The sequence below is a fragment of the Bubalus bubalis genome, chromosome 21, assembly GCF_019923935.1.
Source record: "Bubalus bubalis isolate 160015118507 breed Murrah chromosome 21, NDDB_SH_1, whole genome shotgun sequence".
In the NCBI taxonomy this organism is placed as follows: Eukaryota; Metazoa; Chordata; class Mammalia; order Artiodactyla; family Bovidae; genus Bubalus; species Bubalus bubalis.
The window spans coordinates 25,594,821-25,883,178 of NC_059177.1; the positions used below are offsets into that span (position 1 = coordinate 25,594,821).

A 288,358-nucleotide genomic window follows, 5' to 3' on the forward strand; every position below is an offset into this window, starting at 1 on the left:
GACATGGCTAATTTGGCTGTACCAATGTGATTTGACGGGTACAAATCTCAGAAGCTAGAATGGAATTGGGCTTGAAAAATCAGTGTAATAGATACTCACTATAATATCCATTCTATTGAAATACTCCCTACAGCTAGTGAATGTTGCTTAATATTTTATTAAACACCTACTTTGCAGTCAGCATTGGACTTGACTTTTGGATAAGATGACTGAACTTTGAGGCCACTTATATCTCTAGCAGTTAGAAGAAAAGTATCATTGTGTAGTTTCTATCATGTGCCAGACAATGTAACAGACTCTTTATATATTATCTCATTCGATATAACAATCCTAAAAGGCTAGCACAGTCTGGCAACTGTGAAGCCACACTGCTCAGACTGCACTTCAAGAGAATCAACAATGCAGGAAACATTGTTGTTCAACAGCTTCTAGCTGCCACCTCTTTGAACCTGTCCCTGTGTTGACCTCCGGCCCTGCTTTCCCAGGGCTGCTTGCTCCTAGCCAAGGATTAGAAACACTGGAAGTAAGCCATCTCTGCCCTCTGTAGGAATCTTCTAGTGGGCAAGTTGGCTTGGGTGTTCTCCCTTGGCTGCAAGACCTTTTTAGTCTTTGGCTGTTGTCTGAGGCTCTCCATACCCAATTCCCTTCCCTTTCTCCTTTCCCACGTGCTAAACCTCTCCTGCAGTGCAAAAGGCTGCCACCTTTTGCTCCATCTCCTTTTAGCCTGCACAAGTGGCTTCCCCAATAAATACCTTGAGTATTTTACCTTATCTTGGTGTCCATTTCCTAAAGGACTTAAAGTAACCCTTCCTCATTTTTCAGACTAGAAAACCAATGCATAGAAAAGCTAAATAATTTTCCCAAAGTCACATATTAATTGTTAGTAAAGGGGAAATGTCAAAATCAAATATAAATCTTTCTTACATGAAAATCCAGATTCTTTCTGCTTCATCATATGCTTTTCACAAGTTTTGTAAGAGTGATATTATTAATTTAATGTGTGAGACCTTCAGTATAATGATGGCATGTAAAAAGTGATGTATAATTGTTATTATTCTTTTAATTTTTGCCTTTGTTCATGTGCTATAAGACATTTGGAAAGCAGCTCAGCACAGCAACCTCTAGGAAAGCTGTATGATGAATTGTGAACGTGACCTACATTTTTTCTTTCCTGTATCCATTCTCCCAGCCCCTGCAATGTGACACTGTACCTCTTTTCATTAAGAAGTGATACAATTTTCTACCCTTGAATCCGGATTGGCTTGGTGACTTTCTTTGGCCAATGAGATATTAATAAAAAATGATAGAAACTGAGGTTTAAAAAAAAACATTTGTACATTGGGGATTACCTTTTTGTGGCTCTGAAAACTTTCCACCACCGTGTGAACAAGTCCAGGCAAATCTGCCTGAGGAAAAAAGAACATATGGAATAGAGTTGTTGAAGCAGAGAACCGCTCCTAGCGCAGAATCCCCTCTTGACCTAACTTCCCCCATCTTCCCTGGCAGCTCACTACAGACACATACATGATAATAGTTGAGACCAGCAGACAATCCCTATATGATTACAACTAAATGGCTGAGTCACAGAATTAAAAACTAAATAAATGGTGTTCTCCAAGCCACTCAGTTTTGGAGTTGTTATGTAGCAAAATTTAACTGTTACCCAATTGTAGCTATAGGAAGGAAAATATCTGTAGTGTGCACTCTTTAACTGTCTACCCAATGAATGTTCCTTCCCTCTTTCCTATTATCATTACACTAATGGTCTTCAGGTTTTGGCTACATATGGAAAGCAGCGACAGATTTTATTTTCTCGGTCTCCAAAATTACTGTGACTGCAGCCATGAAGTTAAAAGATGCTTGCTCTTTGGAAGGAAAGCTATGACAAATCTAGACAGTATATTGAAAAACAGAGACATGAGTTTGCCCATAAAGGTCTGTCTAGTCAAAGCTATGGTTTTTCCAGTAGTCATATATGGATGTGAGAGTTGGACCATAAACCAGGCTAAGTGCCAAAGAACTGATGCTTTTGAATTGTGGTGCTGAAGAAGACTCTTGATAGTACTTTGGACAGAGAGGAAATCAAATCAGTCACTCCTAAAGGAAATCAATGCTGAATATCTATTGGAAGGACTGATACTGACCCAAAGCCACAGTATTTTGGCCACCTGATACGAAGAGCTGACTCATTGGAAAAGAAGCTGAAGCTGGGAGGGATTGAGGGCAGAAGGAGAAGGGGGTGACAAAGGATGAGATGGTTGGATGGCATTATCAACATGATAAATGTGAGTTTGAGCAAACTCCAGAAGATAGTGAAAGACAGGGAAGCCTGGCATGCTGCAGTCCATGGGTTCGCAAGAGTCAGACACACTTAGAGACTGAATAACAACAAGGTTATGAAGCCTCTTTCCTGTCCCTACTGGTTAAATATTGATTGGTATAAGCCATTCATAGTAATTCTTTTTATGTTGCTATTGACTAGGCAGCAAATATAATACTGACAAATGAGTCATCTGGGAATTCTATTGCTGGACATTTCCAGATACGAGGAAGGAACATTCCACATTCTGACTTTGAATACTACTTTGTGATAATGTGATGCCTGATGTGCTGGCAGCTTCCTTGAGGGCATGAGGTGAAAGTCAAGAGAAACAGAGAAGTTGGTACAGAAACCTGATATCACCGAGTCACTGAATTAATCAACCCTTGAACTGCCTACTCAAGATTTCCTGTTATGTGAAATAATGTGTCTCTTACTCTTTAAGACATATTAGTTATATTTTTCTCTTAACTTCTTCTGTAACTTGATGACATCCAATTTGATACAGTGGTTAAATTTAAGCTTCTTAGAAATTCCATACAAGCTTTTGAAACTTAATATATGTATATTCATGCCAGGAGATGAAATCTATCCACTAATATACTCCACCTTTCAGAGTTTCTGTTCCCTTCTTTCCTCTTCTTCTTCAAACTTATACCAAGCTTTATAAAAATACTAAACAAGAAAAGCAGCATCTCAGTTCATGCAAAGTGAATGTTCTCCACTTTTCCAAAGTATTGCTGTATATTTCAATTTTAAAAACACAGCTGATTCCTTTAAAATGAACTTATTTAAACTGGAAAATTCTGTGCCACAAAATTAAATTACTAAAAGAGAACCTAACATAATATATTTGATCCTTGAGAGAGTGATCTGATCCCTTCAGAGAAGGTCAGAAACCATGGCCCCGAAATACCACCTTCAAGATTCCGCCTGAAGTTAGACAACTAGGTAGAGAAGTAAAACATGGTTTTTTGTTTTGTTTGTTTGTTTTTGTTTCTAGTGTAAAGCACTATCCACTAGGATGCATGGTTGGCTCATAGCTCTCCAATAAAATCCCTTGTTTCTAAAGTGTGTTCATAAATTGTCCTGCCAAATCCAGAGTGTCTCATCTGGCTTTCTCAAAGCAAGCATGCATGTTGCTGCTTTCTTATTTCAATGCAACACAGAAAGTATCTTGCTGTAAGAAGGAAAAGAATGATGTTGGAAAGCAGCTGACATAAGAGTAAGTTTGAATAGTGGCAGCATTCTAAGTCTGATGAGAGTGCAACCGTTGAAGCCTCCAATTATTCACATCTCCAAAAAATAAATGATTTCCAAAATGGCATCCATTCACCTGGGTATCCAGGATGTTGCAGGAATGTTTCTAAACTGTAATTTGAAGGGTGATGGTCTGAGAGCAATGTTAATGGAGATTTGTACTCTGGCAAACAATCGGAGGCATTTTGACATCTTACGTTTCCTCCTTGGGAATGGCCGTGTCAATTATGGACTCCTCAGGTAATCTCATCTGCCAACGGAGAAGATGCTGGCTCAGAAGGGAGACAGCTTATCCATCCATCAGCAAATAGTCATTAGTACCTACCTAGTTCACCAGCACAGTACAGTCTGAGTCTTTATGATCAGAACTCCTGCCAAAGATAAATGAGTCATAGAGGGCAAAGGATTTGATGACAATAGATCTCAAATCATCTCTTAGGATCTCTTTCACATATCCTTTGGTAGCCATGGTGTCACCAAATACTATAAGGACAGAAACCTAAGTTTGGATATACTATTTTTTAAATTTAGTAAACTAAAAAACCTGGGTGTTTTTATACAATGATGAAAAGGTTATCATGATCTCAACCCTAAGAAAATCTGAGAAACATATCTTATGGCAAAATCACAGATCATGTTGGCTCTGCTGCCTGTAGTGTTCTCAATAGATAGTACTTTTTACCATTCACTTCCAAACTTCCAGCCACTTCTTTCAGGACTGAATCCATGGCACATTTTTCAACTTTATGTCTCACTTGTTAAACCTTCATGCATGTACATGCACACTTTCCTCCACGCTTCTTCCTTAGCTCTTGTGATTTGCCATTTTCCTGCCCTTTGAGAAAAGGAATAAACTTTCTTCCCCACCATCTGCTTATACCTTCTCATCCATTTCTTCCTATAAGAAACACAATTTCATCCACAAAACTTGTATTTGTTTCTATGAATTTATTTATTTGTTAGCATTTGCTAAGATATATATCAATACAGAACTTTTATATAAAACAAAATAGATACTTAATAAACATTAGCTATTTTTGGTTTCTTTTATCTTCCATGTTATGTGTCATGTGTTCTTGTTACAGAGTTCCCTAATTTACCGTCTAAGATTGTCTTCAAAGGTGTCTGCCAACACCTCTCATCCCTGAATGTCTGGCTACTCCCTCCAAGTGGTGAGATCTATTTCCCCTGTCCTTACCTTCTTGATAGGCCTGATCAACAGAATGTGGCCACAGAAGTGTTGTGAGACTTCTAGGTCTATGACGGAAACTTTGACTATTACCCTCTTGGGACCGATCTACCATGTGAAAGGTTTGCAGAGTTATTATAAGAATGAAAACAGAGAGAGAGAAAGAGAGAGAGAGAAAGAGAGAAAGTCCACATCAGCCACTCCCAACCGAGGCACGAGACATGTGAATGAACCATCTCTAGATGTTCCAGCCATAGCCAACTTTTAGCTAAATGTAACTGCGTAAGTAACTCACGTCAACTCTATCTCTGCACAGATGCTCTGTTTCTACAACCTGGCACAAATTGTGTACTTCTAAGCCAACAAACAATAATTGATTTTTTAAAGCCCCACTAAGTTCTGGGAAAGCTAGATATACAGCAATACAAATAATTAAGATGTCTACAATGTACAATATGAAAACACAGAGGGTGAGCAGCATGAATTCATGAAACCCCTTATGCCTAGATCAACATCATGCCAATAGTCATTATAAAAATTTTAAAATGTATCAAAGATGCTTCTTCAGTTTCAGTTCAGTCACTCAGTCGTGTCCAACTCCTTGTGACCCCATGAATTGCAGCATGCCAGGCCTCCCTGTCCATCACCAACTCCCGGAGTTCACTCAAACTCATGTCCATCGAGTCAGTGGTGCCATCCAGCAATCTCATCCTCTGTTGTCCCCTTCTCCTCCTGCCCCCAATCCCTCCCAGCATTAGGATCTTTTCAAATGAGTCAGTTCTTCACATCAGGTGGCCAAAGTATTGGAGTTTCAGCTTCAACATCAGTCTTTCCAATGAACACCCAAAACTGATCTCCTTAAGGATGGACTGGTTGGATCTCCTTGCAGTCCAAGGCATTCTCAAGAATCTTCTCCAACACCAAGTTCAAAAGCATCAATTCTTCAGTGCTCAGCTTTCTTTATAGTCCAACTCTCATATGCATACATGACTACTGGAAAAACTATACCTTTGACTAGACACACCTTTGTTGGCAAAGTAATTTATTTGATTCTTAATGTACTGTCTAGATTGGTCATAACTTTCCTTCCAAGGAGTAAGCGTCTTTTAATTTCATGGCTGCCATCACCATCTGCAGTGAATTCAGAGCCCCAAAAAATAAAGTCAAAGTCAGCCACTGTTTCCACTGTTTCCCCACCTATTTGCCATGAAGTGATGGGACTGGATGCCATGGTCTTAGTTTGCTGAATGTTGAGTTTTAAGCCAAGTTTTTCACTCTCCTCTTTCACTTTCATCAAGAGGCTCATTAGTTCTTCTTCACTTTCTGCCATAAGGGTGGTGTCATCTGCATATCTGAGGTTATTGATATTTCTCCCAGCAATCTTGATTCCAGCTTGTGCTTCCTCCAGCCCAGAGTTTCTCGTGATGGACTCTGCATAGAAGTTAAAGAAGCAGGGTGACAATAGACAGCCTTGACATACTCCTTTTCCTATTTGGAGCCAATCTATTTTCCCATGTCCAGTTCTAACTGTTGCTTCCTGACCTACACACAGATTTCTCAGGAGGCAGCTAAGGTGGTCTGGTATTCCCATCTCTTTCAGAATTTTCCATAGTTTGTTGTGATGCATACAGTCAAAGGCTTTGGCATAGTCAAGAAAGCAGAAATAGATGTTTTTCTGGAACTCTCTTGCTTTTCCCATGATCCAGCAGATGTTCACAATTTGATCTCTGGTTCCTCTGCCTTTTCTAAAATCAGCTTGAGCATGGAAGTTCACGGTTCACATATTGTTGAAGCCTGGCTTGGAGAATTTTGAGCATTACTTTGCTAGCATGTGAGATGAGTGCAACTGTGCAGTAATTTCATCATTCTTTGGCATTGCCTTTCTTTGGGATTGGAATGAAAACTGACCTTTTCCAGTCCTGTGGCCACTGCTGAGTTTTCCAAATTTGCTGGCATATTGAGTGCAGCACTTTCACAGCATCATCTTTCAGGATTGGAAATAGCTCAACTGGCATTCCATCACTCCACTAGCTTTGTTCGTAGTGATGCTTCCTATGGCCCACTTGACTTCACATTCCAGGATGTCTGGCTCTAAGTAAGTGATCACACCATCATGATTATCTGGGTGGTGAAGATCTTTTTTGTACAGTTCTTCTGTGTATTCTTAATTCTTAAGTTCTTAAAAACTTAAAGTAAGAACTTAATTCTTAAGTTCTTCTTAATATCTTCTGCTTTTGTTAGGTCCATACCATTTCTGTCCTTTATTGAGCCCATCTTTGCATGAAATGTTCCCTTGGGATCTCTAATTTTCTTGAAGAGATCTCTAGTCTTTCCCATTCTATTATTTTCCTCTATTTCTTTGCATTGATCACTGAGGAAGACTTTTTTAATCTCTCCTTGCTATTCTTTGGAACTCGGCATTCAAATGGGTATATCTTTCCTTTTCTCCTTTGCTGTTCGCTTCTCTTCAAATCCCTTATGATTATACAGTGGAAGTGAGAAATAGATTTAAGGGCCTAGATCTGATAGATAGAGTGCCTGATGAACTATGGAATGAGGTTCGTGACATTGTACAGGAGACAGGGATCAAGACCATCCCCATGGAAAAGAAATGCAAAAAGGCAAAATGGCTGTCTGAGGAGGCCTTACAAATAGCTGTGAAAAGAAGAGAAGTGAAAAGCAAAGGAGAAAAGGAAAGATATAAACATCTGAATGCAGAGTTCCAAAAAATAGCAAGAAGAGATAAGAAAGCCTTCTTCAGGGATCAATGCAAAGCAATAGAGGAAAATAATAGAATGGGAAAGACTAGAGATCTATTCAAGAAAATTAGAGATCCCAAGGGAACATTTCATGCAAAAATGTGCTCAATAAAAGACAGAAATGGTATGGACCTAACAAAAGCAGAAGATATTAAGAAGAAGTGGCAAGAATACACAGAAGAACTGTACAAAAAAGATCTTCATGACCCAGATAATCCCAATGGTGTGATCACTTACTTAGAGCCGGACATCCTGGAATGTGAAGTCAAGTGGGCCTTAGAAAGCATCACTACGAACAAAGCTAGTGGAGTGACGGAATGCCAGTTGAGCTATTTCCAATCCTGAAAGATGATGCTGTGAAAGTGCTGCACTCAATATGCCAGCAAATTTGGAAAACTCAGCAGTGGCCACAGGACTAGAAAAGGTCAGTTTTCACTCCAATCCCAAAGAAAGGCAATGCCAAAGAATGCTCAAACTACCGCACAATTGCACTCATCTCACACACTAGTAAAGTAAAGCTCAAAATTCTCCAAGCCAGGCTTCAACAATATGTGAACCATGAAATCCTGATGTTCAAGCTGGTTTTGAAAAGGCAGAGGAACCAGAGATCAAATTGCCAACATCCGCTGGATCATGGAAAAAGCAAGAGAGTTCCAGAAAAACATCTATTTCTGCTTTCTTGACTATGCCAAAGCCTTTGACTGTGTGGATCACAATAAACTGTGGAAAATTCTGAAAGAGATGGGAATACCAGACCACCTGACCTGCCTCTTGAGAAATCTGTATGCAGGTCAGGAAGCAACAGTTAGAACTGGACATGGAACATGGAACAACAGACTGGTTCCATATAGGAAAAGGAGTATGTCAAGGCTGTATATTGTCACCCTGTTTATTTAACTTCTATGCAGAGTACATCATGAGAAACGCTGGACTGGAAGAAACACAAGCTGGAATCAGGATTGCCAGGAGAAATATCAATAACCTCAGATATGCAGATGACACCACCCTTATGGCAGAAAGTGAGGAGGAACTAAAAAGCCTCTTGATGAAAGTGAAAGTGGAGATTGAAAAAGTTGGCTTAAAGCTCAGCATTCAGAAAACGAAGATCATGGCATCCGGTCCCATCACTTCTTGGGAAATAGATGGAGAAACAGTAGAAACAGTGTCAGACTTTATTTTTCTGGTTCCAAAATCACTGCAGATGGTGACTGCAGCCATGAAATTAAAAGACACTTACTCCTTGAAAGGAAAGTTATGACCAACCTAGATAGCATATTCAAAAGCAGAGACATTACTTTGCCAACAAAGGTCCGTCTAGTCAAGGCTATGGTTTTTCCTGTGGTCATGTATGGATGTGAGAGTTGGACTGTGAAGAAGGCTGAGCGCCGAAGAATTTATGCTTTTGAACTGTGGTGTTGGAGAAGACTCTTGAGAGTCCCTTGGACTGCAAGGACATCCAACCAGTCCATTGTGAAGGAGATCAGCCCTGGGATTTTTTTGGAAGGAATGATGCTGAAGCTGAAACTCCAGTACTTTGACCACCTCATGCGAAGAGTTGACTCATTGGAAAAGACTCTGATGCTGGGAGGGATTGGGGGCAGGAGGAGAAGGGGACGACAGAGGATGAGATGACTGGATGGCATCACTGACTCAATGGACGTGAGTCTGAGTGAACTCCGGGAGTTGGTGATGGACAGGGAGGCCTGGCGTGCTGCGATTCATGGGTCGCAAAGAGTCGGACACGACTGAGCGACTGATCTGATCTGATCTGATCTCTCTTTTTCACAGCTATTTGTAAGGTCTCCTCAGACAGCCCTTGTGCCTTTTTGCATTTCTTTTTCTTTGGGATGATCTTGCTCCCTGTCTCCTGTACAATGTCATGAACCTCCATCCATATTTCATCATGCACTTGATCAGATCTAGTCCCTTAAATCTATTTCTCACTTCCACTGTATAATCATAAGTGATTTGACTTAGGTCATACCTGAATGCTCTAGTGGTTTTCCCTACTTTCTTCAGTTTTGGTAATAAGGAGTTCATGATCTGAGTCAGACAGCTCCCGGTCTTGTTTTTGCTGAATGTGTAAAGCTTCTCCATCTTTGGCTGCAAAGAATATAATCAATCTGATTTCGGTGTTGGCCATCTGGTGATATCCACGTGTAGAGTCTTCTTTTGTGTTGTTGGAAAAGGGTGTTTGCTATGACCAGTGCTTTCTCTTGGCAAAACTCTATTAGCCTTTGCCCTGATTCATTCTGTACTCCAAGGCCAAATTTGCCTGTTATTCCAGGTGTTTCTTGATTTCCTACTTTTGCATTCCAGTCCCATATAATGAAAAGGACATCTTTTTTTGGTGTTAGTTCTAAATGGTCTTGTAGGTCTTCATAGAACTGTTCAACTTCAACTTCTTCAACATTACTGGTCAGGGCATAGACTTGGATTACCATAATATTAAAGGGTTTGCCTTGGAAATAAAGAGAGATCATGCTGTCATTTTTGAGATTGCATCCAAGTACTGCATTTTGAACTCTTTTGTTGACTATGATGGCTACTGCATTTCTTCTAAGGGATTTCTGCCCACAATAGTAGACGTAATGGTCATCTGAGTTAAATTCACCCATTCCAGTCAATTTTAATTCACTGATTCCTAGAATATCAACATTCACTCTTGCCATCTCCTGTTTGACCACTTGCAATTTGCCTTAATTCATGGACCTAACATTCCAGGTTCCTATGCAATATTGCTCTTTACAGCATCAGACCTTGCTTCTATCACCAGTCACATTCACAACTGAGTGTTGTTTTTGCTTTGGCTCTGTCCCTTCATTCTTTCTGGAGTTATTTCTCCACTGATCTCCAGTAGCATATTGGGCACCACTGACCTGGGGAATTCATCTTTCAGTATCCTATCTTTTTCCCTTTTCATACTGTTCATGGGGTTCTCAAGGCAAGAATACTGAAGTGGTTTGCCATTCCCTGCTCCAGTGGACCACACTTTGTCAGACCTCTCCACCATGACCCGTCCATCTTGGGTTGCCCTACACAGCATGGTTTAGTTTCATTGAGTTAAACAAGGCTGTGGTCCATGTGATCAGATTAGCTAATTTTCTGTGATTGTGGTTTCAGTCTGTCTGTGTTCTGATGCCCTCTCTCAGTGCCTACTGTCTTACTTGGGTTTCTCTTACCTTGGACATGGGGTATTCTTCATGGCTGCTCCAGCAAAGTGCAGCCGCAGGTCCTTATATTGGACCTGGGGTATTTCCTCATGGCTGCTGCTCGTGACCTTGGACGTGGGGTTTCTCCTCTCAGCTGCTCCAGTGATGTGCAGCCACTGCTTGCTGTTCCAGCGCCACACAGCTTCTTGGCTACATACAAATCATGCTCCCCTCATGTCCATGGGGTCGCTCAGAGTTGGACACGACTGAATGGCTTCACTTTCACTTTTCACTTTCATGCATTGGAGAAGGAAATGGCAACCCACTCCAGTGTTCTTGCCCAGGGAAGGAGGAGCCTGGTGGGCTGCCTGCCATCTATGGTGTCGCACAGAGTTGGACATGACTGAAGCGACTTAGCAGCAGCAGCAGCGTGTCATTTAGGTGATCTCTTCAAACCTGAGTGATTGCACTGCAGATATCCTTGGGATTTATGCTCAACTGGCATCTCACTTGTACACTATCAAAACCTGCTCTGAAATGCATATTTTCTAAGCTGATTTCAAGTCCAGTGCTCATCATTCTGTCCAAAGGGTGTTCTTCTGGATATTTTTTTGTGTTGATCCAAAAACGTGGCCTCATCTGCTTTAATCTTTAATGTTTCAAAAGAAATATGAAACTATCCATAGCTATGGACAAACACTCTTTCAACAATCAGAGAATAAAGAGATGTGGAAATCACTTTCCCTAAACATCCCCTGTCCACTTAACATTGCAGGATCCAGTTTTGGTGGCGTTAACGACTTCCAGCAGATATTGAGGGTTCTTCCAGATGTGTGAGCTCTTCCTTGACAAGCTCAGGTTTCTTGACCTTTACTATGTTTTGAAATTTTGAAACTGATATTTCTCTGGATTGATGTTCCCTTCCTCCAGGTTCTGTAACTTTTATGAAAATAACCCTCACATCTAACTGCCAGCAAATCTCAGTTTTAATTTCAGAACTTGCATCAAAATGTCAGTGGTGGTGACTACCATTAGCTTTGACACAAGCCATCCACTTGGTCGTGACCACATGACATGATCATTAGCTTTTAATGTGGAAGAGATCATTTTCCATCAAGGTAGTATCATCTGTGGAACTTGGTTTTCCAGTACCCTGGACTAAACTTCTACTTCCAATGTTGATTTTGCTGAGGCTGGTAGAAGCCTCATATCCACTATTGGCTACTTTGCAACAATTTTCTCTTATTTCTACTCTGTTACCAGAGTCATACTATATTACTTTCTTTTAAAGCACATTTTGGACAGGAATCCTAATATTAGATAAATCATTTGAGTCAAGTATGAAGAAAAAAATCCATTTCATCTGCATTAAGTTATCAGCAACCCTAAAGCATTTGTCGTTCGTGAGCACTGTAAACATGACCTCTCCTAGATGATTATGGTTCTGAATTAGTATTTATATATGAACAAAATGTATGTAGCGTAAAATATTTTATTCATTACTGAGTCCAGTGAGCTGTGTAGCTTTGGGGGAGATTTTGCCAAAACCATCTTCAAAGTTGCTCTTTTAAGCCTAACTTCCAGACTAAGGCTCATAGAAAAAGTAATCATGGTGATATGTAATCTACTATCAGAAATCGTAGGTTTGATGCTTGTCAGCTTCAGTAATTTGAATTTTTTTGATATCTGTGTTAAAAACGTATTTCCCTGTTCTGTTACTTTTCCTCTCCTCTTATGTCAGTACTTCTTTAGTATTTGCCACTTGGTGCAAATGGTGAAGTCTGTACTGGATGTATATTTTCACAGATATAGTAAGACTGGCTTTAATCAACCTTCAGTTCAGAGAGGCTTAAAGCTAACTCTTTAATTAATGAGTTTCTAGATAAATTTGGCTTTCATTCTCAAGAAGACTTCATTGCTATTAACACTTCTCATGATCTTTTGTCTAAATCAATGACTCAAAAATTTATTCTGAATGAATAAGACTGTTAGGACCATAATCTTGTTTTAAAACTTTAACTGGAATGATTTTTTTTTCTAACTTCACTCCTAATTGTCAGTCTGAACTCAATTGATCTTGCCCAGGTGTAAGTATATCCTGATGCTGTCAGCCACCTTGCTCCTGAAAGTTTGACATGGTCTCACGGGTCCCCACATAAAGTTAAGTAATATTAAACATAAGTTTCATTTGTCCTTTATCTCCTTTTGTGATAATTATCCAAAACCTTCAAATTCAGTCTTTTTCAGAGTTCTTCTTATTTTTGTTTATTCATACATGACAAAAGACAAAAGCAAGATTATACAACACCAAATAACTCTGCCATGGTACCACTTTGATTCAAGCATCTTCTGCTGGGCAAGTGATGTGGGCTGGAGAGAAATTCAACACATATAAAGATTTTCTGAACCACAGGAGGCAAGATAACTCCGTTTTCTAACTAGAAATAAGCTCCCCAGTACTGTGAGCGCTGTCACTTAAGGATGAGGGTTTTGCTGCTTGCCAGCTTCAGTGCTAGAGCCAGTCACCTAACTTTTCCTGGATTTTAGTGTATACCCTTGAAGTATGAGTAGTGGTGGCTGATTATATTTGAGGTCACGTCCTCCCTCCTCAAATGAAGCTTCTACCTTAATAGCTGTCCCTGCCCAATTGACCTTATAGAAGAGGGAAGGGAAATGGAGAAACCAGGACGTTGGTTCTGTGGGGAGGGAGCCTTGTTCTAGGAGGAAGGAGGAGATGGTCTTTCACCCACATCTTGGTGGCATCCTCCATGTGTATATACACAAAGAGAATCTCGTTCCCTCTAATACTGACTGTTCTCTTCACCCCTTTTGTCAATGAGCTTATTTAAAATCAAGTGCTTCTTTTTTTTTCCTTTCTCCCAAAGTAAAGAAAAAATATGCCTCCTCAGTTTCAGTTGTAACCTGCTGAAATAGCATGAACCTAGGTCTTCACTGGTGGCTCAGATGGTAAAGAATCCACCTGTGATGAGGGGGACCTGGGTTTGATCTCTGAGTGGGGAAGATCCTCTGGAGAAGGAAATGGCAACCCACTTCAGTAATCTTCCCTGGATAATTCCATGGACAGAGGAGCCTGGAGGGCTACAGTCCATGGGGTCACAAAGAGTCAGACATAACAAAGTAACTAACACTTTCACTTTCTTTCTTTCTTTTTTTTAAATTTATTTATCACTTTCTTTCATGCCCTAATGGCAGCCAAGTGTTGAGAGAAAGTGAGAGGGCATGAATAAAAGGATGGTTAGTGGATCAAGGAGATGTAGCCTGGCATAATGAGGGGGTTTTGAAGAGAATGTGGGGATTTGGAAGCTTACCATGCATTAGGCAAATGAAAGAGTATATTTCTGTCCACATCCATCCATAACTTTCTGCGTAGACAACATGCTTCCTGCTTCCATGGCACAGTTGTTTGAAAAGGTAGTTGTCGTTCATCCTTTTCAAATAGAGTTAGTTATTTGACCAAGAATCCAGGAGCAAGGTTGCCTGTGAACTTGGCAGCTATAACTGGAAGGTCACTTTGATACAGGTCTTGGGGCTGCATTTTAGGAAATAGAAGATTAGAGCCAGAGGCGGAAAAAAGAAGAGAAAATGAAAACTGAGTAAATGTCTGTCTCGAGAAGGACAGACATGCTCTATCACTGTGGCAGAAATAGAAACATATCCGGACCTTAGGGCTGACTGCATTTCTGCTTTTCATTTAGTTGCTTCCTGTGTGTGGACATGCTCTCAAAAATCTCCCTTTTATCCTGAGGATTTTGGGTCAAGTCTTTGTTCCTTGAAGCCAAAATTACTTGATGGGTAATTTTGACAGTATTTTGCAAATAATAATAATAATGAAGCATAGAGAAGAATAACACAAAAGAAAACTCATGAAATTGATGGGAGAAACTACCCAAGAAGGAGTAGAAGTTTGGATGTATTAGTCACACACACACACACAATGAAGGCCGGAAAAACTTTATGTGGAGGCTTAAATACAAAAAATGGGGTAAAAACAGGTGTGGACATACTTCAAGGAAAATGAGAAAGGTTAACACAATGGGTCAAAACAATTTAGGATGGAGCCAATGTATCGTAAAGAAAATGCCAAAGAAGGTTAAGTTTTCATATATTCTCCTCTCTGACAGATTCTTCAATTCCAATATTTTTACACCTTTTTTCTTCTATAAAATTCATTGAAAAAAATAATTTCCTTTTTTGCACATACTTTGTATTAACCTTTCCTAATTAAATTTTGAACTTTTATTTATAAGAGATATTTAAAATGTTATTGTTACACTGAGCACTATTTCCCATCTTTAATAACTTGCAAGTAGTATAATTCCTTAACAATATTTTTGTGAAAAGATCAGTGAGGCCACAAAACACATTTAGTTGACAGCACTTGGAGTTTCTGTATTTAAAGACAGGTTCAGCTGTTTTCAAGTCCATCTATTTCTTGTTTATTTGGAACTTTATCTTATGAACTGTAAATGTCACTTCTTATTAAGTTATTTATCTGGCTTTCCCCTGGGTCATCACTGGGACTCACTAAGGACTCACTCACTACTTAATTTAGTTATGATTCCTATCAGAAATGACCCTGGAAGGAGTGCATATGGAAAAAGCCATCTTCATTTGGCAGTTTTGATTTAGGACAGATTTAAAGTTCTCAGCGCAGAAGACTCACTACTTTGGCAAGGAGATGCTTTATGGTGCTTCGAAACATAGTCCATCCATAGAACCCAGAAGCTAGTAGCCCTCAACAACAACACCATATGGACAGACTGGGCCAGCAGCCTGGGCTAACACACCACAAACTCTGCAGCTGCCAGGTGTTCAGATTCCCTTTGCCTCAGTGTTTCTCCAGGTGGTCCAAGCCTGAGTTACCTAGAGAGCTTTTTCAAATGGCATATGATGTATATCTGTATATATGTGTGGGCACACATTTATCTTTACACACTCATAAGCATATACATAATACATGCACAGATTCACCTCCATGGATGAGAATGCTTCAGTAGATTGCGTTGCTCAAATGTTGTTTGCTCTTACATCCATTCCTTACAGTGGAGGACAGAGGAGCAGAGATAACAGGGATTGTGTGCTCAGAACCTCCTGCTTCTTTCTGCAGCAGACTGAGATGCAACAGAAACTCCACTGTAAGTTCTGCTCCCCCTGGGTGGCTGTTTTTTACAGTCTTAGCTCCAAAGGGATGGCCCTGCCACAGCCACCTGGAATTTTCGCAGCTCCCTTCTTCAACAATTTCTGTTTTCCTGGATGGTCAAATGATCCACACACTCTTATGTTTGCATACATAAATAATAATATTATTGTTGTTATTACAATTGCAATAATTAAATACTTTTATAGTACTGCCTATTTGCAGGGCACTCTTGTAAGCTATTAAGTCATTTAATCCTCATCACAACATATGAGGTAACTTCTAGTATAGTAAGCCCTCTACATATGAATGAGCTCTATTCTGAGACCACATTCCTAAGACCAATTTATTTGTAAATCCAACAAAGTTAGCCTACATATCCATCTAACACAATCCGCTACATAGTACTGTAATGTAATAGGTTTATAAAACTTTTCACACAAATAAAAATTTTAAAAAACACAAACAATAAAGAAAACATGTTTAATCTTCCAGTACAGTACCTTGAAAAGTACAGTAGTACCAGTTACATCACTGCTATTTTTAGGCTTGCTTCTGGACATCATGGGCTCGAAATAAAGATACTGTAGTACTGTAGGCTATACAGTAGTGTACTATACAGTAATGTACACAAAAACACAACGACTTGTAGAGGATGCACACACATGATGGTGTGCACCACACACATGAACTAACGTACATGATTGGACATGTGAACTCATGTTCACATCTTTGAAAGTTTGCAACTTGAAGGTTTGGATGTAGGGGACTTACTGTATTATTATTTCCTTTCTGTGGGAAAGGCATCTCAGACCTGGAGGGGTTCAGTGACTTGCCTGTGGTCATACTGCTAGAAAGTGTGATATGAAAGTGGCAGCCTGCCTACATATATATGCTGTCAATAGTGTGCACATATGATGGGGTGCCCAGACTCTGTCCATACATGCATGCTCATGCACAACTCATCTCCATCTCCTCCACATCCAGAAATAAATGTAGCTATGGAAATCTGGGTCCCATCCTCACCCGCTGAATTAGCATGTGGGGGTGTGGTCCAAGTAATAGTATGATCAGAATATTTTCCAACTGATGTACATTTATAGCCCTCTTTAGCAGTCTAATTGTAACACAGAATTGGGAGAACTTTCACAGAGGAGAAAGTTGTTTTTTTTTTTAACCCATCTTTTTTCTTTTTACATGTTTTAGCCAGAAGCCAATGTAGTATAGATTTGTTTTTAATGTCAAAGGATATTTTCTTGTTGTTATTCAATCAGTAAGTCATATGCAACTCTTTGTGACCCCACAGACTGCAGCACCCTAGGCTCCCTTGTCCTTCACTATCTCCCAGAGCTTGCTCAAACTCATTTCCATTGAGTCAGTGTTGCTATCTAATCATCTGATTCTTGGTTGCCCCCTTCTCCTTTTGCCTTCAATCTTTCAAAGATGCTATTCACATCAGGTGGCCAAAGTACTGAACCTTCAGCTTCAGTGTCAGTCCTTCCAGTGAATATTCAGGGTTGGTTTCCTTTAGGATTTACTGTTTTTATCTTTCTAGGATCTTTCTAGATTTCCATAATCCCCCGTTATGGTCTTTTTCTATGAAAAACATACATGCATCTTGCCTCATCTGTCTACCCCAAGTGAGTTGTTAACACCCTCCTCAGCTTGTAAGTATGGCCACGCTTTCTGCTTTAAATACTATACATTGAAAAATTGAAATCTATCTTAATTTAAAATTGATTAATGGGTGAATACAAGCCTTTCAAGGCTAGTCCCATACCATATGGGCATCTCGGAGGCAGGGGTGATATGAGGTGATATGAGACACAGCCCCCAAATGCTATTTCGGTAACCTCGTTAGTGATGAAAGGGCTCAAGACAAAGATATGAATCTCAGTATTTTCATGAAAGGGAAGTTTTTCTGGTAATACGGGAGGAAATTGAGAAAAAAATGTAGTGAAGTATGTACTCTCTATACTTAGAGAAAGTGCTAGTGTGTGACATCAGGAAAATAAAACCTCCTACACTTTTTCTGAGACCAGCAGACTTGATTTTAGCTTTTCCGCAGTATTAAAGAAGTCCCAGAGGCCCAGCTAAAGGAGAAGGGAGGGTATGTGACTTAGAGTCTGTTCTAATGATAGGAAAAATCTTCTATTATGATAAGAAAATAGCATAAAATTAAAATTATATTCTGGTGACACAATAAAGTAGATTATCTTTCTACTCTCTATTCCAGTCAGGCACAGTTTTCTCAACTCTAAAACTAGGGAATAATAATTCTACCATCATTGACTGTTGAGGGTAGATGACTGAGTTCACAGCTATATAGCACTGAGTACTACCAGCCCCCAAGTGCTAAGTGTCAGCTGCTAGTACTGGTATTATAATTTGTAATGAATAATATAATTTCTGATCAAAAGGCTCAATCATAAAAGTTGAGGTTTGAATTTTGCTTTATCCATGGATGGCTTGAGAGTTTAATATAGCATTTTGACTTTCCTTTTTTTCTGAAACTAGAAATTATATCCAGTTTCTATTATGACATAATGGAACACAAGGACACCATTATAATATTTTCTATTTGAGAAATCTAAGCTAGAGACTTTCTTGAGGAGGCAGAGTTACCACAAGAATAGTCAGAACTCAAACACCAGTCTTCTGACAAATTGCTATAAACCAAGACAAACTGTGGTGGTTGCTGAGTCATGTCCAGCACTTGCAACCCCATGGACTGTAGCCTGCCAGGCCCCTCTATCCATGGGATTTCCCAAGCAAGAGTACTGGAGTGGGTTGCTGTTTCCTTCTCCATCTTCTCCAGGGAATCTTCCTGACTCAGGGATTGAACCTGAATCTCCTGCATTGTAGGCAGGTTTTTGTTTTTTTTTTGTTTTTTTTTTTGTTTTTTTTTAACTAACTGAACCACAGATAAAGCCTAAATAATGGAGGGATAGTTTCTATAATGGTTCAGATGAACAAAGGGAGATATTTTATTGGAAGTTGAGCTAAGGACAAGGTATCATTGAAAATCTATTAATTTGCTTAAGTTTTGCCTGGTTGTTTTCATAGATTGCTCTGAGTTAGTAAGCCTTAATATTTGGGGTCTCAGATGACCATGGGACTTGGCCCTAGAGCCATTTCTTTCTAATCCAGTTAGAATTGGCCTCATCCTTTTCCCTTACATGATAAATTAGGCTTCACCTTGCCCTCGGCATGAATGGTGGCTTGGAATAGGTTCTAATTCAAAATAAGACCAATTCACTGCATGTGGGCAACTCAATTGTGATTATCTCTGCCGTAGCTGCCAAACCAATCCTGGGTACATTTCAGGGTATAATTTAATGGCCTTAAAATCCTAGATCAACCAAACTTCATTTTATTAAAATTCCTCTGCTCTCTCTTTGGTAGTTTTTGCCCTGTGTCAAAGACAGAGAGCCTGGAAGTACTTGGGCAAGTTTTGGACAATTTGAGATTGTTTCCCTGCTTGTCTTTTGTCAGTAAAGACTAGACCTGTGTCTTCTATGCAGAGAAGGGTTCTGTGATCACTCCTAAAAATGAAATGCTATATATAAGCTTGCTCATTCAAAATGGCAGAACTCTTCATTATGACCATCCATCTTGGGTGATCCTCCACAGCATGGCTCACAGCTTCATTGAGTTACACAAGCCACTTCACTATGACAAGGCTGTGATCCACGAAACATCTACTTCCATTTCACTGACTATGCTAAACCTTTTAACTGTGTGGATTATGGCAAACTGTGGAAAATTCTTAAAGAAATGGGAGTACCAAACCACCTTACCTATCTCCTGAGAAACCTGTATGTGGATCAATACCCAACAGTTAGAACTAGACATGGAATAACTGACTGGTTCAAAATTGGGAAAGGAGTACTACAATATTGTATATTGTCATCCTGCTTAATTCATATGCAGAGTATATCATGCAAAATGTTGGGCTGAATGAATCACAAATTAGAATCAAGATTGCCAGGAAAAATATCAACAACCTCAGATATGCAGATGATACCATTATAATAGCAGAAAGTGAAGAGGAATATAGAACCTCTTGATGAATGTGTAAGAAGAGAGTGAAAAAGCTGGCTTGAAGCTCAGCATTCAAAAAACTAAGATCATGGCATCCCATCCCATCCCTTCATGGCAAATAGATGGGGAAAAAGTGGAAGCAGTGACAGATTTTATTTTCGGGTTCCAAAATCACTGTGGATGGTGACTGCAGCCATGAAATTAAAAGACTCTTGCTCCTTGGGACGGAAAGCTATGACAAACCTAGACAGCTTATTAAAAAGCAGAGACATCACTCTGCAGACAAAGATCTGTATAGTCAAAGCTATGGTTTTTCCAGTAGTCACATGTGGATTTGAGAGTTGGACCATAAAGAAGGCTGAGCAGTGAAAAAAAATGACACTTTCAAACTGTGGTGCTGAAGAAGACTCTTGAGATTCCCTCGCACTGCAAGGAGATCAAACCAGCCAATCCTAAGGGAAATCAATTCTGAATATACATTGGAAGGATTGATGCTGAAGCTGAAGCTTCAGTACTTTGGTCAACTGATACTAAGAGCTGACTCACTGGAAAAGACTCTGATGCTGGGAAAGATCGAAGGCAAAAATAGAAGGGGATGGCAGAAGATGAGATAGTTAGATAGCATCACTGACTTAATGGATCTGGATTTGACCAAACTTCAGCAGACAGTCTGGAGAAGGGATAGACAACTCACTCCAGTATTCTTGGGCTTCCCTGGTGGCTCAGATAATAAAGAATCCACCCGCAGAAGACCTGGGTTCAATCACTGGATTGGAAAGATCCCCTGGAGGATGGCATGACAACCCACTCCAATATTCTTGCCTGGAGAATCCCCATGGAGTAGCAAAGAGTATGACATGACTGAATTACTGAAAAACAATTCAAAATTAGCATCATAGGACCAGGGCCAAGGTAAGCTGAATGAAGCCCTCATCCTGGGCCTAAAACTTAAATAGGTGCCAAAAATAATCAAGACAAAAATAATAAAATATTAATTAAAAATCAACCTTAATGCAAAAAATCCATGATAAATACTAAATCAAAACTGCAAATGAAATTAGAATTCAGTACTATATTTCAAAGCCCTTCCTCACTCACCTCACTAGGCTATCATTGACTAATTTTTTTTTTTTCTAAATATTTCCTTCAAATATTTCTCTCAATTACTGAGTTTTTGTGCCTGTTGAAATTTTGCTCAAATAGCATGTACCTCTCTTTCTTTAGCCTGGCCCAAATTAGATTCTTATTAATCTTGCAGGGAAATGGTTAGATAATGAGGTCCAACCTACTGCACATTTTTCACAATAGCTTATAAAACTAAAGTGCTAGAAAAGACCTAGTGTGACAAATTTCAGAGAATTTTAAAAGAATAAAGAATAATGATGTCTATTCATTTCATGCTCTCAACAATCATATGAAATGGGCATTTAGAAAAAAATAAATTGAAGCCATGTGTCACCAGGGATTGAACCTGCAATATAGTAAGGTCATTTGCCCAGGATACGAGAGTAAGGGAGGAGGCTGAGTTTCAGAGTCGGGTGGGCTGAGTAGAGTGTCAGGAGGCAGAAATGAGAGCCCATATGGTCCCAGAAAAGAGCAAGAGCTGTGAGATGTGGGAAGACTGTTTCCTATGGGCATTCTGGTTCCTAGTTCTATAGTCTGTGAGGCCAACTATACTCCTACCCTTGGGTTCCATGAAATTCTTCTGTATCCTTCAAAGAAACTGCCATCATCAACTTGTGTCCAAGGTCAGGGGCAGAAGCCGGGAGGACCCCATGCCCGAAGGGCGGTGGCCAAGAGGAGTTACCCCATGTCCAAGGTCAGGGGCAGCGGCCAAGAGTACCAGACTGTGACGGTGCAGGAACGGCCAAGAGGAGCTACCCTGCGTCGGAGGTCAGGGGTGGAGCCTGGGAGGAGCTACCCCACACCCCCACGCCCGAGGCCGGGGGTGATGGCTGGGAGGAGCAACCTCATGTCCAAGGAACTGTGGCTGCGCCGGTGCAGGAGGCTCTAGAGGAGCTATCCCACGCTGAAGGTCAGGAAGGGTGGCAGTAAGGTGATACCCCTCATCCAAGGTAAGGAGCAATGGCTGCGCTTTGCTGGAGCAGCCGTGAAGAGATACCCCACGCCCGAGGTAAGAGAAACCCAAGTAAGATGCTAGGTGTTGCAAGAGGGCATCAGAGGGCAGACACACTGAAACCATACTCACAGAAAACTAGTCAATCTAATAACACTAGGACCACAGCCTTGTCTAACTCAATGAAACTAAGCCATGCCCATGGGGCAACCCAAGATGGGCAGGTCATGGTGGAGAGATCTGACAGAATGTGGTCCACTGGAGAAGGGAATGGCAAACCACTTCAGTATTCTTGCCTTGAGAACCCCATGAACAGTATGAAAAGGCAAAATGATAGGATACTGAAAGAGAAACTCCCCAGGTTAGTAGGTGCCCAATATGCTACTGGAGATCAGTGGAGAAATAACTCCAGTTATGGACTCTGTGGGAGAGGGAGAGGGTGGGAAGATTTGGGAGAATGGCATTGAAACATGTAAATATCATGTATGAAATGAGTTGCCAGTCCAGGTTCGATGCACGATACTGGATGCTTGGGGCTGGTGCACTGGGACGACCCAGAGGGATGGAATGGGGAGGGAGGAGGGAGGAGGGTTCAGGATGGGGAACACATGTATACCTGTGGCGGATTCATTTTGATATTTGGCAAATCTAATACAGTTATGTAAAGTTTAAAAATAAAATAAAATTAAAAAAAAAAAAATAAATAAATGCATATTAGGAAGTAAAAAAAAAAATAAATAAATAAATCATAAACAATGAATAAAATAATCCAAGAAATTTGGTAAAAAAAAAAAAAAAAAAAAAAAAAAAAAAAAAAAAAAAAAAAAAAAAAAAAAAAAAGAATGAAGGGATGGAGCCAAAGCAAAAAGAATACCCAGCTGCGGATGTGACTGGTGATAGAAGCAAGGTCTGATGCTGTAGAGAGCAATATTGCATAGGAACATGGAATGTCAGGTCCATGAATCAAGGCAAATTGGAAGTGGTCAAACAAGAGATGGCAAGAGTGAATGTCGACATTCTAGGAATCAGCGAACTCAAATGGACTGGAATGGGTGAATTTAACTCAGATGACCATTATATCTACTACTGCAAGCAGGAATCCCTCAGAAGAAATGGAGTAGCCATCATGGTCAACAAAAGAGTCCAAAATGCAGTACTTGGATGCAATCTCAAAAATGACAGAATGATCTCTGTTCGTTTCCAAGGCAAACCATTCAATATCACAGTAATCCAAGTCTATGCCCCAACCAGTAATGCTGAAGAAGCTGAAGTTGAATGGTTCTATGAAGACCTACAAGACCTTTTAGAACTAACACCCAAAAAAGATGTCCTTTTCATTATAGGGGACTGGAATGCAAAAGTAGGAAGTCAAAAAACACCTGGAATAACAGGCAAATTTGGCCTTGGAATATGGAATGAAGCAGGGCAAAGACTAATAGAGTTTTGCCAAGAAAATGCACTGGTCATAACAAATACCCTCTTCCAACAACACAGGAGAAGACTCTACACATGGACATCACCAGATGGACAACACCGAAATCAGATTGATTATATTCTTTGCAACCAAAGATGGAGAAGCTCTATACAGTCAGCAAAAACAAGACCGGGAGCTGACTGTGGCTCAGACCATGAACTCCTTATTGCCAAATTCAGACTTCAATTGAAGAAAGTAGGGAAAACCACTAGACCATTCAGGTATGACCTAAATCAAGTCCCTTATGATTATACAGTGGAAGTGAGAAATAGATTTAAGGGCCTAGATCTGATAGATAGAGTGCCTGATGAGCTATGGAATGAGGTTCGTGACCTTGTACAGGAGACAGGGATAAGACCATCCCCGTGGAAAAGAAATGCAAAAAAGCAAAATGGCTGTCTGGGGAAGCCTTAGAAATAGCTGTGAAAAGAAGAGAAGTGAAAAGCAAAGGAGAAAAGGAAAGATATAAACATCTGAATGCAGAGTTCTAAAGAATAGCAAGAAGATATAAGAAAGCCTTCTTCAGTGATCAATGCAAAGAAATAGAGGAAAACACCAGAATAGGAAAGACTAGAGATCTCTTCAAGAAAATCAGAGAGAAAAAGGAACATTTCATGCAAAGATGGGCTCGATAAAGGACAGAAATGGTATGGACCTAACAGAAGCAGAAGATATTCAGAAGAGATGGCAAGAATACACAGAAGAACTGTACAAAAAAGATCTTCACAACCCAGATAATCACGATGGTGTGATCACTGACCTAGAGCCAGACATCCTGGAATGTGAAGTCAAGTGGGCCTTAGAAAGCATCACTACAAACAAAGCTAGTGGAGGTGATGGAATTCCAGTTGAGCTATTCCAAATTTTGAAAGATGATGCTGTGAAAGTGCTGCACTCAATATGTCAGCAAATTTGGAAGACTCAGCAGTGGCCACAGGACTGGAAAAGGTCAGTTTTCATTCCAATCCCAAAGAAAGGCAATGCCAAAAATGCTCAAACTACCACACAATTGCACTCCTCTCACATGCTGGTAAAGTAATGCTCAAAATTCTCCAAGCCAGGCTTCAACAATATGTGAACTGTGAACTTCCTGATGTTCAAGCTGGTTTTAGAAAAGGCAGAGGAACCAGAGATCAAATTCCCAACACCCGCTGGATCATGGAAAAAGCAAGAGAGTTCCAGAAAAACATCTATTTCTGCTTTCTTGACTATGCCAAAGCCTTTGACTGTGTGGATCACAATAAACTGTGGAAAATTCTGAAAGGGATGGGAATACCAGACCACCCGACCTGCCTCTTGAGAAATTTGTATGCAGGTCAGGAAGCAACAGTTTGAACTAGATATGGAACAACAGATGGATTCCAAATAAGAAAAGGAGTACATCAAGGCTGTATATTGTCACCCTGTTTATTTAACTTATATGCAGAGTACATCATGAGAAACACTGGACTGGAAGAAGCACAAGCTGGAATCAAGATTGCCAGGAGAAATATCAATAACCTCAGATATGCAGATGGCACCACCCTTATGGCAGAAAGTGAAGAGGAACTAAAAAGCCTCTTGATGAAGGTGAAAGTGGAGAGTGAAAAAGTTGGCTTAAAGCTCAACATTCAGAAAACGAAGATCATGGCATCTGGTCCCATCACTTCATGGGAAATAGATGGGGAAACAGTGGAAACAGTGTCAGACTTTATTATTTTGGGCTCCAAAATCACTGCAGATGGTGATTGCAGCCATGAAATTAAAAGATGCTTACTCCTTGGAAGGAAAGTTATGACCAACCTAGATAGCATATTCAAAAGCAGAGACATTACTTTGCCAACAAAGGTCCGTCTAGTCAAGGCTATGGTTTTTTCAGTGATCATGGATGGATGTGAGAGTTGGACTGTGAAGAAATCTGAGCACCAAAGAATTGATGCTTTTGAACTGTGGTGTTGGAGAAAACTCTTGAGAGTCCCTTGGACTGCAAGGAGATCCAACCAGTCCATTGTGAAGGAGATCAGCCCTGGGATTTCTTTGGAAGGAATGATGCTGAAGCTGAAACTCCAGTACTTTGGCCACCTCATGCGAAAAGTTGACTCATGGAAAAGACTCTGATGCTGGGAGGGATTGGGGGCAAGAGGAGAAGGGGACGACAGAGGATGAGATGGCTGGATTGCATCACTGACTCAATGGAAGTGAGTCTGAGTGAACTCCGGGATTTGATGATGGACAGAGAGGCCTGGCGTGCTGCGATTCATGGGGTCGCAAAGAGTTGGACACGACTGAGCGACTGAACTGGTCTGAAAGGTAAATTTCTCTTTGCTCCCAAAAGTAAAAGACTAACTGGTTGAAGTCTGATTCTTCCAAATCTCTCCCCTTACAATATCCATCTCAGTTTTTACTTGGATAGCTCCATTAGCTTTCATCACTTCGCAGTTATTCCATTTTCATTAAATGTTTGCAATTTTTCAGTAGAATGTTTTAAAGTTATTTTCTTTTTTATAATAAATGTTTATAGAAGTACACACATATTGCTTTAATTTTTTTAACTGAATTGTAGTTGTGATGCAATAATTTTCAGCTCCCACAATATCCAGTTGTATTGTGTACACACAGGTGTCACACAATAAATATTTTAGGAAGAACAAAATCAATCTATTGACTATTTTTATTTTTACCAAGATACAAGGACAAATATCATCTCCAACAGTGTTAATATGCAATCGTATATTATAAGCATAAAAAGATGTTCTCTTTCTGTGCTGTTAACCCGGGAATAAACAAGCGTGAATTATGAGATATTGCAACTCCTCAGAGAGCCACCAATGACAATAGAAAACATGAGTGCAAAGCTCAAATGGTTTGTGTGTTCATCAGAAACTCAATTCAAAATTATGGCTCAATAATTCAACTTTCTCCCTATGAGGTTGTTTTATTTTTAATTTTATATCTTAGCTAGATAGAGTACCAAGCACAAAATATACACAGGAAAAAAAAAAGAGCCTAAAAAATTAAGTATTCATAAATCCATTATAACTGAGTTGTGTAAGAATTAGTTTACTTTCATAATCTGGGTAGTGCTGTGTGCATCTGCATTTTTTTATTATAATTTTTATTAACATACATTCAAGTTCCGATACTTAACATTTTTTATTCTTCTGATAATCCTATGGAAAGAATTGTTTGTCAGTGATAGATTGCTTTGATTTCTAGCCTTTCCATTTACCTTTTTATCATTTTTGTTATTATTTATTTACTTGGGGCTGTATTCTGTCTTCACTACTGCACAGGCTTTTCTCTAGTTGTGGCAAGCAGTGGCTACTCTCTACTTGCATTGCAATGGTTCCTCATTGTGGTGGCTTCTCTTGTTGCAGAGCAGTGTCGCTAGGACACATGGGCTCGGTAGTTGTGGTTCACAGGCTCCAGAGCACAGGCTCAATACTTGCGGCACAGAGGCTTAGCTGATCCATGGCATGTGGGATCACCTCGCTTCCCAGATCAGGAATCAAACCCCTGTCCCTTGCATTAGCAGGCGAATTCTTTACCACTGAGCTACCAGGGAAGTCCTGCATTAGTTTTAGATAGCATTTCCTAGAGTTGTGTTTTGAGGCAAGTGATGGACATGTATTAAAAATACCAATGCATGTTTCTGAACCCACTTTTTGAATTTCCATATCCTCAAAGTTTAGCAAGTCCAAAGCAAACATATTGAAGCCAAGCTGGCAAAAAACAAAATGTGTGACCTTAGGCAGAGTTACTGGTAATTCCAATGCCAATCCTAATAGCTAGAAATCACTAAATGGCCACTGCTTGAAAAAATAGTTAAAATTATTATGCTGAGTCATGCTTAGAGCCTATGAAGAAGGCTATTTTCTCTCTATTGATGCAAAATCCCAGGAAGACTCTTAGCTACCTGTCTGTGATATCAGCCTTTAAGGATTATAAATACATCATTCAAAAATTTAGCATATCTCCATTAAATTACTGCGACTCAGTTTCCTCACCTGTAAATTCACAGTGACAGTATCAGTTTTGAAAGAGTATTATGAAAATTTAAGCAGTTAATGTATAAGAGTGTTTTGTTACACCCTCTGTGTAACTGTGCTCCAATTGTACAACGTTGCTGTTTTTATGATTGTTATGATTTTACTTTTACAGTTTATTTCCCTATCATTAATCTTCACAACTGTATTGCTGCTGCTACTGCTGCTAAGTCGCTGCAGTCATGTCCGACTCTGTGCGACCCCATAGACGGCAGCCCACTAGGCTCCTCTGTCCCTGGGATTCTCCAGGCAAGAATACTGGGGTGGGTTGCCATTTCCTTCTCGAAACTGTATTATGAACCTTGATTTAAACATATAACATCTTTGGGGATAACCAAGATATCCTTAGGTTTATTATTTGCTATATAAGAAAGACATAGTGCAAAGATCTGCCTTTCAAATTTCAGAAGGTACATTTTACTCACTATGTACTCTATCTGGTGAAAAATGGGTTTTGCTTTCCTGTATCAGTGTTTTCTCATGACTGGGATTTCCTGGGTCGTGGTGCAGTTGTATGTCCCTCTGGAAAGACTTTTTCTTTGACTTGATTACTGCAGCCCTTATTTTTTATTTGACTGGGACACTTCCTTCAAGATTGAATGTTAAGTGTCAGTCACCTATTTGGAAAGACATTTGGCAACAACTTGCCATCTAACTAAGGATGTCTGTCTTATTTTCACTCTGCCCTTCTCTGACTTTCCAACTAGAATCGAAGTTCCTTCATGACTGCACTATTTCATTAAATTTTGTAGCCCTTAGAAAATATAAATATTCAGATACTAGGTTTTAAACGAATAAATGAAAATACGTGTAAGATATGTAAAAAAAATATATATATATAATAGCATTCTTAATTTTTACAGTCACTTGGCTACTCTCTTCTGTAAAATAGAACATTTTGGAAGATTGTCTTATGCAGATGTTTTTCACTTAGTGGCTCTCTTTTACCAAAAGGGACCCTGATTTCCTGAAAGAATGAATGTAAAACTCAGAGGTGGCAATGGGGTTCTAGGTACGAGGAAAATCTGACTTAGCCCTGTTATCAATAATTGTAACAACTATGGTAATGAAGCACGAAAAAATTATTTATTCTTGTCAATTTCTAAAAAATAAGCAGATGACAAAATCCTTCTAGTTGTTTATTGATTCTGTTTGGTTGTAATGAATTCAGATATGTTTCATGTAGACATGTTCAGCAATTTTGAATATTGGATAAGTGTTAGAATGACAGATAGTATGTGGATGGGCTTGATATATATTCTTATGTCAGTCAGTAGCTGTTCAGTTTCTGTAAAATTATAGAAAATTTGCATTCATGTCAGGGAACTCTATCAAAGCAAAAAAGATAACATGAAATTTCAGAGTGTAATGTACAAATATTTTTCTAGATTCTCTTTTATGAACTTTTCTTAGATATAGAATCTTTTTCCTGAAATAAATTCAAATCACAAAGGCTGTATTCACTGATAATTCTGGTCCTGTGTGCAGTGAAAATCACTACATTTGACACTAACAAACTTGAGCAGCTTTATGTTTATTTTTCATCTAATTTGCTGTGTTTGTATAGACATAACTTATCCAAGAATAATATAATTAAAATGCTAAAATTGTGCCAGGTATTCTAGTGATATTAAAGATCATATTTCTGATCAAACATAAAAAGAACCAGCAGAAGCATCTTCCTTTTTTATGTATTTTGGGCATATGTCTATGATATTAATCACCTGAGATGTCATAACAAAATGTCTAATAAATAATTCTCCCCAATTCACAGGATTTAAAAAATGAAATTTCCAGAGAATAAGGTGGTAATTTGGTTTACAAAATAATTTGTCATTATGTATACCTAATCGTGTTTTTTTTTAGCTTCTTTCTCATGTTGTCTCAGTTCAGTTCAGTTCAGTCGCTCAGTCGTGTCCGACTCTCTGCGACCCTGTGAATCGCAGGCCTCCCTGTCCATCACCAAATCCCGGAGTTCACTCAGACTCACGTCCATCCAGTCAGTGATGCCATCCAGCCATCTCATCCTCTGTCATCCCCTTCTCCTCTTGCCCCCAATCCCTCCCAGCATCAGAGTCTTTTCCAATGAGTCAACTCTTCGCATGAGGTGGCCAAAGTACTGGAGTTTCAGCTTCAGCATCATTCCTTCCAAAGAAATCCCAGGGCTGATCTCCTTCACAATGGACTGGTTGGATCTCCTTGCAGTCCAAGGGACTCTCAAGAGTCTTCTCCAACACCACAGTTCAAAAGCATCAATTCTTTGGCACTCAGCTTTCTTCACAGTCCAACTCTCACATCCATACATAACCACTGGAAAAACCACAGCCTTGACTAGACAGACCTTTGTTGGCAAAGTAATGTCTCTGCTTTTGAATATGCTATTTAGGTTGGTCATAACTTTCCTTCCAAGGAGTAAGTGTCTTTTAATTTCATGGCTGCAATCACCATCTGCAGTAACTTTGGAGCCCCAAAAAATAAAGTCTGACACTGTTTCCACTGTTTCCCCATCTATTTGCCATGAAGTGATGGGACCGGATGCCATGATCTTCGTTTTCTGAATGCTGAGCTTTAAGCCAACTTTTTCACTCTCTACTTTCACTTTCATCAAGAGGCTCTTTAGTTCCTCCTCACTTTCTGCCATACGGGTGGTGTCATCTGCATATCTGAGGTTATTGATATTTCTCCCGGCAATCTTGATTCCAGCTTGTGTTTCTTCCAGTCCAGCGTTTCTCATGATGTACTCTGCATAGAAGTTAAATAAACAGGGTGACAATAGACAGCCTTGGTGTACTCCTTTTCTTATTTGGAACCAGTCTGTTGTTCCATGTTCAGTTCTAACTGTTGCTTCCTGACCTGCATACAAGTTTCTCAAGAGGCAGGTCAGGTGGTCTGGTATTCCCATCTCTTTCAGAATTTTCCACAGTTTATTGTGATCCACACAGTCAAAGGCTTTGGCATAGTCAATAAAGCAGAAATAGATGTTTTTCTGGAACTTTCTTGCTTTTTTTCATGTTGTGTAGGAGAAGGCAATGGCACCCCACTCCAGTACTCTTGCCTGGAAAATCCATGGGCGGAGGAGCCTGATAGGCTGCAGTCCATGGGGTTGCGAAGAGTCAGACATGACTGAGCGACTTCACTTTCACTTTTCACTTTCATGCATTGGAGAAGGAAATGGCAACCCACTCCAGTATTTTTGCCTGGAGAATCCCAGGGACGGGGGAGCCTGGTGGGCTTCCATCTGTGGGGTCACACAGAGTCAGACACGACTGAAGCGAATTAGCAGCAACAGCATCAGCAGCATGTTATCTAATAGTTGTGCTGTGTGCCAAGTCACTTCAGTTGTGTTTGACTCTTTGTGACCCTATGGACTCTAGCCCACCAGGCTCCTCTGTCTATGGGATTCTCCAGACAAATACTGGAATGGCTTGCCATTTCCTCCTCCAGGGGATCTTCCTGATCTAGGGATCGAACTCCTATCTATGTCTCCTGCTTTGGCAGGCAGGTTCTTTACCACTAGCACCACCTAAAGACCAATGAGAACTAGAAATCATTTGAATCCCCCTTTTTTAAAAAAATGTATGATATTTATAACACATCTTAAAATAGGTGGAAGACACTTCTGGATAGTCTTTTATCTATTCACTGAGTTAATCTGAAGAATGCTTTTTTCTGCATGTATAATTTATTACTTAGTGATTCCAGAGAAATTTTATGCATTAGTATATTTAAATTAGGAAGTGACAAGATTACTGACCTTATTATTATTAAATCCCAACAGATTACTCTGTCCATGGGATTTCCCAGGCAAGAATACTGGAGTGGGTTGCCATTTCCTCCTAGAGGGGATTTTCAGGCCCAGGGATTGAACCCGCATCTCCTGCATCTGCTGCAATGGCAGGCAAACTCTTTATCACTAGTGCCACCTGGGAAGCCCCTTTATAGTTACTAGCATCTAGTAAATATAATGTTCAATATGATGCACAGATGCTCAAGAAAGCACTCAAAATAGTGTATCAAATCTAGAATAAGGAAATCTGTGCTTCTTTATTAATCATAATTATAATTTAACTAGTTTTAGGGATCAGGAATTGAGTTTGATTCTAAAATTTAGGAGCACGGATATCAGCTTTGAATATTTTCCAAACATCCCATGACCATAGGTTTGTAGAATGGAAGTGCTATTCCTCATGCAGAGAATACCCCCACTGTCAGTCAGTCCCAGTCATGTTTGTCTTTAAGAAAAAAAAGCATCCCAGTCATTTAGAACTCAAAATAACTTCCAGTGGGAAATTTCGTAACTTCAACGCAAGCCTAATCCGCAAATCCCCAGCCCGAATAATTCTGGTTTAATATCTTGAAAATGAAACCATCACCCAGAACGTTTTATTTCTCATTGTCCATTTGCAGTCTCGTTCCAGCCAAAGTTACAAGATTTGGATGTGCGCATTTTTAGAGTCGAGGGAGGTATGTAGTTTGTTGTAGCAGAACATTTTTGTGTTTCTCTAAAGATTATGTACACAGTCTTTAAGACCATTTTGGAAAGAGCAGGAACTTTAAACTCACATGTATTTTTCATTACTTTCTAGTTACTATTTCTTAGATTGTTAGAAATGGGATAATAACCTGAAGACTATCCTCCTGTGGTTTCCTGAAAGGGAAGATGGGATTGCCACCAAATCCCTAATTGAGACCAAATTAGAATAAACGATTGTTAAGCTCTTCAACCAATTGTGGATGGTGTGTATTTGACATTCACCAAGATATAAATTAAAATAAAAAGAGCATTTTCAGAGGTATTGGAGGAGCTTTGCATTAATGATGGCCTCCTTTGCACAGCTGAAGCTTTGCATTATTCATAATGTCATTATCAGGACTATTCAGTGTTGAATGATTTCTTCACCCAGAAATTGTACAGCCGGACCAGATAAGTAATATCTGTAGTTTGTATTTATTCTTATGACTGCTTACTGGGGTATGGCTTCTTTTATCTCTGCTGTGAGCTTACTTACTGCTGCTCAGCGGGATGTACCATCAGTGACATAAGCTTTATTCTTTTACAGATGCAGAGCGCTGCACCAAAGTATTAAATCCTGCAAATGTGGGGGAAAATTCAAAGGCTTTAATCCTTGGACTGGCAATAGTCCTTGTACTGCTGCCATATGTCAACGCTGAAGTGAAGTTTCGAGTCTGCTCCTAGTCAGGCAGGCATGCGGGCATGTGCTGCCCGCTTGTTTGTTTTAAGATAGAGTCTTCCCTGCCACTGCAATAACTTTGCATCCAAAACCTTTTCATCTGCACAAAACGAAGCAACCAGAGTCACACAATGAAATGCCAATGGGTCCTTTCAGAACTGATTTGTCTATTTCACAATCCCTTTCTTATTCTAATTAAACTTAGGAGAGAATTATGTTTCAACAACTTGGGCTGTGGAAAGACAAGGAATGGCAGGAGGGAATCAGAGCATTTAGAAAGCTCTCTGCTGTGAAAGCAAGGTTTAACGGTCTAGAGGGTTTTCTTTTTTTTTCCCTCAGCAAAGAGATCATCTTTTGAAATCTTCTCCATCAGTTCCCCTCTACACATACCAATTTCAGTTTTATAACACCCCTTGCTGTGCATCTCTTGGCAGGAAACTTGCCCATCTTGCAGAGTCTTGCATGAATAATTCATTGAAGTGTCATGCTGACTCTCAAAAGCCTGGATTACTGCTTTGGAGGAAATGTTTAATAGGATTCTTCCAAACAATCCAAAATATAGTTCTGAGTTCTATTGGTCCTATCTCTTATTAGACGGTCTGAGTGCAATGAAAGAATGAATTGCTGAAAGCACAAACACACCTGAGGCCGTTCAACCTGTGTCCACTTGGATGATAACTCCATGATGAAGGTTAGTGTTTTAAATTAGGGTCCTAGCTTTTCAGACACATGCTTCTTGAGTACAGGATTTGAGTTCAAGCCATTAGCACAATTACTTTTTGTTAGATCTTGAGGTTTCAGCCACTCTTAGATAACATTGAAGGATCTTGGAGAACCAGGCAGATAAGGAGCTGAGAGAAAGTACTGAGATGGATGTGGGCAAACAAACCCTATACAGAGTAGTCACTGTGATCTCTTGCTGTTACCTGTTGACAGTGTTCTTTAAACAGTAGTCCTAGTGTGCTGTGGACCAAACTAAAACATTTAAAGATTTCCTTTAGACTCAGAAACTTATGTCTTTTAATCCCTGTCTGGTGGTTTCATGGTATCTCTTCACCTTTATCTCCTCTTCCTTTCACCACAGAGGCGTCCTTTGCAATTGCATCAAAGCCTACCTTCAACAAAGTCTTTAAAAATATTCATATTACCCCATGAAGGACTGATGTCCTAAATTTTAACCCAAGCTCACTCTCCCAGGATAATTTGCATTTTAAATCAAGAAAAGCATCACAAACTTGAAAATACTTTCTTTTGAGACTTTATTTTTTGCTTAATGACTTTGAGAAGGACAAAAGTTGTACTTGCTCATTGTAGAAAAATGAAACAGATAAAGCAAAAGAAAGAAAAAATTTAAATGGTAATCATCAATCACATCTTGACACTATGATATATTAATCTATATATTTATATTTTATATCTATATATAGATCTACCTATAGGTCCATAGATCCATATGTCCACACACATCACTTTACAAAGATTAAATAATCTACAGCAGAATTTTAAACAGCAATGAAATTCTGGAGGTGTATCTATTCCATAGGTGTGCCCTATCTAGGTCATTGGATTTTAAATTGTTTCATGGAGCTGCGCAGATTAGTTGAAGGAGTTTGAGTTGGATATCGTTTTTTAAATTTGCCCTCAAGATCTGTGACACTTTTTCCCATTTCTCTTTGCCTCTTGAGGCTAATGTGAATGGATTATATTAATAGGCACCCTTACTCTCTGGCTTCCCACTGGGTTTAGTCAATGAGAGAGTCAACAGGAAGGAGCTCATCAGGAGGGAAGATGAGTTTAGGGTGTTTATTTTTCCAGTTTCCTCTCTTGGGAGGGACCATTAATAGCACACACTTCTTTCTGATTCTTAGTTTTAGTCACCAAAACTTCTGCTGTCTACCTCAGGCCTAAGGATAGTAGTAACATCTTGATTCAGTTATTATTATTGCAAAGCAGGCTATCCCAGCACAGAGACTGCAAACTACAATCATTTCTTTGACACAAGATTCTGAATTTTTGCAGGGTTTGATAGAGAAGGCTCATTTCTTTCTCTTGCCAGTAGAGGACCTACTTCTAAGACAGCTCCCTCACACTGATGGCAAGTTGGTATTGACTATGGTCTTGGAATTCAGCTTAGACTGGGGGTCAGAGAGCCCACGTTCCTCTTCACAGAGACCTTTCCAGGGCTACGTGCTGTGTGTGCTTAGTTGCTCAGTCGTGTCCAACCCTTGGCCACTCCATGGACTGTAGCCTGCCAGGCTCCTCTGGTCCAGGGCTATACTGCTTCAATTTGCAAAATTCCTAGTATGGTGGCTGGATTCCAAGAGCAAGCATCTCAGAGAAAACCAAACACATAAATGGTATCACCTTCTATGATGCAGCTCTGGACATTGCATGGTATCATTTTCTACTATAGTTACAAATGCTCCCACATTCAAGGGAAGGGAATAGAGACACCAACCCTCAATCAGAAGAATCAAAGGATACTGTATAAAGATAAGAAATATTTAGCCATTTCAACTGGGATAAGAAATATTGTAGCCATTTTTATTTTAATGCAAAGAATCAGACTGCTTCAGACTATTATTAACTCTAGGGTGTTGTGCTGTCTTTGGGGATTTCTTTATACCCTGTCTATTCTTCATAAATAAATCTCTATTAAATTATCCTCTAATTCCCAAATTTGAAGATGCTATGTTTTCCTACTGGAGCAGTACCCAATAAGGGCTGAGAGCAGATGTGTCATGAAGGTAGGGGAAGATGGTTCCAGTTAGCAGGGTACCAGGAATCAGCTTTAACTTCAACTACTGCAATACTGTCTTTAATTGTAATACATCTATTTTGTACTTCATAAGCTCTCACTCGAATCGAGTCATTCTGCTGAAAAAAAAAAATGCTTTACACCACCATTTGGGGATTCTTGAGCACACTGATACCACTTTTCAAAGTTGTTTCCTGCCTTCTAATAAGTCTTAATCAAGGTCTTTACTAGCCGGTGGTTTTTGCCATGAAAATTCATTCTTCTTCTTGCTTAATCACTAGATATATACAAAGCATGTGCAGTATTCATTGTACTGTCAGATATTTTAACAAAATACTATCATCACTAAATCCCCAGACCTCTCCATTTTGACAGTCCTGGTGTCATTAACCCAACCTTGAGCATTCTGTTCAAACAGCAGACTCGTACAGAAAAGGACTCCTATAGAATAGTTGCTTTAGAAAAAAAAAAAAAAAGGTTCAACAGGACTTTTTTTCTCTGTTTGTACTGTTCATCTCTTCTCAGGTGAAACCCTCCAAATGCCTATTGAACCCACAAAAGGAAATGAAATGGCAGAAGCGAGGATATATTCTACTTGTGAGGACAAGTAGAATAGAACGGAGCCACAGGCCTTTTCAGCTGGTGGTACTGAATTCTCCTGTAAAATAAAAATATAAAAAGTCAATGTTTTGGCTAGGAGGTAATCAGGTGAAGGGAATATGTTTTTCTCGTTTTCTCTTCTGGCCTTCGGAGCTTTTTCCTATGCGAAACTGAAAACTGTAGAATTGCTAAAGAAGCAGAAAAAAAATGAAGAGCTTTAAGTCATTGGAAAATTTAAACTTCAGGTTAATTATGCACACATTTGTCTATTTTGAAGTGCACAGAAGATTCATAGTCACAATAAATTATAATACAGATCAACAATCTACATAATCCCTTCAATTTTTAAAAAATGCCAATTTTCACTTAATCATTAGTAGTCTGTGTTAGAATAACCAATATTCTGGTTGATCCTCAGCAATATGTGTGTTGACTGGCATTTATTTTGACCAAATGGATGTTTGTTCTGATTTGTCTAGGCTTGAGTTTAACCAGTTGTTAAATATTTTGAATACCATTCCTAGAAATAGATGTTATTATTGTTCTCACTTCACAGATATTGAATGTGAGATTTCCAGAATTCAATTCCTCCCTCATATAATTACCATAACTGAGCTTGGAACCCCAAACCTTTCAATAATCTTGCTATTACACACTTTACTGTAGTTCAGTTTTAAGTTCATCGCTTAGAAAAGTAAACTGGCATCACACCAATATCAAACATGTTTCTACATGACTAAGTTTCCATAACATATGAAATGTAAAAGGTTCTTTTAAAGCTAACTTGATGTTTAGAGCCCAAGGAACAGATTGTATCATTAGAAAGGTCAGAATCTCGTTTCACCCTTGTGTTCAAAGGGCAAAGCCCATACTTCAGACAAAGAGCTTATCTCATTTTTCTACATTACTGTTTTCTTTCTGGTTTATATAACATCTGAAGTTAAGTTTTAAGGAAATAACCCTGTCTTCAAATATTTATTTTGTGAGTGTCATTTCCATAGAGCTACACTGAGAGTGATGCGGATACAAGTTCCATACATTTGTATCCCCTCTCCCACAAGAAAAAGACTCCATTCTATTTATTAAAATTATCAGATAAAACTAGTTGAAAAAACACACAGCAACTTAACCAACGCTTCCTATTTTCACATAGATACTAAGCATGCCATGTAAGAATTATTTTCTTACATAGTATGTTTTCTTGTCATTTAATGCTGTTTGATTAGCTCAAACACAGCCTTCAAGGCAGCACTTATATGAAATACTTAATATCTATGTGAAAATAGTAAATGGGCTTCCCAGGTGGAGCTAGTGGTAAAGAACCTGCTTGCCAGTGTAGGAGATATGAGACGTAGGTTCAATCCCTGAGTTGGGAAGATCCCCTGGAGAAGCAAATGGCAAGGAAATCTTTTGGAGAATCCCATGAACAGAGGAGCCTGGCAGGCTGCAGTCCATAGCGTCACAAAGAGTTGGACACAACACAATAAATATAATCCCTTTACTTTCAAAATATGAATTTGTGCATAAGAAGAATAAATGCAAGTTAAATAGCCACCATTTTAAATAGTCCCTAATTTAGGTAACATTTATAAAGGCCAAGTGAAATTGAAGCTAAGGCTATTAGTTATAAGCTCAAGGCAAACCCCCAACACTTTGCTGTTGTATGTCAGAATTAAGTGGGCTCACCCCCACCCCCCAAATATATCAGGGTCTCTTTGGCTTTAGAGTAATGTAAATTAAGACAAAACTTATATGGTCTGCATAAGCTTTGGATATTTGATTAGTCATATGGCATTCCCCAAGCTATGGAAATCAAGCTCTGTCCAGAGCCAGGTCTCAGAAAAATAAGCTATCACACTATTTAATAATCTCACACATTTTAAAAATCATCTCCAATATGCTTTTATATTTTTTTCATTTCCTGCCTAATAACAACTCTCACACTGAAAATCATGGGGGCTGGTGCCAAAATCTTCATTTTTTTTTTTTTTTCCAGAAAAAATTTTATTCAGTTAGGCCTCAAGAAAAGACTATGTATGGCCCAAGCCAACCACAGCAAGTGGGAAAAATAATATCTAATATGTTTTTTCTGTCTCCCCCTATGCCTCAGCGGCTTTTTCTAGATCCATGGTCCAGACGCTTCCTATACTACAGAAGTCTTCTAATTCAATTATGTATGAAGGAAAATATCAAAGGAAAGTCATTGTGGAGATGTCAAGTTAGAAGTGTAGAATCTAAAGTTTTGTGTCTAAATTAAATTTCAATTAGATTGAATACCAGATTTCTTTCTGCTATTAACAGTAATTTGCACATTAAAAAAAATTAGTTACCCTGCATTACATTCACTAGCTCTGCACGTTTACATTCATGCTCAATTGTTTCCATCTCTTTGTGACCCCGTTGGAGAAGGCAATGGCACCCCACTCCAGTCCTCTTGCCTGGAAAATCCCATGAGCAGAGGAGCCTGGTGGGCTGCAGTCCATGGGGTTGCTGAGAGTCGGACACAACTGAGAGACTTCACTTTCACTTTTCACTTTCATGAGTTAAAGAAGGAAATGGCAACTCCAGGGTTCTTGCCTGGAGAATCCTGGGGATGGTGGAGTCTGGTGGGCTGCCGTCTCTGGGGCCGCACAGAGTCGGACATGACTGAAGCGACTTAGCAGCAGCAGCTTTGTGACCCCATGGACTGTAGCCCGTCAGACTCCCCTGTCAATGGGATTTTCCAGGCAAGAATACTGGAGTGGGTTGCCATTCCCTCCTCCAGGGATCTTTCTGACCCCTAAGTCCATCATCAAATTTGCGGTCATGCTGCAATCTTTATTGTCTTTGTAGATAAGCTCTTAATCAAAAATCTTATTCCACTCTTTAAAGTGTAACATTCTGAAACTAAGTTTATAAAATGAGAACCTTTCTTATGCAAGCTTTGTAAATTAGAAACTTCTTAATCTCTAGTTTAAGACCAATGTGTTCTGCAAACAAAAGAGAAATGTGAAAAGAGGTTTGTAAATTATAGTAACTTTCTCCCTTTACTTCTAGTGACGATTTAAATTTACATGCTGCTTAACAGAACATGATTATTGACTCAATTTCCATGATATATTTTCTGGATTACACAATAAGTATGCCTCTCTTAGGGAGAAAGAAGGTACATAGTTCTTCACATTGGGCTGGCTAAAAAGTTCTTTTATGTTTTGTAAAATGTTATGGAAAACCCCAAATGACCTTTGTGGTCAACCCAATATTTAAATCAGCATACAACATTAAGAAAGTGATAAATTTAAAAACCACAATAGAATAACTATGGTACAAATGTATGTTGCTGTTTCTAAAGTTTTGACAATCTTTATAGCAATTGAATTAACTCAGTCTCTTTTGCCTTTTAGGGCAAATAGGTTTGATTTTTTTCCTCCAAATGGTTGCTAGTAGCTACTAGCGGTGCTGTAATGAGGACTCTCAGACTGACTGAAGTTATTGGAAAGATTGTCATGACCAACTAAAGACATCTGTCATGAATTTGAGAGGAAAAAGTGGTAGCAAATATTTTGTAAGACATTTTGCCTTTCTCATGTATATAAAGTCAAAGAGCAAGACTGACTGATTTTTCCTGTTATTTAACTTTGGGACTCAAGGGAAATATTATATTGCCCATACTTGTAGAATTAAAACTATCCCTACTGGTGTTTGGGAATTCAAACTTTTCAGAACTTCCAAAGTTACTCTAGTGAGAGGCCAAAGTTTGGGAACCATTATTTTAAGAACTAGAGTTAGATCAAACATATTCTGTAATTCAGAGATAAATGGTAATTTGTGAGCTGAGTATATGCATGCATGTGGCAGGTGGGAAGGGGTAGTACAGGAAACCAAGCCCTGAAATTCTTTTCTCATAATAGACACATAGGATCACTTTCAGGCTTTGCAGTTTTTGCATGTGTGTTTTTGTTTTTGTGAAGATAAATTCAGGGAAAACCAAAAGAATAGATATAGACTCATCCAGGAAAATATGAACAAGGTAGAGTATATCCTTTATTAGGGTCATAGATGCCTCTTGTTTCTCCCTAATTTAGAATGGCTCACCTGCCTTTAAACACAGTGGAAGTGGAAAACTCTGGCAATTGTTTTGAAATTCATTGAATTACTTGATGATTGCTTCTTGTTTCCATTTCAGTGCGACTGTGGAGACCTAACCATAATTTACTTCCTGGTTGAGTGATCCTAACAATGTTTTCTCTTAATACTGTACAATGTTATCACAAACCAAAGTGACATAAATAAGGAAACACTTGAATTCCCTTACCTCTTCTCATATATTTAAAAAATTTATTAGCTTCTAAATCCATGAAACAATAAATATCTAAATGTTTTCACAAACATGTTCCTTTCTCCATCTTTTCCCTCTCTCACACACACACATGTTGTGTAGCTATTTCTGTTAATGCATTCTAATAAAGGAAAACTTTGGAAAAGTCTACAGAAATTAAAGTTTCTCAAGATGAATCATGATTTAATGATTAAAAATAACAATGTTTAGTAACATGCAAAATTACAACATATTGCAAAAGATAATTGAAATTCCTGCATATGCATAGAATATTAATATTTTCCCTGCTTTTTTCTAATTAGATAGATGTGCGTATTTAAAAATCTGCTCCCCACATGTTCTGAAGGATGCCAGGTTTTTCCTGAGTCATTCTGCCAATTCAGATACTGTGTTTAAATGTCTTCTATTTCACTAGTAGTATATACACATGTGATATTTTAACATCTTTGGAACCTACTGGGGTGCTGGGGGTGTCAGCACAGATGTAGAAACATGTTATCATTATGAGAAAATAATTCATTTATTGGCCACATTCATCTTTCTGTTGACAGTAGTGGCCCTTACTATCCAATATGATTTATAGTATAGTCTCAATAAGAGTTGCCAAAACTGATAGGCTTCCAGAATATGAAAAGGTTTTGAGAGGTGCTGTTATGGACTGAATATCTGTGTCCCCTAACTTCATATTGTTGACTTTAAAAATTGTGTAATGTGAGAGTTGCAAGTTAAGTTTTACTTGAGGCAAATGAAGACTGCAGCCTGGGAGAGAACACCTCAGATAGCTCTGAAAAACTGCTCCAAAGAGGTAGCAGGGGAAAGGCAGTATACACATGATTTTGGTGAAGGTGGATACATGTAATCAAAAACATATTTTTCTAGAAGGTTTCTGCTAGTCTCATGAAGCTTTCTGCTAGTCACGAGGAAAACAGTCATTACCATGAAGGATTTTAGTGCTTTTCTAGATATGAAGAGATACAAGATTTAGGCACATGAAGTAGGCTCCTGAAAATGGCTATCTGAAGACTTATCCTTCCAGTTTTTTCCCAGAGCACAGAGTGCCTCATTTCCATTCTCCACTCTAAACTCTTTTCATGGGGTGTTGAAGGTCAGCAGCTATAATAGTATGTGATTTTATCCCTGTTGAGGTAGATGGCAAGTGCCCATGTCAAGTGCCAATTTGTAGCTGACAGTATGTTAAAATGTAACCCCATTATTATGGTATTTCTAGATGGGTATTTTGGAAGGTGCTTGGGTCGTGAGGATGGAGTCCTTTGGAACTGGATAAGTGTCCTTATGAAAGACAGTCCAAGGAACTCCCTTGCTTCTTCTACCACAGGAGGATACAGTAACCATTTGGTCATCTTTGAGTCAAAACATGGACCCTGACCAGATACTCAATCTGTTAATGCCATAATCTTGGATTTCCCAGTATTCAGCAATGTAATAAATAAATTTCTGTTATTTAAGCCATGCAGTCTCTGCTTGACTGTTATAGCAGCTGGAGCAGATTAAGAGAAGTGTAGACCTTCTTTTAAAGCCAGTTCTCTAGAAGCAGAACATGACCCAGGGATTTGGATGCACTTGACTCATTCAGGGAGGTTGCTCAGGAGGAAAGACATGAGGGAAGCAAGATAAGAAGGGGATGGAATTAGCATGAGTTCCTCCACCTTGAGGCAAGAGGGTCAGCATTTTTTGCCTCACTTTATTAGTTGCTAGAACTGCTGTCGCAAAATGTCACAAGCTGGGTGTCTTAAATGATGGACATACGTTGTCTCATAGATCTGGAGGCTGGAAGTCCAAGATCAAGGTGCCAACAAGGTTGGTTACCTATAGGACCATAAAGAAAGGATCTGGTCCATGCCTCTCTCCTTGGCTTGCAGATGGCAGCCCTCTTGCTGCCTCTTCACATGGCCATCTCTGTGCACTCGAGTCCCTGGTGTCTCTTTCTATGTCCTAACATCCTCTTATTTTAAAGACACCAGTCAGATTGGATGAGGGCCTATCCATGGGATCTCCTTTTGGTGAATCACCAGTTAAAGACCCAGTCTCCAAATAAAGTCATATTTTGAGGAACTGGGATCAGGGCTTCATGGTATAAATTTAAGGGATGGTAAACCATTCAGCCCATAACATACATCCATCACTTATTCAGTGGCTATAGGCCACCTCTTGGAGAAGGGTGGGGAGTAATCTTGTGTTTGTGTCTAGAAAGCACTTAGAGCAGGTGGGGCTGGATAGACGGACTGACTGGGGAAGGGGATCTGGGCAGAGCATCACACAGTGTTCACTGCAGAAATGATCATCAATAACAACAGCTAGTATTTCCTGTGATTTAATCATATATTTCATCAAATTTAGAACCCCACCAGTTATAAGATACACTTTTATTTTAAGTATTATAAAGAAAGAAAAAAATGTCCAAGATGAGATTCTAATAGAAAACCACCATCTAAAGTTGGTATACCTAAGAGCTAAATCTTCATTATCAGACGAAATGGGTTAAAAGGTCACCAGGCAGGAAAGGGCAGTAAGAGACTTTCATATTTCGATCTTGGCATGGGATGGAAGGAAGAAAAAGACAATTTCCATAAGAGTTAGAACCACAGGCTTTTACTACCATTGTTCTTGTGTTGTTCAGTCACTAAGTCGTGTCTGACTGTTTGTGACTCCATGGACTGTAGCCCACCAGGCTCATCTGTCCAAGGAATTTCCCAGGCAGAATACTGGAGTGGGTTGCCATTTTAGTCTCCACTTACTACCATGTTTTTATTGCATTCATACTGTCAGATTGGTCCAAAAACCTTGAGCAGACACTTCAAAGTGCTCTCAGGTCATGATGCTTCCAAATGACTGGCAGAAATGTATACAAATCTGGCTAAACAGTCAAGTAAGTGCCACTGATTATAAAACATTTCCTCCAAAAGTAGAAAATAATGATAATGATAACAATAGATAAGTGTTTATATGTTCCATGGCTTGTTCTCTAGGTGTTGGCAAGTTATAGCTCATGGTCCAGATGTGGCTGCAACATTTTTTGGTAAATAAATTTTACTGGAACATAGTTACACTCATTCACTTATATTGTCAGTCGGTGGCTGCTTTTACATAGCTGATTCATTGCATCAGAGATTGTTTTAGAAAGCCAGGAGTTATTATCTGATCCATTACAGAAAAGGTATGATGACCCTGAGCACTTCCACCTATCCACTTTTTAATTTTCATAATGATCTTATATGGTAGGAGGTGTTATATCCCCATTTTATAGACATGGAAATAGAGGCCAAAGTCATATATAGCCTGATAAGTAGTATAAGAAAGATTTGATCATAGGTGCGCCATTCTTATTTCTGATTGCTTACAGAGAAGTCAAGATGAACAAAGAAGGGGATAGGCTGATAGTAGGAGACTCACAGAAAAGTCGTGGCATGAGTGAATGAATATGGTTGGGAAGTCACTCAGTTGTGTCTGACTCTTTGCGACCCCATGGACTATACCTGCTCCAGGAGATCTTCCCAACCCAGAGATCAAACCCAGGTCTCCTACATTGCAAGTGGATTCTTTACAAGCTGAACCACAAGGGAAGCCCAAGAATACTGGAGTGGGTAGCCTATTCCTTCTCCAGCTGATCTTCCTGACCCAGGAATCAAACTGGGATCTCCTGCATTGCAGGCAGATTCTTTACCAACTGAGCCATCAGGGAATCCTAAGGCTGGGAAGTGGCAGAAACAAAATTTGAAGCCAGGTCACTCTGAATCCAAATCCCATTATCTCTTGGAAACTAGATTTTATAATGTAATTAAAAAGACTCTCAATCTCTCCAGTTAACTAACTTGCCAGAGTAATTCATACCATTGCCTCTGATAAAAATATGATGACTAATGCATCAAACAGGCTATGCTCAAGTACTTTTACTCCCAGCAGTTGAGGTGGATGGGTCTTATTTGAATTATTATTTTAATTAACTGACTTACTATTGTCCTCATTTCATTGAAGAAGTGGTCATCCATTGTACCTGACACAGAACTTTCTGTGAGTTAAGAGACATTCTAAAGACAGAAAAAATTTTCCTTGATAAATTATTTAGTTGCTTCCTCATGTAGATAAAGAAAAATTATTATTTTTGAAAACAATTAAAATTAAATAATTAAAAGTCCTAGTTGTTTGAATTTCATGCCCAGCATATCTACTACTGTGGGCAAGAATCCATCAGAAGAAATGGAGTAGCCATCATGGTCAACAAAAGAGTCCAAAATGCAGTACTTGGATGCAATCTCAAAAACGACAAAATGATCTCTGTTCGTTTCCAAGGCAAACCATTCAATATCACAGTAATCCAAGTCTATGCCCCAACCAGTAATGCTGAAGAAGCTGAAGTTGAACGGTTCTATGAAGACCTATAAGACCTTTTAGAACTAACACCCAAAAAAGATGTCCTTTTCATTATAGGGGACTGGAATGCAAAAGTAGGAAGTCAAGAAACACCTGGAGTAATAGGCAAATTTGGCCTTGGAATATGGAATAAAGCAGGGCAAAGACTAATAGAGTTTTGCCAAGAAAATGCACTGGTCATAACAAATACTCTCTTCCAACAACACAAGAGAAGACTCTACACATGGATATCACCAGATGGTCAACACTCAAATCAGATTGATTATATTCTTTGCAGCCAAAGATGGACAAGCTCTATACAGTCAGCAAAAACAAGACCAGGAGCTGACTGTGGCTCAGACCATGAACTCCTTATTGACAAATTCAGACTTCAATTGAAGAAAGTAGGGAAAACCACCTGACCATTCAGGTATGACCTAAATCAAATCCCTTATGATTATACAGTGGAAGTGAGAAATAGATTTAAGGGCCTAGATCTGATAGATAGAGTGCCTGATGAACTATGGAATGAGGTTCATGACACTGTACAAGAGACAGGGATCAAGACCATCCCCATGGAAAAGAAATGCAAAAATGCAAAATGGCTGTCTGGGGAGGCCTTACAAATAGCTGTGAAAAGAAGAGAAGTGAAAAGCAAAGGAGAAAAGGAAAGATATAAGCATCTGAATGCAGAGTTCCAAAGAATAGCAAGAAGAGATAAGAAAGCCTTCTTCAGCGATCACTGCAAAGAAATAGAGGAAAACAACAGAATGAGAAAGACTAGAGATCTCTTCAAGAAAATTAGAGATACCAAAGGAACATTTCATGCAAAGATGGGCTCGATAAAGGACAGAAATGGTATGGACCTAACAGAAGCAGAAGATATTAAGAAGAGATGGCAAGAATACACGGAAGAACTGTACAAAAAAGATCTTCACGACCCAGATAATCACGATGGTGTGATCACTGACCTAGAGCCAGACATCCTGGAATGTGAAGTCAAGTGGGCCTTAGAAAGCATCACTACAAACAAAGCTAGTGGAGTGATGGAATTCCAGTTCAGCTATTTCAAATCCTGAAAGATGATGCTGTGAAAGTGCTGCACTCAATATGCCAGCAAATTTGGAAAACTCAGCAGTGGCCACAGGACTGGAAAAGGTCAGTTTTCATTCCAATCCCAAAGAAAGGCAATGCCAAAGAATGCTCAAACTACCGCACAATTGCACTCCTCTCACACGCTGGTAAAGTAATGCTCAAAATTCTCCAAGACAGGCTTCAGCAATATGTGAACCATGAACTTCCTGATGTTCAAGCTGGTTTTAGAAAAGGTAGAGGAACCAGAGATCAAATTGCCAACATCTGCTGGATCATGGAAAAAGCAAGAGAGTTCCAGAAAAACATCTATTTCTGCTTTCTTGACTATGCCAAAGGCTTTGACTATGTGGATCACAATCAACTGTGGAAAATTCTGAAAGAGATGGGAATACCAGACCCACCTGACCTGCCTCTTGAGAAATCTGTATGCAGGTCAGGAAGCAACAGTTAGAACTGGACATGGAGCAACAGACTGGTTCCAAATAGGAAAAGGAGTACGTCAAGGCTGTATATTGTCACCCTACTTATTTAACTTATATGCATAGTACATCTTGAGAAACACTGGACTGGAAGAAGCACAAGCTGGAATTAAGATTGCCGAGAGATATATCAATAACCTTAGATATGCAGATGACACCACCCTTATGGCAGAAAGTGAAGAGGAACTAAAAAGCCTCTTGATGAAAGTAAAAGTGGAGAGTGAAAAAGTTGGCTTAAAGCTCAACATTCAGAAAACAAAGATCATGGCATCTGGTCCCATCACTTCATGGGAAATAAATGGGGAAACAGTGGAAACAGTGTCAGACTTTATTTTTTTGGGCTTCAAAATCACTGCAGATGGTGACTGCAACCAGGAAATTAAAAGACGCTTACTCCGTGGAAGGAAAGTTATGACCAACCTAGATAGCATATTCAAAAGCAGAGACATTACTTTGCCAACAAAGGTTCGTCTAGTCAAGGCTATGGTTTTTCCTGTGGTCATGTATGGATGTAAGAGTTGGACTGTGAAGAAGGCTGAGCGCCAAAGAATTGATACTTTTGAACTGTGGTGTTGAAGAAGACTCTTGAGAGTCCCTTGGACTGCAAGGAGATCTGACCAGTCCATTCTGAAGGAGATCAGCCCTGGGGTTTCTTTGGAAGGAATGATGCTAAAGCTGAAACTCTAGTACTTTGGCCACCTCATGCGAAGAGTTGACTCACTGGAAAAGACTCTGATGCTGGGAGGGATTGGGGACAGGAGGAGAAGGGGACGACAGAGGATGAGATTGCTGGATGGCATCACCAACTCGATGGACGTGAGTCTGAGTGAACTCCGGGAGTTGGTGATGGACAGGGAGGCCTGGCGTGCTGCGATTCATGGGGTCGCAAAGAGTTGGACTGAGCGACTGAACTGAAATAAACTGAACTGATAAATCTTAAAATTATCAGAAATTGAGGTAGTTATTAATACATATATGCGTATAAATCTTACTAAAAATATTTCACACAAACTCTTTTTTAAAGGATTTTTTTTTAAATAATTGGAAAGCAGGAAGTAATTTAGGAAATATTAAGAAAATAATTTAAAAATATTTTTAAACTATTAAAACCATTAAAAGATATATTTTTAGGACTTGGTATTAATGAGAAGAAGGCAAGGTCTTCTGTTCAGTAAGGGAGCCTGTGTTGAACTCAATCTGGTCTTATTCCAGTGTATTTGCCTTTAACCACTACCTTTTATTTGCTGTTTTCTGGAAAATTCCATTCTGCACAAAGTTCTGTACAAAGTTCTTAAATAACTTCTGATTGGGGCAGAGAAGAGAAGACATCTGAACTGAGTTTTGAATGGCTCATGCTGCTGCTGCTGCTAAGTTGCTTCAATCGTGTCCAACTCTGTGCAACCCCATAGACAGCAGCCCACCAGGCTCCCCCGTCCCTGGGATTCTCCAGGCAAGAACACTGGAGTGGGTTGCCATTTCCTTCTACAATGCATGAAAGTGAAAAGTGAAAGGGAAGTCTCTCAGTCCTGTCTGACTCTCAGCAACCCTGGGGACTGCAAGCCTACCAGGCTCCTCTGCCCATGGGATTTTCCAGGCAAGAGGACTGGAGTGGGTTGCCATTGCCTTCTCCAGAATGGCTCATGGGAGCTCAGCAAAAGAAGGAGAAGAGAGAAAGGGAAGGCGATGTAAGTCAAAGGAAAACCTGTGCAGAGACCAAAGGCATGAAACAGCATAAAAAGTACAGAGAGTTTAAAGTGGTTCAGAACTAGCAGAGGGTCTGGTGGATGTTGGGACATGGGGGCAAAAGGTTGTAATAAGGTTAAAAATACGTTCAGCATCTGTAGTGGGAAGCTTCAGCCAAGGAACAGTGAGGAGCCACTGAAGAATTTAGACAGTGGTCAGAGGAATTCATATGTTCAATATTACATAGTCATCATCATGGCAGAGTGTATACAACAACCTGGAATGGGAATGGATAGGGTATCTCTGAGCCTTCCTTATCAGCGTTGCTTGCTGGCTTCTCCCCTGTCCATGCATTCCGTACCACTGTGATGCAAGAGCCAGTCCTTGGCCCCTTCTTCTCACTCTCCACACTCCCTTGGTCAAACTTATCCATTCCCATGGCTCATAGATCGCTGCAAGCAAACTGAGTCCTTCTCCCGAGGAACAGTCTAATGCTGCCCACTAACAGCAGCTTGAAGCTGAGAAATTTCAAACTCTGTGTATCCAAATCTGACTCATAATCCTCTAGTCCATATCATGACCTCATTCTGCAATGACCTTCCTATTCCATCAGATAGGAAGGCAGAAAATCAGAAGATGTCCCAGATCCCTCTCTTGCTTTTCCTTTTTAAAAATGATGATAAGGACACTTGTCACAAGATCTACCTTTTGAAAATGTAAAGTGCAGAATACAGCATCGTAAACTATGGGCAGAATGTGGTACAGCAGATCTCAAGAGCTTATTCAGCTCACACAAATGAAATGTTATACTTGTTGAAAAGCAGCTTATTTCCCCTCCCCCCAGCCCCTGGAACCCCCATTCTACTCTGTTTCTGTGAGTTTGATTAGTTAAGAAACCTCATGTAAGTGTAATCATGCATATTTGTCCTCTCTAAACTCCTTTTTCTCCCAACACTCTCCATTTTATTCAGTTTCAAAATTGAATCTGAATTCTGTGAACTCAACCTATTAATAGCCCCATCTCTGCTCTTGGTGTGGGTTCTCATTGTCTCTCCCCTGAGATGTGTGTCCTGGTCATCTCCTAATAGAATGGGGCTCTCTGTGCCCAGTCTTGCCTCTCTCCCATCTATTTTTCATCTTCTGATAAACACCATTCTAAAATATCAAGCTGCCTCTTGCATAAATCTTCTCTATGTTTCCCCACTGCCTGCAAGATGCAGTCAGCACAGTTCTCAATTCTAAATGTAAACTAGAATTTCGTGAGGAGCTTTCAAAATCTTTAGACGTCATAGTCCTGATGCTCAGAGTTCCCTGCTCTGGGGTAAGGCGCAGAAGTACTTTTAATAGTTTATAAACGCTCCCAGGTGATTCTGATGTGCAACTTGAGTGAGAATTACCAACAAGAGCCACAGAAGCAGTCAGGGATTTGCCCATTGCTTATGTTTCCCCCTTCTCTCCCAACCTCACCCCACTTTCAGCCCATAGCTTGTCCTTCACCCATGTTGAAAGAATGATAAATTCTCCAAAATATCAACCTATTAATATATTTGGGTTGGCCAAAAAGTGTGTTAAGGTTTTTATGTAGCATCTTAAGGAAAAACCCAAAATGCTGACCAGCCCAATATTTCAAGCCCTGTGATTTTGATGTATGCTGTTCTCTGTGTCTGCAGAGCTCATCTTTCCTCCTCAATGTTTGTCAGACTCTTCCCTCCTTTGGCCCTCAAGCCATCAGGTTTTTCCTCACATTTTAGAGCCTCTATCATTTTATTGCATTTGTTCTTTACCTATCTGCCTTCCCCCATAGAAGTAGCTCCTTGAGTTGAGAGTTTGGGTCTCATTTTGTTCCTAGTGTTATCCCAGGACCTTACATCTAGAACAAAGTCTCTCAACCTTGGCACTCTTGCTATTTTGGACTAGATAACCCTGCTGTGGGGCTGTCCTGCCCATTGTAGGAGGCCTGGGGTCCCTAGTCTCCCCACTAGATGCCAACAGCGCATCTTTTGCCGCTTGTGACAATCAAAACTCTTCTCTGGGTGGGGCTGGAGAGGCAATATTAGCCCTGATTGAAGACACCTGAGTTGCTAAAGCTGCCTGGAGGAGGGAATTCATCTAAGGTGTGGCAGACCCCAATATTACTGGCCTCTGTGAATCAAGTGTCCACACCTGTGGCGTTCCCGCCCCCATGCTGATACTGGCTTGGTCATGTGACTTGCTTTGGCCAATAGTCGTCAACAAACATGATGCCGGTGGAGGCATATAAAGCTCTTGTTGACTCCAGGCTTGCGTCTTGCAGTTTAGGCTTCATGTATGGAAGCCAGGCTAGCCTCTGTGAACATGAGAGACCAAGCAAAAAGAGAGACACCCAGACATTTAAGAGAAAGAAGTCATCTCTCCCAACATCCCAGCCAAGCTCCAGCTTCCAGTTTACCTACCATGTGGATAAGCCCAGGTAAGGCAGAGTCAGAACCTCCCAGCTCAGCCACAGAATCCTGACAAGTAATAAATAATTTTCTAAGGCACTCACTTTGGGGTGACTTGGTAGGCAGCAGTGCAGAATGCTGAGGTTATTGTAAAGGTCCAGTGGAAGAAATTGGACACTCTGAAGTAGGTCAGTGGTAGAGGAAATAGGGAACGTGGGAGTTAATTTACTTTTTATGTTTTTTATGCTGGGAAATCTACTAACTATCCTGAAGGATTCAAATTTATAAATAATTGATGATTTATACTTGTACACATCTTTAAGTATTTGAAAACTCTTATATATCTTGGTTCTTTTTTCTCAAATGTTTGTTTGCATTGGACACTTTAAAGCATCTTTCATTTAGCTTTAATAACACTGTTAGGCCAGTCATAATATCCTGTTTCATAGATGAGGGAGCCGAGGCTCATAAAGCCTCAGACCCATCAAACAGCTATAGTAAGTGGTGGATCTGGGATTCAGCTTGAGCTCCATGTGGCTCCCAAGACATTACTATTAAACCCTTCACTATGTTTTCCACAGAAGCCTTTGGTGTAATTTAAGATCTTCTGTATTTGTTGTTGATGACATGAAAGAAAAGCTCTTTCCCATCCCCTTTATCCTCAACAATTTCTTTCCCTGGTATATCCCTGGTTTATCACTGGTACGTCTTCACTTCCTGAGCCATAAAACCTATAGGAAGATGGATGTGGGCAGTCTATTTTAGGAGCCTGTGCCAGGAAAGATTATTTGCTGTCAGTTGATCAGCCCCTTAGTTCTCTCCCCTCGTTGCACATCTAAGGGAAATTCAGTCTTTGCCAGCTGACCCTAGGGCTTTTTATGATGCAGAATTAAGAGGTCAGGTAGAAAGTCAACAGGATTGGTCAGAAGCCAGAGGTGTGCTTCTGCTGAAGGCTGGGATTTGAGGGGAGAGATGGAGGGTGGACTTCAAAAGGGAAATAAGTTCAGTCGTGGCCTTTTGATAAGTCAAGGATACACATTCGCTTGTGAATGTTGCTTAAATCATCTGAAACCTCTTAACGAAGGACTATGAACTTTCTTGAAAAACTCAAGAGATGAAAAGTTTTCCCCAAACTTGGTAAAGGACCGGCCCCTACTTAGTCATCCTTATGATTCCCGCAGCTGTGAGTCTCTCTGTTGAGACTGTCTCCTCCCCTATTACCAAAAGCAGGATCAGGGTATCTCACCTGAGAAACTGTCATTGATGAAACATGAAATCTGTGATTTCGTACAAAGAGCACCCAACAGTCTTGACTGCTCCTGGAGACAAAGGTATATAAAAGGTCCAGTCATTTTTTAGTCTGAATGTTCCTTTTCACGTTTAAATCTCTTACGGTTACACAGACATTAAGATTTGCTGAATTGGAAACAGCTGTCTGTCCATTTGTTTTCCCAAAGAAGGGACTAACTTTCCTCTGACACTGCAGCTGTGGTACAGGCAAGTGCTAGTTAACCGACTGCATACATCTAAGTTGATAGTTTTCTGGGAAATAAGAATTCCTTGGTACTCAAGTCTAAGCCAATGTGAACTGTGATAGAACTTTTCTCTCTTTACTAGTTAATCTGGCACATACCCAGCAGGGGGCGCTGGTTTAAAACAAGAGGGCTTGCTCACCGGTTTCAGTGCCAGTAGATTTTTCTGTTCAAGCCATTTTCTAACTGAAACAAAGGTTTGAAAATGAGTATATTGGCCTTCCCTTATAGCTCAGTTGGTAAAGAATCCGCCTGCAATGCAGGAGACCCCAGTTCGATTCCTGGGTTGAGAAGATCCGCTGGGGAAGGGATAGGCTACCCACTCCAGTATTCTTGGGCTTCCCTTGTGGCTCAGCTGGTAAAGAATCTGCCTGCAATGCAGGAGGCCTGGGTTTGATCCTTGGGTTGGGAAGATCCCCTGGAGAAGAGAAAGGCTACCCACTCCAGTAATCTGGCCTGAAGAACTCTATGGGCTGTATAGTCCATGGGGGTCACAAAGAGTTGGACTCCACTGAGCAACTTGCACATTGGTTTTGGGCTTCCTGGGTGGCTCAGTGCTAAAGAATCCACCTGCCATTGCAGGAGACACAGTATCTATCCCTAGGTTGGGAAGGGCTCCTGGAGGAGAAAATGGCAACCCGCTCCAGTATTGTTGGCCTGGAAAATCCCATGGACAGAGTAGCCTGGTGAGCTGCAGTCAGTGGGGTTGCAAAGAGTAGATGGGAACACAACTGAACACCACCACCACCACATTGGTTTCAGTAAATGGCTTATGACTTTAAAATAATCATTTTCAACACAACTGCAAACTGGGTGCCATACCAGCTCTGTCAGTACGGTAGCCGCTTGCCATGAGTGTTATTGAGCACATAAAACGTGACACTTTTTTTTTTTCCCAGAGATGATAATTTTAAATGATTCAGACTTGGATAGATGAAGAAAAGATAAAGGCATATTTTTTTCTTTTTTTATGCATTACAGAAGCTTCTTTTCACACTAGAATGGCTATAATTTTTTAAATTTTACTGGAGCACAGTTGCTTTATAACATTATGTTAGTTTCTGCTGTACAGAAAAGTAAATCAGTTATAAATATACATATATTCCCCCCCCCTTTTCTTTAGATTTGTTTTCCATTTAGGTAACCACAGAGTATTGAGAAGAGTTCCTGGTGCTCTACAGTAGGTTCTTATTAGTTATCTATTTTATACATAGTAGTATATATAAATCCATCCCATTTGGCCAATTCTTCCACCTTCTCTATCCCCGCTTGTTATGTATAAGTTAGTTCTCTACATCTATGCCTCTATTTTTGCCAGTAAATTCATCTGTATCATTTTCCTAGATTCCACATAGAAGCAATAGTATACAATGCTTGTTTTTCTTCCTGACTTGCTTCTGTATGCCAGTCTCTAGGTCCAAATATTGCCATCTCATATCTTCTTTAACCACTCCTCTGTGATGGGACATTTAGATCGCCTCCATGTTCTGGCTGTTGTAATTAGTGCTGCACTGAACATTAGGTTGCATGCATCTTTTTCTAAATTAATTTTCTCTAAGTATATGTCCAGGAGTGGGGTTTTTAGGCCATATGGTAGTTTTTAGTTTTTTGAGGAACCTCCATAGTGGCTGTGCCAGTTGACATTCCAACCAAAGGTTTAGGAGGGATCCCTTTTCCCCACACCCTCTCCAGCATCTCTTGTTTGTAGACTTTTTGATGATGGTCACTGACTGATGTGAGGAGATACCTCACAGTAGTTTTGATTTGTTTTTCTCTCCTGTATTTTTTGACCATCTGTATGTTTTCTTAGAAGAAACGTCTATTAGGTCTTTTACCTATTTTTTCATTTTTTAAAATTGAGATACATGACCTGTTTGTATATTTTGGGGATTAATCCCTTCTCATTTACTTAGTTTGCAAATATTTTCTCCTATTCTAAAGAGTTGTCTTTTTGTTTTCCTTTCTTTATGGTTCCTTTACTGTGCGAAAGCTTTTAAGCTTAATTAGGTCCCATTTATTTTTGTTTTTATTAGGAGGTGTGCCAAAAAGATCTTACTGTGATTTAGAACATTCTGCCTATGTGTATTTCCCTCTAAGAGTTTTGTAGTGTCTGACCTTACATTTGTAGTGTCTGGTCATTAATCCATTGTGAGTTTATTCTTGTACACAGTGTTAAGGAGTGGTCTAATTTCATTCTTTTACATGTAGCTGTCCAGTTTCCCCAACACTACATTCCCATTTTCACCATTGTATATTCTTGTCTGCTTTGTCAAGGGTGACCGTAGGAGCATGGGTTTGTCACTGGCCTTTCTATCCTCCTCCATTGAGCTGCATTTCTGTTTTTGTGCTGGTACTAGACTCTCTTGATTACTATAGATTTGTAGTAAAGTCTAAAGTCAGTGACTTTGATTCCTTCAGCCCTGTTTTTCTTTCTCAAGATTCCTCTGGCTATTGCCGGGAGCCAGCGTGAGGAGCTCCGCCCATGGCAAAGGTCATGAGAAAGGAGGCTCGGCATACGCAAAGGTGGGAACGAGCTTCAGGAGTCCCCCTGGAAATTCTTGATCATCTACCCCCAAAACCAGAGTCTGCCTACTTTACTGCTTTGTGCTCTCACGTACACCTCTGACTTTACAGGGGGCTGTCCCCCACCACCTCTTTCGGAGAAGGAGTTAACTTAGAGCTCCAGTTAATAATAATTCCTGGTCGAGATAGGAGTGTTTCAACCTACAAACTCCTCTGAAGGTTCCCTCGCCTGCCTGATAGGCTTGTCCGGCCACATGTGATTGCTCACAGCCTCCCAACCGTGAGAGGCACAAGATGCTTTAAACCTTCTAAAAACAGGTTCTTTAGAGAAGTTAGAAAACTATTAGTATAGTATAGTGGGCTGATTAGAAATTGTATTGGTGAAGGGTTTTACATTTGTTGAGCCAATGTTTACTGCTAAGTCTCCACATCCCCTGCCCTTATACACATTAATGAATATATAGAAGAAATAAGTATTAACCTTTGATATTAATCACATTGGACCTTAGGCTAAGAAAATTCTTTTCTTAATTAAAACCCACTACACCCCTCACCCTATAGGAATGTAACTTTATCTGGTACCTTCGGAAGGTGGCGTCTGTTTTAAGAATAATCACCCCTGGAGAAATAAGTGTTCTGGTTGACTGACCGCTGTCACAAGGAGAGGGTCGTAAATTGTCAGCAGGCCCCCTGGCCAGAAGATGATGTAACACCCCTAAGACCTCTGTGTACATTTGTATGAAGCACCTGACTTTGATAAAAGTCAGGACTGCTGACCCCGTGTGACTTTTGTATAACATCTCAGTGTATAAAAACAGACCCTGGAAAAATAAAAAAGGGGATCAGTTCCTTGAAAGACTGGTCTCCCCATGTCGTTCTTTCTCTCACCTTCTGGCTGAATCCCCATCCGGAATGTGGAGGCTCGTCAAGCCTACTAATTGTGCCTGGGTTTCTAAGATCTGACCAGGGAGGCCTTAGTGTCTCCTCTCTTTCGGGAGAACAGGAGGACGCCTGCCACCCACGTAGGTGATGTAAATTCCTTGCCTTGGAATTTTATTAGCTTTCCACGTAAACCAAGTTATTCAGCCTCTTTTCTCCACTGAATTTTCCTGCTGAGCTATCCTTATTCTATTACTCCTTATATCTCTAAGTAATATTTAATTAAAGCTATTGTATCCAGTTCGCCGAAGCCGTCTCTCCTTCGAATTTCCTGGATCCACCGGGGCTGGACCCCGGCAGGCTATTCAGGGTCTTTAGTGCTTCCATACAAACTGTAAATTTTCTTGTTCTAATTCTGTGAAAAATGTCATCAGTAATTTGATATAAATATTGCATTCAATCTGTGTATAGCTTTGATTTCTATAGTCATTTCCCCAATATTCTTCCAATTTAAGAACATGATGTGTCTCTCCATCTGTTTGTGTCATCTTAGATTTCTTTCATCAGTATCTTATAGTTTTTCTGAGTATAAGTCTTTTGTCTCCTAGGTGGGTTTATTTCTAAAGGTTTCTGTTTTTGTTGTTGTGCTGGTAAATGAATTCTAATCTTTCATTGTTGGTATATAGTGAAAGTGAAAGTTGCTCAGTCATGTTCCACTTTTTGCCACCCCATGGACTATATAGTCCATGGAATTCTCCAAGCCAGAATACTGGAGTAGGTAGCCTTTCCCTTCTCCAGGGTATCTTTCCAGGAATGCAAGAGATTTCTGTAAATTAATTTTGTATTCTTCAAATTTACCAAGTTCATTTACAAATCCATATTGAATAACAGTTGCAGGAGTGGACTTCCTTTGTTGATCTTAGGAGAAATGCTTTCAGCTTTTCACCAGTTTTTTATTATAAATTGGTGTTAAATTTTGCAAAAGCTTTTTCTGCATCTATTGGGATGATCATATGGTTTTTATTGAATTTGTTAATAAAAACATGGATACTTCTAATTGAGATGTGCTGAAAGTATAAAATGCATACCAGATTTTGAAGATTTAGTACTGAAAAGTAATGTAAAATGCCTCACTATTTTTTATATTAATTACCCATTGAAATAATATTTTGGATATTTCAGATTAAATAAAAGTTGAGCTCTTAATTCTCATTTTAAAAAATATGGCTGCTCTAAAAATTGAAATTATAGTTGTAGCTTGTATTATATTTCCATTAGAGAGTACTACATTTTTTATATGAGCAAGTATTTTCTAATTATACTCTCTTTTTTGGGTTCAGTCTGTAGTTTCAGTTTCTCTCAACATTTCTCATTTTCACAGATGATTCCAGAAACCACAAGGTCCAAATGGGACAGTGCCATTAAGGGAGTTACCTGAAAACTATTCTTAAAAAACATAAGGCAACTCTGAGAGCTCGTTACCTTGGGAGTGTGTTTTAAACTTGGAGAAGGAGTCTTATGCTCCCAATAGTGTATAGCAAGAAACAGGAAAGTTCTATTTGACTTTAAAAAAAAAAAAAAAGAAAGAAAGATGGTTTTTAGTGAAGTGCTAGGGTTTCCAAATCATAACTTCATGCTGCACAAATAGTCACTAAGCCCGCACTTTTTGCCAAAAACTTTTACAAAATTACTTCATTTGATTCTTGCAAAAAAGCTTGGTGAGTCAAAATTCATCCTATGCTACTGATGAAAAACCTAAACTCAGGTAAACCAGCTTCTCTGAGATCACACAGCTGGGAAGTGACAGCAGTAACTTTGGAACTCCTATTTGTTGAATCTGCTGGGTCCTCTCTCTGTACGTCTCTGGCAGATGAAGAGCACCCTGGGTTTGGGACTGGCAGGTGGTACGTGAGGGGGCTCTGCTTGTTTCCGGGTGGTCATGAGCTGTATGACTAAGCAGAGCAGGGGGCTGGCTGTTTGAGAGCAGGGATGTCACCATTGACAGCCGTGGGCTGCTGAATAGATGAGTAATCGCTCAGACAGCGAGAGTGTGCTCATAACAGAAAGCAGTGCCTCCTTCTGTGATCTTAATAAGATAAATGTTCCATTGTTCTCACCTCTGGCTGGGGCCTATTTTCAGCAACAGAAGAACTGCTTTTAGAACTATAAATATTGTGCTGATTAGACAAACTGGGTTCATTAGGAAGATCAGGCAGAAAAGAAAAGTTAGAGGGAAAACAGAATTCATCAGCACCGTTCAGACTCTGGGGCTTAGTGAGGTGTCATTTTCTCCACAACTGGATTCCTGAGAACAGCAAAGCCATCTCTCCTGTCATCACCCCTCCTGTTTTCTCATGTGGAAACCAGGGAAGTGTCACAGTAATTGCGTTCATGGCATCTTTGTCATTTTCTGGGCAGTAAATGAGCCAGCCCCAAAGCAATGCAGATCAAGTTGGGTTAGGGAAAGTGAAACTCGGTCTGCCAAGAAAAATACATATTTGTGTAAAGGCTGAGCTGATGATAATATTGATTGAATACAGACTATTTGACAGATGGGTTTCCAGCACTATTCTACTAAATCTAATTCATATTAAGAGAGCAGCACAATAGTCAGCCCTGTGTTACTGAAGAGGACACAGAGGTTCAAAGTTGATGTAACCTGTACCCAGACTCAAGAGGCTGTTCTAAGCTAGAATACTCACTGTTGAGTGACCATGACACTATCCTGCCTTCCTCAGAGAAAGTCTTCCTATCATGAAAAAGAGTGATTTTTTTTCTGACCCCTTTATTGAAAAAAGTGCACAAATCTATAATGAAGGCACTTGCAGCACACTGAATGCTTTTCTCCATTTTCATTCTCTAACAAAAAATGGATACCAGATGTAAGTCAATGTATTTATGAAGGCGGTTGCTTTCTGCTCACCTCATTTTGCCATTTGCTTTGACTCGAAGGAAGAAATAACTAAGAGCAACCTTACAGCTATAATTGGATTTTTGCCATCAGAAATGGCTTGGTACAATTGTATCCTAGAAGAAATAATACACATTTTGGGTTTAGTTTTATAGAACCTATTTACTGTAACCTTAGAGGTCTTAAATTTTATCTAGCAATGCATTTCGTTCAATACTTGCAACTTGCTTGTAACCCACTAGGAGGGAAAAAAGGCTAATTTAAGATCATTCTGATCTTGTCTTCCAACCTTCGCAGTGAACATATCCATCTGAAATTTACATTTTTGGTAATCACAAACTCTACATAAAACTTCCCAAAACAGCCTTATCTACAAACTGCAGGAACCATATGGATAATTTGGTCTCCAAAATCATTACTGAAGCACTTTGGTACCCTTCATGTTGAGAGATTTTGTCATTTCTTCAATTATGTGGCTTTTCTACAAAATCTTTGTTTAAGGCATTATGTATTATCATACATACAATGTTAGATGAAAGGGAAAAATTGAGGGGAAACATTTGATTATGAACAATGTGGAGCCTGCATTTTAAAGGGACTGTTCAGTCAACTAAAACTGAGAAATTAAAACTTTTCAACTTGTGTTGGAAAAGTAAAAAGGATGTTTAGTATGGTTTGAGAATTGAAACAGAGAAGGGTAACAGGCCATTTTGCTGCGGCTTACCACTTCCTCGTGAAAATAGAATGTCTGCTAACTATAGAAATTTAAGTTATTTGGAGCCTTATGAAATTATATCAATGCTATGTTCTTTTCTTAGAGAAAACCCCAAACCAAACATGTAATTCAAGATCAGGATTCTAAAAATACTTTTTCAGGAAGACCTGAGTCCTTAAAAAATAAAAGTGACAGAGAATCCCAGCAAGGAATGATGGTAGAATATTCTGGTAGTAGAGAATAGTATTTCTATTGTTTGTTGTTGTTCAGTCACTAAGTCGTGTCTGATTCTTGGTGACCTCATGGACCGTAGCACACCAGTCTCCTCTGTCCTCAGACATCTCCTGGAGTTTACTCAAATACATGTCCATTGAGTCAGTGATGCTATTTAACCATCTCATCCTCTGTCACCCCCTTTTCCTTTTCCCTTCAATCTTTTGCAGCATCAGGGTGTTTTCCAATGAGTTGGCTCTTTGTATCAGGTGGCCAAAGTATTAGAGCTTCAGCAGAAGTCCTTCCAGTGAATATTCAGGGTTGATTTCCTTTAGGATTGAATGGTTTGTTCTCCTTGCAGTCCAAGTATTTCTATTACAAAGTACCAAGCAGGAATTTTGTGGGGTTTGTCCTATCTTAATAATGTGAATTGAAGCCTATTTACTTTTCCCTATTTTTAAAAAGATAAATGTCCAGTCCTACCTGATCTTCTTAGGTTCAGCTTTAAGAACCAACATCTTACTTGACATATCCACATCTTAAACAGTGCTCTTCAAACTTTGATCTGCATGTGAATTATATGAGCACATTGTGAAAATGCAGATTCTGGTTTAATGGGACTGGGATGGGATCTGAAACTGATCACTTCTAACAAGTTCTTTAGTGCCAGATAGACATAGGAAGGCAGGTGGAGGAGGCCCCCACATCTGGCTTCACTTTCTGTCTCTGTCTCCATTCAATCTGATTGCAAGTCTATTGGTTCTGCTGTCAAACACTATGCCTGATGGAACCTGATAAAACCACATCGCCCCCTATTGCATAGCTAAGACCCTAAACTTGAGGCACAGCCATGTCCTTCCTGATGACCATCCTTGCTTCCTAGGGTCCTAAATGACTTCTCTCTTTGATTCTTGCCCTTGCCCTCAGAATATCCTTCTCTCAAATGGCAGAGAGATACTTTTTCAAACATAAATCATGTCAAACTTACTGTAATTATCTTCCAGTTGTTCCTTAGCCCATTACAAAGTAATCTAAAATGTGCCAACAGTGAGATCTTGCATTATCTGTTCTGATTTCCTCTTCTGCTTTGTCTCCCACTTTTCTCTTCCTGTTGACTTGATGCACCCAGACTAGCAGTGGCGCACGCCTTCACAATAAGCACATGCTCACCTCAGGGCCTTCGCACTTGTTTTTCCTTCTTCCTGATAAGTTTCCGTCTTCCAAATCTTTGAATGGATCATTATCTTACATTATTCAATTCACTGTTCCAATATCTGCTCGTCATGTGAACCTCCCACATACCCTGTTTTAATTTCTCCTATTCCAGTTATTACGGGTGCTTAAATAATCACCAAACATTATATAACTTCATACAGAAACTGTTCTGTTTTCTAATTTCCAGTCGGGCTGGGGTTGGGGTGAGTAGTTTATTTCTGGTCCACTCATCTTTTGGCTGAGGTGGCTCAAAGCCTGAGCGCTAGCATCATCTGAAGGCTCATTCTCACACATGCCTGACACCTGGCCTGAAAAGACTCAGCAGCTGGGCTCAGGCATGGTCTGTATCTCTTGTGGTATCACCACATGGTCTCTTTCTCTAAGCTGTTTCAGGTTAGCCAGACTCTAAAACACTGGGGAACAGAGGGAGCCAGGTGGAAGTCAAATGGCCATTTGTGACCTACCTTCAAATCTGCCAGATTCTATTTGTTGGAAGCAAGTTATGAAGGATGCCCCATATGCAAGGGGAGAAAAATTAAATTCCACCTTTTGGAGCAGAAATGTCAGAAACTTTGTTAAACCTTTTGTAAAAAACCATCACATATTCCAACTGCTCATCCTGTGTCTTTCCTAGCACTATACACAAGGTGAAATCACACTCTTTTTGGTTCCTCTTACTAGAACATAAGTTCCATTGGAGAAGGTACTTGGTGGTCTTTACTGCTCTATTGCCAGCAACTCAAACTCCTGGACTAAAAGTCTTTTCACATATGCGATAGTTTGTTTATTTAATAAAACTATTTTCTCTGCAGAAATCAGTTGAGTTCCCATTTACTGTTGTTACTGAGTTCATGCAGGAAATTACAGTAGTGTAGCTCAAGTGGTTGTTTAATCAATACTGGGTGACATTCCTAATAATAGCTAACTTGGGTATGCTTCATACACACCTAATTCTTCATATGGGTTACTTTATTTACTCTCCCAAGAAATCTATGAGATGGTACTGTTATTGAAAGTCTACTTAGTGGCAGAACTGGAATTCAAAACCAATCTTGCCTGATTGCAAAGGAAATTTCTGGCTATTCTGTTTCATTTTTATGAGTCTTTAATAGGTGGAGTCCTGCAAGCCTCAAATGAGTTACCTGTGAGAGCGACTTGCCAAAAGTACACTGCTAAGGAATTGTAGTCTTTAATATTATATGTTTCAATCATTCGGATAGATCTTTGTATGTATATTTTACCCTGATTTGTAAGTTTTTACTTTCAGGAAATGACTTACTGTACTGGTCTATCCTACAGTGCCTGAGACAGATGAAGAGTTTGATAACTAATAGAGGAATTAATGAGTATAGTATAGAAGTCCTGATAGGAAGAATGATCTTAAAATTTTTAAGTGAATATATTTCTATATGCATGCATTTTATGCAGAGTTCAGTATTTGGAACTCAAAAGCCACAAATTCTTTGAGAAGTAGATAAAGTAATTGTCATAAAATAGCCAGTTAGGTTCTATGCATGGAATCATGAAGTGGGAATATGGAAAGAAGACAAGAAAAGGTTCCCAATTCTGATGCACCTCTTGGTAGAGTGGGAAGACTCCTAAATGTTTTAAGCTTTCTTTTCCTTATCTCTAAAAATGGAGACCATACCAACCTCAGGTGATTGATGAAATGGTATAATGTAAGTGCTTTGTATTATACAATTATTTTGAAAATATAAGTCATCATCTATTCTGAGTCTAGGCTAATTTCTATTCATATGAGGAAATGAGTGGTATATATTAGCTATACTTGAAAAAGTCACTACAGGTCTTTGATTTATTTTATTTACTTTGTACTGAGGTATAATTGATGTAACATTGGATAAGCTTAAGGTGTACAACATGTTGATTTGATGTACTTAATTATTGTAATTGGATTGCCACTGTAGCATTAGCTAACTCAAACACATCCCATAATTATCATTTATTTTTTGTGGTGAGAATAAGGTTTAGTCTTGGCTCTTCTTAAATGTATTATAAAATACTGCTGACTATAATCATTAGTGAAGTGAAAAGTGAAGTCGCTCAGTTGTGTCCGACACTTTGCGACCCCATGGACTTGTAGCCTACCAGGCTCCTCTGTCCATGGGATTTTCCAGGCAAGAATACTGGAGTTATTAATGGTAACATAGGGTTACCATTTCCCTATGCATTAAATCTCTAGTTGCAAATTTGTACCCTTAAACAATATATGCCCAATTCCTCTCGCTGGTGGTAACACTGCTCTACTATTTTTCTGAATTTGGCTTTTTGAGATTCTACATGTAAATGAAGAATTTACAGTATTTGTTTGACTTAGCCCCCTTAGCATAATGATTTAGAGGTCTGTCTGTGTTATGGATGGCAGTTTTGTTTTTTTTATGGCTGAGTGATATTCCATTATATATAAACATCACCTGTTGATTCAGTCATCCATTGATGAATACTTAGCTTGTTGTCTATATCTGAGCTATTATGTTTATTGCAGCATTATTCATAAGAGGCGAGATAACTTTTAATGTCTTGTTTTCATTACCTTTGGGTATACGCCCAGAAGTAGTATTGATGGATCATTTGGTAGTTGATTTTTTTACTTTTTTTCAGGAAGCTCAATAAGGTTTTCCATACTGATTGAGCCAGTTTATATATATAAAAGTTTTGTTTCTCTACATCTTTGCCAACACTTGTTTTCTTAATGATGGTCATTCTAATAGGTCTGAGGACATATCTATATTCTTGATCTGCATTTTCCTGGTGATTAATGGCTTTGAACATCTTTTCGTGTACCTGTTGGCTTTTTAGGAATTATTAAAATCTTACATCTTAAAATTATAAAGTTTATGGAATGCAAATTGTTTTTGTTATACAGGAAATTGTTCTTAAGTGAATATGTTACCCACAAATATTGTGATGGAGACACTCCAAACTCTTGATCCCTGTTACCAAGGAGAAATAGGGGACAGCCTGTGATAAGTCCTTTGTTTCCCAGGTGTCATCCTTCAATTTCTTCCTTTCTAAAAGGTGTTTGATTTTGTTTGGAGTGGCAATATGACCAGCCTCAAGGGGAAATCAATGATGGATTTTAGGCCACTGTGTCTATTCTACTTTCCTGTGATAGGTATGTACCCAGTCATGTGTTGCTAGAATGATCCATGAAAAAAATTAAATGATTATAGTGAAATGAAAAACAAATAGAAGGATACTCCAGGACTTCTAGGGAAGGGGTACTTTGTGATAAGGTGAAGTCCTACTGTTCCATTTTTTCCAAACCCTTTCTGCTTGAACCATTGATGACTTCCTCATATTACATTTGCAGCAATACAAAATAGACCAATAAAATTTTGAAATGCATCCTAGTCTAAAAGAATCAGATAAAACTGAGCCTCTCAATAACCTGGGTATAGTCTACCTACAGATTTCTTAAGTAAACAATAAAAATTATATGAGTACAGCCACTTTTGACTTGGTTACTGTTGGGATTACTTAGAGTTATTGCATTGTAACTGACCTATGGTATATTATCTCAAAAATCTAGGAAAGAATAGTCATAAAGCAAGGATTGTATTTACCGTGTTGAAACAGTAGCATCTTGAAAGAAGCAGTTTTGAGTGTAGCAGAAAGAGAAGCAAACAAAAAAAAACCACAAACAAAAATTAAGTAAGCTCAACAAAGAAAAACACAATTCTAATTTTCTCAGCCTTAAGGCAGCCAAACATCCAGAACTGATCCTTCTCATAAGATAACACAAAAATTTCACTTAAATTTAATTAAATGTAGGGTGACCAGTTGAGAAAAAGGACTTGAAGGGTTTTCATACAATTAGCCATTAGTCCTACTGACAATAAATTTTTATCTTCTGTTCCATGTTATCGATCTTACTTTTCGTATGAACTGTCCCTTTGAAATTCTGTGAAGGAATTGAAAGAATCTCAGGTCATCTGGATCCAAGAGAGAAAAGTCAGGTGGCAAAGCCACCCAACAAGGGTAAGATCATGTGAGGCCAACTTGGAGAGAGAAGATACTGTCAAGAAGAAGTTACGTGGGGCAAGATGGAAGATGATGAGAGAGAGTGACCCCTCAGTGGGTTATGTAATTTAGGCCAAAATGCTGCCAAGTCGCTTCAGTCGTGTCCGACTCTGTGCGACCCCATGGACTGCAGCCTACCAGGCTTCTCCATCCCTGGGATTCTCCAGGCAAGAACACTGGAGTGGGTTGCCATTTCCTTCTCCAATGCATGAAAGGGGAAAGTGAAAGTGAAGTCAGTCATGTCCAACTCTTCTCGACCCCATGGACTGCAGCCTACCAGGCTCCTCCATCCATGGGATTTGCCAGGCAACAGTACTGGAGTGGGGTGCCATTGCCTTCTCCCTAGGCCAAAATAATGGTAGCCTAAATAGGGAGCTGCAGAGAAGGGACAATGTGTGAAAGGAGTTTAGGAAAGTATGTAAAAACAGATGAGTAGGTATTACATTAGACAGAGACATACAGGGAATAGGACTAGTTACAACGACAGGAACATTTGGATTTCATGTTTAAGAAAACCAGACAGAAGACAGAGGAGCTGTTTGCTGGGAATGTCAAATTGGACCAAATGCTGCAGAGAAATAACATTCAAAGGCAAAGGTATTGATGACATTGAATGTCAAGAATATGGTCACTATGGGGGAAGCCAGACAATTGTGGGTTGAAGAAGTGGGTGGACAGTGAGCTTCAGAGATAATGAAAGCACACAAATATTGAAGGAGTGGTCCAAAGAAGGGTTAACTGAAGGGAAAATGGAAATGAAGGTGGAAAGGAAAAGTCTTTATTTGAATAGGAGGGAGCTGAGTAATGTTCAAGGATCCATCTTGAACAGTGACTACCGTTTTTCTCATCTCTTACAAATCATATACTAAAGCGAACAGAGTTCTGTTGTTTTCCTTCCTTTGGGCAATGCAGATAATACAAAGGAAATTGTCAAAAACTAAGAGGATGCAATTCCCAGAGGTAGCATAGTCGCACAGAAACCGAAAGAGACTTTTAAATTTGAAAACAACAATGAAAATGCATTCTCACTGGGATTACAAAGCTTCTAGCAGCCTCTTTCATAGCCGACATTCCTCAGAGGCTGCCAGTGCTACCCGAGTGCCTTGCCCTTGAACTTCAGCTCCTCCTGAAGGAATCTCCAGTGTGCAGCCTCCCTTCTCATGGGGCCTCCTGTTTCTTTTCTGTTCTCACAGAAAGCATTTCAGCTTTTGTTTAACTTGCTCTTGTTGAAGATAGGTCCATTTCTACCAACAAGGTGCTAAATAGCTCATGCATAGAGTTGTCTATCAGCCTTGGAAAACCGACTATGCTTGCGACAGAGATGCCTTGCTATTCCCAAAATATGTTTCATCTGGGTCCTGGGTACTTAGCTAGACTACATTTCCCAGCCACACTCCCAGTTAAGTGTGGTTATGTGGAATGTGGACTGAAATGATGGGGGGAAAAAAAGGTCTGTCACTAAGCTGTGTTCAACTCTTTGCAACCTCATGGACTGTAGCCCGCCAGGCTCCTTTGTTCTTGAGATTTTCAGGCAAGAATACTGGAGTGGATTGCCATTTCCTTCTCCTGGGCATCTTGCCAACCCAGGGATCCAACCCTTGTCTCTTGCTTGGCAGGTGGATTCTTTACCACTGAGCTACTAGGGAAGTCCTGTCACTTAAAACCTTCAAGTGCTTTTTACATATTCTTAAATACGGACACAAAAATGGACACAAAGCCACCTAAAATGGACACAAAGCCCAGGGGAAACTTGTAAGCTACTTATTGAAGATAACATTTTCAGAAAGTAGAAGTCTGTGTCCCTGATTAGCCCTGAGATGAGACTTATCTGACAAGCAGCAGCTTTTAATCAGTGAGACATAAACTTGGATTAAACTGTGGAATTTCAAAGGCTTAATACAATATATTTAAAACAACCAAAATAGTAACAAATGCATCATTCATTCATTCGTGGTAATAGCATGTGCCATGTATTGATTTGTATACCACTCACTATATAACTATTAAATTATTTAATTCTCCACAAAATAAATTCTCTATAAAATAAATGCTATGATCCCCATTTCACAGATCAAAGAGTTTATGCTTCAGAGCAATTACCGAATCTTCCCAACAGTGACTGTCTAAAATCCATATAGGGGCTTGTAATATCTTCATCAAAAACATTATTATGGAACAGAGTCTAGGGATGTTTGGCTCTTCTGCATAGCTCCTGCTTCAAAGTAAACATAAGCTCTTAATTCATTTTGAAATCTATGTGCATGAAACATCTGAAGAAAGCATAGCTAAGATATTATTTATAACATAATAATTCACAATAACACTTTAATTACCTGAAAAATTAGATATTCTAACATGCTTAAGCAAGGTCAAATTCTAGAGTCCCTTTTAAAATAACAAAAAAGGGAAACATTCTCTCCTATTAAAGTTCAAGATACAAAAGTGTATCCTCATAAAAATTTGTCAGATATACTTTTCACCTGGCATAACCTATTTAAAATGAACAGCTCAAGATCAGCCTGGCTTGACCTAAGTATATATGCACCGTCTTGAATATTCACATTATGGTTCATTGAAAAAGCAATGGGCTTTGCAACAAGATTGACAACAAAAGGGAAAGTGATGAGGAAAATTGCCTTACTTATCTGCTACAGTACTCTTGATTGCCTACTGTAATTTTATGGTTCATTATAAGAGGGGGGAAAAGTTTGACCGTCAACTTGAGTACTTGTATATCATAAATTGTTACAAAGAATAAGTTGCTTGAAACACTCTTTAATGAAGCCACCATAATTGTGTGTTTTTAAAGCATCAATTTTCACCAGTTTTACCCCTAATGGAGTTATGTGGGTAAAATACTTAAAGGTCATCAGACACTGTGGGATGTGAATCAAGTGTAGAAAACTGAAGATGTTAAAAAATTACACAGGGGTTACACAGGCTATTTTCTAAGTCATCACTTGATATAACATGAGATTTGACTGGATAATTGAAGTAAATAGCAGTGCTTTCATAGATGGTCAGCACAGATCAGGTAGGGGTCAGAAAACATAACAACTTTAATCATCCTTTAACATAACTGAATGCCACTCTGCAGTACTGTGGGGATGCTCCTATTTAAAGCTATTTCCCCATTCTACTAAAAGTCCTAAACTTCACTTCTTCAAAGGATACTTCCTAACTTAAAACACTTGAATACCTTAGTCTCTCAGTCATGTCCGACTCTTTATAATCTCATGGACTGTAGCCCACCAGGCTCCTCTGTCCATGGGGATTCTCCAGGCAAGAATACAGGAACAGGTTGCCATTCCCTTCTCCAGGGAGATCTTCCCAATGCAGGGATCCAACCTGGGTCTCCTGCATTGCAAGCAGATTCTTTACCATCTGAGTCACCAGGGAAGCCCTTCCATTATCTAGAATGATGCTATTAAATACTACAAACACTAGACATGTGTTTAAATTTAAATTTAATTTTAAATTACACTGTTTAATTTAAACTAAAAGTTTAATAAAAGCTTTTTAATAAAAAAGGTTTTTAATTAAAAAAAAGCTGTTTAAATTTAAACTAAAAATAAAATAAAAAATTCAGATCTCAGTCCCAATAGTCAAAGTTCAAGTGTTCAATGGCTTCATGGGGCTTATGACTATGACCTTAGAAAATACAACTCTGCATTTCCATCAGCTCTGAGAGCTTGGATCTAGAACTAGATTACCTTATAGGATACCCACAAGCCAGATATGGATATTAAGACCTTGAAATGTGGCTAGTCCATGTTGAGACTTGCTTTTGAGACTCCAGAATACACAGCAGGTTTGGAAGACGTATTTCTAAAAATACACTGTATAATCTCAGCAATTCGTGTGCTAATTAAATGTTGAAACAATGATAGGTAAAATATGTTATTAAATCATCTGTTTATTTTTACTACTTAAAACGTGACTATCAGGGAATTTAAATTTACATATGTGCCTTGCATTATAGTTGTACTGGGCAATGCCAGTCTATAGGAATCAAGCCTACTTGGTAAAGACTTCCCAGGTGGCACTAGTGGTAAAGAACCCGCCTGTCAATGCAGGAGACTTAAGAGATGCAAGTTTGATCCCTGGGTTGGGAAGATCCCCTGGTAAAGGAGATGACAACCAATTCCAGTGCTCTTGCCTAGAGAATCCCATGGACAGAGGAGCCTTGCAGGCTATGGTCCATCAGGTGGCAAGGAGTCGGACACAACTGAACTGACTTTGCACCAAATGCAAGCCTGAACTGCCAAGTAGCTCAGTGAAGTTCAGCGTACCGTCTTGCATCAGGGAGTCTACATACCTGAGGAATCATGGGGGCACTTACCACACTGAGGAAGATAGATGGTTCCAGTCGGGACCTGAGGAAGGAGAATTTAGGTACCATTTAAATGATACAGTGTTTTGATAAGGCACAGGGCAAAGAAGGGCTGTTTGCCAAGGATTTAACTGCAAGCCTGAGGTTGAAAAGCATATATTTATTTTATCTTTTGAAACTAACAAAGTCAAGATACATGCAGAATGTATTCAAAACCCCATCATTTAAAGTTCTGCAACGAGATTGGAAATTGAGGCTGTATCAAGGGCTTCCATGGTGGCTCAGATGGTAAAGAATCTACCTGCAATGCAAGAAACTCAGGTTTGATCCATGGGTCAGGAAGATCCCCTAGAGAAGAGAATGGCTACCTATTCTAGTATTCTTGCCTGGGAAATGACAGAGGAGCCTGGTGAGCTACAGTCCATGAGGTCAAAAAGAGTCAGACAGGACTGAGAGATTTTCACTGTCCCTTTTTTTTTCACCTTTATCAAGGGGACTCAGTTCAGTCAAAGGTGGTAGGATTCATTCTTGGTAATATTATTCCTTAATGTTACATCATGTTGTTAATTATCAAAAGCAATTTTTACAAGCTAATAATATTTTCATATGTCTTGACCTAGCATTAAAGTTCATCCATGGTCTCTGCCATTCTGAGTAATATCCCTTATTCTTCATATATACTGTGATTATGCAAAAATGTCCTTAAAATGCCCTTCTCTTTCCACCTCTTTGGCTCATATTCTCTGTGCTTAGAATGTTCTTCTCACTCCTTCTGTTGAAATCTTTCGTGGCTTAGTTCAAATGTCATAGCTTCTAAAGGCTGCCCAGCTTTTACCAGCCACAGTCAAACTAGCATCAAACAAATATCCCAAAACTTGATTTTGACCTTCCTTGGGCAAATAATGGACACATTTTCACTTGGTGTGTAATCATTTGTACATGAGCCCTCTCTGCCCCCTACTTGACCAGCTTTTAGAAAGGAGTGAACATGCTTTGACTTTATATTCCTCTTAAAACAGTCTATTTTACATAGTACATTCTCTAAAACATATGATGAAGGAATATTTATTTGTGATAATGAGAAAATGCAATTAGTAATGAAAAAAACTCCTTGTAGACAGGATTCAAACTTTGCTTTATCTTTGCTACATTTTCATGACTGTCTTTAGCTTTTTGAGTGTTTCATACCCCCACTTCCTTTTGCCTCTTTAGAAACATACACATACATGCTGTCTAAATCTGTGCTTTCAAGAGAGAGAGAGAGGGAGAAATGTATGACCATTGCTTTAGAGAGTTAGTTCACAGAATAGCTGCACAGTTCCTATTATACCACCTTGCTTATTTCTAATTTAATAATAGTTAACCAACATCTGTACTAACATCAGGTTGAATCAAAGTCTCCCTTCCTTCCTCAGTCATTTCCACCCAGCTAAGTGATACCCGATATTTCTAGGCAATGAATGTATATGATGAAAGATTATTCTAAATATACTTTGAAGACTATAGGTGAAATAGATAAATAGATAGTATTCTTTGAGGAGATTTTATATAATTGTTTTGTTTATCTTATGGCTCTGGCATAGTATAAGAAAGTCTAATTTTCCTTGGCAAGAATAAAATACATCCTACATAGGAAATGCTATACCTCTGAAAAAGCAAAAGCATTGTGCTAGGGAGCAAAAGGCTGGTGCCTTGCCTGACTTACTAGCTAGGTGATGCAACAACTAGGCACCAGGAATACAAAAGCATCCTGTGTCTACTTCCTCTTCAGGCAAAATAAAAAAAATACTGATCTCTAAACTTTTTTCATAAGAATCACAAAAGAAAAAAAAATTCCCAGGACTGGTCCCCAGGGATTATAACTAGTGGGTTTAGAGAGGTCTGAAATCTATTTTTTTTTCTTTTTTTTTATTTATTTTTTTAAATTTTATTTTATTTTTTAAACTTTACATAATTGTATTAGTTTTGCCAAATATCATTTTGGCTGTTATGAAGCATCCTAGTAATTACAAGTTCGAAAAACTCAATCTGATTGCAGCCTAGCTTCACACTTCACAGTGTACAAGAATCACTGGGAGGCTTGTTAAAAATTGCAAATTGTGCCACCTGACTTCTCACGATCCTGATTCAGCAGATCTGAGGTGGCACTCAGGAATCCAAAATTTTAATGAGCATCTCCTGGTAATTCTGACTAAGGTTCATAGACCACAATTGGAGAAATAACAAGATTCAGCTATGACTTAGGAGAGTTGATGGCTGTAACTCCAGCAACCAGAGCAGAGCTGGGGCTCAGTTACTGTTGCTGAATCAAATGGAAATGCCCTGTGATGTGTTGTACTTTATTTAGCTAAAGAGTTCATTATTTGAAAGGGAAAATGAACTAATTTACTCTTTACAATTCCATGGGCTGTAGGCCATCAGGCTCCTCTGTCCATGGGATCATCTAGGCAAGAATACTGAAGTGGGTTGCTATTTCCTCATCCACAGGATCTTCCAGACCCAGGGATCGAACCCACGTCTCCTGCATTGGCTCTCTAAGGCTGAGTTATCTGGGAAGCCCAATAAAATAACCAAGATTGAATTATCACTTCCAGTCACCCATCTCTTCAGTACATTGATGTTTCCAATTCATTTTTTGGTTTATTCAATAAATGTTTCTTAAAGTCCTATGATAGGCCAGGCAGCCTGTGAGGAACTGATGATATAACCGTGAACAAGGAGAAATAGTTTCTCTCCCAATGCAACCCAAGGTGTAGGAGGGTTTTATGGTTATCTATTGCTGGGTGACAAACCATGTCAAAACTTACTGGCTTACAACCAACATCGTTTTCTTCACTCACAATCAGCAGTTTGAGGAGGCAGTGAAACATCTGTGTTTTCCATGTGGCATCAACTTGCACAGCTATTGTACCTGGGAGATCCTGTTTCAAGATGCTACCTGTCCATTTGACGGTGGCTATCACAGCAAAGGTTCTGGTCCCTCCGTATGTGGCCTTCCCAGGGGCTGCTTGGGGTCCACACAGCATAGGTGTCTGAGGGTAGGTGGACATTTTACATGGGGCCTGGCTTTCCTCAGTGTTACAGCACAAGATACAGGCTGCAAAACATCTTCCTAGCTAGCTTCATAAGTCACAGAGGGTAACTCTACTAAATTCTGCTGGCAATTCAAATCGCTAAGGCAGTCATCGGTTTATAGGGTGTGAAATTTTCTTGCAACTCCCAATAGGAGGAGTAACAAAGAATTTGCTGCTGTTTTTAATTGTTCACGGGGTGAGACAGATATTTAACAATGAACTAAATATACTTGCATGAGTACTACTAAGAAAAAGGATCTGGTGCTATGAAAACATAAAACAGAGGGAGGTAATTAGGAAGAGACCCCCTAAGGAAGTAATATTACAGATGAGACGGGCTCCAAGTCAGAGTGCTACATAATAAGTGAAGAGATAATAATCAGAAGCAGGTAATATAATTAGGTTTTTTAAAAAAAAAGGTAAAAATGGTAAGAGCTAGTCTTAATTACTTGGTTGCTCTATGCCAGGCACTATTTCCAGACTTTATATGTATTATCTCATTGAACTCATAACAATCCTAGATAGTGAGTAATGATATTTCCATTTTGCACCAACTGAGAAATAAAGAAGAGTTCCTCAAGACTGCAAAGCTAGTGAGTGGCATTGCCACGGTTTTAGGGTCTCTTTGTATTCTAGAAATTTGAGCATATGGGCATCCTTGTACCAAAGGTTATCACAGCAAGGAGCTGTGAGTAGCTAAGAAATTCCAATGGGAGAGCTGACACCCAAGGAGGAATTTGTGCAGAAAGGAAGAGTGAACAAGCAGCAGAAATGAACTTCATCTCCTGCACCCCTGGCTCTGGTGAAGGGTTGTAATTTTCTTTCACCGCAGCATTTTAGAAAGAGATTGAAAAATAACAGCTGGATTCCCATTTTTAAGTAGGGAAGGAAAGTCATTGCCTTTGATTTGGCTCCATTTTCCAACTTTTTTTAAGCCCTAAACGACCTTAGTAACTACCTCTTTCTCCAGGTAGAGTGGAAACGGATCTTGTAGCACTGGACAGAATTTGCTAAATAAGTAATATCCCTTTAAATAAACCTTGAAACGTATAAGTCAGTTGTCTAGGTTCTGCAGGCCAGGTGACAGTGGAGTGAGAATGCATCACTTGAGTGACGTGGTTCTTGTGATGTTCAGATGTAATACTTCATCTAGACCAGCATGATATACTATCAGCTCTGTGTTGCTCTGATGATGTATTACTTGGTAAAATAAGGTTAGCTGTCAAAAACTCATTCCAAGGAACTGAAAGTTTGGCTGGGGGAAAAAATTCATTTCAGGTCTTAAAAAAATACATTTTTCATTTGAGTGGAGGGAAAGATGACATGGTTAGAAGTCAAAAGGCTTGAGGGCCTTCTGAACCCTGGTGGAAAAAAAAAAAAAAAAAATCTTTCAATACAGACAACTCAGAGGAAAGTCAGGGCCAAATCAATGAAGCCAGTGCCTTCCTATTTTGTAGGAGCCAATCATGTACAATTGCAGAATAGTACAACTTGGGAGACTTTATGTAACTTCCACAACTATGTCCTTGAGACAGCAGAGGATGGAAAAATTATTTGGGTAGGTGTTTCAAGAGAATAAGTTTCTATAACAAACATCTGGAATTAGTGTTCTGTACATGGGCTAGAAATGTCTTATTATTTAGCATAGTCCTATTTATGGATGTCTTAACAACTGTTGTTTTTTATAGAGAGTGATAATGTATTCTAAAATGATCTTTAATACTGATATTTCAAAATCTGTTCTTAAATATGTATGTGTCATATGAAATTTTAAACATAGTCTTTCAACGTTTTATTAGGTTTCAGATGTGCTGACTAGTCTTGGAACTGGATTTATATTTATCACAAAATTCAGCTTTAGCCCCACCTATTTTTAATTTCTACCAGATATTTTCATGATAAGGTTAGAGAAAATAAGTACCTAAAAAAAGAAAACGAAAAGTACCAACCAAACAAAACCTCTAAGGGAGCCAAATGGAAGAAGTATTTCTCTTAGGTAAAACAAGCAAGTCCTTAAGTTCTGAGGTTCTAGAGTTAGACTCTGATTTTTTTAACAGTTGGTTCTTTTCACTTGTCTAGAATATGAAAGAGTTAGAAAACTCATGTATTCATCGAGATGAATGTCACTTTCTGCTATTAAGAAAAACCAAGTATCATCTAACTAAAAACTATCAGGCTAAAACAAAATAGCCAAACAGTGATTATGAAGCATATTCTTCATGTATTCTCTATTCTCTCTCTTCTAAACAAGGTAGAGGTAGAGATAGAGAATGCCATGTTATTTCATTTTCCAACTTTACAGCCTATTTCAAAATATTTTCAGATCTTGTCTGCCACAGTTTGTTCTAATTAATTAGAACATGTAATTATATCTACATAACTCAAAAATATCTTGATATTGTGACAAGTTGGAGTGGACTAAGGTGTGGTGGGGAATCAATCCAAATACTTATCTGGAAAATGGATGTAAAGAACAGTCACAAATTCAATAATAGTTTTGAAACCAGTTCATGTATTATTAGTTTTGGCCTTAAAATAACTTCTCAGTGAATAAGCCCATAAACAGTCATTTTATAATCAAATAAAAATTGCACCTGCTTATAGAGCTCTCATCACTTGTTTGACAAAAGAAAATACAGCCTTGCAAGAGGAAGACATCTATCAACTGATATATATTTCTAAATTTCTTTTTTAATTTAGATACATTTCTACTTTGTTTAAAAAATCTTAAGAATTTTAAAAGTATTTTTGAAGGAATGATTCAAGAGTTTATAACACATATTACAACATTTTAAAATGTCATTATGAAGGATATTTTAATTTAGTATTATTTTTGATAAGTTTAGAACTGGTGGTTTGCTACTGGAGCAACTTATAATAACAAATTAAACTTGATTTATATAGATGATGATAAGAAATAATAATTGGGTTTATTTTTGGAAAAAAGGTAATTCAAAATCTATTTGTGTTTATGTACCCAAACCCAATTTTAATAAGAAAGCTGAGACAAAGGAAATATGAAATATATGTATAAATATATATAGATATCTGTATAAATAACTATATGTATATATTTCTTGCCATCTTAAGGAAAAAGATAATGTCAAATTCTAAACATCAAAAGTCTTATAACTAAACAAAGGTGGTAAGGTTGTAGGGAAATATATCTAAATTGTGAAAAATGTATAAGAACTAAAGAATTTTAAACCAGTTGGGGTCTCTACTGTGTGGAGGCAGAGATCTTGTAGGAGATTGGAGTGGGCGACATGAGAAAACATGAGACATCCTTTTAGCTGGGAAAGAAATTTTGAGCTACATGAAAAAGAAACGAATAAATACATCGACGAGAGAGAGTGTGGTTTACATTTAGCCAGTTACATGATACCTGGTTGGTATTTTTTACAGAGTAATATAGTGAAAATATCTAAATTTCCAGACCTAGATCTGGGATGATGTATTGTCCAGTAGGAAACAGCAACCCACTCCAGTATTCTTACCTGGACAATTCCACAGAAGAGCCTAGCAGGCTATAGCCCATGGGGTCGCAAAGAGTCGGACATGACTGAAGCAGCTGAACACACACACACATTGTCCAGTGGAGTGGGGCATGCGTGTTTTGAACTCTTTAGCTAAGACGCATGTGATCAATAGAGTGGGAACTTGAGTGTGTCGTTACAACAGCCTCTGTTACCTGGAGGAATGCACACAGATTAGAAAGCATAGTTAGGCAAGGACAGGACAGAGAGTTAGAGGGGCTTGATGATGAAACAATGCAGAGGACACTTCAAGGAGACATAATACTTCGCTCCATCCTCCATGGAGCAAATCCTCATTAATGGATTTGATAGTTACCTTGACAGAGAAAGCTTCAAATACATATTCCTTTCCTTATATGTCTCAGTGTTTTCCCAAAGCATAGTAAGCCTAGTACTGGCAGTATTCAGAATGATTTTAGATGGTATGCCATAGACATTTGTTTCTCAAGTTTTTCATTTAAATAAATAAATAAATTAGAAAAAGCGTGGCTGAGTCATGAAACTGATGATATTGTAATATCATTGCTTAAGGGTAAGATCAAATCAGTGTTTAAGTAAATTTAGAAAAAAATTGTTTATGTTCAGTAAGAATGTTTAGGAAAGTCACAAATGCAGAAAAGTCTACATGTTAAGCGAAAGGCTGAGATTGGAAAAAAGCCTGGTTCTCTATTTTTCCTCGCATAGCTTTTTATGTCTCTGATACAGTCTAGATTTATCCCTTTCATCATTCTCTACCCATCCTCTGTCTCGTAACTGACCACATCATTTGTGAGACCCAGTGCAAAATAAAAATCCAGGGCTTCTTTTTCAAAAGTTATAAGTAATTTCCGGATGGTGGCAGTAGAGTCTTAAATCAAGCGTGGGGTGCTCATGAGATTGAGGCCCAGCGCAGTTGGTTCTACTGCCTCTCTGTGTAAAGGAACAGGACGAATTGGGACCTGCCAAAGTTTCATGTTCATCTTGGTTGCAGGAAATCTGAGATGCAGAGTCAAATTTTATGGAAGTGTTTGTGTAGGTGTGTATGTGTTTGGGTATTATTGTTTCTAGTGGAAAGCCAGACTATATCTAAGACAATTCTGGAAAAGCAAACATCAAGACTTTCTCTGTTGTTATGTATGTGGGAGAACATGTAATCATGTGACTTACAGAAACCAGGGTCCCATTGGCCTCCTTTGGATGGTCTTAGGGCCACATATTGGTCTCTCCTGTGAAATGTCTTATTTTATATAGATAATTAAATACCCCAAGTTACTTTTCTAGGTTAACCTGGAGAAAAAAGTTTTATGTTCAGTAAGAATGTTTAGGAAACTCACAGATGCAGAAAATTCCACATGTGAAGTGAAAGACTGAGATTGGAGAAAAACCCTGGTTCCCTATTTTTCCTGGTACAGCTTTTTATGTCTTTGATACAATCTAGATTTATCCTTTTCATCGTTATGTAGCCATCCTCTGTCTCCTGACTGACCACATCATTTGTGAGACCCAGTGCAAAAATAAGAATCCAGGGCTCTTTTTTCAAAAGTTATGAGTAATTTCCAAGTGATGACAGGAGAGCCTCCCTTTGGGAAGAATGACATTTCAGCCTTTAGGGCATGAAATGGGAGATCAGTTGCTTTTCTCTTCAGGTTCATCTTAAGTCTCACCAAGCCTGCGAAAATTGAAATGGTTTTATCTGTGTCCCCCTCCCCCCTCATGCTTTTGCCATCCTGCAACTTATATTTTTGCCTTCGGGTTTCAGCTTCAGGACATCTCCCCGTCACGCATTTCTGAAGCCCACATGTGTTGGTCCTGCTCTGGGATGCCAGATTGCTTTGCTCTCCTTAAGGCTTTCTTCTAGCCCCTAGAGGAACACTTCAGAGGCTTTCTGGAAGTTGCTTGCTTGTCTGCCTTCCTTCCAGATTCTGCGATGGGTGAAGTCAAGACTTCATCGTTTTGACAGCTTATTCTCTATTCTGCCAAAGATCCTGGCACATAACACACTCTACATATTTGGTGAATGAATGATTGAATGACTTAATGCATCAGTTAAAATACATGAAAGGTCTGAGAGCACTAAGAATATCTACAAAAAGACTCAAATGAACTGGCCTAAATGATATTTTAACTGCCTATGACATATGCATCATGGTCTCCATATGGGCTCTTAGGCATGCATAAGTATCTCCATCCTTATATTGTATTTTCAAATAAAGGATTGCTTTGAAAGTACTTTCAATATTCATTTAATGTCTAACTTCAAAACAGATTTCATATTGAAAGCCTGTGCATACCAAACCAAGAATTTTGTCAAATTTTTCATAGTAAATGTGAATCATAAGTAACTTTTTAAAATCACCAATATTTACCCTTCAAACATTTGAACCATGTTTGTGGTTCATTGTTTTCATATATGAATCTACTCTTCTACCTCATGTAAAAACAGTTTTACTTATGTAAAACTGTCTTTTAGTAGGGACATGTGGTAATTCATGTGATAAACCTTTTCTGATTTTTACATATGTCACAAAGAACTTCAAAAATGAAAAAATTTTGATCTTCTAGCTCTAGAGTTTATTGGCTTTGATGTTAGGTGCTGTGTTTCTTAAAAAAAAAAAATACCCATTCCTGAGTTTCTTACTTCTGTAAACTCTGGACTTAGATTCAGTTATGAGCTAAAGATCAATAGATTTGTAATCTCAAAAGTCTGTATGCTTATGTGTATTAAATTTATACACTGTTTGATTATATTTAAAGCTCATGTGCAAAACTCAGTAAATTTCCAGCTGTCTTGTAGAAGTGTTCTATCATTAAGAAATTTTGCAGTAAAATGTATAATGGCTTAAGACATCTGAGCTATATACAAATGAAGTGGAAAAACTGAACTTTCTAGAAAGATATTTTTGCCAATGAAGTATCTTGTTGGAAAGTTTTGGATAATTTAGTAAGGAGATGAATAATTTCGATCATTTGGTGAAAAAATGTAAAAAAATAGCTGAGATTTATCAGAAATTCACCTGCCTTTCTCTGTGGGAAGTAATGGACTGGAATTGCTATAGTAAGAAGAGTGAGTTCTGTTCTTAAGTGGGAATTAATAGGGACTCATAGAAGGTGATGTTGGACTTCCTCTCTGTACAATTCATTTCTCTCATCTTTTCTACATCAGTAGTCAAACTTTGCTAGAGATAAAATAAATACTTAACATACATAAATATATTTTCTGGCTGTTTTCTCTCCAGCGTTGCTGTTAAGCACAGAGTGTGTTTTCTGAAAGGCTGTTCTTTACATAAGAAGGTCAAACATATGGACTTTCTGTTTCCAAAGAGGGAGCATAGTGTTACAGGTATGGTGCTTTGATTTTAAAACCTCCTTCGTGTTCTGGCACCATTGTGAACAAACTGAGACCTTCATCAATAGCTTATCTTCTATTTTTAAAAAAAAATAATTTATTTTAAGCTATTTTAGCCAAACAAAATTGAGAGGAAGAAAGACACCCCACATGCACCCATCCCCCAAACAAGCATAGATTCTCCACACCACCCACTGTCAATATCACTCACCAGAATGATACTTTTTTTTTAAACCAAGAAATTACATTGATACAGGGCTTCCCTGGTGGCTCAGATGGTAAAGAATCTGCCTGCAGTGCAGGAGACCCGGGTTCAATCCCTGGGTTGGGAAGATTCCCTGGAGGAAGGCATGGCAACCCACACCAGTATTCTTGCCTGGAGAATTCCATAGACCAAGGAGCCTGGCATGAGGTTGCAAAGAGCTGGACATGACTGAGTGACTAACACTTTCATTGACACAGCGTTGTCACTCAAAGTCCATTGTTTACCTTAGGTTTACTTTTCAGCACCCTTCTACGGTGCAATTTGGTTGTTTTCCACACAAAACTTTCTTTTCAATTATAAGCATACACTTATTCATAGATAAAGTCCTTTTACATAAACATTACAGTCTTGGGAAACATTTCTATTCCTCCATGACCACTTGGGGCCTATGTCCCTTGAGATGTGACATTGTCTTAGCTATGCAAGAATAGACAGGACTGAGATTATTTTATGTTACCTAAATGTTAATCTCCCTGAGATGTGGGGGACAGTTTGGCCTCATCAGCAATATCCTGGGGAGAAGACTGCTCCTCCAGATGGCTGCTGTCACCTATTTTCTGTTGATTCTTACTGGGAGTTGTCATCCTTGTAAAGAAAATTAATGGTGATAAATTCTGAGGCTATACCTACTTGGAAGGGGCTTCCCAGGTGGCGCTAGTGGTAAAGGACCTCCTCCCAATGCAGGAGACATAAGAGATGAGGGTTTGATACCTGGATCGGGAAGATCCCCTGGAGAAGGGCACGGCAACCCATGGACAGAGGAGCCTAGTGGGCTATAGTCCATGGGGTCGCAAAGAGTTGGACACGACTGAAGCGACTTAGCATACATGCATGCATTACTCCCAGCACTGTATGTCTTATGACATATATCCTTCACTATAATATCAGAGTATTTTCACCTCCCTAAAAAAATCATCATACTCTGCCTATTCATCCTTTCCACACCTCTACCCTGAAAACTTCAGCTCGTTTTATTTTCTTCATAGTTTTGTTTTTCCAGAATGTTACGTAGTTGAAATCATACACTATATAGACTTTTCAGATTGACTCTTTCCCTTTGTTATGTGCCATGTTTTTTCATGGCCTAATCTTTCTTTTTGGTGGGGAAAATATATGTTTTAAAAAAATATTTCACTTGCATTTCTGAATAAGTGACACAAGCCCAACATTCAAAACATGCAGAAGGATATGTTCAGTGCCTACCTTGAATGTATTGCTCAGTGACATTGTCCTATCACCTTCCAGTAACTTTTGTAGAAAATAGTACATTTACTAGTTTTTGTATATATTCCAGACAGTTTATGCATTTATAAAAAAATATGTATAGGTGATTTTCCCCCCACACAAATTGTATCAGTAATGTCATACACGTGGTTCCACACCTTGACATTCTCACGCAGTAACTCTTGGAATAGTTCCATATCATTACATAGAAAACTACCTAATTATTTTTAATGGCTATGATGTTTTATTGTGTGAATTTATCATAATTTATTTAACCATTCTGTATTAATGTGCATTTAGGCTTGTTCCAATCTTTTGCAATTTGGAATATGTTCCTGACAAAAGCTAGACTGATTCATTTAAAGTTAAAATAATTTGAAGATAGCATTATAAAGTTAGAATTTCCCCCTTCATCTCTCCATAAGTCTTTGCAAGGTGAAAAGAACAGGAAATACAAACACAGAAACCAGTAACATTTTCTTTGTTTAACAGCTCTTCTTTTTAATTTTAGTGCTGAATAATATTTCATTGTGTGGATATACCATGTTTTATTTATCCATTCACCTGCTGAAATTGCATCTTGGTTGCTTTCAAGTTTTGGCAGTTATGAATAAAAGTACTGTAAACTGCAGTTAATAGTCAGACCTTTGTCAGCAAAGTAATGTCTCTGCTTTTCAATATGCTGTCTAGGTTGGTCATAGCTTTTCTTCCAGGGAGCAAGTGCCTTTTAATTTCATGGCTGCAGTCACCATCTGCAGTGATTTTGGAGCTCAAAATACAAAGTCCCTCACTGTTTCCATTGTTTCTCCATCTATTTTTCATGAAGTGATGGGACCGGATGCCATGAACTTAGTTTTCTGAATGTTGAGTTTTAAGGCAGCGTTTTCACTCTCCTCTTTCACTTTCATCAAGAGGCTCTTTAGTTCTTCTTCGCTTTCTGCCATAAGGGTGGTGTCTGCTGCATATGATACGAAACATCTTTTCATATGATTACTTGCCACCAGTGTACCTTTTTCGCTGACCTTTTCTTTAATATGTGATTTTAAAGTTTCTGTTTCAATTCCTTTGATGTATTAGAGTGAGATAAAATAGGTGAATAGCTCATAATACAGCATATAGTAAATGTATGAAACACACTGGCTGTTTTTCTTATTTACTGTCATAATAAAAAGGCTGTCAAATAAGTGTTGTCATAAAACCCATTATTTTGGATCAATTATTACAGTAAGAAGCTAAAATATTAAAACATATTACAAATTATAATTTTGAATTTTTGAAAATATGCTATGTGAAAGCTGTCTAGATATTCAGGAGCTAACTTCAAGTTTTAAAAAAAAATGGAAACTAAAATGTACTCTCAGATAGTATAGACTGTTTAGAATCTTTGTCCCTAGTCATTTTTATCTAATATATTAGTACAGCCTATATGTGTTGACCACTGGGTATACAAACTACTTTTACATTTATGAACAAGGCAATTAAAATTTGTTCTCTCAAGGCCAAAAGCATAAGTCAGTGTGAAGGGTGAGACAGTAGACTATTTGATCAAACCATTGATTCCTCTTTAAGGTAACACATATGTGGGCTAAAATTTTCACTTTTTTATTTGGCTGTTACATGTTAGAAGCTGAAGAAACTTATTTTCTGTTTATCTTCTGTGACCACACTTATTTCTGTGGACAATTCCAGTCAGCATGCCTCTGAGACTAGTTCATGATCTCTGATAAATATAAACAAGAAGACTTGCCTCAAACTGAAGTCTCCAACTTAAGCTATCATGGGTGCCCTGTATAAATTGCTTTGATTAATTGCCAGATAATCATATGTTAGGGCTTCCACAGTGGCTCAGTAGCTAAAGAATTTGCCTGCAATGCAGGAGACACAGGAGATGCATGATCCCTGGGTCAGGAAGATCACCTGGAAAAGGAAATGGCAACCCACTCCAGTATTCTTGCCTCAAAAATTCCATGAACAGAGGAGTCTGGGGGGTGCTATGGTCCAAAGGGTCACAAAGAGTTGGACCTAACTGAGTGACTAAGTACAAGCACAATCATATATTAATATACAAAAATATATAAAGTATAATGAGTTAAACTATCAGGTTAGTAAGAGAAAATTCAGATAGTTTGTATTCAATATTGGTGAAGACATTTTAAGGGAAATGACCTCTGTTGTACCAGCTCTTTTCCCTTTGACCTAGTGAACTGAATTTCTATTGACTTAAGAATGAGGTAGCACCTGTTGCGGAGAAGGCAATGGCACCCCACTCCAGTACTCTTGCCTGGAAAATCCCATGGGCAGAGGAGCCTGGTAGGCTGCAGTCCATGGGGTCGCGAAGAGACACAACTGAGCGACTTTCCTTTCACTTTTCACTTTCATGCATTGGAGAAGGAAATGGCAACCCACTCCAGTGCTCTTGCCTGGAGAATCCCAGGGACGGAGGAGCCTGGTGAGCTGCCGTCTATGGGGTTGCACAGAGTCGGACACGACTTAAGCAACTTAGCAGCACCTGTTACAGACATTCCCAGAAAACCTCTCCTCTAACTTTATTGACTCAGTTAAGCACCTTTATTCTTGAACCAGTAATTGGCAAGGGCAATAAAGCTGTGTTTATTGGTTTAAGCATATCATAGTTCTTTTGGATCTGAGGTCAATCCCACATACATGATATGCCTACTACAAATTGTGAAATGGTTGAAAAGGATGCTGGGACATGAACCTCACACTATCCACCACTTGTAGCAGAGCACTTTTCTTTTGATTGTTTCTGAGTGTATCCAGCCTGTCCCCACACATATGACATCATTTAGCAGCTGAGGACAGATGTGACCAAACCGCCTAACCAGTTAGTTGATTTAGAAATGGACAAATGTATCCCTGCTTACAGTCAAGATCCCTTCCTGCAATTGGTAATTGTGATAAAGAGGCTCATCTCCCCTGATGCTTTCTTGAAGTCAGATAAACATGTAGCAGCTCAAAGCATTGGCTACTTGCTACTCTTGTCAACCAGGTGACAGAGAAAGCTACTATTCAGCAAGACAAAAGAATAAATCACATGTACAGAAAAAAAAATTAAAAATACACAAAGATTATTTTCATGATTCTTTATAGCACTCCCATCCCTTTACTCTAGTTCATTCTTGATTCATCCCAGTATCTTTCTTGCTTAAATTAAACTCAGGCAAGTTTTCATTTTTTGCAACCACAAGAATCTTTAGGAAAATGGATGTCCTTTCCTTAGATAAGACTTACTTTTCTGTTCTATAAATTACACTTTTCCCCCTATAGATAGAGATATGTATATGCTCACACACACACACTTGCATACCCAATGTTCAAAGTATATGTAAAGTATTTTTTTAATTTATTTATTTTTAATTGAAGGATAATTGCTTTACAATGCTGTGTTGCTTTCTGCCATACATCAACATGAATCATCCATAAATACATATATGTCCCCTCCTCCTTGAACCTCCCTCCCATCTCTCACCTCCAACCCCATCCCACCCTCTCTAGGTTATCAAAGAGTCCTATTTGAGTTCCCTGAGACATACAGCAAATTTCCAATACCTATCTATTTTACATATGGTATTATATATGTTTCCATGCCACTCTCTCCATTTATCATAGGGGCTGAAAGGCTTGGCAAAATTTAGAACATATATTATCAATTTGAAGGATTATTGTAATACTTGGAATGAAGAAGAAACTAAAAGCCAAAGTTTTGTTTTCTTTCTTTTTTTTTTTTTCTCTCATGGAATGTGGTATGGTGGTAAAAGACAGATTTGGGAGGAAATTGACAGTGATATTAAAATAATAACTTGTACTCATCTACAAAAATCTTTATAAAACTTTACCTTGTGAGTGAAACTTGTGCTTTTTTCTGCCTCTATCCTTAAGGCAAACAGCTCCTGAGTCTGCTATCCAGAAGAACGTTTGGCTTCTTGACATTGTCGCATTCTCTCAAGAGAGTCCCAACGGACAGAAGAGGAAGGTAAGAGTTGTTAACACTCCAGGCACATAATATATAATCAACAGTATGTTGTGGATTAACAATTAAATAAGCAAATCAAGTTGCTGTGTACTATAAATCTTATATTCTGAATTTGATGTCATAGGAAATTTTTTCCTGAGCTTTTAAGCACCAGTACTTTCATTTACAAAACATAAAATTGCTGCATTTTAAAATTCAATTACTTATATGGGATCTTTTAGATCCCTGCTACTAGAGGTATGATCCAGAGATCAGTAGTATTTGCATCATCTGGGGATTTGTTGAAGTACATGATCTCAAGCCCTAGCTTTAACAGTCAAGTGTAAATTTGTATTTTAACAAAACACCTGAGTAACCCAGTGCACATTACAGTTCAAGAAGCACTGGATTACATGATGATTTTTTGTGTTGTTTTGACATGGATGGGGAAGCCTGGCGTACTGCAGTCCATGGACACACATGGACACCATGGACACGACTGAGCGATTGAACTGACTTTATGAAACAGAATAGCCCTAACCTTGACCAAAAAAAAAAAATGTTATATTTTCCACTTATACTGCATTATTTGTTTCCTGTCACAGATATTCATAACTAATCTACTATGCTAAATCACAGGAAATGGTAATCAAATGAGCTTGGCTCTAAATCCAAACATTAATGAAAGTGATATTTGAAAATATCTTTTAAAGAGATAATGCTCAATTACAGGTGGTATTTAGATAGTTTTATGTTAACAGGATTTATTTTCAGGAAAAGTATGATTCCTAAAATAAATGAATTCTAGAGATCGAGAAAGCTACCTTGTAGCTTTATTATTATGGCATTTGTCAATATTGGGATGTAACATTATTATCAGAAACTGTCAATTGGTTTTGAAGATTTTAAGATGTATCCTCTATTGACGATATCTATTGATATTTTATTGAAAATTCAGATTTCTTGGTACTTGTTACTGTTAAACCCAAAAACATTCTGGCACAACAGCTAATGCAGCTGGTGATACTCTATTGTTTTGAATCTGGAAGTCATAAGATATTTTCTTTCAGAATTAGTGTTGCATATCATGCTACATGACTGTTTATAACTTTAAGGGAAAATTGGTGTTTATATATCATTTAATTGCAATGAATTGAAGTATATATTTAATCAACTACTTTGTATTAAAACTGAACTGAAGGTTTACAAGAAATTCTAGGTGAAATATTACTATTGACTTTGCAAACCAAACTGATTATACAGATGTCTCAGTTATTTCTTTTACTGCAACAAATTAACTCTTTCTACTAAACTCTCTAAGGTTTGCTGAAGAAAAATTCTTCTGGTAAATTTAAAGGGAATTTAAGTACATTATATAAAATTTCTATTGAGGTATAGTTGCTGTACAGTATATAAGTTACAGGTGTACAACACAGTGATACACAATTTTTATAGGTTAAACTTCATTTATAGTTATAATAAAATACTGGCTATATTTGCATTTTTCTGATGATTAGCATTGTTGAGCATCTTTTCATGTGCCTGTTGACCATTAGTATGTTCTTTGAAAAATTGTCTATTCAGGTCTTTTGCCATTTTTAAAATGGGTCTGTTTTGTTTTTTATGTGGAGTTCTATGAGCTGTTTATATATATTGGATATTAACCTTTTTGGTCATATCATTAGCAGATATATTCTCACATTCAGTAAGTTGTCTTTTTGTTGAAGATTTGCTTTTCTGTGCAAAAGCTCTTCAGTCTAATTAGGTCCTTATTTTTATTTCAGGTTTTGGTTTGTTTTTCACTTTTACTTGCTTTAGGAGACACATCCAAAAAATATAACTATGATTCATGTTAAAAGAGTGCCATTTCTTCTGGGAGTTTTATGGTTTCCAGGCTTGATTTTAGATTTTAAACCATTTTGAGTTTACTTTTGTATATGGTGAGAGAAAATGTTCTAATTCCATTCTTCTGCATGCAGTTGTGCAGTTTTCCCAGCACCACTTACTGAAGAGACTGTATTTCCTCCATTTTATACTCCTGCCTGCTTTGTCATGGACTAACTGATCATAATCGTGTGGCTTATTTATGGTCTCTCTACTCTGTTCCGCTGATCCATGTGTCTGTTTTTGTGCCAGTACCAAACAGTGTTGATTACTGTAGCTTTGTATTATAGCCCAAATTCAAGGAATGTGATTCCTCCAGCTCTGTTCTTTCCCAAGACTTTTTTTTTTTTTTTTTTTTACAATTCAGGGTCTTTTGTATTTTCACAAAAATTTTAAAGTGTTCTACTTCTGAGAAAAAACACCTTTGATACTTAATAGGGATTGCATTGAATCTGTAGATTGCTTTGAGTAGTATAATTATTTTAACAGTACTATTTCTTCCAGTTCATGAAAACAGTCTATGTTTCCTTTTATTTATTTGAAGGATAATTGCTTTATAGAATTTTGTTGTTTTCTGCCAAGTATCAACATGAATCAGCCATAGATATACCAGTATATGTTTCTGTGTCATCCGAATTTATTTCATTACTGTCATAATGTTTTCCAAGTATAGTTCTTGTATCTGCTTTGGTAGCTTTAATTCATAGGTTTTTTTTTTTTTTTTTCTTTTCAGTATGATTATAAATTAGGTTTTTTCCTTAATTTCCCTTATTGACAGTTGATTGTTGGTGGTTATTGTGTAGAAATTCAACAGATATATATATATATATATATATATATATGCTACTTCTCTATTCTGCAACTGTACCAAATTCATTGAGTTCTAGTAGTTTCTGGTGGCGTCTTTAGGATTTTCTATGTATATTATCTTATCATCTACAAACAGTTTAAGTTTTACTCTGTCCTTTATAATTTGGAATTCTCTTTTTGTCTGATTGCTGTCAAGGACTTCCAATATTATGTTGAAAAACAAGTATCAAGAGTTGACCTCTTTGTCTTGTTTCTTAGAGGAAACACATTCAGCTTTTCACCATTGAGTGTGTTAGCTGTGGATTTGTCATATCTGGCCTTTATTATGTTGAGGTATGTCCTCTCTTTGTCCACTTTCTGGAAAGTTTTTTTAATAAATGGATGCTAAGTTTTGTCAAAAGCTTTTTGCATCTGTTGAGATGATCCTATAGTTCTTATTCTTCAATTTCTAATGTGTTGTATCCACTGATTGACTTGTAGATATGTAGATATTGAAAAATCCTTCACTCTCACATTTTATTTAGAAACAAAGAACCAATAGGTTCTTTGAACTTAAATTATTTTTCTCAACATATATTTATTGATCCTTTACGAGAAGACTGTTGGTCTGAGTTCTGTGTGGGAAAGAAGCAAATCACAGTTTCAACATCACAAGCAGAATATATATTTATGTGTTCATCTTTGTGTGTGTGATCATCATTGAAAAGAAAGGTTATTGATTATGTCTAATTATTTTTCATATGTTCCAGGCACTGGATATGATTGAAAGTATGAAATAGTAACAGTAGCCCTTAGTAACCATTGACATTACATCAGCAACTTTGCTAAACATTTCAATTTCATTATATCTTTGATCTTAACAAAATTCCTATGAATTGGATATATGTAGTACTTCATTTTGCACATAAAAAAAGCAGGCTCTGCAATGTTTTGGATATGTTGTTCAAGATCACAGAGATAGTAAGTGTTTAATCCAGAAATAACAGCCAGTGTTCAGGGTGTTTGTGTGTGTTTATGAGGGTTCATTGTAAGCTTCTGATTATTGAATAACTCTAAACAAGCACCAGATAAATACACTTTCTAAATCAATAGCATAAATTCATTCTGTGAATGCTGTTCTTTACTGAGCCGCAAATGACTACTATCAAGGTGAAAGAAATGAGATTGAACAGTAGTGCTTCTCATCATACACAAGATCTCTATTTTCACCTCTTTTGAGAAAAAAGATTTACCATAGGCAATGCAGTCCACTAGTATAAGTTACTGTCCTAGGATGGTATAAAAATTAATTTTCCAAAAAGGATAGTGAATAAAAAGAAAGTTGAGTATGTGTATAATGCCTGTCAGGATGCAACCAGACCCATTTGACATCATTCACTTCTTCTTGGTACTTTTCCCCAAAGGTCCAGTAGTACAGGATATTTCTTTTTTTTTTTATTGTATTTTTATGTTTTTAACTTTTTATTTTGTATTGAAGTATAGCTGATTATCAATGTTGTGATAATCTCAGGTAGACAGCAAAGGAGTTCAATCATACAAATACATGCATCCATTCTCCCCCAAGCTCCCCTCCCATCCAGGCTGCCACATAACATTGAGCAGAGTTCCCTGTGCTATACAGTAGGTCCTTGTTGGTTATCTGTTTTAAATACAGCAGTGTGTACATGTCCATCCCAAACTCCCTATCTATTCCCCAATCCTTCCTCCTTCGCAACCTTAAATTCATTCTCTGAGTCTGAGTCTTTTTCTGTTTTGTAAATAAGTTCATTTGTAGCATTTCTTTTTAGACTCTCCATATAAGGGGTGTCCTAGATATTTTTCTTTCTGCATGACTTAAGAAGTACAGAGTATTTCTGAATGGTATTTTTCTGACCAGGATTCTTCTTGAAAAACTAGCAATACCCTTTTGCAGCAAAGATAAGAGATGTCTGCCTGAGAGTAGCCAGTGGTACCAGATACTCAGATTTTTTCCGTTTTTCTACAGCAAAATTTTAAAGGAGAAAATGGAAAGGATGTAAACTTGTTTGCCCCCTGAGTGCCTTTAAAGTAACTAATGTATACTTTGGTTTGCAATCACATGGCACCTGTTAAAACAGAGAGTGGCTATTTTTATCTAGTTGGGTTAGAGTTGGACTCCCCAAAGAGCCATAAAGAATGGGAATATAGACCATCATTTTGGAGGTAGTTTCGATTGAAAGAACATTAGTGCTAGAAGTTAGAAGAAGAGTCTTCTTTATATCAAGGAATTAGAATCTTCTGCAAGGGTTCTGCATTAAAGACCCACTATAACTCTGTTATTATGGTTATTGTTGTTAAGGAATGCAAAGACCATATTGATTTTTTCTTTTTTTATTGTATAATGAAGTTATATTTGTTCTGATTTTTTTTATTTTATTTTATTTTTAAACTTTACATAATTGTATTAGTTTTGCCATATATCAAAATGAATCTGTCACAGGTGTACATGTGTTCCCCATCCTGTTCTGATTTTATATCTGTAAATGTGAATGGTCTCTACAATTTTGGACAGTTTAATGCATTATATATTTAGACTTAATCATCCACTCTCTATCACCTCTTTTTAACACATTTGTAATTGGGAGGAACCAGTTCATTTAAACCAAATTAATCACATTCTGCCTGAATTAATATTTATTAGCATGATTTATATTGATGGCTACTTCACATTTTTTATCTCTCCTCCTCTTCATTTTTTTACCTGTTCATTAAGCCTCAGTTCAGTTCAGCTCAGTCATTCAGTCCTGTCTGACTCTTTGCAACCCCATGGACTGTAGCATGCCATGCTTCCCTGTCCATCACCAACTCCTGGAACTTGATCAAACTCATGTCCATCCAACCATCTCATCGTCTGTCATCCCCTTCTCCTCCTGCCTTCAATCTTTCCCAGCATCAGGGTCTTTTCCAATGAGTCAGTTCTTTGCATCAGGTGGCCCAAGTATTGGAGTTTCAGCTTCAGCATCAGTCCTTCCAATGACTATTCACGACTCATTTCCTTTAGGATTGACTGGTTGATCTCCTTGCAATCCAAAGGACTCTCAAGAGCCTTCTCCAACACCATAGTTCAAAAGCACCAATGCTCTGTATCTTATTGTAAGAAGAGAAACTAAAGAAAAAGAAGGGGAAAAATATCTCAGCCCAGGGCTCTGTGTTGAAGATAATAACAGCTAAGAAACAGTGCTGACATTTTTCCTGATAGAATAACAGATGCCTTAGTGAAACACATTCTTTTTAAATTAACAGGTTTATTTTGCTTCTGAGTGTTAATGAAATGATCAAAAGTGTACTGTATATAATAAAGGTAAACAGTTGGAAATAGCCATGCCCATATTAAGTCTCATCACAGAAATGATAAAGCCTAAAAGTCAGTTCCAGAAAAACATACATTTCTGCTTTATTGAATGTGCCAAATCCTTTGACTGTGTGGATCACAATAAACTGTGGAAAATTCTGAAATAGAAAGGAATACCAGACTGCCTGACCTGTCTCTTGAGAAATCTGTATGCAGGTCAGGAAGCAACAGTTAGAACTGGACATGGAACAACAGACTAGTTCCAAATAGGAAAAGGAGTACGTCAAGGCTGTATATTGTCACTCTGCTTGTTTAACTTATATGCAGAGTACATCATGAGAAACGCTGGGCTGGAAGAAGGACAAGCTGGAATCAAGATTGCCAGGAAAAATATTAATAACCTCAGATATGCAGATGACACCACCCTTATGGCGGAAAGTGGAGAAGAACTAAAGGGTCTCATGATGAAAGTGAAAGAGGAGAGTGAAAAAGTTGGCTTAAAGCTCAACATTCAGAAAACTAAGATCATGGCATCTGGTCCCATCACTTCATAGCAAATAGATGGGGATACAATGGCAACACTGGCTGACTTTTTTTGGGGGGGTTCCAAATCACTACAGATGGTGACTGCAGCCATGAAATTAAAAGATGCTTACTCCTTGGAAGGAAAGTTATGACCAACCTAGACAGCATATTAAAAAGCAGAGACATTACTTTGCCAACAAAGGTCCATCTAGTCAAGGCTATGGTTTTTTCCAGTAGTCATGTATGGATGTGAGTGTTGGACTATAAAAAAGCTGAGCACCAAAGAATTGATGCTTTTGAACTGTGGTGTTGGAGAAGACTCTTGAGAGTCCCTTGGACTCCAAGGAGATCCAACCAGTCCATCCTAAAGGAAATCAGTCCTGAGTGTTCATTGGAAGGACTGATATTGAAGCTGAAACTTTAATACTTTGGCCACCTGATGTGAAGGATTGACTCATTTGAAAAGACCCTGGTGCCGGGAAGGATTGAGGGCAGGAGAAGGGGATGACAGAGGATGAGATGGTTAGATGACATCACCGACTCAATGGACATGAGTTTAGGTAAACTCTGGGAGTTGATGATGGACAAAGGAGGCCTGGTGTGCTGTGGTTCATGGGGTTGCAAAGAGTTGGACATGACTGAGCGACTGAACTGAACCGAACTGAAGGGTCAGTTATGGATTTAGGGCTTATTTAAGAACGGTACATTGTCAACTCAGATGCCATCCACTGGTGTGCTAGAGACAGCTTTTACAATATTTGTGTATTTACCTAACTCCATGTTTAGTGATGTTACATGGTTGACTGGAAATGGGTCATAAAAGGAGTATTTACACCATGGGAATCAGTAAATGCTGTAAATTAGACCTCCATTTTTTCCCCACCCATGGAGAAATTCTTAAGCATTTTCCAGTACAGCACTACACCTGAGCATACAATTGTTTTTAACCAGTATAATCTATAGTCATTTATTCCTTTACAAATGCATGGTGTTATCCATAGGCTAACCACACATCAATCCGGATAAACTGGACATTTTTGGCACAATTTTGGACCTTAGTCAACATTTGCTGAGTGAATATATCATCATAAATGGTAAAATAAAAGCCTTGCGTATTTGAATACAAAGTTCTGTTCATAAACAGGTACATTTAATTTAGACTAACTTGTTAGAAATTGTACTAATTTATAATTATTGAGGTAAAGTTTCATAAAATAGAAAAAATATTAAAGAAATAGGATTGGATTAAAAATCAGCTCACCTACTTGCTAAATATACCACTTATTCAAATTCTATACAGTTTCTCATATGAAAGTAGAGACAATAATAGCCACAGGTTTATTGTAAAGATTCTAACAATATGAAGTATTTGTTATATAAAATGCTTAAAGTTGGCAATAGATATTGCTCATATAACAAAGTCAATAATAATTATTCTTATTTTAAATATAATCATCTGCAGATAAGTAACTTTAAAGTAGTATGTAATGAGATTTAGAAAAAAAAGACATGATTTTTCAGCTATGAATTCACTGATAATTCCTTTAACTGTGCTGGAAATAAATCTCCATGAGTAGAATCTTTCATGAAGATTCTATGAAAATTTCATGAAGGCTGAGAATTCATAAAGATCTAGCCAAAGCATTTTCTTTACCAAATAGTAAAATTCATTTTCAATTATCCAGCTAAAATTGGCAGTCAAATTAACCTAAATAAGAAACTTAAGTTAATAGTGTATTTCTAAGATCAAAAGGAAACAAAGCCCCAGAAATCGGAGAACCGGGACATAGGCCTCTCCTGGCCTTTATCCTCTAGGGAAATAGGAGAATGAATGGTGATGCAACAATTTTGTTATAACTCTGGTTTTCAAACATAGTATGCAGAACAGTCAATAGAGAAGCCTGTGGCAAAAATGCAGATTTATTGATACCCCTTTTACTGACTCACTACCCAGGGAGGAAAGGCAGAGAGGGAAGAAGAGGAGGAAGAGAAGACAGAGGGAAGAAATGGAGAGAGGGAGGAAAGAGAGGAATGGATAAGAGAGAAGATAAAAGAGATAGGAAGAAGGAAAGTAGGAAGAATATTTTTGGAAAAGACTAATATTTACCTCTTAATGTCTTCTAATATTCTAAAGTTTCAACACTGGGCTTGTATATTTTTTATTTTTTCAGAGTTCTGATATTTGGGAAGAAGATCGGAAGTAAGTTTGTATTGATGTAATGTAGGTAGATTTATAACTTAGAATAAGTCATCTTACTGGAAATGGTGTCATAAGTCAGAATGATATTAAGTCAAAACTGATTTTCTCAATGGAACAATGGTATGGTCCAGAGCAACTTCCCAGACACATCATGAGATGAGAACAAGCATTCTCTTTAATCAACTGCAGGTGATAGATGTATACAACATAAAGCTTTCTCAAGGGACGTAAATTTACTTAGCTGTAATTCAGTCATCAGTAATATAAAATTGCACTTGATAGGATACTGCATCTCAGTGTAGTGGGTTAGAGTTATTATGTTCTTCATAATCCATATCCTATTATTAATGCAACAAGGCATAAATAAAAGAAAGCCATTGGTGTCCTGGAAATTCACAGGCTTGTACTCCTTGAAGAAATTTGTTCCAAACATTCTTTTTCTTTTGGTAGCTATGGTATGATTACAATTTCCTAATAATCATCTTGACTTGTGGGTATCTTTCTTGATGCCTTTGTTCATAGTATAAATGTTAATAGACCAAATTACCAGCACTGAGCTTCAATTTATTGGCCTTTCTGCTAAACTGCAAACAAGTTCTTTGTTTTTTTTAAAAACTAGTGTTATCAACAGTAATAATGAACACTGATAATGTCTCAACACTAGCAGATATACATCACCTGCGTTGGATGAGTACAAACTACCTTGAAAGTGCGTATGTTGATATATTTGCATATTTGTCCTCAAATTTTCAGTATTGGATTCTTTTTACAAATACTTCTCATGAGATTAAAAATTTAAGTTTCAATAGGGGTCAGATTTAAATGCAATTTGGGCTGAATTTTGTCTCCATAGAATCAAAAATTCTACTTTCTTAAAAGGATTGCTTTTAAGAATAATAGATGCACAGATCCAAAGCTGCTTCAGTGAACCACCTTTCAACACATTAAATTTTCAATATAAGTATGATTATAGATTAATGCAATTGATGTTATAGAAAAAAAGTGGATCAAACATATCAGCTGGGATCAAGTAAGGATATAGTAATTATTCTAACAAATTTAAACAGATAATTCAGTATAGGGGCTTAATGACACAAGTGACGTGAAAGCTTACAAATCAAAAAGAGAATGGGGATGCAGCACAATTTGAAAGTGAAAGTGTTAGTCACTCAGTCATGTCAGATTCTTTGTGACTCCATGGACTGTAGCCCACCAGGCTCACTGTAACCTGCCAGGCTCCTTTGTCCATGGAGTCCTCCAGAAAAGAATACTGGGGTGGGCAGCCATTCCCTTCTCCAGGGGATCTTCCCAACCCAAGGATCTAACCTGGGTCTCCCCCACTGTGGGCAGATTCTTTACCATCTGAGCCACCAGGGAAGCCCAGTTTAGTAACACTTCCCAGGTGGCCCTATGCTGTGCTGTGCTTAGTCACTCAGTCGTGTCTGACTCTTTGCATCCTATGGACTGCAACCCTCCAGCCTCCTCTATCCATGGGGATTCTCCAGGTAAGAATACTGGAGTGGGTTGCCATGCCCTCAGTAATCTTCCTAACCCAGGGATTGAAACCAGGTCTCCCACATTGCATGCCAGGTGGCACTAGTGAAGTGGTAAATAACCCACCTGCCAAATGCAGGAGACATAAGAGATACGGATTCAATCCCTGGTCTAGAAGATCCCCTGGAGACGGTCATGGAAACCCACTCCAGTATTCTTGCCTGGAAAATCCCATGGACAGAGGAGCCTGGAGGACTAGAGTCCAAATGGTCATAAAAAGTCAGACATGACTGAAGAGACTTAGCATGCACGCACACACACAACTAAGCTGCAATTCCTGAGTCCCAAGAGAATAGGATTGTATCATCCCAGGGAGCTGTCCAGCAGATAGCCTGACAAGAGCTTCAACTACCCAGAAATGCAGACATTGCCCACAGACACGCCATGGCAGAGCAAGAGAGAAACGAAGACCTTAATTTCTATCTGCCTGGGAAAGGTTCTTTGCTGAATATGTTGAATGCATCTGAGATTAAATAGAAAAGGAACAGCTCAGATAAATATCTTCATATGTATTCTTTATAAAGTTATCTTCATGAAAGATGCCAAGCTCACTCAAATGATGCTATTGCACAGTATATTTTTACATTTCCATTTGTAGAGATTTTACTACTCTCAGAAGAAAATCTGTCTTCCCCAGAGCCCATGAATAGCATAAGTTCACTTATGTCCTGGCTTACTGTTATAATTACTGCACATGACAACATGCCTGTAATTTGCCTGTGCTGCAAAATGTGAATCACCAGATGTTGATTGCTAGGAAATGAGATCTGTCTGTGCTAGCAAGTTTTAAGAGCTTTCCCATTAAGGAAGTGAAGGATGATGTAGTTCTGAGTGTATATATTATCATAAAACTCATTTTGTGATAGCCAAATAGGAATTCTGAACACTCTTATTATTTTTAAACGATTAACCTTTAATGGGGCTGTATATCAAGAGTTTTAAGTCCAGTTAATGGTAGCATAGAGAGAGTTAAGATTTATTGAGTACCTACTATGAGCTGAGCACTATATAGGAACTTTGTAAACATTACCTTACGGTGTTATGAGATGGGTATTCTGTTTAATGTGATCTAATATCCATTGTCTCTTCCCTACAAATCTGTATCACAAATATTTTGAACATGGCTTTATTTTAGGTGACCTAAACTTATTTGTCTCCTTTTCCCACTTACTTTTAGTGCATTCATTTGTGTATTTTTGTGAGCAACTTTTAAACTTTGAGGGAACAAGACAAGCTTCATGTAAATAAATATCTTTTTACTTGAAATAGAATTGTGGATTCTATGTTAAATTGTGAATTTAGAACATAGACTATCATACGAACACAGAATGACTCTGGGATATTTTTGTGTTTCTCCAATTAAGCTAATTTGAATCTATATCCAATGATACACCACACAGACATTTCTGTAGTAGTAACCAATTTTTCTTCTGTTTTTGATCCTTGTAAGTATACATGCCTTTTTTTTTTTAATGTGTTTTTCCAACTTGCTTTTTTCTGGGTCCTTGCTTAAGAATGAGATTTGATTGACTTTACTGTTACAGTCTTTTTCATTTCACTGTAACACTTTCAGTTTGAAAAGACTCTGTTCCTAACTACTAAGAAGGATTAACAACGATTAAGTTTATTCATTTTTTCCATATTTTTTGTTTTGCTGTAACTTTTCTGCAATTCTATTGCATTGTTCAGTCTATGAAACAATAAATACAAGTTGTAGGATAAAACAATCTTCTGAATACCACTGGGATGTTTCATACCACAGAAGTCTGACAATTCTGACAACTCCCCGCACATACTTTATAATAAAGTAGGTCTCTAATTTTCATCTTCTTTTGTCTTAGAAAAATAAGTTTGTTGGTCATGTCAGCATGGTCTCGCAACAATTCTTGTCAGTGAAAAATGTTTGTGTGCTGCTAGTAACACTAAGAATCATTGACTGGGGACCTATACAGATGACAATGGGATTGACTGCCTGAGTCTTAACAATTATTTTACTTGTTAACATAACTTGGCTTGGGAACATGCTAACAAACAAACAACTTCTGAGAGCTGTTTTGCTTTGGTAATTTTGTGTTGTTAAAATCATATGGAGAAGCAGGCATTTCTGCAACCTATGGAACAATGAGATAGCATGTGTAACTAAGCTGATACCTTGAGATAATTCTCCTTTGTGAACTAACAATATTCAGTAATCAGCTATAGCGAATGTGCCTCCATGATAATATATTCTTGTCTTGAACACAGTAATTTTTTTTTCTGTTAACATATTGCTTTCAGCACTTATATCTCCATCTACCACTCAATTATATATGCATGGGTTCATGTTTTCACATTGTGTATTGTATTCACACCTTCTTCTACACTTGTAACACTTAATCCAACAGTGTATTATTTATCTCTGTCAAGCATTGTGTTCATACGGATACAGGCTTATCTAAGAACTTCCCAAACACCACATAATCACAAGTCAATGAATCCACTGGTTTTTGTATACATCTGACAAAATTACTGTTTATTTCAATGCAAGGAAATGTCAATCAAACAGCTTTTTAAAAATCTAATTGAGTGTGTGATTGACTTCTCCATTGAGCTTGGTCAAAATACCACTCAATGGAAAGGGAAGTGGGGAGACAAATATTCAGGATGGGGAACACATGTATACCTGTGGCGGATTCATTTTGATATTTGGCAAAACTAATACAATTATGTAAAGTTTAAAAATAAAATAAAATAAAAAAAAATACCACTCAATGTAAAGGGAAGTGGGGAGACAAATATACTAAAATAGTCCATTTGGAAAAGCATTTTTCAATTGGCAGGTGAAACTCCTCTTTGCAGATACTCAGTGCAAGGTCATAGTCTGGTATGTCCATGTGACTGAGGTCTTGTTTTTGAACTCAGTATGCTCTGCCTATTTAAAAATTTGCAGCTGGATATCAACCAAAATGACATCTTGATGAGAGGAGAGATTGTGCTACTCTTTCCTTCATGCTTCCCATATTAGTCTTTTCACAGTCAAGAGACCTGGGACTCTGCAATTTCAAAGTGGAATGTCTTAGTGGCTTCTTTGAAACATGACACTGACTTGCTTTTCCTTGAAGTAGGAAATAGACCCAGGGATACTTACCCTGGGGTAAGTTCAAGTTCAAGGTCAAGCCCATGCTGCTTGCCACATGCTGCTGCTGCTGCTAAGTCACTTCAGTCGTGTCCAACTCTGTGCGACCCCATAGACAGCAGCCCACCAGGCTCCCCCATCCCTGGGATTCTCCAGGCAAGAACACTGGAGTGGATTGTCATTTCCTTCTCCAATGTATGAAAGTGAAAATTGAAAGTGAAGTCACTCAGTCATGTCTGACTCTTCACGACCCCATGGACTGCAGTCTACCAGGCTCCTCCGTCCATGGGATTTTCCAGGCAAGAGTACTGGAGTGGGGTGCCATTGCCTTCTCTGGCTTGCCACATGACAGACCAATAAATTGAGAGACAGGTGGGGCAAGAAATTGCGACTTTATTTGCAAAGCCAGCAGACCAAGAAGATGGTGGACTACTGTCCCAAATAACCATCTTATCCAAGTTAGAATTCAGTTTTTTGTTTGTTTGTTTGTTTTAAATACCGAAAGGGGAGGAAGTGTGACCTTGGTATAGGAATCCTTTGCCCTTGAAGCTGCCCAAGTATTAGATCTGGTCACAATGTTCCAGTGAACCTCCTACAAGACTATGTTATTTTCCGCTCTGCAACTTTTTATAAGGGTCAGGTCCTTGAGAATGGGCTCTCATGTTTATTTCATGCTCCAGCCAGCTTTCTTTTACAAAGGTGCAGAACCAGCCTGACTAAGCACAGGCAACAGATCACAAGGGTTGGAGCTAAAGGAATAGACCTAATATGGACTTAGGTTTTTTCCTTCTCTGTTACACCATCTCTTCCTGTCTTTGGACAAACACTACTGTGGCAACTCATGGTGGTTCTTACAAGTTCTTAGAGCTTACTTTTTTTTAACCTCATGAAAGTAAAATTTCTAGAACTTTTGGTAATATATCATCACCAAAATTGAATGAAGGAGGAAAATAACTTATCTGTGTAATTTAGTAATATTCTTCTTCTTTCTAATAGAGGATTAAATCTTTTGTAACCTCCTTAAACTTTTGTTACCTTTCTCATTTAAAGTGACAAGTTAAATGCTAATGCAATTGATAGGGGTGAGCAACTGGTCAATGACCAGCCTGATCAGACTGCATAATGTAGCTGAAATTGCTAAAATATGCAGGCCCATTGTAATTTTGACAGAAAACAGTTTTCTACGGGCCTTTATATCTCCCTAGGTGATATTAAAAGCCAAGAATGTTTTAAGTACCACATTTCTTTCAAAGAAAGTTGGGAGAATTCAGCAACCTTAACTTCAAGCTAAAAATATGTGCATAAATTTCTAAGTATCATGAGATTTTTACCTGTGTCTATTTTGAATGGAAAATTTGATGGTAAATTATGTTGAAAACATGAATACATCCCAAATTGGGATGACTTATGCTACGTTCCATGTCACCAAAATAAAACTTGACTTAACTACGGTTTCAGCTCTCCCCAAAACGGAATCTTAAGCCAGTCATTCAGGAATTGCCTGATCCGTACTAATTAGGTAATCTTCCTGATAGACCCCTGCCATGCCCTGCTGCTGCTGCTAAGTCGCTTCAGTCGTGTCCAACTCTGTGTGACCCCATAGACGGCAGCCCACTAGGCTCCTCTGTCCCTGGGATTCTCCAGGCAAGAACACTGGAGTGGGTTGCCATTTCCTTCCCCACTGCCACGCCCTAAGGAACAGTAAAACCTGCAGTCACCACCCACCTATTTTGTTTCCTGTAGGTTCTTTGCCTCTGCTCGCTTAGGCTTGTAAAACTTTTTCATTTTATACATCTCATGGGAGCTCCTTTTTATCTTTTAAATTGAATGCTCCCTCATTCAAATAGATTTTTGCTTAAATAAGGCCTTACCATTTTTAATATATACTCAGTTTATCTTTTAACAAATATAATACTACAGTTAAAGATCCTTGTCCACTTTGCACCCACAATCAAAATGTAAGTTATAGTAACTAAGACTGCTTTTTCCACTTAGCTCTAGGTTTTCTAAGGCAAAATTAATTAGGCATTTTTAGTAGTTATTTGACGATGTAGACATAGGCAATGGGAGTGGGGGAAGATTACATGCAAATTAGTGTGGGTCATTTAAAGACCTATGTTAACATTTATTTCAATAGCTTTTTTTACTGAAAGTTATTGAAATAAATGTTGGTAGATCCAGGATGTTTGTAAATGGTTGGCATGATGAATGTACATCTGTTAGCATTTCATGTCTGGAAGATCATTTTGGGGGGCTATATCCTTTTTATATGTATTTGGTGACCCTTGTTTTTTGCAGTATTGAACTAGATTGCTGTTAGCCTATATTGTACTTTTGTACATAAAGGAAAAAAGGCCCCACTTCTGGTATATTCAGAATTTGTGGGAACCAGTACAAAATGAAAATGTGGAGTTTTTTTTTAATTATTAATAATTTCAAGACAATGACATGGAACATTAAACCAAGTGCAGAACCCTTTTAAGTTCAGGTCTGTCCAACTGTTTAGGCTACATGCCCATGAAAATGGCCTTTTGTCAGCACAGAAAAAGCGAGATTTTTAATCACATTTGTCCTTTCATGGCCAGATACTATCATTCAGGAAGAAAGTAGGGCCTTGTTAACTAGGCTGTGATGAATTCTCTCAATAAGAATGTGCATGCGTGCATGCTAAGTCGCTTTAGTTGCGTCTGACTCTGTACAACCCAGTGGACTGTATCCCACCAGGTTCCTCTGATACTAATGCCAGTTCATACTTTTGGATGGAATATTTTCTGGATAGTACTGGATGTAGGTTGGTAAGTGGTGAATGGGGCACTGAATAACTTTTCTTGCTCATTCAGTTAAGCACCTAGTCAAAATTAGGAATGGTCCATTTATTTGTGATCCGTTTTCATTTCTTAGTCATAAAGTAAGGGGTAGTATACTTTAGTAGATTAGATGTGAGAAATATCTGAGTGTGAATTCAGACTACATCAGTTCTTAGTTGGAAATATTTAGCCAACTTCCATCAAGTTCCTCATCTGTAAAATGGGGGAAATATCTACAACCTAGAAAGTACAATTTTAACAAGAAAAAAATTCTCTTACTTTTTCAATGATCCTCTCATTCACTAAGTAATATCTCTGATTATGATAAAATAAGATCAGGTTTTTTCTCTTAGTGGCAAAGAATCTGCATTAATGACTATGATCTTTGATTAAGAACATCTTAAGTTATCATAAATGATACCTTGTAAATCTGAAATACAATCTAAAAGTAAATTACATTAGAACCCTTTTTAGTGGGAGAAAAGGTTATGAAATCAGTGTGATAATATCAAACCTAAAATAATGGCACAAAGATTTTCTTTAATAATACTGTAATGGAAGCTTTGGAAATTTTAATCATTTTCTCTGTGTGTGTTTTATAGAAGATTTTTTTCTTGTTAAAATTGTACATTTATTTATTTAGATGACCAATAATTTAAATATACATCGCCAAGGAAATTATGAGATGAATGAACAATTCAATCAAAGGTAAATAACTAGTACTCTATGGAAAGAAAGCAAGATTTAATCTGGAAAATTTTGAGTGTTAATCAGTTAAAATATTTGCATTGTGCAAAATGATTTACATAGCAATGGGAATTTGGAGATCTCAAAACAATTTAATTCTAACATTTCATCTCATTTCCTAATATATTTCATGTTGACGAGAGGCCAAAATTTCTTGTGATATCAAAAGATATAAATATCAATCGATAATTTTTTGCCAGAAAAATGCATTTTAGAAGACATGGTATATTGGATATAGCACAGGACTTGGATCCAAACAGACCTTGTTCAAATTCCAGTTACCACCATTAAATAATATTTCTGTAACTTGACAACTCATTTAACCTTGCTGACCCTAGATTCTTTATTTTTAAAATTAGGGTACTAACCCCTATTTTACAAAAATAAAGAATGGAGTGTGATACATGTAAGTGACCTTCCAATATGGTTCTTTCTTAATTAATTACTATTCATAGTTATTAACATTAATAATATTTGTGAAACACATATTGTTTTTATATTTTCATCTTACTTTTCTTTGTGAGTGGTTCAGTTCAGTTCAGTCACTCGGTTGTGTCCGACTCTTTGCAACCCCATGAATTGCAGCACGCCAGGCCTCCCTGTCCATCACCAACTCCCGGAGTTCACCCAAACTCATGTCCATTGAGTCGGTGATGCCATCCAACCATCTCATCCTCTGTCATCCCCTTCTCCTCTTGCCTTCAATCTTTCCAACATCAGGGTATTTCCAAATGAGTCAGCTCTTCGCATCAGGTTCCATAGTGAAATGCTTTTGCTTTCTTCAAAACCAACAACAAAACTTTGACTGGTTAGCTCCATAGTAAAGAACTGCTAGAAAAAGATATATTCTATTCAACAATTAAGCATTCTATTTTAGATCAGGATTGAAAATTCAGATGCCTAAAAAACAAGATAGAGCATGCCCTGGAATATTTTCTTATGAAATATGGCACTGTATTTTTTTGAACGAGACACACATTGTCTGCATGTGAAACTTAGACAAGTATTTCTGTTTTTGTAAATTCAGAGACTTCTTTCTTACATTTAACAGCTATAGACTCAAAAGTATTTTTTTCTCTTAACTCTAAGCTTAAACAAGTGTATAAGTATAATGATAAATAACCAGATTTATTATAACTATCTCAGTGTGAGCCATCAACATGATATAGCAGTGAGTATTACAAATGGAAAAGTTTATTCCCCATCCAAAAGGACAGCTACAGTTTATCCTTACCCAGTTATTAGTAGTGGGATATGGCCCAGTATTGCTAGATGATTTTATCTTTCAAGAAAGCTTAAAATTCTATTTCTTGTGAAATTTTAAAAACTGGACACTATTGTGTATTTTGGCATGACTACTAGCATTATATAGACAAAGCCAAACATTTCCTGTACTGATTGCACATAATAGTTCACCATTTTAGATTACCTGCTTTAAGCAGGTAGCAGATTTTTGTTAAGACATCTATAATCAAACCTCCTGAAAGTATAACTGCTTAGCCAGTTGGTTGGACTAATAGTCCAGCAACCATTGCTACCTATAGGATGGAGTTAGCCATGAAAAATTTAGTATACACTTTCTTATTTCTGGATAGAGACCCTAGCATAAGTACGTCAATTCTCAACTATATTGAGAAAAATAGTTAATGATTATTGGATAACTGAAAAGAACTAGAGACCTATGACCCACTTACTACCAGTTCCATTGCAAATCTGTCTTTTCTCTTCATTACAAGCTCCTCCATATGCTACCCGCACTTTCAAAATTAGAAACAGGTGAAAAAAAATGGAAGAGTCAGAATATAGCACAAGTTACTTTCTGATAATAGTTTTGACTTGCTTTCCTAATTAGCCTGACTATATCTGGGTTTCTGTGATTAACTGACTGGCTGAAATTAGTCAAAATAGTAGTGATTCATGCATCCTTTAGGCCTTTCCTGATCACAAGGAATAAAAAAAAATACCTGCTTTCATTTCTGAAAAAATGAAGCTGTCTTGCAAAGATACATGATGAGGTAAGGAAGAGAAGAATGGGCTTCAGCAGCCAAGAGGTAATGCTGTACAGAGGAACAGAGTGTTGTTTTTGTGGTTCAGAACGAAAGGTCTGTCAACACCACTGTGAGTCAACACCTCTCAGCATTTGCCTCCTGAAACAGGTATTCAGGTCTCCTCATTAGGGTTATGCTAACCCTGTTAGTCTCTCTGCTTTACTCTCAATGTGTTTATATGTTATTATTGAATTTTTCTATGTTTTTCTTTCTGTCTCATAATTGCTCCTGCACTTCTGGCTTCCAGTGACCCATAACTTCCACTTGTTTCATGGTTTTAGCTGCTTACCCCTTCACTCAAGCTCCTACAGAGGACCGATCTTACGGAGTCTGTCAATCACCATCCAATTTATATGGTGGTGTTCTCGGTAGAGTTTTTCAGATCAGTCATTGCTTATCCTGCATCCCACCAGTCTGTGGACAGACACCTCAAGAGCAGGTCTCCATTTTGGTCTAATGATTTGTTGCCAAGGCTGGTGGGGTCACATGGTGTGACGTGCAGATGCTCATCTATAACGAATTCCTTCCAGGATTGATGAGATCATGACAGAACCTCTGAGGCTTCTCAGAAAAATATACTCTAGTTTGTAGCATCCTGGGTGCCCAGAACAAATAATGAACTTACCCCTACACCCTCAGCGTAACTACAGATTGCCAAAAATATTCAATAATTCAAACACAACTTCAACTCAGTAAAACAATGTATTATTCAGTGTTCAGTTCAGTAGTCATATGACTTCTAAATTTAAAGGGGTTCACAAAATCTGTTCTGCCCTTAAAATTAAGTTTTTGAGAATTTTTGATGCTGAAATATTATTAAAATTTTGTAAAGTTTAAGACAGGGTTATAAATTTTCAAACTGCATTTCGCAAAGCTCATATACTAGAAAGTGCACTGATATCCTGAACTTGGCAAGTCTGAAACTGCTTGTGCCTATAATTCTGAAAAGTGAATTAGTAAAATATCACATCAGCTCTTGGGAGGGGTTTATATAAAGTTTCCTTTCTGATAGGTAACTGCAGTATCTGTCCTGAATGGTTGATTTCTAATTAGCTATAAAATTCTAGAGCTAGGGAATTAATTATGCAAAGATTGAGATAGAGCTTTGTTTGAAATAGACAATAGAACTTGAGGATAAATAGTGCCTTTCAAGCATTCATTTCTCTACTTTGGTCTAAGTCTATATCTACAAGTTTCTTTTCCTTTCAATGTGATGTAGAGTTCAGGGGTCTGAAAAAATATTTTTAATTCTGAACCTTTATATTTGTGAAGCCATCTTATTTCTTATTCAAATCCAAAATCCTCTGTTGATAATGAGGTCCATTTCCTCCTTTAGAAGGGGAGTTGCTTCTCATATATTTCAGTTTCTTCTCATATATTTAGGTCACATGCACACACATGCACTTAATGCACACCAATACAAGAAGCAAAAAAATTGAAATTTTCTGATTACAAATGATTAAATATTCCTTAAAATATTTTTTTTTCTACTCAAATGTTACTCTAGTAAGTTTCTGTATTGAAACTCTTGTCTATGGTTCTTAGGAAGCTTAGCAAAAAGTTATAGTTAGGAAAAAGAAAAGAACAAAAGAACTGTCATTTTGTGATCTCTATAGACTAGATTAACATAAACCAATATTAACAGAAGGACTACTGACTTTTCATGTATTTTTTTTCCACTTTACTTTGATCTTCAGTCAACTTTGAACATAATAAAAATGATCAATTTTGTGTAAAGCCTAAAACTCAAAGAGAACTTTTTATTTTGATTTTTCCTTCTAAAAAAATTGCTGTAACAAGCATATGAAATCTAATATCCTAACAGATTTTCAAATACATTTTTAACTTGAAGGCCATTATTGTATAGCAATGATGTTGTTGAACAAGCTTTTCATTTTGTATCACTTCAACTTTATACCCATTGAATATAAAATTCTGCTATCTCCCTCCCCTCTTCGCTGAGCAACCACTATTTACTTTATGCTTTGATAACTTGGACTGCTTGAGATAGCTCATACGAGTGGAATCATGCAATATTTATTCTGCTGTGATTGGCTTACTTTCCTTAGCATAATGTCTTCAAGCTTCATCCATGATGTAGCATCTAACTGAAGTTCTGTATTTCATGCTTGAATAATATTCCCCTGTGCTGCTGCTGCAGCTGCTAAGTCGCTTCAGTCGTGTCCGACTCTGTGCGACCCCAGAGACGGCAGCCCACCAGGCTCCCCCGTCCCTGGGATTCTCCAGGCAAGAACACTGGAGTGGGTTGCTGTTTCCTTCTCCAATGCATGAAAGTGAAAAGTGAAAGGGAAGTCGCTCAGTCGTGTCAGACTCTTCACGACTCCATGGACTGCAGCCTACCAGGCTCCTCCGCCCATGGGATTTTCCAGGCAAGAGTACTGGAGTAGGGTGCCATCGCCTTCTCCCAATATTCCCCTGTAAATGTGTATAAATCACACTTTTAATCTGTTCATCCATTGTAGGACACTTACTGCAATGCACATGGGAGAACAGATATCTCTTTGAGAACCTGTTTATATTTTTTGGACAGATAACCAGAGATGAGATTGCTGGATCATATGGTAGTTCTATTTTTAATTTTTTGATGAACTTTTATGTCGTGCTCCATTGTGCCTGCACCATTTCATATTCCAAAGAACATTGCACAAGAATTCCAGTATCTCCACAGCCAACACTTCTTGTTTTTGTTTTGTTTTGTTTTAATAAACACACAAGCATCTTTAAGGGTGGGTTGTAATATCTCATTGTGCTTTTTTGATTTACACTTCCCTGGTCTATTCATATATCTGTTGGCTGTTTGGATGCCTTCTTTGGAAAAATGTCTACTTTTTTTCCCCATTTTTAATGGATTATATTTTTGTTAGTGTGGTCTAAGAATTTATTGTATGTTTGAATATTAACTCCTTACTAGATACATGACTTGCAAATATTTTCTCCTACTCTGCTGGTTATGTTTTCACTCTATTGATTGTTTTCTTTGCTGTTAAGAAGCTTTTAGTCTGGTGCAGTCCCACTTGGCTATTTTTGCTGCTATTGATTGTGATTTTGATGTCATATAAAGGAAATCACTCCCAAGAGCAATGTCACAGAGCTTTTCTCCTATGTCTCCTTCTATTAGCTTTTGAGTTGGTTTGATTTTTGTGTAGGGTGTAGATTAAAAAGCCAACTTCACTCTTTTGTTTGTGGATGTCCAGTTTTCCCAATAATATTTGTTGACAAGACTGTTTTTCCCTATTGAGCATTCATGGCACCGTTATCAAAGATTATTTGACTTATATACCTAGGACTGTTTGGGGACTCTCTCTTCTCTTCTGTTTATACAAATGTCTGTCTTAATGCCAATGCAAGACATTAATTATTGTAACTTTATAATATGTTTTGAAATAAAGAAGTGTGATATTTCCAGCTTTGTCTTCCTTCTGATGGTCATTCTGTTTAATTTTTTTTTCTGTAGTTGCATATGAATTTTAGGATGAGCTATACTATTTCTATAAAAGATACCATTAAGGTTTTGATAGGAATTGAATTGAATCTGTAAGTCACTTCAGAAGGTAAGGACCATCTTTTTAACAATATAAAGTTTTCTAATCCATGAACATGGAACATCTTTCCATTGATTTGTATCTTTCATTTTTTCAGCAACGTTTTACAGCTTTCAGTGTTCAGGTCTTTTGCTTCACTGGTTAAGGTTATTCTGAAGTATCTTACTATTTATAATGCAATTGTATAAGAAATTGTTTTCTGAATTTACTTTCCAGATTATTGTTAGTGTACAGGCATGTAAATGATTTTTGTTAATTTTTTATGATGCAACTTTGCTGAATTTATTTTTAACAATTTTCTGTTTTGTTGTGGAATCTTTAGAGTTTATATACAAAAGTCATGTCAGCTCTAAATAGAGATAATTTACTTCTTCCTTTCGGATTTGGGTGTCTTTTGTCTCTTTTTCTGACCTAATTCCTCTGGCTAGAGTATCCAGTACTATATTGAAGGGAAATGATGAGAGTCATGGTTATTGCCTTGTTGTTGATCTTAAAAGCTTTCAAGGTTTTATTGTTGGATATAATGTTTAGGTTTGGGTTGTTTTTTTTTTTTTAATATGACCTTAATTATTTGAGGTACTTTTCTTCTCTTCCCAATGTTATGTTTTTTAATCATAATCATAAAGGGATATTGAATACTGTCAAATGCTTTAATACATCTATTGATAATATCATATAGTTTTATTCTTTTTCTCTGTCAACTTGGTGTAACACATTGGTTAATAATAATATGTTGCACCATCCTTGCAACATCCTTGCACCAGGGATAAATCCAAGTTGATCATGTTTATGATCATTTACTGTGCTCTTAAATTGAGTTTGCTGTATTAGGTTGAGGATTGTTACATTAATGTTCATTAGGAATATTGGTTTGCAGTTTTATTTTCTTATACTATCTTTGTTTGGCTCTGGCATCAAGGTAATATCGGCCTCATAAGTTTGGGAATGTTCCCTGCTCTATTATTTTGGAAGAGTTTAAGAAGGAATGACATTAATTTTCCTTCGAATGTTTGGTGGACTTCACCAGTGAAGCCATCCAGTCCTCTCTTTTCTTTGTTTGCTGCTGCTGCTGTCGCTTCAGTCGCGTCTGACCCTGTGCGACCCCATAGATAGCAGCCCACCAGGTTCCCCCGTCCCTGGGATTCTCCAGGCAAGAACACTAGAGTGGATTGTCATTTCCTTCTCCAATGCATAAAAGTGAAAAGGGAAAGTGAAGTCACTCAGTCGTGTCCGACTCTTCATGACCCCATAGATTGCAGCCTACCAGGCTCCTCCATCCATGGGATTTTCCAGGCAAGAGTACTGGAGTGGGGTGCCATTGCCTTCTCCATTTCTTTGTTTAGAGATTGTTAATTAGTGATTCAATTTCCTTAGTAGAACTGTTCAGTTTTATCTTCTTCGTGGTTCAGTCTTCATAGGTTCTGTTTCTAGATATTCATCCATTTCTTCTATATTTTTAATGTATTACCATAAAATCATTTATAGCAGTGACTTGTAATCCTTTTTACTACTGTGGCATGAGCTATGATAGCTCCCCTTTGATTTCTGACTTTGTTTATTGGAATCTTTATGTTTTTCTTAGTCTATCTAAAGATAGGTCAGTTTTGTTCATCTTTTCATAAAAATCAGCTTTTAATTTTCTCAATTTTTGTAATTCTCTAATTTGCTTGTTCCTATCTCAATCTTGATCTGCCTCTTGAGAAATTTGTATGCAGGTCAGGAAGCAACAGTTAGAACTGGACATGGAACAACAGACTGGTTCCAAATAGGAAAAGGAGTTCGTCAAGGCTGTATATTGTCACCCTGTTTATTTAACTTATATGCAGAGTACATCATGAGAAACGCTGGACTGGAAGAAGCACAAACTGGAATCAAGATTGCCCGGAGAAATATCAATAACCTCAGATATAGATGATACCACCCTTATGGCAGAAAGTGAAGAGGAACGGAAAAGCCTCTTGATGAAAGTGAAAGAGGAGAGTGAAAAAGTTGGCTTAAAGCTCAACATTCAGAAAACGAAGATCATGGCATCCGGTCCCACCACTTCATGGGAAATAGATGGGGAAACAGTGGAAATAGTGTCAGACTTTATTTTTCTGGGTTCCAAAATCACTACAGATGGTGACTGCAGCCATGAAATTAAAAGACGCTTACTCCTTGGAAGGAAAGTTATGCCCAACCTAGATAGTATATTCAAAAGCAGAGACATTACTTTGCCAACAAGGTTTGTCTAGTCAAGGCTATGGTTTTTCCTGTGGTCATGTATGGATGTGAGAGTTGGACTGTGAAGAAATCTGAGCGCCGAAGAATTGATGCTTTTGAACTGTGGTGTTGGAGAAGCCTCTTGAGAGTCCCTTGGACTGCAAGGAGATCCAACCAGTCCATTCTGAAGGAGATCAGCCCTGGGATTTCTTTGGAAGGAATGATGCTGAAGCTGAAACTCCAGTCCTTTGGCCACCTCATGCGAAGAGTTGACTCATTGGAAAAGACTCTGATGCTGGGAGGGATTGGGGGCAGGAGGAGAAGGGGACGGCAGAGGATGAGATGGCTGGATGGCATCACTAACTCGATGGACTTGAGTCTGGGTGAACTCCGGGAGTTAGTGATGGACAGGGAGGCCTGGCGTGCTGCGATTCATGGGGTCTCAAAGAGTTGGACACGACTGAGCGACTGATCTGATTTGTTCTGATCTGATCTCAATCTTTATTATTTCCTTCCTTCCACTAACTTAGGAATGTTCTTAAATCATATTCTTAGGTATACTCCTTGCTATCTGAACTCTGTAACAACTTTATAGTTTCTTCATACTTTCTCAAACTGTTGCCAAAGTCACAACAATTCATTGAGCCTTTAGTATCTTTCTAGTGTACTTCCTTTTTACTTGAAAAGTCAGTCATATTCTGTTACCTCAAACCAAGAACCATGATATTTTTGAGAAACAACTGCAAATTAGATCTTTACCTGTATTAAAAACTCTATTGTTGAGGTAGATTGATGACATTAATGGCTCAATTCTTTTTTTTTTATTTTATTTTATTTTTAAACTTTACAATATTGTATTAGTTTTGCCAAACATCGAAATGAATCTGCCACAGGTAATTTTTGACTTCCCATTGTATACACATCCTTTGTAATGTAATCCTAGAGTTATTCTCCAAAAGAGAGTATATTCCCTACCACAAGAAATTTATTTTGCCCAGTGGTATTTGATGGAAGTGATGGTGAGCCACTTCCAAACCTAGGCATCAGGAGACTTTGAGTGCTTCTATTTGGTTTCTTGACTTCTGAGAACATTCCCAGAGCTTCTGCTGATCCCGTGTGATGGATGGCAGGTACATGGAACGGAACTGTGTCACCTGAAGTTCAGCCCAGATGAGGTCCCTACATGAGCCCAGGCTACATCAGCTAAATGACTTAAACATAAGAAAGAAAATTCTTATTGTGATATGCCAAAACATGTTGTCGTTTTACACAGCAAAAATAACCAATTCAATTATATTGTGTTATTCACCCCAAATTTTGAAATGAGGTACAGAGGCTCGAAAAAATTAAGGCGTTGTTACATAAAAGTTAAATAGCTGGTAAATAGAAGAACCAGGATTAAAAATTGACTTTGGGTGCTAAAAAGTACATGATATTCCACTATTCTATGAGAAATCTAATATAGCAGTATTTTTACATGTTCAGTAGCCAGCATTTAGAGTGGGATCCAGCAAGAGATATTAAATTTATCTTTTTATGATTTGAATTCTTTTCTGTGACTATGAATCTAAGCAGCTCCTCTTTTATTCATGCTATAAATAAGAAACAACTATAGAAAATATCTGATTTTGACTTTTTATCAGACATAGCTTTCAATCTTGTTTTTAAAGCTGTATATGAGTTAGGGGACTTGACACATCATTGAGCATTACTGCCACAAATAGCATGGTGCTTGAAATGAATAGTACTACTGTGGAGACAGTTATTTGCTTACAAAGATAGATTGCTAGGTAGATACAAGATTTTCCCACATAGGAAAATATAGCTCATAATTTTGCCACCATGAAAATCTATTAAACTTTGCAAAACAACCAAGGAAGAAGGATAATTCTTAAAAATCAATCTATATTAAAAAGGTAAAATAATACTAGTGACTAAAAGTGTTTCCAACTAAAATGCCTCCTTAAAAACAACTGTTAACATTTTCTTTTGTTTTACCCAAGAAAAAATTTTATTCATTTATCGCAATATACCACATACCTACATAGGCTTTTTCCCATCAACTATTTTCAGCAGACCCATAGTGAGGAACATAGTTATTTCCATTTTTAAAATATTTGTAAACATATCTTTGAGTACTTATGTAATGATTTATTTGCAGGGCAGTGCCCAGCTGAGTTAATAATAAAATGAAAGTTTAAAAAATAAATCAAATTAAATTTAAAAAAAAGAAAGTTTTGCTAAATAGTGTCAAAACTGTCTCCTAGTAATTTGCCCCAATTTATGCTCTTACACATACAAAATTTACTCCAATTAGCAATGCTCTACACACACATGCAAACACAGACACACACAGGCATACACACAAATTCCTCATCCTTGGCAACCCTAGTTTTTGATAGATTTTTAAAAAGAAGTATTTTGGTCATGTTTCACCTCAACACCTATCCCAGGCCTCCAGTTCTGTGGCAGATAGCTGTGCCTGCATTACAAGAGGAGCTGACACTGAACTTTAGGAGTCAAGGTGGGCAAAAAGGAGCCTGTGTTCCCAATACTGGGGAACTGGACTCGAGTTTCTTTTTGCCGCTTCAGATCACAGAGGCACAGAAAGGTTGGCAGTCATTACTGTTGCTTCTCACCCCATTAATGCAAATCCATGCCCCTCCAGCTGAAATGTCTTCAGAAGACTTAAAGAGCCAGTACTTTTTCATCTCCCTTCATTTTTCTTTGTTCTCACTTTCGAGAGCTGGATATTAAGACTAAGGTATTCAAATGAAACTGCATATATAGGAGAAATTAAAAGTCTCTATGCATGGCCAGGGGAAGGCAGAGTAGAAGACCTACATATGTTTTAAGTTTATACCTTAATTTGACCTTTGGCACAGAAATGGTATTACCAATTAAATAAACAAAAGCAAAAACAGAAAACTGTGGGGAAGGCTTAAGAACCTAACTTCCAAATTTATCACACTCTTAGACTTAAATATACAGTTTTCAAAAATAAAAAAAGTCATAAAGCAGACAAAGAAACAGAAAAGTATGACTTACTTAGAGGAAAAAACTAATCAACAAAAACTGCCCCTGAGAAAGACTTGATGGGGACTTCCCTGGTGGTTAAGAATCTCCCTTCCAGTGCATAGGGCATAGATTGTATCCCTGGTCTGGGAAGATCCCAAATGCTGAAGAGCAGCTAACCCCACGTTCCACAACTGGAGAACCTATGCTCTAGAGCCCATGAGCCATAACTACTGAACTCATGTGCCTAGAGTTTGTGCTCAGGAACAGGAGAAGCCAGCACAGTGAGAAGCCTGCATACCTCATGAAGAGTGGCACCCCCCACTCACCACAACTAAAGAAAGCCTACATGCAGCAACAAAGGCCCAGCACCGCCAAAAATAAATGAATAAAAAATTTCTTTAGAAAAAAGGAGAGACCTGATGAATGACATGACTACTAAATAAGGCTTTAAAACAATTGTTGGAAAGATCTTCAGAGCACTAAGGAAGACACAGAGAAAGTCAGGAAAACCAGATATGAACAAAATGGAAGCATCATTAAAGAGATAGAAAACCTAGAAAGAAACCAAAAGGAAATTCAGAAGCTGAAAACTATAACAATTGAAATTTACAAAGTCAATAGAAAGGATTCAAAGGCAGATTTGTGCAGACAGAAGAATGAACCACTAAACCTGAAGGTAGAATGATGAAAAATAATTAAGTCAGAGGAACAGAAAGAAAAAGGTTGAAGAAAAAGGAACAAAGCCCAGAAGAGTCTTTTAAAATATAAAAAAAGTTACAAAGATATTCTTTATTAATAAAATGTTCAACAGCTCAATAAAATACAATAATTGCAAATATTTTACACAGCCAATAATATGCCATCAAAATATATGATACAGAATTTAACAAAATTGAAGAAATAAACAATCACTCAATAGTTGGAGACTTCAATACTCCACTTTCAATGGGTAGAACAATACTGATAGAACAATGGGTAGAAAATAGGAAAATAAAAGAACTTGAACAATGTAATAATCTAACTAGATCTGACTAGACATCTATAGCACTCTACTCAACAATAATATGCATAGTCAAGTGTTCATGGACTTTTTTTTGGGATAGGACATATGTTAGGCTACAAATTGAGATTCAATAGGTTTTAAAAGGAAGATATAATAGAAAGTAATATTTTCTTTAACAGCAATGGATGAAGTTAGAAATCAATAACAAGGAAACTGGAAAACCTAATGAAAGTCTTGAAAATTAAAAAACCACATTCTTAAAAATCCAGTGGATACCTATAAGGGAAAATATCTGGAAAAGAACATCTTACATATATCTGAATCACTTTGATATGCTCCTGATACTATTACAACATTGTAAATAAACTATACTTCAATTAAAAAAAAAGTTTTTAAAGTCCATTGAATCAAAGAAGATATCACAAGCAAAATGAAATATTTAGAAAAAATTAAAAAGTACAACAGACCAAAACACATCAGTTCAGTTCAGTCATTCAGTCGTGTCTGACTATTTACATCCCCATGGACTGCAGCACGCCAGGCTTCCCTGTCCATCACCAACTCCCAGAGCTTGCTCAAATTCATGTCCATTGAGTCGGTGATGCCATCCAGCCATCTCATCCTCTGTCATGCCCTACTCCTCCCACCTTCAATCTTTCCCAGCATCAGAGTCTCTTCAAATGAGTCAGTTCTTCACATCAGATGGCCAAAGTATTAGAGTTTCAGCTTCAGTCCTTCCAGTGAATATTTAGGACTGATTTCCTTTAGGATTGACTGGTTGGGTCACCTTGCAGTCTGAGGGACTCTCAAGAGTCTTCTCCAACACCACAGTTCAAAAGCATCAATTCTTCAGTGCTCAGCTTACTTTATGGTCCAACTCTCACATCCATACTTGACTACTGGAAAAACCATAGCTTTGACTAGACAAACATTTGTTGGCAAAGTAACATCTCTGCTTTTTCATATACTGTCTAGGTTTGTCATAGCTTTTCTTCCAAGGAGCAAGCGTCTTTTAATTTCATGACTGCAGTCTCCATCCACAGTGATTTTGGAGCCCAAGAAAATAAAGTCTGTCACTCTTTCCATGTTTCTCCATCTTCTCTATCTATCTGCCATGGAGTGTTGAGACCAGATCCCAAGATCTTAGTTTTTTGAGTGATGAGTTTTAAGCCCGCTTTTTACACTCTCCTCTTTCACTTTCATCAAGAGGCTCTTTAGTTCCTCTTCAATTTCTGCCAAAAGTGTGATGTCATCTGTATATATGAGGTTATTGATAATTCTCCTGGCAATCTTGATTCCAGTTTGTGCTTCATCCAGCCTAGCATTTCTCATGATGTACTCTGTATATAAGTTAAATAAGCAGGGTGACAAAATACAACCTTGACGTACTCCTTTCTCAATTGGGAACCAGTCTGTTGTTCCATGTCCAGTTCTAACTGTTGGTTCTTGACCTGCATACAGATTTCTCAGGAGGCAGGTAAAGTGGTCTGGTATTCCCATCTCTTGAAGTATTTTCCCACAGTTTGTTGTGATCCATACAGTCAAAGATTTGGCATAATCAGTAAAGCAGAGGTAGATGTTTTTCTGGAGTTCTCTTGATTTTTCTGTGATCCAGCAAATGTTGGCAATTTGATCTCTGGTTCCTCTGCCTTTTGTAAATCCAGCTTGAACATCTGGAAGTTCATGGTTCGTGCACTGCTGAAGCCTGGCTTGGAGAATTTTGAGCATTACTTTGCTAGCATGTGAGATGAGTGCAATTGTACAATAGTTTAAACATTCTTTGGCATTGCCCTTCTTTGGGATTGGAATGAAAACTGACTTTTCCAGTCCTGTGCCCACTGCTGCATTTTCTGTATTTGCTGGCATATTGAGTGCAGCACTTTCACAGCATCACTTTTAGGGTTTGAAATAATTGGACCAAAACACATATAATACAGCAAAGAAATGCTAGTGGAGAAATGTATAGCTATAAGCACTTTCATCAAAAAAAAAAGAAACCAACTTTACAACTATGGAACTAGAAAAAGAAGAAACTAAGCCCAGAATTAGTAGCAGGAAGAGAATAATGAAGACTAGAATAGAGATATATGACATAGAGAATAGTAAAGCAATAAAAATATCAATAAGATCAAAAGTTGATTCTTTGAAAAGGAAAACAAAACTGACAAACCTTTAGCTAATTAGATTTTTAAAAAATACTCAAAGTACTAAAATCAGAAAGAAAAGTAGAGGCATTACTGCTGTTTTGGGGGAAATTAAAAGGTTTATAAGAGTACAGTAGACCCCTGGATCTCTGAGCTTGCTTCTCACAGCTTCAGGTAACCACAATCAACTGCAGTTTGAAAACATTAAATGGCAAATTTCAGAAATAAGCAATTCATAAGTTTTAAGTGTGTACATGTCATTGTGAATAGAGTAATGAAATCTTGGAGTGTCATACACTGTGCTTTTCCGTACTGTTTGTGGTTCCCAGCCATCAGCATCGTCATGGCTTAGTGGCTGACGGTCACCTGAACAAGAATCTCCGGACATATCCCCAGAAGGTCAATAGTAGCCCCGTGTCGTGCCTGCTATAATGCCTACAATATTGGCTTCATTTTCTCACATAGGCCTTTTGTCATCTCACATTATGACATGATAGTAATGCTACCTGGCTATTTTTAAAAGCTGGGTTTCTTTGTTTCATTGTTTCCCTTACTAATCTGAAGGAAGTATCCTTAAACTTATAAATAGTCCTTTGTCTGACATTTCTATATAAAACTTTAAAATAGAAGGTTTGAACATTATTTTGGATCTCAGGGTAATTAAAATTGTTCTGAGGGAAGGGCACAGCTGAAGTAAAAAACTGTGGATTAGTGGTAGTCTTACTTTTTGAGTGGACTATCCCTTTGTCTCCCAAACTTTGGCAGTTTTTAAACCAACCTATAATTTCTATTCCATTGAGATTACATTATTATTTCAAAATAACTTGCTATATAAAAAATCAAACATTTCTGTATCCCTGCAAACTACAGCCCCAATAAGGCTTTTAAAGTTTTATTTTCCCATAAATTAGATTTGTGATGGTGTGTTTAGCTTTTATTCTGGGAGAATTTTTATTCCTAAAAGATCTTATAAAAATAAATGAGTTGATTTATTAAAAATGCAATGCATATTTTGTTATTTTATTCTCATATTATTCATTTTCCTTAGATTCCTAAATGAGTAATATATTGAATTAATTCTCTGCATACATTGTTTGATTTTAATTTGGTGAACAGCATTATCCATAAATAGTAAAATAAATAATTGCATGTTAGAAAGCTGATTCTAAAATGCATCTAATTTTCAGCATGGCTTGATGTTTATCACCTAGAATATTTGAACCTTCAACACACTCATATTTTTCGAAGGCTTTAGAGCATTTCTATCATTATGCCTGGAAATGACATAGTATAATAGAGAACTTAAACCGTCTAGAAGCCATTAAACTATCTTCACTAAAAATATTTAAATTAACACACTTAAACTCTAACAATTTAAATGAAATTTTAGCTGCTATTACTTAAAATGGGAAGATTCAGTTGTAATGACATTGCATAAACTGATGTTTTTTATCTCAAATAATTAAAAAAGAAAAACTTCAAAATGGACCAAAAGCCGCTGCTTTACCTATGGATTTTTAATAGCTCATTGCTTTTCAGTATTCAGTGATCAGAGATGGCTACTTTCAAGAGTTTCCTCTTCTATGGATGGGGAGCCTGGTGGGCTATACAGTCCATGGGGTCAGAAAGAGCTGGACATGACTGAGTGACTAACACTTTCACTTTAGACTTCTCCATTTAGAAGGAAGCTGTGTGGGATGTGCATTATTCCTCATATGGAAGTTGAAGAAATCATGTATATAAAACCCAATATAAAATATGTTAAGAGTGTGATACTGCCGACTTAAAAAAATAGTCACAATGTTAAATTTGAGAGTTATGTTTTATTTGGTGGGAATTTTTAGTACTTCAAGCCCGAGAGATAGCATCTCAAGTAACCCTGAGAGAACTGTTCCCTGAGCAGGGAGAAGAGTCAGGATGTACAGAAGTTTGCCACAAAAAGCAGGTAGTCTGAACAGCAGAACAGTATTGTTAATTAAGGGAAATCAGATATCTCGAGTTAAGGAATTTCGCCAGTCCAGGTTCGATGCAAGAGACAGGGTGCTCAGGGCTGGTGCACTGGGATGACCCTGAGGGATGGGATGGGGAGGGAGGTGGAGGGGGGTTCTGGATGGGGAACACATGTACATCCATGGCTGATTCATATCAATGTATGGCAAACCCACTACAATATTGTAAAGTAATTAGATTCCAAAAAATAAATTTATTTAAAAAAAAGAATTTAGCACTTTTTTTCTATGTATGGGAAGATACAAGAGTCTGCTCACTGAAATTGTCCTTTTTTTTTTTTTTAATATAATTGTTTTTATTTTTAAGTTCTTAGGCCCTTTAGGTGAAGACTTCTATACAGAAGATTTTTACTTGTTGGAAAAGATAACATCCTTTTATCTCAGCTCTCTGGGGCCAGTATCCTGCATTTTTTCACAATCCCTGTAGCTACACAGTGCTCACCATGGGGAGTGGCTGATGGCTGCCTGTTCAGTTCAGTTCAGTCGCTCAGTTGTGTCTGACTCTTTGCGACCCCATGAATCACAGCACGCCAGGCCTCCCTGTCCATCACCAACTCCCGGAGTTCACTCAGACTCATGTCCATCCAGTCAGTGATGCCATCCAGCCATCTCATCCTCTGTCGTCCCCTTCTCCTCCTGCCCCCAATCCCTCCCAGCATCAGAGTCTTTTCCAGTGAGTCAACTCTTCACATGAGGTGGCCAAAGTACTGGAGTTTCAGCTTCAGCATCATTCCTTCCAAAGAAATCCCAGGGCTGATCTCCTTCAGAATGGACTGGTTGGATCTCCTTGCAGTCCAAGGGACTCTCAAGAGGCTTCTCCAACACCACAGTTCAAAAGCATCAATTCTTCGGCACTCAGCTTTCTTCACAGTCCAACTCTCACATCCATACATGACTACTGGAAAAACCATAGTCTTGACTAGACGGGTTAGCAGGTATTATTCTTCTGGGTGCCCTTTAGGCTGAGAAATACACCTTTGGCGGGATGAAATCGCTGATGGCTGTGACATCTTTGTTTATTGGTAAGAAATATTCCATATCTTAGTACTTAGAGTCATTAGTTCAGTTCAGTTTAGTCGCTCAGTCATGTCTGAATCTGCAACCCCATGGACTGCAGCACGCCAGACCTCCTTGTCCATCACCAACTCCTGAATCTTGCTCAAACTCATGTCCATCGGGTCAGTGATGCCATCCAACCATCTCATCCTCTGTCATCCCCTCCTCCTCCTGCTTTCAGTCTTTCCCAGCATCAGGGTCTTTTCAATGAGTCAGTTCTTCTCATCAGATGGTCAAAGTATTAGAGTTTCAGCTTCAACATCAGCTTCAATATTCAACTGATGTTGAATATTCCAATGAATATTCTGGACTGATTTCCTTTAGGATTGACAGATTTGATCTCCTTGCAGTCCAAGGGACTCTCAAGAATCTTCTCCAACACCACAGTTCAAAAGCATCAATTCTTCAGTGCTCAGCTTACTTTACAGTACAATTCTCACATCCATACATGACCACTGGAAAAACCATAGCCTTGACTAGACAGACTTTTGTTGGAAAAGTAATGTCTCTGCCTTTTAATATGCTGTCTAGGTTGGTCATAGCTTTTCTTCCAAGGAATAAATGTCTTTTAATTTCATGGCTGCAATCATGATCTGCAGTGATTTTGGAGCCCAAAAAAATAGTCTGTCACTGTTTCCATTCTTTCCCCATCTATTTGCCATGGAGTGATGCCACTGACCATATGTCATGATCTTTGTTTTCTGAATGTTGAATTTTAAGCCAAACTTTGAACTCTCCTCTTGCACTTTCATCAAGAGACTCTTTAGTTCTTTGCTTTCTGCTGTAAGGATGGTGTCAACTGCATTTCTGAGGTTATTGATATTTCTCCTGGCAATCTTGATTCCAGCTTATACTTCATCCAGCCCAGCATTTCACATGATATACTGTGCATAAAAGTTAAATAAAGAGGGTGACAGTATACAACCTTGATATACTCCTTTCCCAATTGGGAACCAATCTGTTGTTCCATGTCCGGTTCTGACTGTTGCTTCTTGACTTGCATACAGATTTCTCAGGAGGCAGGTAAGGTGGTCTGGTATTCCCATCTCTTTAAGAATTTTCCCACAGTTTGTTGTAATCTAAACAGTAGAAGGCTTTGGCATAGTCAGTAAAGCAGAAGGAAATGTTTTCCTAGAGTTCTCTTGATTTTTCTGTGATGCAGCACATGTTGGCAGTTTGGTCTCTGGTTCCTCTGCCTTTTCTAAATCCAGCTTGAACATCTGGAAGTTCATCATTCATGCACTGCTGAAGCCTGGCTTGGAGAATTTTGAGCATTACTTTGCTAGCGTGTGAGATGAGTGTATTGTGCGGTAGTTTTAACATTCTTTCGCATTGCCCTCCTTTGGGATTGGAATGAAAACTGACCTTTTCTAGTCCTGTGTCCACTGCTGCATTTTCGAAATTTGCAGGCATATTGAGTACAGCACTTTCACATCATCATCTGTTAGGATTTGAAATAGCTCAACTGGAATTCCATCACCTCCACTAGGTTTGTTGGTAGTGATGCTTCCTAAGGCCCCCTTGACTTTCCATTCCAGGATGTCTGGCTCTAGGTCAGTGATCACACCATAATGGTTATCTGGGTCATGATGATCTTTTTGTATAAGTTATTCTGTGTATTCTTGCCACCTCTTTCCATTATCTTCTGCTTCTTTTAGGTCCATACCGTTTCTCTCCTTTATCAAGCCCATCTTTGCATGAAATGTTCCCTTGGGATCTCTAATTTTCTTGAAGAGATCTCTAGTTTTTCCCATTCTATTGTTTTCCTCTATTTCTTTGCACTGATCACTGAAGAAGGCTTTCTTATCCCTCCTTGCTATTCTTTGGAACTCTGCATTCAAATGGGTTGATCTTTCCTTTTCTCCTTTGCTTTTGGCTTCTCTTCTGTTCTCAGCTATTTGTAAGTCACAAGAGCTAGAGGTTATTCTCAACCCTAGCTCTGCCTCAGTGTATGAAAATATGGCCAACATTTAGTGTTTTTGACTTTTGTTCTACATCCTTATAAAAAATGATTGTGATTACAGAGGGATTTATTGTAAAGCTTTTGAAGTTTCAGTTTCAAGAATTCTCTCACTTGCATAGGTCACTTCCAAAACCCTAGGTGGGCTGAGTATTCATATTTAATCTTTTTTTTTCCTTAAGAGAGACCTCCCTAATGAAGGTGCTTCTGGGTTCCTAAAGCCTGGATTGGAATGCATTCTGAAATATATCCTCCTGAGTTTGTCCTCCAATTCTTCAATTAAGTAATATTTTATGAATGTTCAGTAATTGTTCATACAGTTACTCAAAACTCTTTGTCACTCATAGTGTTTTCTATCATAAGACATTTCTTCTTTTCCTGCAACACTGTACAGCTCTTAAGAAGAATAACTTTCAATGGAATGTTAAAAAAAAAAAGAAAAAGAAAACTTTGAGATCTGTGTTCTCAATTCTTTAATTTTTCTAACTTCTTTAAAGTCAATGGCACCCCACTCCAGTACTCTTGCCTGGAAAATCCCATGGATGGAGGAGCCTGGTAGGCTGCAGTTCATAGATGGGGTCACTAAGAGTCGGATACAACTGAGCGACTTCACTTTCACTTTTCACTTTCATACATTGGAGAAGGAAATGGCAACCTACTCCAGTGTTCTTGCCTGGAGAATCCCAGGGATGGGGGAGCCTGGTGGGCTGCTGTCTATGGGGTTGCACAGAGTCAGACACAACTGAAGCGCCTTAGCAGCAGCAGCAGGACAATGATTCTCCCTGGGTTGGGAAGATCCCCTGGAGAAAGAAATGGCAACGTACTCCCAATATTCTTGCCTGGAAAATCCCATGAACAGATGGTCTGATCAGCTACAGTCCATTGAGTTGCAAGAGTTGGGTATGATTTAGCAACTGAACAACAAAAAATAATGATTCTCAGTTGTGATTACATCATCAGGTATGTGAGAATCAGCAAAAGATTTTTTTTGTTTTGTTTTAAATGCATATTCTTAGAGTTGCACAGTAGATTTACTGAGTAATGAAAGAAGGAAAGGGTTGCTGATGTCATAAATCAGCATTTCAAAGAAGCCCTTCAAATGCTTTTGTGTCCACTAGTCTTAAGAGCCATCTACTTATTTGCATGTTCTGGAAGGCTTCTGTGTTTCATTGAAATTAGGACCCTATGGCAAACAGAATAAGAATACAAGAAAAGCTGAATGTGGGTGAAAATGTGTGCCCCTTTCTCCCAAACAAAAATGGAAGAGATTAGCATGTTTTATTGTATTAATATTATACATCTCTTCTCCCAATTTATATCCCCCCCCCCCACTTTTTTGTTTGCCTTTTCTCCTTCCACTTGTCAGTGGTCACAGAGCTGGAGTAAAGAGAGGAGAGAAAAACTGCAAAGGAAAGCTGCCTTAGATTCATTCCTTTGTCCATCTTCTTGCTTGGAGGCTCAGAACCTAGCATGCCTGAGGGGATGCTTGTGAATAGAAGAAGTGGAATGGGGGTCGGGTTAGGGGAGCACTAGGGAAGACTTGATCTTACCACTTCCCTAATACATTGGGGATGATCTTTGCACTGTCCTCCCTAAACACTTTAAGAAGTTGCTTCAATAAAGGTTAAAGAGTGGAGCAGCATACACGTAGAGAAAGAAAGGCACCCCTGAGCCTTTGAGTTTCACACCTGCTTAATTCTGAGTTGAGAGCCTGTTAGACATCATGAGGGAACCAAGATGATGCCTAGCAGGGCAGACATGCAGGCCAGGATCCATGTGGAATGGGCAGTAGAAGTTCTGAGGGCTCTGACATATACTGCAAAAAGGGACCATCTTAGTATGTTCCATCATCATGGGCTTCCCTGGTGGCACAGTTGGTAAAGAATCCACCTGCAAAGTGAAAGACCTGGGTTCAATCCCTGGCTTGGGAAGATCCCCTGGAGGAGGGCATGGCAACCCACTCCAGTATTCTTTCCTGGAGAATCCAGAAGGATTCTGTAGCCCCCCCAGAGGAGCCTGGCGGGCTATAGTCCATGGGGTCACAAAGAGTCGGACATGACTGAGAAACTAAGCACAGCGCAGCATGTCATAATAAATGGCCTGTCTCTCAGAAGATCCTGAGAAACAGCTACAGAACACATTGTGGAAATGCGTTTTCCATTGTGAGAAACAGGAAAGCACAAAATGTTGGAGAACAAAAATAATATTTACAGAGACTTTTTTTTTTTTTTTGCCTCCCTGCAACACCTTTCTTGATCCCGTGTTTTAGGATGATAGTTTGCTTGAGTAAGTGTGTCTGGCAATTAGGGAAGCACAAAAGGAAAAATAAAGACAAAAATCATTTGCGAATGACATCAGTTTTTCTGCTGTGCCTGAATTTTGTGATAAGGCTGGGGTTCTGTGGTGAGCTTTAGAGAACATCGTCACTTGTATGTGATTAGCAGGAGTATGAGCACATAAACTGTGTGTGTGTGTGTGCGCATGCATGTGCGTGCATGTGCCCCAAAGAGAAATTGATACTTCATTTGGCCTGGTGTGTTGCTCAGTTGAAATGTTTAAGCTGCTCCAGCAGTTCGGATTGTTCATCCCCTTTTCAGTAGCGATGATTTCCACTGTGCATTTAGAAATGGAAACTTGCCTCAAATTTTTTAGCAAATGAAAGTTCCTATAGTTAGTTGAAAACTACATGAAAAAAAAAGTTGATGTTCTTGTTTTTTTTTTTTACTTCTATTTATTCACCAGGGAATAGAATATGGTTGAAGACAAAGTATAAATGAATATTAGCAAGGAGGAGAAATGAAAAGGTTGGAAGGGGCAAAACCAATACAATATTGTAAAGTTAAAAAAAAAATTAAAAAAAGTAACTTTTTTGGAAGAAATATATTTAAGGAGAATAAGACAAATCCATCTATTTGTTTGTAGAATGTAAATTCTGAATATCATAAAAACTGGTAGTGAAAGGTTGTTGCTGGACCACGCAAAGACACCGGGATTCTTGGCCTCTGGAGGAGAAGAATTCAATCCGGAGCCAGAGATGAGGCTTGATTGCTCAGAGCTTTTGTATAATAAAGTTTTATTAAAGTATAAAGGAGATAGAGAAAGCTTCTGACATAGATATCAGAAGGGGGCAGAAAGAGTACCCCCTTGCTAGTGTTAGCCATGGAGTTATAGACTCTCTGACTAGTTATTGCTGCTGCTGCTAAGTCGCTTCAGTCGTGTCCGACTCTGTGCGACCCCAGAGACGGCAGCCCACCAGGCTCCCCCGTCCCTGGGATTCTCCAGGCAAGAACACTGGAGTGGGTTGCCATTTCCTTCTCCAATGCATGAAAGTGAAAAGTGAAAGTGAAGTCTCTCAGTCATGTCCGACTCTTTGTGACCCCATGGACTGCAGCCTACCAGGCTCCTCCATCCATGGGATTTTCCAGGCAAGAGTACTGGAGTGGGGTGCCATTGCCTTCTCCCTAATTAGTTATTACAGTGAATCAAAAGAATGTCTGGAGGTTGTAAAGACCTCACTAGACCTACTCTCATAATTTACACCTTAAGATAACAGGATTAGCCAGAAGGTTTTTTCCAGAGACCCTCCTTAAGCAGGATACATTATTGTTATATAATCCTAAGGAATGTAGTGGAACAAACAAGTTTGTCCTTTCTTCCTCCTTGAGAATTCCAGACCCCTCTCTCCTTGGAGACCCCTAGACTTCTTATCAACCTGCCTAGGAAATGACTCTGTCAGTAGGAAAATATAAAATGTAAGTGATCACATATATTTTCACTAATTAATTATCATGAATGTTTATGCTACTTAAAATCTCAACCACAACTTTAATATTTAGGGCCACATTTAAAGACATGAAGGATCTATTAATTTGAGGCTTGGCACTGACCATCATATCTAGTAGAAACTCTTCCTAATCATAATTTTCCTTTTAACCATCTTTGCAATTTAATCTCAAACATGGTGCTCTTGTTAAAGGTAATTGAACATTTAACAAAAAGAAATAAGAAAAATGTGTGGAAGTATTTATAGACATACTGTTAAAATACATTTTTTATTCCAGCCTGGTTTTCTCTGTCATAATTAACATTTATCCAAATCTTATTGCAAGTGCTTTGGAAAGATACAAAGGAATGCATACAAAATGGCATATATCATTGCCATTGACTATTTTAAACAATAGCTTTGAGATTTAAAGTCATTTCTTCAGGGTGTTTATCAGAGGGAAAATTAGCCTTAGGAAAGAGGCTAAACTGCTCTATAAAGTTATTTGAAGGAATCTCCTTAGGAGGTTACTTCTATAAGAAGACTTTTCTGTTGATAGAGAGTAGTTGTTCATTATCTCAAAGTTTGGCCAATTGATTAGTTGTTGCTGTGCTTGATAGCATGGCAAAAATAAGTTCAATGTTATGGGATCAATTCTGATTGTAAAGAGTTAGTTTCACATTACTGCCTTATTGAGTTCAGCCAAGATCCCAGGAACTATTAGGAAATGCTGGGATGCTTATCACAAATCTATTCCCACTACTCAGGATGCACTTTTATCTGCAAGTCCGTGGCTTCAATGACTGATGCTGAGCATACAGCAAAAGATGGGGTAGCTCTTACCAGAAACTCTTACTCATTTCATTTAATTTTGAACAGTATGATTCTTAACAGTTGTGGGAGCTTAGTTTTCAATCTAATTAAGGAAATGATTTCCAAATTATATTATGATCCTTGGGCTTCCCAGGTGGTGCTAGTAGTAAAGAACCCACGTACGAATCCAGGAGACATAAGAGACTCAAGTTCAATCCCTGGGTCGGGAAGATCTCCTGAAGGAGGGCATGACAACCCATGCCAGTATTCTTGGCTGAAGAATTCTGCAGAAAGAGGAGTCTGGCGGGCTACAGTTCATGGAGTAGCAGAGAGTCATGAACAAATGAAGCAACTTAACACAGCACAGCTCATTATGATCCTTACCAATGTCCCCTTATGAAAATGTAATGTCTATTAAACTTTCATATTATATCTTCTCCCAGGATTTCTAATTCCTTTATTGCTTATTCTAGCTGACATTTTTTAATATCAGATTTTTTTCAATGGAATATTGATAATACTTAATACTAAGCATTATTATTAAGTACAATACTTATAATTATACTTATAATACTTAATAAGTATTATTATTATGTAAAAATAATAGTTCATATTATTACTAAATGCTTATTTGGCCGTGTGTATTTGTAACTAACCTCTTCAAAGACAAGTATCATCTCTACTGGCCAATGTTATTGTTCTTAATGATACAAATGACTTAACCATTTGATAAGTATGGCAACATGAGTCACAGTGAGAAAAAATACTAGTAATGATTGCATCTTCTAGGTTATGTCTAGGTTACTATCTGCTCATTTCTTATATACAAAAAATAGTATAATTTGCTTAGTACTGACTTTTCACTCATGCCTGAGGAAGAATTAAACCCTCAAGAGAAGAATAAAGTAACATAGCTACATATTTCTATAGAAATGGGGGGAAAAGCAAACTATAATAAAAACTATAAATTCAGATATTTGTTCAATGGCTGAGGAATATATTTGGTGCTGTGATAGCTATTAAATGCATTTTAGCATCCATAATAATTGAGAATAGTAGCAAAGTAATCATTATGAATAGTCAAACAAATATAAACTAAAAAGGAATCTCTACTCATTATGTTTTGTTGCTTTTTCTAGTGCCAGAGTTTCCTTTCCTACTGTGATAATGGTATAAAGCATCAGTGTAAGCTATAAAATATGAAGCAGTTTTCAAAATATTTTCATAATTATTTCATCGTGTATACTCTCATTTTCCAAAATATCTCAAAATAAACCAATGCTATAGCTGAGTCAATGAAATTAGACCTTCTGAGAAGGAGATTGAACTTGATTTCATAAAATATTTTTTCAGTAATGTTTATTGTGGACTTACTGTGTGCAAGGCTTATCGCTAAGTCATAGAAATAGAGATTAATAAAATGTGTCTTATTTCAAGAAGTTAAGAACTAATGATGGAGAAAAATGTTAATAGAAATGTATTAGAAACTATGTGGATATTGTAGCAGAAGATGACCTGAGATTACTTGGGAAGGGACCAAGAAAACTGTTGCCACCCGTGCTTCTCCCCACCACTGCAAGTAATATAAGCGTCAGTTGTCTTCGTCAGTCAAAAGTAGGACTCTTTCCCTCCAAATGCTTAGTATTTATTTCTTCTCCCTTCTTCTCTGACCCTTTCTCTTTGAGAGAGGAGTTGAAAAAGAAAGAGTACATGTCACATGTGTATATAAAATATCCCCTGTTGGATTTTACAGGAGTGATCGATTTTCCAGTGATGTATCTGGTTATCTGGTATCTGGGTGTGCTGTGCTCAGTTATGTCCACCTCTTTGCGACCCTTTAGACTGTTGCTCACCAGATTCCTCTGTCCATGGGATTCTCCAAGCAAGAACACTGGAGCAGGTTACCATGACCTCCACCAGGGGATCTTCCTGACCCAATGATCAAACCTGTATCTCCTGCATTGCAGGCAAATTCGTTACCTGCTGAGCCATGATATATCTAGAAAATAGTAACTTGCCTGGTTTAATTTATAGCATGCAAGCATAAGTTCTGTGGTACTAGGAAACCTTAAGTTTAGTATGCAGAGCTCGTTGACTGTGGTACAGCCAAATAGACTTGCACTAGGGCCTGCCTGCATTGGAGACAGGGTAATTGAGTCCATAGATCTGTACTCCATGATCTGCAGGGCTGGCAGTTAATTCTCTACCTGATGCATCAATAAACTTCAAAATTAACATTCATGAGAACTTAAGGAAAACTACCTAGCTGAAAAGATTTAGGCTTGATCTATATTTGTCTTCTATGTGAAGGAAACAAGTTTATAAAACACCCAAGTGTTCTAAAATATTGATAGCCCAGCAGTATCTTGGAATTAAAATTCTTTAGCTGTTTCTTGGATAGTTTGAACGAGGACATTAGATCATTCTTGGTACTTAGGCTACACAGCAGAAATAATATCTGGAAAGGAAATAAGTCATTTAAAGTGATTTTAGACATCTGTTTTCTAATACAAAACTTCTCCCTTTCTGTAAAATATTTTATTGTAATAAGAAATAATAGTGTCTTTGTTTGTTTGGAAATCTGTTTATCTTTGTTTGCTTTTAACTTGAGGCCACAGAATTTACCTCAATAATACTTACTTGGAATATTCTGCCCTCTTAGAGAATTTTGTTTGATGGAGAGTCTCAGTCTTTGTAAGGACAGCGACAACTGACAAGTATGGCACACTGTGGTTTTGGTGTCAGAAATACATTAATTCAGATCTCAGCCTATATAACAGAGACTCTTAAATTCCCTTTGGATGGGGGAACGTGCAACGTTTTCTATCCCTATATCTACTCTTTACTGAGGAGAGGAAAGCCAGCCATGCTGTTCTTAAACCCAACTCCATAATTTAATCAATAAAAGAGTTCTTCTCTGGCACCCAACAGTCCTAAAGTGGAAAAGGGTAGATTAGAAATGACTGCAGTGGGAAAAGCTGACGACGGCAATATGGTATCAGGTGGTGGACAAAGGAGAAAGCCAGTAAAAAATTGCTGATGGCAGAAGTTGCCTGATCTGAAAAATGCTGGGTCTTTGCAGTTATTGTCTGTTATTGTCAATAAATTGTTGTTTGGTGTTGAAGGGACTCTTAGAGTAACTCAAACTAGCTTTTCTATTTGCATTTTTCCCCATTGCTTCTTCACCACTGCTTTGCACCCCACACCCTAATATCTTCTTATTCTCCCTAAGAATTACACACATGCAGTGAACTTTCATCCACCCATCCCTGTTCTCCACTTCCATGTTACACTTTCTAAAACCTTTCAAAAGATGCCGATGACTGAGGCTTTTAGCAGATGCCATATTCGTGAGAGGTTCTTCATGACCTCAGCTTTATCTCCCTCTTCAGCTTACATTGGTATCATTTACCTTCCTATTACTCCACACTGAAGCCACTTGGAATTTAGCACTTCTGGTAGCTATTCACAAAAGATATGTTCATTCCAAGCTAGGAGTAGCTCTCCTGCTCCTTCCATCTGCCATATTCTTCTGCCCTTCATAGTGCAACTGAAATGCTACTTTCTTACAATGACCTATCCTGACTTTGGAAGTTACAATTCTCCTTGCTGTAAGCTTTCATAGAATCCTGTATTTTTCTTTATATCAAGCTTTTCTATATTAACTTTAAAAAAAATCACAGTTACTTAATGTGTTGGCTTTCCACTCTCAAGTCCCATGACACTCAGGACCATTTTATCTCTGTTTATATTATATCCTCAGGACCAAATAGAGTACATTTAAATAGTATGGCCAAAATGAAGACTTGATTATTGATGAAATGGTGATAATGCTGATAATCTGTTAAGAAATTAGCCGCCAATACTAATTTATTGAGCATCGTCAAATAAACAGAGACATTGATTAGGATATTCAGTTCAGTCACTCAGTCGAGTCTGACTCTTTGTGAGCCCATTGATGCAGCATGCCAGGCCTCCCTGTCCATCACCAACTCCTGGAGTTTACCCAAACTCCTGTCCATTGAGTCAGTGATGCCATCCAGCCATCTCATCCTCGATCATCCCCTTCTCCTCCCACCGTCAATCTTTCCCAGCATCAGGGTCTTTTATAATTAGTCAGTCCTTCGCATCAGATGGCCAAAGTATTGGAGCTTCAGCTTCAGCATCAGTCCTTCCAATGAACATGCAGGACTGATGTCCTTTAGGATGGACTGGTTGGATCTCCTAGCAATCCAAGGGACTCTCAAGAGTCTTCTCCAATACCACAGTTCAAACATCATTCTTTGGCACTCAGCTTTCTTTATAGTCCAATTCTCACATCCATACTTGACTACTGGAAAAACCATAGCCTTTACTAGACGGACCTTTGTTGACAAAGTAATGTCTCTGCTTTTTAATAAGTTGTCTATGTTGGTCATAACTTTCCTTCCAAGGAGTAAGCGTCTTTTAATTTCATGGCTGCAGTCACCATCTGTAGTGATTTTGGAGCCCCCAAAAATAAAGTCTGTCACTGTTTCCCCATCTGTTTGCCATGAAGTGATGGGATCGGATTCCGTGATCTTAGTTTTCTGAACGTCAAACTTTAAGCCAACTTTTTCACTCTCCTCTTTCACTTTCATCAAGAGGCTCTTCAGTTCTTCTTCACTTTCTGCCATAAGGGTGGTGTCATCTGCATATCTGACGTTATTGATATTTCTGCTGGCAATCTTGATTCCAGTTGGTGCTTCACAGAGCCCAGTTTTTCTTGTGATATACTCTGCATATAAGTTAAATAAGCACGGTGACAATATACAGCCTTGACATACTCCTTTTCCTGTTTGGAAACAATCTGTTATTCCATATCAAGTTCTAACTGTTGTTTCCTGACCTGCATACAGGTTTCTCAAGAGGCAGGTTAGGTGGTCTGGTATTCCCATCTCTTTCAGAATTTTCCACAGTTTGTTGTAATCCACATAGTCAAAGGCTTTGGCATAGTCAATAAAGCATATATAGATGTTTTTCTGGAACTCTCTTGCTTTTTTGATGATGCAGCGGATGTTGGCAATTTGATCTCTGGTTCCTCTGCCTTTTCTAAAACCAGCTTGAACATCTGGAATTTCACGGTCCACGTACTGTTGAAGCGTGGCTTGGAGATTTTAAGCATTACTTTACTAGCGTGTGAGATGAGTGCAATTGTGTAGTAGTTTGAACATTCTTTGGCATTGCCTTTCTTTGGGATTGGAATGAAAACTGACCTTTTCCAGTCCTGTGGCCACTGCTGCATTTTGCAAATTTGTTGGCGTATTGAGTGCAGCACTTTCACAGCATCATCTTTCAGGATTTGAAATAGGTCAACTGGAATTCCATCACCTCCACTAGCTTTGTTCGTAGTGATGCTTCCTAAGCCCCACTTGACTTCACATTCCAGGATGTCTGGCTCTAGGTGAGTGATCACACCATCGTGATCATCTGGGTCGTGAAGATCTTTTTTGTATAGTTCTTCTGTGTATCCTTGCCACTTCTTAATATCTTCTGCTTGTGTTAGGTCCATACCATTTCTGTCCTTTATTGAGCCCATCTTTGCATGAAATATTCCCTTGAAATCTCTAATTTTCTTGAAGAGATCTCTAGTCTTTCCCATTCTATTGTTTTCCTCTATTACGAATTATTTAAATCACTATATTTATTGGGATCAATTACTTTTTTATCAATAAGTCCAAATTAAATTGCATAAATAACTTTAATACTCTAAAAGCAGTATTATGTCAGAACTGTTCTGAATTGTATAATTTTGCCAGTAAAGATAGCTTACAGTATTATTTATTCTGTGAGTTTGGTTTTAAAGACCCTTAATTTTAGACTTCATTGTGCTAGATTAGATTAATATTAAAAATATTTATGTCCTATCCATGTACATTCATGACATAAGTATACTTCTCTTTTTGACTTGAATTTAGCAAAGTCATTTGTTTGGCCGTGGATTGCTAGCAGACATGACATGTGATACAAGCAGAGCTTTGATAAGTGCTTATGCAGTAGACATTGAACAATTTTGCTTCTTCTCTCTGCAGAGCTTTCCCCTGAAAGCTGTGGTCTCATTCAACCCACTGAGGCTGTTTATTAGTGGCAATGGTTAATTTTTACCCAGAATAGACAAAAAATTGTGGGTAAGATGGTGTAATGTAGAGGCCAATTGCTGTCTTGGCAAATCACCATAAGTGAAACTTCTTTAATTACTTGAGTGTAATATAAATGACTAAAGGCTATTAATAATAGGATGTAAAGTTGTCCAAGCAGCGTGAAAGACCTGAAATATCACATGAGTAAATGCAAAAGACATTCAGTGATGGTTATATAGCTTCCACACACTAGCTACACTCTAGGTTAGTTTCCTTGCATCCTAAAATTCTAGGTTCTGTTTCCTACATGTGTGTCTCTGTAATTTTCTAGTCACTTGAAATGATCTGAAGACCAGTGCATCCTTAACTAATACTAAAAGCTAACTAGATTTTTTTCCAAAATTATTACTCTGAAACATGCAGAGATTTTTGTCAAGACTGCAACTAATCATTAAAACAGAGGTATGATCCGTTTTTCACCATCATCAAGCATCAAAAGGCATTTTTAACATGATGCCATAATTCATAATCAGTTAACATTTTCTAGTATGTTGAAAGCTGAAGCATGATTTCAAAATTGAAATTGGTACTCTAGTCTCATTAATGAGTGGTTTGGAATATGTATGGAAAGAGTTCTCATTTTCAATAATTCTTCTTGTTCATTATAGCATTTAAAGGGGGGTAGAGGGTGGGGATTAAAAATACCATTTTGCAGGCACACAAATTTTAACTAGCAGCAGATGGTAAGACTGTAAAGAAACTGCTCCTCAAGCCAAGCTTACAGAAATTGGTCTCTTTTCCTTATAGTCACACATCATTTAGTACCAGAATCAGGGGTCAGAGCAATACTTGCCACATGTTAACCCCAGTATATCTACCTCTTGCTGGTGTAGATGCTGCATTTCAAGGAATTTGATTTGAGTCAAAAAGCATGCTGTGATTTTTATTATAATAAGCCATGACCTTTGGTGATATTTTGCTACTGCCCAATAATGAATTCTCTGGAGAACTTGAATCTTTTTTTTTACTTGAAATAAAGCATCGTCTTATTTAAATGCTTTGTGGAACCATAAAGCTGTATTCTTTTTACATTCAATCTAGGAGTTTTTGTTTTTGTTTTTGTTTTGAGGCAAAGGAAAGATAGGGGGAATATGTGTGTTGGTGTGTATGTGTGTGTATGTCTTGATGTGGGGACAGGGAATTCATGGAGAGAAAGATGGTAGGCCAGAAGTTAGCAGGGACAGAAAGATCCTTTCCTATGGTAATTTTTTTTTTTTTTTTTAACATCCTGTAAATTCTTGGATGTGCTACTCTTCTAAAGTTGGAGGCTAATTCCCCTCCCCCTGAATATAAGTTGGGCTTTTTGAGTTGTTACTACTGAATGGAATGAGGTAAAAGTGATGCTACAGAGTTTCCAAGAACAGATGGTAAACAAGGATAGCTTTTATCTGACTCTGTTGTATCATTTGCATTAGGGAAAGACAGTTGCCAGGTCATGAAGTAACTCAGATAGCCTTGTGTGGGGACCTGTGTGAGACAGCACCGCCCACAGACAGCACCGCCCACAGACAGCAGGACTCGCCAGCTATGTCAGTGAGCCGCCCAGAGAGCAGATCCTCCGCCCCACCCAAGGCTGCAGATGACTACAGCTCTCACACATACGACCAAACCTCATGAAGCCAGAAATGCCCAGCAAAACCACTCTTACAGTCCTGACCCTGTGTTATTGTGAGAAGTTATGAAATGTTATTACTATTTTGAGCCATTAAGGTTTAGAGTACTTTGTTACTCAGCAACAAATTGCTAATACGTACAAGTTTAAATTTATTGATTTCATTGTATAATCACACTTTAGATAATATTGGTATCTACTTTTAGGTAAAAATTTTATTTTTTATTAAAAAAAATATATATATTAGAAGTGAAAGAAAAGTGAAGTGAAAGTGCTAGTCACTCAGTTGTGTCCAGCTCTTTGCGATCGCATGGACTAGAGCCTGCCAGGCAAGAATACTGAAGTGGGTTGCCATTCCCTTCTGCAGGAGATTTTCCCAGTCCAGCAATCGAACACAGGTCTCCCTCATTGCAGGCAGATTCTTTGCCATCTGAGCCACCAGTGCCACAGGGATTCTCTAATATTGAGGGTTGGTTCTCTTGCTGATGAAGCACACAGTATATCTTCAGTTCAGTCACTCGGTCGTGTCCGACTCTTTGCAACCCCGTGAATCACAGCACGCCAGGCCTCCCTGTCCATCACCAACTCCCGGAGTTCACTCAGACTCACGTCCATCGAGTCGGTGATGCCATCCAGCCATCTCATCGTCTGTCGTCCCCTTCTCCTCCTGCCCCCAATCCCTCCCAGCATCAGTGTCTTTTCCAATGAGTCAACTCTTTGCATGAGGTGGCCAAAGAACTGGAGTTTCAGCTTTAGCATCAGTCCTTCCAATGAACACCCAGGACTGATCTCCTTCAGAATGGACTGGTTGGATCTCCTTGCAGTCCAAGGGACTCTCAAGAGTCTTCTCCAACACCACAGTTCAAAAGCATCAATTCTTTGGCGCTCAACTTTTTTCACAGTCCAACTCTCACATCCATACATGACCACTTACTCCTCCTAATTATTTTGTTCACTGTTTTTAACATGTGTGTTTTAATATTCATGTTCATATGGTGACTGCTGCTGTGCCACCAGCTATTGACACTTTTTTGGGGAGAGGAATAGGGGAAAGGGGCCAAATTCAATAGTGGTTTCTTTGCATACCTGTGCTTATTTAGGTCAAGAAGAAAAACCCTCTCCAGCACTCTTTCCTACACTACAGTGGCCATGGTGTTAATTGCCTCTCTTAAGCTGCAAGGACGGATCAGCACGTTGACCTCTCGGGGAAAATCTGGAATCTGAAGGTAGTAAGATATGGAAAATGGACATTTCTAGGCAATTCTCTGTACCTCTCATCATCTACCCTATGTTCACATAAACTCTTTTTCTACTTTTTTAATTTTGCAGACACACTTATCCCAAAAGGTGTACCATCCACACCAGTCATGAACTGTAGCTCAAAGTTTAAGAATTCTGAGTAGTATACAGATCAACTCAGTACTCCAGAACAAAGAACAAAAGTAACAATGTATGCCATAGGGGGAAAAAAAATTATTTTATGATTGTAAAATAAATGGGTCTTTATGCTTACTAACAGCCAGGTGTTCAGTTAAAATAAGTTAATTTACCTTTTCTTAACATGAACAGATCATTCAAGAGATGTAAAATTATTCTTGCTCCAATATTCAAGTTATACTTTGATGTAAATTATTCAGTGCAGATTTTTATAATCTCTTTAAATTTTCATATTTCTTTAGATATTAAGAGAAGCTGCTGACTACAAGCTAAAAATTAAAGTTTAGCCCACTCCTCAAGTAACTAGTAAATTCAAAATTCGTTAAATGCACACTTTGCTATTAAGAAACAATTATGTGCAATCATTATAAATTATAAATTCTTGTCAAACTTGTATGAGTTTATCTTAATTAAACTTAAATGGTTAATGATGTAATAATATACATGTATGTGTGTGTGTGCTGCACGTGTGTTCAGTCGCTTAGTTATGTCCATCTCTGCAACATCATGGACTTTAGCCCTCCAGACTGTAGCCCATGGGATTTCCCAGACAAGAATACTGGAGTGGGTTGCCATTTCTTACCCCAAGTATATATGTAGTTTTCTCTAAAACAGTTCATCTGCTCAAAGCAATTGCAAAATAATTTTCCTTGACAATGGCCTATTATTAAGTCTAGCAGTTTTAAGAATATTTTTATAAAAGCCTCTGGACCTTAAATTCAATATCATTTACTGAGCAACTGATTTAAGTTTCTCTCAAAATTATATTAAATGAGTAAAACAGTTAAAAAATAAGTCCTTATTATACTGTGGAATATTAAAGAATTTTATGAAATAAACCAAAGGTTTTGTAAAGTTTCTTTAAAAATGTGGTTTATAAAGAAAAAAGCAATAGAAAAAAGAGAAATACCAAAAAAAATGGTAAGAATAAAGATCAATAGAACTATATTTAAAGATTAATTAAACAGAATTAGCTATAACACAATCCACAACCACAACAAACATGGAGTGAAAGAGAGATATTAAAAGAGACATGAAGTTTAATTCAAAGGACAAATTCAGACAACAGTGAAGAAAATAAAATCAGAAAAAATTATCAAACATGGAAAAAAAACCTTAGCTTTAAATTGGAAAAGCCAACTAAACACAAAAGAGAATGACTTTTTAAAAAATCTTATAATTTGATACATTCTTGCCCAATGTTTGATAAAGGTTCTAAAAAATTTTATGAAGAAAATCTTGAGGATGTCTCCCAGCAAAACAGAAGAGTAGTTTAAGAGAAAGGAAGATATAGGATCCAAACAGCAATGTGATTCACATAAATATTCAGTAAAATAAGATTTTGCAACATACTTATAAAGTAATGAGTTCAAATGAAAGCAATTGTCTATGAAGAATGCTTTCAAGAAGACAGTTTCTGTTTAGCCTATACTGTACTTAGGATTCTGAATATCTAATGACTATCAATTGTGTTCTGAGACATATTGAAATGATTTATTACTGTATGTGATTGCTAGAAAGTTAGTAAAACAGAAACTCATGCAAAAACTTCTCCCTTGAGATGTTGCTGCACTAGATCAGACTTAGGAGCATAGTTTTATTCTCTCTGTCTAGGCATCTTGGTTAATTTTGTAATGAATTCACACAGTAACAATATTGCAATGTAACCCCTCCTACCTCAGGGTATGACTGTATTTTGAGAGGGGCTTTTAAAAAAGAAGAAGTGAAGTCGCTCAGTTGTGTCCGACTCTTTGTGACCCCATGGACTGTAGCCTACAAGGCTCCTCTGTCCATGAAATTTTCCAGGCAAGAGTACTGGAGTGGGTTGCCATTTCCTTTTCCAGGGGATTTTCCCCACCCAGGGATCGAACCCGGGTCTCCTGCATTGCAGGCAGATACTTTACCGTCTGAGCCACCAGGGAAGCCCCTGGGCTTTTAAAGAGGTAATGTTAAATGAGATCATTAGGATGGACCCTCATCTTATAAAAAGCTATACATATTGGAGAAGGAAATGACAACCCACTCCAGTGTTCTTGCCTGGAGAATCCCAGGGACGGGGGAGCCTGGTGGGCTTCCGTCTATGGGGTCGCATAGAGTCGGAGACAACTGAAGCAACTTAGCAGCAGCATACATTTTTTGTATAAACTATTAAATATATATATATTTCCATTGCTTAAGCCTCTTGGTTCTTTGTGATAGCAGCCTTGGCAAACTAATACTAACATTATCACACTCAGGAACAAAATGGAATAAGAATGTACTAATTTATTACGTGAACTAATTACATCATGTTCATAACAGAGAATAAAATAGGCCTGACTAAATTTGATGAATAAAGAAAAAAAAGAACAAACATCTAATGTAGAAAATTGTTGAGGAAAGGAGAATTAAAATGACTAAAAGTGATTGCTTCTTAAAACAGTACTAGAAATAAATAGGAAATAAGAGGTATTCAACTTTTTAAAAATAGCATTCTGCCCTGGAAAGAGTTTCATCATTACCATCTTTCTAGATTCCATATATATGCATTAATATACTATATATTTTTCTTTTTCACTTCACTCTGTAAAACAGGCTGTGTGTTTTATCCACCTCATTAGGACAGACTCAAATGTGTTCTTTTTTATGGCTGAGTAATATTCCGTTGTGTAAATGTAAATGTACCACAGCTTTTTTATCTATTCATCCGTCAATAGACATCTAGGTGCTACTAGACATCTAGTGCTACAACGAACATCTGGGTACATGTGTCTCTTTCGATTATGATTTTCTCAGAGTTTATGACCAGTAGTGGCATTTTGGGTAATATGGTAGTTCTATTCCTAGATTTCTAAGGAATCTCCGTACTGCTTTCCATAGTGACTGTATCAGTTTATATTCCCACCAACAGTGCAAGAGGGTTCCGTTTTCTCCAAACCCTCTCTAGCATTTATTGTTTATAGATGTTTTAATGATGACCATTCTGACCAGTGTGAGGTGATACCTCATTGTCATTTTGATTTGCATTTCTCTAATACCGAGTGATGCTAAGCTTCTTTTCATGTGTTTCTTCAGTTCATGTGTTTCTTAGCCATCTGTATATCTTCTTTGGAGAAATGTCTGTTTAGGTCTTTGGCACATATTTTGATTGAGCTGTTTGTTTTCCTGATGTTGAGCTGTATGATCTGCTTATATATTCTGGATATTATCCTTTGTCAGTTGTTTCATTTGCAATTATTTTCTCTCATTCTGAGGGTTGTCTTCAGTAGAGACAAGACATAGACAACAGACTTGTGGACACAATGCGGAAAGGAGAACTTGGGATGAATTTAGACAGTAGCATGGAAACATGTATTACCATATGTAAAATAGATAGCCAGTGGAAATTTACTATATGATGCAGTTCAAATCAAGTGTTCTGTAACAAAATAGAGGGGTGGGGTGAGGTGGGAGGCGGGAGAGGGGTTCAAAACAAAGGGGATATCTGTATGTATCTTTCTCCTTGTTGTTCCATGGTCTAATCAGTTGAGCCTTCCAACTTCTTTTTCAACCTTATGTACTAATTGCTCTCTCTCTTTAGTTGCTAAGTCGTGTCTGACTCTTGTGACCCTGTGGACTGCAGCCTGCCGGGCTCCTCTGTCCATGGGATTCTCCAGGCAAGAATACTGGAGTGGGTTGCCATTTACTTCTCTAGGGGATCTTCCCGACCCAGGGATCGAACCCAGGTCTCCTGCACCAGACGCATATTCTTTACCAACTGAGCTACAAGGGAAGCCCATTAAAGTCAATGCTATCCCCTAGATATTTTTTTCTAATCTAACCATTTCTCTCTGTCCATGTGTCCTTATTATAGTCAAGACTAGTTTTATCTTTTGCCTGGATTGTGGTAATGCCCTTCTAACTAATCTTTTTGTCTATGTTCTTTTTCTAATCCATTCTATTCTCCATATCATAAGCAATCTTATTCAAAAATGAATTTGTACAAACATGTAGTATGTATATGGAGAAGGAAACAGCAGTCCACTCCAGTATTCTTGCCTAGAGAATCCTGTGGACAGAGGAGCCTGGTGGGCTGCTGTCTATGGCATCGCACAGAGTCAGACACAACTGAAGTGACTTAGCAGCAGCAGTAGTATGTATAAACATATGTGTGAATATATGTGTACATTTTGTGTGTGAGAGTGTATGTGTGCATATATATGTATGTGTGTAATTCCACAGCCTTGGTTCCTCTCAGTGTGACATTCCAAATACTTATTCTGGTTTATAAAGATCGTGTGTAGCTTCGGCTATCTCTTCTTATATCTGTTTACTTATTCAGCCCCCATCTCGCATTATATCACCCTCACATTTAACTACTGAACTATTTTCAGTTCCAGTGTGATGACGAGTTTTCTTCTTACTTTAGGGTTTTAAAGCACCCTTTTCCTTCTGTTCACAACTTTTTAATTCTCAATGTTCTACTACATTCCTGCTCCTACTTCTGAATAACTCTATGGATTAAAAGTGGCTGTAGCTGGTTCTCACATTTCTTTTGGCCTCCTGGACATGGGAGTATTGCCATCAATTTTTCTTGAACTGTCAACTCAAGGACTTTCTGAGAGTAGACTTGTATTAGAGCAAAATAAGTGACAATCCAGTTGGTGACTACAGGACTAGCTGCAGCACCTATTTTTTAAGTATATATGTGTTGATGATGAGATATAGCTGAGAATATGCACATGAGTCCATAGCCCTGAGTGAATGCCTAGAATACTACACATAAAAAATTGAAATGAGCTTAGGGCTGGGACCTTTCAAACCTGAAGTTCTGCCCATGCTTAGCTTGTCTTTCATGACTATGCTTCTCTTAAATGCGGAATGACATAAAGTGTGCCTGGGAGTCATGGAAACTCTACAAAGCTGCTGTTGTGGCATTCTCAATTGTTTCCTTTCTGTATCTTTCTAGGGATCAGTCAACCTGATGCTAGTTGAAGTATATTGTGCCTTATAAGTTACATTGTCAGTCTAAACCTAAGATCACTGCTGCCGGTAGAGTAGAGAGGCACTTGAATCTCTATTCATTAAATTTAGCTACTGGGTCACTTCCTCCAGGAAGTATTCCCTGACTGACCAGGTAAGTCAATAATTGAAGTCCTAATGTCCTCATAAAGCAGATACACTTCTCTCCTCAGTGGTTATTAAGCTATATAATTCTTTATTCATCAGTAAATGTATACTTTCTTTTACTCATCGGTGTTTCCCAAATATATGATATAATGTCTGACACTTAGTAGCTTTTGAATAAGATTATTAAATAAACAAATAGCTAAAGAATATAAATCTATCCCTGCTATGGAGAATAGGAAACTGGTAAATAAGGTTTAGGAAAGTCAAGCTCAGTTTTGTTTATTCTCCCACTGTATCAGTTTATTCTTGCTATGTAACAGACATTCAAAACTGGCTTAAAATGATAATAATCATTTATTACTGAGCATGTGTCTGCAGGTTGTTGGGAAGTGGCTGGTTAAGGCTCAGTGTGGTTAGGATGCCCTGCTTTAGGCTGCAGTAACTGGCTAGCTCTATCTCTTACTGTAGGACCATGGGTCTAGTCCACAGGTCTCGCATGGTTCTTGGACCAGCAGGATGGGTAGGCTATACTTTTTATATGGCAGAGGCAGAGGTACAAAAGAGAAAGTAAATGTATGCCAGTTCTTTTTCAACACCCCCTTGGCAGTGATATGGTGTTACTTCTGCTCGCCTATCATTGACCAAAGCAAATGATAAAATCACATCTAAAGTCAAGGGCCAGGAAAATACATTTCACCCACAGAGAGGACATGGCACAGCAAGTGAAACAACAATGTAAAAAAACTGTAACTATGTGATGAATGTGTTAATTGACCTTATTATAGCAATAGCAATTATAGCAATATATCCATATATCAAATCACTACTCTGTATACCTTAAACTTCCACAATGTCATGTCTATTTTGAGGGCTTCCAGGTGGCACAATGGTAAAGAATATATGCCTGCCAATTCAGGAGACGCAAAAGAGGTGGATTCAATCCCTGAGTCAGGAAGATCCCCTGGAGAAGGGAATGGCTACCCACTCCAGTATTCTTGAATTCCATGAATAGAGGAGCCTGGTGGGCTACAGTCCATGGGGTTGCAAAGAGTTAGACACAACTGAGCATAGAACATGCCTATTTTAGCTCAAGAAAGCTGGAGGAAAAAAATCAGATTACATACTGCGCCAAATTTCAACTAATTTGTATGGGCAATATGAAACCAGCCTGCCAGGCTTGTCTGTCCATGGGATTTCTCAAACAAGAATCCTGGAGTGGATTGCCATTCCCTTCTCCAGGGGATCTTCCTGACCCAGGAATCAAACCCAAGTCCCAAGTCTTTCTCATAGCAGGCATATTCTTTACCATCTGAGCCACCTGGGAAGCCCCCAACTTTTATAATATGGAGATATATATATATATATATATATATATATGTGTGTGTGTGTGTGTGTATGTGTGTGTATATATATAATATATATAAGTTCTCTAAGTTAGGTGGTCTGGGCTTCTTATGATTATAGGCAAATAATATATATATATAGATAGATAGATAGTATTAAGACCAAGTTTGTTTCTCCTGAAGAATGGCTATTTTAAATGTAGAAGCTCTGTTGCTCAGTTCTTCAGGTCCAAGTATTGTTTTTGTTGTTGTTACTTGAATTTTGTGGATAATTTCCTTGAACCTTAATTGGTCTTGGCCTGCAAATATCTGATTCAAGTTGCATTGCTTTCTGCTGAACAGTTGAGATTGTCATTACCATTAGTGAGCATATTTCCACAGTTTTGTAATTTATTTTAGTCAAAGGAAAGATCAATTGCATTTTGAAAATACTGTTCACGTTGTTAGGATCCTTCCAATCAATTCAGGCAAGGAAGGTGTAGATTCATTATTTTATAATCTAGGCAGCATTGAAGGTAGTGATAAATGCTTTCCTCAGAGTAAAAACACACCTTTATTTCTTTTTTAACGTACAAATTACTTGTATAACTCGATAGTTTAGTCTGCTTCCAATGTTTAAAAAGTAGATGATTTAAGGTCAATCGGTGAATTCATTCCTCTTGACTTTAAATGTGTCTTCATTATATGCATTCCAAAGAAAAAATATTACCTAATCTGCAAAGATATATTTTAATCTCTAAATAATCTCTTGGATACATTTACAACTATAATCTTGTGTATTGTGAAGCACTCTAATTACTCACTGTGAATTCTAGCCTAACGTTTAGCAAAAAAAAAAAAAAAAAACAAGATGTAAAAGTATGCCTAACATTGACTGCAGATAAATGCACTGAGGAACAGAAAGAAAAAGCAGTGTTTTAAGGGCATTCAGATTCCTAGTTTTTAAGCCACTAATGCTAGTTATAAAGTTGGTTAAGGTAGGCTTGAGGAGAAAATATTTGAGAAGGAGTTATAAAACATCACGGAGTTTTGATATTTATTTCTCTTATTCTAAAATATCTGTCTCAACAGTAGTTGTATTGGGATGCGAACTATTGAGATCTGATCCATATTGCCAGAATGTCATGAAGAAAGGTGCCATGCTCAATAAATATTACACATAGATGATTGCAATAGACTGAGTGTTTGTGTCTCCACACCCTGCTGATTCATGAGTTGAAATCCTAATGCCTAAGGTGATTGTATTAAGAGGTGAGGTCTTTGGGATGTGATTCAGGAGAGTGGAGGTCTCATGAATAGGAACAATGACATTATGAATGGAGCCCCAGAGAGCTCTCTTGCCCCCTCCAGGTGTGAGAACATTGAGAAATCAGCCACCTATTAACCAGGAAGCATCCTCCCACCAGACCCTTATCTTGGACTTTCCAAACTCTTGAACTGTGAGAAATAAGTTTCATTGCTTATAAGCCACAAAGTCTATCATGTTTTTTATAGCAGTCTGAATGGCATATAAAAGTGACTTTGATAAATCTTTGTTTCATTTTACTGAGTATGTAGTTAGGTGATTGTAGAGTGTTTTCTACCCTCTGTACTTGCTGCTTTATAAGATTGGTCTGTACTTTTGTACATATGTATGTACATATGTATTCATAACCGTATGTTTGCTTAATAATCTTATGAGAAAGGTCACCATATTTGGGGGGGTAGAATTAAAAACACATGGTATAAAGCAACAATAATGTTCTATCTGTAAATGTGTGCATTCCTATAGTTCTTTGATAACCTCACAAAAAGTATATGCAACTTTTTATGATACATGATGTTTCAAAGAGAATGCATGTCGATTCACATATGAACTTTAGAACAATGCTATTATATGCAATTAGAACCTGCGGGACAAGAGACAAAAAAATTAATCTGTTTCTGTCTTATTTTTCTTGGTATTTTCCTGTTTTACATATGGCAAACACTTCATATTCTACTGTGAATAAGTGGTAGAGGAGTCAAGAACTGTGAATTAAAAGTATAGTATATAAATGGAATAAGAGGATTCATATTGTAAGATGGGTGGATTGGTGAGAAGGTAAAGAGTAAAACCTGAGTGAAGAAACTAAAAATGGGGACTTCCCTGGCGGTTCAGTGGTTAATACTCCATGTTCCCAATGCAGGAGGTGTGGGTTTGATCCCTGGTCAGGGAACTAAAATCCCACATGTTGCACAGTGCCTAGAAAACAAACAAACAACCAAAAAAAAAAAAAAAAAAAAAAAACCTAGATATACTGGGAAAGATACAACCTTTAAGTATAGAGAACAGAGTCTTTATGGGACCTGGTTTGACCTGAACTGAGCACCTAAAGACAGACAGAAATTGAGATTGAATGTTGGAGTCAAGAAGAAAAATACATAGATTAGTTAGGCAGAAACTAAATGATTGCCTGATAAGATCCCAAATTTATAGATTCTCCCGTTTCTAAGCTATAAAACATCTTAACATGAAATATTTTATTCATTTCTTACACCATTCCTAGAATAATTATTATTTTATCAGTCTTTTGCAAAGGAAGTAGTTGGAGATGCTAGAGGTTAATCTACCCAAAGGACCCCTAGCTGGGAATAGGGGAAGCCAGGATGGAAACCCAGGCATCACTCTGGAAGCTCATGCTCTTAACCTGGAAGGGTCCCTGGAGAAAGAAGGGAGTGAAGGGTTATAGCTTCTCACCATTCAGCTGGAGTTCAGAGCACACTGTGTGATGCGTTGTGCGAGTGGAAATGTCCTGGTAAGGTGTAGGCTTACAGGCAAGGTAGCACTTCCACCAGTCTCAGCATATGTAAAAGCAGCAGCAGCGGCCATGTGGATACAGATTCCCAAGGCATCAGGAGATGACCTTGAACTTTGTTCAGCAGGACGCTAGATGGGAACAGTTCTGATTGTGGCATCAAGGCCAGAATGATATTCAGTGTTTGGAGTTCCCTAGAGAAAGGAACAAACCAAAAAAAAAAAGTTTTCACTAACCCTTTTAAAATCATAGATAAAAGCCAGTTACATCTCTAAACATTTCAGAGGACACTGGTGACTAGATTGAAACTGCCAAATGTAATCATTTTGCACCATCCACCTTTATAACAAAGGTTTATATGTTTTCACTTCTTTGGAAGACAGGCTGGTGACCACAAAACGAAATTTTTTTTTCAGCATGTTTTTTGCTTGAAAGGATTCTAGGCCTCAAGGGTATTATGCTAGGCACTCACAGACAATAAAATAAATTGAAGTAGAGATACTAGACACTATTAAGTTATAGACAGTTACTAATAGGCAGCTTTGCAGTAAAGGACTGAATATGGAATTGCACATCGAATTCTACCACAGTAGCTATTAGCTGTAAAATAACGGCATTATGTTCCTTGTGATTTCAGACTTTTTAAAGCATTTATTGCATTTTTTTCTGGATTTTTTTAGAACTGGACTCATGGCTTTAAATTGAGCGATGCTGTCCTGAAGAAGATATTTGAAAAAATATATATCTTAAGCATATTATTTGAAAATGTAATTAATATCCCTTTACAAATAAGACTGTCTTGTCTTTTCCAGTTTTTCAGATACTCTGACATATATATGTAGTATGTGTTTAGTACATGGTAACTATTTTGCTTTTCATGTCTGAGTTAAAAAAAAAAAAAAAACAGCTTGTGAATTATTTGCGGAGATGTTTTGTGCTATTCTCGTAGGATATCTTTGTTTTCCAAGTACTGGATGGAAGTTGTCACACAGGGCCATGAGGAGGAGGCTGGGTTTCCAGACCTATTATCTCAAGAAATAGCTGTTCTCTTGGCTGGAACATTGTTCATTCCCTTGGGCCACAGAATGAGGACAGATGTGAAAAGGAAGAATCCTTGCTGATAATTTTATCAGACCTTATAATCCTTTGACTTTTAATAAACTCTGCAGTGGAACTTGAGGAAATGAGATGTAGTGTGGTGGAGTTTGAATTGCATAGAGTAGAAAAGGAAAGTTGTACAGCATTTGTGCATGTGTGCATATATTTATGTGGTTGCCTCAGAATTCAGTCATATCTACTATCTGCAGGTCGTGCAGCCCTCTTTCCTTTGAAAATAGCCTCCCTGTTTCACTTTGGTCCTGGTGAAGCCAGGGAGGCCATAAGGATCTGGGCTGCGCTGGGCTCGCTGGTTTTGCATCCAGGTTTTAATACTTACTGTGTGACCTTGGGCAAGTTACTTAGCCTTTCTGCATGTCCTTGTCTTCATCTTAAAATAGAGTTAATATGAAACCTTCCATATTAGGTCATTATATATTAGGATTTGTATAACCTGGATTTCCCTAAAGAACAGAGTCTAAGATACAGGATTGTGTGCCGTTGGTTTGTTTTAGGAGGTGATCACATGCGGTTGGGTCCTGGGAAGAGTTAAATAGTGAAGACACAAGAGTTAATTTAGAGCTCTGTCCCATTTAGAGCTCTGTCTGTTAATTTAGAGCTATGATCACTGGGGTTCAACCCTGCTGCAAGTCCTTTGAGAACTGTACAGACTTTCCCAGAGAAAGGTCTACCAAGAAACTGAGGAGCGGAGTATTCACAGCAGACCCCCCTTCCCCAGTGTGTTCCCCATGGGGTGCTAACTTTGACACACTTGGAGATTTGCACACATGTATCTGACCAGTTCCACAGGAATCTCTCCAGGCTCTGGGACAGAAGGTCAGGGCAGATACTGGGAGGTTTGTTGCCACACACAGGCAAGATATTGTCAGAATATGCCCGGTGACTGCCACCAACCAGCTGAAGTTAAAAAGAGGCACTAGGAGATATAAGAAGGGGAGGTGTTGTTTTGGGATTAAATGGCGGGGGGGGGGGGAGAAATGTGTGCAAAATGTCTAGACCATCATCTGGATCGTGGTAAGCACTCAATACCTGTTAACTAGCAAACAGATACACTGTTCTGGCCAGAGGTATGTAAGTATTTTACAGAAAATCATGTCTCTAGACTTCTTCCCTTCTTATAACATGTATATATTATGTTGTAGAATAATACTGTCAGAGCTTTACTATACCATATTCCAGTAACAATAGTAAGATGTTGGTTACTCCCCTCTCTTCTCAGGGGAAGGAATAATTAATTGTAACTTGAACAATGTCCAAAGAATCTCTAGGCTTTAAGTAAGACTATCCAAGGGACATAAAGGTTAAAAAATTCCTATGGACACAAAGACATCTGATCAGTGTATGTGCTTAAATAAGATGTTTTCCCAACCTCAACACATACATGCAAACACACACACACACACACACATATATATACACAGAGTTCAGCTGCTATAAAATATGAAAATGAGCTACTTCTCAGGCAATTTTTAGATCTGTTTCAACCCACAAATGAGGCAAGCAATTTGAGCTAAAAGTGAGACCTATATATTTTCTTAATTCCCAGTTGCTTCGCTGAGAACATTGAACTTTTTCTCATCATTGTAGATAATGAATTAGCAAGCTTAGCTTTAGATCATTCATACTTTTTTTCTTAATCTATAATTGAAAAAATGTGCTTCCTTTTGTCTTTCTTTCCTTTGATGCTTCCTTGTGATACTTAAATTTTTATTTCTTTATGCTGATAAAATATGGAGAAGCATGTAGGCAGAGTGTTCAGCAAGATTCCTATCTATAAGTGAAGACCATTTTAAAGTTTGCCTTTCTTATAGAAGATGGGGAAATTGGATAGATTCTCTAAGGAGATAAGTAAACATAATGAATATAGAATATAGGTTTTTTTTGTTTTTGTTTTTCATTAAAAGCAGAAAGGATTGCTTGGGAGAAAAATAAAAATATAAATAATCATCAGCCTTTTTGTCCACAGTTGTGTTCACATAGGTCAAGATGTTTTTTTTAATATTTTGCATTTGTTTTTAAGTCTAAAAGTTATTCATACATTTTCTGAAATGTCTATCCAGTGTGTGTTAAACATTCTTTAAAACATTATTGAAATTAAAACTATTGATACACTTTTAACAGACCTGTTTGAGTTTATTAAATCCAACACTTTGACTCATTTGTGGGTGACTTCAAAAATCCTAGCACTGCCTGTGCAAATGAATTCGCTGTTTGGGGTTACTTGTGCTCTTTCACAGAAAACTCTGAAGAGCTCAGATGAGTACCCCATAATGGGTTTACCTTAGCGCCTCACAATGCATTTAACTACAGCAGTGATAATGAATGGCCACAAATCGAGGCATAAATTTAAGACTTGGGAAGTTTAGGTCTGGTGTTAGGAGTGCCTTACTATAAATAAGGACTGGCTGCCCTTGAACATTTTTAAAGCATGTGTGGATCCGGTGTTAAAACTAGCAAAATTCATTGCTCCTTTTTCCTTTGCTGGTAGAAGAATTTACAGTATGTCTCTTGGGTCTCTTGAGCTATGTGGGAATACACAAATCTCAGCTTTAGTGAGAGCCATGCAGTGCCTTTATTAGTCTTAGGGGAACCCGAATCAGCTCCATTGATTTGGAGATTTGCTCCTTTTAGAAAATTACATGGACTTCTGTATTTAGGATGCCCTATATTACCTTAATTGTGACTCTTTTAACACACTTACTTCTTAATGTATGACTTTTCTTTGCAACTTTTATCACCTTAACTCTGCTGGTGGGATTCGAAGATTAGAGCAATTAGCAGAAGACAGTTGACCTTCCCCAGGGTCATCACAGAGAGCCCCTGCCAACCACTGAGGTATTTGGATTATTTTAGACAGTGATGATTTAGATTATTTGAAGTAGTAGTAATAAAGATTAATAGAGAGGAAAATGGTTTATTGTTTAATTTCTCATTTTATATAAGGTGTATGTTTTCCAATGGATTATATGCACTAACATGTTCTGCTAATAATAATTTATATTTTTGCTATGAACAGTGTAGGCAAGATGCTAGGAATGAAAGAAAGGAGAGAAATTGCCCTAAAGATGCTCACAGCCTAATATGGGCAATGAGACAGTTTAAAAAATAGCTACATACCTGAAAGAATACACACACACACACACACACACACTCATGAATTAATATATGTCTATATAATAATTAAAATATCAAGTGCAGTACTATCATGTTAGTCAAAATTTGGAAAATACCCAAAGTTCCCTAAGCAGTAGGATGAATTACTAATCTGTCTCATAGTTGCATGGTAGAATATAATATAGCCCCAAGAATTGATAAATTATAACCGTGTGTAGAAACATGGATGAATATAATGTTGAGTATGTTAGGTAGTTAGAATAGGAAAAAGGAGTCTAGAATGATGATGGCTACAAGACAAAGAAGGGAAAAGCCTGTGAAAACTAAACACAATACATTCCATGGCTATTGCCATTCTAGACTCCTTTTTCGTGTTCTGACTACCTAACAAGTAGAAGAAGCCAGACACAAAAAAACATATACTGTATGATTCTATGTATGTAAAGTACAGACAAATGCCTCTGTGCTGTTAGAAGTCAGGCAAGTTACCAGTGACTAGTAACTATAGTGGAGAAGGCAATGGCAACCCACTCCAGTGTTCTTGCCTGGAGAATCTCAGGGACGGGGGAGCCTGGTGGGCTGCCGTCTATGGGGTCTCACAGAGTCGGACACAACTGAAGCAACTTAGCAGCAGCAGCAGCAACTATAGTGATAGTAGGGGACGTGAAGTAGCCCTCTGGGGTTCTCATTGAATTATTATGCTGCTTTGAACTGTGTGTTATGAACAGTTCATGAAAATTCATAAACCATACATATATGATGCATGCATTTTTCTATATGTGTATATATACTTCAATTGAGATTTAAAAAATGAGCAGTTTTAATAGAAGAAAGAAGACCTTTGCAGAAGAAATGTTTTAAGAGTGAGCTATATCTACTAGGTGCCACTGCCTTAGTTTTCTTGATGAATTGACAGGGTTTAGAGATTTGGAGATAGTGATTTATGAAGGAAGAAGAAACACAAGCCAAGACAAAGAAGTGGGAAAGCATCAGGTCACTTATTAAATGAAATTTTAAGTCCTTGAGAAGTAGGACAAGTACAAAGAAAAAAATATTAAGTTTGGTTAGGCCAGACAATGAAAAAAATAAATAAATATTATGAAAACGTTTTCTATTTTTCTTTACATAATGGCAGTCAATGAAATTTTTGAGCAATAAGATGGCATAGTTGTGCTTTTGAAATGTAGCAATTGGTTTGGGATGATAGATTGAAAGGCAGAGTGACTGAAGGAGAGAGGATTGAACCATGCCTGCAGTATTATCATGGGAACTTCATAGGGTCTGTGCTGGATGACAGTGGTGGGATGATGACTGGCACTCAAGAATTGTTAACTGGGTGAGCACTACAGCAGTAAGTGAAGGAATGGGCTTTTGCATTAGATTCTGTAAGTAGGCTTACTTAAAGAATGAGTTTGTTTTCTCAGTGGTTCATCATTCCAAAGCAGGATCTATTTTTTGACAAGGTAATGTCATTTGAAATTGGGATTGGAGCACATGGTAAACTCTCCCACACTTTTAGGTGACGGTCAGATCACTGAATCTTAACTGCTTCAAGTGAAAATTGTATATAGAATGCAGTGGTGGGCTGGGTTGTATTATCCGTTAATTCTGTCAAAATGCATTTTAAAGTAAAATACAAGTTTCCCTCAAGTAGTATATTGCACCTCCTTCTCAGTAATTTTCCTAAATGAAAGACCAGCAGTCACAGTGTATTTTGGGTGATTTGGTTAGGAATTGTTTTATACTACAAATTCTTTAGTAGTTCTTATCTTGAAGGTCATTAATTCCAGCATTCTGAGAGGCAGATCAATGGTAGTAAGTGCAACATCTTCGTTTTCTCTTAGAATTCTGACCACAGATACACTTACTAGGTTTGAGGTCAGTTTTTAAGGAAAAGCTATATATTTGTGTTGAATTACATTTTTTTTTTTTCATTTAGTTTTGCTTGAGAATCCTGGCAAGAACTTTGGGATAGTTGGTGACAATTGCCTCTAAGCATTTATATATGAGAAGGAAAGAAGAGTGGTCTAGCCCCAGATCCAAGCAAGGATGTTTGGCAGGATCAGGGAGACACTTTATCAGCAAAGTATGTGGGTGAGAAGGCCTGGATCATCTAATTCTTACTGAATCTACTAGATAATTAATCTTCACTTTCCCTTTGCTCTTCTCAACACAGTTTAATTGTAGAGGAATTAAGAAGATAGAAAACGTGGCTGATTCACTGTATATTAATGAACAGCTTCAATTCCAACTTGTATTTCTAAACTTCTCATCCTTTCTTTTACTGCTTTCCTACTTCCAATACATCTTCCACATTCTCAGTAACGCTGTCAATAAATTTGTTTTTATTTGATCATGCCACATGTCTATTGAAAAAGTCTGATGTGACAACATAGAAGGTACTAACTCCTTTAATTGGCTTTTTGTAGGTATTAATGGTCTGTTTGTTGAATCAATACTCATTGAGAAAAAGAAAAAAAAATCTATCATTATTGGTAAACTCAGAGATAATATGACCCTAAAAACATTTTAGCTTAGTTTTGTCTTGCTGATTTTATTTTAAATTATGCACCTTATGTCAAGATCTTCAGCAGCAATAATGAATTAGTTATCTCTGAAGCATGTAATGGAGTTCATTGTAAGTAAACACGATTGCAGTTTAAATATTGATTCGGGAATAATTGAGTTTGCAACATGTGTTTTATAAATGATGCTGTTATTCTTGTTTATTTATGGAAAGGAAAAAAAAATCTTTGAATTTGAATTAATATATAAAAGAGCCAAGAAGTTTATCCCCTCTCCAGAAATATATATTCAGAAATTATAAAGGGAACACAGTGATAAGAAGAAATATGAGGATCAGTACATGTAAATTATGAAATGAATCATATTTATTTCTGAAATCTAAGGGAATTATTATATTTCAACATATCACATTTGTATGGAAATTCTTATAACACGTTAAAGAAACTTCCAATATACATATCACATACAATCCATAAACCCATAAACATGGAAACATTTTTTATGTGTCATTATTTAGAATTTTTAAATAATAAATTCATCAGAAATAAAGTTTTACTTGTTTATTGCAATAGTAAACTGAGACACAAGTTTAGAAGATGACATATGCCAAACGTGAAATGGCATATTGAATCAAGGTAGTGTTTTCATTAATGTTTTTAATATATGATTTTTTCATAAGAAAACAATGTATGCTGGGTTCATAGTATCCCTCTTTCAAGGTAAATTTTGCTCTATCTCTTGGCATCCATCTTGGCAAAGGGATAGCCACAAAATCATGTGTAAGTCACCATTTCATAAGATATAATGATCAAAATTATCAACACAAATCTGATGCATCTTGTTTTCCTTTACCTTTAAAAAAAATTGCTTTTGCCTCCACAGATTTACTTTCTTACAGGCTATCTAAAAATATTTTTTGTTTAAGAAGGAGAAAAAGTGCCTCGTGACAATTTGCATAATATGTTAATGCAGATATGCATCTAGACATCTGGATGGCATTTTAATACCTCATTCTCATTCAAGGAACTAGACCTCACACAGATGGTAGAGACAATTTTAAGAGCATTGTTGTAAACAAATAAGGCAGCCAGGAAGCCAAACACACTCCAAGATAGGCTTTGCCGCCAAAGAAGCTTTTTAGTGAGATGTTTTGACTACGAGATTGCACAGCCCTTATCAGTCTCTGACAAAAGGAGAGGGACCAGCAAGCAGTTTTCCTAGGCAAACGAAAGGAGAAAAAACCCACACTACTGACATGCATTTTCAGCTTTGAATATTTGGAAGATTAAATATATTTTTATACTTATGCAGAATATATGTGTGCATATACCCATACACATATACATATGTATATATAACATGTATATGCATATATACATTTAAAATATATATATAAAGAGAGATATAGGATTTAACAGTTAGTTTATCTCTTTCTTCCTCTCTCCCTAGTGATATGTACAATCAAATCTTGGGCTATTAAAAGCTGGTAGTCTGGAATCTTTTTGCCTAAGTTTAAACTCTGAGTTTAGATCTACAATTAACTAGTATTGTTGTTTTGAGCAAGTGACTTAGTCTCTTGTTGCATCTGTTTTGTCATGTGGGATAATGATGGTCCCTGTTTTAAAGGGTGGATAAGAAGATTAAATGGATCCAATACTTATCACATGCCCAAATCTCACAATCATTCAACAAATGTTAGCAGTTATCATCATTGTTTTATTTTTTGTTATATTCTGAAGCTTCCCAGGTGGCTTAGTGGTAAAGAATCAGCCTGCTAATGCAGGAGACTCAGGAGACATGGGTTCAATCCCTGGTTGGGAATATCCCTGGAGGAAGAAATGGCAACCCACTCCAATATTCTTGCCTGGAGTATCTGATGGACAGAGGATCCTGGAAGGCTACAGTCCATGGGTTCACAAAGAGCTGGACAGGACAGAGCACACACACAGGCACTTTTGAATCTTGCCATCTGTAATATGAAACTCTCAGGTGAGTGTAATCTCCTTAGTTCTGTCTCATCACAACAAAGATTTAAAGCGATGGACATTAAAGCTCTCGGCACATCACAGCTCTTGGACAGACCATGTTATAGTTCTTAGATCAGTGTTACGGCTCCATGTTACAGCTCAGTTTTTTTGGAAAGTACATCCTCCAGGCATGAGGGAATGATGACCCAAAGACACAAAGAGGAGAGAGAGAGCACGCGAGCGCGCAGGAGAGACCTGGCCCTTTGGCTCCTCTTTTTATGTTTTTTCCTCCCCCCACCCACCAGGCCTGCCCTATGTAAATTGGGCTAGCCAGGAGTGCTGTTTGTTCTACCAGAGGTCCTCACTCTGGTCCTCAGACCTTCCTTTGTTCTGTTTTTGCAGGCTTTCCCCTTTCTTGTCTTTTAGCCACCGCCATTTTGGACTCCTGTTTCCTAGTCTACCTACCTAACAAAACCACTGAACTTGTTCTCTCATGAGGTAATAATAGGTTTCAGGGTCTCCCTGGAGATGTGACAGGGATTGGGCTCTGAAATCAGCCAAACTGTGTCTTAAACCTGAGTCTTTTTCTTACTGACTGGTGTGTCAGGGTTAATTTCTTTATATGGTAGGTGGGGGACAATTCATAGTTGTTTTTCCTGTGTAAGGATGCATTTGAATTAAAAGCTTTTGGGAACAGCTATACAGGTCACATGACTTGTCACTGAGGTTTGCATGCCTACTGTTATCCAAAGGAAAGGACCCTCAGCAATCATGTTTCTCCTTATTGTCTCTCTCTGGTAGACATTGCTTAATTTAGGCCAATTTGGATTTGGGATTGAGTGACATTTGTGAGTTGATGCTTAACTTTTAAAATAATGGCATTTCACCTATGGCTGATTCATGTTGAGGTTTGGTAGAAACCAATGCAATACTGTAAAGCAGTTATCCTTCAATTAAAGATAAATAAATGTAATAATGGCATTTCATTTGAGGAGCTGTGTATTTGTCAGGTTTGTCCTTGTTTATGGCTAAAGAAGTAACAGTTTTTCAGTAGAGAAAATGAGAAATGGTAATAGAGGAGTGAAAGTTCATCTAGAAGAGAGAGAAGACCCTCAGAGTGAAACAGAGATGAGATAATATAGAGATTGTGATTTCCTAGGTTCCATAGCATATCAGATTCATAAGCAATTATCCTTCAATTAAAGATAAATAAATAAAATAATGGCATTTCATTTGAGGAGCTATGTATTTGTCAGGTTTGCCCTTGATTATGCCTAAAGTAGTAACAGTTTTCAGTAGAGACAATGAGAAATGGTAATAGAAGGGTGAGGAGATCAGTCCTGGGTAGTCATTGGAGGGACTGATGCTGAAGCTGAAACTCCGATATTTTGGTCACCTCATGCGAAGAGTTACCTCATTGGAAAAGACCCGATGCTGGGAGGGACTGGGGGCAGGAGGAGAAGGGGACGACAGAGGATGAGATGGCTGGATGGCATCACCAACTCGATGGATGTGAGTTTGAGTGAACTCCGGGAGTTGGTGATGAACAGGGAGGCCTGGCATGCTGTGATTCATGGGGTCACAAAGAGTCGGACACAGCTGCCGGGGTCCAGCCCCAGTGGATCCAGGGAATTCGAAGCGGGGACGGCGTAGGCGAAAATCAGGAAACAACTGCTTAATTAAACGTTTATTAAGGATATAAAGAGTGGTGAAATAAGGATAGCTCAGCGAAGAAATTCAGTGAAGAAAAGAGGCTGAATAAAATTCCAAAGCAGGGAATTTATGTCACCTATGAAGGCCGCAGGCGTCCTCCCGTTCTCCCGAAGGAGAGGAGACACTAAGGCCTCCCCGGTCAGATCTTAGAAGCCCAGGCAAAATTAGTAGGCTTGACGAGCTTCCCTGCCTCAGAGGAAAAGTTCAGCTAGAAGGTGAAAGAACGACATGGGGAGACCAAATTTCGGTGAACAAAAAAAGGGCATACTTTATTTTCCAAAGTAGTTTTATACCTTAAGTTGTGCATAGAGGATAATGGGGGAAGGGGTAGAGTCATGCAAAGACAGCAGTTCCTGATCCTTATCGAAGCCAGGCTTTCAAACTTATCATATGCAAAAGTTTAGGTGATTTACATCATCTTCTGGCCAGGAGGCCTGTTAACATTTTAAGAAACTTATTTTTCTCTAAAGGTGATTATTCTAAAGTCAGGCGCCAGCCTCCAAAAAGCATTGGATAAAGTTGCATTCCTATAGGGCAAAACGGTGAGGTGGGCTCAATCAAGAAAAGAATTAACTCAAGGGTCCAAGGTTACAAACATTGAGGCTACTACTTACATTTCTATACACCCATTATATCAATCAATACACCGCCAAGGACACAGTAGGTAAGGGATATGGAGACTTAGCAGCAAACATTGGCCCAACAAGTGAAAAACCCTTCACCAATACAATTTCTAATCAATCTTTTAACTACTCAAAGGAATCTGTGTTTAGATAGTTTAGAACATCTCCTGCCTCTCACATGTTGCCAGAAAAAACCTATTCAGGCAGGCTAGAGGACTTCCAAAGGAGTTTGTAGGTTGAAACACTGTCACACCCAGGAATTATTAACTGGAGCTGTAAGCTAACTCTTTTTTCATAGAGAGGTAGTGGGGGACAGCCCCCGTAAAGTCAGAGGTGTAGGTGAAAGCACAAAGCAGAAAGTAGGCAGACTCTGGTTTTGGGGGTAGATGCTCGATAATTTCCAGGGGGACTCCTGAGGCTGGATCCCGCCTTTGCGTATGCTGAGCCTCCTTCCTCAGGACCTTTGCCACGGGCGGAGTGCCTCACGCTGGCCCCCGGCAGTGATAGAATTCTAGTTGAGCTATTCCAGATCCTCACTCAATATGCAATATGCCGGCTCCCGGCACACAACTGAGCAACTGAGCTGAATAGAGGGATGAAAGTTCATCTAGGAGAGAGAGAAGACCGTCAGAGTGAAACAGAGATGAGATAAAATAGAGATTGTGATTTCCTGGGTTCCATAGAATATCTGGGAATACCAGACCACCTGATCTGCCTCTTGAGAAATTTGTATGCAGGTCAGGAAGCAACAGTTAGAACTGGACATGGAACAACACACTGGTTCCAAATAGGAAAAGGAGTACGTCAAGGCTGTATATTGTCACCCTGTTTGTTTAACTTATATGCAGAGTACATCATGAGAAACGCTGGACTGGAAGAAACACAAACTGGAATCAAGATTGCAGGGAGAAATATCAATAACCTCAGATATGCAGATGACACCACCCTTATGGCAGAAAGTGAAGAGGAACTCAAAAGCCTCTTGATGAAAGTGAAAGTGGAGAGTGAAAAAGTTGGCTTAAAGCTCAACATTCAGAAAACGAAGATCATGGCATCCGGTCCCATCACTTCGTGGGAAATGGATGGGGAAACAGTGTCAGACTTTATTTTTCTGGGCTCCAAAATCACTACAGATGGTGATTGCAGCCATGAAATTAACAGACGCTTACTCCTTGGAAGGAAAGTTATGACCAACCTAGACAGCATATTCAAAAGCAGAGACATTACTTTGCCAACAAAGGTCCATCTAGTCAAGGCTATGGTTTTTCCTGTGGTCATGTATGGATGTGAGAGTTGGACTGTGAAGAAGGCTGAGAACCAAAGAATTGATGCTTTTGAACTGTGGTGTTGGAGAAGACTCTTGAGAGTCCCTTGGACTGCAAGGAGATCCAACCAGTCCATTCTGAAGGCGATCAGCAGTGGGATTTCTTTGGAAGGAATGATGCTAAAGCTGAAACTCCAGTCCTTTGCCCACCTCATGCGAAGAGTTGACTCATTGGAAAAGACTCTGATGCTGGGAGGGATTGGGGGCAGGAGGAGAAGGGGATGACAGAGGATGAGATGGCTGGATGGCATCACTGACTCGATGGACGTGAGTCTGAGTGAACTCCGGGAGTTGGTGATGGACAGGGAGGCCTGGCATGCTGGGATTCATGGGGTCGCAAAGAGTCGGACACGACTGAGCGACTGATCTGATCTGATCTGATCTGATAGCATAACAGATGCATTCAAGCTGCTTTTTCTTAATTTACCCTGTATGTGATAGATTTCTTTTGCTAGTAATTAAAATATTCCTGATTAAGATAACACATAATTTGCCTTTCACTATTAGATCAACTTTGGGATTATAGTGTTCTAATATACTACCACATTATATTAATTGAGAACATTCATAAAGCAAAATGTGCCCGTTTTTGAGGAACATACTTTGCATGGTTCTTTTATTTAAAAAATTATTACAGATAGAAGTTTAATCATCATATAACAAATGTAGCCAAGTGAAGTGAAGTCACTCAGTTGTATCCAACTCTTTGTGACCCCATGGACTGTAGCCTACCAGGCTCCTCTGTCCATGGGATTTTCCAGGCTAGAATACTGGAGTAGGTTGCCATTTCCTTCTCCAGACCTTCCCGACCCAGTGATCGAACCCAGGTCTCCCACATTGTAGGCAGATGCTTTACTGTCTGAGCCACCAGGGAAGTCTTAAATTATGGTATAAAGAAACTTTTTAAAAATAGACAAAAGTAGTTTAAAAATTTTAGACATTATAAACCTATTTCTTAATGCTAATATTGTAAATTTTTTCATAGTACCCTAAAGACTTCTTGTAGATAACATTCTGTGGCCATAGCTCACTTTCACAATTACCCTGAATATAGCTGACTTCTAGTTAGTTCCATAACCAATTAACATTTTGTAGAATTGGCAAGCTCATCACTTATCCTTTCATTTAGAGATAAAACACCTTTTATTTATTTCAAGGAAATGGCAACCCACTCCAGTATTCTTGCCTGGAGAATCCCAGGGACGGCGGAGCCTGGTAGGCTGCCGTCTATGAGGTCGCACAGAGTCGGACACGACTGAAGTGACTTAGCAGCAACAGTAACACAGAAATACCTACATTAAGCTCAAGTAGGAGAAATAAAATGGAAAAAATCCAAAAACCACAATTTGAGGTTGGTTAGAAGCTTGTCCAGATGACCTTTAACATAGTGTTGGGAAAGTATAGATGCTTATCTTGGAATCAGCAAACAAATTATGCTCATGGTAAAATTATAAATTTCTGACTTCACAGGTTTGTTCTATATGTCCATTGAAGTATAAGCTCAAGAATAAGAGGTAAAAAGATTTCAAATATGAAACCTGTTTGTTTAGCTTCTCTCAGCATGAGTTTCTCAGTCTGTGAGGTGGTAATAAAATACGAACCTCACAGGTTATCAAAAAGGAAATGAAATAACATATATAAAAGTCTTACACAATGTCTAACACAAAACATAACAAATATAGTTACTTCCAGATGGTAACAGAGACCATAGGACCAATCTCTGCAGTTGTCATTATGCAAGTGTAGTGAAACGGAACATGAAAGACTGTTGTAATTTCAGTCTAATAACCAATATTTATGGAAATGCAAATATTTATGGAAATATATGGCATGTTTTTCTCTTTGAAACATTTTTTTAGGTCATCTTTAACCACTAAATGTGTCAGTAACCTCTTGTCTATTGCAAAATTTAATCTGTATTATCAGTAAAAAAAAAAAAAAAAAGATATTTATCCTTCTTATGCACATAAGAAATTCGTGTATGTGACACTTGAGGGTATAGTCATAAGTGGGGTCACGTGAATGTTGTCACATAAAAGTTTTCTATCCTAACCATTGAGATCCTGGCATTAATCTAGATTGTAGATCTTAAATTTGTGTTCATTGAAAATTCACCAAGTAAAAGATAGTTCAATACAGTTTCCATTTTTAGTATCAGTCTCTATTTTAATTATGGGTAAGATAAATAATAGGAATAAAGCAGCATGAGTCGAAGCATAGTAATTATGCATATTCCTTGTGAAAAACAGAACTGAAAACTTATGAATAAAGTTGACACCTGCCTAAAAAATTGCTTGAATCTGGCTGGTATAAAATATAGTTAAAACTATTGCTATGAAATCACCCTAACTTTAATATTTTGGTATGTTTTCTTTCTACTGGAGTAACAACACACCTTGAAAGCATGCTTCATTTATCCTTACCTCTTGGTATAGATGAGACCTCCTTTTCCATTTTTGGAACACTTTGCAGAAGTGTATGCCATATTAGAAATTTATTAGATTTCATCAGAAGACAGGTGGTTATGAATTTTTGTTTCCAAAAAGGAGACCTGAGGGATATTCCATATTAAAGGTGTTATTCCCTTTTGGTAGAAACATGCAAATGACTGTTTTTACTAAAAAAAAAAAAAAAAATCTATAAAACATTTCCTCTCTTATTGTTTCCCTTGGGAATAACAGTTCCCTATTATTCATAATTGCAAAGGCAAATTGAAATTTGATGTTTATGTTCATGGGAATAAGATACATGGGGACATTTTAAGGATATCAAGCCTAGAAAAATCTACTTTTTATTTGGAATTCATACTTATATACATAACATTAATTGGACCAACATAAAGGCTACCTTACAGAGGAGTCTGATGGGATACAGTCCACAGGGTCACAAAGAGATGGACATGACTAAAATAACTTAGCACACATAAAGGCTAATTCAAATTTGGCTCTGTTATTCATCTTCTGAGGGACAAAGATTGGGAAGTAAATTTAACCAGCAGAGCAATTGAACCTTCATTGAAATTATGATACAGTTGAAGAATAAAGACATATATGCATAGAGAAACAATTTGTGAAGTAAAACATCTTTAAATAGATAAGCTATTGCCATCATAAGGTAGAAAATGTGTGAAACAGGAATGATCTGTACTTCCAGTTAAAGTGACAGTGAATGACAGCAAAAAAAATCATGACTCTCTGTGCAAGGCTGACTGTTTCTGTGATGCCCTAGTCTTTATTGATCTTTATTGATCTAAACTACAATAACTTTATTGTAGTTAGCCAGTGTTAACACTGATAGACACACCTATAATACTGAGAGAGAACTTTTGAATCTACTCCAGTCCACATATGATGCTGGAACTAGGACATCTTCTCTCCCTAGTCAAATTTCACTGGGAAAAACATCACACAAGTGCTGAAATACATGAGTCATCTAACTGCTTCTGATGAATTGGTAAACTTCACCCACCTGTATCATCAACATGTAGGCATTCTGTGCCACCACACATTCTCCACAAGAAATGATTGCCTGGAGTTAGGGGGGAAAAAAAATGAAAGTGTTGGTCTCTCACTTGAGTCCGACTCTTTGTGAGTCTGTAGCCAATGGACTGTAGCCCACCAGGCTCCTCCGTTCATGGAATTCCCCGGGCAAGAATACTGGAGTGGGTTGCCATTCCCTTCTCCAGGGATTGTCCCAACCCAGGGATCAAACCCGGCTCTCCTGCATTGCAGGCAGATTCTTTACTGTCTGAGCCATAGGAGTTGCCAAATGAATAACTGCACCATGATGAGACACTGCTATTTGAACACTGCCAAGGTGAGGGGTAAAAAATGAGGAACAGTAGTGAAAGGTAAGTGAAGGCTGCGATATATTAGCAATTTCACCTAGGAATTCAGGTGGGCCAGCAGAATTGGCCTTTAATAGAGGGATTGCGACTACTTTCAATCCTTACTTCTCTAACCTCTTTTTCCCCCAGCCTCTAACACACCCTAGGCAAACAGACACATGGCTATATGTGCTTGGCAACTTGCTACTCATTTCATTGTTCAGTGGTTCTGGAAGGGCACAGAATGCAACTCTAGCCTGGAAACATTTGGAAAAAATAATACTATTCATAATATATCTTTGTTTCTTCCTCTGAGTGATGGTTGAAGGTGACTTTCCTGACTGCTGTTAGCAATTTTCCAAAATTAAATACCATATTTTTTGCATGTGATAGGCACAGCTGTGTCTGTTACCAAGGGCAAGCCCACCTGCACACCATTCTGTGTTCATTTAATATACTGAGAACATTATTTAGAACCCAGTTTCATGGGGGAAAAAATTTCAAATTGTGAGAACCAATTTTGTGGATGATGAATTCTTGAGTTCCACATTGAGTTGTGAAAAGGGCAAATTCATTTGTTTCCAGTAGGAGTAATATAGGCCTCACCAAAATCTTAGCCATGAAGCAAGTGGGATCTCTGTCTACATTTGTTAGCTTTGTGTGTATATGTTTATGAAGCTAGTTTTTAATTTTTTATGTTTATTTTTTTATTTGGCTATGCAGAGTCTTAGTTATAGCATATGGAATAGAGTTCCTTGATCAGGCATCAAACCCAGGTTTCTTCCCTTGTGAGTGTGGAGTCTTAACCACTGGACCACCAGGAAAGTTCCTGAATTAAATTTTTGAAAACTCCATGGTATTCTAAGTCTGATAAACATGAATAGAAAGTGGAAAGACCAAGTTTAGAGACTGGTGTGAAAGTTCTAATTCTGGTATTTGATCAGGTGACTCCATTTCTCAAAGTCTCTATTATTTTGGTGCCAATTGCAGTGGCATAGTAGATTAAGTCCACAGTCATCTAGGACTCTAAAAAAGTTCTACAATTTGTGGAATGTGGAAGTAGAGTATGTGATCTTTCCCAATTGAAATAATTTATCGCTCAACTACAATGAGATATCACCTCACACTAGTCAGAATGGCCATCGTCAAAAAGTCTACAAACAATAAATGCTGGAGAGGGTGTGGAGAAAAGGGAACCCTCTTGCATTATTGGTGGAAATGTAAATTGATACAGATACAGCCACTATGGAAGACAGTACAGAGATTCCTTAAAAACCTAGGAATAAAACCACCATAAGGCCCAGCAATCCCACTCCTAGGCATATACCCTGAAGAAACCAAAATTGAAAAAGACACATGTACCCCAATGTTCATTGCAGCACTATTTAAAACAGCTAGAAAATGGAAGCAACCTAGATATTCATCGACAGATGATGGATAAAGCAGCTGTGGTACACATATTCAATGGAATATTACTCAGCCATAAAAAGGAACACATTTGAGTCAGTTCTAATGAGGTGGATGAATGTAGAGCCTATTAGGCAGAGTGGAGTAAGTCAGAAAGAGAAAGATAAATATCATATACTAACACATATACATGGAATCTAGAAAGATGGTACCAGTGAATTTATTTGCAGGGCAGCAATGGAGAAATAGACATAGAGAACAGACTTCTGGACACAGCAGGGGTGGAAGGAGGAGATGGTGAGATGTATGGAGAGAGTAACATGGAAACTTACATTACCACATGTAAAATAGATAACCAATGGGAATTTGCCATATGACTCAGGAAACTCAAAGAGGGGCTCTGTAACAACCTATAGGGGTGGGAAGGGGACGGGGATGGGAGTGAGGTTCAAGAGGGAGGGGACATAGGTTTACCCATGACTGTTTAAAAATTTTTTTAAAAGATTATATCTCTCCAGGCAAAATTAATTTCATATTTAAGGTGACAATGGTTGCTTCTTGTTATTTATAAGGGACTGCAATTTCCAAAGTGTGTCCATTGGGACGCTCATCTCTCAAGGTGTTCTACAAAAGCAGACGTTTCCGTGGTAACTACATTTGGCATGCTCCACACTTTCCCGCATCCTGGAGGAGTCATAAATCGCATTAGCATTTAAAGACGTTCAGAAATCCCACAGAAAAGAAAAAAATTTAACTCTGTTTGACCCTATCTTTCTCAAACTTAGTTGACCGTAAGTGTGGGGTCATCTTTCCTTTTTTGACATCTTTCCTTTGCCCCTCAGATTTACTCTTCCACCTTCTCCACACGGCTCTGTGGGTTGTAACACTGGATTTCCTTTCCACTGTCCTGAAGTTGTGCAGCAGGGAAGAGCACAGTCATTGAAAGTTCTGTTTGTTGTTGTTAGAGAAGAACTAAGAGCTCTTTACTGTCTATGTTCTCTTGTAGAAGTCATGGTGAAAATTTCTTTTTCTTTCTGGCATGCAGGATATTTCTTTAACACAAGTGTGCCTTTATATTAAGTCTTATCACTTCCTGGCAGCAACTGGTTCACAACCCTGCTGAATGCGCAATGGTTTCCCAGAAAGACATCCCTCTAAGAGTATGTTGTCTCAAATGTGGCAAAAATTGCTTTTTATACTATATCAGGGATCAAGTGCTTTTAAGGACTGTTTCTTGCTTCCCTGATAATGTTCACAAGAAGAGTAAACTAAATGTTTCATTTTTCCAGGTTCTGAAACATACCCATTTGTAGTACTCCCGAATGAACGTAACAAACAAGTCAGTCCTGAAAACCTCAAGTGTCTGGACATGGAAAGGACTATAGAGGGAAAGGCAACTCATTTCTGAAGTAGTAGTTACCTATGATCTTACCCCTTTGCATGCTAAGGGCAGGAGAAAGGCATTGAACTGTCCCCCACCCTTGCCTTTTACAGTTGGCCTGGTGTGTGAAGAAAGGAATAAGGATAAGGGACAAGGTGCCAGAGAAAAGTCCCAAAGACACCTGCATTCCCTTGGATTGCCATGATAGGAACATCATGGTTTCTCAAGAACCAGGTTTATTCTACAGAAGTTTTGTTGTTGTTTACTCACTAAGTCGTGTCTGACTCTTTGAGACACCATGGACTGCACCACACCAGGCTTCCCTGTCCTTCACCATCTCCCAGAATTTCTAAAATTCATATTCATGTTATGGCTTAAATTATCTTATCAGTATTCCATAAGGACCATACCCACTGAGAAAAGGAGCCCCGGAAACAAGAGCCTGGAGGGTAGATTCTTTGGGGGCCAAGAGTATGTTACAGAGTGCTGCTGGGGACTTGGAGACAGGAGTGCATAGTTTTCATAATTTGATTGCACCACAAAAATACTCATCACTGAGATTGATTTTTCTCTAAAACTGAATGAAAAAAGGTGTCTGCTTTAGGCAGATGGAGGGAGAGGCTACTCTAGACCCAGAATGTTAGATGCAGATTTACCATGTAGCAAGAGTCATGCGTGTACATAGCTGCATTGAGATTTCTGGTGGGAATGGTCTACCTTATCGAAGATTGAAGTTTGGAGCCTGTTTGTATTAATAACATGGTTTAGTGTGATGTACTGTTGCAGACTGATTATGAGCCACTGGTCTAGAGTTTTCTAGAAGGGGAAAAAAATGTTCTTTATCTATAAATAACTCAATGTAAGAAATTAATCTCAAAAACAAGTACTAAAAAAAAAAGAGAGCAACAAACTTTCCTTCCTACGAAACATGTGTTTCTTTTCATATTTAATAAAATGATCTCTTTGGGTACCTAGAAAGTTTTCATTCAGGCTTCTTTATACTCTGTCACAGCAACTGTAATGCTTGCTATATTTGTCTTTTTAATGCAACAACTTCTTTACATTTTGGGTTAATTTTTTTCTACCTATTTACCATGTTCAACTTGTCTGCAATCTATCTGCATATCTATGCATGTATCTATTACACCAAAATCTTCTTTAGAAGTGTTGCTATCTAAATTTAATAATGTTTGTTAAATACACTTCATTTTTTCTTGACTTGTTCATGTCTTTTATCATAAATACAACTTGGAAATAGAAATTTATAGATAAAAGTTATAAACAGATTTACCATGCATTTTATAAAAGTATATATATAAATATATATGAAACTGATCTTATGTATACATATACATCCACATATGGGACTTTTGGTAAATTTCTTTTGGCTTTTTATTTTTATATGCAAACAAAAGAGCTGGTGATGATGGCATTTGAATCTGTTGTCTCTATTATAATCTCACAACTCTAAGCTTCCCACACAGTTGGAAATACCATTTATCTACAGAATTCCTCTGCTGGTGTGCTCCCAGGGAAGCAGAGAAAATAGCGAGTTCAGTGCCTTTAATGTTTCTGCTTTTTATGTTCATCATAGTGTCTACATTTAGCAAACACCCCCTCACATTAAAAGTTTCTTTATATTTAACCTTAGGAATTTCCTTTGGTAGGCCTTTCCTAAAAACTTGCCTCAGAATTACACAAATGCCTATTATTCTGAAAAAGATGGGAATACCAGACCACCTGATCTGCCTCTTGAGATTTTGTATGCAGGTCAGGAAGCAACAGTTAGAACTGGACATGGAACAACAGACTGGTTCCAAATAGGAAACGGAGTACGTCAAGGCTGTATATTGTCACCCTGCTTATTAAATTTCTATGCAGAGTAGAAACACTGGACTGGAAGAAACACAAGATGGAATCAAGATTGCCGGGAGAAATATCAATAACCTCAGATATGCAGATGACACCACCCTTATGGCAGAAAGTGAAGAGGAAATAAAAAGCCTCTTGATGAAAGTGAAAGAGGAGAGTGAAAAAGTTGGCTTAAAGCTCAACATTCAGAAAACAAAGATCATGGCATCCGGTCCCATCACTTCATGGGAAATAGATGGGGAAACAGTGGAAACAGTGTCAGACTTTATTTTTTGGGGCTCCAAAATCACTGCAGATGGTGACTGCAGCCATGAAATTAAAAGACACTTACTCCTTGGAAGGAAAGTTATGACCAACCTAGATAGCATATTCAAAAGCAGAGACACTACTTTGCCAACAAAGGTCCATCTAGTCAAGGCTATGGTTTATCCTGTGGTCATGTATGGATGTGAGAGTTAGACTGTGAAGAAGGCTGAGCGCCGAAGAATTGATGCTTTTGAACTGTGGTGTTGGAGAAGACTCTTGAGAGTCCCTTGGACTGCAAGGAGATCCAACCAGTCCATTCTGAAGGAGATCAGCCCTGGGATTTCTTTGGAAGGAATGATGCTCAAGCTGAAACTCCAGTCCTTTGGCCACCTCATGCGAAAAGTTGACTCATTGGAAAAGACTCTGATGCTGGGAGGGATTGGGGGCAGGAGGAGAAGGGGACAACAGAGGATGAGATGGCTGGATGGCATCACTGGCTCGATGGACGTGAGTCTGGGTGAACTCTGGGAGTTGGTGATGGACAGGGAGGCCTGGCATGCTGCGATTCATGGGGTCGCAAAGAGTCGGACACAACTGAGCGACTGAACTGAACTGAACCATTTATTCCTGTTTTTCTTTCCTTTCCTTTTTTTCATTCTTAATTTTCAGCTGAAAGTATATGCTTCCTGTAAACTGCACAGTTGTAATTGGCATATATTACAGATGGCAGAAATAAATTTTGATACAATTCATATATTGTTCTTATATGTGGTGAAGTGACAGCCTTTCACAAATCATGTGCCCAAAATTCCCCAGAGAATCTCATATCTATTATTAATTTCATGCTTTGTGAAACTTAGTGTTCCCTATCTCTCATTTTTAGGAGGATATTTTTAGTCCACCAGTATTATCCATGCCCTTTGGATCAACCAGGAGTTCATCTAAGACTTCTCCTGGGTAAATGACACGCTCATATGTGACTATATAATTGAATTTTGACTTATGCAAAAAGAAAGAAGTTGTAAAGTAGATAAGAGAAAAAGTACTGTAAATAGATATTTAAAAGAAGGGAACAGATGGCCTCTTTGTGAATATGTTCAGATACAGCCAAAATATGGCAAACAGATGGTTTACACGTATGGGTAGGTTGGTGATGGAGCCTAGAGTTTGTGGAGTAGAATGGACAGAGCTCTGACATTTCCTAAAACACTGAAATTTGTATCATCAGAGGAAAGCATTACAGACTACATGAACACACAGACAACCTATTAAAAATGCAGCCCATGCCATTTCATCTTCCTGGAAACCTCCATTTGCATTTCATCATTCCATCAATAAGTAACTTAAACTAAACTGTTGAGGAAGATAATTTTAAATGTGAGGATGATAGTGCAGATGAAATACAAATACCTCAACTTGTTCACCCCTATTTAGTGCTGACTTATTAGATTTACTTCTTTTCACTATTGGCTTATCCTTGTTTATTTTGCAAGTCAAATCTTAAGAACATTCAAAGTACACCAGCTTATTTCCCATACATATGTTGCTAGTTATTTCTACTTAGAAGGGACTATAGATATACACATACACTGTGTGTGTGTGTGTGTGTGTGTGTGTGTGTGTGTGTGTGTGTATATATATATATATGTTAGAACAAAGGGTCAGTGATCTCTCTCCTATCTTAGGCAGCACTTTCTGTGTTAGATAATTCTTCAAACAGACAAACATATTTCTTTTTTTAAAAAATTATACAAGCAGTGCTTAAATGCAACAGCTTAAACAATGCAGAATTATATAGATTGAAAAGTGTCCCCCTACATCATTGTTGTTACTCAGTCGCTCAGTCATGTCCGATGCTTTGTGACCCCATAGGCTGCAGCAGGCCAGGCTTCCCTGTCCTTCACATCTCCCAGAGCTTTCTGAAACTCTTGTCCATTGAGTTGGTGATGCCATCCAACCATCTCATCCTCTGTCGTCCCATTCTCTTCCTGCCTTTAATCTTTCCCAATATCAGGGTCTTTTCCAATGAGTCAGCTCCTTCCTATTTAAAATCTGTATTCTAATCTTTTATGGTAACCACCATTACCATTACAGTACATATTTTATTCTGTCATTTTCTATTAAGTTATATATATGTATATGCCTCCAAATTCACATATATGAATTTTATTAAATTCTTATATGAATTTTATTAAATCCTAAATTCAATCATTTCCATTCATGGGATGTTTTTCCTTTAAACAAATCTTAGAATCAGACATAAAAATCAAACTCATTTTCAGAAAGTTTGCATATTTCATAAAATGAAAGAATTACAGTCTTTATGGAATATCTGACATAAATCTATTTAAGAAAATTTATTACCAAGCACACTTCCTTGAGCAAACATGAACAGAAGAATTTATGATCACATGTGGAAAATGAAAGCAGAATTTCTGGATAAATACCAAAACTATAACTCTTAACTTCTTTCCATGGCTAGATTGGCCTTTTTCATTTCAGTTTCTCTCGGTTTTTGTGTAATGTGAAAAAATGATATTCAGAAATAGAAAGTGGTCACATGGAAAAAGACTTGCAGTTGACAGAGTCCTACCTAATGAGCAGCTGTGGTTGTACTCGTGTCTTCTATTGAAATGCTTACTCATCTACAAGGAATTTGAATCATATGGGACACATTTTTAAAAGTTACATTTTTTCCCCTAAGAACTAATCTGTGTATTCATGCATGTAATTTGCCCAACTGAGGCAAAAAGATTGATACTCAATAGATTGATACTGTTCTGTGCCCGCACCCCCCCCCCAACTTGAATATATATTCCCCTGGGAACTTGCTACATTAATTGGACATAGTGATTAAAATCACCAGATTTTATTTCAGTTTTACTTTACTTGACCTTTGGAGGCACAGCTTTCCTTTTACCTGTCCATCCTTCTGGCTTCTTCCTAGCTACTGTCCCATATTTTTTTTCTATTAATCTCCATATTATCCATGGTCTTTATGGTGCCAGTCCTCTGTTATTAATTTCTCTGGGTTCTAAAAAAGAGCAGATTTATCTTTGGTTTCATTTAGATATGCTTTGTCCCTAAGTAACACAACTCTTGAAAAGATAGATTTGGTTGATTTATTTGAAAATGAAATCATAATTCTTTGCAGTAAACATGCCTGATTCTCATTCTTATTGCTCCTTTATTTCAGAAGATTCCAATTGGATTCTAAAACAAATCTCAGATGTGATGGATATTTTAGGGAGTGTCTGCTTTGGATCAACCACAATGCCAAAAACTTTCACAATGCATTGTTTTGCTAGTAAAACTTAGTAAATGTATGAAGGTGAAACTGTTAAATGATAGCTATGTTTTATATCAGAGGAAGAAGAAACAGCTCATATCTTAAGTCTAAATCTATATAAAAAATAATACCAATATTTTATATATACATACTGGTTTCCAATTTTAAAATACTTCTATATATTAGCTCAAGTGATAGGAATGACAATATGGTGGAATGTTAATATTTTAATTTTTAAAAAAGACAAAAGTAGTACTCTTCAGATGCTCTTGGACTACCATTGTCCCATAGCTACCTCCCCTAGCATTCTGCTGTTTTTCTCCTCTCTAACAGACTATGAACCATTTCATAGTTTTAAATGCCTTAGTCCCAGAGTGTCAGTAAACAACCGAAGCGGCAACTGTTCCCTACTTATTGATGTGTATAAGATGAATCAGTTTTACAACTTTTTCAAACTTCTTTGTAGTTTTCTTCAGTAAATCATGAAAGGAAGCATATGTGGCTTTTTTGCCCAAATAGTTGTATATTCATCAAGTTGACTTATTTTCAGTGGATACTGTGTTTACACATTCAACGTCTTTGTTAAATGAATGAATATAGGACTTCTATAGTGTTTGAATCATTTTGTTGATTTCTAACTGACCTGTCTATGTGTTATCATATTTGTTAAATATTCATTTGAATATAGATACATATTTCCTGAATAAACACTTCGATTTAAAACTTTGTGCACTGGAGGAAAAAATGAATGTGCTTTAATATTCATTTAATATTCATTCATTCAAATGTGCCTGAAAAATCCACCCCAATATTCACATGGACAGAGGAGCCTGATGGGCTACAGTTCATGGGGTTGCAAAGAGTCAGACATGACTGAGCGACTGAATATACTGATATACTTCATGCCAGTATAAAGTCTAATAGCTACATTACATACTTTTGCATTCTACTGATGAACTATAGTTCGATTCAAAATTTTACCATTATTGAACTTCATAGTTTTTTTTTTTAACAGCAGGGGCTCCTCAAAGTTTTGCATTTTCATAAAAGGGTGCTATGTGCAGTTTCTTCTTTCTTTGCTTGTTTGTAGCTCCTCATATGAACAGTTCTTATCTGTTTAACCTCTACAAACTTGGGTGTGACTGAAGTATTTATAAATTAACAGCAGTGGTACTATCATACAAGCTTTTAGGGAAGAATACATTTTCTATCCTTAGTACTTGTTTCATTTCCTCTTTTGTGGTCTTTAAAAAATGCTCTCAAAAAAACAAACACTCGGTCAATATATTTAAAAACACTATACATTTTGTTGAAATACCACTTCTGAATGGTGCTAGGGGCAGTTTTAGAGAGCTGGGACTTCTATTCAGTCAGAATAGTTGGCCTCCATTTCCTTAATTGTGGTTCCCACACCAGTAGAATGTCCTGCTTCTTTTGATACATTTATTAACCACGAGTTGAATCGTTTTGTTTCTGAAATCTATCGGTTTCTTTTGCGTGAATAAACTACAATAAAGTCAATTTTAAATTTGCTGTCCTAACATACATGCTGTATAACAGAGTAGTTTTTCCCTGTCACATGAAGTATCCCTTTTGCAAGTATCATTGATGTTTTTCTTGGGAATTCCTTACTTTACCACAGGCTTTATTTATTATTTCATATTCTATTTTTGGTGGTCATTTTTTCTTCTTTTATATTTTAATTATGATTTTTTTAAAAAAAAGAATTTCTCCAGAGTGAATATCTTTGGTAGATTTCTTTAATGTCTCCTTTTTTTGTATGTGTTCATTGTTTTATTTAGATATAACATTTCCCACCCTTACTTTGCCAATAAGTTTTTAAATTTATCACTGATGCTTAATATTTTTCTTCATTATATAATTATTTTTCTTGAGTTTTCTTAGGAAGTGGCAAAGTATACTCATTAATATGAATATTCCATGTCTTTTGATTTCACTAACATTTATGCTTCTTAATAATTTTCTTTTCCTATATCACTGGCAGTCGCATAAAACCAGACATCTGTTTCTTTGCACTATCAGCATATTTAGGCATTGACAGAACAGTTTGATTGAAATTTTTCTAAATATGATCACAGTACTTTATAGATTTTCATCTTTTTTTATAACAACATAAATATGGATTACATTTGCCCTTTAATCAAGTGTTTGTGATTTAGGAAGTCTTACCAAGATCACACAGTTCTGAGGAAAGATTGCATTTCTCAGGCTATTATAGAAAAAAGGAAGTTAAACTATTGGGAGGAAGAAAAAATGTCTTCCATACCCAATGTCTTGTACATTCTTCATGGTTTCCAGGATTTTCTTAACCTTTAAAATGGGAATATTACTTTTTCTACCAAGCTGCAAGAGAGGGTCGTTAGGAGAATCAGATGAAATAATATGTTAAACATTTTACTTCATGGCTTATCTACTCATTTAAGTTCAGTTCAGTCACTTAGTCATGTCCGACTCTTTGTGACCCCATAGATTGCAGCACATCAGGCTTCCCTGTTCATCACCAACTCCTGGAACTTGCTCAAGCTCATGTCCATCAAGTCAGTGACGTCATCCAACCATCTCATCCTCTGTTGTTCCCTTCTCCTCCCAATTTCAATCTTACCCACCATCAGGGTCTTTTCCAATGAATCAGTTCTTCACATCAGGTGGCCAAAGTATTGTAGCTTCAGCATCACTCTTTCCAATGAATATTCAGGACTGATTTCCTTTAGGATTGACTGGTTGGATCTCCCTACAGTCCAAGGGACTCTCAAGAGTCTTCTCCAGTACCACAGTTCAAAAGCATCAATTCTTTGGTACTCAGCTTTCTTTATAGTCCAACTCTCACATCTATACATGACTACTGGAAAAACCATAGCTTTGACTTAGATGGACCTTTGTTGGCAAAGTACTGTCTCTGCTTTTTAATATACTGTCTAAGATGGTCATAGCTTTTCTTCCAAGGAGCAAGTGTCTTTTAATTTCATGGCTGCAGTCACCATCTTCAGTGAGTTTGGGGCCCCCCAAAATAAAGTCTTTCACTGTTTCCACTCTTTCCCCATTTATTTGCCATGAAGTGATGGGACTGGATGTTTGTCCCCAACCCTTCACCAGGCCACTGCCAATCCATGCCTCTGCTGGAGACTCCTGGACACACACGGCCAACTCTGGGTCAGTCTCTTGTGGTCAATGCTCCATTTTCCTGGGTTCTGGCGTGCAAAAGGTTTTGTTTGTGCCCTTTAAGAGTCTGTTTCCCCAGTCCTGTGTAAGTTCTGGTGGCTCTATGGTAGGGTTAATGGCAATCTCCTCCAAGAGGGCTTATGCCATACCGAGGTATGCTACATGATTTTTTGCTATTAGTCATTAAGATGTGTCCGACTCTTTGAGACCCCCCCCATACACTATAGCCCACTAGAGTCCTCTGTCCATGGGATTTCCCAGGCAAGAATACTGGAGTGGGTTGCCATTCCCTTCTCCAGGGGATCTTCCCAACCAAGGGATGAAACCTGCATCTCCTGCATTATAGGCAGATTCTTTACCACTGAGCCATAGGGGAAGCAGTAATAAGATTATTTTTTGTATGTAATACATATTATGTGATAGAATTTCATAGAACTACATCATATATATGCATATATGTATATATAATCATTATCTTACAATGAAAACACAAAAATGCAACAGTGGTGCCTATAGGTTTTGAGATTTGATTTGTTACATTGGTGGTCTTTAATGGTTTCTCCAGCCCATGATGAAGTACACAGTGAGTGGAAAAACAAATGTCATCCATTCTTTTGACAGAGTACCCAGGCTTCTGTAAATCTGGGGAAACTCTTCAATCATTACTGGCTTTCTAATTCCCCTTCAGCTATTGTCATATAACAGTTTCTTCCAAAGAATTGTTCACATTAGTTTCTATAAGTTAAAACGGCTTTGGATTTTGTCTTGCTTTCAGTGTGAACTACTCTATGGATCAGAGGTTAATTACCAGCAGTTTTCCTAAAAACACACTGAAAATAAATTTGAGGAAAAGACTCCACTTAATACAACAGATATTTGTTGTTGTTGTTGTTGTTGTTTGTCATACAAAGTGATCACTTTGAATCATATTTCTCACCACTCAATTAGCCAGATATTTTGATGTGCTCTATAAATAACTCAATTTTAATATGGCCCCCAAAAAAAATCTCTAAATTTTTTTCTCCCTCCAAACTGTTCTTTCCATTATTTTTAAGTATGCTTGTTTAATATCTATTCACTATTTATAGTTTAAAATCTTAGAATTATCATTGACTAATTTCTTTATTCATTCTCCTAAATCCTTTTGATTCTACTTTCTAATGCTTCTCAAATCAGATCTCTCCCTGTCCTGCCCTTAGTCACTGCTTTATTTTAGATAAACTACATTCACTGGATCATCGAAAAAGCAAAAGGGTTCCAGAAAAACATCTATTTCTGCTTTTTTGACTATGCCAAAGCCTTTGACTGTGTGGATCACAATAAACTGTGGAAAATTCTTCAAGAGATGGGAATACCAGACCACCTGACCTTCGTCTTGAGAAACCTATCTGCAGGTCAGGAAGCAACAGTTAGAACTGGACATGGAACAGACTGGTTCCAATTAGGAAAAGGAGTATGTCAAGGCTGTATATTGTCACCCTGCTTATTTAACTTATATACAGAATACATCATGAGAAACACTGGGCTGGAAGAAGCACAAGCTGGAATCAAGATTGCCGGGAAAATATCAATAACCTCAGATATGCAGATGACACCACCCTTATGGCAGAAAGTGAAGGGGAGCTAAAAAGCCTCTTGATGAAAGTGAAAGAGGAGAGTAAAAAAGTTGGCTTAAAGCTCAACATTCAGAAAACTAAGATCATGGCATCCGGTCCCATCACTTCATGGGAAATAGATGGAGAAACAGTGGAAATAGTGTCAGATTTTATTTTTGGGGGGCTCCAAAATCACTGCAGATGATGATTGCAGCCATTAAATTAAAAGATGCTTACTCCTTGGAAGGAGAGTTATGACCAACCTAGATAGCATATTCAAAAGCAGAGACATTACTTTGCCAACAAAGGTTCGTCTAGTCAAGGCTATGGTTTTTCCTGTGGTCATGTATGGATGTGAGAGTTGGACTGTTGAAGAAGGATGAGCGCCAAAGAATTGATGCTTTTGAACTGTGGTGTTGGAGAAGACTCTTGAGAGTCCCTTGGACTGCAAGGAGATCCAACAAGTCCATTCTGAAGGAGATCAGCCCTGGGATTTCTTTGGAAGGAATGATGCTCAAGCTGAAACTCTAGTACTTTGGCCACCTCATGCGAAGAGTTGACTCATTGGAAAAGACTCTGATGCTGGGAGGGATTGGGGGCAAGAGGAGAAGGGGACGACAGAGGATGAGATGGCTGGATGGCATCACTGACTCAATGGATGTGAGTCTGAGTGAACTCCGGGAGTTGGTGATGGACAGGGAGGCCTGGCGTGCTGTGATTGATGGGGTTGCAAAGAGTCAGACACAACTGAGCAACTCAACTGAACTGAACTGTCTCATACTGGACATCATCTGAACATCCAGCTTGTCTCCCCATCCCCTATTCTCAGTTTTCCCTTAGCCATCCATCCCTAGAAATTTCATTCTATGCTGTAGATACTTCCCCAAATTACTCATCCATTATATGTTGACATCATTTTCATATGTTTAAAGGTTTCCAACACAAAATCATTAGCCATTAGGGAAATGCAAATTAAACTACAGTAACATCAGTTCAGTTCAGTCATTCAGTCGTGTCCTACTCTTTGTGACCCCATGGACTGTAATGTGCCAGGCTTCCCTGTCCATTGCCAACCCCCACAGCTTGCTTAAACATGTCCATCAAGTCAGTGATGCATCCACCCATCTCACCCTTGGTCATCCCTTTCTCTTCCTGCCTTCAATCTTTCCCAGCATCGGGGTCTTTTCCAATGAGTCAGTTCTTTGCATCAGGTAGCCAAAGTATTACAGATTCAGCATCAGTCCTTCCAGTGAATATCCAGTGTTGTTTCCCTTTATGATTGACTGGTTGGATCTCCTTGCAGTCCAAGGGACTCTCAAGAGTCTTCTCCAACACCACAGTTCAAAAGCATCAATTTTTTGGTGCTCAGCTTTCTTTATAGTCCAACTCTTACATCCATACATGACTACTGGTAAATCCATAGCTTTGACTAGACAGACCTTTGTCAGTAATGTCTCTGCTTTTTAATATGCTGTCTATGTTGGTCATAGCTTTTCTTCCAAAGAGCAAGTGTCTTTTAATTTCATGGCTGCAGTCACCATCTGCAATGATTTTTGAGCCCATTAAAAAAAGGTCTGTCACGGTTTACATTTTTTCTCCAGATATTTGTAGTGAAGTGATGGGACCAGATGCCATAATCTTAGTTTTTTGAATGTTGAGTTTTAAGCCAGATTTTCACTTTCCTCTTTCACCTTCATCAAGAGGCTCTTTAGTTCTAATTCGCTTTCTGCCATAAGAGTGGTGACATCTGCATATCTGAGGTTATTGATATTTCTCCCAGCAATCTTGATTCCAGCTTTTACTTCATCCAGCCCAGCATTTCACATGATGTACGCTGCATATAAGTTAAATAATGAAGGTGACAATATACAGGTTAGATGTACTCCTTTCCCAGTTTGGAAACAGTCTGTTGTTCCATGTCCCATTCTAACTGTTGCTTCTTGACCTGCATACAGATTTCTCAGGAGGCAGGTCAAATGGTCTGGTATTCCCATCTCTTGAAGAATTTTCCAGTTTGTTGTGATCCACATAGACAAAGGTTTAGCATAGTCAATGAAGCAGAAGTAGATGATTTTCTGGAATTCTGTTGCTTTTTCTATGATGCAATGGATGTTGGCAACTTGATCTCTGGTTCCCCTGCCTTTTCCAAATCCATCTTGAATATCAGAAAGTTCTTGGTTCACATATTGTTGAAGCCTAGCTTGGAGAATCTTGAGCATGACTTTGCTAGCATGTGAGATGAGTGCAGTTGTGCAGTAGTTTGAGCATTCTTTGGCATTGCCTTTCTTTGGGATTGGAATGAAAACTGACCTTTTCAGTCCTGTGGCCACTGCTGAGTTTTCCAAATTTGCTGGCTTATTGAGTGCAGCATTTTCCATCATCATCTTTTAGGATTTGAGATAGTTCAGCTTGAATTCCATCACCTCCACTAGTTTTGTTCGTAGGGATGCTTCCCAAGCCCACTTGACTTCACACTCCAGGATGTCTGGCTCTAGGTGAATGATCACTCCATCGTGGTTATCTGGGTTGTGAAGATCTTTTTTGTATCATTCTTCTGCATATTCTTGCCACCTCATCTTAATCTATTCTGCTTCTGTTAGGTCCATAATGTTTCTGTCCTTTATTGTGCCCATCTTTGCATGAAATGTTCCCTTGGTGTCTCTAATTTTCTGGAAGAGCTCTTCTTCCATTCTATTGTTTTCTTCTATTTCTTTGCATTGATCACTGAGGAAGACTTTCTTATCTCTCCTTGCTATTCTTTGGAACTCTGCATTCAGATGGGTATATCTTTCCTTTTTTCCTTTGCCTTTCACTGCTACTCTTTTCTCAGCTATTTGTAAGACTTCATCATTCAACCATTTTACCTCTTTGCATTTCTTTTTCTTGGGGATGGTTTTGATCACTGCCTCCTATACAATGTTACAAACCCCTGGCCATACTGTTTCAGGTATTCTGTCTATCAGACATGATCCCTTTAATCTCTTTGTCACTTCCACTGTACAGTCTTAAGGGGTTTGATTTAGGTCATACCTGAATGATCTAGTGGTTTTCCCTACTTTCTCCAATTTAAGTCTGAATTTTGCAATAAGGAGTTCATGATCTGAGCCACAGTCAGCTCCCAGTCTTGTTTTTGCGGACTGTATAGAGCTTCTCCATCTTTGGCTGCAGAGAATATAATCAGTCTGATTTTGGTATTGACCATCTGGTGATGTCCATATGTAGAGTCTTCTCTTGTGTTGTTGGAAGAGGGTGTTTGCTATAACCAGTGCGTTCTCTTGGCAAAACTCTGTTAGCCTTTGCCCTGCTTCATTTTGTACTCCAAGGCCAAACTGGGTTACTCCAGGTATCTCTTGACTTCCTACTTTTGTCATCCAGTCCCCTATGATGAAAATGAGATCTCTTTTCTGGTGTTAGTTCTAGAAGATCTTGTAGGTCTTCATAGAATCATTCAGCTTCTTTGGCATTAGTGGTTGGGGCATAGACTTGGATTACTGTGATACTGAACTGTTTGCCTTGGAAATGAACAGAGATCATTGCGTCATTTTTGAGATTGCACCCAAGCACTGCATTTTGGACTCTTTTGTTGACTATGAGGGCTAGTCCATTTCTCTAAGGGATTCTTTTGCTCACTAGTAGATAAAATGGTCATCTGAATTAAATTTGCCCATTTCAGTGAATTTTAGTTCACTGATTGCTAAAAATGTTGATGTTCTGTCTTGCCATCTCCTGTTTGACCACTTCCAATTTACCTTGATTCATGGGCCTAACATTCCAGGTTCCTATGCAATATTATTCTTTACAACATTGGACTTAACTTCCATCACCTGTCACAACCACAACTGAGCATTGTTTTCATTTTGGCTCAGCGTCTTCATTCTTTCTGGAGCTATATTTCCACTCTTCTCCAGTAGCATAATGGGCACCTACCAACCTGGGGAGTTCATCTTTCAGTGTCCTATCTTTTTGCCTTTTCATACTGTTCATGGGGTTCTCAAGGCAAGAACACTGAAGTGGTTTTCCATTCCCTTCTCCAGTGGACCACGTTTTGTCAGAACTCTCCAGAATGACCTATCCTCCTTGGGTGGCCCTACATGGCATTCCTCATAGTTTCATTGAGTTAGACAAGGCTGTGATCTAGGTGATCACAGTTTTCTGTAATTGTGGTTTGCATTCTGTCTGCCCTCTGATGGTTAAGGATAAGAGGCTTCTGGAAGCTTCCTGATGAGAGGGACCAGCTGTGGGGGAATCTGGGTCTTGCTCTGATAGGTGGGGCCATGCTCGGTAAATCTTTAACTTTCTTTTGATGGGTAGGGGTGTGTTCCCTCTCTGTATTTTGGCCTGAGGCCAAACTATGGTAGGGGTAATGGTGACCTCGTTCAAAAGGACTTATGCCAGGACTGTTGTATTCAATGCCCCTGACCCCACGGGATGTCACTGTCGACCCACGCATCTGCCAGAGGCATCTGGACACTCACAGGCAAGTCTGGCTCAGTCTCTTATGGGGTCACTGCTCCTTTCTCCTGGGTCCTGATGCTCACAAGGTTTGTATGAGCCCTCTGAGCATCTCTGGCGACTATGGGGTTTGATTCTAAACGTGATTTCGCCCCTCCTACTGTCTTGTTGGGGCTTCTCCTTTGCCCTTGGATGTGGCGTATCTTTTTTTGGTGGGATCCAGCGTTGTCCTGTCGATGGTTCAGTGGTTGCTTGCAGTTTTGGAGTTCTCACAGGAGAAGATGAGTGCACAGCCTTCCACTCCGCCATCTTGTGGATAACATACAATAACATACTACTCCACATTTATTAGAATAGAACATATTGACAATAGCAAGTGCTGGCAAGGATGAAGGACAGTGGGATCTTCTCTACCTTGCTGATGAGAATATAAATCAGTGTCTCCATTCTGAAAAAATAGTAGTCTTTTATAAAGTTAACTATACACTTACCATATGAGGCAGCAATCACATTCTTGGATATTTATCTCAAAGAAATTAAAAATTATGTTCACGTGTAAATATAAAAGCATGTACACAGATATTCATAGCTGCTTGAAACTAGCACAGTCCAATTTTCCTTTAATAATTAAATGGATAAATACACCATGGTACATCAGTACAACAGAATACTTATTAGCAATAAAAAAGGAACTATGGAGACACACAGCTTGGATATACCTCAAGGCCGTATGATAAGTGGATAAAAGGCCAATCACAGAAGATTGCTTACTATATGATTCCATTTATAGACAAGTCTGAAAGTGACAAGTTGTGAAGATGGAGGACAAATCAATGATTGCTAAGGGTTATGATGGAGAGTGTGACTATAACAGGAAGGAGTTTCTTTACGGTGATGGAACAGTTTTGTATCCTGATTGCTGTGACCGTTGTCTGTATATCTGATAGCACTGTACACTGAGAGATGAAACAGAGCTGATAAAAGCTGATGACATCTGTGTCAGGTCTGTAGTCTAGCTACCAGTATTGTGCCAGTGTTAATTTTCTGGTTGGGACAGTGTTATTTGGTTACAGAGGTATATGAGACTCTTCATACTAAGATTGTGTTCTGCTCATTTATTTTTTAAAAGCTGCACTATTTTAAAACTTGTTCAACTTAGGCTCTTTTGAAGGAAACTATTGTTAAAAAGAAAAGGCTTCTGCTTAATCCTCAAAGCCAAGAGAGATAAAACTCAGACTCTTAACGAGGCATACCGTGCAAATCCAAATTATTTTTAAACTCTGTAAACATCACTCCTCTTTATTCTCTCAAGTCGTTTCTATCTTGACCATCCTGAAACTCTCACAGGTTTATGTGGGACTCCTTCTTCCACCCTTTTAGTGGCAAATTCCTTATCATATTTCCTTTCACTGAAAACTCCTCTAGCTTGTGGTCATTCTCAAACCTCAGTTGCTGCTCCTCCTCTGTGCTTCTGTCACATACTGTCACACTTCTACTGAGAACTGAGCACATTTGCTGGGATTTTTGTTTCCTTCTTTGTTTATTCATGGGTTTTCTCCACTAGACTATAAACTCAAGGAAAGGTGTAGCACCTTGCTATTCTTTCAATCCAACAAGCTCTGCATCAGTCCATTGAATTCATAAACACAATATGTAACTGAGTTGATCATTTAGCCTCAAATAAATTAATGTTTCCTGTTTTGTTAACAAACCTTCACCCTTAGACTTTGTTAATAGAAATGTTTTTATTTTCTCCCACCCACAATGCAAGTCTACTTTGCATTGTTGTTTCTGACCTTCCTCTTCTGGCTCAATTGGCAAAACTTCAGTGTGTTTCAGATACATTTTTAAAAGCAACCTTTGTGGGTCTAATAAACATTAATACCATCTGTGCTTTTCTATAGCCCAGGGAAATTCTATCTAGAGTTACAGAACAGTTTTGAATAGAGTTAGAAATAACTACAGTTCCCTTGGAATCCATAACATTTTATTTGCCAGACATTATGTCCATAGCATCTAATGCCTGCTGTTATGAGCTACCATAGCCACAATTTAAAAAACATTTGTTTTATATGTAATCTCTTAGGTCAAGCTCTCAGGAAGTCATTTTCGATTATGTCATTTGATATGATCAAATCACTTTTCAGAAATGACAGTAGTGATAACATGAAAGACAGTAGGACTCTGCTATAAAAAATGAAAGCAGAAACAATAAATTTTGCCTGAAACAAATTTTGTGTTAAGTGGGACAGCACAATTAGGAATATTATGGTGATAGTTATAAATGCCAAAATTTTATTCAACCTGATTCCCAAACATTTTCTCATATTCCTTCTGTCATCTAACAGCCAAGGTCTCTCCCTCCCTCTTTCTGACTGTAACTGTAGACAGTATAGCATGAGAGCACAAGAGTTTTAATCAAGACAGTAGGATGGAGATTATCCAAATACTTTACAACTGCATTTCTTACCCTACATTATGAGGCTCAACATAAAGGCTTTGGCTGTATCTTTCCTTTGCTCCTTACAGTCCAGACTCATTGGCCTTCTTTTTGTTCTGCCATCACTTGGAGCTTGGACTGGCTTTGGGAGTTACACTAGCTGTTTTCTCTGCTTGGAATGAACCTCCTGTAGCTCACAACACATGTCTTTTCTTCTGGTTAGTCAAAGCAACGTAACATTGTAAAGTAATTACCCTCCAATTAGAAAATTTGAAATAAAAATAAAGAGGGAAAAAAGAATGTTTTCAGAGCATTAAAAAAGGAAAAAAAAGTTTTAAATGTCACTTTCTGAGAGAGGGCTACTGAGTCTGAAGTAGCTTCATCACATTATGCTCGGCTTTCCCAAGACAGTTCACTAGGACTGATGATACACATCTCTTTCCAACTTGATACTCAAGAGTGTTACCTTGTAGCTTGAAATCATGTTTGGGATAATTTACCCCACCAAAAACAGCAAATACTACAACTGAGGGCTTTGTCTGATTTTTGTGTTTTGAGAGCTGGTTACTAAACATTTACCAACATACCTCACCTCCACCACCAATCAGTATATAACTCTTAATTCATTTATTCTTAAATAATCATTTGTCTTTTTTAAAAATCTCTATTTGTGCGTGTGTCTTTGCTTCTGGTAGAACATAAGCATTTTGAGAACCAGTTCAGTGCTCTCTTCCCAGTGTCTAGAACAGTGAACTCCACAGGACAGGTATATAGCAAGTATTTGTTAAATGAGTGAATCATTAGGCTAGATGTGTTACTTTTAAAAGGTGAATTTATTAACCCTAACACCGATCAGTTGATATTTTTCCTACAAAACTTATATTACTATGTGAATGATTTCCTCAAGTAATGCTACATTTAAGGCATGCTGTGTTACTATAGTTTCTTTCAAGCAAAGTCGAACACTGGCTAAATCTGGGGAGGGCTAGTTAGACCTGGTTTATGCTCAATATGAACTTGACTCAGAAGAGAGAACTTTTAAATCCTTAAACCAGCTAAGTAATCACTCCAATTCTTTCATGTCATTGTTAATAATTAAATGTTTAAAACTTCTTTAAGCTATTAAGCTAGGAATAAAAAATGCAATATTTTAACCCAATTTACTCAGCTAAAGAACAATCCCAGATGTTATTTAACATGAAGATTAGCAGTGATCTGCATTTCATTAAAATCTGAGTACTAGAAAGAGAATTTTTAACATATTATGTAAAGAAGTTAATTGAATGCTATTAAATAAGGGAATATTATCTTCAGTTCCCTGAAAGATTGTTAATTAGATCCTGAGTCTGCCTCAATGGACAAAAATTTGAGGAAACTCCAGGGGATAGTGAAGGACAGGGAAGCCTGGAATGCTGCAGTCCATGGGGGTCACAAAGAGTCTGATAAGACTTAGTGATTGAACACAACTCACACCCATACCTAATATGAATTGTTGGGTTTTTTGTTTTTTTTTTTGCTTCTGTATAGCTGTGTACCCATAGGTGTTACATAATCCACTATCAGATGAAATTTAAGTGCTGGTTTCTATTATTCTTTTTTTTCCCACTGAATTTACAATGTAGTTTTTATTTATTCACTTATTTTTACCCAAATAATCTTTACCTTTACATTAGCATCTACAACTTATTTGGAACATTCATTTGGAATGCTATCATTATAATTCAGTCCTGAAAATGTATGTTCAAATAACTAAAGAAAATGTTAAATATTATTCTTTGTTAAGCTATTTTAAACTTTACTAAAAGATGAGCCAGTGTGGTAAAAAATGTAGCAAAGGTGAAAATTTCCTTTAAGTGTATTGATGAGACTTCTTAGTATCTTCTGCTCTCATTATAAACAAAGTTAATATGTCATTTTTTTTATTTTTTAAAAATTGAGCAACCCAATTACTTAATGATCTTAGGGTTTAAAGAGAAAAAAAAAATATATTGAAAATCAGATGCCCTGGATGTTGTCTCTTAAAAGCTAATTCACTTTTTATGTTAAATACCATCAAAGATGATACTGTTAAATTGAACAGCTATGGCATTGCTTTCTGTTGGTCATCGTGCACAGAGTCAAATCTGCAATATAGTGTTACAGCTGCCTTTGGATCCTAAAGCCTGAGTTAGCTGAAAAAGTAAAATTGTGACTAAATGACATTCACTTTTGTTGTTCAGCATCTGATAAACTTGTTTACCATTTGTGTTTAGGTCCACGGTTGCTAAAACATAATTCTTAGCTCTTGCTCTGGGAGCAATACATGTCACTAGGAAATAATTGTTCTTTATGGCAAGTCAACCACAGCATAAAGCTGCAAATAATCATTGAGCCCTTATTTAGTAATACACTCTAATAGATACTGTGCAGAATTCAGATGTTGGTAGGAGGGTCCTTCATCACAGGGAAAAATCAGGGTAGTTTAGACAGCCTTAATTTCCTATGGGTAATAACAAAAGGAAGAAGGAGATGAATGAAACTTGAGAACTAAATAGTAGAGATTCTTTAGAAAACCATTATATCCATACACGGCAAACAGGGCTTCCTAAAATGAAAGAGAAAATGAGGGAAGAATTTCTTGATCGGGGATCACTGTTTTGTTGTAAAGCCAAGCTAAGCCCTAGCTTGTATAAAACTAGGAGGAAAGGAATGACTAATGTATTCGTGGAGTATATTCCTTAAGAGACCACCAGTCTCTATGTATGGGGGATCCAAAAAGGAGACAACCTCCTAACAAGTCCATTCAAGGAGCTATAGGATATGGACCAGAAAAACAGAAGAGACAGGAGAGTGATGGGTATGAGAGACATTAATAAATGAATGAAGCAAGAGTCATCAAATTTAGTGGATAATATGATGGAGCAGTCTGGAGAAGGAAATGGCACGCCACTCCAGTACTCTTGCCTGGAAAATCCCATGGTTGGAGGACCCTAGTGGGCTACAGTCCATGGGGTCGCTAAGAGTCAGACACGACTGAGTGACTTCCCTTTCACTTTTACTTTCATGCATTGGAGAAGGAAATGGCAACCCACTCCAGTGTTATTGCCTTAAGAATTCCAGGGACTGGGGAGCCTGGTGGGCTGCCGTCTATGGGGTCGCACAGAGTCAGACACAACTGAAGTGACTTGGCAGCAGCAGCAGCAGCAGCATGATGGAGTAGTCAGGGCAGAACAAGAGGCCAACATGGCTTTGAGGGTTCATTACTTGGAGGTTAGGGCTCTGTCATTGAAATAACTAAATAAGTCAAAATAAAAACTAAAATGAGAAGTTCTTCAGACATGTTGAGTTGAAGTTGATGAAGGTACACTGCAGTGCAATATTTTTTCCATGTTATTTTTCATACATTGGCCTCAGCTGTAACCATTTGTATTTGAATACAACTTATTTTTCTAGTAAAGTCAGTTACCAAGGATTGTGCTACAAGCCTAATCAGTTACAAAACTAGGATACTAGTGGTTACTTGACATGATTTTCTTCTTCAGAACAACCATCATTCTATCCTCTAATTATTTTTATGGCATTCTATGTGTTTTCTGATAAGGTTGTTAATAATAGAACCCTGACCTTCCAGATAAGTTTAATTTTTGGCACAAAGTATGCATTCGATAAATAATAGTAATGATTCCTGGTATTTTGATTATAATCATTTATTAGGATTTGTTGAGGGTCCCATATTTAACCTGTGGAATAAACCAGGAGCTGATAACTTTTTTCCATAAAAGATCAGATGGTGTCTGTGTTTCAGGTTTTGAGTATGTGGTGTTCTCTCTCATAACTCCTTAATTCAGCCATTGTAGCACAAAGGGACCACAGAGCATACATACGTCAATGTGTGTTTGTATTCTAATAAAACTTTGTGAAAACAGGAGGTGGATTGAAGTTGACCTGCAGACCAATTGAACTTGACAATCCCTAAAATAAAGTATGGGAGAAGGCAATGGCACCCCACTCCAGTACTCTTGCCTGGAAAATCCCATGGACGGAGGAGCCTGGTGGGCTGCAGTCCATGGGGTTGCTAAGAGTCGGACACGACTGAGCGATTTCACTTTCACTTTTCACTTTCATGCATTGGAGAAGGAAATGGCAACCCACTTCAGTGTTCTTGCCTGGAGAATCCCAGGGATGGGGGAGCCTAGTGGGCTGCCATCTATGGGGTCACACAGAGTCAGACATGACTGAAGCCACTTAGCAGCAGCAGCAGAATAAAGTATATACAATTTACAGAATGTCAATAGGTACAAGTGCATAGTTAGTATATGAGTATGTAAATATGCATACATATGCAGCCAAAACTATTAGCAATTTTCATGTAGACATAGAATGTTTTCTGGTGTTAAGAGTCCCCTCATAGGCTAAACAAAAGAATAAGTAAATATACTGGTTCCCTCCGATGTCTCTTCTGTCTTCATGCTTGGTTCTGTAAAATTCACTAATGCTATTTTGTGTTTCATGAAAATCCACACAGAAGTTTGATCCCCAGTAGTTCATGTACAGCTCATCAGTTTGTTTTAGTGGAGTTCATAGGCAAATTGCAGACTGTCCTGTCCTTTTTCTTATTGATAGAAGTTTGATCTGTAAAGCAAATTTCTGCATCAACGTAATTTTACTGCACAATCTTCTATGCCTTCATAACTATATAAAGCAATGTAGTATTCAAAAATTGGTGGTTTATTTCCATCTATTTCCAACATATTATTCTAGTGTATATTTCAAAATACTTACTTTTCACAAGTGCAGTAGGACTGTGAGTTCTATAAACTTTTTTTTTAATTTTATTGAAGTATAATTGATTTACAGTGTTGTGTTTAATTTCTGCTCTATAGAAAAGTGACTCAGTTATGCATATATATATTCTTTTCATATCACAGGGCATAGACTATAGCTTCCTATGCTACACAGCAGGACTCTGCTGTCCATCCATCCTATATATATATTAGTTTGCATCTGCTAATCAAACTGCTAATCCTTCCCTCCCCCACACTCCCACCCCTTTAGCAACCACATCTGTTTTCTATACCTGTAAGTCTATTTTTTTTAATAAATTTCTTTTTTAAAGTTAGAATAACATTTCATGGTGAAGGGCCTCTTATTTAACTCACCTATTACCAGTTAGCATTTATCCCGTGGTTCCAGTAAAGGTAAGCACCTCCCCTATTATGCCTCTCTTCTCAACTTTATCCACCCAAAAGCCAAAACAACTTAGATGGTCTCTTAAGATTTTTCTGTTACATGATTTATTCCCTGCCACTTTTGACACTCAGAAAGCAACACTGAATTATGAGTTCTATTTTGTAAAGAGTGAAAAAGATAACATATTTTACAGTTAAGAATAGATTCATTTGACATAGATTATTCTGTATTCTTCCCTCCTTTCAATGAGTATTCAAGGCATTTATTCTGCTCTACATACAGACCTATGTTATAAGAACATTCTTTCCCAGACCCTGAAATAAATGTTTAGCAAGATAATCTTATAGTTTTATGAGGAGGAGTAGCTATCTACTTCCTGTCATCACAAACCAGTCACAGGTCCTGTCTCAACTTTTTTATTAATAATGAGTCATGGATGCGGCTCAGAATCCTTTGTCTGCAATTTTCTCTGCACAAATTGGTGTTTAATTATCTGCAAGAAAAAGGAGCGAATTTGTTTTGTGACTAAGTGTAAACTCATTGATTCTCATCTCAGAAAACAATTACAGAGATGGTTTATTTCCTTGATAGATTGTTTCTTATATGTGTAGTGATCAAGAACAAGAATGCAAATGAATATGTAATTATGACTACTGTGCAGTGTTTTGTTTGCTTTTCCTTTTAAACATTTTTCATTAATTGTCAAGTCAAACTGGGAGAATTTCATTAGTGAGGGTACAGGTTAAATTGTCTGTGGGAAACTAATGATGGGAGCAGCTTCTTTCTCACTCTCTGCATTGAAAGGTGGGGTTTATTTCCTCTCTCCTTGAACCTGGGTTTGCCCTGTGACTGTTGAGTCAGAAACTAGAGTAGAAGTGACACTGTGCCAATTCCAGGAGCGTATCAGCTCCCATTTCCTCTTGTTTGGAATGCTTGCTCTGGGGTAAACCAGCTGTCATATGACAAGTAGATACTGCAAGGTTGCTGTACTGTGAGGAAGCCCAAGCTAACCGTGTTCTTATTATCATTTAAACAGCATGTATTTTAATTGACTAGTCTCCTTTTTTGGATGCTACCTTAAAAAAAAAAAGGAACAAATATGCCTTATTTATTTTCATTAATTTTTACGGTACACATGTATGGAGTGCAATTAGAGAGATACAGGGGTAAAAGATAGTATGTTTACTCAGAAGGAATCATAGTGATTACATACATTCTGAGAGACAAGAGAAGTGAACACACTAAAGTGATAAAATTCACAGGTGATATGACAGAAAAATGAACAGTGTGCAAATTGGGATGCTAGACTAAGAATGCTAATTATATCCAGAAGTCTACTTTTCGCACTTTTTTTTACTATTATATTTTATTTACATCATAGTAACTTTAATTTTTTGACTTATTTTTATTGAAGTACAGTTGATTTACAGAATTGTGTTAATTTCTGCTGTGATTCAGTTATACATATATTGGCATTCTTCTTTAATATTCTTTTCCATTATGGTTTATCATAACGTACTGAATATAGTTCACTGCCCTAAACAGTGGACATTGTTTATCCATTCCTTATGTAATAGTTTATATCTGATATATCTGACCTCCTATTCTATTCTCTTCCCCACTCTGCTCCCCCTTGGTACCCACAAGTTTCTTCTCTATGTTTATGAGTCTGTATCTATTTTGTACATTGGTTCATTTGTGCTGTTTCTTAAATTCTTCATATAAGTGATATCGTATGGTGTTTGTCTTTCTCTTTCTGATTTACCTCACTTAGTATGATAATCTCTAGTTGCATCTGTGTGTGTCCGTGCTGAGTCCTTAAGTCATGTCCGACTCTTTGCGACTTCATGGACAATAGCCTGACAGACACCTCTGTCCATGGATCTTCCCAGGCGAGGATACTGGAAGGGGTTGTGTTTCCTCCTCCAGGGGCTCTTCCTGACTCAGGGATTGAACCTGCGTCTCCTGCATTTGCAGGTGGATTCTTTACCACTGAGCCACCTGGTAAGCCCCTACTTGCTGAAAATGGCATTATTTCATCCTTTCTTTATGGCTGAGCTACTCTCCAATTATTAAGCACAAATCAAATGATAGGCATTATGTACGTGATACATTGCTCTGAGAAAGAGACAAGAAATTATGCATGATATAGTTCTAAAAGTTTTCATTGCAAATTGATCTCAAAAATACTTTGGTAAATTCAGTTTATCAGGAAAAGGAAACAACTAGACTCTAAAATGGGATTTGTTGTTGTTTAGCAGCTAAGTCATGTCTGACTCTTTGTGATCCCATGGACTGTAGCCCAGCAGGCTCCTCTCTCTATGGAATTTCCCAGTCAAGAATACTGGAGTGCATTGCCATGCCCTCCTCTAGGGGATCTTCCTGACCCACAAGTTGAACCTGTACCTCCTGTGTCTCCTGCATTTCAGGCCGATTATTTACCCACTGAGCCATCAGGGAAGCCCCCATAAATGGGATACCTTTTCAACATGCAGGCCCATCAGTGTTACTTCCCTGAAGTGTTATATATGAAGATAAAAATATTTAAGATTCATCCTTGACCTCTTGATGCCAATGTCAGAAAGGACAACATTGCATTCCAACAAAAATTTATTGTATTCATGTAACTGATAGAAATACATATGGAAAGAGCTTGTTTCATTAAGGCACTTCTTATAATAATGTATAACAACTGCTGACAAATGTCTCTGAGTAGGATCTCTCTTCAGATCAACCTTACTGAAGGGAATAATTTATAATCTCAATTGTTTGCATGAAGACGACAGTACTAGAAATGGGACTCTTAAAACACTTGAAAATAATTTGAATCCTTTAGGTTTTGAAATTTCACTTCAAATTTGCTTTGTTTTCTCAGAGATAATACAAATATAAATCTTTAGCCTAGCACTTTGGGAGATTATTTCAAAAGTGAAATTAATAGTCAGAATTCAGTGTATCTATCTTACTTAGATTGCTTCATTAGTAGAGTTGAGTTCCAGATCCACCACTTTCTAGCTGCATGGTCTCGTGCCAGTCATTCATCTACCTCACATCACCTTATGAGGGTGGATGGGTAGAGCACATGCTTGTGGTCTTCAAAGTGCCTTTGACAGAGACACCCACTCTTTATATCAGGGCCTACTAAGAAGTCAAATATGAAAAGCATATAATAGGGTTACTTGAAGGAACTCCAGTCAGTCCAGTTTTACGGTTTTAATGTGTAATAAAGAGATTTGCAGCAATATAAAATCATCATAATCACTATTTTCTTTGTGAAAATAAAGAAACTTTGGTTATATTCCTTTTTCATCTTTTCTTCCCACGTTACTGGCTAACATCAGTTCCTACAGATGGCAGGGGTTTCAAAATTCTGTTAGATGTCTAATTAAAATTTTTTAAGTTAAAAATCATCCCATGGGGCGATGAAATAAACAGGGTAGGATAAAAGAATGACTAGATAGAAATGTGTTAGGTAGCAAATTTGTTGTAGATGTTACACAGAAAAAGAGTCTCATTGTCAAGTAAGTTTGAAAGACAGTGATAGGTAGCAGATAGATTTATTTATTGTAGGTTTCTCAGAAGTCAAAGCTGCTCATGTGCATTGTGAAGTCTCCAGGAAATGGTATTATTCTTCAAAGTTAGGCAACAAACCACTGAAATTTAGGAAAGACAGAAATGTGCTTTCTTCATCATTTTATCCCCAGTGCCTGTTATGATATCTGACACATAGTTGACACGCAGTCCATAACAGTTGATTGAATTGAAATTATCTCTGAGCTTTAGTTCCCAGGTCACTATTAAGTAGCTTTTTTACTGGAAATACATAATCTTTTCTCTCTGGCACTATTTCTATTGTATTAGAGAGTTTAAAACACATAGAAAAAAGCACAAAAACAAACTAAAGCTCGGAAACTGTACCCATTGAACTGCTAAAAAGCTCCATCTAGATTTTTTAATATTCTGAAATCTAGAGAGGAGTTGTATGCTCAAATTGGAAAGTTGTGTCCAATACAGGAAGACAAACACATTTATCTGTGTCAGTGTTTTACTGCATCTGTTTTATTATTATTGCTTTCCATGTGATTTATACTTAATGTACTCTTGCCCAATATAATGAACTTCATTCTTGTAAGGTTATTCTGTTAAATTTAGTTTTTACGCTTATTTGAAGTAAGTTACAAATTTCTTTCTATATGTGCATTGCAATTGAAAATAAATATTAAAAAAAAGATTCTTATAATTATTAAATGCTTATGTATTGGATGCTATTCTAAATATAATACATTTATCATAAAATCCAATTTTATTTAATTCTCCCAATATTGCCTGATTTAAGTATTACTGTCTGTTTTCTGGATGAGTAAGAAATTTTGAGGAAAAGAAACTTTAAGGACTTTTTTCATATATATGGCTAGAAAATTACAGAGTTGAAGTATAGGCTGTTTTATCTGATTCACATTCACATACTTTTAAATAGTCAATAACAGAAATTTAAAATAAAAAAATTAAGTTCCGCTCCCCTTGTGGCTTCACTGGAAGTTCACTCCTCTGAGACATCAATGGAAAGAAGAAAATGCCTTGCATTTTCCTCACCTCATCATGAATTTTTACACTATCCCAGGTTTATTCCCAAACTGAAGGATGAGTTCAAATAGGCAGAAGGTGAGGATTGAAACCTTAATATTGGAGGTCTCAAGTGATTTTCTCCCTCCTATGATGGCATTGAATGAACTTAAACCTAATGTTAGCATGGTGGTGCTTTAGTCACATCCGACTCTTGCAACCCCATGGACAGTAGCCTGCCAGGCTCCTCTGTCCACGGGATTCTCCAGGCATGAATACTGGAGTAGGTTGCCATTTCCTTCTCCAGGGAATCTTTCCAACCCAGGAATCAAACCCAGGTCTCCTACACTGCAGGCAGATTCTTTACCCTTTGTAGTTCAATGTTAGCACCAAGATCTTCAAAACATCATTCATTGTGGGGGAAAAGGGAATCAATATTAACATCAGGATCTTCCCTCTTACTTAATGCTTTTATTCACGCAATGAAACCCCACTCCAGTAAGTACTCTTGCCTGGAAAATCCCATGGATGGAGGAGCCTGGTAGGCTGCAGTCCATGGAGTCGTGAAGAGTTGCACACGACTGAGCAACTTCGCTTTCACTTTTCACTTTCATGCATTGGAGAAGGAAATGGCAACCCACTCCAGTGTTCTTGCCTGGAGAATCCCAGGGACGGGGGAGCCTGGTGAGCTGCCATCTATGGGGTCGCACAGAGTCGGACACGACTGAAGCGACATAGCAGCAGCAGTAACAGCAACATAACCCCAACGGAGAAGGCAGTGGCACCCGACTCCAGTACTCCTGCCTGGAAAATCCTATGGACAGAGGAGCCTGGTAGGCTGCAGTCCATGGGGTCGCTGAGGGTCAGACATGACTGAACAACTTCACTTTCACTTTTCACTTTCATGCTTTGAAGAAGGAAATGGCAACCCACTCCAGTGTTCTTGCCTGGAGAATCCCAGGGATAGGGGAGCCTGGTGGGCTGCCGTCTATGGGGTCGCACAGAGTCGGACATGACTGAAGTGACTTAGCAGCAACATAACCCCAAAGAGGTAATATCTTCTATTTTATAATATTGCCCATAAATTTTACACATTCATTCTTTATTGTTCCATCTTTCATCACTGCATTCCTGCCTCTATTCATTTAACAAATATTTACTGAAGACTTGTCATATGCTGGCACTGTTTAGGCTCGTCTATACATTACTAAAGAAAAAAGACAAAAATCCATGACATGGTAGAACTCAGATTTTGATGGGGTAGAGACAACCATAAATAAAATGAGCATGTTATTATTTATGTAACATGAGAATACCATAAGGAATATCATAAGGACTATGGGGAAATAACTCAGGGAAGGCAGATGAGTTTTGGAGAGCAGAGTGGATTTTAAATTGATTATTCAAATAAAGAGTTACTGGAAAGGTGACATTTAAGCAAGTATATGAAAGAGGTTAGCAATGAGTCAGCTGGATGGCTATCTAAAGGAAGAGCATTCCAGGTGGAGGGTCCAGCAAGGTGGCAAATTAGAAGGATATCAGTGAGGAAAGGAGTACAAAGGAGATGGAAAAGCCGTCACAGTTGAAGAGTAAAAGCTATCATAGACATGAATCAGCCATGGGTGTACATGTGTTCCCCATCCTGAACCCGAGGCCACCTCCCTCACCATCCCATCCCTCTGGGTCATCCCAGTGCATTGGCCCTGAGCACCCTGTCTCATGCATTGAACCTGGACTGGTGATCTATTTCACATATGATAATATACATTTTTCAATGCTATTATCTCAAATCTTCGTATCTTCTCCTTCACCTGAACTCCCTGCTATTTCTTTTAAGTTAAGCAAACATCTTAAGTTGCCTTGTGTAATTTGAGCAAATGTCTATGTCATGGAAGTAACGCCTGAGGAAAAAATTCGGACACACAGATGCATGATATGGGAAGCTGTCAGTGATGACACAGAACTCAGGAGTAGATGGAAGAATGGGATGTCAGTAGCATCAGTTAACAATCCAAGTGAGCTTCCAAGAGACTTCACCTTATGATCACAAAAATCCAACATTCTTCTGTCTCCTTCTCCTTTTATCTTGTCAGCTTCTCAACATTCTTCTGTCTCCTCCTCCTCTTATCTTGTCATCTTCTCTACAGTCTCTACATTACCTCTTCATTCATCTACTTAACATATTATATTTCTACTGCAACTCACATACAATTTCCTTATTAAATAGGATATAATCCCCTTTGATCAATATTCTCCAAAAATAAAAGAAACTTTACATGGTAAAAAAAACAAAACAAAACAAAAAAAACTATCGTATACAGAGTATGTGCCTGGTGGCTCTACCTCTCACCTTTAATTTTGCTGGGCTTTTCACCAGTAGGATGGGGTGGAAATGATGCTATGTGACATCTGAGCATAGGTCTTAAAGGGCATGCAACTTCCACTTGGGATCACCATGCCAGAGAAAGTCCACTGCCATGTAGGAAATCTGTAGGAAATCTAACTACCCTCAGGCTGCTGTATTGGAGAGACCACGTGGAAAGATCTCATAAGTGAGTCAGAGATGTGCCTGATGAGTCTTCAGATGTTTATGTCATCCCAGTTCAGGCACCAAACCTGTAAATGAGGAAGACTTCAAGATATGTCTGCCCCAGCCCCCATCAGATGGCAGTCATAGGAGAAATGCCAAGTCAGAATAACCCAGCTGAGCCCCACTGGTCCCAGAGCTCTTGAGAGGCAACAGTAAATGATTGTTAGTTTTTTAGAGCCTCTGTGCTTTGGAATTATTTGTTACACATAAGTGGATAACTGCGATTAGTAGCCTTTTGAGTATTTTGAACAAAGGGATGATATTATTTCTGTTTTAACAGGATTTCTCTGGCTTTGTGGAGTGGGGGAAGAGAGAATAAGAGATTATTTTACTAGTACAAACAAAAATATTAGTTGCTTGGGGAGGCTCAGCAGAGAGGGGATATATGTATATTTATGGATCATTCATGTTGTTGTATGGCAGAAAACACAACATTGTAAAGCAGTTATCCTCCAATTAAAAAATTTTAATATTAGTGCCTTGGACCAGAATGGTTGCAGTGGGTGTATTGAGAAAGAGTATTTAAATGTACTTTGAAGATGTAGGCAATAACTTTACCTGAGAGATTAGATGTAGGATATAAGATAAAGTGTTAAATAAAAATGTTTACAGAGTTCTTAAGCATCTGGCTGAATCTTAGCTCTCATTTATTGGTTGTGGGCAGAACACTGGAGGAGCTGGTTTGAAGGTAAAATTCAGGACTCAAGTTTGGGTTTGTTAAGATGTATATGTCAATTTGACATCACAGTAGAGAAAGTAAGGAATTAGTTAGCTACATGTAAGAGCCTCATGTTCCTAGGAGACAACCTATCTGAGGAGATGAATGTGGGAGATGTTAACATATAGAAAATATTTAGCCAGGAAAATTAATGAAAGTGTAAAGGGAGAAAAGAAAGACCAAGAACTCAGAGCACTTCAATTTTAAGAAGCCAGAGAGATGACTTGGTGCTAGCAAGGGTGTTCAAGAGAAAAGTGCCAAAGAAGTAGAAGAAAAATTAGGAGTGATGTTCAAGGCAGCCAAGTGGGAATAATTCTGAACTAAGACCAGTATTCTTTATGCAACTGAATACCTGAAAAAGAGTGTAAAGGTTTAAAAGCCATCTTGCCTCTATTCATCAAACCGTGACAACCAATATTGGCATCTTGAGTCCATTCTGTGTGTAAACGTCAGTAAAACTTTAGCACATATTCTCAATTGCAACTGTAACTTCAGAACCGGTGGAGAATTGGGAGGAAATTGAAACTTTTTTCTAGGCATGATACCAAATCATAATAAATGAGAGGGATGGTTAGGGCAGGATGTTTTAGCCTCTTCTCTGATTATTGAGTGTCCGGGACATCCACCACAAAAACTCTTTGATTTTAAGTGGAGATTTTCCTACAGGACACTGAGGCTATATCAGTCTTACTATTCATATTAAGAGTTCAAATGATCATTAATGATACCATGTTTTCTCACATGATACATGTTGTCAAAAATTTAAATATATAAGCTGAAGAAATAAATGAGTCCAACCATCCTATAAAATGGGCTTTTCTTTCCAGGAGGCACAATTAAGCTTCATTCTGCTGATTTTTCTCTTCTGTATTTCCCATGTGTTTATTTTCATCACAATACAGATGTCACAGTCCTGTTATTTTATCCCTTAAGGATGCTGGTATTAAATATAATGTAAAATCTCAAAGAAATTCACAGTAATATACACACATAACTAGTTTCAGAAGTGAAGGGTTGAAATGAACTCTCCAAGGATTGTATTTGTTATTAAATGTTCCCTGTTGAAATGAACAGATAATTAATATGCCTCATGGTTAGAATGTAAAATCTGCTTCATTACACAAAAACCTAGGGAATTAAAACCATCCTTTTCTAATTTATGAAAGATAAATTTAACTTTTAAATTCCATGTTTTACTCATTATTAAGGACTGATAATATGCACAATGTATGTGAAAGCCAATTATCTAAGAGCAATTTTAGGTTCACAGAAAAATTAAGATGAAAACATAGGCAGTTCTTACATGTCTCCTGCCCCATGCATGTATAGTCTCCATTATCAACTTCTTCACCAAAGTGATGCATTTGTTACAGTTAATGAGCCTACACTGACACCTTATAATCACTAAGAACCATAGGTTACCTAGAGGATTCACTCTAGGTGTTGTAGCTTCTTTGGGTTTGGGCAAGTCTATAATGACATGTGGACCTCCCTAGTGGCTCGGTGGTAAAGAATCTGCCTGCCAATGCAGGAGATGCAGATTCAATCCCTGGATGGGGAAGATCCCCTGGAGAAGAAAATGGCAACCCACTTCAGTATTCTTGGGAATATCGCATTAAAGAGGAGCCTGAGGGGCTGCAATCCATAGAGTCACAAAAAGTCAGGCAAGACTGAACAACTTAACAGCAAGAGCAAATAATGACATGTATTCATTATTATAGTATGAAGTAGAGTATTTTCACCACCCTAAAAATCCACTGTGCTCTACCTGTTCATGATCTTCAGTTTTGAGGGATAATTTTGCAAGGCTAAGAATTCTAGGTGGATATTGTTTATCTTACCACTTTAAATATATCACTTCACTCTTACTGATTGCATAGTTTATGAGAAGTTGGATGTAATTCTTATCTTTGCTGCTATGTGAAAAGTGAAAGTACTAGTCGCTCAGTCACATCCAACTCTTTGAGACCCCATAGACTGTAGCCCACCAGGCTCCTCTATCCGTGAAATTCTCCAGACAAGAATTCTAGAGTGGGTAGCCACTTCCTTCTCCAGGGGATCTTTCTAACCCAGGGATTAAACGCAAGTCCCGTGCGTTGTAGGCAGATTGTTCCCATGTGAACCCCCAAGGAAGCTATCTACCCTCTGGCTTCTTTCAGGATTTTTTTAAGTTTGGTTTTCTGCAGTTTGAGTATAAAAGACCTAGGCGCAATTTTTTTGAGCATTTACCTTTCTTTGTGTTCTCCAAGCTTCCTGGATCTGTGGCTTGCTTGTCTGACATTGACTTCGGGAAATTCCTGCTGCTGCTAAGTCGCTTCAGTCGTGTCTGACTCTGTGCAACCCCAGAGACGGCAGCCTACCAGGCTCTCCCGTCCCTGGGATTCTCCAGGCAAGAACACTGGAGTGGGTTGCCATTTCCTTCTCCAATGCATGAAAGTGAAAAGTGAAAGTGAAGTCGCTCAGTCGTGTCCGACTCCCAGTGACCCCATGGACTGCAGCCTACCAGGCTCCTCCGTCCATGGGATTTTCCAGGCAAGAGTACTGGAGTGGGGTGCCATTGCATCTCTTCGTTCCTTTCTCTCTTTCTTCTCCTTCCAGTATTCTTATTACATGTATGTTAAACCTTCTGTAGTAACCCCACAGTTCTTGCATAATCTGCTTTTTAATTTCTTTCCTCTTTGTGATTCAGTTTGAGTAGTTTCTATTGATATATCCTTAAACTCAGAGATTGTTCAGCTGTGTCCATCAAAGGCATTTTCATTTCTGTTACAATGGTTTTTGTTATCTAGCATTTCTTTTTTGGTTCTTTATTAGGATTTCCATCTCTCTGTTTCCATTGCCTATTTGTTGTTGCATAATATCTACATTATCCCTTAGACCCCCTAGCATATTCATAATTTTTCTTTTTAATTTACAGTCTGATAATTCAAACAGCCCTGACAAATCTGAGTCTAGTTCTGATGCTTGCTCTCTCTGTCTCTTCATATTGTCTTTTCTATCTTTTAGTATGCCTTGCAACATTTTCTTGATGATCGGCCCTGATGTACCAGGAAAAAGCAACTGCTTTAAATACTAATGTGGTGGGGGCATGTAGGAGAAGGGGAAGGGGTCTACATTTCTATGACTGTGGCTAAAGGTGAGTATTACCCTTTCCCCAGATTGGTTAGGCCTTGAAAACACCCCAAGACTTTAATCTCCGGATCTCTCTTGAGATCCAACTAGTCCATTCTAAAGGAGATCAGTGCTGGGTGTTCATTGGAAGGACTGATGCTGAAGCTGAAACTCCAATACTTCGGCCACCTCATGCGAAGAGTTGACTCATTGGAAAAGACCCTGATGCTGGGAGGGATTGGAGGCAGGAGGAGAAGGGGATGACAGAGGATGAGATGGTTGGATGAACATGAGTTTGAGAAAGCTCCAGGAGTTGGTGATGGACAGGGAATCGTGGCATGCTACAGTCCATGAGACCCTTGACATTCAACACCTGGAAGGAAAGTTATGACCAACCTAGATAGCATATTCAAAAGCAGAGACATTGCCAACAAAGGTCCGTCTAGTCAAGGCTATGGTTTATCCAGTGGTCATGTATGGATGTGAGAGTTGGACTGTGAAGAAAGCTGAGCACCGAAGAATTGATGCTTTTGAACTGTGGTATTGGAGAAAACTCTTGAGAGTCCCTTGGACTGTAAGGAGATCCAACTAGTCCATTGTAAAGGAGATCAGCCCTGGGATTTCTTTGGAAGGAATGATGCTAAAGCTGAAACTCCAGTACTTTGGCTATCTCATGCGAAGAGTTGACTCGTTGGAAAAGACTCTGATGCTGGGAGGGATTGGGGGCAGGAGGAGAAGGGGACGACAGAGGATGAGATGGCTGGATGGCATCACCTACTCGATGGATGTGAGTCGGAATGAACTCCGGGAGTTGGTGATGGACAGGGAGGCCTGGCATGCTGCGATTCATGGGGTTGCAAAGAGTCAGACATGACTGAGCGACTGAACTGAACTGAGAGCAGACTAGCTTGAGGAAAAAAGAAAGATCTGAGGTGTTTCAAAATTGTTCCTTTTCCCCTCTGTCTGCCAGAAGCATAAGCGATTTTTCTCTGATATTTAATGTGAGAAGCTAGTTTAGGTTCTACAGATTAAACTCACAAATCTGCAGGTGCCCCCAGTGACCAAACTGCCTGGAGCTTTTGACTCAGACATGGCCACACAGACTCTCCTGCAGTTTAATAGTTATAGTTTAGGTTTTCCTACCCCGGCACTAGTTCCTGTGGAGGGTTCTGCTTATGGGTTTTTGTGATTCTCTGCATTTGACCTGTTTCTTTCTAATCTGAGAGTCAGTCATTTGCCCTGTGCCCTCCTGTCTCATGGATTTAAGAAGAGTTGTTGCTCATTCACTCTGTTCAGCTTTTTACTAGTTTTTATAATGGAATGAAAATGTCTAAGCTACTTGCATGCCAGCAAATAATAGTTCTTTTTAGACCAGAGAACAGAGCCTTCTAATTATTTTTTGAATAAGCATTCACATTATTATCACAAAATTCAAACAAAATTCCCTTCAGTTTATAGGTCATTTTGTATCTTATATTAAATGCATATATGTATATATGTATTGCCCACATTTCTATAACATTTCATCATATTATTGATTTGTAAAAACTCATACACAACATACTATTTTTTATATATTTTTTACATATACTGCAGATATTTTTTTCAGACTACTATCCTTCAGGCTTAAACACTAGTGTAGCCCACCAGGCTCCTCTGTCCATGGGATTTTCCAGGCAAGAACACTGGGGTAGGTTGCTATTTCCTTCTCCAGGGGATCTTACCCAACCCAAGATCGAACCAGAGTCTCCTGTTTCTCCTGCATTGGCAGACAGATTCTTTGCCACTGTACCACCTGGGAAGCCCTAATATTTCTTATAGTAGTACATAGTAAATATGATATAAAATCTCACATTTTTCCATTAGTTTGAAACATTAAAAAGATCTTCACCAATTTTGCAGTTGCTTGAAACTGAATATACACACCTATACACACATAGGTGTATATACATACACCTTTGTATATACATTTTGTATATACAGTTGACCCTTAAAAATGTGGGGGTTAAAGGTGCTAATACCTCCCCTACAACTGAAAATCTTTGTATTACCTTTATCTTTTTTCCTTGATATCTGAGGGGGATTGGCTCCAGGACTGGCCTTGAACACCAAAATTAGCTCAAAGCCCGTAGTCAGCCCCTCTTATCTGCACTTTCACATCTGGAGCTTCAGCCACAGATCATGTCATACTGTAGTATTTACTGAAAATAAAATCTGCATTAAGTGGACTGACACAGTTCAAACCTGAGTTGTTCAAGGCTGAACAACAGGCATATATATGTGTTTGTATCTGTGTTCCATATTTGTAACTGCTTTGTGTAAGCATTGGTATGAATTGGAGAGTTCTATTTTCAAGAGCATAGTTAATTGTTCCAACACTATTGAAGGCTTATTGAACAATGCAGCTTTTCCACCACTCATCTGAAATGTCTTATTGGTCATAAACAAATCCTTATATGAGGAGCTCCTCAAGTACATGATGCTTACAGATACCTCCTTGCCTTTGCTGGTCCTCTCTCAGGTACGTCCAATGCCCAGCTTTCCTTTTTTAAAGTATTTAATGTATTTATTTGACTGTGTTGGGTCTTAGTTGTAGCACAGACTCTCTAGTTGTGACATGAGGGCTCAGTAGATGAAGTGCATGGGCTTAGTTCCTCTGTGGCATGTAGGATCTTAGCAAACCTGCAGCCCTTCCCTTGCAAGGTGAAATGTTGATCACTGGACCATCAGGGCAATCCCCTCATCTTTCCTTTTGGTACACGGTGTATGCTTCTACTCATTCTTGACCTTTTCAGTTGAAGTGTCATGGGTTGTGCTTGGTTTGCGCTTTCACTCCACTTATTATATCTTATACTGAGCAATAATCAGTTGGTATTGGTAGAAAGTCTGATACACCTCTGGGTAAACTTGATCCATATACACTGTAATATGTAGCAATAGATACATTGTTTTATTTCTAGAAGGATGAAGATAAGAAACAGGTACATGTGTTGTTCAGCATGCACAAAAGCTAACTGATTAAATTTATATCTCACCATATCATTTACATACTGGGATTTTCCCTTTACTAGAAATACTCTATTTTAATATGTCTTTGTTTTATTGAAATATATGTTTTTAAATATATATATATATTAAAGAACATAGTTAACTGTTTCAAGACTATTGAACACAATAATAATTTAACATAATTGAACATAATAATATGGTTTAGTCATTAAGTCATATCTGACTCTTGGCAACTGCATGGACTGTAGCACACCAGGCTCCTCTGTCCATGGAATTCTCCAGATAAGAATACTGGAGTGGGTTGCTATCTCCTTCTCCAGGGGATCTTCCTAACCCAGAGATCAAACCCACATCTCCTGCATTGCAAGTGGATTCTTTACCACTCACCCACCCAAGAAGACCTATATGTGTGTGTGTGTGTGTGAGTTTGTTGTATATGTGAGTTATATATCCTTCAAGAAAATTAGGGTTGCCTTTTTAGCAGTGTGGCAAAATCCAAGTCAACCTTTAGTGTTTTAAAGGTTCTGTATTATAGGCATACAGTTTGGCACATTGCAAGCATACTGTTGTCTGTAGGAAATGGAAAAATGGTAATGACATTATATCAGGCTAAACTTGCAGCCTGGAAGGGCAGGATATATCCACACTGCTAATTTTTCCAGTTCAGTCTTTGTCCTCTTTGTGGAAAGAAATTGAAGGGATGTCCATTGATGCCAGTGCACATCACAGAAGGTACAAATCACAAATGATCCATTTTAAAGTCTGATATTAATTTGACAGTTCCTTAGTTGGAAAGTCTCTCCTCTGGTTCGAGTTACCACTTTTGCAGTTTAAATCCAGAAAACAACAGCAGAGGCATCTTTGTCAGCTAACTTGAACAGTGTAACTCAGGTTTTGGGGAATGTGATAGGTGTGGTACAAATTCATCTTTTGAGCCTCTTCTTGAGGGTAGTTGCTAGTAATTGGACTACTTCTTTGTGCAAAATCTGTGGGTGAGCACCCCCACTCTGAGGAAGAAACCTGGAGTTTGCTGGCTAGTTAACAAGTATAAAATTAGTCAGTTTTCTGGAGAAGTAAATATGTGCAGTTAAGTGTGTGTGACTATTATGCAGCCACAGAAAAATCCACATTCCAGTTTATTTGCTTATGGTGTTTCGGAAAATGGATCCTTTAGAGAGAGAGAAAGTACAGACTTTCAACTCCACTGATTTTAATTAAGCTAACTGTAGACTGGTGAACACTGCAAAATTCAAGAACCTGATGAGACAGTAGAGATTATACAGTAGGTACCGTGACCAATGGCTAGTCCTTAATTACCTGAAACTGACAAGACAATGGCCTGTCAAATTCACGGAAATTATTTTCCATAAAACCTGAATATGGCAGTGTAATATTTATTTTTTATGTGCTCTGTTTTCTTTATTTTTTATTGAAGCATAGTTGATTTACAACATTGTGTTCATTTCAGGCATATAGCAAAATGAATCAGTTACATATTTTTCGATGATTTTCTATTATAGGTTATTACAAGATATTGAATATAGTTTCCTGTGCTATACAGTATTTCCTTTTTCTTGTCGTTTTTATGTATAGTAGTTTGTATCTGTTAATTGCACATTCCTAATTTATCCCCTGCTCTTTCCCCTTTGGTAACCATATATACATTCTCTTTGTGACTCTGTTACTATCTTATGCATATATTTATGTGTATCATTTTTTTAGATTCAGTATACTAGTGATATAGTATTATGTTTGTGTTTTTTCTGACTTAGTTCATGTAATATAAGCTCTAGATTCATCCATGTTGCTGCAAATGGCAAGATTTCATTCTTTTTTATAGATGGCAGCACAGTATAAAGTTTTAGAGAAAAAAAGAAGTCTAGACTAAAAAGAAGTTACCTGACATTAAAAATGAATGTGTGTGAAAAGAGAGACATGGGAATGTTGATGATATGATATATTAAGTGAAAAAAAAATACAGAAAACAATATAGCCAGCGTGCTTCCATCTTGGTGAAAGTTAAGTACACCAAACCATTTTAATCTGTTCCACTAATGCAGAATGAATATATAGTCACACTTTTTTTTTCATTTCTTAATCATTAGAACACCTTATCATCCTTGAAATGAAGCATTTATTAGTGCTTCTCTGTCTTTCTGCCCAAAGCAGAGAAACCTTGAATCTGAACAGCACACCAGTGACATTCTTCTAAAAGTCACACAATGTTACTGTCAGAGGCTGATCATGGAAAACATCACACTTGGACACTGCTACTGGGATACCTTTGGTAGTTGAAACCTTGATGGGGTGGTGCCTTAACACCAGGGACAGAGTCTATTTTAGATCACACTCTTATGATCTGTTTTTCTTCCACAGCACATAATAATAGAGCTGATAAGACGGGGGTTAGAGGATTTTTATCTAGAAAACTCTACTAACCCAGCCTCCACAAATTTAAGTATCCTGAGCTGAACCCAAGTCACCAGGCTAAAGACCCTGGATTGCTTTAATATGTATCCTTCATTCCACATCCAAGGAGTAGTGGTTAATGTTTCATTCCATTTTCTCTTCTGTCTCCAACAGGCTAGATTTCTACTGATATTGACTACTTTTTGCTTTTCAGTCAGGTAGATCTAATTCCAGGGTAACGAATAGTCAGCAGTCTTAATTATATATACTAGAGATGGCAAACTTTCACATCCAGAAGATGTACCTTTCTATACTCATATGAAAATACGCTTAAAAATACCAAGCTACTGATTCTAATTAATTTTTTATTCTAATGTTTATTGATTCCTATCATTTTTTCTAGTTCACTAGCATATGCATGCATTATCTGTCATCTGTCATAATGAGTGCTTGCAGTTATAAGAAGATTGCCATTTTTATGTCCTCTCTATATCAAATATTTTCATTGATCAGCTTCTATAAGAAACTTCTACATCTAATATAGAAGCCTTGAAAACACACAAAGTTGGCAATTGGTAATGAGAAAGATTGTCAGTGAGAAACACACAGATTCTGAATTAAAAGTTTGTTCTTGTTGTTCAGTTGCTAAGTTGTGTCCAACTCTTTGCAACCCCATGAAACGCAGCACACCAGGATTCCTTGTCCTTCACTATCTCCCAGAGTTTGCTTAAACATATGTCTATTGAGTTGGAGATGCCATCCAACCATCTTATCCTCTTTCACACCCTTTTCCTCCTGCCCTCAATCTTTCCCAGCATCGGGGTCTTTTCCAGTCAGTCAACTCTACCCATCAGGTAGCCAAATATTGGAGCTTCAGCATCAGTCCTTCCAATGAATATTCGGGGTTGATATCCTTTACGATTGACTGATTTTATATCCTTGCAGTCTGAGGGATTCTCAAGAATTTTCTCCAGTACCACAATTTGAAAGCATCATTTCTTCTACGCTGAGCCTTCTTAAAGGTCCAACTCTCACATCTGTACATGACTACTGGAAAAACCACAGCTTCAACTACACAGACCTTTGCTGGCAAAGGTTTCCTTCCAAGGAGCAAGAGTCTTTTAATTTTGTGGCTGCAGTCACCATCTGCAGTGATTTGGAGCCCAAGAAAATAAAATCTGTCACTGCTTCCACCTTTCTTCCTCCTATTTGCCCTGAAGTGATGGGGCCAGAGGCCATATTAGCTTTTTTGAATGTTGATTTTTAAGCCAGTTTTCACTCTCCTCTTTCACCTTCAATAAGAGGCTCTTTAGTTCTTCTTTGCTTTCTGCCATTAGAATGGTTATCATCTGCATATTGAGGTTGTTGATATTTCTCCTGACAATCTTGATTCTAGCTTGTGATTCATCCAGTTTGCATGATGTGCTCTGCATAGAAGTTAAACAGGGTGACAATATACAACCTTGTCATACTCCTTTCCCAATTTTGAACCAGTCCATTTTTCCATGTCCTGTACTCTGGCTTCTTGAAAGTTGCAGTTTACTAAACATTCCCCTTTGTCCATCTGTTTCTTCAGAGTTGCAAAAGTTAAAAGTAAAGTCCCTCTGGAAGTTCCCAGGTGGTCCAGTGGCTAAGACTCCATACTCCCAATGCAGGGAACCCAGGTTCAAATCCTGGTCAGGGAACTAGATCCCACATGCCTCAACTAAGATCTGGTACAGCCAAATACAGAAAAATAAATTTCAAAAAATTAAAAAATGCGAAGTCCCTATGCATGAACTCTCAAACAAGTTTCTCTTAACATAAAGCTCAGGACAGCGAGAATGGAGATAATCATGTAAAACTCTCCAAATACTTTTCTCTGAAGTGTATCTAGACATTTGAAGATCAAAAATATCTTTAGCTTCAATTATCCAGAAAATGGCTTTCATTGCAGGCTCAAACTTGGTTTGTTTTGTCCATAACAGAAATTCCCTCTCAAACTGAATATAATAAAAAGCAGACAGGATGTCATTTAAACATACTTTCTATTTTACTTCAGTACCTGAATCTCCAGGGCAATGATCATGAGAGTTGGGGAGCCTTTGTTCCCCTATATGTTTTTTCTTTCTTTAACACTAAACATCCTGGACATTCAGTAGCAGAGGTACATGGGGAATAGAGAAGAAGTAGCAATTGATCTGTAAAGAATCTGCCTGCACTGCAGGAGACCTGGGTTCAATCCCTGGGTTGGGAACACCCTCTGGAGGAGGGCATGGCAACCCACTTCAGTATTCTTGCCTGGAGAATCCCCATGGACAGAGGAGCCTGGTGAGCTACAGTCCATGGGGTCGCAAAGAGTTGGACATGACAGAGTGACTAAGCACACACACATGCAATTGATAAAATTAGTTATAAAGTGAATCCCATGTGATACTTCTTACCAAGACAGACAGTCACATCTAACATAAAGCAACTTAATATTTGACTCTTGGCTACACGGGAAAATAATGCACACAGTAAATTAGAGCACATTTGCTTAAATGTGTCATGAACATTCATCTTATTTATAGATTCATCCTAATGAAAGAGGTAAATCTGGACTTTCCAGAAAAGAAGGGAAGGGAAGAAGGAAAAATGGAAGAAAGGAAGGGCAGAAGGAAAATTTTTTAAAAAACCATCCATACCATCCCGGTTACGAGTGTGCTGAAGTCCACTTTCATTTTTAGAAAGTCACCAAACTTATTTTTGATAAATGTAAACGAATTTTTTTATCCTGTCAATTTAAATGCTTTGGGAAATGCTCTTAGTTTATTTCTTTTTTTCTGATGTTGCTCCTATCTTTCATGCTTTACTTATCTTTTGGAACTGTCTGTCCTACTTGAGCTCTGCCAAGAAGATATTTTGCAAGGACATCTTTTGCTCCCAGGTATAAAAATGACTCAAACACCACTATTATTTTTGCCCTTCAGGAAAAAACTTCTGTGAAAATCCTGATTGCATTTCCTTTCATAAGATTCCCCCTCACTTATTGACTGAAAGGTTTGGGTCAAATCAGCCGCATGTACTCTCTGTAGTTTATCAGCAGAAGGATTCTTTGAAAGATTAAATTGCATAGGACTGACTTCTAAAGTGAAGTAGAAGAAAAAATAAATCACCTAGTAAAAATGCTAAAACTGTGATTTTCTTGGGGAATGTTGTTAAATTTCAGCAAATTAAATCTATTACATTTAAACCCATTTGTACTTTGGACTGGATTGTTTATTGATGCTTGAAAGAACTGTCATTTGTGTGTAGAGATAAGCAAATTGAAGCACTGTAATTACCCATAAATGTGTTTTGTGTTTCCTGGAATTTTAAAGTAGTCAAAAAATATCAGTGAAATCAAGCATGGGGAAAATATTGCATTATTAACAGTGTATTTAAAAGTAAATAAGATCTCAAATGTCTTTATAAATCATTTTTAGTCAACATAATCCTTCAAGCATCAATTCACTGTATTTTTAAATGCACATTTATTATCTCTCTATGTGGTTTTCCCCATCTCTCATTTTTCTTGTCTGCATTTCTGTTTGGGAAAGAATGTAAAATGTAGAAGCAAGCTCTCAGAAATACATGTCTCCTCTCCCTTAAAGTCCACATTTATGGTTAATAATGATTTGAAAATTCTAATTGTTCTCCCTTAGCCTCTCTGACTCTAGTTTCTTCTAATCTCAATGGTTAAGAGAAATATACACCATCTTCTTGCATCTCCTGACACCAGACCCTAGTTGGTTTCCTGAATAGGGCCTCAACCTCTCAGCCCCCCGTGATATCCGCTTCATTTATGTTCTTATCACCACCCTCACCCATGCCTCCTTAGATTATTTCAGTAGCCTTTTTAACTTCATGCTCTATGCTTCATCTCTTTCTTTACCATCATAACAATAGCTGTTTTATTTCACATTGGGTTTTTCCAGGTGGTACTACTGGTAAAGAACCCGCCTGCTAATGCAGGAAACATAAAAGACACAAGTTTGATCCCTGAGTTGGGAAGATCCCCTGGAGGAGGATATGGCAACCCACTCCAGTATTCTTGCCTAGGAAATCCCATGGACAGAGGAGCCTGGTGTGCTACATAGGACCACAAAAGAGAGGGACATGGCTGAGCACCTGAGAATGTTATGAACCAGGTCCAGTGCTAAGACTTTACACAATGCATTTAAAATATGTAGCTAGCAAGCATGGGCACAGATAATAGTATCCAGCTTTTCATGTGACCAAACTGAAAGTAGCTTCAGTTCAGTTCAGTTGCTCAGGCGTGTCCGACTCTTCAAGACCCCATGAATCGCAGCACTCCAGGCCTCCCTGTCCATCACCAACTCCCAGAGTTTACCCAAACTCATGTCCAAAAGTAGCTTAGGGTTTAGTTTTAAGTTAAAACTCTGGTGCAGATTCAGTTCTGTCTGAATCAAGCTCTTAAATGCCACTATATCCCTCTCCCTCTCCATTTTTATAAACTATGAATTTTATATATTTCATTATCTTATGAAAAACTCTTTAGTGGATCCCGAAAAGAGTTGGTATAAGTACGAATTCCTTAATATGATATCAATATCCTTAATTATCTGATTCCTGCATTTCTAGCTTAGTCTGTCTTCAACCATTTTCCCAGTTGTTCCGTATATTTCTGGTTAATCAGGAACATGAACTCAGTTTGTAGATCCCACCTAGAGCATGACTCTCTGCTTTTGCCTGTGCCGGCCTCTCTGCCTAGAAACGATTAACTTAATCTTTATCTTCCTATCCTATACCCTCAGTTCTGAAAACCTGTCTCACTTCTGGGGAGAATTGGTTCCTCCCTCCTCTGAGACCATTCACACCTTCAGGCTATAAAACGAGGAATAAAACTGCCATATGGCCACCCAGCCATCCCACTACTGGGCATATACTCTAAGGAAACCATACATGAATGAGACACATGTACACGAGTGTTCATTACAACACTATTTACAAAATCTAGAACATGGGCTTCCCTGGTGGCTTAGTCAGTAAACACTCCGCCTGCAACACAAGAGACCTAGATTCGATCCCTCAGGTGGGAAGATCCTCTGGAGAAGGAAATGGCAATCCACTCAACTATTTTTGCCTGGGAAATCCCATGGACAGAGGAGCCTGCCAGACTACAGTCCATGGGGTGGGAAAGAGTCAAACACGACTTAGCAACTAAACCACCATCAGGACATGGAAGAAACTTAGACATCCATTGGCAGGTGATAAGGAAGTTACTGTACATATACATAATGAAAAAGTACTCAGCTATAAAAAGGAACACAATTGAGTCAGTTCTAATGAATTGGTATAAGTAGTTGGTGTAAGTTGGTATAAGTTGGTATAAATCCATTCTAATGAGGTGGATGAACCTAGAGCCTATTATACAGATGAAGTAAGTCTGAAAGAGAAGGACAAATATTGTATGTTAATGCATATATATGGAATTTAGAAAGATGGTACTGACAATCTTATATACAGGGCAGCAAAGGAGTTCAGTTCAGTCACTCAGTCATATCTGTCTATTTGCAACCCTATGGACCGCAGAATGCCAGGCCTCCCTGTCCATCACCAACTCCCGGAGTTTACCCAAACTCATGTCCATTGAGTTGGTGATGCCATCAAACCACCTTATCTTCTGTCATCCCCTTCTCATCCTGCCTTCAATCTTTCCCAGCATCAGGTTTTTTTTCCCAATAAATCAGCTCTTTGCATCAGGCGGCCAAAGTATTGGAGTTTCAGCTTCAACATCAGTCCTTCCAATGAACTCTCAGGACTGATCTCCTTTAGGATGGACTGGTTGGATCTCCTTGCAGTCCAAGGGACTCTCAAGAGTCTTCTCTAACACCAAAGTTAAAAAGCGTCAATTCTTCGGTGCTCACCTTTCTTTAAGTTCAACTCTCACATCCATACATGACTACTGAAAAGACCATAGCCTTGACTACACGGACCTTTGTTGGCAAAATAATGTCTCTGCTTTTCAATATGCTATCTAGGCTGGTCATAACTTTCCTTCCAAGGAGTAAGCGTCTTTTAATTTCATGGCTGCAGTCACCATCTGCAGTGATTTTGGAGCCCAGAAAAATAAAGTCAGCCAGTGTTGCCACTGTTTCCCCATCTATTTGCCATGAAGTGATGGGACCAGATGCCATGATCTTAGTTTTCTGAATATTGAGCCTTAAGCCAACTTCTTCACTCTCCTCTTTCACTTTCATCAAGAGGCTCTTTAGTTCTTCTTGGCTTTCTGCCATAAGGGTGGTATTATCTGCATATCCGAGGTTATTGATATTTCTCCCAGCAATCTTGATTCCAGCTTGTGCATCATCCAGCCCAGAGTTTCTCATGATGTACTCTGCATATAAGTTAAACAAGCAGGATGACAATATACCGCCTTTATGTACTCCTTTTCCTTTTTGGAACCAGTCTGTTGTTCCATATTCAGTTCTAACTGTTGCTTCCTGACCTGCATACATAGGAGACACAGATATAAATAACAGATTTTTGAACACAGTGGGGAAAAGAGAGGGTGGGATGATTTGAGAGAATAGCATTGAAACATACAGATAACCACATGTGAAATAGACAGGCAATGAGGGAACCCACAGTCCGTGAGAGGGATGTGGAGAGAAGGGAGGTAGGACAGGGGTTCAGGAGGGAGGGCTCATATGTATGCTTATGGCCAATTCATGTTGATGTATGGCAGAGGCCAGCACACTATTGTAAAGCAATTATCCTCCAATTAAAATAAATTTTTTAAAAGGTGATAGCAAAAAAAAAAAAAAAAAAAGAAATGAACTCAAGGAAAGATCCTGTGTGTTTTCTGTCTTTGTTCTCTAGAATCTAGTATTGTGCTTCGCTCATGCTGAGATTAAGCATACATTGTTTAAATCGAAGGTAAGCACCTTTACTTCACACAGGAATTTTTGAATCATTCACTCCCTGAATAGCCCCTAGTCTCTTTTCTCTTTTTGGAGAGAAAGTAGAGTTTTCCAAAATGATTTGATCTATATAACCAGTTCATTGGTTCAAAGCATTTGGACTGGCTTCATGCAAGAAGAAACATCATGCAAGTTTTCCTTCATGGAACTATGCCAAGAGCTAAGTACTAGGTTATTGAATCCTCTGTTTTAAAGCCACCCTTGACTTATTTCCAAGATTATTTTTTCCCAGTTACACTGATTCTTTATATGTGTTCCCTGCCCTTGGCCATGTTTAAAATTGAATTGCTTATGTCTCCTCCCTTGACTTCTCTTTTAAACCTATTATGATTTAGTTCATTTTTTCTTAGCTCCTTATTTGAAAATTTCTGGCTGTAACACTTTCTTATAGCTTCTATTGCTATCCCAGCTTTTTGCTTAAGCTCAGTGGTGCATTAATAAGGTTGGGCAGAGTTTCAACAGCATTTAATCTTACATTTTTAATTATTCCTCACATTTTGCTGTCTTGACACATTTACTGTAATAAAGGAAATCATTAATTCACTTCGAAATATGTGTGTGAAAACTATATTTTTCCTTTTGATTAATTTCCATATTCATCATTACTTTGCTGTTAATTTACTATGCATTCACAAGAATGAGAGGGAAGAGCACAAGTTTTTCCTTTTTGTTCAGAAAGAACTGTCTTAGAAATCAAATGGAGCTGAAAATTAATTTGCATTTTGACTGGCAAATGGGAAGAGAATACTTCTTCTTAAAGTTGTGTTTTGGTCCCATCCTCATGTTTCTTCTCAATCTAAATATGCATCACACCCTTCTCTGTTTTCCTCTACAAAAATACCATAAACTGGGTAGCTTATAAGCGACAGAAATTAGTTTCTCCTGGTTCTGGGGCCTAGGAAGTCCAAGATCAAGGCACTAGTACATTCAGTGTCTGGTGAGAAACCATGTCCTGGTTGGTAAATTAAATCTCACTTCATCCTCACTTTACAGAAGGAGAAAGGGAACTCTCTGGGGTCTCATTTTTAGAGACACAGATCTCATTCAGGAGGGCTCTACTTTCATAACCTAATCATCTCCCAAAGAACCCACCTTCTAAAACCATCATGTTGGAGATGTGGTTTCAACACATGAATTTCAGGGGGACAAATATTCAGTCGATAGGATTTCTACCTTCATATCAATTTCTAAACTACTTTCTCATCCTTTATGAAAAGAAAAGAAACCTGATTTCCCTTTGGATAAAGGAAGACAATATAGTCAATATAGACAGTATCGTCAATATAGATAGTATAGTCAAGGCTGTGGTCTTCCCACTGGTATGTATGGTTGTGAGAAGTAGACTGTAAAGAAAGCGGAGTACTGAAAAATTGATGCCTTCGACCTGTGGTGCTGGAGAAGACTCCTAAGAGTCCCTTGGACAGCATGGAGATCAAACTAGTCATCATAAGGGAAATCAACCCTGAATACTCCTTGAAAGGATTGATGATGCAGTTGAAATGCCAGTGTTTTGGTCATCTGATGTGAACAAGTGATTCAGTCGAAAAGTCCTTGATGCTGGGAAAGATTGAGGGTAGAAGGATAGGGCGTCAGAGAATGAGATGCCTGGATGGCATCACTGATGCAGTAGACATGAACTTGGGAAACTTGGGAAGATGGTGAGGGACAGGGAGGCCTGGTGTGCTGCAGTCCATGGGGTCACAAAGAGTCAGACATGACTGGGCGACTGAACAACAACCACAACAAAGGAAGGCAATAATTGAAAATAAACTTACAAAGCGAGCTTTAACTTAAACAGTATTTGAATGATCCCTCTGTCAGAAAATGAGAACCATGCTTGGGTGGGGAGGTCAAATATCTTATCCAGAGTTAGCAGCAAAGGATGGAGTCCTGGAATAAAGGGAAGGCCTTGAATTGTGTCTGTACACGGAGTGAATTGATAGTGGTAATGACTACTAAAATTAATGAAAAAGAATCTATTGTTTTTATATAAGTGATTAAAATAGCCATCTTGGGAAGATACCAAATTTACAGTTATGAAATGAGAACCAAAGTATGAAGCCAGAAAATAGCTAAAATTTACAGATGAGTATACATACAACATACTATTCTTAGACCTTTTTAAATCCATAAGAAGTCCTCACAATAACACAGGATTCCTACTATGTACATTTTACAGAGGAGAAAATTGAGGTTTGCAAAAGTTAAATAAGTACCCCTAGTTTGTTATTAATAAGTGGAAGGGCTTGCAGTTTGAACTCAGGCAAACTAAACTCTGGAGCCCACGTTATTAACTTCAACATAATCCTGCTGCTTACCAAATAAAATGTGGGCAATTCATGTTGTTTCTCTGACTCCAGCTTTTACTTTTAAAATATCCCTTCTGTGTCTGAACTTACTGTGCATGAGTGGAGGGTAGAGGACTATAATGGCTTTGCAAATGGCCATTGTTTTGGTTTCCTTCTGGGTTTGAATTCTGGGTTTTCCCTGTATGGCAAGTTATCATAGATGGTCATACATCCATTTGCTCATTTCTAAAAGGGCATAAGAAGAGAGGATACACAGGATTTGGAGGGAAGGTGAATAAGAGATGATGTGTGTATAAATAACTCAGCACAGTACCTGGGATATACTCAGCTCTCAATAAATGATTCTTAACCTAAAGCATCCTTTACAGTAACACTTACTGGAGGAGGAGAATAAAAACATATGTCAGAGTTGTAGAGAATGTAACCCCCCAACAAAATTTTCTTGTTTTATTTTACACATTCATGTAGACTTTGCATTCTGCTGTATTATATACATGTGTATATGTTTATGTACATGTGTATGTATATGTATACACATGTGTATATATGCATACATGTGTGTATCCAACATACATACATATATGTATGCATGCATGTATGTTGTGTGTATATATGTTGGGTAGCATCACCGATGCAATGAGCATGAACTTGGGCAAACTCCCAGAGACAGTGAGGGACAGGGAGGCTTGGCATGCCGCAGTCCCTGGGGTTACAAAGAGTCAGACATGACTGGGTGACTTAACAACAAAAACAATACATATGTGTGTGTGTGTGCATATATATCTCATGTTAAAAACATGTTTGCTACTACTTATTTCCAGGACTTAATGTTTTAAGTGTGCTACCTATGTCCTTGGCTAACACTCAAGATTGTGTGCCAGTGAATCTACATCCATTTTGAAAACTTGGGTTGTAGCATAAAGCCAGATGCCACAGAATTGTAATAATTTGCTCATAAATAGATGTAAGAAAGACTTTGAAGGCAGCAAAAACTTTGGTAGCATTTAGTTAGCTATTCCTGTGTCATGGGCACAGATGGTGTCACACACAAATCGCCTGTACCTCTTTAGTGAAAGTTGCTCCGTATTGTCCAACCCTTTGCTACCCCATAGACTATACAGTCCATGGAATTCTCCAGTCCAGAATACTTGAGTGGGTAGCCTTTCCCTTCTCCAGGGGATCTGCCCAACCCAGGGATCAAACCCAGGTCTCCCGAATTGCAGGCAGATTCTCTACCAGCTGAGCCACAAGGAAAGCCCAAGAATACTGGAGTGGTACCTCTTCAAGTGTTGGATAATAATTCACAGCTGCTTGGCTGGTAAGCTTTGCTCCCACTGCCTCCCCTGCCCATCTATTCTGGGGCAGTGACTCACTGGCACTGCTTTGCCTCCAGGTGGCGCTAACCATGGTGCTTGGCTTTCATTTCCCATCCATGTGATTAGATCTAAGCTAGTTTATGCCCTATTCTGCTTCTTTCCTTCATACTCAGTTTCCAAAGAGCAGCTCTTCTCCCCACCCCAGTCCCCCCAAAAGTTCTTGTAACAGAATTCTCAATTTCAGCTCTACTTCTAAGGGAAGTGAACTTAAAACTTAGAGATTTAGTATTCAAACAGAATGTTGTGAACTCCACAAGAAAGACAAAACAGAGTTTAAACATTTTAAAGCAAAATGATTTAAATGCTCAGATTTTTTTTTGAGTATTATTTATCTCAGTGTTTCAAAATGTAGTACTGTAGTGCTGGGGGAGTTAAATGGTTTTGAGTGACAAATTGTTTAATTACTGTAGTTTTGTGTTTATGTTAATATCAGTTAGTAAAAATATATGTGTCTGTGTTTATGATTGCTTAGAAAAACTTGGAAGTTATATTGAAATTTGATTTTAAAAACATTAATTATAGATACTAATTGGATATGGCAAATATATCAAATGTGTAAGTTGGTGGGTAAAATGTTAGGAAACACTTCTAATCCCCCAAGTTCTTCGGTCTGTAGCCATCTATCATCTAAATAACTAGAATCTATTTTTTTATCTTGAGTAAATGAATTTTACTGAGTTTTTTGGGGGGTTGCCCTGTGACAGTGCCATCCAGCATGGTGACATCTGGCAAAAGATTATAGTAATTTCTAAGTGATGGCCAAGTGTTAGATGGTTGGCAAAGTCTTGGTAACCAGCTTCTGTCATGAAGACTTCCTCTATTATTTAATTGTAGTGTACTACACCTTCCCCACGATGCAAGTGTGTATTTTCTCATCATCTCATTTTAGACATGATCCATTGGGGGGAAAAATTCATCATCAGATTTCAGGGGTTTAGGATATTATCTTTAATTATTTGAATAAGGTACACATGCTAGGGGCTCTTGTCTCTTTGAATCCAGTAGATTTCTGCACCGAATTGTTAATATTTGTGAGCTTTGTAGAAAGAGATTCTATGGCTGATAGTAGATTCTAAGAATTTTCCTATTTCCCAAAAGGTCAAAAACTACTAGAAACATAGAAAACATGAAATAGAAGATTTAGAGAGAGTGGGAATAATTACATTGTTATCTGCAAAATATATAATCTTAAAAATCAAATAGATTTTAGGTTAATCATAATTTTTTATTGGTAATTCTGAATGAATTACCAATGAATTCTTCAATGAAAATAAATAAAAATTTTTGAAAAGAAAAAAGGGACAGCTATCTTGCTGTGGAGTCGATTTATTTGCATAAATGTTACAGGAACAAATTTTAAATCCTTGGTAATAGTAATTTTTATTATTTCCTTATGTACTAATATTTCAGTTTTAAACCAGTATCTAGCAAGCACATCTCTCTTAACAGTAGCATTTGTTCAGTATCTTCTAAACCATGACTGCTTTTTAATATGATGATAAATATGTGTAACATAAAATTTATCATGTTAGCCATTTTAAGTGTTTAGTGGAATTAAATAGAGTTCCATTGTTGGAAAGCCATCACCAGTATTCATTTCCAGAATGTTTTCATTATCCCAAACTAAAACTCTGTACCCATTCAATAATGATTCCCCATTTCACCCTTCCCCATTCCAGTCCTGTTAATCTCTATTCTACTTTCTGCCTCTAAGAATTTGATGATTCTAGCTACTTCATGTCAGTGGAATCATACAGCATCGGTCCTTTTGTGTCTAGCTAAACCATGATAATGTCAATTCTGTTACACTCAGTAGGGTTCATGATGACAAGAATTGTTTTTACTAAGTATTTTCTATTTGACTTTAGCATCCAGATATATGTAATGGTTTCCAAATATATATATATATAGATATAGAAAACAAACTAGTGGTTACCAAGAGAAACAGGGAAAGGGGAAGAGGCAAATTAGGAGTATGAGATTGAGATAAGAATTAATACATATAAAATATGTAAGAAACAGGATATGTACACCTGAAACTAACATAATGTTGTGAATCAACTATACTTCAATGAAAATAAATAAAAATTTTTGAAAAGAAAAAAGGGACAGCTATCTTGCTGTGGAGTCGATTTATTTGCATAAATGTTACAGGAACAAATTTTAAATCCTTGGTAATAGTAATTTTTATTATTTCCTTATGTACTAATATTTCAGTAAACAATCTATGAGTTAAAAAAAATCTAAAAAAGCATCCGCATAATATAGTTTATAAGTTTTTAAATTCATATTGTCTCTTGTGAGTTGTGGAAATTCAAAAGCAGTATGGCATAGAGATGGAGACACATGTTTCATTCTTGCAAAGATTCAGTTACCTCATGTTAAAGATGAGGAATATAATCTAACTCAGAAGTGGGTTTGAGTCTTAGGTGAGGTCATGCCTCCATCTACTCAGCAAGTATTTATTATATGCTTATTATAGGCCAGACAATGCATTAAGTGCTGGCTGGGCTGTGATGAATAATACAGAAAAAGCACCTGCCTTCATGGAGCTTATAGTTCCTAGCACACATACATGCTCAAAAGTCTTAGTTGCAATTATTAACATTACCCAGTATTTGATCCTGAGTTAGGAGAAAAAAAAAAACTATCATATCCACCCAATTGTTAACAAATTTCAAGCATTTTATCCAACCTTAAATACTCGATACAAGTAAGAATGCTAAGCATTTTCTAAAAGTTGATAATTGCCTTATTAACCAGACAAGAACTTCCTAGAATGGCAAATATTGCTGAGTTGACAATATTGAGTAATAAGATGGTAAAAGAGCATCAGCATGAATCCCTATACTGAAGGGTTATGGGAAAATGTAATTTGGGGAGATCTGAGTGACCCAGAGAAGCTACATTTCACTTAGAAGTGTTGATAATGCTTTGACAAATCAGTTTATATCTGAGAACTTGAATGAGTCTAAGACGGTCCTCATCTTCTAGAAAAGAACAAATGTGAAATAAGACTGCTATTATTTCTTTGGGTCTTACTGAGATTACTTTTTGCAAGAGGATGTGAATATGTGAGTTTTCTATAATAACATCATACCTTGTGTTGGATCACTAGGTAGTTATGGGTTAATCTAGGGCTCAGGCAGAGATTTTTATGACAAGCTTTATAATAGACTTTCAGTGTTTTTCAAGAAGAAAATCCCACTGAGGATAGAAGGTTTATATTTTTTCCTGGCTGTAACACATCTCCATAAAGATGATATTCTGCTGATATTTGAGATTCATGTTTTCTGCACAAAAACTTTAAGTGTTTTGTTCTGTGTGACAGTGAAACTGTCTAGGAATGCTAAGGCAAGGGGGGAAATGGCATTTAGGTAATATTTACAGAAATAGGTAAGAAAATTTAAGCCTAGAAGAGAGAAAGCAAACTGATAATTACTGCCCAGTGTTTTGTCTTTTCCCTTGAATCTCTTCAGTTTTAAGTGATTTGGGCACTGTGAACAAAATGATTTTTCTTTATATTTCATCCACTTCTGATTTGAATTAAAAACATTTGTAGACAAGCAATGGGTTATTTAAAATCCACAAAGCCAATTCTTTGTGAAGAAACTATTGTTTGTTCTTTGCCACCCATAGTGCATTCTTCTGTGATAGTCACTATGTCAATTTGTCTAGAGCATGGTACCCAGCTATTTGGTCAAATCACTGGTCTGAAGGTTATTGTAAAGGAATTTTTTCCTAGATGACATTAACATTTTAATCAGCAGCAGATTACTTTCCATAAATGTGAATGGGCCTCATCCAGTCAGCTGAAGGACTTAATAGACCAAAAAAAAAAAAAAAAAAAAATCTCCCCAGAGAAAGAGGGAATTCTACCATCAGACTGCCTTTGGACTGCAGCAGTATCATTAACTCTTCCCTGGGTGTCAATCCTATCAACTCACCCTGCAGATTTCAGACTGTCAGCTCTCACAATCACAAGTCAATTCCTTAAAATACATCTTTCTCTTCTATATATCCATATATCTTACTGTTTTTCTTTTTCTAGAGAACACTGACTAACACACCTTGTATGCATGAATCATTCCTTTTTAATATTTGTTTTTATTTATTTATCTGGCACACCAGATCTTTAGATGCGGCATGGAAAACGTTTTGGTGTGCCATGTGGGGTCTTCTGGTTGTGGCACACGTGTGAATCTTTCTTGAATCAGACATTCCTACCTAGGCATTCTCCTTGGACAATTAATTGGGAAGTCTTTTTGCCAGGTCTGTATGAGACAGAGTTCAAGTATATTTAGGAGCCTGGCTATGGAAAAAAGCATCAGATTTTAAAAATAGAGCTATATTATCTATCCAATTCTACACTGATATTTCACCTGTGTGTGTATTAATGTTTTCATCTTCCACATCCATACATTCTTCCTATTGTTGGTATCAGCTAACATAAAGCAGAGTCTTGGAAAGTTTGGTTTTACCCATCAGATGAAAACAGGTACTCTTCTAATCTAAAAAGGACAAATGCTAGCATTAAGTTAACCTCATTATTAAAATTCCAGTTATCTTTTAAAACTGCCTACATGAGGGCACTGAATGAGTTATAAAAAAGACAATAGAAAACTCTTTGACAGAAAAGAGATTATGAGAGCATAAGATAGCTGTTTGCTCAAATATGTTTTTGCAGGGTAATGGGGACAGCCATTTGAATGGAGGATGAGTATAAACTGAATAAGCTAAAGAAACCATACTTGATTTCTGCATTTCTGGAAACACAATATAGAGTATTAGGATTGAACCTGAAATAAAGAAGTGAAGTAAAGATTATTCCCTGGATTCCAGTTGATAGCGATGAAATAATAAAAATATCCAGCTATTATAGACTATATCATTTATCCATTTCATTCCCAGTTGGAATCATGCAACATAAAATATAGGCTGGATATGAAAGATGTGATGGTAAAGGTATCAGTCTTTAAAAACTTATGATAGCCTTCTATTTATTGCAACTATTTTCATCCATCCCCTTCTTCAGTGTATTAGCTCATTGCAGTCAGTGGACAATTAATTTATATATCTTTATATGCTTCACGGTGACAGTTGGTGATGGACAGGGAGGCCTGGTGTGCTGCGATTCATGGGGTCGCAAAGAGTCGGACACGACTGAGCGACTGATCTGATCTGATCTGATCTGATGCTTCACGGTGTTGAACATACATACAAACGTACCCACACACATAGCTGTTTCAATTTGCTATTGCCACGAAATTCTGCTTAGCAAATCTCCTCACACTCATTAGCTTAAAGCAATAAGCATGTATTAAATCTCACACATCTCTGAATTGCCTGTGGATCGACATTTTTGTAGGCTGGTCCAGACATAGCTCTCCTGATCTAAGCTAGGCTTGGCTGGGTGGTTTGGTTCTTATTTATGTGTTTTCTTTTACTCTCAGAGAGATAGTTTCACATGTTCTCATCACAGAGGCAGAGATACAGGAGGTCAAGCCCAATCAGAGAAACATTTCAAACCTCTACGTTGCCATATCTACCAAATTCACATTGGTCAGATAGCAAGTTACCAATCTCTATCCAGGGATTAGTGGGATCAGAGATGCTGCAGAGTTACTGGAGAAGTTTTTGGTGTGTAATTCCATTGCTGGGAGAGGGGAAATAAAGCATTGAAATAGTCTACCACAGATATTCTTAAGGAACTCTAAGTGTACATGTGTTTTTCCAAACTATATATGTTTATGGATTCTTAATAACTTATAAAAGTGACAATCGAGTATGCTCATATGCAGAGTTTCAAAGTTATCTTTAAGATAAGAACCTTTAGCATATTTTAGTGAAAGGGAAAAGCAGTAGACATACATCATGAAAGATCGAACAACTTTTACAGGAATGCAGTAATTCAGAGCTTTGTGGAGTAACAAAATTGTTCTTATGCACCTTCTAGGATGAATTAGGTTTTCTTTGATGTAGAATATCTTCAGAGTGAATCCAGATCAAGAGAGAAACTGTCCCCACAGCTCTTAGTGAAATATACTACAGAAAATCCACTTTTATGACCAATAACTTGATTTTATACCTCAATTTGTGAACTGCACATCTGGCAAACAATATGACTTAGGAAAGGAAAAAAACAAAAAAAAACCTAAAAAGTATTTTATAAAATAGAATGTCATCTGAGAGTAACTTGATTCTTAAAAGAAAAATAAATTTGTTTTATTTTGGCACATAATAGTGCCATACATTCTTTACAGTATTTTACAAAGTAGAATTGACCCTTAAATAACACAGGTGCTAGGAGCATGCTGCTGCTGCTGCTGCTAAGTCGCTTCAGTCGTGTCCGACTCTATGCGACCCCATAGACGGCAGCCCACCAGGCTCCCCCGTCTCTGGGGTTCTCCAGGCAAGAACACTGGAGTGGGTTGCCATTTCCTTCTCCAATGCATGAAAGGGAAAAGTGAAAATGAAGTCGCTCAGTCGTGTCCGACTCCTAGCGACCCCATGGACTGCAGCCCACCAGGCTCCTCCGTCCATGGGATTTTCCAGGCAAGAGTACTGGAGTGGGGTGCCATTGCCTTCTCCGGTTAGGAGCATGGGCCCTCTGCAAAGTTGAAAATCCATATATAATTTACAGTTGACTGTTTGCATATGTGGTTCCTCAGTATCCACAAGTTTGCATCCACAGACTTAGCTAAGTACAGATTGTGTAGTACTGTAGTATTTACTATTTTTAAAAATCTACCTGTAAGTAGACCCACATAGTTTAAATACACATCATTCAAAGGTTAACTGTATTTTCATATGTCTGGTTGGATATTCTTATATCATTAATATAGACAGACAAATGTATCCTCATTTGACATATGAAGAAATTAAAGCTCAAGTCAATGAAATTAAGATGATTGCAGTCTATGTAATAGTGAAGGATGCATCTGACAGCAAATAAAAGATAATCCAATTCAAACTGGCTTAAACTATAAAAAGGATTAACTGAAGTTCATGTAAACTGAAGTTCAGAGGTAGATTAGGATAATCCTTGGTTTAATAAGAGCTTGACCTTTCTGTGATTGCTGTGTGTCTTTCTCCACATATTCATTTTATATTTATATTTTGACCATATTCACAAGATGGCCACCAGTAGAACGCAAAACAGTGTTTTCTGATTGGCACCCACTAACAGTATTGTTGAGTTTGGGTGAACTCCGGGAGTTGGTGATGGACAGGGAGGCCTGGCGTGCTGCGATTCACGGGGTTGCAAGGAGTCGGACACGACTGAGCGACTGAACTGAACTGAACTGAACAGTATTCACACCCATGAAGTGTGTCTGGCGTGCTGCAGTCCATGGGGTCGCAAAGAGTCGGACCAACTGGGCAACTGAACAAGGACAACGAAGGGTATCGAGCTTTCTGCTCATAGAACTATCCGGCAGCCAGTCTCACAGGACCTGGAACACCATGTGCTGATTGGTCAATGCCTGGGTAACACAAACCAATCCCTGTAGCAGTGAGTTATCCAAAACTCCCTGAGATCACTGTAGCCAAGGTTTATCCCTACGGCTGGGGAAGAAGACACACTCACAATTGAACAAACATTTATTGTCTGTAGACTTTTTGATGAGGGCCATTCTGACCAGTGTAAGGTGGTATCTCATTGTAGTTTTGATTTGGATTTCTCTAATAATGAATAATGTTGAGCATCTTTTCATGTGTTTGTTAGCCTCCTGTATGTCTTCTTTGGAGAAATGTCTGTATAGGTCTATTTCCCACTTTTTCATTGGGTTGTTTGTTTTCTGGTATTTGAGTTGTATGAGCTGTTTATTTTGGAAATTTATCCTTTGTCAGTTGTTTCATTTGCTATTATTTTCTCCCATTCTGAGGGTTGTCTTTTCATCTTGCTTATAGTTTCCTTTGCTGTGCAAAAGCTTTTAAGTTTAATCAGGTCCCACTTGTTTACTTTTGTTTTTATTTCCATTACTCTAGGAGACGGGTGACATGGAAACTTACATTACCATATGTAGAATAGATAGCCAATGTGAATTTGCTGATTGGCTCAGGAAACTCAAACAGGGGCTCTGTATCAACCTAGAAGGGTGGGATTGGGAAGGAGACAGGAGGAAGTTTCAAAAGGGTGGGGATATATGTATACCTATGGCTGATTCATATTGAGATTTGACAGAAAACAGCAAAATTTTGTAAAGCAATTATACTTCAATAAAAAATAAATAATTTTTTTAAAAAATTGAACAAACAGAACGTACTAAGGTAATCTGGGGATTTAACCAGTGAGGGTGAAGATAGAGGTGTAAAGCTAAGAATATGTAAAATTAAGCACTGTCTGCCACATTCCTTTTTCATTCTTAAATAATGTCTTCTTTTGATTACTATACATTTTGTTATGAGTTGTCTTATAAATATTTACCTGCTTTCTCCATTATGTGAATAATAAGACAGAGCACATTTCTTACTATTTGTAAGAAAGTAATAATCTATTTCTTGAGTATTTATTGAGATTTTCTATGAGATATGATTTAAGACAAGAGCTTTGCTATTTCTGAGACAAGAGTATTTCAATGCTGTTATATATTCTGATATTATTGTTCGGTTGTCATTTTTTAGTGATAGCATTCATCAGAGTGAATGGTCATTTATTTGATCAATTCATGTACACAAATTCTTGTCTTTAATGGCAGCTTGATTTGGAAGACATATCAAGTCATATATTACAGATCCATTTCCTCTGAAGATTGTTCTTCCATGTCAGCAAATGCACATTTTGTTGGGAATAAATCACCAAAATGTAGCTACATATATGTTATGTATGAAACGTTGTTAATGGCTCATCTTCACACCAATATGGTTTTATGCTGGACAATGTAAGGACAGTTTCCAGTCGAAAGCCTTTGGTCATTTCTCAGAGGCTCCATTAAATTTTCCAGGCTGCTTAGAATACCATTTAGTAAATTGCTACCTCAGGGCACTAGATAATGATTTTAATGGTTTAAAGAGTTAATATACCTGAATTGCCTGACTTAACGAAAATGCCTCATTACATCACACACATATACACACACACACACACACACACACACACACACACACACAGATTGACTGTAACTTTAGCCACTAAGTTATATTGCTGGTGTTCCCAGGATGTTAGAAAAATAATAATTCAGTTTTCAATATTGGAGGTACTCTAGAGACCTTGTTATTAAACTTCCTCATTGTAAAGAGAACATAATGGTGTCACTGGATTTATCTGTCTGCTTGCTACTCCAGTACTTGAGAAGACTACAGCTATCTGAACTCCAAAACACACATAATTTGAGGAGTAATTATTTCTATGTTTTCACAGAAAATAAAATATTCCCAAATTATGTTTGGGGATGAAAGAATAACGAACCATCAGCCAAGGAAAGCTAACATCAATCATTGTGGGCAAAGAATAACACCATTTCCCAGATCTCTACAGTTTTTTAACAGGAAAAGGTGTGGTTATTGCACATACTATAGTCCTCCAGGCTAAAAAGATCCGAATGTCTTTAAAAAAAAAAAATCTAGAAAGAGGTGATACCAGTGGACTGTAATTGGGCTGACCTGAGTTTAGGTTTAATATTCCTCCTTGCCCCTAGCATCTCCCTTGGCTGTTTCTAGGCATTGTCCTTTCCTTTCACAGACTTGACATTTTCTTTTGACCTTAACTTCTTAATGTTCCTTCACTTTCTAAATGCTTCTTTTTTCATGCATCTGAAAATGGAGTCTTTTAAATAAGGACACCTGTCATACTGTCAGTTACAAGGTAAAATCAGCACCACAACCCAAACGTCATGTTTCACTGTCTGGTTACAGTAATGTTGTATATTTAAAACAATAGCATTAGTGTTGGTCCTATGAGTCTCAGAATGCAATTTTTTGGCTTCTCCCATATTATTTGCTCTTTTTCAACTTTTAACAATCTTGTCTCTCTTATCACTAAAAATAGATAAATATATTCAACCTTTCTATCCCACATACCTAATCTAGCTACCTCCCTTTTGATTCCCTTCATATTTTATGTCTTTCAAGAATTAATCAGCATTCTCTTCCTCATTACAGTTCATTTCTGCCCTCACCAACCCACTAAAACTGGACTCATTGAGTTAATAATGATCTTTTATTTATCAGATCAATGGACACTTAAGGTATTCCATCTCTAAAACAAATGACTCCTTCCTGAAACTGACTGTTAGAAATTGTTTGCTTGGTCTCTCTCCCACCTCTTAGGTTGAACCTCTTTCACTTCCTCATCCCCTGCCATGCTTACCCTATAAATATATATATATATTTTGTATCTCATAGTTCTTTACATATTTAACTTTCTCACTGGCTTCAACACCACCCACACAGCTGTGATTCACCCATTTCTGTATCTAGACCAGTGGTTCTCAGCCAGGGTGATTTCACACACACACACACACTCTCCCCATGACGCACACTGGAGACATTTTTGGTGGATGCAACTAGAGGAGTTAACATGTTACTGGGATCTAGTATGCAGAGACCATGGATGCTGTGAATATCCTACATCAATGGGAAACCCTCTTGTAATAAGGGAATATCCAGCTAAAAATATCAGTAGCATCAAGGGTAATAAACTCTCATCTAGACCATACCTTTCCTCAATTTCCAATTTACATTCAGTTGCTTAGATGATGTCTGTACAACACAGACATAATCCCTTATGATTATACAGTGGAAGTGAGAAATAGATTTAAGGGCCTAGATCTGATAGAGTGCCTGATGAACTATGGAATGAGGTTCGTGACATTGTACAGGAGACAGGGATCAAGACCATTCCCATAGAAAAGAAATGCAAAAAAGCAAAATGGCTCTCTGGGGAGGCCTTACAAATAGCTGTGAAAAGAAGAGAAGCCAAAAGCAAAGGAGAAAAGGAAAGATATAAATATCTGAATGCAGAGTTCCAAAAAATAGCAAGAAGAGATAAGAAAGCCTTCTTCAGCAATCAATGCAAAGAAATAGAGGAAAACAACAGAATGGGAAAGACTAGGGATCTCTTCAAGAAAATCAGAGATACCAAAGGAACATTTCATGCAAAGATGAGCTTGATAAAGGGCAGAAATGGTATGAACCTAACACAAGCAGAAGATATTAAGAAGAGAAGGCAAGAATACACAGAAGAACTGTACAAAAAAGATCTTCACGACCCAGATAATCACAATGGTGTCATCACTGACCTAGAGCCAGACATCCTGGAATGTGAAGTCAAGTGGGCCTTAGAAAGCATCACTACGAACAAAGCTAGTGGAGGTGATAGAATTCCAGTTGAGCTATTCCAAATCCTGAAAGATGATGCTGTGAAAGTGCTGCACTCAATATGCCAGCAAATTTGGAAAACTCAGCAGTGGCCACAGGACTGGAAAAGGTCAGTTTTCATTCCAATCCCAAAGAAAGGCAATGCCAAAGAATGCTCAAACTACTGCACAATTGCACTCATCTCACACACTAGTAAAGTAATGCTCAAAATTCTCCAAGCCAGGCTTCAGCAATATGTGAACTGTGAACTTCCTGATGTTCAAGCTGGTTTTAGAAAAGGCAGAGGAGCCAGAGATCAAATTGCCAACATCCGCTAGATCATGGAAAAAGCAAGAGAGTTCCAGAAAAACATCTATTTCTGCTTTATTGACTATGCCAAAGCCTTTGACTGTGTGGCTCACAATAAACTGTGGAAAATTCTGAAAGAGATGGGAATACCAGACCACCTGATCTGCTTCTTGAGAAATTTGTATGCAGATCAGGAAGCAATAGTTAGAACTGGACATGGAACAACAGACTGGTTCCAAATAGGAAAAGGAGTTCGTCAAGGCTGTATATTGTCACCCTGCTTATTTAACTTATATGCAGAGTACATCATGAGAAACGCTGGACTGGAAGAAACACAAGCTGGAATCAAGATTGCCGGGAGAAATATCAATAACCTCAGATATGCAGATGACACCACCCTTATGGCAGAAAGTGAAGAGGTACTCAAAAGCCTCTTGATGGAAGTGAAAGTGGAGAGTGAAAAAGTTGGCTTAAAGCTCAGCATTCAGAAAACGAAGATCATGGCATCCGGTCCCACCACTTCATGGGAAATAGATGGGGAAACAGTGGAAACAGTGTCAGACTTTATTTTTCTGGGCTCCAAAATCACTGCAGATGGTGACTGCAGCCATGAAATTAAAAGACGCTTACTCCTTGGAAGGAAAGTTATGACCAACCTAAATAGCATATTCAATAGCAGAGACATTACTTTGCCAACAAAGGTTCATCTAGTCAAGGCTATGGTTTTTCCTGTGGTCATGTATGGATGTGAGAGTTGGACTGTGAAGAAATCTGAGCGCCGAAGAATTGATGCTTTTGAACTGTGGTGTTGGAGAAGACTCTTGAGAGTCCCTTGGACTGCAAGGGATCCAACCAGTCCATTCTGAAGGAGATCAGCCGTGGGATTTCTTTGGAAGGAATGATGCTAAAGCTGAAACTCCAGTACTTTGGCCACCTCATGCGAAGAGTTGACTCATTGGAAAAGACTCTGATGCTGGGAGGGATTGGGGGCAGGAGGAGAAGGGGACGACAGAGGATGAGATGGCTGGATGGCATCACTGACTCGATGGACATGAGTCTGAGTGAACTCCGGGAGTTGGTGATGGACAGGGAGGGCTGGCGTGCTGCGATTCATGGGGTCGCAAAGAGTCGGACACGACTGAGTGACTGATCTGGTCTGATCTGATCTGGCACAACACAGATATTCCTTAGAGGCTCTGAGCTAAAGGTTACCAAGAAATTCAGCATAATCTGTGCTCAGTTAATTCTCTCATGTTGCCTGGTTTTTGATTTTAAAGAGTTTCTCTTTTCAGCTCTTCAAAATGTATAGTGTGTGTGTGTATATATGTTTGTTTGTGTGTGTGTGTGTGTGTAGTGTGTGTGTGTGTATATCAAATTGTCAGCATCCATTGGGTCATCAGAAAATCAAGAGAGTTCCAGAAAAACATCTACTTCTGCTTTATTGACTATGCCAAAGCCTTTTGGATCACAATAAACTGTGAAAAATTCTTAAAGAGATAGGACTACCAGACCACCTTCCCTGCCTCCTGTGTCAAGAAGCCACAGTTAGAACTGGACATGGAACAACAGACTGGTTCCAAATTGGGAAAGGAGTACATCAAGACTGTATATTGTCACCCTGCTTATTTAACTTATATGCAGAGTACATCATGAGAAACACTGGGCTGGATGAAGCACAATCTGGAATCAAGATTGCTGGGAGAAATATCAATAACCTCAGATATGCAGATGACACCACCCTTATGGCAGAAAGCAAAGAAAAACTAAAGAGCCTCTTGATGAAAGTGAAAGAGGAGAGTGAAAAAGCTTAAAACTCAACATTCAGAAAACTAAGATCATGGCATCTGGTCTAATCACTTCATGACAAGTAGATGGGGAAACAATGGAAATAGTGACAGACTTTATTTTGGGGGGCTCCAAAATCACTGCAGCCATGAAATTAAAAGACACTTGCTCCTTGGAAGAAAAGCTAAAATCTATGACCAACCTAGACAGCATATTAAAAAGCAGAGACATAACTTTGCCAACAAAGATCCATCTAATCAAAGCTATGGTTTTTCCAGTAGTCATGTACGGATGTGAGAGTTTGACTATAAAGAAAGCTGAGCACCAAAGAACTGATGCTTTTGAACTGTGGTGTTGGAGAATACTCTTGAGAGTCCCTTGAACGGCAAGGAGGTCAAACCAGTCAATCCTAAAGGAAATCAGTCCTGAATATTCATTGGAAGGACTGATGTTGAAGCTGAAACTCCAATACTTTGGCTACCTGATGCGAAGAACTGTCTCATTATAAAAGACCCTAATGCTGGGAAGGATTAAAGGCGGGAGAAGGGAACAATAGAGGACAAAATCATTGGATGGCATCACCAACTCTATGGACATGAGTTTGAGTAAACTCTGAGAGGTGGTGATGGACAGGGTGGCCTGGCGTGCTGCAGTCCATGGGGTCACAAAGAGTCGAACACAACTGAGCTACTGAACTGAACTGAGCATATATAGTTAACACATTTCATTGCTGTAAAATTCTTATTTAGTGTTTAATTGTAATCTATGTTGACTTCTGTTTATGATAGAAATTATTTGATCTATAAACTTTTGGTCACCTTTTAGAGAATGGAGGTCCAGACAAACTCATTATGGAATGGAAATCACACACACACACATATTTATGTGTGTGACTAAATTGTGAATTCATTTGGAAAAGTGTTGTCTACTCCATCATTTTATTTTCATAGTATCAGTTAGGCAAATTACAATTTCTAATAATTAATTAAATTATTCAGCTCTTTTACAAAGGAAGGCTTTTAAAAGTTATTAATGAAGCCAAGATCACAAACTTTTTGTCCTTGTGAGCACACACACGTGTGTGTGTATATATTTGAAATGTATATATGAAATATGTATGTGTGTGTGTGTGTGTGTGCACGCGTGCATGCTCAGTCGTGTCAAATTCTTTGCAACCCCATGAACTGTAGCCTGTCAGGCTCCCCTGTCCATGGGATTTTCCAGGCAAGAATACTGGAGTGGGTTGCCATGTCCTTCTCCAGGCATATGTGTATGCATGACATGATTTCCAGTGATGCTGTGTGTATGCAAGACTGAAATGAATAGCTTTAGAATAACACTTCTCAAAGGCTCCTTGGCTACACAGAACTAGGATCTTATAATCTGGAAATCTTCATTTTTAAACAAGGTGATTTTATGTGAATTCATGCTAAAGAACCAATTCCTTTGCCAAGGTCCAGGCCAGTCACAACAGCTATGTCCTTTCTGTTGCCTCTTGAAGAGCAGCCATGTCCCCTCTATCCGTGCAGTAGAGCTGTTGGCAGGAGGTGGCAAATTATTAATGTGTAGACTTTTAGACCAATGGTTTGGATACTAGGCCTCTGAGCTGAATGTTCTCCTGAGACCATATTGAAAAAATTTTGGCATCACCCAGACTCAAACCCTCTTTTGCTAATAGTAGTACTTGCTTTAGCTGGTCACAGAATTAATCACAGTCTCAAGGAATCAATGTAAGGTTTGAAGCTAAGGACTTCTTTAGGTGGAGAGGGACACTTTCTGATCAGAAAGCACATCACTTATCAACCAAGATGATTTTTTTTTTTCTCAGCCCTTTTGCTTCTTCTATCAATACGTCTCCCTATTTTAACTTTCTTGATTTGTATATTTGACTGCCATTAACTTCCTTCGTTGCAGCCCTTGAGGCTTCTGGGAGCATGTGCACATCAGTGTATGAGGGTCGTGTGACAGTGTGAAAGGCTCCCTTGACTAGGAAGCTGGGTACCTTGTTTTCCAACTCTGACACCAACCAGCCATAAATGTCCAGATTGCATTTCACCACTTTTTTTAAATGGAGAGTTTTATGGCACATTCATCTCCAGCTTTTTATTAAGTGTTCTGAGGTCTCATTGACCTCTGGGGAAGGGAGCCAATTATAATGGCATCTGGCAATAGATTTGCTTGCTTTTTTGGTTTTTGTTTCCATATGTGACCTGGAATTTTTAAATTAGGTGATAGAATTCCAGTTGAGCTATTCCAAATCCTGAAAGATGATGCTGTGAAAGTGCTGCACTCAATATGCCAGCAAATTTGGAAAACTCAGCAGTGGCCACAAGACTGGAAAAGGTCAGTTTTCATTCCAATCCCAAAGAAAGGCAATGCCAAAGAATGCTCAAACTACCGCATAATTGCACTCATCTCACACGCTAGTAAAGTAATGCTCAAAATTCTCCAAGCCAGGCTTCAGCAATACGTGAACCATGAACTTCCTGATGTTCAAGCTGGTTTTAGAAAAGGCAGAGGAACCAGAGATCAAATTGCCAACATCCGCTAGATCATGGAAAAGGCAAGAGAGTTCCAGAAAAACATCTATTTCTGCTTTATTGACTATGCCAAAGCCTTTGACTGTGTGGATTACAATAAACTGTGGGAAATTCTGAAAGAGATGGGAATACCAGACCACCTGACCTGCCTCTTGAGAAATCTGTATGCAGGTCAGGAAGCAACAGTTAGAACTGGACATGGAACAACAGACTGGTTCCAAATAGGAAAAGGAGTACGTCAAGGCTGTATATTGTCACCCTGCTTATTTAACTTATCTGCAGGGTACATCATGAGAAACGCTGGACTGGAAGAAGCACAAGCTGGAATCAAGATTGCCGGGAGAAATATCAATCACCTCAGATATGCAGATGACACCACCCTTACGGCAGAAAGTGAAGAGGAACTAAAAAGCCTCTTGATGAAAGTGAAAGTGGAGAGTGAAAAAGTTGGCTTAAAGCTCAGCATTCAGAAAATGAAGATCATGGCATCCGGTGCCATCACTTCATGGGAAATAGATGGAGAAACAGTGGAAACAGTGTCAGACTTTATTTTTCTGGGCTCCAAAATCACTGCAGATGGTGACTGCAGCCATGAAATTAAAAGACGCTTACTCCTTGGAAGGAAAGTTATGGCCAACCTAAATAGCATATTCAAAAGCAGAGACATTACTTTGCCAACAAAGGTCCATCTAGTCAAGGCTATGGTTTTTCCTGTGGTCATGTATGGATGTGAGAGTTGGACTGTGAAGAAAGCTGAGCGCCGAAGAATTGATGCTTTTGAACTGTGGTGTTGGAGAAGACTCTTGAGAGTCCCTTGGACTGCAAGGGATCCAACCAGTCCATTCTGAAGGAGATCAGCCCTGGGATTTCTTTGGAAGGAATGATTTTAAAGCTGCAACTCCAGTACTTTGGCCACCTCATGCGAAGAGTTGACTCATTGGAAAAGACTCTGATGCTGGGAGGGATTGGGGGCAGGAGGAGAAGGGGACGACAGAGGATGAGATGGCTGGATGGCATCACTGACTCGATGGACGTAAGTCTGGGTGAACTCTGGGAGTTGGTGACGGACAGGGAGGCCTGGCATGCTGCGATTCAAGGGGTCGCAAAGAGTCGGACCCGACTGAGTGACTGATCTGATCTGATCTGATATATACATAAGGAGAAGGAAATGGCAACCCACTCCAATGTTCTTGCCTGGAGAATCCCAGGGACGGGGGAGCCTGGTGGGCTGCTGTCTATGGGGTTGCACAGAGTCGGACACGACTGAAGCAACTTAGCTGCAGCAGCAGCAGCAGCATATATACATAAACTGGAGGAGGGTGTGGCAACCCACTCCAGTATTCTTGAGGGAGGAATCCCCACCGACAGAGGAGCCTGGTGAGCTGCAGTCCATAGGGTCTCAAAGAGTCGGACACAACTGAGCGACTAAGCACAGCACATATATACATAAGGGGCTTCCCTTGTGGCTCAGGTAAAAAATCCATCTGCCAATGCAGGAAACGAGTTCCATCCCTGAGTTGGGAAGATCCCCTGGAGAAGGGAAGGGCTACTCACTCCAGTATTCTTGCCTGGAGAATTCCATGGACAGAGGAGCCTGGCAGACTGCAGTCTGTGGGGTCGCAAAAGAGTCAGACGTGCCTGAGCCACTAAGCATCAACAACAAACACATACATAATCACTGGACTCTGTTTCTAGAGAATGTTAGTTTTGAGTGAAAAGGTGACAATATTAGAAGTTCCTTATGAAGATTGTTCTGGCCACACTATGTGAGATGAATATGAGGGATAAAGCTTTGAGAGGAAGACATCTGTTCAGGGATGCTTAAAAATAGCTCAGAAAGAAAGAGTCTCAACAGGGTAGTAGCTTTGGGAATGAAAAGGAGGAAGTAGATGGGTCAGGGTGTGGGTCAGAGTGGTGGTTCATAAAATCAACTTCTTTGAACAGTTTCTGAATTTACCTTAGGGAAACCCCAAAACATTGTTCTTAAGGACTCAAATACCTTCTCAGAGAACTAACCAGATTCTTTTGTAGGTGCTGAAAGACTTTAGTTAAACTCAACCAACTCATAAAAGAAGTAAAAGTTGAGGAGTTGACTTAATTAGGCCATCAGAGGGCTCTCCCTGTAAGATCAGAACTTCCCATTTAAAGTACAACACTCCCAATGGCAGTGTTTGTAGTACATTTGGAAATACGAATCTTTGAACAATTCCACTAATTCCACTATTTGGCTGCCGGCACCTACATTAATAGATATACTGCAGTCTTCTTCCTGTGAGTCCCAGACACATGTGGCAACATTGCGCAAGCTGCATGAATTGCCCACAAAGCCAGGGAAACTTACGGCTCATGTCAAGGTGGTGGCTGGATTATTATTATTGATCCACTTGGCTGCCTCTTGTCACTATATCACAGCTGGCTTGCAGTCCTAGGGAAGACCTAGTACATATGCTGAATCTTGAAGGCTCAGGGGTAAAAATGAGGGGGAAATAAAGAAATAGTATTAACCACTCAATATCCTGCTGTGCTTTGGTTCAGGGTGTTGGCAAGAAAGTAGAATTCATAGTTTGGTGGAGAGAGTGTTGGCGGTTAGAGAAAAAATTTTATTTAAATTTTAATGAACGGTGGCTAAGTGCTTTAGATTATGTGAACATTCAATTTATAAGTTAATTTTGGAGTGCCTACCCCAGAAATCACATAATCTAAAATCACTCTAATAAGAGTTTGGCTGTGACTGAATTCACAGTCAAAGGAGAGACGTTACTCTAAATTTAGCCTCATTTTTGGATCATGAAAATCGTTAGATTGGGTCATACACACCATGGTGCCGAGTGGTGCTTAATTAACTTAATGGGCCAAGACTTCATTTTGCATGATCTTCATGGTATTTGTGGAACTATTAGCTGTGGAGATAGCAGGAGCAAAAGCCAAAAGCTACCACCAGGGGGCGCTTAAGTACTTTCTTTCTCTACAAGTCAATCAAATCAGGACTTCCTGATGCCTGGAAGAAGCATGAGAGTAGAAATTGATTTCCAGAAAGGGTAACATTAAACTTCCTTAAATATATTAGAAAAATAAACTGGTTCTAATGATAGGATTTGGTCTATTTAGGGACGCAGACCACACAATACACACACATAAAGGAAACATGTTTTCAAATCACAGTGCATATATCGAAAGAAACAGTTCATTAACTTCTCTTCTTATCTCAATTCTCACAACATTATCTCATGTTAAGTATCTCAGTTCTCACAACAGTATTATGAAGCAGGTACTATTATTATCTTTCTTTTGTAGAAGGGGAAATGGCAACTCTGAGAAGTTAATATAGGTTACATGATTGATTGGTTGCAGAGCTGGTATTGTAATGCAACAAACCCTTAATTTTTCATCGGTGTGTCCGTTTGCGTCTGAAATCAACATTCTTGGAATTGGCCAAAGTCCAGAGGTTTGTCAAAATTTTGAACAAATGGTGTTTAAAATTTAGGGGACATTTAAAAGTTTTAGTTGACCTCAATGTTATATTGAATGTCCTTCATGGTAGGAGAAAAATACAGAAGAGAATGGACAGTAGCATTTGGTAATAAACACAGAAACACTATAATAGTGATATAAAACACTCGAGCTGCTTTGTGAATTAATTTTAAAATAGTTACATGCCTGAAATTGCTTAATATGAACTTCGCAGTGAAAGAATCTCTGACTTATCTTTCTTGTTAATAGGATTGTCACTTTTTTTCCTCTCTGACTCTGAACAACAGATAACATTATATAAAACTTGTCCCAATAGGCTCCAAATCAACAGAGGAGGGAGAATACACACTCTTATTCAGAGGCCCATTTTCTTTGTTTTGCAAAAACCAGTGGGGAAGAAGGTTAATCACAAACAGAGATGTAATTCCATTCAGGGGGGAGTTCCTTCCCCACTCTGACAATGGCCTTAATCTTAATTACGTGATTTACTCCAAGGAAAAGTCAGATTAATGTACCTGTTAGAACACCACCCAGTTTGTCTAATTAATGTAAATTGTAAAATGTTCAAAAGGTGTCAGGAAGCAGAATGTGGTCTGTTCCTCTAATTTGAAAACACTCTAATTAGGATGTATTCTTGGAGAGAGGGTGCCTTGTGTACCACCGTCAGGAAAATCAGGAAGATTTCCAAGAAAAAACAAAAAGGCTTGGACTGAAGTCACATAGGAATGCATTGCCTTTCTGAACAAAGACATATGAAATAATGGGCTCCATGACTGCAAGTGTGTTGGTCTCAAGTTGGATTAACTCCTCTGAACTAAGTCTGAGAAGGCACAGTTAGAAGTGCAATTCATGCTTTGAGAATACTCTGATCATTAGCACAACACTGAGAAGAGCTGGAGAAAAGAGAATTTTCTGTCTCCTAAAATTTGAAGTCAATGTCCTTATGTTAGTTTAATAATGTAAGTTTATATAACTCAGTAGAACATGTCCAACAATAACTTTAAGATCATGTGATTCTATTTGGTTTTACCTCTAGACAAGAGGTACACACAGTGATTCCAATATCTCAATTTCAATCAATGATAATAGTCAAAATATTTTTAAAAGGTACAGATGTCCTGATGAATCAAAACAGTTACTGACTATAAACAATTTGTATGACCCTACTGCTATTATCAACTGGATATCCACTTGCTATGAATTGATTTGTGTCCCTAAAAGATTCTTACCGAAGCTCTAACCTACATTTTGATTATGTTAGGAGACAGGCCTTTTAAGAGATAATTAATAAGGTCATAATGGTGGGACCTAAATCTGATAGGATTAGTGGCCTTACAAGAAGAGGAAGATGGCTTTCTCTCTTCCCCCTCTCCCCACTTTTGATCAGAGGACGCCATCTTCAAGCCAGAGAGCCCTTACCAGAAACTAAACTCTGCAGAACCTTGAGCTTGGACTTTCCAGGCTCTGAAACTGTGAGGATGTAAATCTCTTTTAAGCTGCCCAATCTATGGTGTTTTGTTGTGGCAGCCCTAGCAGACTAAAATGCAGCTCTGAATAATTACAGCAGTCTTCCTGCTGAAAATCAGATATACTTGTAACAGAGATTGGCCTTGAGTTTATCTTTAAAAGCTTCTAGATAGATTTGACAGCTTTTTGTAACACTACTTAAAACGTGAAAATCCATTCATATGAATACTCTTCTGGACATACTTTCTGCAATAGTAATAAATTATTTTTTGTAATATCTGTATCCTGGGAAAACCAGTGTGGTTAATTTTATTTTATAAAGAAAAGCATCACTTATTACAGGAATTTACTATTTCCAGAAATGGTACAATATGCCACTTACCATAATGAAGTTTTTAAAGGGTAATTTTCTAAGATGCTCCAAAAAGGTTACATTAAAAAAAAAAAAAAAAAAAAAAACTCGATTAATTAAGTGTGAAAAATAGAGCTTTGTTAAAACAAAGTTCAATGTGGTTATTCTATTGCTGGACTTGTAGACACTTCCGCATGCCAATGTGTTGAATGATAAATAACGTTCATCGTGATTTTCAAGAATGAGATAAAAATGAAGATTTTCCCAGCACATCTGACAAAAGGACCCTTATTTCATTTAGTATTAAAAACCTATGGAACTGATATCTGCAGGAGACATAGCCTCTCAGCAAATCCTATTTTAAAAATGAAGAATTCTTTTGCAAAGAAAAGAATTGCTGTATCAGTAGATTTCAGAGCAGGTAAAGAAAAGAATATTAATTATTTCAAACAGAACAGAATTTCACACTTGGAATTAGGTGGGAGGTAGGTGGGAAATACTGCTGCTGAATCTTTAGGTCACATCCTGTAAACGGCATTAACATCAGAAAGGAGCTGCCAAAGGTGAGAACTGGCAGAGGATATAGAGTCTTGCCAGACCCTGCAGATGCTCTTGTCTTCTGAAAGCAACACTGTCAGCCTCCCCTGCTGGAGGAAGGTGGCCTGTTCTGCCTCTTACATCTTCCTCTGCGCACACAAGCATGTCTCACTGGCACAGGTAGATTGAATCCAGAGCCCTAGAGATACAAGAGTCTGTGGAATGTAACACCCAGGCTTCCAGCCTCGGAGATACAAACCTATGAATCATATATTCTGGATTTCTACTTATGTTGAAGCACACTGTAAACAGATGTTCTGAGATTTTTAAGTCCTGTTTGCAATTCTCTTTTCATATTCCTTTGGAAAATGGACCACAAATCGCTCCTCTTTTACAATGTTATTTTTGGTTGTGCTGGGTGTTCATTGCTATATGCAGGCTTTCTCTAGTTATGGAGAGTTGAGGCTACTCTCTGGATGTGGTCCACAGGCTTCTCAAAGTGGTGGCTTTTGTTGAAGAGCATAGGCTCTGGGCATGAGGGCTTCAGGGGTTGCAGCACACAGGCTCAGTAGTGGTGACATAGGAGCTTAGTTGCTCCTCAGCATGTGCAATCTTCCTGGCCCAGAAGTCGAACCCATGTCTCCACATTGGCAGGCAGGTTCCTATCCATGCACCACCAGGGAAGTCCTGAGAACAAATCTCTTTAACATTCTTTTACATGCTTGAAGAATCATAAGCACATAGTAGAGGCTTCAGAACTATTTGTTGTGTGGATAAATGAATAAAAGACACCTATGTTTTTTATGTGATTGATGTAAGAGGAAAATACGGTGAAATGAGAAGATTGTTAATAAATGGATGCTTCTCCTGTGGAATCCACAGGTAAGCCTCGAGTAGTGCTTTATGAATTAACTTCATTTAATAATGACTTATTTCTGTTATCGTAAGCTTACCTACACAGTAAAATTGAATTAAGCAATATTTACTACAGGGCATGCATGAAAAGAAAAAAGCACATTTACTGAATATGAGGACATGAAAGACAAGATAGAGCAACAATCCCTTATGAGTCTCCTGTGTTTTTCTCTTTCTCTCCTCTTTGCCACAGTGGTCAGAGACTTTCAAAGGACCTGACACAGTTCTCTTCAGTGTAGAGGGCTTACAGTTGATGGAGTATCAATGCTTCTCCCTGGAACATGGCTCAGATATACAGGTTCTCATCTGTCTTTCTACGGAAAAGTCAGAGATCAATGTTGGGGCTTGGATTTCCCTGGCAGTGCAGTGGGTAAGACTGCACACTTCTACTGCAGGGGGCACAGGGTCTATCCCTGGTCAGGGAACTAATACCCACATGCCACACACGTGGCCAAATAAATAAAGTTGGAGCTTGAAGTACCATGTAAATAGTGTCAATTCCAGTGTGTGTGTGTGTGTATGTGTGTGTGTGTGTATTAGGGAGCAAGAGTTTTTTTCTCAATATGCTATTTTATTTGTTTTATTGTAATATCTGAGCAAAAGAAGGAGATTCTAATCAGCCAAGATATTTTCTTTAACTTAGGTGGACATTCTAAGAAATCAGAGCATTCTTGTGAGTAAATCCTCTTAAGCCGCATAAAGTCTATTTTTCTTTTTTTAAAGAAAAAATCAGCACTTCACCTAAATTCTTTCTCTGTCTCCCTCTCTCCATGAAAAGTTACAGCCCAGGGAGATAGTAGACCCCAAATCTAACAACAAGATCGGACACCAGACAAAATATTTTCAGACACCAAATCGGATAATACACGTCAAATACCAGTCACTCTGACATTGTCTTGTTTCTCTTACGGGTGGATTTGAAACATATTAATAGGTCTATAAACAAAACCGGTATCAGCAGCATGGCCTGGGGTGATGGATTTATGAGGTGGCCTGCCATCCCCATCTTTGTTCCTTTATTGTCACCTTGGAGCCACACATTCTACCAAGTGCCCGACTCTGCATCAGACCTGGTGAGAAAAAAACAATACACACACACACACACACACACACACACACACACACACACACAAGATTGTGTTATGCCTCTAAGATTTAAGGACCTGTCTCTTTCAGGAGCTAGTTCTGCAGCCCTGACAAAGGGGAGGAGGGCATCCTTTGTACTAAAAATAAATGGGGGACCTCATTTCACCTTTTTCATCACAAACCTCTGGTAAGATCAACAGAAATAGAATCTCAGAAATATTCACTATCAAATCCTGGGAACTGCAGGCCAAGCTCCATGCTTATGCGCTTTTCTTTTCCCTGGAAAGAGAATAGATAACGTATATTCAAGGTTCTGGAAGGCCTAGAGTCCAGAGAAGATCAAGGACTATCAGCTGAAAAGTTGAGGAAATTTTGAACTTCTGTGAAATTCTCAAATCACAGAGGCAGTTATCCACAAGGCAAGAAGTCTGCTTAATCTGAGCAATCCTCTTTAGGCTGTTGGCCTCCAGGGACTCAGAAGCCTGGCATTTGGACTTGGGTTTGCAAGAACCAGGAGTGTGGCAGGTGATGGGAGCATTAGTGATTAGGAAGAATAGTCTGGAGCCAAGAGGCTTGTTCAATAATGTAACACAAAGGGATTTAAAAGAAAAGAGGCAAGCAAGCGCTGAGCAGTTAGTCTTCGTGGTCGGAAGTCTTTTGTTTTCCTCTAATCTCCTTAAAGGTGATTGCTGCGGTGGCGAAGGCTCTTATATTTAATAGACTCTCAAGTTATTTCTTTTTGGAGATGAAACATATTTTACACTTACATAAAACATACTTTATACCGCAACACAGATGCTACAACTGGCACCCCCTTGCTCCAAGAGAGCATTATACAAAGGGTCCCCAAAGATTTCAGAACTGCACTTACCATATATAAAAGACAGATTACAATAATTCTAACCTCCAAGGTTAATGTCACAGAAACACGGAAGTTGGGACTATATATTGGTTTCCCTCTTGGGGAGTTAGCAGCACCCCCCCAAAAAAAGTTTTTTTAATGCACTTAACCCTGGTGAGGGTAACTGTTTCAGGTATATAGATTTTCAGTAACGGCTCAAGTTGTCAATACATTGCACTCACTGCTCAGTAGTGCCCCTGAATTGTGAATTTTGTTAATGAAGACTTGTCAAGAAGTATTGGCTTCATTTAGAAAGCAATATTCTTCTCAGTAGCCTCAGTCTCATTTTAGGAAATCTACAGGGGATACATAACGCGAGACTTCAGAGCACAAGGCATCGTATTATTATTTCCCAAATCTTTACAAGTGTCCCCCAAAGCAGAAAAGGATTAAATTATAGGGTTTTGATTTCTCTACTGTTTCAAAGCACAAACCTATAAAAGGGGAGCATTGACACTCTTTTTCAAGGACATAAAACCACCTTTGACTTTACATGAAATACTTCGAGTTGATATAATTGCTCCTCAGATCTCAAAGCACTTTGTCATGTTTCATTGAACTCGACTCTTCCCTTTGGGCAAGAAAGGTTGACAAAAAAAAAAGAAAATCTTACTCTGTTTGCTTTCTCAAGCTACTCCAGGATTAAAGGGAAACACAGCATGTCTTTATGTCTTTGTGGCCTCATGATTCTTAGCAGGGAGATTTTCTGTGTATCCCATTCATGTGGATAAGTAAGAGTCGTCTGTATATACAGAGACAAAGAGAATAGAAAGTGGTGTGATTTTAAAATTGGAACTGTTCCCTTTCCAAATCTTCCCTTCCATTTCAAGATGGTGTCAGGAATCTATAATTCAAAAAAGACCAAAGACTGTCCTGCTAAAAGTTGCTTTTATTTTAGAGAATCGTGAGCTTCTATGGTACCATGAAAACACAGAGGCAATTAGCAAAAAGTCTTATTAGTACTTTACCCAGATGCTCTCTGAAATGGTAAATGGAGGTAATAAAAAGTTACTGCTGCATCCATGTATTTTGAAGGCTGAATAACATGAAATTTCTAAAGAACTTAATATTGGGCAGAAAGTAAACTCCATAAATGTTAACAAACAATACTAATAGTAATCATAGTTGTAAAACATTTTGGTTGTTCCCTGTAACCCATTTGCACATGTTACCACATTTATAGATTGTAATTTAAAAATCTGACAGTATTTTCTAGAGTTAAATTTATAAAATTTGAAAGTTACTAATTATTTGTCCCCCTTCTTCCTTTTATCCCTGCTCTCCTCCCTTCTTCCCTTTCTTCTTTCCTTGCTTTATTATTTAATTCATTCAGCCAGTAATATTTAGTGAACACCTATTTGTAAACACTGCAGATAAACTGAGGACCAAGCTAAACACAATTGAAATATGAATTTATATTTTAGAGGATAAGAGGCAAATATTAAACCCAAAATTTCAGAAATGCTTACTGCCAATTGTGAGATGTATTTTACCAGAGACAGCATAGGAAACAATGATAGATTGTAACCTGGGCATATATCCACAGTAGCAGCAGACTCATCACTCTCAGAAGCACTAATTTAATTGTTTCTTAAATATATTGTTATGGGATGGACATACAGTAGAAGTAAAAATTTAACAGATCCTTTCCTTCATGAAGCCCTCATTTTCATTTTCAGTTGTGTGCTAAGAAACTCTAAGGGTCTTACAAGTGTAAGACCCTAAATGCCCACTGGAGGACATAAGGGAGAGGGCATGCACTAAAGCTTCATTACCCTACAGGCACTTCAGTAAGGGTGTGAGTAGCCCTCACTTTGCACAACACCATACGAACACAAATGTGCGACTGTTTATGTGGAAACTCAGTCCTTGCTTAAGCAGGTCACACATGTGTGTAATATGCATTAATGTCAGTTAACTTGGTACCATGTAAAGTGAGGGCTACTTGGGTGTCCTTGTACGTATGTTTGACAAAGGTCATATAGCCAAAAGCAAGTAATTGCCAACTGTTTCTAGTCTTGAACATGGTTTTGCAGCTCAAGATTTCTTTGAAGAATATATAACTCCAAGGAACCATCTTATTCCACTGGGCTGAATATCTCATTCTCTTGACTTTTTCTTTTAGGATTCAGCACAGTCACTCTCGCCACTCTGGTCACCCCTTTGGGCACTAGCTTGCCAACATTCTTCTTAATTCTTGGGACTCAAAACTGAATGTCAAGTATGTTATGTAATGGGTTATTTATTTTTTTTACATTTTATTTACTTGTTCACGTTGGCTGCCCTTGGTCTTGCATTGCTGCACACAGGCTTTCTCGAGGTGCAGTGTGCAGGCTTCTCCTTTCAGTGACTTGCCTTGTTGTGGACTCAGGTGTGTGGTCTTCAGTAGCTGTGTCGTAGTGTGCTCGGTAGTTGCAACTCATGGGCTCAGTAATTGTGGCACACAGGATTAGTTGCCCCACCGCATGTGGGATCTTCCTGGACCAGGGATCGAACCGGCATCCCTAGCACTGCAAGGTGGAGTCTTAACCACTGGACCACCAGGGAAGCCCTGCAATGAGACATTTATTTGTGATCTCTGGAGAGTGTGTGTTCTATCAAAGTAGGCACATGTCTTTGCAGTTCACCATTGTAACCCCAGTACCCTAGCAGAGGACCTGATATCCAATTGGCACTTAATAGTTGTTTCATTAATGAATACTGTAAATATGGCATGGTCCTCCATAGTATAGATACCTACTTCAATAACTATGGTTTCCCTGGTGGCTCAGATGGTTCGATCCCTGGGTCGGGAAGATCCCCTGAAGAAGGGAATGGCTACCCACTCCAGTGTTTTTGCCTGGAGAATTCCATGACAGAGGAGCCTCGTGGGCTATAGTCCTTAGGATTGCAAAGTCTCAGACATGACTGAGTGACTAACACTTTACTTTCAATAACTATAACAAGAGCTTTGCTGGTAGCCACATCACACAGTTGACTGATTCTATATTTCTTGCTGATTTATCAAATGAATTGCTTTTCATTTGTGAAGGTCCTGAGAGACCTGACATGAGGCAGGTAAATTTTGTTGGGGAAGAATTGCTAGAACAAAAGTCAGATCTGAGTGGGATCCTAAAGGGGAAAGGAAGTTGTTAAGAATATCATGATCTCTATCCCATAAGTGCTTTGTGCTTAGAGGCTGAAAAGAACAAGGAAATCAGAAATAAAACTTTCACATCATTCTAGAAATGCCAAGGCATAATGTAGAAGTTTTATGGTTTTATATTTTAAAGCTTCTGCATTATAGTATTGATTTGAATGATTTGAAATTTCATACAAAATTTCATTACCTCTTAACTTGATGAAAGTCACCAAAGAAAGAAATGTTACAGAAATGGACTGTTCCATAATGCCTTTCTTATTCATGTCAGATTGTCAGCACAGATAATTGGCACTTCAAATGGTATGGGGGAAAGTACACTTGAATATCATATCCGGGCAAAGCAACTTGGCATTTATGTGACTAAGCTTAAAATATTCACACTGAAATTAGAAATCATACTTCTGGAAATCTAATCTAAGGAAATAGTGAAAGGGTAGTCAAAGATGTATGTATGAAATATGTATCGTAGCTTTTTTTTGTATAATAGAAGAAAAAAGAAACACTGCTTCTTGACATGGAACTATTAAGACAAAATTATGGTTAAACCTACATGATTGAAATTAAAATCATTATACTTCCAGAAAGATGCAGAAGAGTATATATTATAAGTTATCTTTAAACTGAGATAAAAAGATGGAAAGTAAAACAAAAACTAATAATAATGGTTACCTATAAGAGAAAGAAGGAAAAAATAAAGTAGAAAACAGAGCTTGGCTTACTTTAGTTTTGAATTTGAAAGCAGGAATATGTTTTATGTAATGTGTAATATAGAAAACAAATCCTTAAATTCCAAAGGAAAATAAAGAACCTGAGTGTGAAGTTAAAGATGTAAAGAAGCTTTGCATTCTAATAATTTGTATAAGAATTTTGGAATATATCTCAATAACAAAGATATGGCAAAAATATCTTTATTTCCTTTAAATAGTTGATTTATAATGTTATTTTAGTTTCAGCTGTACAGCCTGGTGATTCAGAATTTTTACACATTATATTCCATTAAAAGTTATTATCAAATAATAGCTATAATGCTCTCTGCTATACAGTGGATTCTTGGTGGTCTATTTTATACATGATAGTTTGTATCTCTTAGTCCCACACCCTTAAACTGTCCCTCCCTTGGCAAAAAAAGAAAAAAAGAAAAGAAATCTTAAAATGCTACCTGTAATCATATTTTAATAATACTGATATTGTTATTTTAACATATTACCTACCTATTTTGGAATAAATCAAATATGTGTTTTTATGTCATCAGGAGACATGACTTTAATTGTTAGAAAAATACAAATGTACATTCAAAGAAGTTAAGCAAAAGCCTTTTCATCTAATATTTGAATTGAAATTATCAAAATAAACTCATACTTTATTTTGACATGATATTTTCCATATCTCTCCACTAAAATGTCTAGAAATAATGACTATCCCAGTACTTTTCAATATAGTCCCAGCGCACAGATCATGGTCTCTAAATGTCTTTCCTCATCAAAGAAAACATCCCTTGGAGAGATGACCAATTATAGGTTTGGGGCAGAAAAAAATATACAAGCCTGAAACATTTAGTTAAACTTCCCAAGGAGGGAAGGGACACTACTGTCCTTACATTAAAAGGAAATCACAGTAATAATGGCAATGAATTGAAATGTACCAAAATGTAAAACATGTGGCTGTATAATGATATAAAAAAAAAGGTAAAAAGAGAATCATGCACTTTTCTATTCAGACTACCTCAATGTAGCCCAAGAGTTTATATAGACGTATTTCAGATAATAAATGTGGAATTAATGATAAAATTAGGTTATTACCATTTTGTAACCACTGTTGAAAAGAAGAATGATGATTCAGATCAGATCAGATCAGTCGCTCAGTCGTGTCCGACTCTTTGCGACCCCATGAATCGCAGCACGCCAGGCCTCCCTGTCCATCACCAACTCCTGGAGTTCGCTGAGACTCACGTCCATCGAGTCAGTGATGCCATCCAGCCATCTCATCCTCTGTCGTCTCCTTCTCCTCTTGCCCCCAGTCCCTCCCAGCTAATAGCTGGTAAAACCAAAACCCAAAAATGAATGCCTAGCGGGAAGCTTCATAACAGATAGACCAGTTTGTCAAGGTCTTTCAGTCTTAGCACCACACACACATGCGCACACACTCATACAAACACACACCCTCAAAGCAGAATGTGCATATTTGATGTGATACAATAGGAATTATTCAGCCTCACCTACTGCTATAAATGATCCATGTCACTATATTGAGCCCAAACTTTAAGACTTACTTACCAGTTTGTAGGACATACACAGGTAGAACCGTGTGTTGAAAACACCACAGAGAAACAATCTGCAAAATTCAGGGTGTGAGAAATTCTTCAGGACAAATAACTGATTTCTGCAACAAGTCAGGGGCATGAAAATAAGGAAAGAAAAGGGACCAGTAGATTAATAAGAGACTTAACAGTTATCGCAACCAAATGGTACCTGTTGAATATTTTTTTAATCCCAGTTTAAGCATATAAAATAGTAAAAACACATTTAAAAACAACTGTGAAAGCTTAAACATTGGAAAAGACCCTGATGCTGGGAAAGATTGAGGGCAGGGGAAGAAGGGAGAGACAGAGGATGAGACGTTTGGATGGCATCACCAACTCGACAGACATGAATTAACCAAACTCTGGGAGTTAGTGAAGGACAGTGAAGCCTTGCATGTTACAGTCCATGGGGTCGCAAAGAGTTGGACACAACTGAGCGACTGAACAACAAAATGTTGACTAGGTGATACTGAACACATTTTCAAATACATCAAGTGCAATAATGGTATTTTAATTAGGTTACAAAATAGAATCATTATATTTAGAAGTACAAACTGAACTGTTCATGGACAAAATCATATGCTGTCTTAGATTTGATTTAAAATACGCTAGTGGAATGATAAAATAATGGGTGGTGGTGTAGGTGAATCAAGGTTGACCATATGTTGATAACTGTCTAAGTTAAGTGGCGGGTATAAGGTGTTTTAATATAATACTCTCCCTAATTTTATCTATTTATGACATTTCACATACTAAGAAGTTAAAATTAATATTTTTAGATAATATTAACAACAGTGAGCTCTGGGTTATAGGATTTATAAATCCTTTACTTTTCTTGATTTATTGCATAACTTTTTTTTAGTAAGAGTGTGTGACTTTCATTTAAAAAAAAAAAAGTATATAAATTTTAAGTGAACTCAAGACCAAATTTGACCTGATATATCCATGTTCAAATTCCCTAATACGTCAAGAGTCACAGCATTGTTTTCCAAGGGCTACTGTAACAAAGTACCACAACTCAGTGCCTTAAAACAATGCAAGTTTAATCTCTTGCAGTTCTGGACGCTGGAAGTCCACAATCAAGGTCTCAGCAGGCCCTTGTCCTTTCTGGAAACTGTACAGGGGAACCACTTGCTGCCCTTCTAGCTTCTGGTAGTGGCCATCAGCCCGTGGCTTATAGCTTCTGTGACTGCAGTCTCCGCTTCTGTGTTACATAGTCTTCTCCTTGGGTTTGTCTGTCTTCTCCTCTTATAAGGATGTCAGATGGATTAAGGGTCCATCTGACTCCAATATGACATTATCTTATAACTAACTATAAACATCTAACCAATTATATCTATAATGACCTTATTCCAAAATAAGGCCACCTTCTGAGGTGCTGGGATTAAAATTTCAACATACCTTTTGGGACCACAGAATTCAACCCATAACAGCCACAAAGGCTGCCTGTGATTCTTGAAATAGCTGGGATATATCAGGCAAATATCCTATATAAATTTGGCCCAATTTCAAATCTCAGATAAGCTCCTTATTAGTTCTGTGACTTCAGATTTAATTTTTAAATCATATTTCCCTTTGCTGATCATACTAACAGCAATAATAATAGTTTGTCTTAGGTCAGGTTCTCTACAAGACACCCTAAGGCAGAATTTGTGTGCTAACCCATTGGTGGAGTGAGTACAATCGTACAGCAATAAGAGTATGGGAAAATTTGTGTGCTAACCCATTGGTGGAGTGAGTACAATCGTACAGCAATAAGAGTTGTGTCCAACTCTTTGCGACCCCATGGACTGTAAGGGAGAAAATGGCAAGAGGCCGAAAAACACTGGAAGCAAATATGGTGGGCCCTCCCTACCAGTTGTTCAGCGTCTACAGATATAACCAGCATTGGATCCAAAGTTAACTAAGTCTCAGAAAGTGGTAACCACAGATATAGAGGCTCAACTGTACCATGTCATTTTATGTAAAGAACTTGAGCGTCCCCAATTTTGGCATCCTCGGGGGCCCTGAAACTAATCCCCCATGGGGATTACTGTACTTGCTAGTACAGTATTACCAAGTGGGTCACAGCTTCACAAGAACAGTGACAGCGTCTCCGTTATAGAGGCATTTCCAGACAGGCTTGTGGAACCACCATAGCTCAGCACCCTTCAGTGGGATAAAGAAAAGAAATATGTATCTGCCAGCTCCTTCTTATTGCCTCTTTCTCGTTGTTCCTACTTACGCCTATGAACCCTTAACTCTCCAGCTCTCCCCATATCCCACTCTCGGTTTTGTGACCCAGCCCACCTAGGCATTCAGGAAGCCACATCCCACACCAAGTGGGGAAGGGCTTCCCCTGAATTCAAAAGTAGGAAGACTTGAGAGAGGCTCTGGTAGGTAGGACTGGGGTGGATTAATGGCAGTAAATGGCAGTAAAATGGAAGCTGTATCCAAACCGAGCATTTATCCTGGAAATGGTTTATGGAGATCAGGCAGATGAGGCCATATGCTGAAATTTTCAGTGGAAAGCAGCTGAAGCACTGGGGCAACTAAACTGAGGAAATCTAGGTCGGCATGTAAACTGTCTCCAAAGAACACTCACCAACTTACAGGTCAGTTGTGATGTGTACATGAGAAAGTACTGGTAGCTCAGCTGGTAGAGAATCTGCCTGCAGTGCAGGAGACCTGGTTTGGGAAGAGACCCTGGAGAAGGGAACAGCTACCCACTCCAGTATTCTCGCCTGGAGAATCCCATGGACAGAGGGGCCTGGTGGGCTACAGTCCATGTGGTCGCAGAGTCGGACATGACTGAGAGACTAACACTTTCACTTCCTGTTTATTTGGAAGAGACCAATTTCGGCATTCAAAGAGCTTATGGTAAAAATAATTTTAAACTTATTTTAAGAGGGCCACATGAATTTGAGGAGAAGAGGCCAAACTGTGTTTAATTGAGAAGACTTTATTTTAAAGCCACTGTGATGTTAAACTCAGCCTCTGAACTACTTGTAATGAAAAGGAACTAGCCCCACCAAATAATATGAGCATGAAAGAAAGGGTGTCTTAAAGTCAACTTTTGAATTATTGTAAATAAGAGTTCAGACTATGGCCTGATGAACTTTTATTTTATCACACTGTTGTTGTTTTGTTTTGGGTGTTTTCTCTTTTTTTTGCCATGAAACGACACTCCTTTTATTGATCTTCCCATCTTCATTCCTCCTTCCACTCCTACCCCTCCATCCTCCTAAATACTTCTTGCAGCCAAAAGTCTGGGCTACAGGAAAAAAGAAGTTTAAGAATTCACATACTAGCTTTGGAACTCAAAAGCTACTGATACATACAAATTGTTTAACTTTTTAAACTTTGGTTTCCTCACTTGTAACTAACAAATGGAAATGGTTAAGCCAGATCACATGCATCAGGTGCTTAGCACTTGCTGTCTATTGATATTGTCCAATTTTCATCCACACGGTCTTCCTCCTCTCTAGATCTGACCACAGCAGATGCCTAACTTCCCCATCCGCCTTTACTTCCCCAGCTCTGCCTGCCAGCCTCTCTCTTCACTCCCTCTTTATACTATAACTAGAGGAATCCTGCTCAGAGGGAATTCTTTTCAGCGCCCTCTCACCAACAAAAGATAAACATGAGATTCCCAAGTCTGCTCTCACCTTTCTGCTCAGCCTTATTCCTCACCACACACACACCATTTCCCACATGCACTGCACCCTAGACTTTTACCTCTGTGATATCCTTCTTCCGACACATAGCTAATTTCGGCTTGTCATTCAGGCCTCAGTTGAAGTTCTTCTTCAAACCAAAAAAAAGCTTCTGTACAGCACAGGAAACCATCAACAAAATGAAAAGGCCACCTATAGAATGGGAGAAAATATTTGCAACCATGCATTGCATGAGGGGTTAATATGCAAAATATGCAAGAGATTCCTACAACTTGATAGCAAAAAATAACCGAATGAAAAAAGATCAAAGGACCTGAATAGATATTTTTCTAAGGAAGACATATACCTGGCCAACAGGTACCTGAAAAGACACCCAACATCACTAATTACCATTGAAATGCAAATCAAAGCCACCATATTACTTTACACTTGCTAATATGTCTTTTTATGAAAAAACAAGAGAGAATAAATATTGGCAAGGATGTAGAGAAAACTGAATCCTTGTACACCATTGGTGGGAATGAAAATAGGTGCAGCCACTATAGAAAACAGTATGGAGGTTTGTCAAGAAATTAAAAATAGAACTACTATATGATCCAGCAATTCCAATTCTAAGTACATACCCAGTAGAAATGTGGACTCATCATCACAAATAGATACCTGCATTCACATGTTCATTTCAGCAGTATTCACAATAGCCAAGATACAGAGACAACCTAAGTGTCCATCAACTGACAGATAAAGAAAATATAGTATGTATTCACACTGGAAAATATTCAGCCTTCAACAAAAAGAAAATCCTGCCATTTGAAACAACAGAGATGAATGTGGAAGGCAGTAACCTAAGTGAAATAAGCCAGAAAAAGACAAATATTGCATAGTGTCACTTCCATGCATAATCTTAAAAAATAGTGATAGCTTACAATGAAAAGTGTCACATTCGTGATCTCCGAAGAAGATTTAACTTTGGGACCAGGGACCAGGCTTGATCCCTCAAGAGCTTTTGTGTAGCAGAGTTTTATTAAAGTGAAAAAGGGCAGAGAAAGCTTCTGACACAGACATCAGAAGGGGGATGGAGAGTGCCCCCCTCAATAGTCTAAGCGAGGGAGTTATATACTTTTTAATTAGCAATTACAATCAACAAAAAGAATGTCTCAAGTTTGTAAAAATCTTACTAGACCCACTCCCATAATTTACATTTTAAGATAACAGGATTAGCCAGAAGGTTTTCAGGAGGGTGAAACTGTCCTCAAGCAGGATTCACTGTTGTTATATAATTCTTAGTACAGTTTAAAGGGAGTTGTTTGTTATATAATCATCAGTTCTGGGCTTTTATGTGACTAAGACTAATGAATGGAAAGAGAAAGAAAAAGATATTTGTCCTTTCCTCCTTGAAAATTCCAGACCCCTATCTCTGCTTCAAGAGCCCCAAATCCCTTTCTCCTCCTGGACCTCTTATCAACCTGCCTAGGAATTGACTCTCTCATCCCTCCCTTTTCTTTTAGGAGAATTATATTGCCAAGGGAAAGGGGCATCGTTTTCATTCTGTAACTACTTCCTGCTGTTGAGGGGTGTTGTCCCTAAATTGTTGAGGCAACATATTCTCCTAACCCTCATATTAAGGGTCTCTGATCCAGGGGCCCCGAGTAATAGTTGGAGGAGATCGTGGCACTCAAAGAAGCCTGGACAACCCTTTGTTACTTAAAAGCTTTTAGATGGTTAGAAACAAACCCCATTATACAGTGACAGATGTAAGGCAAAATAGTCATTAAACCAAGTTAAAACATAATCAATATTAAAAGTCATATTATGTGCATAGTTACATCAGTCTATCCTAGAATTGTTCAGTTCAGTTCAGTCGCTCAGTCATGTCCAACTCTTTGTGACCCCATGAATCACAGCACGCCAGGCCTCCCTGTCCATCACCAACTCCCAGAATCCACTCAGACTCACGTCCATCGAGTCAGTGATGCCATCCAGCCATCTCATCCTCTGTCGTCCACTTTTTCTCCTGCCCCCAATCCCTCCTAGCATCAGAGTCTTTTCCAATGAGTCAGCTCTTTGCATGAGGTGGCCAAAGTACTGGAGTTTCAGCTTTAACATCATTCCTTCCAATCATCAAATCAAGAAGAGGCATCACATATAATTGTTATTGGTGAAGGTATTCTCAGAGTTGAAGAAAGTCCTTTCCTTAAAGTGGAGAAACCCACAATGGGAAGCCTCCAATCGATGAGGAGGTTGAAAAGCTGAAAGCTGAGCCACATAGTTAATTCTAAGGCTTCAGGATGTATGACAATATCTGGGCATGAAAACTGTCTCCCGTAGAGACAGTCCCTTCTTCTTAGAGGCAGTTTGAGCCCTCATTAAAGCTATGGGTAAAACTTTAAATCAACTGTCTTGTATTTCCTGAGTTAGCTTACATGGGCATCTTTTAATAATGTCATTAGCCTTTTCAACTTTTTCTGAAGATTGGGGTCTCCAGGAACAGTGTAAGTGATGTTCTATTCCTAGAGCTTTTGACACCCTTTAAGTTACAGCAGCTTTAAAGATGGAGCCATTGTCACTCTGAACTTGAGAGTTTAAGATCCCACTTACATCATGAGAAGTCAGTACAGTAAGATTTTGCCCATTCATTAACTTTGGACTTTAGTGAATACTGCTTTTGATGTGAAACTAGGTGAGGATCATTGAGTTTGATAATGACAGAAACAGTATTTTGTGCTTGACCCATAGTTTTGCCATCAGCCCACACTCTAGGATTTACATTTTGTTCCATTAGTGGGAGAGAAAGAGCGGGTTCCATATTCATGAAAAACAGAGGCCTGGACCTTGTTCAGAATATCCCTTCCCAGAAGGGGTGAGGGAGACTCCAGCGCAAATAGAAAGTTGTGAGAAAATAGTACAGAGTCCCAGTTGCAGCTTAAAGGATGACTGAAATAATAATATTTGGCTCATCCAGACAGTCCCATTATGGTAGTGGATCTGGAGGAAAGTGGACCAGGAGCTTCAGTGAGCACAGAGAAATTTGCCCGAGTATCCAAAAGAAATTGACTGATTGGCCCTGCACAGTTATTAATACCTGGGGTTCTTCAGGTGTTATGAGGACAAAGACTTGTGTCGGAACCCCCAGGCACATTTAGTCCTGATTGTCCTGAGAGTCCAACCCCTGGGGTCTACACCTCAGAGGGCTGTCTCTTCTCCAGTGTGGTCCTTTACAGATTAGGCATGGAGCCAGGGGCAGCTTAGATGCCTGAGGGCGATCCCACTTGAGATGCCCTTCCTTTCCACAGTAATAACAAGTCCCTCCCTTTTCACCTGGGTCCCTCTGGGCATTTTTCCTCAGGCTATTTCAGAGCAGGTCTGACAGGCATTGTTGGGACTTCAGTCTTTTGCCTGGTTCTTTTTTGCCTCTATTTTCTCCTCATATTCTCTACTGTAATATATTGTCTGAGCCAGGTGCAACAGTTTTTCTAAAGATTGGTTTGGTCTGAATGCCTGTTTTAGGAATGTACAGCAAATATCTGGAGTCAACTGAGTGAGAAATCTATCTTTTAAGATCATTTCTCCCTCTGCGCTTTCAGGATCAATGTCAGTAAACTTGAGAAGAGTCTCTATACTAGTACTCTATACTAGGAGTTTATCAGAAGTTTCCTTCTCTCCCTGTTCTATGTCAGCAAACTTAGCATCAAATCTCAGCATGCACGCACTTGAGTCCTTCAAGAATACATCCAGCAAAGCAGCTCTGTTATAGGAACTGCTTGGCTTCCAGTAGGGAGGAGGGCTGTTTTGTGCTCCCTCTTTCCCCTTGTCTCACGTTCAAGCCATTCATCTCCAAAAGTAGTAGCTTCCCCCAAAACTCAAGCTCTCAAGTCAGGAGTCAGCCTCTGTCCCAAGACATGAATTACATCTCTCCAAGTAAGGTCATAAAGGAAAGTTAGGCCCGTAAAGTCTTCTATGTAATTTTTTGATCCTCTAAATAGTCTACCGAGACTCAGGCAATCCCTCCTAGAAGGGTGCCCTAATTCTCAGCCGGTACAGTTGGGAGCCCCAGATACAGGGGCAAAGTAAGAGAACAGGAGGAAGTCGTAGGTTTCACACCAAAATCTGTACCCTTAGGACACAAGTCTGGCCTGTCTTGCAGATAAATAAAGTGAAGTCGCTCAGTCGTATCCGACTCTTTGTGACCCCATGGACTGTAGCCTACCAGGCTCCTCTGTCCATGGGATTTTCCAGGCAATAGTACTGGAGTGGATAGGAGCAATACATATGGCACTTCTACCTATTTCTCTTGTTTTCTATGGAACTGGTCTAGTTGTAAAACAGTATTGTAATTAAGAGAACTTTCAACAGACCAGCATTCCCCGTCTTCTAAAGGATACTGTGGCCATTCAGTATCACAGAAGATCTGAAGTGTCTTTTTTAAACTCTGGGGATCAAACTTGTCCCAGTTTTTTAAATACATTTTAAAGGGGTAGTTATGGAACCGTTAGTTCCCATCTGTAAGAGAGAAAAAAGCAGCATCCACAGCCGTGGCTCCTTTCCACCAAAGGCGTCCCTCCCTGCTCTAGATGCGGGTGTAGACAGACTCTCCACCAAAGCTTTCCTTCCCTGGTGAGACTTAGTCTGTCCCTTACTGATGCAAGCACTTTACTTGTCCCTCCTGGTTCTACCATCGAGGTGGGATGCACCAGGGGTAGACCTGATGGCATCCCAGATTGATGTCCAGTTCCTCACCAGTAAGACCTTTGTCTGATTTTTGCTCCTTTTTCTCTGATGCCACCTGGGATGGAGCTTTTTAGAATATTTCCCAAGCTGGGACTACTAGGAGAAGCATCCATCTTTCCATGTGCCTATCCTCATTCCTGAGTATAGTCTGACGGCAGTAGAAGCAGTGAGTCATTGCCACATCAGTATATGTGATAGTGAAAGGGTCAGCCAGCTAGGAAAAAGTGATTTTTGTCCTCAAGCTATCAGGGCAAAGCCTTCCAGTTCATCTCCACAGATTCCACAGAAAGAATATCTAGGGAGTTGAGACACAAGTCATCAGAGAGCCTTCTCTGGTCTGTTAAGAGCTAGCACTACCAAAGGAAGAGGCCCATTGCACTTCCAATCTGACCAGATCCTGCAATTCCAGATCTGTGTCCTTAAAAACCACATGGTCACCAGCAGTGCATTTATCCACATAGATGGGAGGCACAGGCATAACAAAGACTCACTTGCAGGTCTCTGGCCCCTGAGGGAGGTAGCCAAAAGAGTAACCTCTAGCCTGAGAGACATGCCTGGAGCTAGAGTTCCACCTAGTTCCCAAACATGCTGCTGGAGCTAGTTCCCCCTCACTCCATACATGCCCCTGGTAACTTTCTAGCAAGGCTCGCCTAGTCTAGCAAGGCTAGGTGCTTCCATGCACAGAGTCTAAGTAAAAGTACACAATAACAGCATGGATCACAAGTCCCTTGAAGGTCTATGATCCAACAGATTATGTTAGTAGTTCTAATTCCCCATGCAATTATGAAATGGTCAAAGAGACCAGGAAAAGCTGACCAGTGGCCCTTAGGAAGCATCAATATGAACAAACCTAGTGGAGGTGATCGAATTCCAGTTGAGCTATTTCATAATCCTAAAAGATGATGCTGTGAAAATGCTTCACTCAATCTGCTAGAAAATTTGGAAAACTCAGCAGTGGCCACAGGACTTTAAAAGGTCAGTTTTCATTCCAGCACCAAAGAAAGGCAATGTCAAAGAATGTTCAAACTACCATACAATTGCAGTCATCTCACACACTAGCAAAGTAATACTCAAAATTCTCCAAGCCAGGCAGGCTTCAACAGTACATGAACCGTGAACTTCCAGATATTTGAGCTGGTTTTAGAAAAGGCAGAGAAACCAGAGATCAAATTGCCAATATGCATTGGATCATAAAAAAGCAAGAGAGTTCCAGAAAGACATGTATTTCTGCTTTATTGACTATGCCAAAGCCTTTGTGTGGATCACAACAAACTGTGGAAAATTCTTAAAGAGATGGAAATACCAGACCACCTGACCTGCCTCTTGAGAAATCTGTATGCAGGTCAAGAAGCAACAGTTAAAACTGGACATGGAACAACAGACTGGTTCCAAATAGGAAAAGGAGTACATCAAGGCTGAATATTGTCACCCTGCTTATTTAACTTATCTGCAGAGTACATCATGAGAAACACTGGGCTGAATGAAGCACAAGCTGGAATCAAGATTGTGGGGAGAAATATCAATAACCTCAGATACGCAGATGACACCACCCTTATGGCAGAAAGCGAAGAAAAACTGAACAACCTCTTGATGAAAGTGAAAGAGGAGAGTGAAAAAGTTGGCTTAAAGCTCAACATTCAGAAAACGAAGATCATGGTATCTGGTCCCATTACTTCATGGGAAATAGATGGAGAAATAGTGGAAACAGTGACAGACTTTATTTTGGGAGGCTCCAAAATCTCTGCAGATGGTGACTTCAGCCATGAAATTAAAAGATGCTTACTCCTTGGAAGAAAAATCATGACCAACTTAGAGAGCATATTAAAAAGCAGAGACATTACTTTGCCAACAAAGCTCCATCTAATCAAGGCTATGGTTTTTCCAGTAGTCATGTATGGATGTTGGAGTTGGACTCTAAAGAAAGCTGAGCACCAAAGAATTGATACTTTTGAACTGTGGTGTTGGAGAAGACTGTTGAGAGTCCCTTGGACCGCAAGGAGATCCAACCAGTCTATTCTAAACGAAATCAGTCCTGACTATTCATTGGAAGGACTGATGCTGAAGCTGAAACTCCAATACCTGATGTGAAGAACTGACTCATATTTGAAAAGACCCTGATGCTAGGAAAGATTGAAGGTGGGAGGAGAAGGGGATCACAGAGGATGAGATGGTTGGATGGCATCACTGAGTCAATGAACATGAGTTTGAGTAAACTCTGGGAGTTGGTGATGGACAGGGAGGACTGGCGTGCTGTGGTTCATGGGGTCGCAAAGAGTTGGATAGGACTGAGCAACTGAACTGAACTGAACAAAGTTTAAACTGAGTAGTTTGTTGTATAATCAGTAGTTCTGGGCTTAAAGAAAAAAAAAAATTTATGTGACTAAGACTAAGGAATGTAGAGAAAACAAAAATGTTTGTCCTTTCCTCCTTGAGAATTCCAGACCCCTATGTCCTCTTTGAGAGCCTCGGACCACTTTCTTCTCCTTGAGGACCCTGGACTTCTTATCAACCTGCCTGTGAATTGCCTCTCTCAATAGTCAAGCTCATGGAATCAAAGGGGAGAATGTTGGTTGCCAGAGTTAGGGGATTTGGACAAAAGCTGAGAGGTTGGTTTAGACTTTTAATTTTAGGGTTTAGGATCTAAATAAAGGGTTTAGACTTCTAATTATAAAATGAATAGGTTCTGAGGATCTAAGGAATAGAATAGTGACTATAGTTGGCAGTCCTGTATCATATATATATATATATGTATATATATATATATATCTGTATATCTGGACATCACGCACTGGATTAAAAAAAAAAATTGCTGTAAATAGGCCTTTAGGAATGTGGTAGTGAAGTGTAGGTGGAAGGGAAGCTTTACATGGTCCTAAAATTTCTGTCCTTTTATGAGCCTCTGCCTCTGTAATGTGAAATTCACAAGAGCTTCTTAGGTATGAGGGATTTTTGTTGTTTATTGTTGGTTTTTTTCCCTTCTAGACTGGAAAGAATAGCTTGAGTGGGCTGGAGGTGGGTGTTTCCCTTCTCTCAGGACAGCTTGCTATTGTTGTTTAGTCATTCAATGTATCTGACTCTTTTGTGACCCTATGGACTGTAATCTGTCAGGCTCCTTTGTCCATGGGATTTCCCAGGCAACTAGGAGTTGGTTGTCATTTCCTTCTCCAGGGAATCTTGCCCATCCAGGGATTGAACCTGAGTCTCTTGCATTGGCAGATGGATTCGTTACCACTGAGCCACCAGGGAAGCCCCTTAAGGCAGCTGCTGCTGCTGCTGCTAAGTCGCTTCAGTCGTGCCCGACTCTGTGCGACCCCATAGACGGCAGCCCACCAGCTATGTACTCCTAATACTTGATCAGGCTCTGATAAGTAGTTTTCTTGAGGGCAGGCCATCTGTGCTTCCCTAGTGGCTCAGTCAGTGAAGAATCAGCCTGCAATGTGGGAGACCTGGGTTCAATCCCTAGGTTGGAAAGATCCCCTGGAGGAGGGCATAGCAACCCACTCCAGTATTCTTGCCTGGAGAATGCCCATAGACAGAGGGTCCTAGCAGGCTTCAGCCCGTGGGGTCGCAGAGAGTCCGACATGACTAAGCGACTGAGGACAACACGCGCAGGCTGTAAAAGAACAGAGTTCTCTATGTATTTCGAAACAGTTCCCATTCCCCTCCCCCTGCCAGGAGCAAAATGAGAATGTTCTCTGATAGTGACTTTAGAAATCTGTTGAAGGCTTCAGGAGGTATAAGCTCCCAAGTTTGTGGGTGCCCCTGATGGCTGGGTCCCCCTGGAGTGTTTAGGCCTGAGTTGCCCACACTGAATCTCCAGCAGTCTATCATTCACAGTTAAGGTTTTCTACTATAGCACTAATTCCTGCCTCAGTCTCTGCCAGTTGAATTTCTTCTCCAGGAAACCATGATGCCCTCTTTTTCCCTGTCTGTATCAATCTTTGGGGCAACGGTGTATCCTGTTTTCCTCTCTCATGGATCCAAGAAGGGTTGTTGATTTTTTAGTTTCTTGAGCTTTTCATTTGTTGTTGAGGCTGAGTGACGACTTCTAAGTTTCTTACACGTGGAACAGGAAACTGGGAACCCACAGTTACATGACACGCTGCACTCTCCCCCAAACTGAGATCTCATCAGACAGGGGTTGACTGTGGAAGAGAATTCTGCCCTTCCTGAAACCTACTTCTGAGGCGTTTATCTAGAGTTTCCAACGTATGGCATCTAAATCATATGTGTAGCAGAGTCATACAGATACTTTCCAGCCTTCTATAGAAGTGTCGATTATGAATGATAATCTTAAGCCTTGTTTTCAAGAATGTTTCTCCTCTCCTTGAATATTGCATAGCACTGACAACTTCATTCAGGCATGTTGTTTTCTTGTTTTTGTTTTTGATGAAAAATTTGAACGCATGATGCACGCCCGTGCATGCATAGAATACATTACCAAATAGAAGGAATTACCAAATTCCTTCTATTTCAGTAAAAGCTTAGAAAATAATTAAGGATTTAGGGGTTTAAATCCATTCTAAGTGAGCCTGTCTATTAAGACTGCCACCACCACCTCACACACCTTAGCCAGCCTTCAGTCAAGTGCTTCTATAATTACACTGTAAGTAGCTAATTAAAAAGAAGGTGTTTAATGTACTGGAGTTAAGAGTGCTTTCTATTCAGGAAATTAGTTCTACTCCTTATTAAGAGGCGCAAATAAGCAGTTCAATAATGTGAATCCCCTCGGAAGAAAATACTGACCAGGAATCTTCCTGAAGGTATAATTCCAGGCAGAATAAAGGTGTCTGGGAGAGTTACTTCCCCCACCGCCCCCCACCACCTCCCACCCGCTGCTGCTTCCCTCTTCTTCACATTATTGTAATCTAGTTCCACAAGACAGAGATAAGGAACAGGGCTTCCGCGTTTCTCAGATGGCCAGTGTCTATCCTGCCTGGGAAGAGTGACACTCATTTTCTTGCCAATAGTATTGCTGCCACCATCACAGCTGGATCTTTCTTTCTTTTTCAAATAAATAAAATTAAAAGTGCTCGGCAGGGCACAGTTCAGCTGTATATCTCCTAGTTGCACACAAATTGAAGCCGCTTCTAACTTGAATTTTTAAACTTCTTTGCCATCCTGCAATGATAAAAGTAAAGAGTCAGACAATGTAGTCCATTTACCTGCCTGCTTTCCCTCTAAATAGACAGCAGTTGGTTGTGAGCGTGTGACTAGGGCAATTTTATGGCAGAGAACTCTTCTTCTTAAAAGGTGATGGAAATAGCTGGAGAAGAAGACAGATTTTGTTTTCCTTTCAAAATTTCTCAGGCATCTGCAAGCTCAGAGGTGCTGATGAATAAAGTTGAGGTAATTTAATGAAACTTTTGTAGTGAGTAGGGGAGACAGGAGGAAACTATATTTACTGCAAGATATATAAGGCACTACTTTGCATTCAAAAGTCATAGCATTCACTTTTTTTAACTCAAGTGTAGTTGATATACAATGTTTTTGCATTTCCTTTTTTGCATTTCCTTCCAGTGTAGGACACCACAGAACTCTTAAGTTCCCTGAGCTATACAGCAGGTTCTCATTAGTTACCTGTTTTATACTTAGTATCAATAGTATATATATGTCAATCCTAACCTCCTACTTCTTCCACCTCCAGCTTTTCCCTGCTTGGTGTCTGTAATTTGTTCTGTACACCTACGTCTCTATTTCTGTTTTGCAAATAAGATCATCTGTTACATTTTTCTAGATGCCATGAAGTGAAATGAAGTTGCTCAGTCATGTCCAACTCTTTGCAACCCCATAGACGGTAGCCTACCAGGTTCCACATCCATGGGATTTTCCAGGCAAGAATACTCGACTGGGTTGCCACTTCCTTCTCCAGGAGATCTTCCCTACCCAGGGATTGAACCCGGGTCTCCTGCATTGCAGGCAGACACTTGACCATCTGAGCCACCAGGGAAGTCTCTCTAGATGCCATATATATCATTAATATAATATTTGTTTGGAAATTGAGCCCTTGATTGTAGATGCAATCAAGTTAAGATGAGGTCATACAACCTCATCTTACATGAAATGAGGTCAACAACATGAGATTGTTGTTGTTCACTCGCTCAGTTGTGTCCGACTCTTTGTGACCCCATAGACTGCAGCACTGCAGGAGAGTGAAAAAGCTGGCTTAAAGCTCAACATTCAGAAAACAAAGATCATGGCATCTGGTCCCATCACTTCATGGCAAATAGATGGGGAAACAGTGGAAACAGTATCAGACTATTTTGGGGGGCTCCAGAATCACTGCATATGCTGACTGCAGCCATGAAATTAAAAGATGCTTACTCCTTGGAAGGAAAGTTATGACCAACCTAGATAGTATATTGAAAAGCAGAGACATTACTTTGCCAACAAAGGTCCGTCTAGTCAAGGCTATGGTTTTTCCTGTGGTCATGTATGGATGTGAGAGTTGGACTGTGAAGAAAGCTGAGCGCCGAAGAATCGATGCTTTTGATCTGTGGTGTTGGAGAAGACTCTTGAGAGTCCTTTGGACTGCAAGGAGACCAACCAGTCCATTCTGAAGGAGATCAGCCCTGGGATTTCTTTGGAAGGACTGATGCTAAAGCTGAAACTCCAGTACTTTGGCCACCTCATGCGAAGAGTTGACTCATTGGAAAAGACTCTGATGCTGGGAGGGATTGGGAGCAGGAGGAGAAGGGGACGACAGAGGATGAGATGCCTGGATGGCATCACCGACTCAATGGACGTGAGTTTGAGTGAACTCGGGGAGATGGTGATGGACAGGGAGGCCTGGCGTGCTGCAATTCATGGGGTCGCAAAGAGTTGGAAACGACTGAGCGACTGAACTGAACTGAACTGAGACTGCAGCATGCCAGGCTTCCGTCCTTCACTATCTCCTGGAGTTTGCTCAAACTCACGTCCATTGAGTCGGTGATGCCATCCAACCATCTCATCCTCTGTCATCCCCTTCCCCTCCTGCCTTCAATATTTCCCAGCATCAGGGTCTTTTCCGGTGAGTCAGCTCTTCACATCAGATGGCCACAGTATTGGAGCCTCGGCTTCATTATCAGTCCTTCCAATGAATATTCAGGACTGATATGCTCTAGGGTTGGCTGGTTTGATCTCCTTGCAGTCCAAGGGACTCTTAAGAATCTTCTCCAGCATGAGATTAGAATGGCCCTCATGCAGTATAAATGGGCACAGACATAGAGGTAGGACAGTCATGTGAAGACAGACGCAGAGGTTGCTGTTACACTTGCCCAAAGCACAACATGCCTGATGCTATCATAAGGTAGAGGAGGCAAGAAAGGACCTTTCTCTGGAGGATTTGGGGGGTACAGCCCTTCCTCCACCTTGCTTTGGACTTGTAGACTGAAAAACCATGAGAAATGAAATTTCCCTTGTTTTAAGTAACCTGGTCTGTGATCATTTGTTCCATCAGCCCTAGAAAACTAGTGTATCTTTCTTTTGCTCCTGCTTTGATCTACAAAGTTGCCCTATTTCTGGCCCCAAACTCATAAGTTTCTCCTTTGTTATTTAAGTTATCTCATATTTGGAGCAAACTCCAAGAGACAGTGAAGGACAGGGAAGCTGGGCACGCTGTAGTCCATGGGGTCACAAAGAGTCAGGCACGACTTAGCAAATGAACAATACCAAAATAGTCTTTCCAATAAATTCCCTTCAAACATAGGTTAGCCGACATGAATGCTGTTGTTTTCATCCAACTGTCTGAGCTAATAAACACACGTCCTGCTTCCATCTTAGGTGTCTTTTCGTATTGGTAGACAGTCAGACACAGTTTATTAAGAAAAATGAATCAAACTTGTAAATCAGGCAAAGGCAGGGTCATGCACACTCTTATAGACATATTAGGTTAGAATTTTGCTTATCAGACCAACACAAAGGTTTTTAAATTATCTATATTTCAGGAATGTACCACTGATCAACTTAACACTTATTGTAAAAGTACATATTCTATGAAGTTGCAAGTTAACTTCTAGACTTTTGCCTGGTAGAGATGTAAATCAGTATTTTCTGATAGAAAATGTAACTAAAAGGTTTGGGTTTTCTTGCTCTATAGAGCATTAACCAGTTTTGTATCTAATCTAGCAATGTTATGCCCACATTCTTTTCCCCAGTACTATACAATCTTTATTCCAACAGTTATCCTTTGAATCATCTTTGCCTTCCTGCTGATTACTGCATTAATGAGGAGAATTGGTCCTGATGTATTTGTATGAAAATCATATTTTCAACTTCTGGTAATTATCTTTTGACATGCCACATGCACAGATAGAATTATTAGAGAATGTTGATACTTCCAGATTAGCTGAATGACCTTGTGCAAATGTATTCACAAAGCAGAAGTTAGGATTTGATACAAATGGAAAATGGGAAAGAATGTCATTGTGCTTGGACAAAAGAATGATTTTCATTTTCTCCCTTAAGATTAAAAAAATGAATTTCTTTACACTTAAAAATATATATATTCCTATATATATTTGTAGAATTATATATGTATTTCTAATTCTGGAAAGCTAATTTGCTCATATATATTGACTGAGTGATGACTAAGGGTCTCTTAGAGTCTAAGACAAATTTTCACTGACGATCTGTTCTTTAGAGTTATATTAAATATCTTCAAGTCCATGTTATTTCAGCTAGTTCTTTGGGTGTAACTAAACTGGACATAGAAGCATAATAATATTAAATAAAGTGAAAATCCAAAGCAGAAAGTTACATGAAATTGATGAGAAAATTAGGCAATTTCTATAGCAATGTCCAACTCACATTTTCACTGCAATCTTGAAACGTCAAAGTATAAAATGACAGAATGATTGCAACGAAATCCTACAACATTTGTAATGTAGGGACAATATGACATTGCTGAAAAGAACTGAACATCTTCCTAATGGAAAGGAAGTGTGTGTGTGTGTTGTGTGTGTGTGTATGCGTGTGTGTGTGTACCCGCACTCCAGTGTGCATACCACAGAGGTATAAGTTGGGAAAGAATAAAGGGTAGGAAAGGAAATAAGGATACCACTGTTTCCTGAGTGTTATTATATGCCCTAGTCTAAAAGTCCGTTTAAAAATTGAAGTTTTTAATTCTTGCCATATCATTCCCATTAGAAAATGGAATAGGGTGATTACCTTTCCGACAGTCATGCAGAAACAGGGTTCGAGTTCATTTCTAACTCCAATCCTCTTTATTTTGGATTTTCTGATAAAGAACATTGCATCATTCCAATGAAAAAACTTGTGGAAGCATATAGTGTGACTAAGTCTGAGATTTTATTATTTGAGAGATGACCATTATTTTATGTCCCATTGAGAAAGACTAAAATGTTACAACTTAAAGTGATACTGTGTTTTGTTACTAAGTATTATTTAATTTTCTAGGTATTGAAAAATCATTTTTACTTATGTAGCAATGGATGTTTTTATCATATGTCACCAAAAAAAGATATAAGCAAAATAAATTTTTAGTATGTTCCTTAATTTTTTCCCCATTCTATGTTTAATTTTTCCAGATAACATTTATACTCACAGTTGTGTATTTTTTCCACATACAACTGCTAATTAACACCCGCAAGTGCTTCAAAACTAATGATAATGAAATTTTTTTTTAAACAAATGATTGATTGCTACCCCTGAGGGTTTCTTCAAAGCCAGTGATACTTTTTTTTTTTTAATTTGCTGGCAAATATACACAAGTAAGTATCTGTATTTATTTGCCAGTATGTGTATGTGTGTACACTCATATAATTAAATATGTGAAATTTACAAATATGCATATATACTCTCTAACATTTTTAGGTTATGAAAACCTTTCAGGAAACACTTAAATATTATTCATTTTGATAGTCTCTTCAATATCCATTTCCTTGTCTTTCATAGAAGAAGAACTCAGAAAATATTTATCAACATGAAGTGGACCTAAAGTATTTTACTCTAATTTTTACAACTTTCAAGTTATTTAGCTTCATGTGTAATAAGGAAATCCCTTGACTAGAGTGAATTTTCTAGATATACTGAAAATACATTCCTAAATGTTTACCATTTATTAGCAATAGAAAACCAATCAAGATAGTAAATTGCAAAATATATCAATGAAGGCAAATTTTTCCTTAGAAAAGATAATTTAAAATTATAGTATTTCAAGGAGTTTTGCAGTGTTATTTGTTGATTTGTGCCTAATTTAATGCCGATTATAAAGCAAACATCTGCTGGGCTCATCCAACCAATCAGTTGAGTAACTAAAGGTAGCAAAATTGGTATGTCTGGTTTTCTACCTAACACAGGATTTCTTTTATTAGTAACACTTTAAAATTGGATTTTTATTACCATTTTATGTGACTTATAATTTGTACATTAAAAATAAAAATTTCAAAAATGATCACTTTGCATCTTATTCATCAAAAATGTAGGGCATGAAATCTTGTTTTGATTGAATACTTACATCCCAAACTTCTTAGTGCCCCTATCTATCAGCCGGTCTTCCCAAATACTCATATGTAATTTTGAGTTAAATTTGAAAAAAATTATTTAAACATGTCATACAAATAAGTTTGTATATTCTATAACCAGCTGTTTCTAACAGCAATATTTCAGTGTATCAAAAAGATTATTTCTCTAAGCTACTAGTTTCTAACTAGAAAGCTAGGTTGGCTTTTTAGCTGATATGTCTGCTGCCGTTTTCCCTCTAGTTTTAGGGAATTTTGCAATTATTCTTCTAACCTGAATGCCACATACAGATACTAATACACACACACACACACAGAGAATTTTTAAAGAAATAACATAAAAATCCAATGGCCAGAATAAAGTCACATGGTGGTTAAGAATACAGATTTTTTTCGGTGAATTGCTAGGTTCAAATCCTGTCTTAACCCCTGAGAGTGATGTAGCCTCTCTGTTCCCATTTCTTCATCTGTAAAGTGGGATAATTAGTTGTACCTAATACATACGATGGAGAAGGCAATGGCACCCCACTCCATGGAAAATCCTGGAAAATCCTGGAAAATCTTGCCTGGAAAATCCCATGGACGGAGGAGCCTGGCAGGCTGCAGTCCATGGGGTCGCTAAGAGTCGGACACGACTGAGCAACTTCACTTTGACTTTTCACTTTCATGCACTGGAGGAGGAAATGGCAATCCACCCCAGTGTTCTTGCCTGGAGAATACAAGGGATGGGGAAGCCTGGTGGGCTGCCGTCTCTGGGGTCGCACAGAGTCGGACACGACTGAAGCGACTTAGCAGCAGCAATACATACGAAGGCTTCGAGGAAAAAGCAATATTTGAAATGAATGGAGAATTCTACCTGCCACATACTAAATCACACAAGTGTTTGCTAAATTTTAAAAAATGACACTATTAGTAGTCACAGCACATACTGAAGGATTTTGTGCATCTTTGAAAATGTGCTGCAGTGTCCACCTATTTTTGATATTTACTTCTCCCCTTGCCTCACCATAAATACGTTTGCTTTTTGCTATTACACTCTCAAAAACTTTATCATGATGAGTAACCAGATATAAAATGCCTCTATAAGTGTTAGTTGCTCAGTAGTGTCCAATTCTTCATGACCTTATGAACTGTAGCCACCAGGTTCTTCTGTCCATGTAATTATCCAGGCAAGAATACTGGAGGGGTAGCCATTCCCTTCTCCCACGGGATCTTTCTGACCCAGGGATAGAACCTGAGTCTCCTGCATTGCAGGCAGATTCTTTACTCTCTGAGCCAACAGGGAAGCTCATAAAATGCCCATAGAGCTGGTTAATTCACTGAAACATGGAATTAACTCCAGCCCTACACCCCTCAAATGATTAAACTGTTCTTTGTTGGAAATGAGTAGAATTGGGTTGATTTCACCAAGCAGAGTTTCCAGATTTTAATAAGGCTGACACTGTAGAGCGGCCAATGCTACTTCTGGCTCATAGGCTCTTTCTGAGGAGTTTGTGGAAGGAGACAGGAATACAAACATCTGTGAAGTGATAACGTGATGCCCATGATTTGCTAGTGTTAGTGATCACCATCTTCATGTACTAAATCAAGTTCCTTGTGAATAAGGAGCACTGTCTTTGAGGCCTGAAAGGAACTCACAGTGAAGTTTTACAGATGTTTCAAACTCAGTAGAATCCAAATAAAGTCATCTGTTCTGTCTGCCCGTCTGTGCATTTAAAGAATCGAAATAGCTCTCTGCCTCACCTAGGAGTCTGAAACTTGCTTCTTTTTGCGAATAGGATTTGTTTCATGCAAGTATGATTTTCATCAGTCTTTGTTCTTTGTTCCTTTAATTATCTTATACTAAGCATGAATGAGATTCCCTTAAGAGTTGTACTCATTATGAGGAGGTAAAGATAGTTATTTGATAGATAAGGGTACTTGGTATTCTTATTGACCTCAAATTGTCTGATTAGCTCCCTTTAGACTCCCACCTGGTTAAAGTAATGGAAACATTGTGATTATTTTGCATTAGGATAGCTCCCCTTGCAAAAGTTCAGCTGTCCATTTTATTAATACTATTCTATTTGCATGCGGAGTTACACGTTAACTTGTACAATAGTCTATGTTCCCAACACTGCATGGGCTGGAATATTAATTTTGTATAAGATTAAGAAATGTTAGAAGGGCATTTTTTGCAGTAAATTTGTTTGAAAAACAGTAACTTAAAAGAGATTCTTTACCACCAGACTTCTCAGAAGCATGTTAATATACATCACCTTCAACAGAGAGATACAAGATGCTGTGTCTGCCCAACATCTCTACCACTTTTTCCAACTTAAAATACCCCTCAGAATTCATATTATGTGACGCACCATTTGGGAATGGCTTCTTGGTACACTCTTTATTTCTGAAAAGTTGGGGCTAAAGTATCTGTTTACCATCACTTGAATTCTTTTATCAGTTGGTCCTCCTTCATGTACCCAAGTAGTGGAGAGTTAAGAAAAGCAGGGCAGCTGCAAATAACACTAATATATACCCCTTAGCTCTTTACTCCCCTGGGAGAGGCAAGTACAGTTTTGGAATTTACTGTTTCTGTCACCAATGTAGAAATCGAGAGTATTGAGCATATTTATAAAGAAAAGCTATCAGCAAGACCAGCTAGGTCTGCCGTGGTACTAGTGAACCTCCAGCTGCTTCCCACAGTCTACTGCCAAGCCATGGCTTAAGCAACCTTTCAGTAGCGGTGAAAAACAAATGAACATTTCCCATCAAAACCCCAATGAGAATCAGTGGATAGGTACTCTAGAAAACCAGCTTTGGGTTTACTATGAGGAAAAACATGGTCATACAGAAGGATCAACATGGTAGGATATGTCGCATAATAAATAAATGCTATGAATGTGTGACCCAAAGCCAGTCCACCTGTACCCACGGACCTAGAGAATGTTTCTATTTGGAAGACAACTTAGAGTGATAGTAGATGGATTTCACCTCCTACATCGTCTTAATCCCTTTGGTTTGCTGTTACAGGATATTATAGACTGGGTAGCTTACAAACAGATTTATTTCTCACATTTCTAGAGACTGAGAAATTGAAAATGCGGGTGCTGGCTGATTCACCGTCTAGCAAGAGCATGCGTGGTGTTTCATAGATGACTCTCACATGTGTCCTCAGATGGCAGAAGGGGCGAAGGAGCTCTCCGGGGCCTCTTAATGAGGGCAGTACTACCATTCACAAGGGTGCCACCCTTATGACCTAATCACCTCCAAGTAGCATCACATTGGGGATTAGGATTTCAGTTTATGAATTTTGAAGGTATAAAACATGGCACATACCAAATCCAAGTAATTTGTTGTGGCTTTCTGAGCCATATGTGGGGGAAAACTCAATGCCGGTGTTATAATGTAGCATGAACAATTAACAAAAGATCGAATTAGTAGGAATTGGAGTTTTGACAGTGTATAGGTCACCTGCTGGGCACTGGAACCAGGTGATTGCATCCTAAGACATCTGTCAAAACAGACTTTGGTGCAGTTTTTCACCTGTGTGTGTGCATGCTCGGTTACTTCAGTCGTGTCTGATTCTTTGCAACCCTATGGATTGGAGCCCACCAGCTGCTCTGTCCATGGGGATTCTCCGGGCAAGAATATTGGAGTGGGTTGCCACATGTTCCTCCAGGGGATCTTCCTGACCTAGGGATTCAACTCATGACTCCTGAAATAGCCGTTATTGCCTTCCTTGTCATTTAACATCTTAAATAAGATATTCAATTACACATCAATAATATTCACTCACTACAGTTAGAGTTATTGAAATGAGAACACTTTTTCATACAACCCATTTGGGTCTGAAAGTATTCACAGAGCTATAGGCTCGATAAAAGTGGAAGAGTCATCATTCCATGTTGTAGAGTAAACCAAGTTGGAAAATCAGGCATGTTGTTATTGGTAAAGAAGCAAGTAGGGAAGAAGAAAGAAATATCCTTGTATAGCAAATTTTAATAGCATAATTCTTTTACCTTAGCGCAGCCTTTAAAATCTTTAAATGGCACCCCACTCCAGTACTCTGGCCTGGAAAATTCCATGGATGGAGAAGCCTAGTAGGCTGCAGTCCATGGGGTCGCTGAGGGTCGGACAGGACTGAGTGACTTCACTTTCACTTTTCACTTTCATGCATTGGAGAAGGAAATGGCAACCCACTCCAGTGTTCTTGCCTGGAGAATCCCAGGGACGGGGGAGCCTGGTGGGCTGCCGTCTCTGGGGTTGCATAGAGTCGGACACGACTGAAGTGACTTAGCAGCAGCAGCCTTTAAAATCTTTGTCTCTTGACTACACAATATAAAATGAACTCTGGAGTTTCCCTGGTGGCTCAGTGGTAAAGAATCTTCCTGCCAGTGCAGAAGATGTGAGTCCGATCCCTGATCTGGGAAGATCCCACATGTTGCAGAGCAACTAAGCCCATGAGTCACAACTGTTGAGTCTGTGCTCTAGAGCCCGGGAACCACAACTACTGAATGAAGCCCAAGAACCTGTGCTCTGCAACAAGAGAAGCGCCTAAAATGAGAAGCCTGGGCACTGCCAACTAGAGAAGTGGCCCCTGCTAGCCACGACTAGAGTAAAGCCCATACAGCAACGAAGACTCAGCACAACCAAAATAAATACTTTTTTTTTTTAAAAATTACAAACTCTATACACCGTACAGCATCAGCATCCTCATACAAAAGCTATTTGAAGTATGTAATGAAGAGCTTTTCCTTGCAGTGTTTCTTTTCCTCTTTACTTTTAACCTTGTCTTCAGGCTTAAACAGAATGTCAACCATCTAATTTTATGGAACTTCTTGTGAATTGGGCATTTGGTAAATGATAAAAACAATTGTAGGTTTTCATCATAGAGTGATAAGCAAGGAGAATAACATATACATGTTCTAAAACCTAAATGTCTTCAATATTAGAATATAGTACTGACTAAACATTAATATTAATAGAATGTGCTTTGCATCTTTTCCTGATTCCAAGTAACTAGAATCTTGAATGTTCATGATGACTGGGATTGTCTTTGGTCATGGAATTGAAAATGTGGTTGGAACCTCATTAACACTCTAGTCACTCTTGTACTGATGGGATAAAACGCATATGGTAAAAGGAAAGCAGAAATGTATCACATAAATATCAGAAGGCCTTATCCATCAGATTAAAGAAACTTAGAACTGCAACAAATTGTTGTAATCTAATTTAAACTTCCTTTTTCCAAAAAAGGAAACAGACCCCAAGAAATATAGCCATGTGTGCTAAGCACTTGCTTCAGTATGATGGGGTCAAAGCTAAAACTCAGACTGTAAGATTTTATCATCTTAGTGTTCTTCCCACTTACCCAATAGAAATGATTTTAAAATGATAAAATCATAAACTGGTATAAGCAAATTCCCTTCTCATCTGGTATTTGCAATGACGATAATTTGGAAGGTCAGAATCACATTGCCCCACCCATTATTCAGCAAGGAATGTGCACTGAAACAGTTTGAAAACTTTATGGGATGTAGGCTTCCTGTTACAATTGCCCAAATAGTAAAACATTCAGATTGTTAATTTTTGAAGACACAGCCATTTCCAAACTGTTTTTATTTTCACTATGTTTTATCTCTTACTTTCTTACACTTCATGAAGATTAAGATCTTTGTAATTTAAAAATTATGCAACAGCTGCTGTGAATGGCTTTTTACACTGGAACATGAAATTTATATTGGGAAAATACCAATTACTAGCTATAAAATATGTATGAGCCTCTGCAGCCAACTTTGTAAAATGGAATTTCTCCTCACAGCAAAATGGAACGGTTACTTTGCTTGGGGGATTCTCTATTAAAGGAGAATTGTATTGATATGTGTTAAGTATTGTTCTACTACATGAATAATGCAACCATCCATTGTGATACTATTTTGGAATTATTTCTGTGCCAATTTATTATTTAGACACTTACCTATTATATGCTGCTGCCTTTTGTAGCAAACCTTATTTTTTTTGATAGAAGGCATAACTGTATACCTATAGAAGACAAATGTATGAAAAGTGAAAGTGAAGGTCGACCCCAGGGACTATACAGTTCATGGAATTCTCCAGGCCAGAATACTGGAGTGGGTAGCTGTTCCCTTCTCCAGGGGATCTTCCCAACCAAGGGATTGAAGTCAGGTCTCCGGCATTGCAGGTAGATTCTTTACCAGCTGAGCCACCAGGGAAGCCCAAGAATACTGAAGTGGGTGGCCTATCCCTTCTCCATTGGATCTTCCCAACCTAGAAATTGAAGCGGGTCTCCTGCATTGCATGTGGAGTCTTTACCAGCTGAGCTTACAGATGTATATTTGTAATTAACTTTGATTCTGTGTGTTTTCATGGCTAATGAGACAGGCATGTTTTATATTTTAATACTATACACACTATACATGTCAACCAGAAAAACACCATATTATTTGAGGGAGGGTTATGTTTATGATGAATGACAGAAAGTAAGCTGTCAGGGATTTACTTTAAAAATTGTTTCCCCGAGCATTTTGAGCTTTTCACAGAGATAGTGCTTTGATCTTATTTTATTCTCTTAACTATGTAAGTCTTACAGGGTTATTATCCATGTTTTCAAAATTAAGACACGTGGTGGTTAAATATCTTTTGCCAATGCTACCCCCAAATAGCCAAATTATTAATCTTCACAAAGTACTTGTCATAAAATATTGTCAAGAAGCTTTAAAATCAACATTTCATGGTTCCCTGAATGGAGTACAAGGAGAAATCTATTCTTCACATTTCAAGTCTTTTTGAGAAGGGCAGCCCAGTTACTTTGCAACCCTTTCTAACCCCACTCTCTAAATATACCTTATACACCATAATCCTGCCAGACCCTTTTTTTTCTGTTTCATTCCATGGCTCAGACCCCTTCACAGTAAACTCTGTCCATCACCATCTTTAACAGTTCTCACCATCCTTTCAAACACAACTCTACAGCCGTTATTCTTTGACAGTCCAATTGCCTCTCATTTTATGTGACTAGACATTTGGGGGTGGGGGTGGGAGTGGGGGCCTGTGTGCTCCTGATAATTTTTCCGCATTGAATTCCAGTCAGTTGTACAGGTCAGTATGTGAGAGGTAGAGCTACACTGCCTGGGTTTAAATTCCAAATATACTATTTACTAGCTGTGTGCTTTGGGGTAAGTTATTGAACCTCTCGTTACATATCTTAGCTTGTAGCTGCTAAAACAAAGTGCCATAGACTGTGTAACTCCTAGTTCTGGAGACTGGTGAGTCCAAGCTCATGGCACCAGCATGACCGAATGAGGCCATGCTTCCTAGTTCATTGCTGGGCCTGTTTTACTGCGTCCTCACATGATGACTCAGATAGTAAAGATTCTCCTTGCAGTACAGGAGACCTGGCTTTGATCCTTGGGTCAGGGAGATCCCCTGAAGAAGGGAATGGCAACCCACTTCAGTATTCTTGCCTGGAGAATTCCATGGACAAAGCCTGGTGGGCTACAGTCCATGGGTTTGCAAAGAGTCGCATAGGACTGAATGACTAACACTTTCAGATGGTGGAAAGAGCCAGGGAATTCTTGGGCATCTCTCTTACAAGACCATTCATGCCATTCATGAGGAATTCAGTGTATAATTACGGGGAGACATTAACGTTAAAGCCACAGTAACGACTCGGTTACTTCATATAGACAGAGGCATTACTAATAACATCTATTTCACTCATTTTATGTTTTAATTGAGATATAGTGATGTACAATATTATATGTTACAGGTGTACAACATAGTGATTTACAATTTTTTAAGATTATGCTCATTTTTATAGTTATTATAAATTATTGGCTATATTCGTGTGGCTGTAACAGTATATCTTTGTAGTATATTTAAGTATAATAGTTTGTGCCTCTTATCTCCTACTGCTCTCTGGCCCCTCTCCCCATTAGTAACTGCCGGGGACCAGCCCCGGCTGAGCCAGGGTATTCGAAGGAGAGACGGCTAGGCGAGGGTCAGGGAATAACTGCTTAATTACACTTTAATTAAGGATACAAAGAGTTAATAGAATAAGGATAGCTCAGTGAGGAAATTCAGTGGAGAAAAGCGGCTGAAATAAGGATAGCTCAGTAGGAAAATTCAGTAGAGAAAAGAAGCTGAGTGGCTTGGTTTACGCGGAAAATCAATATAACCCGTGACACCAGGTTAGCTCTGACCAAGGAGGCCGCAGGCACCCTCTCGAATAGCGGAAGGTGCCCCACCTTAGACACCTTCTCGAGTGGGTCTTAGAAGCCCAGGCAAATAAATGGTCGCAGAGGACATCCGCACTCCAGATGGACGCTCAGCCGGAAGTTAAAGGGAAGAATGACATGGGGAGACCAAGTTTCAGTGAACAAGGCCCGCACTTTATTTTCCAAAGTAGTTTTTATACCTTAAGGTATGCATAGAGGATAATGGGGGAAGGGGTAGAGTCATGCAGCAAGCCAGGCTTTCTTCCTGCAAACTTATCATATGCAAAAGTTCAGGTGATTGACATCATCTTCTGGCCCGGAGGCCTGTTAACATTTTAAGAAACTTATTTTTCTCTAAAGGTGATTATTCCAAAGTCAGGCACCAGCCTTCCAAAAAACATTGGACAAAGCTGCATTTTACATTTCTATACACCCATTATATCAATCAATACACTGCCAAAGACACAGTAGGTAAGGAGTATGGAGACTTAGCAGCAAACATTGGCCCAACAAGTGAAAAACCCTTCACCAATACATTTTCTAATCAATCTTTTAACTACTCAAAGGAATCTGTGTTTAGGCAGTTTAGAACATCTCCTGCCTCTCACAGGAGGCTCTGAACAATCACATGTGGCCGGAAAAACCTATTCAGGCAGGCTAGAGGATTTCCAAAGGAGTTTGTAGGTTGAAACACTGTCACATCCAAGAATTATTAACTGGAGCCGTAAGCTAACTCTTTTTCCAGAGAGAGGTAGTGGGGGACAGCCCCCCGTAAAGTCAGAGGTGTAGGTGAAAGCACAAAGCAGAAAATAGGCAGACTCTGGTTTTGGGGGTAGATGCTCGAGAATTTCCAGGGGGACTCCTGAGGCTCGATCCCGCCTTTGCGTATGCCGAGCCTCCTTCCTCATGACCTTTGTCATGGGTGGAGTGCCTCACGCTGGCTCCCGGAAGTGATAGAATTCCAGTTGAGCTATTCCAGATCCTCACTCAATATGCAATATGCCGGCTCCCAGCAAGTAACCACTAGTTTGTTCTCTGTATGTGAGAGACTGTTTCCTTTTTGTTCTGTTCAGAACTTTTATTTCTTAGATTTCATGTATAAGTGATATCATGTAGTATCTGTCTTGCTCTGATTTATTCTTCATAGGATATCTTCCAAGGTAATCCATGTTGCTGAAAATGGCAAAACGCCATTCTCTTTTTGGCTGAGTACCATTCTGTTGTATGTATGTGCCACCTCTCACACACTGCTCTGTGGATGAACGCTTAGCTCGTTTCTGTATCTCGGCAATTGTAGACAACGCTGCTATGAACACTGGGTCGTGCATCTTTTTGAATACAGTGTTCGTTTTCATTTTTTTCAGATATATACCCAGGAGCAGAATTACTATGTTACACCGTTGTTCTCTTTTTAGTTTTTTGAGCGACTGCCACACTGTTTTCCACAGTGGCTGGTTTAGCTTATCACTAACAACGTACAAGGCTTCTTCTTTCTCCAAATCCTTTTAATACATTTGATTTTTGTGGTCTTTTTGGTAATGGCCATCTGGCAGGTATAAGATATTTCATTGCAGTATTAATTTGCATTTCTCTGATTAATAATGTTGAGCATCTTTACATGTGCCTGTGGAGCATCTGTATGTCTTCTTTGAAAAAATGTCTATTCAGATCTTCTGTCCATTTTTTAATCAGATTTTTTTTTTTAATTTTTGATGGTGGGTTGTATGAATTGTTTATATATGTTGGATATTAACCCATTACTAGTTATATTATTTTGGAGAAGGCAATGGCACCCCACTCCAGTACTGTTGCCCAGAAAATCCCATGGATGGAGGAGCCTGGTAGACTGCAGTCCATGGGGTCGCTAAGAGTCGGACACGACTGAGCGACTTCACTTTCACTTTCCACTTTCATGCATTGGAGAAGGAAATGGCAACCCACTCCAGTGTTCTTGCCTGGAGAATCCCAGGGATGGAGAAGCCTGGTGGGCTGCAGTCCATGGGGTCACACAGAGTCGGACACGACTGAAGCGACTTGGCAGCAGCAGGCAGCAGCAGTTATATTATTTACAAATATATTCTCTAATTCAGTAGGTTGTCTTTTTTGTCAGTGGTTTCCTTTATTGCACAAAATCTTTTAAGTCTAATTATGGCCCATCTGTTTATCTTTGCTTTTAATTCCTTTGCTTTAAAAGACAAATCCCAAAAACTATAGCTGTGATTTATGTCAAAGACTATTCTGCCTATGTTTTTCCCTAGGAGTTATATAGTTTCATGTCTTACGTTTAGGTCTTTAATTGATTTGTTTATTTTTGTATATTTTATGAGAGAATGTTCTAATTTCATTCTTTTACATGCACCAAGTTTTCCCAGACCACTTATTGAAGAGACTGTCTTTTCTCCCTTGTATATGCTTACCTCCTTTATCATAGGTTAATTGCCCATAAGTGCTTGATTTATTTCTGTGCTTGCTCCGCTTCATTGAGCTACGTGTGTGTTTTTGTCACAGTACCACACTTTTTTGACGTAATAGTTTTGTAGTAGAGTCTGAAGTCAGGTGTGTGATTCCTCCAGCCTTCTTTGTCAACATTGTATTGAATATTCTGGGTCTTTTCTCTATCCTTACAACTTTTTAATTGACTTGTTCTAGTTTTGTGAGAAATCCTATTCATATTCTAATAGGAATTGCATTGAATCTGTAGATTGCCTTGGGTGGTATGGTTATTTTAACAATATTAAACCTTCCATTCCAAGAACACTGTATATCTTAACATCTGTTTGTGCCATCCTCAGTTACTTCCATCAATGTTATGGTTTTCTGAGTACAGGTCTTTTGCCTCCTTAGGTAGGTTTATTCCTAGGTGTTTTATTCTTCTTGGTGCAATGGTAAATGGGATTATTTCTTTTTCTGATCTTTCATTGTTAGTCTTTTGAAGTGCAACAGATTTCTGTGTGTTAATTTTGTAGCCTGCAACTAAGTGAACTAATTGATGAGCCCTAGTGGTTTCTCAGTGACTTCTTTCGATTGATTTTTGCATCATGTCATCTGCAACCAGTGACAGTTCTGCATGTTCCATTCTGCTTTGGATTCTTTTTATTTGTTTCTTTTTCAATTGCTGTGGCTAGACTTTCCAATCGGAGAAGGCGATGGCACCCCACTCCAGTACTCTTGCCTGGAAAATCCCATGGGTGGAGGAGCCTGGTGGGCTGCAGTCCATGGGGTCACTAGGAGTCGGACACGACTGAGCGACTTCACTTTCACTTTTCACTTTCATGCATTGAAGGAAATGGCAACCCACTCCAGTGTTCTTGCCTGGAGAATCCCAGGAACGGGGAGCCTGGTGGGCTGCCATCTATGGGGTCGCACAGAGTCAGACATGACTGAAACAACTTAGCAGCAGCAGAATTTCCAATACTGTGTGGAGTCATAATGGTCAGAGTGAGCATCCTTGTCTTGTTCCTGATCTTTCAGGAGACTTTCAGCTTTTCTCTGTTGAATATGATCTTAGCTATGAGTTTGTCATATATGGCCCTTATTATGTTGATGTATGTTCCCTCTGTGCCCACTTTCGGCAGACTTTTTATCTTAAAGGGAATTGAATTTTGTCAAAGCCTTTACTGCATCTATTGAGATGATCATATGGTTATTATTCTTCAACTAAAAAATTTTCTTATAGTTTATTTGTCTGTGTCTTAGTTGGCACTCCTGGGGTCTGCATGGCAGCATGTGGATGGCTTGGTCTATCCATGTTGCCAAAATTATTTCATACTATCTCATGGCTAGGAAATATTCTGTAGTATGTATGTACCACATGTTTTTTAATCATTCATTGGTCAATGGACATTTTGATTCCTTCCGAATCTTAAATATTGTAAATACTGCTGTGGTGAATACTGAGGTGCGGTTATCTTCACAAAATATTATTTGTGTGCTTATTGACTCATAGTAAAATTGGCCCCTCATAGGGTTTCTCTCTTCATCGATTTGTGAGGAACCTCTATGCTGCTCTCTACAGAGGAGTACCAGATTACATTGCTCCAACAGTGTCAGAGGGTTCTTTTTTTTTTTTCACAACCTATGCAGCTTTATTTCTCTGTAGTCCTTTGGGTGATGACGTTACATTAAAAAGCAGTAATTGGAGACATGAAATCATGTGTTGTTGTTGTTGTTGTTTTAAACTGTGGGCTGACAATATACCAGTTGAAGCACCTGCTTGACAGAGGGCCTGGATCAGAAGATGGTGATGGTTTAGTTGCTAAGTCATGTCCAACTCTTGGGACCCCATGGGCTGTAGCTTGCCAGGTTCCTCTGTCCATGGGATTTCCCAGGCAAGAATACTGGAATGGGTTGCTGTTTCCTTCTGCAGGGGATCTTCCTAACCCAGGAATCGAAGCCAGGTCTCCTGAATTCCAGGTGGATTCTTTACCGGCTGAACTAGAAGAACCTTCTTTCAAACACCTGCTGCTGCTGCTGCTGCTGCTAAGTCGCTTCAGTCGTGTCCGACTCTGTGCAACCCCATAGACGGCAGTCCACCAGGCTCCCCCGTCCCTGGGATTCTCCAGGCAAGAACACTGGAGTGGGTTGCCTTTTCCTTCTCCAATGCATGAAAGTGAAAAGTGAAAGTGAAGTCGCTCAGTCGTGTCCGACTCTTCGCAACCCCATGGACTGCAGCGTACCAGGCTCCTACGTCCATGGGATTTTGCAGGCAAGAGTACTGGAGTGGGGTGCCATTGCCTTCAAACACCTAGCCCAATACATTTCTTCAGGTAGGAATTGTTTTCAGCCTCACAAGCCTTGTGAATAAGTGACCACAAGCTGCCCTTTGCAAGTTGCAGTTTCAGAAATCCGCCACAAGGCGGCAGCACTTCCCCCCACCCCACTCTGGTTACTGCTTCAACTACAGCCTTAGGGAAAAGTTTTCTGGGTGGAAGTTTGAGTGGAATGTGCTAGTACAAAGACCCAACGACCTGAGTCTCATTACTTCACCCCTCTTACCTTTAACAGCCCAGATTAACACGAATGTCTGCCAAAACTGGATCCTCAGGGTGATTGGTATGTGGGATGAACGACTGAAAAAGAAGGTGAGAACCCAGCCCTTGGAACCTGTGGAGACCAGGGGACAGTTTAAAGCTCTTTCAACCCAGAGTGTGCACCATCCTTTGGATACACTAGGCTTTGTACGGTGTAAGAAGGCCCGGTTGTATCCCAGCTCCTGTTGCCATCCAGAGAGTGGGGCAGTCAGGGTTGGAGGGGGCTTCATTTGCGAGCACCTCTAACCATCTCCTTAGCATTAGAACTATCCAGCTTTGGGACTGGAGCGTGCATGGGATCCAGGCTCAGACAAAAGTAGAGGTCCCCAGTGCCTCAGTGGAAGACAATTGCCATTTCTACCTCTTTCTTTCTTTGAATTTTTGTTCTACTTTGGGGTATAATTGATTCAGAAGGTTGTGTATTTTGAGGTGTACAGCCACGTGATTCAGTTGTAGACATGCTTAGGACCGTTATTTTTTGAATCTTTACACATGTGGATGAATGCACATTGTTAATTGTGTTTCCTGTGGTCCACGGTGGGTCCTTGGTGGTTGTGGATTCCCAGTATACTTGTGTGTATGTTAATGCCAAACTTCTGAATTATCCTTGCATCCATATTTCATCTTTGTGGATTATCATTTGTTGTTGTGAGTCTGTTTCTGTCTTGGAAATGGATTTAGTCCATGAAATTCTACATTCTGCCTATGGGTGATATCCTAAGCTTGTACCTTGCTCTGTCCTACAACACTCAGTGTCCAAGCGTGGCTAGATCCATTCATATTGTAAACTGGCATTATTTCATGGTGTCTCATGGCTGAGAGGTATTACACTGCATCATGTACCAAACATTTTTTAATCGGTCATCTGTCAATGGACATTTTGATTCGTTTTGGGTCTTGGATATTGTAAATCATGCTGCAGTGAATATTGAGGTGTGGTTATTCTTGCACAATATTATTTTGTTTGCAGATTGGTCTGTAGTTGAATTGGCCTCTCATAGGGTTCCTCTCTTCATAGATTTGTGAGGAACCTGTATACTGCTCTCCACAGAGGGACTTCCAGTTCACATTGTTTCAACACTGTAGGAGGGTTCTCTTTATTCCATGGCCTGTGCAGAAGTATTTCTCTGTAGTACCTTGGATGATGACCACTTTGAGGAGTTTGAGGGAATCCTCACTGACATTTTTATTTGCATTGCAAAAAAAGTAGTGGTTTGGGGCCTGAAATCGCGTGGGTTTTTTGCCTGTTTGCTTTAAACCTTGGGCCCACAGTATACCAGTTGAAAGTGCCTACTTGACAGTGGGAGTGTTGTAGAGCTCCCTCTCATGACTGTGGGAGTGTTGTAGAGCTCTATTTCAATTGCCTAGCCCAGGACATTTCTTCCATCAGTTATAGTGTACAGACCCACAGGCCTTGTGAATCGTGAATCACAAGTGCAGACAAGCTGCCCTTTGGAAATTGCAGTTGCAAGACGCTTCCACGCTCTTCCTCCTGCCCCACTCTGGTTACTAGATCAACCAGAGCCTCAGGGCAAGCTGTGTCCTGGGTGGTAGTTAAGAATGGAAAGTGCCAGCACAAAGACCCCAGGGCTTAGGGCTCATTACTACATCCCTCTTAAGAGCCCAGACTAACACCAATCCCTGCTAAAACTCTATCCTCAGGGTGCTGTAGTATGTGCCTGGAATGAGTGTGAAAAAGGAGATCAGGGCTGGAGACCAGGGGAAAGTTTAAAGCTCTTTCTGCCCAGAGTGTGCACCATCCTTTGGAATACACTTGGCTTGGTATGGGTGTAGGAAGGCCCAGCAAGATCCGCAGCTCGTGTTGCCAACCAGAGAGTGGCCAGGTACTCGGGGTTGAAGGAGCTTCATTTTCTGGCATCTCCTCCTCATCTTCTTAGCATTAAAACAGTTCAGCTTTGGAACTGGAACCTGCGTGCAGTCCAGGCCTGTGACACAAGCAGAGGTCCCCAAGACCTGAATGGAATATAGTCACTTTTTCTCTCTTTTAATTGAATTTTTAATTTTGTTTATTGGTATAGTCCATTTAGAAGGTTGTATATTTTGAGATGTACAGTCACATGATTCAGTTCTAGATTTACATATGACTGTTGTTGTGTAGTTGGTAAGTCGTGCCTGGCCCTTTTGTGCACCAGGCTTCACTGTCCATGGGATTTCCCATGCAGATGTATTGAAATAGGTTGCCATTTCCATCTCTAGGGGATTTTCCCACCCCAGGGATCAGACCATCACCTCCTGTACTGGCAGGCAGATTCATTACCCCTGAGCCAACAGGGAAGCCCCTGATATATGACTATTGCTATTTGAAACTTTTCACGTATGAATTAATACACAGTGTTGATTGAGGATCACTGTGCCCTACAATAGGCCTTTGTTGATTTTGTATTTCCAGAATATGTGTGTGTATGTAAGTTAATACCAGCCTCCTAAACCCTCCTTTCCCCCGTGTGTCCTCTTTGAGAACCATCAGTTTTCTCTTTCTGTTTCAAATATTCATTCATTCCTATGAAAATCTAGATTCTAAGTATAAGTGATAACCTAAGCTATTTATACTTCTCTATCTCACAACATTTAGCATCTGGGCATGTCTGTGTCCTTCCACGTTACTAAAATGTCATCATTTCATGCAATCTCATGGCTGAGAGATAATCCATCGTATATGTGTACTATTGGCTTTTTAATCATTCGTCTGTCAATGGACATTCTGATTCCTTCTGAGGCATTGTAAATAGTTCTGCAGTGAATATTCAGGTGCAGTTATCTTTGCAAAATATGATCCCTTATGGGAATGCCCCCCTCGTTGGGTACCACTCTTCGTAGATTTGTGGGAGCTTCTATACGGCTGTCCTTAAAGGGAGTGCCAGCTTACATTCCCAGCAACAGTGTAGGAGGGTCCCCTTTCTTCCATGCCCTATCCAGCATTTATTTCTCTGTAGGCCTCTTGAGGATAACCACTTTGATTTGTATGAGGGAATCCTCATTGTTGTTTTGCATTGCATTAAAAAGTAGACTTTTGAGGCATGAAGTCATATATTTTTTTTCTTTTAAGCTGTGTGATGACAATATACCAGTGGAAAGTGACTCTTGACAGTGGACCCACTTTAGAGCTCTGTTTCAAATCCTTGCCCAGATCATTTCTCCAAGCAGGTATTGTTTACAAACCCCAAGGCCTTGTGGACTAGCAAGTGCTGACAATCTGCCCTTTGTAAGTTGCAGTTGTGCGAAGTGTCCACAAGGGGCAGCACTCACTCCTGCCCCACTCCTAACTGCAACCACCAGAGCCTTAGGGAAGTCCTATGGGGGGGGGGGGGGGGGTGTCTCACCGGAGTGCTTGAGTCTCATTACTTCATCCCTCTTACCCTTAGGAGCCAACCGAGGCTTGGTATGAATGTAGGAAGGGTTGGACCCCAGCTCCTGATGCCATCCAGAGAGTGACAGGGCAAACAGGGTTTGAGGGGGCTTTCTTTGCTGGCACCTCTTCCCCATCTCCTTTGCCTTAGAAATAGCTTTGGGACAAGAACATGCATGGATTCCAGGCTTCAGACAAAAATAGATTTCCCCAGTGTCTCAGTGGAATACAATTGCCATTTCTCTCTTTTTAAATTTAACTTTTATTTTATTTGCGAGTATAAATGATTTAGAAGGTTGTATATTTTGAGGTGTATGGCCACGTGCTTCAGTTGTAGATGTATGTATGACCATTTTGTTTGAATATTTGCACATGTGGATGAATGCACGTTTTTAATTGAAGTTTCCTAGGCCAACGGAGAAGGCAATGGCAACCCACTCCAGTGTTCTTGCCTGGAGAATCCCAGGGACGGCGGAGCCTGGTGGGCTGCCGTCTATGGGGTCGCACAGAGTCGGACGCAACTGAAGCTACTTAGCAGCAGTAGAGGCAGCAGCAGCCCCAAAGTAAGTCCTTGCTGATTATGTATTTCCCATATACTTATGTGTATATGTTAATGCCAGCCTCCTAAGATTTTTTGCATTCATGTTTTGTCTTTGGGGACTGTTGTTTTTTTCCCAAGTCTGTAATTCTGTTTCTGTATTGAAAGTCATTCATTCCTATGAAATTCTAGATTCAACGTATGTGATATCTAAGCTTATATCTTTCTCTGTCTCAGATAAGTTATCGACTAAGCATGACTATATCCATCCATGTTGTGAAAATGGCATTCTTTCATGATATCTCATAGCTGAGAGATAATCCATTGTATAATGTACCACATGCTTTTTAATCATTTATCTGTCACTGGACATTTTTATTCCTTCTAGGTGGGATGCTGTAAATAGTGCTGCAGTGAATATCCAGGTGCATTTATCTTTGCAAAAATATTGTTTTCTGTTGACCCCGTGGTGGAATTCCCCCCTCATAGGGTCCCAACTCTTCATAGATTTGTGAGGAACCTCTATATCATAGAGGTAGTACCAATTTACATTTTCACCAGCAGATTAGGAGGGTTCTCTTTCTTCCAGGCCCTAGCCAGCATTTATTTCTCAGTAGGCTTTTGGATTATGACCACTTTGACTCTTATTTGGAAATCCTCATTCATGTTTTCATTTACATTCCATTTAAAAGCAGCGATTTGAGACATGAAATCATTCCATTTTTTCCTTCAAACAGTGGTCTGACAGTATCCAGATGAAGTGCCTGCTTGTCAGTGAGCCGGTTTAGAACTCGCATTCAAATGCCTAGGCCAGGACATTTCTTTGGGCAGGTATTGTTTCAGCCCACAATGTAAAAATGTTAGCCATTGAGTCGTGCCCGACTTTTTATGACCCCACAGAGTGTAGCCACCAGGCTTCTGTCCATGGGATTTTCCAGGCAAGAATACTGGAGTGGGTTGCCATTCCCTTCTCCAGGGTATCTTCCTGACCCAAGGATCAAACCTGGGTCTCACACAGAGCAGGCGGATTCTTTACCACCTGAGCCACCATGGAAAGCAAGAGCTGACAAGTTTCTCTTTGGCAGTTGCAGTTGAGGGCAGTGTCCACAAGGTGGCAGCACATCCTCCCTCCCAACTCTGGCTACTGCATCAACCAGAGCTTTAGGGAAAGTCGTGTCCTGGGTGGAAGTTAGAGTGGAATGTGCCAGTACAAAGACCGGAGCGCTTGAGTCTCATTTTTCATCGCTCTCACCCTTAATAGCTCCGACTAATACTATTCCCTGTCAAAACTCCATCCTCAGAGTGCTGTAGTACGTGGCTTGTGTGACCGTGTAAAAGGAGGCTGGGGCTGGGAACTCCAACCCCAGGAGCTGTGGAGACCAGGGGACGTTTGAAAGCTCTTCCAGCCCAGAGTGTGCACCATCCTTTGAGTGCTCTAGGCTTGGTTGTGTTGTGGGCAGAGCCGCTGGCTCCATAGTTCCTAATGCTGTCCAGAGAGTGACTGGGCCCTGAAGGTCCAAGCAGCCTTCAGTTGCTGCCTCCTCCTCCCTGTTTTCTTGCCTTAAAACCATCCACCTGTGCCGGAGCCTGCATGAGGTCCAGGATTCACACAAGCAGAGATCCCCAATGCCTCAGTGGGATATGGTTGCCTTTTCTCTTTTTTTACCTAAACTTTTGAGTATAATTGATACAGAAGGTGGTGTATTTTGAGGTTCAGCCAAGTGATTCATTTCTAAATGTACATATGACTGTTTTTGTTTGAAATTTTTCACATATAAACTAGTGTATAGTGTTGTTTTATCTTCCTGTGAACTACACTAGGCCCTTACTGACAATGTATTTCCAGTATATGTCTGTATGTCTATGTATATGCAAAACTCCCGAATTAACCTTGACCCCATTCATTTTTGGAAGCCATTGGTTTTTATTTTTTCTAAGTTGTAAGTGTGTTTTGTTTTGGATATTCATTCATTCCTATGAAATTCTAGATTCTACCTGCATTGGGTCCATCCATGTTGCTAAAATGGCATTATTTCATACTATCTCATGGCCAAGGGATATTCTGTTGTATATATTTACCACATGATTTTTAATCATTCATCTGTCAGTGGACATTTTGATTCCTTCTGAGTCTTGGGTGTTATAAATAGTGCTTCAATTAATATTGAGGTGTAATTACCTTACAAAATATTGTTTGTATGCATATCGGCCCAGTGGTAAATTCGGCCCTTCATAGGGTACCTGGCTTCATCGTTTCCTAAAGAACCTCGATACTGCTCTCCATAGAGGGAGTACCAGTTTACATTGCTATGACCAACCTAGATAGCATATTCAAAAGCAGAGACATTACTTTGCCAACATAGGTTCGTCTAGTCAAGGCTATGGTTTTTCCTGTGGTCATGTATGGATGTGAGAGTCGGACTGTGAAGAAGGCTGAGCGCTGAAGAATTGATGCTTTTGAACTGTGGTGTTGGAGAAGACTCTTGAGAGTCCCTTGGACTGCAAGCAGATCCAACCAGTCCATTCTGAAGGAGATCAGCCCTGGGATTTCTTTGGAAGGAATGATGCTAAAGCTGAAACTCCAGTACTCTGGCCACCTCATGCGAAGAGTTGATTCATTGGAAAAGACTCTGATGCTGGGAGGGATTGGGGGCAGGAGGAGAAGGGGACAACAGAGGATGAGATGGCTGGATGGCATCACTGACTCGATGGACGTGAGTCTGGGTGAACTCCGGGAGTTGGTGATGGACAGGGAGGGCTGGCGTGCTGCGATTCATGGGGTCGCAAAGAGTCGGACACGACTGAGCGACTGATGTGATCTGATCTGAAAAGTGTAGGAGGGTTCTCTTTCTTCCATGACCTACCCAGCATTATTTCACTGTAGCGCTTTTGTTGATGACCTCTTTGACTGTTGGGAAATCCTCATTGTCATTTTGATTTGTATTGTATTAAAAAGCAGAGATTTGAGGCATGACATTTCTTTTTATTTTTTTTCCCCCAAAGGCTTTATTTTTTTATTTATTTATTTTTAATTTTATTTTATTTTTAAACTTTACATAATTGTATTAGTTTTGCCAAATATCAAAATGAATCCACCACAGGTATACATGTGTTCCCCATCCCAAACCCTCCTCCCTCCTCCCTCCCCATTCCATCCCTCTGGGTCGTCCCAGTGCACCAGCCCCAAGCATCCAGCATCGTGCATCGAACCTGGACTGGCAACTCGTTTCATACATGATATTTTACATGTTTCAATGCCATTCTCCCAAATCTTCCCACCCTCTCCCTCTCTCACAGAGTCCATAAGACTGTTCTATACATCAGTGTCTCTTTTGCTGTCTCGTACACAGGGTTATTGTTACCATCTTTCTAAATTCCATATATATGTGTTAGTATCCTGTATTGGTGTTTTTCTTTCTGGCTTACTTCACTCTGTATAATAGGCTCCAGTTTCATCCACCTCATTAGAACTGATTCAAATGTATTCTTTTTAATGGCTGAGTAATACTCCATTGTGTATATGTACCACAGCTTTCTTATCCATTCATCTGCTGATGGACATCTAGGTTGCTTCCATGTCCTGGCTATTATAAACAGTGCTGCGATGAACATTGGGGTATGAGCTAACAATACACCAATTAAAAGGTGCTGCTTTACAGTGGGCCTGGTTTAGAACTCTCTTTCAAATGTATAGCTCAGGACCTTTCTTTGGGCAGATACTGTTTTCACTCGAGGGGCCCTTGTGAAGCTCAAGTGCTGACAAGCTGCCCTTTGTTGCAGTTTCAGGATGTGTCCACAAGACGGCAGCACTTACCCCTCCCTCTACCCTAGTTACTGCTTCAACCAGAGCCTTGTCCTGTCCTGGGTGGAAGTTAGAGTCGGGTGTGCCAACACAAAAACCCGCAGGCTTGAGTCTCATTCCTTCATCCCTTTTACCTTTAAGAGCCCAGACTAACAGCAGTCTCTTCCGAAACTCGATCCTCAGGGTGCTGCAGTAAGTGGACTGTGAAAATACAGGCTGGAGCTGGGAACCTCACTCCCAGGCAATGTGGAGAACATGGGACTTTTTATAGCTCTTTCAGCCCAGAGTGGGCACCATCCTTTGGGTGCACTACGCTTAGAGTGGCTGTTTAGGAAGGCCCAGCTGTACCCACAGATCCTGGCACCATGCAGAGTGTGACCGGGCAATCAGGGTTTGAGGGGGCTTCATTTGCTGGTTCCTCTTCCCCCTTCTCTTTAGCCTTATAACTGTCCAGCTTTGGGACTGCAGTGTGCATGGGTTTCAGGCTTGGGACAAAAGTAGTGGTCTCCTGTATTTGAATTTTTATTTTATTTACAAGTATAATTGCTTTAGAAGGCTGTGTGTTTTGAGGTGTGCAACCACATGAATCAGTTGTAGATGTGCGTAAGCTATATTATTTGAATCTTTGCATACGTGCATGAATGCACATTGTGAATTGGAGTTTCCTGTGCCCAACAATAAGTTCTTGCTGGTTATATACTTCCAATTTACTTGTGTATATATGTCAATGCCAGCCTTCTATATTATCTTTGCATCCTGTTTCATCTTTGGGAGCCATCAGTTTGTTTGCCAAGTCTGAGTCTGTTTCTCTTTTGGAAATTCATTTGTTCCTATGACATTCTAGATTGAATCTATAAGTGACAGCCTAAGCTTTCTCTGTCCCACACTAGTTAGCGTCTAAGCATGCCTGGGTCCATCCGTGTTGCTAAAATGGCATTATTTCATGGTATCTCGTGACTGAGAGCTAATCCACTGTATACATGTACCACATGCTTTTTAATCATTCAACTGTCAGCAGACATTTTGATTCCTTTTGAGCTTTGGAGGTGGTAAATAGTGAATTATTTACTGCAGTGAATATTGAGAAGCAGTTATCTTTGCAAAATATTGTTTTCTATGCATATTGGCCCAGATTTGAATTGCCCACTCATAGGGACCCTCTCTTCATAGATTTGTGAGGAACCTCAATATTGCTCTCCATAGAGCAGCTACCAGTTCACCTTGTCCCAACAGTGTAGGAGGGATCTTTCTTCCACGACATACACAGCATTATTTCTCTATAGTCTTTTGGATAATGACCACTTTGAGGGGTATAAGGGATTCCTCACTGGCATTTTTATTTGCATTTTATTGCATAAAAAAGCTGCAGTTTGAGGCATGCAATCACATTTTTGTTTTGTTTTAAACCTTGGGCTGACAGTATACAGTTGAAAATGCCTACTTGACACTGGGCCTGTTTTAGAACTCTCTTTCAAATCCCTGCCCAGGATATTTCTTTGGGCAGGTATTTTCAGCCCCACAGGCCTTGTGAGTCCCAAGTACAGACAAGCTGACATTTGTAAGTTTCAGGAAGCATCCCCAAGATGGCAGCACTTCCTCCCACCCCACTCTGGTTACTGCTTCGACCAGAGCCTTAGGGGAAGTCCAGTCCTCAGGGGAAGTTAGAGTGGAATTCAGTTCAGTGGCTCAGTCGTATCCAACTCTTTGCGACCCTGTGGAATGCAGCACGCGTTTTCCCTGTCCATCACCAACTTTCGGAGCTTGCTCAAACTCATGTCTATAGAGTCAGTGACGCCAACTAACCATCTCATCCTCTGTCGTCCCCTTCTCCTCCTGCCCTCAATCTTGCCCAGCATTAGGATCTTTTCCAATGAGTCAGTTCTTCGCTGGCCAAAGTGAAGGTGGCCAAAGTATTGCAGTTTCAGCTTCAGCATCAGTCCTTGCAATTCAGGACTGATTTCCTTTAAGATGGACTGGTTGGATCTCCTTGCAGTCCAAGGGACTCACAAGAGTCTTCCGCAACACCACAGTTCAAAAGCATCCATTCTTTTGGTGCTCAGCTTTCTTCACAGTCCAACTCTCACATCCATACATGACCACTGGAAAAACCATAGCCTTGACTAGACCGACATTTATAGGCAAAGTAATGTCTCTTCTTTTTAATATGCTGCCCAGGTTGGTCATAAGTTTTCTTCCAAGGAGCAAGCGTCTTTTAATTTCATGGCTGCAGTCACCATCTGCAGTGATATTACAGCCTGGAAAAATAAAGTCTCTCACTGTTTCCATTATTTCCCCATCTATTTGCCATGAAGTGATGGGGTGGATGCCATAATCTTCATTTTTTGAATGTTGAGTTTTAAGCCAACTTTTTCACTTTCCTCTTTCACTTTCTTCAAGAGGCTCTTTAGTTTTTCTTCATTTTCTGCCATAAGGGTGGTGTCATCTGTATATCTGAGGTTATTGATATTTCTCCTGGCAGTCTTGATTCCTGCTTGGGCTTCATCCAGCCCAGTGTTTCTCATGATGTACTCTGCATATAAGCTAAATAAGCAGGGTGACAATATACAGCCTTCAGTTCAGTTCAGTTCAGTTCATTTCAGTCGCTCAGTCGTGTCCGACTCTTTGTGACCCCATGAATCGCAGCACGCCAGCCCTCCCTGTCCATCACCAACTCCCGGAGTTCACTCAGACTCACGTCCATCGAGTCAGTGATGCCATCCAGCCATCTCATCCTCTGTCATCCCCTTCTCCTCTTGCCCCAATCCCTCCCAGCATCAGAGTCTTTTCCAATGAGTCAACTCTTCGCATGAGGTGGCCAAAGGACTGGAGTTTCAGCTTTAGCATCATTCCCTCCAAAGAAATCCCAGGGCTGATCTCCTTCAGAATGGACTGGTTGGATGTCCTTGCAGTCCAAGGGACTCTCAAGAGTCTTCTCCAACACCACAGTTCAAAAGCATCAATTCTTTGGCCTTGACGTACTTCTTTTCCTATTTGGAACCAGTTTGTTGTTCCATGTGCAGTTCTGTTTCTTCTTGACCTGCCTACAGATTTTGCAGGAGGCAGGTCAGGTGGTATGGTATTCCCATCTCTTGAAGAATTTTCCAAAGTTTGTTGTGATCCACATAGTCAAAGGCTTTGGCATAGTCAATGAAGCAGAAGTAAATGTTTTCTGGAACCCTCTTGCTTTTTCAATGATCCAACAGATGTTGGCAATTTGATCTCTGGTTCCTCTGCCTTTTCTAAACCCAGCTTGAACATCTGGAATTTCTCAGTTCACATACTATTGAAGCCTGGTTAGGAGGATTTGGGGAGAAGGCAATGGCACCCCACTCCAGTACTCTTGCCTCGAAAATCCCATTGATGGAGGAGACTGGTGGGCTACAGTCCACGGGGTCGCTAGGAGTCAGACACGACTAAGTGACTTCACTTTCACTTTTCACTTTCATACATTGGAGAAGGCAACGGCAACCCACTCCAGTGTTCTTGCCTTGAGAATCCCAGGGATGGGGGAGCCTGGTGGGCTGCCATCTATGGGGTCGCACAGAGTCGAACATGACTGAAGCGACTTAACAGCAGCAGCAGCAGGAGGATTTTGAGATGACCTTGCTAGCAAGTGAAATGAGTGCAGTTGTGCCATAGTTTGAACATTCTATGGCATTGCTTTTCTTTGGGATTGAAATGAAACTTGACCTTTTCCAGTCCTGTGACCACTGCTGAGTTTTTCAAGTTTGCTAGCATATTGAGTGCAGCACTTTAACAGCATCATCTTTTAGGATTTGAAATAGCTGAGCTGGAATTCCATCACCTCTGCTAGCTTTATTTGTAGTGATGCTTCCTAAGGCCCACTGGACTTCGTAATCCAGGATGTCTGACTCTAGGTGAGTGATCACACCAGTGTGGTTATCCAGGTAATTAAAATCTTTTTTGTATAGTTCTTCTGTGTATTCTTGCCAGCTCTTCTTAATCTCTTCTGCTTCTGTTAGGTCCATACTATTTCTGTTCTTTATTGAGCCCATCTTTGCATGAAATGTTCCCTTGGTATCTCTAATTTTCTTGAAGAGATCTCTAGTCTTTCCCATTCTATTGTTTACCTCCATTTCTTTGCATTGTTCATGTAGGAAGGCTTTCTTATCTGTCCTTGCTATTCTTTGGAACTCTGCATTCAGATGCATTGCATTACAAAGCAGCAATGTGAGGCATAACATCATGGATTTTTTTCTTTAAACATTGTGCTGACAGTATACTAGTTGAAGTGCCTGCTTGAGAGTTGGCCTGATTTAGAAATCTCTTTCAAATGTCTCACCCAGGACTTTTCTTGGCAGCTATTGTTTCTGCCCCATGAAGTCAAAGTGTTAGTCACTCAATTGTGTCTGACTTTTTGCAACCCCCATGGACTGTTGCCCACCAGGCTACTCTCTTTGGGATTCCCCAGGCAAGAGTACTGGAGTGGATTGCCATTCCCTTCTCCAGGGCATCTTCCCAACCCAGGGATTGAACCCTGGTGTCCTGCATTTCAGGTGGATTCTTACTGCCTGAGCTACCAAGGAAGCAAGCAAGTGCTGACAAGTTTCTCTTTTCAAGTTGCAGTTGTGAGAAGTGTCCACAAGGCGGCAGCACTTCCTCCTGCCCCACTGTGCTGAGTGCATCAACCAGAGCCTTAGGAAAGTTGCCGCCTGGGTGGAAGTTGCAGTGGAATAGGCCAGCACGAGGCCTGAGACCCTGAGTCTCATTACTTTCTCTTAGCCTTAAGAGCTCAGACTAACACTGCCCAAGCTAAATTGTCAGGGTGCTGTAGTACGTGGGGTGAATGGCTGTGAGAACGTAGACTGGAGCTGGAAACCCCACCCCCAGGACACGTGGAGACCAGGGAACATTGTGAAGCTCTTTCAGCCCAGAAAGTGCACCATTCTTAGGGTGCACGAGGCTTGGTACTCTTGCCTGGAGAATCCCATGGACAGAGGAGCCTGGTGGGCTACAGTCCTTGCGGTCGCAAAGAGTCAGACACGACTGAGTGACTAACACACACACACATACACACACACACACACACACACCCTTGGTATTGGTGTAGGAAGGTCCAGCCCCTGGTGCCATCCAGAGTTACTGAGCAGTCAGGGTTTGAGGGGACTTCGTTTGCTGGCACCTCTTCCCCATCTCCTTTGCCTTAGAACTGTCCAGCTTTGGGATTGGAGCGTGCATGGGGTCCAGGTTTCGGACAAAAGTAGAGGTCCCCAGTGCCTCAGTGAAACACAGTCACCTTTTCTGTCTCTCTTTTTTTAATTTGAATTTTTATTTTACTTATAATTGATTTAGAAGTTTGTATATGTTGAGGTGTACAACCAGGTGATTCAGTTGTAGATGTGCATATGACTGTTCTTACTTGACTCTTTTCATATATGGATCAATGCACATTGTTAATTGGAGTTCCCTCTGCAGGGTGTAGGCTCTTGCTGATTATTGATTTCCAGTGTATTTGTGTATATATGTTAGTGCCAACCTCCTGTATTATCCTTGCCCCCAGGTTTCCTCTTTGGGAACCACTGTGTGTTTTGTTTTCTTTTCTTTTTTTCTAAGTCTTTGTGTCTGTTTCCCATTTTGAAAATGCATTCATCCTATGAAATTCTTGATTCAGCCTTTAAGTTATATCCTAAGCTGGTATCTTTCTCTTTCAACACTTAATGTCCGAACATGGTTAGGCTCATCCCTGTTGCTAAATGGCATTATTTCATAATATCACATGGCTGCGAGGCATTCCATTGTTTAGCGGTACCACATGGTTTTTAACCGTTCACCTCTCAGTGAACATTTTGATTCATTTGAAATCTTGGGTGTTATAGATAGCAGTGTTGTGAATATGAAGGTGCGGTTACCTTCACAAAATTTTGTTTTCTGGGTGGATTGGCTCCATAGTGAAACTGCCCCTCACGCTACCTGTCTTGATGACAGTGACCACTCTGACAAGTATGAGGGAATCCTCATTGTCATTTTCATTTGCATTGCATTAAAAAGCAGCAATTTGAGGCATGGAATCACTTTTTTTTTTCTTTTAAACTGTGTGCTGACTATATACCAGTTGAAATTGCCTGCTGAATGTGGGCCCTCTTTAGAGATCTCTTGTGATTGCCTAACTTAGTACATTTATTTGGTCAGGTCAGGGTTTTATGTTTTTGTTTTTTTTCTTTTTTTAAATTAATACAGACGCTCAAGCCTTGTGAATAGGAAGCGCTCATCCTGACAAGCTGCCCTTTGTAAGTTGCAGTTGCAGGCAGCGTCCACAAGGCGGCAGCACTTTCTCCCGTCCCACTCGGGTTACTGCCTCAATCAGAGCCTTAGGGAAAGTTCTTTTCCCCGGTGGAAGTTAAGAGTGGAATGCGCCCCGCACAAAGGCCTGAGAGCCTCTCATTACTTCCTCCCTCTTGTCCTTAACACCAAACTCTGCCAAAACTCGATCCTCAGGGTGCTAGCATGTGGGGTGAACCACTGTGAAATGGCAGACTGGAGCTGGGAACCACACCCCCAGGACATGAGGCGACCAGGGTACGTTTTCAAGCTCTTTCAGTCCATGGGGTCACCAAGAGTCGGACACGACTGAGCGACTTCACTTTCGCTTTTCACTTTCATGCATTGGAGAAGGAAATGGCAACTCACTCCAGTGTTCTTGCCTGGAGAATCCCAGGGACGGCGGAGCCTGGTGGGCTGCCGTCTATGGGGTCGCACAGAGTCGGACACAACCGAAGTGACTTAGCGGCAGTAGCAGCAGCAGCAGAAGCAGCAGCCCAGAGAGTACACCATCCTTTGGGTGCACTAGGTTAGGTGTGGGTGTAGGAAGGCCCGGCTGTATCCACAGATCCTGGTGCCATCCAGAGAGTGGGCAATCAGGGGTTGAGGGGGTTTCATTAGATGGCAACTTCTCCTCATCTCCTTAGCCTTAGAAATATCCAGTTTCCAAATGAAGCTTGCATGAGATACAGGCTTGGATACTAGAGGTCCCCAGTGCCTCAGTAGAATACAGTGGCTTTTTCTACCCTTTTAAAAATTGAATTTCTATTTTATGCATGGTTATAATTGATTTAGAATGCTGAGTATTTGGAGTTTGTCAGCGACG

At 38.8% G+C, this 288,358-nt stretch overlaps 1 protein-coding gene and 2 long non-coding RNA genes across 11 annotated transcripts in view; 2 read left to right on the forward strand and 1 right to left on the reverse strand.

The window, feature by feature from the left end:
- Positions 1 to 48,816: 48,816 nt before the first annotated feature.
- On the forward strand, positions 48,817 to 234,732 carry LOC123330956. 9 transcript variants are annotated; one of them, XM_044933706.2, is made up of 5 exons: positions 48,850 to 50,400; positions 78,562 to 78,665; positions 84,061 to 84,154; positions 133,535 to 133,660; positions 234,219 to 234,730. In XM_044933706.2, the coding sequence occupies exons 1-4, from the start codon at positions 50,189 to 50,191 to the stop codon at positions 133,656 to 133,658; spliced, it is 534 nt and encodes a 177-aa protein (XP_044789641.1). In that variant the 5' UTR covers positions 48,850 to 50,188; the 3' UTR covers positions 133,659 to 133,660; positions 234,219 to 234,730. The 9 variants fall into 9 exon arrangements, with proteins under 9 accessions (XP_044789644.1, XP_044789646.1, XP_044789637.1 ...); XM_044933708.2 differs by lacking the exon at positions 234,219 to 234,730 and adding an exon at positions 161,985 to 163,874; XM_044933704.2 differs by lacking the exon at positions 234,219 to 234,730 and adding an exon at positions 133,764 to 134,643 and having other exon boundaries at positions 50,156 to 50,400.
- Positions 234,733 to 244,606: 9,874 nt separating this feature from the next.
- LOC123330958 lies at positions 244,607 to 245,382 on the reverse strand. Its single transcript, XR_006547314.1, has 2 exons — positions 245,171 to 245,382; positions 244,607 to 244,706 (listed from the first exon to the last, which is right to left on the reverse strand). It is a non-coding gene; the product is annotated as an uncharacterized LOC123330958 (long non-coding RNA).
- A 27,753-nt stretch (positions 245,383 to 273,135) lies between these two features.
- Positions 273,136 to 288,358, forward strand: part of LOC123330957 — a 17,778-nt gene continuing 2,555 nt past the window's right edge. Inside the window, exons 1-2 of the long non-coding RNA XR_006547313.2 lie at positions 273,136 to 273,282; positions 273,521 to 273,597. This is a non-coding gene — a long non-coding RNA (uncharacterized LOC123330957). The remainder of the gene's footprint in view (positions 273,283 to 273,520; positions 273,598 to 288,358) is intronic.

Coding starts and splice junctions, on each gene's coding strand:
- LOC123330956 (XM_044933702.1), top strand. CDS start 50,189: ATGATGCCGGTGGAGGCATATAAAGCTCTTGTTGACTCCAGGCTTGCG. Junction 50,401..78,561: donor TACCATGTGGATAAGCCCAG/GTAAGGCAGAGT, acceptor TTTTCTCTCCAG/CGTTGCTGTTAAGCACAGAG. Junction 78,666..84,060: donor GAGGGAGCATAGTGTTACAG/GTATGGTGCTTT, acceptor TCTATCCTTAAG/GCAAACAGCTCCTGAGTCTG.